Consider the following 288,358-nt stretch of genomic DNA (forward strand, 5'->3'; position numbering starts at 1 on the left):
ATTGCCCCAATCCCTGTGTTACTCCAGTCCACTCTACCCGCGCTGGTGGTATTCTGGGTCAGGTACCCTAGAACATCCCGAGGCTTGGTGCGCAGGGGTCCCAGGAGGGTTGGGGTCCGCGATCCCGGGGCCCCACCGCGGCCACCGCTCTGGCGGGAACCGGGCAAAGGAGGCCGGAGGGCCCCTGCTGGAGGGCGTCTGGTTCTCGGCGACCCTCCCCCTGCGGGGGTGGCTGGGGGAGTTGAAGATGGCGGCGGCGGCTAGGCGCGGGGTTCCGGGCCCCGCTCTGGCAGAGCCCACCCGCTGACCGCCGCCGCCGCCCCCGCCGGGCGGTGCTGTGTCCCTGCAGGAGTTGGAGAGGATGGCCGGGGCCGGCGGCCAGCACCACCCTCCGGGAGCCGCTGGAGGAGCAGCCGCCGGGGCAGGCGCCGTGGTCACCCCAGCCGCTACCTCGGCGGGGCCGGGAGAGGACTCGTCCGACAGCGAAGCGGAGCAAGAAGGACCCCAGAAACTGATCCGCAAAGTGTCCACCTCGGGGCAGATCCGGACCAAGGTGAGGCGGGGAAGGCGGGCCTGGGTGAGCGTGGAGAGCGGGAGGTGACGGGGCTGGGAGGTGGAGTAAGGGCGCTTGGGGCGCGGGGCGCGCGCCGGGCGGTCCGGGGAAGGTGGGGGCGCGGGGCGGGGCGGGCGCCCGGCGATCCCGGGGAAGGTGGGGGCGCGGGGCGGGACCGTGGGCGCGGGGCGGGCGGACCCGGGGGCGGAGCGCCGGGAGTTGGACCGCGGCGCTGAGGCCAGGGATTCCCGGCGGGCGCGCGGGAGGCGGCGAGGGTGGGCTTGGCTGGCAGGGGCGGAGGAGCCCTGAACCAGCGGCTCGGCAGGAGCGTGGGAAAAAGCTGAAGCGCAGTTGCGAGTTCCCACTTAGGGAACTCAAAAGGAGTGTTTTATTTTTTTCCCTCCCTGCCGGTCGGTGGAGTGTGCGCGCGTGCAGGCCGACCGGCCAGAGCTGCGTGCGGTGAGCCCCGCAGCCTTCCTGTCCCGCGGACAGCAGTCTACCCCTCTCTTGGCCCACTGGGAGCGGGTGGGTGGGAGGCGACACTTTTCTCGTCCCTCTGCCTCCTGCTGCCATCTGGAAGGCGAGGCAACGTCGGTGGTAAACGGTGCTCGCTGTTGAACCGCACCCTGCGTGGCGCGAACTTCATCAGTTACATCTGTTATCACGTGCACTGATTCTCAGGGAAGAAGGTGAGGGCAGTAGGGGAATTTATAGAAAGAGAACTGTTAAATTTAACTACTGGTTCCCAGTCTTCAGTTATGATCCAGATAATTAGAAAAGACAAATACTCTCTTGATCCCCTCCATAGGTGCGTAAAATGAGACCACCTCGGGGAGAGGTAGGCTGTAGGATCAGCTCAAAGCCCAGTCATTTTTAAGACAACACTAGTAGTTCTTGCTCATATATCCTGAAGATGCACCAAAGGGCCTCTACGTCTGACAGGTAGTAATTACTAGTGGCATCTTCAGTCCTGGTTGAGTAGCAGCAGCCTGGAATGGTGTGTGTGGCGCGCACACGCACACACGTATACACACACATATACACATGCTTATATACATATGTGTATATATGCTGTCTCTTTATCAAGCATTTATGCGTAGATATACATAGGGCCTTCAGCAGAATGAGTTACACATAGAGGTCAAAAATGTTTCTTAAATGAACGACTATGTGTATGTACAGATTGAATATCCCCTATCCAAAATGCTTGGGACCATAGCAGGGTCTGGAATTTTTTGGATTTTGGAATACTGGCATATACATAGTGAAATGCTTTGGGGATGGGACCCAAATCTAAACACAAAATTCATTTGTGTTTCATATACACCTTATACACATAGCCTGAAGGTAATTTTATGTAATATTTTTAATAATTGTGTGCATGAAGTAAAGTTTTGCCTGCCTTTTTACAGTGGCTAGTCACCTGAGGTCGAGTGTAGAATTTTCCAGTTGTGGCATCATGTTGATGCTCAAAAAGTATTGGATTTTGGAGCATTTTGGATTTTGGATTTTTAGATTGGGGATGCTAAACCTGTAGTACATACTTACATATAGTGCTTCATGTATATGAATATTATTAAAACATAGGTAGTACTTAGTTTAGTTTCCTTTAAAATCCTTAGGATCATAAAACTGTTGGGTAGGCAGTTTAGGTTTGGAGTAAAAAAAGGCCACTAACTTAAGTAATTACCTTATTTGAAGTGTTCTTTGTTGTAAGTACTGGTTAATGTTTTAAATAATTTGAATGTTAATAAAGGACATTAACTTAATTGTAGTATTTGAAAAATGTCCAGACTTTTTCTTAATTGAAAAAGTAATACATGCATATAAAACGTTCAAACAGTAGCAGAGGACATACAGTGATGGGAGGGTAGCCAATGAAAAGTAATCTTCTCACTCCAGACCTCGGGTCTCACTTCTAAGAGGCAGTCATTGTTGACATTTTCTTTGTGTGCCTTCTGAAACTTCTATGTACATACAAGTGTGTGTGTGTGTGTGTGTGTGTGTATAAATTATTATTATATATGGATATCTTTTTCTTTATAAAAATCTGTTATATATGGATACTTCTTAATAAAGTACTAATGGGAACTTTCTGTAAGCATTCTATGTCTTGTTTGGAGATATAATATGGAGATCATTTCTCTAATGGTATACATGAATCTACTACATTGTTTTCAATGATGTTAGATTGAGCTATATGAAATTACTTTGTCAGTAGGTCAAAATTGATCAAATAAGGAAAATTTCCTATGGTTCAACCTAATATGCTATATCATCATTTAATTAACCAGTCCTCTATGGACAGAAGTATGGTTGTTTTAAGACAACACACTAATTTCAGCTTTTTTATAATGGATGTGATGACTTTTTTTTTTTTTTTTTTTTTTTGAGACAGAGTCTCACTCTGTTGCCCAGGCTAGAGTGAGTGCCGTGGCGTCAGCCTAGCTCACAGCAACCTCAAACTCCTGGGCTCAAGCAATTCTCCTGTCTCAGCCTCCCGAGTAGCTGGGACTACAGGCATGCACCACCATGCCTGGCTAATTTTTTTTTTTCTATATATATTTTTAGCTGTCCATATAATTTCTTTCTATTTTTAGTAGAGATGGGGTCTCGCTCTTGCTCAGGCTGGTCTCGAACTCCTGAGCTCAAACGATCCGCCCACCTCGGCCTCCCAGAGTGCTAGGATTACAGGCGTGAGCCACCGCGCCCGGCCGATGTGATGACTTTTTAAATAAAGAATAGGACTGGTGTGCCTTTCAAATTAATGTGACTTAATAAAGTCCGCATGTATATTTTAGTACGCTCATCACATCCCTATACTGTGTACTTTTTGTTCACCTTTTCATTTTCCATTTTTTTCCTGGTTTCTTTCTGTCCTTGCTGACTTCTCTACTATTTTTAATCTTTCTGTTTTTCACTTTTTTTCCTTTCTCTGTAGCAGCTAAGTGGAATTTCAGGTGGTCTCACCTAGCTATCCAGTTGCTAAACACTAGATGATTTTATGGCTACCTTTATTTCCCAAAGGCAAAAAGTTGCTTAGATACAAAAGTGAAGTGGTGCTGATGTGGGAAAGCCAATAGAGAGCCAGAGTACTTGTCCTATCTCTTCTTCCTCTTTACTCTTCTCTATTATTCCGGAGTTTGTGGATTTTTGCGTCAGACATACTGTTGTAGAGAATTTTACAGGTATTTACTGAGAATGAGACATTTTGAAACAACACTGATACCAACTCAGACCAATTGGGTTTTGAACATGAATTGTACAGAAGGCCTGGTATGCTTTATGTTGGCCCATGATTATTGTAGTCTTTCATTTTAAAGGAATGGCTGGAAGAACCTTGGTCAGGCTTGCAGACTAGGATTATTCAACCACTGTAAACAAAATGATGTATCCAAATGACTATTTCTGCCATTGAGTTATCTTGGCTAAAGTCTTGAAGCTTCATGTGTCAAAAATAGTTCCTGATTAGATTTATTGTGTTCTCATTTTTTTTTTTTTTTTGACATTCATACATCTTCTTACAGTTAATTTTGTATAGGCACAAATAAGACTCTAAGTTTAGGTAAAGCATACCTAAACACTGAAACGATATTCAGAACTTTGCAACAACATTATATCTGGATTAAGACATCTCTTTAAGCTCAGCAAGAATAATGATCATAATCTTCAATTGGTATCTTGGTTTCCATTAAACACAAAGGATGTAGAAATAAACTCCTGTACCTTCATGGTAAGACAGTATATGAAAATATTGATTTGTGTTTTTCATTGCCTTATGAGATGCAATTTGTGCAATTAAAACATTATCTTTCACACAAACTCTAAATACAGTAGACTAGGGAAGACTTGCTCAGTGTTTTTCAAATTGTAGGTGGTAGCCCATGTGGGTCATGGTGGTTCACATCCAGGATTTAAAGTAGAAACAGAATAAATTAGAAAATATCATTTAAGATGTTTAGCTACAGTTCTGGGTGGAAACATTGGAATTGGGTAATGATCTAAACAGGATGGGAAAGAGAAACATGGCCAGAAGAGTGTTAAGAAATAAGAATAAAATGATATTGACAGGTTTATTGTTAGCAAATTTAGTGTGAAATGAGAGGTAAGTAGGAACTTTTACATTTTGATAGGTGATGAGCAGAAAGAGATCTCAAATAATAAATTCATCTAGGGCAGAAGTTGGCTAACTTTTTCTCTAAAGATCCAGACAATAAGTAGTTTAAGTTTTGTGGGCCATAATGTCTCGGTCAAAATTACTCAACTCAGAATGGTGGCTAGGAGGGAGGGGATGGGACGGTGGAGTGATGTTGGTCAAAGGGTACAAAGTTTCAGTTAGACAGGATGAATACATTCTGGAGAATAATAGATTAAGTCCTATTGTACTGCATTTCGACTATGGTTAATAATAGAATTTTATGTTTTTGAAAATTGGTGAGAGAGCAGATTATAAATGTTCTCACTACAAAGAAATAAGCAGGTGATGGATATGTTAATTATCTTAATCATTTTACAATATATACGTATGTCAAAATACCACGTCACATGCCATAAATATATGTAATTTTTGTCAATTATACCTTAATAAAGAAAAAGAAAAAATTTACTCAGCTCTATCATTGTAGTGTAAAGCAGCCATAGACAATACTGAAGTGTGATTGTGTTCCAATAAAACTTTATTTAAGGACACTGAAATTTGAATTGCACATAATTTTCACAGGTTAAGAAATATTATTGGCTAGGCAAGGATTATTGGCTCACGATTGTAATCCTAGCACTCTGGGAGGCCAGGGCAGGAAGATTGCTGGAGGCCAGGAGTTCAAGACCATCCTGAGCAAGAGCTCTACCAAAAATAGAAAAATTTAGCCAGGTGTGGTGGTACATGCCTGTAGTCCCAGCTCCTTGGTAGGCTGAGGCAGGAGGATGGCTTGAGCCTAGGAGTTTGAGGTTGCAGCGAGCTGTGATGACACCACTGCACTCTAGCTGGGGTGACAGAGCGAGACTCTGTCTCAAAAAAAAAAAAAAAATTATCATTTTTTTTTTTTTAAATACCCATTTAAACATGTAAAGACCTTTTAGCCCATTGACTATATAAAATCAGGTGGCTGGCAGGATATGGCCCATGGATATGGTCTGTGGCTGCAGTTTGTTGCCTCGTATTCTAGAAGATGAAAAAGATGGAATAGTTAGGTTTGCCAAGCATTGCAAAGTTAAGGTGCTGCTAAATACGATTAGTGTTCAAGGGACCAAATAAAGCTAGATTTCAATCCATTTTAAAAATCTCATCTTTGTAGAACATTTTATTTTTAGCTTGGTTTGCGTCTTTGCTTCCATTTTAATGTGAACTAAATATAGACTGGAAACTCTGACTCTCAGTACAGTAATATATGGTATAACAGCTTTCTTTCCATTTTGATTACAAGTTAAACATGATATCCCGTTATTAAAGATAAGAGACATAATAAATAATTTACTAAACCTTTACCTATAACTTAAGATGCATTATTTGAAAGTATCTAAATTTAGAAAGCTTTCACTTAGTTTAGGGCTGTACATTTGCTATGGTCAAAGATTATATGAAACTGCTATTATAAAGGACTCGGGGCTCCTTTCTGTTTCCAGGGTACAGTGTTTCACTTATATTGGATTCATTAGGCTTTACTTACTCAGGAAATGTGTTTACAAGCCAAAGCTTTAATTAAAGAGAGTTTGTTTTACATCTATGAATAGACCTTTGAAAAAGACCATAACGTGTTAGTACATTAACAGTTTCCCTTGGTAAATTTGTTTGGTTTTGTTGGGTATTGAGTATTTTACTCTGTAACTATTTAGTCGCTTGGAACACATTTGTATTTTTGATTTGGTTAAGTGGCTTAAAATGGTCAACAACTGCTATCGATAATAGCTTTAATTTAGGATTGAATGTACATTGTTTCTATTTTATATAATTGTTTTTTTTCCCCCCAAATGAACATATACGGTCATAATTCCCTCCCTCCTGCTTTTTGTTATGAGGCTATTTGGAAGACTGTTACAGGCTTTTGTTTTACACCAAGGAAATCTGATTAACTTTATCATATGTGGAGCTGGAATCTCTTACCGAGTCACTGTGCCATTTGAGTACTAGCACTTTTTCAGAACACCAGAATGTAATTTAGTATAATAGATCTTTTTAAATATAAGCTTGGTGCATTGAATTCAGAAATTTAAAAATACCTTTCTACTTAGCATTTTATTGTTTACAGAAAAGTTTTATATACATGATCCTATTTACCTGTGGCATAAAATTACCCGCATTTTACAAACGATAAAACTGAGACCAAGTTGGAGTATCTGCTGAGTAAATGGCAGAGCTGGAACTCAAAAGCAGGCCATCTAACTACGGGACCCGTGTCCCTCACACAGTGGATTCCAGCAGATAGGTTCCAAATGACTTGCTTTCCGTGATGCCATAACTTCTTGGGCTGTGAAACTTTAATCTGCAGCATGCAAAAGTGTGTGTGCAGGCAGGCCGCTGCGCACGTCTCTTGGCCTCTCTCCCTTCCCGCTGCCCTTCCCTCTCGCCCTGAAATTTCCCTTTTCTTCTCCCCTCTTCTCTTCCTCTTTCCTTCCCCTGCCCTTATTAATTTGTTTAATCCATGAGTATATCTCTCATCAATGTTTTGGGTTTCATAAATGCGTTTTTGCCATTTGGATCCTGTTTTTAGTGACAAGTAAAAGAGTATACATTTGAAAAGTGAGTTTTGGAGTAAAAAACTTCAGCCAAAATTTATATTAATTTTAATTAAAATTAATAGAAATCATCAGGTCATTTAAAAGGTATCTTTAGAAGGACTGTTTTAGAAGAAAATACTTGTAGGTACCTAACTCTTCAATAGGTTTTCAAAGAAAACAGTTAGTTTCACTTCTATAAGGTAAAATGCTATTTTTAAAAGGTCAGGATATAGCTTTAAAAAGAATTATGTGAAGTAATTTTCCATGTGGCTTATTAAGACACATTTGTTTGAGGAGAAAAGATGAGTAAAATTTATTTTTACCTAGCTAAGGGATGAAAATGGACAGGTTTTTTTTTTTTTTTTTTGGCCTAGTTTTCTCCATCTGACTATTTTATTTAGATAAGAAAATGTGCAAGAGTTTGTTGAGCAGACATACCATTTTGAATTGGATTATTCATTCATACTTTTGTAGTACTTGAAAATTATGTAATATTATAATATTTGATATTTATAAGTATATATACTGTCTCTGTAGTTTGCAAAGCACAATAGTAAGATGAACACTTGTGAATCCAGCCTCAGAATGAGAACATTTTCAACATCATACATCTTCCCCTGTGCTCCTTCTCAGTTTTACTCTTTTTGTTTCCCTCAGTTCACTCATTCAAAAAAATATTTATGGTGTTTCAAGCACTGTTGTAGGTGCCAGGGCTAGAGCAGTAAGCGAAATAGACAAAACTCTCTGCCTTCATGGAGCTCACATTTTAATGCAGGGGGGATTTATGAACTCATCAATATGTAAAATGCACAGTACAGGAGAAGGTGAGAAATAAAGCAGGGCTGTGAGAGGAGGTGGAGTGGGAAGGGATCTCAGGCAATGAGCCGTGTGGACCTCTGGGGGAGGAGCAGTCTAAGCAGAAGGAACAGTAGCTGCAAAGACCGAGAGACAGGAGCCATAGTGAAGGGGGCAGGGGGGCTGTAGTAGCGTGGGGGTGGGAGGAAGCATGTAGAAAGTTGGAAGTGAGTTAACGGTGTCAAAGGTAAGATACCATAGAGAAGGGTTCTTAGCCTGGGGTTTATGCATCCCTAGCTTGTTTGGGCTTAAAAGAGTCCCTTCAAAGGTTATGCCTGTGTGTATGCCCCTCAGAAAACCAAAACCATTGATTTGTAAAGGGAAATTGCAGCTTAGAAAATGAAAGATAAAAAAATACATATTTATATACCATAAGTCCTCACTTAACATTGTTGATAGGTTCTTGGAAACTGTGACTTTAATTATGAATAACGAAACCGATTCTTTTTATTTTATTTTATTTTTTTGAGACAAGAGTCTTGCTCTGTCTCCCAGGCTAGAGTGAAGTGACGTCATCATAGCTCATTGCAACCTCAAATTCCTAGGCTCAAGTGATCTTCCTGCCCCAGCCTACCGAGTAGCTGGGGCCACAGGCACGCTTCACCACGCCTGGCTAATTTTTTCTATTTTTGGTAGAGATGGGGTCTTGCTCTTGCTCAGGCTGGTCTCGAACTCCTGACCTCAAGTGGTCCTCGGCCTCCCAGAGTGCTAGGATTACAGGTATGAGCCACCACAACTGGCCTGAAACCAATACGTTTTCCTCTTCAATGTTATAATGAACAGACGTGGAATGAAACATTATTTGAGGACCTGCTGTACATTATTTCGCTTAAAGTGGCAGTTTCTGAGAACCTACTGGTGATGTTAAGTGAGGACTTAACTGTACACACGGTATAATTCTACAGTAATGTTGAATTCTTGCAATATAAACCATCTGTTGTCATCATTGTCATGTGGAGAAACGCTAGAATTGGGGGTAGAACATGGAATACCAAGGTTCCTCGGAGCAGCTAGGTAGTGTTGGGTTTGATTCTTAGCTCTTTCATGTACTATTAGGTGACCTCAGACACGTTACTTAATGGGGCAGAGAATGCTGAGCTCAGCAATATCTGTTTCTCCTTTTCTTCTTGGCCCACCATTAGACTTTCTTTCCTCTTGCAGGTGGATGGGGCTATTTAACAATTCTGGCCAGTGAAATACAGGTGAGAGTGGTATCTGTCACTTAGCCTCTAAAGCTAAGTGTCTCTCCGCATTCTATTTCTTCCTCCACCTGCCAGATAGATGTAGATTATCCAGGGGAAGGAGCCTGGATCCCTGAATGACTTTATGGAGCAGAGCCCTCTGTGCTCCTTCCCCGACTCCCATTAGCCACATTGGATTGTGACATGATGGGGACATAGACCTTTATTGTGTTAAGTCCCTGAGATTTGGGCATTGTTTGCTACAGCAGTTCGTGTGCTCTTACCAATACACTTCACTCTGAACTGTGGATTTCTCATTTGTAAATTGGATATAGTGATTCCTACCTGCTAGAGTAGTAATGATGGTCAAAGAAATACACTTTTGTATCCATAATTATTGAGATTATTTTTAAAAATTGGTATAAAATGCTAATAACTCAGTTACTTCTGATACATGTGGCTTTTAAATAATTTAATCAGTAGTGTATGTAGACCACTATGCTTTGTTGACTGTTTAAGTGTCTTATGAAAAAATAATGAGAATGAATGACCACTTAGAGGTGGTGGTGGAAATAATTGGCCAGGTTGCCTTTTGGGAGCTTTCATGGCCAGATCTATCTATCTTATCCTGAAATGATGTTTCTCAGATCCTCCTTGTCTGACCTTCTTCAACTTCTATTTACCCCTCAGTGCACTGCAATCTGGCTTTGGCCCTAACCACTTCATGAAACTTCTTTTGAAAAGGTCCTTAATAATTGAGTTGCTAAAATCCAGTAGTCTCTAGTTTTCAGTCAACCATTTCTTGCCAATTTGGATGCTGTTGGCCATTTTCTTCTCTTATCTTCTTTTGCTTTCAAACTTCAAAGTTCTCTTATCTTTCTTATTGCCTTTTTACTGCCTCTCAACCTCTATCCCTGATTCCTTTTCCTATTGCCAAATGTTTTTGTTTCCTAGGAGTCTTATTTTAACTGTTTGCCTCTTCCCTTAGTTGATCTGATCAATGAGGTTAGGCTTTGACTACCAGCTCCATCAGTCTTTCTCTAATCTGTACTTCTCTCCTGAGATCTGGGCCAGTAGGTCCTATGCCTACTAGACATTTTCTGTAGTGGGTCTATAGCCATCTCAGCCTCAGTGTTCTCAAACTAAACAGATTTGTGCAGTTTCCCCACCCTTGGCAAAGTTTGCTCCACAACTTTTGTATCCTATAAAAGGAATTGCCTTTTAGTTAACCTTGACCTTTTGTCTTGCTAATCATCATCATTAATTCATTTGCTTTCAGTGAATATCCATTCGGTGCCTGCTATGGCTAGGCAGAGTGCCAGGTGCTGGGGATTTAGCCACATATAAAATAGACATGGTTCCTATATTCATGGAACTCACTCACTGTCAACCATCACCAAATTTGGTCAATTCCATATTTTTATATGTTGTTTTATTTAATTCTCATAACAAAACTATGAGGTAGGTAAGTACAATTATTCTCCCATTTTAGAAATGGGGAAACCAAAGATTAGATAAGTAACTTTCCCAAGGTCACACAGCTATCAAGTGACCTGTTTGAACTATCATGATAGACTGTCCCTTTGCTGCCTGTATTAATATCTCTCATGAATTCCTCTCACCCTTTCCATTTGCTGCTTACCTTAACCCTAACTAATGCTTACCCATTTATCTTTTATTATCTGTCATTTGGATTTTTGCCGTGGATTTCTTCTCTGGTCTATTCTCTACTTCAATGCCAGGGTTATCTCTCTAAAAGAAATTTTTTTTATATATATGTATATATATCATGTATATATTATACAGATTACATTTTGCATAAGCTCTTAGACATTGCCTGTTACTAGTGGGATGAAGTCTAAATTTCTTAGCATGGCTTATTAGGTCTTTCTCAACTTGATACTAAACTGCCTTTCTATTCATTCAACTAATATTTATTGAGTACTATTCTAGATGCTGAGATGATAAAATAATATAAAAAGCTCTGGTGTTACAGAGCTTATATTCTACCAAGGAAGAAGTTAATAAACATATAAACAGACAAATTTATATAATCTAGCAGGTGTTCATAGCGGAGAAAGATAAAACAGTAAATGGAGATTGATAGAGTAGTGTGTATGTGTGTGTGTGTGTGTGTATGTGTGTAAAGTATTTTGGTTGAATCGATCCAGGATGGACTTTCTTTGGTAAGGTAATATGTGAACAGAGATCTCAGTGAAGTAATGTGACTTAGGCAGATGTCTGGGCTCAGAGCACCCCAGGCAGAGCCAATGCCGTAGTATTCCACTTGTGTTTTCTGTCACTCTCATCCTCTTGGCCAGCCACGCCAAACTCTTCTCTGTTCCCAGAGTAAGGCAGGCATTTTCCTCTGCTGAAGTGTTTGCATGTGTTATTTTAGCCCTCTGAAATGTCCCCCTTTTCCTATTTCTCTGATTTATTTTTATATACTATTATTTCCCCATATTCCTCAAAATATTTGAAGTGGCTTATATTCCACACTGTGTGTCAAGCTTAGGTAAAGTATAGATAGGAGAGGACCAAGAAGAAGGTCAGTAGGTTAATGATATATAGAGCAGGGTATGCTGTCTAGTTAAGGATGAGCTGTAAATTTGGTCCCAAGCTTTCTGGCAGCCAAAGCAACAAGATCAGTTATAAAATTTTATCATCAGTGGCAAAAAAGCCCTCTAGATTTTAGGGGGAAGAAGCTTTTCTAACCTTTCTTGGGGTAACCAAAGTAATGTGTTCTATCAGTTTTTCATGTTGGTGGGGGTGAGGGATGAAGTAGACGTTCCCCTCACCTACATTGTAACACATGGAAGGTGTCCTTATAATGTCCTACCTTGTGAGGTCTGGACATAATCCTAACTTCATCTTTGTGACAGAGTTATATAGGAGATTTAAGTAAGGAGGTTTTAGTTACAGCTAACCCCAGGCATAAAATCCAAATTATTTTTGAAGATCAAATGGCATGTACATCAAACAATTCTCCTGTTAAACTAGGCATCTGCTGAGATACTTTCAAAGAGTTGTAGAATCTCAGGTTGTCTGTTGTTTTTACTTATTTATTCAGGTGCAATTGATGAGAGGATTGAGTGATATATTCTTAGGTAGTATGGAAAGAAGAATGGTGTTTCTTGGTGGCTTTCATAAAAAATGATAAAATGATTCTACAATCAGGTTTTTTAAAAATATGTTTGTAGAGCTTTATGAGCACATTGCAGAACATTAAAAGACATGTATGTTTTAGGATTATGATGAAAATAGTGTTGACCTCATGGACCCCAGCGAAGGTCTTGGCAGGGATACTTGGAAAACTTGCTAGCACAGTATATCTGGACCTTTTTTCTTTTTTGGAGAGAGCCCCCCTGTCTGGAGGAAGATCAGAGCGAGCAGAAAGAACAGCAAGTGCAAAGGCCCTGAGCTGGAGACACACCTGACACCTCTGAGAGCAAATGTTAGGAGGCTGAGGGTGGCTGGAGTGAGTGAGAGAGAGAAGCGGGTAGTAGGAAAAAAAAAGTCAGAGGGGTCAGAGAGGACAGCGGAGAGGTTGCTGTGACAATTTCCTTGACATTTTAGCACAGTGGTTGGCACATAATTAGCACTTAATAGATGCTAGTTATCATATTAATATTAAAAGAATACAGTTGCTATTTCATAGCAAGTTTGATTTTTCAGATAAAATCAGCACCTATAACACCCTCCCGCCCTCCCCCCCCCACCCCCACCCCCGCCTTTTTTAAAAATTTTTTGAGACAGAGTCTCACTCTGCTGCCCTGGCTAGAGTGCAGTGCATCATAGCTCACAGCAACCTCAGACTCCTGGGCTCAAGTGATCCTCCTGCCTCAGCCTCCCCGAATAGCTGGGACTACAGGCTTGCGCCACCACACCCTGCTAATTTTTCTATTTTTAGTAGAAAATAGAGGCCTTGCTCTTGCTCAGGCTTGTCTCCAACTCCTGAGCTCAAAACGATCCTCCCTGCTGGGCTTCCCAGAGTGCTAGGATTACAGGCGTGAACCATTGCGCCTGACTGGTTAAAACAAACCCTTTAAAAGATAGGAGAGACATGAAGCAATAGCTGGAGAGTGATCTAGGGGTCAAGTGAGAGAGTATTTTAAGCAAACTGATTTTTTCAGGAGAAACCAGACTGCGTTTGTGGGCTGAGAAGAACAATCCAGTGGAGAGGGAAGACTAAGTGATGCAGAAGAGAGGAGAATGACTGGAGCAGTGTCCTTGTGTGTGAGGCAGGGTGGGATCCTGTGAGGGGCTGGACTGCTCTGGGAGCTGGTCACAGTTTAGTCACAGTATGTGGCAGATGCAGGGGCTGGCACTCCTGGAAATTCTTTCCTGATTACTTCGATCTTCTCAGTGGAGTGGGAAGCTAGGTCATCAGCTGAGAGTCAAGCGGAGGGAGCAGGTGTTGTAAACTGAGGACCTAGGAAAGGTATGAATAACTGGACAGGGGAGCGGGACAGAGAATGGACTGGAGAAATGCAGTGTACACATTCGGCTGCCTTTGAGGCACCTCTGTTGGCCTGGCTGTGGGAGCAGGTTCAGCTGTGTGAGTGCAGGAAGTGGAGCAAGTGGAGAGCGGGGTTAAACCACGGTTGTGGTTTGGGGCAAGACGGGACAGGGAGAGTGAGGGCGGATCCAAAGGAGGTGGATACAGTGACAAGTTCTGGAATTTACGTGGGGTAAAGAGTGAGGGCTTGCGTCGGGGTTTAGGGATAACCACGGGACCAAGCTGCTGACCTCGGAGAGGCAGAAGAGAAGATTTTGGCAAACATTAAGTCCAAGAATTAAACTTTAATCATAGAAAATTTAAAAAGGAAAGAAAGACTATGAAAAGAAACCATATTAATTATTTTAAATATGCTTTCGAGATGCATTGATAATAGGTTTTGCTAAGAAAGTCTCTGCATCATGAATGCACAGCTTGGGTCCCTCCTTTCATAAAGTATTGTACGTAGAACAGGAAAAAGAAAGTTCCCCAAAGAAATAAATAAATCTAGTTTGGAATTTTTTAAAAAAACGTACTTATGGGCATGGAATAACACACGAGTCCCAGTTCCAGTTCTTACTGGGCAACTTACAGAACCTCTCCAAGCCTTAGTTTCCTCAGATGTAAACCCTCAGAAGGCTGTTGTGAGGATGGAAATGCTAGCTACGCATTCAAGAACCTTGAGGCGAATGGCCCTTTTCCCAATAGGGCGCCTCTGTACGCCAGAAGGATGCAAGTGAGTGAGGTGCTAGTGAAACCTTCCAGCCACAGGGAAAGGATTCCCACGCTCGCTCTGCCTTCGGCAAGCCAGAAACCAGAGATGTTTGATTGTAAACCTTTTTATAGGTTGGGTATTATCTGAGAAGTAGACAGATTTTATCATAGATCCAGTTAAAATTCCACAGTAGGAAGGGAAGAATGTTGAGGGAGATTCAACCTTCCCCTGGTAATAAACACTTCTACCTTATCATCATCCCTGTATGTCACAACAGTTCTAAATTATTACCATTTGAGTATTCGTGGTCTTTTTTCTCCTCTTCTTAAAGAAGCAGCATTCTAGCTTGTTGGATCAACTCCTTCATTCTCCTTTTCTATGCAACAGGAGAGTGGATATAATGAAAGGACAGGAAAAAATCACTATATGGCATTAGTACCTTAAGGCCCCAGTGTGTGGGGGGTAATTGAGAGTCTGGAGTGAACAGGTGAGTCATGGGTGCTTGACTTGCCTGTACAATGAGGGGAAGCAAACATGAGCATATGTGAAACATTCCCTGGGAAATATTTGGGCAAGGGAGGACTGCCATATGAGTAAGGAAGGGAAATAACCAGTAAAGCGTGGATTATTGTCATCATTGTGACCCTATGTTTATCTACAGGCTGAAAAAGCTTGGGGAGCTTGATGTGCTCTTAAATTAACCATATACAGTGTGGTCATGTGATATATAAAACATTAAAATTATGAAGCAGTTACACACCATGTTCATAGCAGCATTATTCACAAAAGCGAAAAAGTGGAAGCAACCCAAGTGTCCATTGATAGATGAATGGATGAACAGACTGTGGTATGCACATGTAATGGGACATTATTCAGCCTTCAACAGGAAGGAAATTCTAACACATGCTACAACATGAGTGAGCCTTGAGGGCATTATGCTAAGTGAAGCAAGCCAGTCATAAAAGGACAAATACTGTGTGATTCCACTAGTGTGAGGTACATAGAGTAGTCAAATTCATAGGGGCAGAAAAGATGGTGGTTGCTAGGGGTTGGGGGAGGGGCGAATGGGGAGTAGGAATTGTTTAATGGGTACAGGGTTTTAGTATATAAAATGAGAGAGTTCTGTGGATGGATGGTGGTGATGGTAGTAGCACAACAATGTGATTGTACTTAATGCCACTGACCCTATACTTAAAAATGTTTAAGGTGGTTAATTTCATTATATTTTACCATAATTTAAAAAATTAAAAAGCAAGCTTATAGGAGGAGACTTCTATAAACTCAAATAATATTACATTTTTTTTAGTGAGATAAAAGTGAAAAATAAACTTAACAAGAAGTGTACAAAACATCAAGAAAACCGTGAAACTTTGCTGAGGGACAAAAAGAATTTGCATGAGTGCTATACATTTTACCCAGTCTAACTGTAAATTTTACACAACTACAATTGCTGTTGAAATTTTTGCTAATTTACTAAAATGACTTGAAAGGTCATAAAATAATATTTAGTTACATATTGAGAAGGAAGAATAATGAAGAGGTCGTTAGCCAATCCGATGATAAAATGTAGCACAAAGAAACAACAAAATTTAATTTGGCTCTGATGTGGAAATAAACAGAAAGGTCAATGGAACAGAATAAAAAGTTCAGAAATGTGACCATGAATACATGTAAGAATATTTTACAATAAAGATAGTATTTCAAATCAGTGGGGGAAAAGATGGATTATTCAATAAGTCCTCTGGAGGCAGCTGGAGCTCCATTTAGTTAATAAAATTTGAAGCCCAGTTCCTACCTCACGCTATGGACTACATAATTTCCAGGTGGGTTAAAGATCAAAATATAATAAATGAATCGTAAAAGTACTAAAATAAATATCGTGGATGTACATAAAGTGGTGAAAAGTTTGAGTTGCCCAATGTGCACATTCTCAGCTGAGGTTAAACCTGGTAACCGTCTGCCTTCTTGCTTCAGCTCGTGCTGTAAGCAAGTGTCCTTTCGTGATCTGTGTAGGGACATGTTTTTCACATTTTTGTGCTTTTTCTTGGTGATCTCACTGTTTAGAATGGCCCCAAGTTTAGTGCTGAAGTGCTATGTAGTGTTCCTAAAAGCAAGAAGGCCTTGATGTGCCTTATGGAAAACAGATTTGTTAGACAAGCTTCTTTCAGGCATGAGTTATAGTGCTGTTGGCCCTGAGTTCAATGTTAATGAATTAAATGTATATATATTCTGTTTATATATATATATATATATATATTTTTTTTTTCCCCGCTTTAAACAGAAGCAAACATAAAACAAGATTTTCTTTTGACTAGCTGACAAAGACGTTGTGATCAGAGGTTTATCTGCTAATTCAGTGTTGCACTGACTTTATAGAACCTAACGACCGCAAATAATGAGAATCAACTGTATGTTAAACTATTTTAAAGAAAAAATATCATTAATATCTGTGCTTTTAAAGGAAAACCAATATTTGAGTTGAAACTCATTAGTTCAGAACCCATCAAATCAAAATAGCATATCAAAAAATCTCTTCTGTCAGAATAGACACTAACTTATGTTTTATTTTTCAACATATTAATATTTAAAAAAGAATTTTGAAATTAGAACACAGAATTACTCATTTCATTAAGAAGACCATTTTTTTCTCCTCAACAAACACATTTGGCTTTGAGATAATCTGTTCATGTCTGTGAATAATGGCTTTTATGCTAGAAAGGTCATAAAGGCTTGAAGTGACAAATAGATATCATTGTGTGTGCTAACGCCAACACTTTACATTAGTTTTTAATCTTTAGGCTTAATTATTAATTATCACTGTGATTGATCTAGCAATCAATAGTACATTTCTCGCTTTTATGTTGGTTTAATTTAAAAGGAATGACTCTGAGACTAGAGATATTCTTAGAGACAGAAGGATGTGGTTTACTTTTGTTTTTATCAGTACATTTTATTTCCTTTTCCCTATCATAATGACCCCTGGCACCACTACTCCCTGTGTTTATATAATAGATTCTCAAGATGGTCTTTAAAAATAGGGTCTGTGTTTTGCTCCTGTGGGTTTATATTGCTTACTGTTTGAATTACAAGAAAAATTTTGTTATGAGGTCTTTTTCCATATTAATTTTACACGTGAACAGTTAATGAGCAAGTGTATTGAAATGTGGTATAGCATAAATGTTCTTACCTTTGAGGCAGTAGAGTGTTGTGGTTAAGTTCATGCAATTTGTTTTTTGAGAAAGGCCTGGCCTTAAATCTCAGTTATTGTCTTGCCATTGAAGTGACTTTAGGGAAGCTACTAAATCTCTCTAACCTAGTCTCATCTCTAGAATTGGTACAGTGATTGTACTTACCTCATAGAGCTGCTGTGAGGATTTAAATGAGATAATATGAGTATTTGGAACAGTGGCTGGAACATAATTGGTTCTTAAAAGAGGCCAATTATTGGCATTAAAAGAATAGAGATGATGTACCATAGTAAGTTTATTGTTTAACATAAAATCAGCATCTAAAACAAACTTTAATGATGATGAGCAAGAAAAAAAAATGTTTACCTTGCAAAGAAATATAGATCTGCCCATTGTCACGAAGACAGTGGTTTCCCATTAACTTTGTTTTAGCTGGTTTCCAAATTTACTACTAGATTGTGAAATCTCATTATGAAAACCTAGACAGAGTGATGGAGGTGGAGTTTTGTTTATAATTGACATCTTGTAGAGCATAATGTTTTTAACCAATGAGTTTTTGAACAAAAGAAAAAAGTATCTTCAACTAATAAGACTCCCTCCTTCACCTCAGATGTCACTTTCTTGAGACCTGTCCTGGCAATGCTATCTAACATTGCAGTCCCCACTCCCAACCTGGCATGCTCAAACTTCTTTTCCTTCTTACACTTAGCGCTGATCACCATCTAATACACCATATGGTATATTTATTTTCTCTAATGTCCATCTTCTAATGCTGGAATATAAACTCTAGGGAGCAAAGATATTTGTCTGTTTGGTAAGAGTAATGAAATTTTAGACCAATGTCCTTCTCGATACACTTTCACGATTTTATAGCAGGGTATGCAGCATATTAATACATTTTTTCTTTGCCATTTATTAAGGGTTCATTTTGCACTGGGGATATAAAATTAGTAGAATGCAGTCCTTTTTTTTTTTTTTAACATGGGAGAGACAGCCATGTATACAAATACATACAAAGGTTCTTGACTTAGGATAGTTTGACTTATGATTTTTTGACTTTATGATGGTACAAAAGCAATACACATTCAGTAGAACCCGTACTCCAAGTACCCATACATCCATTCTGGTTTTTACTTCTGGTACAATATTCAATAAATTACAGGAGATATTCAACACTTTATTATAAAATAGGCTTTGTGTTAGATGATTTTGCCCAACTGTAGGATAATGTAAGTATTCTGAGCACGTTTAAGGTAGGCTAGGCTAAGCCCTGATGTTTGGTAGGTTAGGTGTATCAGATACATTTTTGACTTAAGACAGTTTCAGCTTACGATGGGTTCATCGGGAATGTAACCCCATCGTAAGTCAGGAACATCTGTAGATGGCGCACAGCCATGCATGCATATATATATGGTAATGGATGCGTGCTGTCACAGAGGCAAACAGAGGGTGCTCTTGGGCAGATATGAAAGAAAGGCTTCCAGAGAAGGGTCTCATTGAGCTGAGCCTTCAAGTGTGAGTAACAGAAGTAGGGCATGGGGGTGGGGGGAGGATTATCGTCTAGCAGGACTGAACTGCACAATGGCTTTTCTTCAAAGTGCTCTGCTGTTATATTAGTACTTTGTTACCCTCACCGGAAGGCTCTTTTATTTAGTGTCCCCTGCATTCAAGGAGCTTTTTTCAGGAGTTCTCAGAGAAATTACCATGGTGTTTTTGTTGGACTGTCTACAATCGGAAGGATGAATTAGAAAATTTACTGAATTCTATCTGTACTCTTATTATGATCAAGTATGTGTTTTTGAATTAGAGATTTTTCTTTTCATTATAGTCCTCATGGTCTTGAGGTACACAGTAGATAACTCAGTCACAGTTGAAGGAAGCTGATCTATTTACATTCTTATATTTTGGACGTAGAGAATTATTACTGCGGTAATGTGTGTTTTTTTTAAAAGAGTGAGCTTAGGTGTATTACGTGATTCTTCAGAATATGATTTTTGCCGTTTTTAAACCTTACTATTCTTATAGCTTCATTCTCTGTCAGATCTCCACATCATTTATCAAAATCTCTATCCTGAGGACAATAAAATTTCAGGTCTCTAACTCAAAATCATTTGTGAAAAGCACCTAGATGTCATCTTCTTTTTCTCCTTTGAATAAATTCAAGGAAATATCTGTTAACTTTTTATTTGTCAGTGACATATTAAAATAATTACGATGTCACTTGAAGCAGTACATATGGGAGGGCAATAAAGGCATGCTTGTCCTACCACGGCATACAGGCTGTGATGGACCTGTATGTTTCCTAACGCAGATGATGTTTCAGAACAGGCCTCTGTCCGGTATCCATCCATCCATCCATCCATCCATCCACTCATCCCCTAACATCTTGAACACAGGTCCTATTTATGTGCTGATGTTACAAAGATTAATAAAACACGTGTACAATTTTAGCTGTTCACTATCCGGTGTGGTTATCTAATGTTGAATAAAAGCTGGAGACTTACTTATAATATATATAAAATTTAATTTAACAAAACAGTTTTTGGGAAAACAGAATTGAAATTTGAGAGTATATGCCACTCTTGACAGGAGTATTACCTGGTGCTTTGTTTCACATTGAGCATGAGAGTGGCAATGCATGGTAATGGAGATTTTTTGAGTTTTTAAGGCAAATAGGCCCTTCTGCCTTCTATGCTTACTAATTGTATGATAGAGAGTTTTTTAACATCTTCGAGCCCCAGTTTCCTAATTTTAAAATTGAGATAGATTCATCTTTTTGGCTTGTTATGTACATTAAATAAGTACAAGTGAGCTTCAGTCATACTTTCTGTTTCCTTTGTGCTTTTTCCTGCTTTAGGTCATGTTTCTTCAATTTGTTAAGTTCAGGTGTAAATCTTCTAGTGGTGTTTGAAGGCATGATAATCCCTCCAATTTGACAATACAATTAGAATAGTGCTTTTGGGGCTAGCAGATTTGTGGTGGTCATGCTGTTGCATTGTTTCTCACTGTTCTAAAGTGAAAGAACTTTATAACTAAAATATTTACTTCATCACGAAAGTGTATCTCTTGGGATCAAGGACATCAAGGAGTCCAAGGACATCTGTGAATATGAGATCTAAGTGTAAAAGTGCAATAAGGACTTGGCTTTACTTCCACCATCATTATTTTTGCGCTATGGTTACTCTGTAAATAAAATACTGTCATTCTCTTCCCTTAAATTTGCAAATCTTTCAGAAATCCCTTTAAAGTGTAGCCCTTAACAGATGTGTTGACTCGTCCCCGTTGCTGCTGCCACCTTATTTAGTCTACTTAAATGTTATTTGTTAATGTCTATGGGTTGCTGGAGCCACTGACTGGAATGTAAGGAAGGTGCAGGTGGGCACTCTCTTAAGCCTTGTGCCATGATGGATGTTCATCCAGGTATCATGGTTACCATGGCGAGCACAGGCTGCTACCTGTTTCAGCAGCTTCCTCCTACTCCTTCCTATTTTCAGACTGCTATCTACATTTTACAAACTCATTGTCACCTCAGCTCCACCAATGTTACCTAATTCCATCCTTGATTTCTATGTTCCTAATTGAACGTTCCTATTTTTATTTTTGGAGAAACTAAATCTCCTGAACAATTTTAAACAATGTATAATACAGTAAGCTTTAAATCTCATACAATAATAGCCTTTTGCTTTTAATATGAGCCCACTTTCAGTGTGATTCTACTTTCCATTTTGGATCATTGCATGTAATCCTCTCATAGCCTTGGAAATTCCAGATGGTGTTTGTAAATACTGTGCAAGTGATTTTTGTAAATAAATTTTTCAACATTCAGTCTGTGATTTAATTTAAAAATCCAAGTCTCTAGGCACCAAGACACTAACTTAAAATAAGTTTTGAAAAATTACTTGACAAGTAAAATTGTTACTCATGTTGTTTGCAGCCTGTGTGACAGACTGCTGTATTGGATAGGAGACAGCTCAATTGTTTTGGCCTAAAGAATAAAAGAATCATTATATATATTAAAAAGTTCATGTGTAGTATATTTGGATATGCAGTTGATCTAAAGTAGCAATCTAAAGTTGTTTTCTATTATTTGTTATATTTTTGTCAAGCAAACTTTCTGCACTGGCCTTTGGACAATGACCAATTGAAGAGAGAAGAGAAAATCAACCTCCAACATAAAACTGGAAAGGGAAAGACATGAAATTTATATAAAGAAAGTGTTTTGTAAGAAAACATTATAACCCTCTTTTTTACTGCCCATTTTCTGGAAATCTTACTGCTATTCAAGTTGAGGTTATCTATTTTTTCTCTACAGTTGGTTCTATTTTAACTCTGTTTTCCTATAATCATGGAGTTTTAACATGTAATGTTGAGAATTTAATTATTTTATCACAAGTAGTTTGTGACTCTTTTCGAAGTATATATAAGCAAGAGAATATTGGGTTTAAAAAATGTGCTGTTCAGTTTTTTTTTCCCTACAGATATGACAGTACAATTCATCCAAGAGAAGCTGCTTAGGTCTGCTAATTAAAATAATTTGTTATAGCTCCTATTTCTATAGCATTGAGGAAGAAGTTATAGGTTATTATTTCTGTGTTTTAAAATGTGTCTTTGTATATGAGTATTTTTTTTCTTTTGATAGTTTATAACTGGGAACTTTTAACAGGATAAAAGTCTTAATGTTTTTCTTCATCAACTTTTATAGAACATAGAATTATACATCACTTTCTCTTTCTTCATAATGTTTATTCACTCTTTCTTGGCAAAGCTGTTTAGACATTCTTCTTGATGCTTTTATTAATAAATGGCTTATGTTTGTAATAATCCCTTCACTAGAACATTTAACAAATTCTGTAACATAGGCCTTGAGAGACTAGATAGTATGTAGAAAGCCTAAAAGATGCTTCATTATTCTCCTCCTATTATTATGAATTTAACAAAATTTCTAAAAATAACAATGTTTTTTTCTGATGTGGTTTAGATCTCCATTTTAATAATACTTAAAAGGATGATGTTGCATACTTCAGAGCAGAAATACATCATTAGGGAAAGTCTTTTGTCAGAACCTTTGAAAGCTTCATGAAGCTTTACTACTGGTGATTACTGGTGACACTTGGCTTAATGTTGCAATACCAAGAAAGAATAAAATCATTTACCCAAGAAATAAAAAGGATTAATAATATGTTCATACAAGGAATGACAAATACAGTTTTCTGAGTATTATTCAACTGAAGCAGAATTGAAATTGGAAAATATCTTTTACTATCCTGGGCCCTGGCCTTGAACTTTTATCTGTTTAATGGAAATATTAGGGTGATTAAGGTCAACCTATTTAGAAACAACTTAGACTAGTTTGTCTCTTGATTGAAGGCACTCATTCTGTTCTGTCTAAAGAAAATAAAAGGGACAGCTGACTGTCCAGATTTAAATGTTGTCTACTTCCATTTCAACCAAATAGAATCAGGATAAAAATATCCAGCTATAATGTGGGCTGCAAGGGTAGTTTGGGGTTATTGCATCAGCAATCTAAGTGGTTTTTCTGACTCCAGCCCTGCTTGCCTCCGGTCCTCTCTCTACAGCTAAAATGATCTAAGAGAAATATTTTTGGAAAAATGTATAGAAAAGTAAAAAGAAGATAACAGTCTTTTATATTCTCGTCATCCAGAAGTAAATAGCCTGTGTATGTTGTAATATTTGCTTCCATTCTTTTTTGATTTTCTTGAACTAAAATTACTCCATTGTCTTGGCAAATATAAATATGATACATGCAATTGTAAACAATCAAAATAAATGCAAAAGTACTGCATCAGTGAGGTTTCACTGCAGGAAGCAAAACATTTTAGGTATTTTAAGCAGAAAGGTATTTAATTCAGGGAATTGGGCAGTTAGAAAATCCCTGAGAGGTTGGGATGAGTAAAAATCAGAGGCTACCACTGGACTGTAAATGTTAAGTTGCTATCCAGAGATCAGGAGGCTGCTGCTGTTACTGGTAGAACTGCCGCTGCCACAGCTATCTCATACCTACAGGGCTGGTGACCAGACTCTGGAATAAGGATTCTGGTCAGCAAAAACATATATTGGTTGGACCTTGCTTGTTGGCTACCCCAACAGCTAGAAGGTGGCCCTTGTTTCACTTTAACCTTCCAAGTCTAGTGCATCTGATTGGCAGAACCTAAATCACATCCCAGACTAAGGGTGTCTCAGAAATGTAGTTTTTAGCTTTCTGGCCGATTGTCTTTTGAGGAGTTGGGGGGACAGAGGAGGTGCACATGGATGCCAAATACTGTTAGATAATACTCATCGAAGCATAAAACTGAAAACTCAAGAAAATCTTGAAATCCCACTTCCAGGAAATAATTACACTTAACATTAGGTGTGCCTCATTCCAGACATACTTCCTATGCATATATACAGATCACTAGACAAAAATACGATCATACAATAAATGGTATTTTAAATTAAAAATAATTCATTTTACCTTAATTAACATACTGACAGAATATTTGATTGTCACATATATATATACTTTCTTCTCTAGAAGATGTATATTCTTAAAGAACCCTCTAGATTTAATTAAGAAAAGAGTAAAGAAAGCATTTCAGTTGCTTTGGTCAGTGGGTTTTTGCTTATCACCCCATTCTGGTTTAGGTATGCTCCTTTGACTTTCAGCCAGGAATGGTGAACTATTCTCACTCTCACAGTTCTCCCCTATTCTCTCCTACCACCTCCTGGTTTTGTCTCCAGTTCCATCCAGATTGTTGCAGAAGGTATTAATTCATTTTTTATGGCTGAGTAGTACTCCATGGTATAACATATACCACATTTTATTAATCCACTAATGTATGGGCACTTGGGTTGTTTCCACATCTTTACAATTGTGAATTGTGCTGCAATAAACATCCAAATGCAGGTGTCTTTTTTATAGAATGTCTTTTTTTCCTTTGGGTAAATACCCAGTAGTGGGATTGCTGGATCAAATGGTAGTTCTCCTTTTAGTTCTTCAGGGTATCTCCATACTCCTTAGTTCTTTATTTTGACTCTGTTCTTAATTACTTGTATTTCATTGTCAAATGTACTTTCAAGAATGGTGCATGGGTGGTTTTTTTGAGTTCTTTTAGGTTTGAAATGTCTGCCTGTTGGCTTTATATGTGAATACCTTGGCTTAATGATATTCTTTGGTCCCATTTTCCTTCCCTCAGAATTTTGTTCCACTGTCTTTTTTATTGTGGAAAAATGTGAGGTCGGCCTGGTTTTCCCACATTGCTTTTTCTATCTGGATGCCTGGACAATTCTTTCTTTAATCTTGAAGTTCAATAATTTAATGTCTTAGTTTTCCACCATACCCAAATAGAAAAATTAATTTGCTGTTTAACACACTAATTTAGATTTCTTTCTCCTCACCCATTGGTGTCCTTTCACTTTATGCTTTTTGACATAGTACATTCCATAGAATAGCTAATGTTTTTCAGACCAAATATAAGAGAGTAGTAGGGAAAGCATTTAACTTTTCAGTTCCAAATTAATTCTGTACCTTATGAGGTGCTGAGGTTCTTATTATATAGGGGGATGAGTGCTTGTTTTTATGAGATGGGTTTCTGCCCTCTAGGATAGAAGGTTGAAATAGGTGGCCTCTAAGTTCCCTCCCAGTTCTGATATTCCTTAATGAGTATATTGTGACTTCTGGTATAGCTCATACCTAGGCAATATTCTAGAGAAATCCTTTGAGTGGTCATTATGTTTGATGTAATGAAATGAACTGTTTCCATTTCTTGATAATAATCTCTTAAAAACTAACTTACGAATCAACTCATTTTTCAGAAATCTTCCTCTAAGTGTTTTATATTCTGAGAAGGCTACTAAGTTTGACTACTGTAAATAAAGGAAAAGTCATAATATAAAGTTATAAAGAGAATTCTTTAGGACTCTTTCTTTTCCTGTCCTACATTTTTTTTTTTTGAAATCTGTAAGCTCCATATTTCCAGGCATTTTCTAGAAAGTATATACATTTTAGTTATTATTTAAGTTTTCCTCAGAAAATTTTATCCTATTATTTATCTGAATTTTATATATTATAACTTCATATATATATGATTTTATTTGACAAAAAGGCTTTATTGAATTTAACAGTTTAGAACCATGAATCTAAGTTCATATCACTTTCCAGTTGAGGAAACTAAGAAGCGGAGAAGTAAGTGATTTGCCCCAGTCCAGCCAGTAAGTCAGACAGCCTGATTCCTAATTTTTATGCATCTTTAGCCAAACAGTGCTGGGAAATGAAAACTTAGAGCTTTCTTTGTTCAAAATTTACCATGTTACATACATATTTTTAAATACTAGAGATAAATTTTTGTTTTGAAGTAATTATCATAATTATCGCCAAATGAATTTTACAATTTCATCATTTTTTTAAATATTTTCACGGTAATTTTCTTTAGGTTGCCATGCTACTAAGGAAAAGTTTTCTATTCTATTTTTAAAATTATTTTTGTGTATATCGGTATGACTTCCTGTTTTATTCCCTGGTTAAGGCATTACTATGATTATTTCTTTGGACGTCCAAATTATGTCAGATCATCCAGTAGAAGCCCCCTCAGGCTGGTTTCTCAATTCTTCTGATATGTCCCCATCATTCTTAAACTATTAGCTTTCTGGAAAAATGAGACATACTAAGTTTATCTTGTTCTTTCTTTGCCCCAGCCTTTTTTTTTTTTTTTAAATTAAACTTAATTTTTTTTGTATTTTTAAATTTCAGGATATTATGGGGGTACAAACATTTTGGTTACATATAATGCCTTTATACTGCTCAAGCCAGAGCTACGAGTGTGCCCATCCCCCAGACAGTGCCCTCAGCACCCATTAGTTGTGAATTTACTCATTCCCTCCATCTGCCTCCCACCTGCCCGGCACCCAGTGAATATTACTTCCATGTGTGCACATAAATGTTGCTCAGTTAGTACCAATTTTGCCCCAGCCTTGAAGTAAGCCGTTTCTCCAAGGAGCTCTGCTTCTTTTTTATAAAGATTAGTATTTATACACACATTTACCTCTATATTTATTTATTTATCAATTCACAATTGAAAACCATGAGTTCATACAGGTACCTTTGATTCCAATCCAACCCCACAGGTTTCTTCAAGTTTACTCTCTTCTCAAACAGTGAGAAATTTGGCTCGTAATGGCCTCAATATATTTGCTTCTCAGATCAGTCCCCTCTGTTGCTGTCCTGCCTCATGCTGGGCTATCCACATACCCTCCCTGTTCTGCTTGGGCTCTGAGCTAGCGCTGGCCTGTGTGGAGACCTTCCTTATCCTTCTTGGCCCCTGACATCCCACACTTGTCTACCTTGCTCAACCCCACCCAGTAGCTTTTGGACTGAGTTGTTAAAGAAGGAAAAACATATTACATTTTCATTGGTAGCAATAATAGCACAAAGAAAAGCTACTTTTTGAAATATTTTTCTAGACTTTCCAATTATATTTTTAATGACCTTCTCCATGTTCTTAAGCTTTTGATATTCCTTAGTATTTATTCTTTTTTCCCTTATTATCTCAAATTATGTTTAGTCATCAATTTCTATTCATATTATAGGTTTTTTTTCCCCCCTAGAGTTAATACATTTATAAGGCAGAGGCCCAATTTTTAAAACTCTAGTCTGTGGTGCAGTGATTTTTTGTTTTGTTTTTTTGTGTAGGGTTTTTTTTTTTTTTTGCTCATGCATGTTTGGATCTCTCTGCTTGTCCTGTAATAGGATTCATGTTTGTAAAATAATTCTAGCTTGTTCCAAGTAATCATTAATATTTTAAAATCATCATTTTTTTTTTTTACCAGATTCTAGAATGCTGTTTAATGTATTAAGAGATGTCAACACTCTATGTTGACATCTCTCAGAGAAGCTTAGATACCCCTACTATGGATGTCAATAATACTCCGTATTTTCCTTTTTTTTTACACTTGCAAATTGCATTGTCAGTTTATATTTGTTTCCTCACTAAAGCCTCCAAACCTTGCTTGGTTGGTTTAAGTGTCCCTGGGGCTTAGCACAGGGCTTGTTGACGTTCTTTTGAAATGAATTGAAGAATTGTGAATATGAGTAGTCAGTTTTAGGTCTTCAGGATAATGGAGAGCTAAGAGGGTTTATGCCAGAGGCTCTTACTGCTGAGACTTTCTGGTTTTGATCTTTAGGAAAAAAGCTTAAATTCAATTTTAGCTAGAGTAAATACTAGTAACCTACTTGAACATATGTAGTACTTTGGGACTCTGTAAAAACAAAAATGTTAAGATCATGGAGATTTTAAAAGATTAATGAATATAAATAAGAATATTTATTTTAAAAATGGCACTTTTAGTAAATATGTTGCCAGTTGTCAGCATTTAAAAATGTTTGAGAAGCAAAAAATAGACCAAAAAAAGAGGGAGAGCGATTTGCTTTGTGCTTGAAGGAACTTGCAACTTAAATGGGGAGAAACCTGGAGGGTGGTGATGATGAGTGTGACATTGGTAGGTCCCTGAAACTCTTATTTTCCGTTTGCAAAATGGTGACATCCTCCCTTTCTATTTTATTCAGCTGTGAGACTCAAATGGAGAAATCTTAGAAACCATAAAGAATTATGCAAATGCAAGGCGGGGTTATTTTCCTGTTTGGCAATGCAGGGAGTCCCGGTTGCGCCCCGGATCCACAGCGCCTCCTCACCTGGCCCTGCCGCCGCTGGCAGGGGGTGCCCTGGGGAACAGGACGCACCATTGCTGGGGAGGGGGCGGCCAACCCGCCCAGCGGCCTCCTGCCCTGAACTGGGGTTTCTGTGGCCTCCCTGAGCAACTCGTTGCTCCTTGGGAACCCGTGGCTGGCCCAGGGAACCACCCCCTCCTATTTGCTGACCCCATTTCTTTCCACTTAGTTCTTTCCCTCCTCTTGCTGCCTGGGGCTCTGTTTGCTGGGGAGCCTGAGCTAGTAGGACAGACAACTTTCTCTGTCTTTAAAAGATTTAAAGAAATACTGAAAAAATAAAACAGACCTCCCCCTCCAAAAAAAAAAAAAAAAAAAAAAAGGGAAAAGAAAAGAAACCCCCCCAAACCGATCCTATTTTCTCAAAAATTATACAAAGTAAGAAATAAAAATGAAATTGGTGTTAAACCCATTTCTGAGAAGCACAAGGGACATCGGAGCAGCCTGGGCATCCCAGGTAGAGGCAGTGACCCAAAAGGGAAGCAGACTGAAGTGAGCCATAGGTAGATATTCGTCCCTAAACTTTAATCACAATCTAGATGAAAGTATAGTGATAAAAGAACTCCTGGTCATCCATATTCATGTAAATATATTAAATATTTAATATAAAGCACAGAGACATTGATACATACGTGTACTTCATATGTTTACCGATGCTTGCACCCTAAAGTGATTTGAGAAAAAAAATTTTTGCCATGTTTATTCACAGGTATCTCTTGGAAGTTCTTTGCTGTTCATGTTATTGCTGTCCAAACAGAAATAGTACAATCTGTTCTTTTTTTCTTTGATACTACATCTTAGGAAATGATCCCATCTGCTATTCAGAGTTGTATATAAGAGTGCTTGTGTGTTTTTAGTTTAGGTGTAAATATTTAAAACTACCAGATTTTTTAAAGGAAGTTATTCACAATAGCCTCATTCATCTTAAAGAGTTTTACAATTAAAAATTGATACTAAGGTTAACTTTATATAAACGTAAGGTGTAATTACCTAAAAATGTATTTTAATGTATTTAAGCTTTAACACAGTAGAGCATTGCATTCTTTTCAATCTGAACAAATAGTAAAATAACATTGATCCTTATATTTTATCCAACCATTATATTTTTGGAATGTAATTTTACAGTTAACAATATCCTGTGTAGGTTGGAGCTAAGGATTAGACTTTTTCCCCCCCCAGACTCGTAGCATAAACATAGTTTATATACCTCTAATAATTTGGGTTGACAGTGTTCTGGCAGAAGGACAAGGACTTTATAGCTACGTAGGTTCTAATCATACATGAGATATATAGCAATTTGGAAAACAGATGTTAGTGGCTAAATTAATCTTGCTTTAGTAGCCCAGTGAAAAGTTTCATAATGACTGTTCTTAGTAGAAAAGTAATCTTTAATCCTATAAATAGATATTGTATGTTCACCTTGGATTTCTGTTTACTCTTTTTGCTCTTGGTACTTTACATTGCAATTTTTATCCCTCCTTTTTTTTTTTTTTTTGAGACAGAGTCTTACTCTGTTGCCTTAGCTAGAGTGCAGTGGCATCATTGTAACTCACTGCAACCTCAAACTCCTGGGCTCAAGTGATCCTCCTGACTTAGCCTCCCAAGTAGCTGGGACTACAGGTGCGTGCCACCACTCCCGGCTAATTTTTTCTATTTTTTCTAGAGACGAGGTCTATGCTGTTGCTCAGGCTGATGTCAAACTCCTGAGCTCAAGCGATCCTCCCACCTTGGCCTGCCAGAGTGCTAGGATTACAGGTGTGAGCCAATTTCCCTACTTTTAAATGTCAGTCATCCATTTTGAGCTACTGGTCCATTTTATTTTAATTGAGACTATGTATGATACAACATAAAAAACGTAAGATTAGGCTTATTAATGCAAATGATATAAAAATGTTACTTGAGACATGCTAGATGATTATCATCTGAATAATAGCTGGAGTATACTGACCAATACAATCTTTATAGGGCATGTGAAACCTTTGAGAATACAACAATGTATAACTAATATTACATTTCATGTGTGTGAAGTATAGGTGAACAAAATAGTTTCATGGGTTCCCTTTCTCCCTTCTCCCTATGCCTCTCCTCCCAAAATGGCCATCCTGCCTGTGAACCATTCCAGAAACTGCCCAGGAAAGCCATGGCTCTGTGGAATGTACTTTGAGATACATTGATGTAAAGGGAAAAATACAGTGATTGCGATTTGGAGTTTGTGGCAGTAGGTAGTTTGAAAGCTCTGATCAGTCTCAATGAGGCTGCTGCAGGCAGCAAGACGAGGGAAAGGATTACGTGAAAGGGGATGGTGGGTCAGCTATGGGTTTGTAGGGAGGCCATGTGATACAGCAGACATACATCTTGAAATGTTAGAAGAAATCATCGAAGATGGTAGGTTTGCAGCAGAGTAAGTCTTTTATGTGGATGGAATGGATTGTTTTGGAAGGAAAAATGTAAAGTAGAACTAACATTTTCAAAAGCAACACAACAAGGAGAGAGGGTTAACTCTGAGACATAAGGCTGAACTTTTTGCATGAGGCCAGTGTATTTAAACTGAAATAATTGCTTTTTAAAAATTAGTTCAACTCTTGGAAAATACAGGTATGTTTAAAGTCCTTAGTCTGAGTTATCTCTTTCCTCCATGAACTTCTCTAACACTTAGGAAATACCTTTCCAAAGGTATGTGTATATGTGTATCTATATTTTTATCTCAGCTATTAGACTTCAAGTTTATTATAAGAGCAATAAGAACAGGGATCTTTCATGCATCTTTGTATCAACCTTGATGCCTAAAACATTGCCTTAGGTATAATCAGATATTTGTTAAGTGTTTATTAATGAATGAAGAAGTGGGCAAATATCCTTTGCCATTTCTCTTACTTTGAAGTCTCTATAATATTGATACAAGGACAGTCCTGAAAGGTATAGTAACTTAATTGTTGCACAGTCAACTTGAAGATTGTTTTCTTATTTTTCTATGGTTTTGTCCACCGAGGAAAAAATTATTAATAATATATATCCTTCCAACTACAATTTTCCACAAACAGACCTTAGTTACAGTATGTTCTTTTTAAATTGATTTGATACAAGTAGATTTTTAGAAAAATGAAACAAAACTGTTAATTGATAACAAGAAAACAATTCACCTGTGGCTACGATGGAGTAACAGGGACTTTGTACCTTAAAGAATTATCCTAAACAATGGTTTTCAGTTAACAAGCAGCACATGACAATAATCCCTTAGAGAAAGAGGGAAAATCAACCAAACAAACCAAGATGTGAGTCCTCTGATTGCCCCAACTTACTGCTTAGGGATTGTTGAACACATCTTTCCCAATAACTGATAGAACAAGTAGACAGAATATCACTAAGGATATTAAGACTTGATCATCATTATTAACTAACTTGACCTAATTGGTACCTGCAGAGCTCTCAACCCAAAATAGCAGAATACATGTTCTTTTCAAATGTATTTCCCAAGATGAGCCATATTCTGGGTAATAAACAATAAATAAGTCTCGATAAATTTAATGTCTTTGTTTTTTAGGGCTGTGGTGACAAATCACCACAAACCTATTGGCTTAACACAACACAAATTCATTATTTTACAGTTCTGAAGTTCAAAGTAGGTCTCACTGGGCTAAAATCAAAGTACACACAAAGCTGTGTTCCTCCTGGAGGCACTAGGAAGAGAATCTGTTTCCTTGCCTTTTCCAACTTCTAGAGGCCACCCAAATTCTTGACTTGTAGTTCCGCTCCTTCATCTTCAACGGCAACAACGTCTAGCTAAGGTCTTCCCTCACACCACCACCTCTTGGGGTCTCTGTCTTCTACTTTTAAGGACCTTTGTAATTACATTGGGCCCACCTGGGTACTTCAGACTACCCTTCTCAAGGCCAGGTGATTAGCAAACTTAATTCCATCTGAAACCTTCATTCCCCTTTGCCACATAAGGTAATATAGTCACAGGCTGTGAGGATTAGGAATCTTTGTGGAGGGACATTATTGTGCCTACTACATTTAAAATGCTTGACATCATGTCGAATATATTATATGACCACAAGGGAATTGAAGTAGAAAAAAAACCCAGGATGTTATTTGGAAAACTCTCAAGTATTTGAAAACCAAGCAACACTCTTCTAAATAATTCATGGGTCAAAGAAGAAATCACAAACCTAATTCCAAGATATGTGGAACAGTAGAGTAAATTCCCAGAGCTGATTGGGAAAAGGTGAAGCTATTGGAATGAACACACACTGGTTTTGTGGAGTAACAGTCCCGGCACCTGGGGAGGGAAAGCTTTAGACTCCAAGAGGTTATAAGAGTGGGGGACAATTCTCTTTTCCCACTACAGCCTGATTCCACTATGATCCGCCTGTCAGGGATCAGCTGACCTGCTGCTGAATTCATCATTGGCGTTCACAGACTATGAAATGAGAAGGACTCATGTGGACAGGGAATGTTCAGAAGCATTCTACTGGACCTACTGCCATTAACAGAAGCTCTGGAACATAGACACCTTCATACATTTACAAATGTTAATACATAGTCTGGCATAACTTTGTCTCTATCTAATAAAAATTCATTTGCTTCTCCTATGGCCCCAGGAGTCTTGGGTTGTATGGCAGGCAATACATGTAGTACATAGTTGAAGCTGCTGCCCATGTGGCATAAACAAACCAATGTCCCTGTGATTCAAATCAAGTTTAGCAATAAATCTTGAACTGGAGGGACTCGTGCTCCTTTATATTCTATGTTTATATGTAGGGGAGAGTAGACCATGTAATGGTTCTCCATTGGGTATAGAGGTTGTGTTTGGCCCATCTATACCCCCTGCGATTGTTGACAGTATACAAATCAGCAGATCATTTTTTTCTTTTTTTCTCTTTTTCTTGTGATAGATTTAGGGGGCACAGGTTGAATTATGTTGCATGTATATATTGTACTATTGTGTAGTGGTGAAGTCTGGACTTTTAGGATACCATTACCCAAATAGTGTACATTGTACTCCATGGGTAATTCTTCATCCCTCACGCCCTCTCACTCCCCTCACTTTTGAGTCTCCAATGTCCATTATACCACTCTGTATGTCCTTGTATAGCCATAGTTTAGCTCCCACTTAAAAGTGAGAACAGCATGTGGCATTTATTTTTCTGTTCCTGAGTTATTTCACTTAGGATAATGGTCTCCAGTTCCATCCAAGTTGCTGCAAAAGACATTATTTCACTGTTTCCTATCACTGAGTGGTACTCTATGGCATATTTGTACCACATTTTCTTTATCTGCTCATTGGTTGATGGGCATTTAGGTTGATTCCATATCTTTGCAGCTGTGAATTGGGCTGCAATAAACATATGAATTCAGGTATCCATTTGATATAATGATTTCTTTTCATTATAGATACCCAGTAGTAGGATTGCAGGATCAAATGGTAGATATACTTTTATTTCTTTGAGAAATCTCCATATTGATTTCCATAGAAGTTGTACTAATTTACATTCCCACCTACAGTGTATAAGTGTTCCCTTTTCACCGTAAGGTGAATCCTAGTGTTCACTCCTAGATAATCTATTCAAAGTGTGAGAATCAGTTTACTATTCTGGTTCCTCACCATGCAGGAATCACATATTACCTGTGTCTAGTTGGCCGTCTCGATCCTATCCTCCAGGACATCATTTGAAACTTCATTGTATAGGTTGTAATGGATAATAGACTGCCCTGTCCTTAGACTATGTTCTGGATATCTGAAATAAGACCTATTGGCCACCCCGTCCCCTAAGACGTATTTGCATTTGGCTGAGTCCATAAACGTAGAAGGAATAATTTTGGTCAATACTGCAGGTGGCCCTTGTCCTGCTGCTTGGAGTCCTATTAACAGTAACTTTCATTAAATGCTGTGTGAAACAAATTAAACAGGTTTGATTCCAGCCTCTGTCAGTCATATTAATTAGAATGGCCACCAGAGCGGCATACTAATGTGAAAATTTGCCAGAAACCAAGATGGCTTAGGACAAAGGAGTAGATGGTTGAGAGAAACAGTTCACATGTCTCTTGTGCTCCTGAACATCTCTGTGCATGTGACAGTAATGCAGGGCCCTGAACACTTTTTACCTGGGCCATTTCCCAGCATTTATTTGTAGGGAGCAACTGTGAAGGATGAGATAATGTCTCCCTGAAGGACAAAGAGTAGGCTGGCTTACTGCTTGCTACAGAGTGGTGGATTCCTCAAGCTCATTGTTCTTCTCATGTAATACAACTACTACTTGCACAGGCATCTATCTGGGCATCGCCCATGTGACTTAAGGGCAAGAGGAACTGGTGCAAGCATGTTCACAATGTTTGCTGTGCTAAGGGTAATCAAGTCCTTTTTCTCTGACCCAGGAATATTGTGTCCTCTGCCAGCATCCAAGCAACAGTTAGCAGGCTAAATTATTGTTGAGGGCCTAAATGATAAATCCCTCAGACTGACAATTAAGACAAAGATGTCTACTCTCATTATTTTTATTCAGTATCAAGCTGGAGGTCCTAGCCAGTGAGATAAGAAAAAGAAACAAAAAGGCATGCAATTTGGAAAGAAAGAAGTAAAACTATCTTTATGCAGACTCAATGTAATTATTTATGTAGAAAATGTGAAGGAATCTACAAAATAGTTACTAGAAATAGTAAGTGGATGTAACAGTGTCATAGAGTGTAATGTCAATATGCAAAAATCAAAAGTATTTCTGTATGTTAGTAATAAACATTTGGAAATTAAAATAAAAATAATACTTAAAATAGAATTAAAATTATGAAATACCTAGTAATAAAATTTTTAAAAATTGTATGCAAAACTTGTGTAGTGAATATCATAAAACACACAAAGATGGAAAGAACTCTTGGGTTCCTAAGCTGGAAAATTAATATTGTTAACATATTAATATCAATACTACCTAAAGTAAACTACTGATTCAATATAATCCCTATCAAAATCCCAATGGCATTTTTTCTCAGAAATAGAAAAACGCATCCTAAAATTCATATAAAATCTCGAGGGACCCTGAATAGACAAAATGATCTTGAAAAAGAAGAACAAATTTGGAGGTATCACACTTCCTGATTTCAAAATGTCTAATCTACAGTAATCAAAACAGTGTGGCACTGGCATAAAGACAGAAATACAGACCAATGGAATATAATAGAGAGCCCAGAAATCAACTGATGAACGTGGTCAAATAATTTTCTGCAAAGTTTTGGAGACTGTTCAATAAGGAAAGGACAGTCGTTTTAACAAAGTGTTCTGGGAAACCTATATATATCTACATACAAAAGTATGACGTTGGACCTTTACTGCTATGGTCAGAATATTTTTTTGTCTCCTCTAAAGTTCGTATTGAAACTTAATTGCCAATGTGATGGTATTAAGAGAAGGGGCTTTTAAGAGATGATTGAATCATGGAGGCAGCGCTCTCATGGATGGGGTTAGGGCCCATATAGAAGAGTGTGAGCCTGGCACAGTGGCTAATGCCTGTAATCCCAGCAACTCAGGAGGCTGAGGCAGGAGGATCACTTGAGGCCAGGAGTTTGAGACTACCTGTGGCAACATAGTGAGACATCGTCTCTAAAAAAAATGAAAAAAAAAAAAAAATTAGCCAGGCATGGTGACACGTGTCTGTAGCTCCAGCTACTTGGGAGGCTGAGGCGAAAGGAACACTTGAGCCCAGGAGTTTGAGGCTGCTCTCCAGCATAGGCAACAGAGTGAAACCCTGTCTCTTAGAAAGAAAGAAAGGTTTTGAGGGAGTAGGTTTGCTTTGGTGTTGCTCTCTGCCACGTGAGCATGTGACATTCTTCCCTCTGGAGGATCCAGCAGCAAGAAGTCATCTTGGAAGCAGAGAGAGCAGCCCTCAAGAATACTGAGCCCGCTGGCAACTTGATCTTGGACTTTCCAGCATTCAGAACTGTGAGAAATAAATTTCCATTGTTTATAAATTACCCAGTCTGTAGTATTTCATTATAGCAGCACAAATGGACTAAGAATCTTACCTTACACTATATACCAAAATTAACTCAAAGTCAATCAAAGACCTAAACATAAGAGCTAAAACTATAAAGCTCTTAGAAGAAAACATAGGAGAAAAGCTTCATTACGCTGAATTTGGCAATGATTTCTTAGATGTGACACCAAAAGCACAAATAATAAAAGTAAACATAGATAAATTGGACCACATCAAAATGAAAAACTTCTGCCTGTCAAAGAACATAATCAACTATGAAAAGGCATCCAAGAATGGGAGAAAATATTAGCAAATCACGTATCTGATGAGTGGTTAATATCCAGAATATGTAAAGAATTCCTACAGCCTTACAACAAAACACAAACAACCCAATTTAAAAAATGGACTTGAATAGATATTTCTGCCAAGAATATATACAAATCACCAGAAAGTGCATGAAAAGATGCTCAATATCACTAATCATTAGGGAAATGAGAATTAAAACCTACTGTTAAAAAAAGAAGAAAAAGAAAAAGAAAACAGCAAATGTTGGTTGGGATGTGGAGAAATTGGAACCCTTGTGCACTGATGGTGGGAATATAAAATGGTGCATCCACTATGGAAAACAGTATAGTGGTTCCTAAAAAAGTTAAATATATAATTACCATATGATTCAGGAATTCTATTTCTGGATATATACGCAAAAGTATTGAAAGTAGGGTCTCAAAGTGATATTTGCACATACATACATATTCATAGCACTATTATTCACAATAGCCAAAAGGTGGAAACAACCCAAGTGTCAATGAATGGATGAGTGGATAAAGAAAATGTGGTGTATACATATATTATTCATCCTTAAACAAGAAGGAAACTATGACACATGTTACAGCATGGGTGAAACTGGAGGACTTTATGCTAGGTGAAATAAGCCAGTAACAAAAGGATGAATATTATATGATTCCACTTAATAGGAGGTACCTAGAGTAGCCAAACTCAGAGAGACAGAAAGTAGAATAGTGGTTGCCAGGAACGGGGGAAAGAGGGCGTGGGGGGTGTTCAATGGGTATAGAGTTTCAGTTTTGCCAGATGAAGAATTCCAGAGATTGGTTGCACAACAATGTGAATGTACTTAACAGTACTGAACTGTATACTTAACAATGTTTAAGATGGTAAATTTTATGTTACATGTATTTCACCACAATAAAAAAAAACTTGCAGAAACTATAGAAAGACAATGTTAAAATAGTGCTTGACAACAATTGATCAAATCTAGTTATACTTTGAGATTTTAAGCAGCTTTAAAATGCAAACGTTGATGCAAAATTTTTAGTACAATTTTCATCTTTAAATATACCTTTTTCCAATCATAAATTGGAGCTGAATTTGGGAGACATATTAGAATTTAGTATGGGTCTGTGAAAAGCATCAAGAACTTCAGACAGGTCTGTTTTGGTGTCTGTGCAGTAATGCTTTGTTAAATTTCCATGCTTCATAAAGGGCTTATATCTTATCTTCCTATTTCTCACAGGCCTAGATCTGCATAATGAACTGAGCGTTATCTGTTGGGTAGAGTTGAGCCAAACGTGCAACAGTGTACCATTTACAAGTTTTATTTAAAAAGGAGATTTGAATTTTTATACAGTCAAGTTTCTGCCAAGAGAGAGATTCCAAATTAATTTTTGTTTATGCCAAACCCATATGTTGTTTTCCACAGTCTCAGAAAGACGTGCAAATTGACAGATTCCTACATCTGTATCCCACAGGATACATATGCAGCATAGCTACCACTCATTTATTTCCTGCCAGCTTTTTAGTAATTGTGTTTCAAAAGAAAACCTGTAGAAAGGTAACAGAAAACAAACGGATAGTGGGGTGTGTATCAGCTGATTCCCTGACTATAAAAACCCTTGAAATAAAACAACAAACTTGGTAATGTGGGAGAGGAAGGAACAGCAGGGAGCAAGATAGGAAGGGGACATGGAAGGACCAGTGGGCTCTCCTAGGACAGCTAGGAGAGCCTGCTTCTTTTACCTGCTTCTTAACTTGTTTCTATTCTGACTGCAGAAAGCATTGCTATAATAGTCTCTTAGATATAGCAGCTGCTCAACAAATGTTGAGTACTTTTTATGGGTGCCTAACACCTATTGGAAGAAGAAATTAAATGTTGGAGTTAGGAATTGTTTCTAGCAGTGTTCATCAGCATTTTAACTTGAATTATACACTGGCAATTAGTCATTTTTCGTTCCTTGCAATTTTCTTCTATCTTCTCCTTTAAAGAAAAGCCAACAAAGCCTATTCTTTCTCTTATTTTTAAAATGAATTTAAAATTTTACCATCTATGTATGTCTGTGAATGTATATATATTTATATATTCCATTTCTATAAGACAGTTTTTGATTTGGTATCTGTGGATAACCTTTAGCCTAATATTGCCATAATTATAATTTAGTTAAGGTTATAACCTATTTCACTAATTGGCAGGTAACAATGCATTTGTTGGTATTCTAGTTTAAAAGTTTGATTGAACCAAATCTCTGCCTAAATTTAGAGAACAAATGTCTAATTATTTAATTTGAAATTATGTTGTTTTAGTGTTGCTTGTTATTCTCTTAATAGAATTCAATTTTTTTATGTTTATGAATAATTATGTTTTGATTTGTGTAAATTCAGTAGCTCTAGGTTATGACAAGTAATTTTAAGAGATTTCAAGTTTAATTCAGATCCCATTTATGTGGTAAGCTTATCACAGTCACTCCAGACTTGCCTGTTTTCTCTTATCAATGAATTTGAATAACTTCTATTCAATAATGTAATGCATGGCACATTCTTCAAAGTGTAGTAAAATTTGCAAAGATGAATAAAATTGCTGCCCTACTGGAAGATAATGTTCTTGTTACTTGACTGAGGACCAATTGAAGGTGAAGGTGAAGGTTTCTTTTAAGGTGGGGTTGAGGGAAACACAAGAGAAAAGAAAACGTGCAAAGATTATTCAGGGACTGACGAATTTGATCATATAGGAAGAGAGTCCCATGCAGTGGGCTTCCATGTGTGAAGGTGGTTCTGTTTTTCTCTCACACTAGATTAATAGTTCAGCTAGGTTTTAGATTTCTAGGTGGGAAACCACTTTCCTCTCAGAACATGGAAAGCGTTGCTCCACTGTCTTCTAGCTTCCAGAATCGAGAAAGCTTTTACAATATGGATCTTTGATGCTTTGTAATATTTGTCCCCCACCCCCTTCTCTCTGGAAGCTTTCACGATCTTCTCTTTTCCTCGGGGATCTGAAACTTCCCAGTGAAATTCTTGTGGGTTTATTTTTATGCATTGTGTGGGCTTTTTGTATCCTCTTTCAGTCTTCAGTTATGGGAAGTCATCTTGAATTATCTCTTCCTTCTGTTTTCTCTGTTCTTTCTTTTTGGAATCATTATTATTTGGATGTTGGACCTCCTCCACTAATTTTCCTATCCTCCTTACTTCCTCCATTTTCCATCTTTTTGTCTTTTCATTCTGTTTTCTGGGAGATTTTCTCAATTTTATTTTCCAACTCTTCTATTGCATTTTAAAAAATTTCTTGATGGATAAAGACAGATAGATACACATATATTCCTATGTGTGTGCGTGTGTATCTGTACATACACACACATACACACTCATGAGAACACGAGTACACTTGAGGTTGACTGGAATCTCTGTGTCTGTGCAGGTGGGACTTGTCAACTGTGTGCTTCACTGTTTAACCGGACTAGTCATTTTGCTGGTAACCTCTGATATCAGTATCTTTAAGTCTTTTCTCTCCACTCTGTCAGATCCTCAGAGAAGACTCTTCCAATGGAAAGCTGTGGCCCTGGCTGCCAGCGACTGGGCCCAATGAGCAGGCGGTCTGGGGAGCTCTCAATATTCAACATGTAAAATTTTGTGTAATACTCCCTTTTTTTTCAATGATATATCCCTGCCTTTGGTTATTCTTGGGTCTTCTATTCTAGACATTCTGTGTTTGACTCACTACAGAAAACCTCCAGTCTTATTCCGAGGTGGGGGAGGGCGATTATGAGCTGTGTAGAGCTGAAGAAATTGGGAGTAGAGATGTTGGGGGGATGGGGGGGGAGGAAGGAAGCTTAGTGATTCTAAACCAGATTTTCAACCAATCCTTTTTAGCTTCATCTTTACCCTGGCATCCAGAGGTATCTGGTGCTGCCAGTTTTTGAGCCATTTGAGGATTGCTTGTTCAAGTGGGTTGATTTTCAACTATTCCCCACTGCTGTTGTGGTTGTGCTAAGTCAATTCTCACTTGTCCATATGCTTTTTATCCTACAAAATTTTGCAGCTCTTGTATTCTCTCCCATTTTGTTTGTCCTTGTAGTTTTATGCCTTTTAGAAATCTCCTTACTATCATTTGGAAGTACTGGGAATAAGTACAGCTAAAAGCGTGCGTTCAATCAGCTATTTTTAATTGGGAATTTGGGAAATTAAAACTTCACACAGGTGATTAAATAGTTAATATCACAATTTAAAAATTTATACTTAAAAGCTTATTAATATGTAGTGGCACTGGTACTGTATTTTAAGAGCCACTCATTTTGATGACATCTCTAACATCAATCAGAAGACTCAAGTGTATGATTCCTCAAGACTTCCTTTTCTTCATGTTTTTAGTGTAATGCTACTGTCTTTGTAATCTAAATGATGCAGTGAATACTTTATAAGTATAAAATATTTACCCTTAATTTTTTTAGTAGTATATATTTGTAAAGTGAATTATATTAAAAATCCATCAATTTAGCACATATTTAAGGGCATATATGTGCTAGTGCTATATGAGGTCGTTATATTCTTAAGCTAAAGTCAGAACTTCAGAGTTACTGTTAGGTGAGAAAAATAATTTTTAATATGAAAGGACATATTCTGGAAACATACTGAAGTGCATGCAGAGTTATTAAAGGAGTTTTCTTGTTGGAAAAATTACAAATTCACAGGAAACATGATTAAATGCCAAATGTTATATTAGACATAAGTGCTATAGAAGGTCATAGTAGAGAGAAATCAGTGTGGGCCAGTATGGCAAAAGGAAGCTTCATCTCAGCTTGGGTAGCCTCTTGTCAAAAATACACGTTTCAAATTGAGCTCCTCATCTTGTCATCCACTCTGATTCAGAGAGACACAGGTTTGCAAGTCACTTTGAAGGTGCTCACTTCACTGTCTCTTTCCTGGCTGATGTCATCCCATCCTGCCTGTGTTTCTTTACTCTGTTCCACACCATCAAGCCTGTTAATTCTTCCTTTGGAAAATGTCTTCAGTTTGTCCATTCAGTTCCAGCAACTCAACATGTTTGCTTAAGCACCTACTATGTGCCCGTTATTGTGCAGAGGGTTGGGGCTGAATTAGGGCCCTGAGGGACCCTGTACCCCTTCATGGGTGCAGTAGACATGGGCATTGAACATTACAGGAAGAAGGTGGAGTGTGTTAGGGAAGTGTTCATGTAGGATCCTACGGCAGCGTGGAGGATTGGGGAGAAGACCTGAAACAGCAGAGGGTATCTGGGCATAGTTTAGTGTTGCTGAAGTGTAAGTGGCGGTGCGGAGGCCATTATCACTGCAGGTGAAGCAGCACTAGTGAGCAAAGGTAATTGCTTGAAAGATACTTTATTCATTCAACAAATATTTATTGAGTGCCAACTGATCAGTTGTCCCAGGCAACTGATTGGCAACTAGATGCAGCAGTAAACAAAATATAGGAAAATCATAAGTATGATAAATAGGTCAATTGTATGGTTCCTGCAAAGGTGGAAAGTGCTATGGAAAACTGTAAAACAGGATGATGGCATTGGGGATGGTGTTGGGGATCTGGGCCCCTAACCTGGGGCTGAATGCTTTTGACATTGCATTCCACAGAGCCCCCCCCACCCCCCCAGGGACTGCAGAGTGCTTCAGGGTGCTCTATAAGAATTTGTGCAGAATTTTATTTTTTTAATGTGCTTTAAAACATTTCAAAAACAGAAATGAAAAACAGCATGGACAAACAAATACGTTACATATGAAAATGTACACGTCAGATACCACCAAATCATTAACTTGTGCCGCCATAGTCATGTCTAGAAAAGGTGTGGATTTCAAAACAATTTTGTTTGTATTAATTGACTTCATCATATATTTCACCTATGTAAGTTGAATTTACATTAATAAAACATCTCATTTATACATTCTGTCTATGGAGAATCTACTGCTAAAATTATTTGAAAACCACCCTGTAGGAGTTCAACGCCCCCTTACTCTTGGGTGATCATAGTTGCCTTCAGCACCTTCAAACTTTCTCTCTTCTAATCTCTCTTGCATACCATTGCTGGAGTTACTTTTCTTAAAATACTAAAGCTTTTAATTAAATGCTTGAAACCCAAACCCTATTTGGGGGCAAAGTAGACTTAGATATTAGTTATAGCTCTGCCACAAAATGCTCTGTGGCCCCAACCAAGTCTTTGTTTTCTCATCTGTAAGCATCTTCTTTGCTCTAAGTTTTTACTCTGTAACATCCCCTCTAGCTGTTGGTGGTCTTAATGATCTGTCTCTAGCTTATCCACCTAGTTCCCTCTCCTCCCCCACTAATCTGTACCTTTATCCTCTGCTCTAGTTTGGCCATTCTCATCACTCCTGTCTCTTCCCTTCCCCATGCACACACCATTTGCTGATTAATTATGCTTTGCATATATTCATGTTATTTCCCCACCCCAGACTGGCCTCATTAGGTCATTGATTTAAATTCTGCACCTTGTTTAAAAATAGGCTTCTAGAATTTACGGTTAAAGAAAATTTCTTGGATGAGCAAAGCAGTACCAAATAATACAGCATTAAGGTAGACGGAACTGGTAACAAGCTGTTTGATTTGTCGAGAGCTGTCATGTCTAGTGCAGTAACCACTAGCTACATGCAGCTATTTAAATTAAAATCAATTACAATTACATACAATGAAAAATTCAGTTTCTTGGTCTTACTAGTCATAATTCAATGGTTGCATTTGGCTAATGGCTACTCAGTCAGACAGTGCAGACATAGGATGTTTTCATCATTGCAGAAAGGTTGTTAGACAGTGCTAGTCACAGGGAACTTGAGAGTTCTGTTTCAGGGACTTCTGGAGAAGTATATTTGCAGATAGTTCAGAAGGAAATGTTTGATGAAGAAACAGGGTGATGTGTATAGGCAGTTGATTGTAGAGGTCTGACAGTGGGGAGAAGGAGAGACATAGGGGAAAAAATATTGCCCTAATAAGAAGAGGTAGGGGTGTGTGTGGGGGGGGGGGGCGGAGGGAGAGAGAGAGAGAGAGAGAGAGAGAAGAACATTATTAAAGGCAAAGAAAAAGTGTGTGGCAATGGAAAGACAATCATTCTAGACATTGGAAGAAGAGTCTGTAGGAGGAGGTAAACATGCTGGATTTCAGGAAAACAAGTGAAACAGGATGTTGAGGTAGGTTTCATTCTGTCTCAGTTTTGGCTGAGGCCCCGAAACACTGCAAACACAATAAGTGGCAATGATATCACATTCCTTAGTGAAGGTTCGTAACCCTCAGCCCAGCATCTTGATGGTGTGATGGCAGCTGAAGAGGCCGAGACAGGGGCTGGGAAGGCAGGAAAGGGATGATTCCATCTCACCTCAAGCTGAGTGAGGGGATTGGAAGGAGACCTCTTTGCTCTCTGTGGGCTGTGGAAACACTAAACCAGGACTAGAAAAGTTTGGAGGTCAGATACTGGAGCTACACCCACCTCCCTGGCTGCAGAACAAGGAGAGGCAGCTGCATTGGGGGTCAGCTGTGCTTTCACTAATAACAAGGCAGCTGGGCCTACTTTGCATGGACCAGGAGAGCAGGGCCTGGCGGTCTTTTAAAAAGTAGCCCTTCCTGCCAAGGACAATGTGACTTTGGCAGTAGCAGCTGGAGGTGTGCCCATTGGATGCAGACATGGGAGGGTGGGCAGCGTTCTAAGTGACCACCTGGAGGTGAGTTACTGCTTGAGCCCTAGGAGCTGTAAAAGATTGTTTCCAGCAGGAACATCTCTGTAGAAGCGATGGAGAAGCCCCATTTGAGGAGTCAGATGCTCTGGTTAGTGAACTAAAGGAAGGAGCTGACACGTTTAAGAGAAAGAACCTGCTGTCTGGGGGAGGGGAGAAACTTTAACTTTGAATAAAGTTTGCAGTTTGTGCCTGGACATTTTCCCTACTGACATGTACAATGTTTTCATGACCAGAAGTGACCAGAGAACTTTGACTTTTTTATGAACGACTGGAAAAGCCTTGGAACAGATTTCATCCAGGACAAGAAATGAATAGGCTTCTGAATGGGTTTAAAGACACATGCAGAAAGAATAGTTCTTTGTAGCTTGCACTCCAGGGGATCCTGCTTATTTGGGGCAATGGGTGTACTGGTCTGGAGTTTGATGAGAGTGTTTAAAAAAGCTCTAAGAGATGTGCTGAGAATTAATAAGAAGCAAGTGAAAGAATAATAACCTGCAATATAACTGCTTGAAGAGAAACAACAGTAGTTAAGCGGACCAGTTAGATAAGATTTTTGCCTCCCTTTCCAGGATTACTCTGTAGCCTGGGATAAAGAGATTCATTGTTATCTATTTGGGGTTTATAGTTTAGGTAATTTGAAGCCTCATAGTTTTGTGGATAATCATTTTGAATTCAGAGTAAAGTAAATGGAGAGTGCTACTTTAACATAGCTGGGTCTTCTGTGTGTGGTGGTTCAGGTGCTCTTTGATGTTATTCCAGTGATGATAATTAAATGTTTCTTCCATATTTAATGATTTGGGATGGGAGTAGTCTATTATGATTGGGATGAGGGTAGTATATTGTTTCTATTTCACTAAGATTAGTTTATTTATTATGTACATTATATGGGGACTCTTGTTATATATACTTTATCAGTTAGGATGCCGTCAGCCACAGGTAACAAAATACCCTAAATCATATTGACTGAAGCACCTGGAGGGAGGGCAGGCTCTGACTCACTTCTTTCTGGGATTCTCAAGGCTGTGCTTTCCTTTCTGTTAGAAAGTGCCTGAATCGATTCCAGGTGTCATACCCAGACAACAGAAAATGTGCTCTGTCTTCTGGAGGACCAAAAGCAGTCCCCACCCCCACTCATGGCTCATTGGCTGGAACTGGGTCACAGCTCACCTCTGAGCTAATTACTGATGACAAGGGGAAAGGTATCCTCATAAGCGATTTGTTAGACTAATTAATACCTACTCACTAGAGCTAGGAAGAGAGTCAGCATTCCCTAAGCACATGACTTGGGAAGAAAGAGTGGATACCTAAACCAAATCAGGGTTCTGCTAAGAAGCAGGAAAAGGGAAATGGAGGTTGGGTAGTGTCTTGCATCTATTCCTATAATTATATGTAATGAGTAATATAATTAATTGGAAATGACTAATTACAAATGAGATGGTAGGAACATGTTATATAATATATAGACTATTCTGTTGCGATAAAAGTCTGAAATATGGTGGTTTAAATAATATAAAAGTGTATTTCCTTCTCACCAATAACAGTTCAGAGGTATGTGATGCAAAAGTGGTGAGGTGGCTCTAACCTAGCTTAACTATTAGAGTTACCAAGTTGTAATAATGAAACCCCTAACTTTCAGAGACTTAGAGAACAAAGAAGTTTCTCTCTTACATTATAGTACAAGGAAAGCTTCTGAGGTGAGTGGGTATCCCTGTTGCATGGAGCTATTCAAGGACCCAGGTTCTTCCCATGTTGTTTCCTTGCCATCTCCCAGAGGACTGTCCTTGCCTCTGTGGTTGATGCTGTGTCACCATTTCCAGGTTTCAGCTAGAAAGCACAAAATGAGAATAGGAAGGAGGAGTTAGGCCCATGTATCCCAAAAACAGAAACATCTACTTTTTTCAAGACAGCTGTTCTTATTTTTCATTTTCGGAGACAGAGTCTCACTCTCACCCCAGGTAGAGTGCAGAGGCATCATCATAGCTCACTGCAACCTCAAACTCCTGGGCTCAAGCAATCCTCCTGCCTCAGCCTCCTGAGTAGCTGGGACTACAGGTGTGTGCCACGACATCCAGCTAATTTTTTTATTTTTAGTAGAGATGGGGTCAGGCTGGTCTTGAACTCCTGAGCTTGAGTGATCTTCCCACCTTGGCCTCCCAGAGTGCTAGGATTACAGGTGTGAGCCACTGCACTGTACCAAGACAGCTGTTCTTAAGTGGAGTGGAGTTTGGGCAGAATAAGGAAGGAATAAAATAAATTGTATCCTAGAATGCCTTGTGGAGGTTAGGGAGATGAGGTTAGACATGCTTCTAAAGACTGAGTAACTTGACCTGCTATGTGATTTATTTTCTCTTCATACTGTGATACAGATTTCAGAATTCATGTACCACTGAAAATATGGAAAAGTGAGGGAGAGAGAAGCATTTTAGAGTAAACATAGTGTGTCACTCTCCTGTGTGCATCTATTACTTTTTACAAGTAGGGCCCCGGGGGGACTGAGAACATGGAATGGCAAATGAGTGGGCACTCCTGAGTGACATTTGGAAGGGTGGTGTGTAAGCCCAGCATTGAAGGGTGAGGGTGAGTCATGGGAGGAAAGGTGCTGGGGAGGTGCTTTCAGTTTCTGTGGATAGACGTACAAATAAAAAGCCCAAGATGGAAGCATGTATGTTTTTTTTTTTTTTTTTTTTTTTTTGCCGCTGGCAGGGAGACCAGTATGCCAGGAGCGTAAACTGCGGGGGGAGTGGGGCTGGTAGTGGCCCCTAGAGGGGGCTGCAAAAGCAGTAGCATTGTAGCCAGGCAAGAGCCTTAAATGCAGAATTAAAGTGCTATGCTTTATTCTGTGGTTGATGAACAACCATTAAAGATTTTGAACAGGGAAGTGAGCGGATGAGATCTGTGTCTTAAGGAAACAATTCTGGAGCGGGAGAAGGAGTATGGAGAATTTATGGGTGTGTGGGGCTAGTTTTGTGCAAGGAAGTATACGTGTTTTTCATGTTTATGTCTGTGTGACTTTCTTTTATGAACAATAAGGCGACCTGTGTGGGACTGTGGTGTTCAGTTGAGGCTTGCCCGAGTAAGGCAGCATCCCTGTGAGTAGAGGAACAAGAATGGTGAGGACAGACCACAGGCAGGTGGCAAGAGGGGCTGGCTGGTTTGGTGTGTCGACTGCAGGTGTGGGGCCTCCCTGAGCCTGTGCTGCTTGGCCATAGGGGACCACCTGGTATGCCCCTGGTGAGGAGCTAAGTCAGGAAGGTCCTAGAGTCCCTCTTTGGGCTCACAGGCTTGGAGGACAAGGTGGGTTTTGTTCTGTTGTCTAAAATGGTGCTCTCTGTTTACCTCCCTTATGCTATTGCCAGCCTTTAGTAAAGTCCCCCCTGAGTGTTCTGACTTGCCTCTGCTCTATTATGCGTAATCGAGAGTTGTTTTCCACACTTGGGCCAAACTTCAAGGGGAAGGAGTAGCTTGCAAATGCTGCAGGCAGTGGTGGTGACTCTTCCTGGAGTGCTGGTCCTGGAAGCGTTTCCCTGTAGGAGGGGATTGTGATAGTCTAGGTGAGAAGTACTAAAGTTACAAGAATTGGGACACTAGCAAATAAAAGCAAAAAGGAAGACCAGTTTTCAGAAACCTTTTGATGCGGCAGACTAAATAATTGAAGGGCAAGGGGAGATAAAAGATAGCTTGAAAGTTCTGGGATTGTGGTTGTGTGCTCAGGGAAAACATAATGCTGCTAACAGATGATGTCACAGGAAGAGGAGCAAAATTGCCAGGGGCAGGTGCTGAATTCATTTTGATTTCTGTGTAGAGTGAGAGTAAGTGCCTTTTTACCCCATGTTGTGTAGTTAGTTACTGGAAATTTTAGAATTAGAATCTAGGTTTCCTGAAGCCAGGCCAGTGTTTTTCTATGATCCTAAGACATATATTACGTGAAATAAAATGTACTTATAGAAGAGTTTCAGGTAGTGACAACATCTCCAAGTGGAGATGTCAAGTAGGCAGTTGTACATGGAGCTGGAGTGAAAAATTGAGAATAAATGTAGAAATTTATTTTAGGAGTTATGTATATATTTAGAAGAGATAATTGGAGCTATGGGAGGAAGTTCACTCAAAGAGATTTGACCCATAGGCTGTAATTGGAAATAGCCAAGGGGCAGTTTTCTTGAAGAGGAGGGAGTGAAGCTCTAATGCATGCAGTAAGGCTGAAAAAAAGCAAAGAGGCAGCAAGAGGATTCTATTTTTTTTTTTAAAGAAGTTTTGTAGTAATGGAGAGGAGGGTATAACGTGCAACCTGGGACATAATCAAGAGGTGAAAAAAAGTTTTTAAAATGAGATGTGGCAAGGGGAAGGAAGGGATGGGGAGGGAACAGTTAAAGATGGAGGACAGACAGAGGGAAGAGTTCAGTTTAGCTTAACAAATGAATTACAAGTGCACTGAGGGGATGGGCATAGTGCTGGGTGCCAAGATGCAGAGATGGGGTCAACACGATCCTGATTGGGGAGTTTGCTGTCTAATAAGGACAGGAGCAAGAATAACAGAATGACTGACGTTTACTGAGCACTATGTGTCAAGGACTGTTGCAAATACTTCCACGCATTGACTCATTGAGTCCTCACAGCATCCCTGTGAGTTAGTTATTATTTTATTGTCCAAAAAGAAGAGGAAACTCAGGCACAGAAAAGTTAAATAATATGCTCAGAGTTTTTAACAACTAGTCAGCTATGGAGCCAAGATTTGAACCCAGGCCTTAGCTCTGCAACTGTGCCGGATGTAGACAAATTATTACACTACAGTGCAAAGATAGAAGTAAGGGAGAGGTTACATTTTTTTTTTTTTTTTTGGCAGGTGCTAGAGAAAGATAGAGAAGATCCCTGAGAAGGAATCAATTAAAGATAAGGATGGATGCAGAGAAAGGAACATACTATCATGAGCCAAGTATAGAACCCTAGTGTGTGTGCATTATGTGTAGCTGTTTTATCTAGTAATTTGCTCAGTCTTCATCTCTGACCTTTTCTCTGCCCCGTCCTCATCACAGATGATTCTATTCATTTCTGTGAACAATTCAGATCTTTTTAAAAAATCTACTAGAACCGGGTTATCTTTTAGAAGTATCAGTCCTGCCCATCAAAACCATCACTGAATTGGAGTTAATGACATTAAATATAACATATGTGTATATCTGTATGTATGTCTGCATATCTATCTATCTATCCATCCATGAGTTCAAAGAACTGGCAGATTTCTACCTGAGAACTTCCTATGCAGTTGGGACCCAGATAGTCTTTGGGGAAAGAACTAGAGAACTTGAGAGGCAGATTATTGAAGGTACAATTGCAATTCCAGAAAATATGCAGATTTGGCATGGAATGAGGTGTAACCTTTTCTGGGATAACTGTATGTGGTAGATACAGGGCTCCCGGTTATCTGTGGTTAGCCTGTCAGATGCCTGTGCTTCACCCAGCTTCCCATCCCATGCCTGACCATGCATACCACTGCCCTCCAACTCCTGCCCCACCGTGAACTGCCTTCTCGGAGTGGGGACGTTGGGAGCGCAGCAGCACTGTGAGACCCAGGCTTGCTGTGGGGTTACTAGTTTAAAAAGTGTAATATTTAGTTGTTTTATTTTAGGCCACATCAAAATGTCCCTACATCAAAATAGTCGTATCCTTGTGGCCTTGTGGGAAAGTGGTTACATCAAAATGTCATGGGGTGGGCAAAGGGATTAGTCTTGGAAGTGGGGAAGGATATTTGATAAAGGAAGAAGTAAAGTCAAAATTTGAAAGATAGGTGTTTTGTTTTGTTTTTTTGAATAACAGTTACCTATATACCATTCACCAGTTAGAGGGAAAGATTTGTGTGACTGAAAAAGGCCCATCTATGTTCACGTCTCAGAGAGAAAATCCTGAGAATAGCATAGCACCACTGCCACCTTGTGGTAATGTGTTGTAGTCATTGCATTTTATGAAAAAATATATCTGATATTTTACAGCATGCACATTTGTATCTTCTCGGTATAACAGTACTGTATAAAGCCACATATTTGAGCTCTGTGATATTAATTAGAAAAGTGCATCCAGAAACTGCTCTAAATAAGGTACATATTAAAAATGGAAAGAGCTTAATTTTAGGAATTCACAAATGTTCACAAAATAACTACCATCTCAAGAAGGTAATTATATCTTTATAGCTTTTCTCAAGAAACTTACAAACCATTATAAGAGACACAGTACATTAGCAATCATGAGATGGTTTACTGGTGTAGAGGGTAATTATTAATAGACTATATTGGATAATCTCCATTATTTTGCTTTAGAATGCATTAATTTATACTTAAATATAGATGTCCCAAATATATTAGCGTTTATAGTATTTCAGACAAAATAATGAAGATATTTTGAATATATTCAGAGGGGTTAAGACTACTTCATTAGATAAGGGGATACTGTCACCTCTTCATTACGTCTCCTTGTGCATCCGGACATATGTTCCCTCGATTTCTCAAGGGGCAGGCCTGACCGTCCTCGGGTTTGTGCAGGGTGCAGCATAACTGACTTTGGTTTGCCAAGTTAAATTCTTTTCTTTCTGGACGGGGAAGAAGTCACAGGAACTGTGCTGGAAAGCCTTTTCTGTCACTGGGTTGAACATGGCAGGATGGAAAACTGCAGAGCCACAGGCCCATTGCAGGGTTTTCCGGTCTGCTTCATCGCACTCAGCAACTGGCACGCACAGCACAGAGGGTATGTGTAGCCAGTGCAGGCTGGGTGGCCAGACTACAGTTTTCCGTCACACAGACCTCCCAGACAATCAGAATCAGAATGTGTATGTGTGTGTTTTACATGTAAAAGTAAACAATACTTCTAGTAAAATTAAAAAAAATTAGTGGTTGTATATTTTTTGGGAAAAAAATGACTATTTTACAGACTTCTAAAATATTAAGTGTCAAGATTTTGTGTGAATATTAAATATGCAGGGCATATCATCTAGCCTCGGGGCTTTTGAACTCTATTTCACAGACCTGTCCCATTCCTCAGTGGTATCCCAAAATGGGGAGGATTAGCCCGTCGGGTTCTGGATTGCCTATTCAAAGTGCCTGTTCATATATATTTGGGAAAAGCTCCTCGGATGATTCAGGTACACCAAACTGCTTGAGGACAGCTGTTCCAAGTGGCAGCTTATAAAAAGGGAAGTGTTTGGTGATATTGTAAATGACAAAGCACCATCGTCAACTTACTGCATTATCATTAAATATTGGTCCCAGAAACATGTCATCATTCTTCTGTAAGCTGGGATATCACTCTCTTAAACTCCCCTCATTATTCCCACCGCAGTCCCTCTGCCAGCATTTGCTCTCCCGGCCAGGTCCGAGTGGCAGTTTGGAGCTGGAGACAGAGGAGGACAAAGAAGAGCAGCCAGGGTTGCTCTGTCTATCCGCCTCCAGAGATGTCCCAACACACAGAGTAGTGTCCGGTACCCATCACAGCTTCTATTTCCTCATCTGAGGTCTTATTCTAGTCTTCATCTGCAATGAGATCTGGTTTTTATCTGGATTATAGTTGAGCATAGCTTTGTTTCTTGAGAGCAGCTGCCTCTCCAGAGGAAGATGGACCAGTTTGAGTGAGCATGCGCAGTCATTCCACCCAAATTACTCTTTTCCCCTCCCCCCCCTTCCCCTGGTTAGGGGTGCAGAGCTAAGGCCGGTGGAGAGAGGACAGGAGTGGCGTCTTAATGGACCTCCACACACAGGGAAAGAAGCATTTTGAGTGGAGAAATGCAATACCTACCTAAAAATATATTTTAGGAAGATTCGGACACCAAATTTTTAAAATACTGAAATCCGGGTAAGAGTAAGTGGTTACACTGAATGATACCAATTAAAGGTGAATAGGAAAAAAAGAGCAAAAGGCTGGATTATGTCTTTTTAAAGGATTTGTGTAAATTATTGCATGTAAAAATATCGTTCATGAGAGGATCTTTTAAGCCTGGTAATTCCAGTCACCAAAAGAGATTTTAGTATGTGTAGGTTCTTACGCCCCACTCCAAACTTATCGAATCACAATCTCTCAGATGAATTGAGGCGCATTAATGTTTATAAAGTTGTCCATGGGATGATCAGCCAGATTTTAGAACAGCTGGCATATTTAATAGGGCTTAGCGTATAATGTATGCATACTTATTTTAATAAAGAGGCTTAACACAATGAGTGCATTGCGCACCGTTTGGGGAGTGGTAACACTTGAAGGTGCTGACTCGGGAAAGGGGGGGGTGGGGAAAAATATGAAACTATTGTTTTTAACTTGCACTGTTCACTTAATAATTTGTCATGAATAAAAAAAAAAAACAAAGTAAAAAAAAAAATAAAGAGGCTTAAATTTACTTTGAAGAAAGTTGGAAAGCCATGGTGGGACAAAATTCAGAAGGGGAAGGAAGAATACAAGACACAAAGCTAAAAGGGTCTGGAATCAAAGGGGATTGCTGGGAAATTCTGGAGGCTGATAGAAGAATCAGGTTGGAAGCAATTTCACAGGTGGCTGATGAAGGAGGTTGACAGATTGAATCAGAAAGAGATTAAATGGCTTCCCTTCCAGGGCCGAAAGATGAGGAGCAGTAATCACTCAGATGTAAGTTCTGGCATAGTGGTGGGGAAAAATAGCTCTTATTTTGCGAGCACACAAAAATATCTAGAAGGGCAAATAAAAGGAAGTAGTGTTATAATGGGAGACACATTAACATGCACACTTGTGATGAAGATAGACTTTTAGAGATGTGGAGTAAAAGGTGGGTCTCTGGTTTGTGTTTGATCACCGTCAAGCTAAATTATGTTAAGTTTAACTGTTGGGTAGGACAGAACATTTATTGTGCTTTTAATTTCACTGTCTACAAATAGTAGTTGACTTATACATTTTGTAGGTGTATCTCTTCTGTATACCACTTGAAGATAGTATTAATGCTGATGAGCTAGATGGTCTCTCCTAATAATGATGAAATGGTAATGGATAAAATAAGAATTGTTTTTAATTTGGAGAAAAAAACAGAATAGACAACAAGTAAATGCTGTTATTTGCCACAGGGACATTTGCAAATGAGAAAGAGATGACCAGCCACAAAATAGGCACCTCTGCATCCACTTATCAGAATGTTGTCAGGTTTCCTGCCTGGGCTCTTCCTTAAGAGCTCTTAAACGTAGTCTTATGTTCAAGTTTGCTCCGAAACCCCATTTCACCTGCTTTATCTGAATGCCAGTCTTCATTCATTCGTTTGTTCAATGAATAATTATTAAGAGCTATTGTCTGTACCTGGAATCCTGGTTAGTGCTGGGGCTTCAGTGGTGAAAAAGCTGGACACGGCCCCTCCTGTTACTGGGCTCGCAGGCTACTTGGGGACACAGATATGTCAGTTTGGGGCTTATTGAATTTTGGAGAACCGGTGGCATCCAGGTGGAGTTATCCAGCAGCAAGTCTAGTCACTTCCTAATTTTTACTGGGGAACAAGATTGGTATTTTCAGAAGTAAAATAATAATATTGTAAACTATGCTCCATTATTATATTAAATACAATTTCATGATTGATTTCTGTTTTTATGCCTAAGGTTTAGAAAACTACACCTTTTTGGACTATATTCTTTATATGGTTAAATGTGAGTTTTATGTGATAATTTCTCTAAATAGAACATTGGGCCCTTGTTCAGGATTGCTACCTCTTTATTTAACTAGTGTCAGTCTCACTTAAAACACCTTTTCCAGAAAGTATGACCTGCTAAAATAGTACCTTACTTATGATACTTTAGCATTTGGGAGTTTAGTAGACATTTACACATCTTTTTGTTTCATCCTAACAACTCTGAGGAATACAGTGCAGATGATATTTCATCTTATAGATGGAAAAACTTAGGTTCTTAGATGTTACTACTTATTTGAGGTTATAAAGCTAGTAAATGGTGGAGCCAGAAGTAGAACCCAATCTGGGGCTCTTTTCAAGAGTCAGGTCTCTTTCTTTTGTATTTTCTGCTGGTATATTGACTTGCTAGAAAGAAAGTCAGTCTTTCTCCATCGGATTCCACAAATTCCTATTAGTCAAAAGAAAAAAATATTTTAGCCCTATTAATTTCTTGCACTTTGTTTCCTGATTATTCAATAAATCAATTAACACGTATTCATTATTTTCTGTGTATCTGGTACTTGGCTGTATGTGTAATAGAAAAACAAATGAGATATAGTTTTTGTCATTGAGAAACTCACAGTTCTTGTTTTATTATTTTGATAGGTTTAGAGGGTACAAATGTTTTTTTGTTATGTGTATGAATTGTATGATGCTGAAGTCAGGGATTTTAGTGAACCTGTCACCAGAATAATGTACATTGTACCCAATAGGTAGGTTTTTATCACTCATTTCTCTCCCATCCTTCCTCCATCTTAGTTTTCAGTGTCCATTTAAACACTTTATGACAATATATACCTGTTATTTAGTTCCCACTTATCAGTGAGAACATGTGGTATTTGTTTTTCCATTCCTGAGATACTTCACTTAGGATAATGGTCTGTAGTTCCATCCAAGTTGCTGCAAAAGACATTATTTCATTCCTTTTTATGGCTGAGTCTCCATGGTATATATTAATATATGTTAATACGCACCACATATATACGTACATACACACCACATTTTCTTTATCCACTCATCAGTTGATGGGCACTTAGGTTGATTCCATATCTTTGCAAATGTGACTTGTGCTGTGACAGACATCCTGGTACAGGTGCCTTTTTTAATAAAATGACTTCTTTTCCATTAGGTAGAGGAAAAGTCCCCTAGTAGTGGGATTGCTGGATCGAATGGAAGATATACTTTTAGTTCTCTGAGGAATCTCCATACTGTTGTCCATAGAGGTTGTACTCATTTACATTCCCACGAACAGTGTATAATTGTTCCTTTTTCACTGCATCTGTGCCCATATCTATTGTTTTTTGACTTTTTAATAATGGCCATTCTTACCAGGGGTAAGCTGATATCTCATGGTTTTAATTTGCATTTCCCTGATGATTAGTGATATTGAGCATATTTTCATATGTTTGTTGGCCATTTGTCTATCTTCTTTTGAAAAAATCTGTTCACGTCTTTTGCCCACTTTTTGGTAGGGTTATTTGTTTTTTTCTTGCTGATTTGCTCAAGTTCTTTGTAGATTCTAGATATTAGTCCTTCGTTGGATTTACAGTTTGTGAATATTTTCTCTCATTCTCTAGGTTGTCTGTTTACTCTGTGATTATTTCCTTTGCTGTGCAAAAACTTTTTAGTTAAAGTCCCATTTATTTGTTTTTAATAAAATTTGCTTTTTGGGTCTTGATCATAAATTCTTTGCTTAGGTCAATGTCCAGAAGAGTTTTTCCTACATTTTCTTCTGGAATTTTTATGGGAGAAACTCAAATTCTTTTCAGAGAAAAAGGCACAGGCATTTTAAAAAACGCCTGTACAGCATGATTAATGCTGTAATCATGAGTGAGCATAGTGCTGTGGGTGCACCAAAGATGTGATAGTGGCCTGAGCCTTGAAGGGTGCAAGAATTGGGGAGGCGTTTAAAGAAGCAGAGGATACTGTTGAGTAGAAGGAACAGCTCATGGAAAAGCTTGGACATGAGGAAGTGTGGTGTATTTGAGGATTCTTTCTTTCATGCTACTGTTAGGTGAACTTAAGGGGATTGCTAAAGATGAGGCTGTTAAAGAAGGTGGGTCACTTGTGGAAGGAAGAATCTTGTATGTCCAGCTAAGAAGTCTAGAATTATACTGTGGGTGATGGGACACACTCTAAAGATATTGAACCAGGAGTTTGGCAGGATCAAATCTCTATTTCAGAGATAATTTTGTCCACAGTGGGAAAAATAGACTATCAATAGGAAAATTGATAGCACAGAGAACATTTAGGAAACTGTTGGGTTCAAAGGAGTTAGAGGAACTTGAAATAAGGCGATGGCAGGAGGAATGGAAAGAGATGGATTTACGAAATGCAACCTTTTCTATAATAAATAATGCATATGATGAGGACTAATGTTCATGATGATAATATCTCGACATACCACATTTTTAAAGGATTATGTATTCTTTCAAATCCATGCCCTCACATATTATCATAGCACACAGTGACATGCAGGTATTATTTCCATTTCAGAGCTTAAAGTCTGTAAACTAAAGAAGTTTAGTTTGACCATTAAAGATGGTCAAATAGACCAAATGTTACAGTTCTGTATAGATACCCTGGAAGATATGACATAGCTTTCCTGGAGCTTATTTGACAAATGGGTAAGGAAATGTATAGGGCAAAGAAAAAGTCTTTGTTGGGGAGGACAGAATAGGCAGTAGTTAGAAGAGATAGAAAGGAAGTGTCACATGTAAGTGTAGAGTGGTGAAAACTCCCCTGACCCCTCCCTCCCATTTCACCAAATTCTACTCCCTAGAGGAGAAGCAAAGGAGTCATGTTGGTACAAGACTAGTAGAAGCTAGAGATTCTTCTGGAATCCTTGAAGGCATCTGTAAAAGACAGGAATCATCGCTGACCTTTGTACTTCCCCATGCGTGTTTAATGCCCTCCCCCAAGCCAATACAGTATATGAAAATGTACACTTATTAGAAAAATCAGGTAGTACCGGATTTTTCAAAGATTCTTAGCTTTACAAAAGGCTCATCAAATGGCTGCTTCTAAAGTTGCATTCTCCTAGGGCATTAAAGTAGTATTCCATCTAAACAACCTCAGCTGTGACACAGAGGGGTTTCTGAACTTTTAGGTAAAATCCTAGAGCACCCATGTGTGCATATCATTTAAAAGAGAAATTACTTTTATTTGCCCTAAGCAAGGGGCATGAAATGAGCTGTTCCACAGCTGTAAGACATTGGACTCAAAACAGTCTTGGAAAGCCAGCTAGGTAAGAGTTTATTCAACTAGTAAAGCTTATTTTTTAAAAATAATTTTTCAAAGCTAAATTTATTTACCTTTTTGTTTTTAATTATTTGAAATTGGGATATTGGATTACAGTTTGAATCTGCACGGCTTTAAATCTTGCATAAGCACGGCTTTACGGATTTTTCATGAGGGTCAGATAGTACTAAACCAGTTATCTGACAGATTATATAACTAAGTGGCAGTTGAATGTAAATGCCTATAAGCCCTTTTTGGGGGGAGGGAGGAGCTTATCACTTATCCTGGAAATTGTGAAAAAAAATTAAAATACGATATTTATTTTTAACAGGATCTTAATCATAACTCTCTTATCATAACTATTTCTTATATCTATTATAAACTTTGTTATTCTAGTTGAACATTAATATTGAATATAATAGTGTGATTTTAAAAAATGATTCCTTGTTTCTGCACTTTGGTAAACTCACTATTTTGAAATTTTTGAAGCCACATGTTGCTTTTTTTACATGTCTTTTTTTTTCTTAGCCACACTGATTATATGATTATATTTGGTAGAGCTGTTACACATTAATCATTTTTTTGTTATGCTTTATCTTTTATTATAAAAAGTGTTGTTTAGCCATATATAAACAAGTTTATTTTGAGGATTAACTTCCATGTGAATAACTGCCTCCTCGTTAAATCTTTTTAATCACATCTCTTAGAGGAAAGCAGGAATGTTTTTTCTTTTTTCTTTTTTTTCCCCAAGAATTTAAAATTGACTGTTTGTATATTATAACATAGAGAAGTTTGTGAATCTGTGAAAGCAAAGACTGTATTTTATACATCATTGCAGTCCTCACAGCCTCACACATTGCAGGAGATTAACCCATGCTTATGCAAGATTTAAAGAAGAACATGATAATTATATAGAAAAGAGATAACAGATAAAAACAGATAAATTATTGCTTTGAAAGTGACTCTATAAGCAACATCTCTAAATGAGCAATATTCTCATAAAATCAGAATAGTAAACATTTTATTTTCTGCCATTCTGCCTATCCCTACGTAACCCCTCACCCGGGACATGACCCTGGGGCCAGGTAGGCCTTTGAGCATTATAACTGCTGTTTTCATACACAGGAAAAGAAACAGCCTCGGACCTGCTGAACCCTGGAAACCATGAAAGCATTTCCAGCCATTATTTCTTGTTTACACATTGATACCATTTCCTGTCAGTCAGGGCCCCAGTGCTTTTCCCGTTTGCTAATTTTTTCCCTTGTTTTAAAATACAAAGTTACCTTACATACCATTTTATACTGTCACTTAAAAGTCATTCAGTTCAACTCATCCGACATTTATTTGTGGCTATGATGTGTTGCCTCACATGTTAGATAGTGATGTTGCAAAAATGAGTAGGACACAGTGTTTGCCCTTCTGAAGGCCACAGCCTAGTGGGACCATAAACATGTAAACCAATGCCAGCCTATGTCACTGGTGCTGTTGGGCAGACAGGGTGAAGGCGCATTAGGGGGGCAAAGGAGGATGTTATCGATCGCTTCTTCCTAGGGAGTCACGAAGCCTTCCTGGAGCCAGTGGTGCTGGATGAGAGGTGAGATGAACAGGCCGTTTCAAGACAGGCAGGTAGAGGAGGGCATGTGTAGGGCAGAGGGCGAAGCCTGGGAGGGGGCGGCCATGAAGGTGGAGAGTGTTATGCAGGGTCTTCTACGATACGAATAGGAGCTTGGACATTATGCTGCCAGCAGAAGAGAACTAATGAAGGGCTTGAAGCCGTGGCGTATTTTAACCAGGTTTTCATTTTAGAAAATTACCCAAATAACCATGCGAGCACGAAGTAGGTTATTTATACTTTCTTAAAACAGTACTTATAGAACACAAATAGACCAAACATTAATTTTTCCTCCTCATGGCCTTAAACAGAACTTGACAAAAATCCCAATACACCCACTTCTGTCATTTGAATTTCCAAATTATTTATTCTTTGGCTAAGCGATATTTTTGTAGCATTTTAATGCTCTGTGTTTGGGTTTAAGAATTATGAGCTGCCTACCTTGGGTGACATCAGATGCCACGGCGATGCAGCTTACTGCATAACTCTCCCTAATCCTCCCTTGGCATTGACAACAGGCTGCCTGTGTTTCTCCTCAAAGCATCTTGAAATAGGACTGTATTGGACGGGCATGACTATTCTGCATATATAAAGCATTTTCAGGAAAAAAATATAAAATTTGTATGTGAATGAATCTGAGCAAATGTCTAAAAGAAGAGGAATGAATTTATAGTGAGTTCAGAGGTGCCCCTCTCAGCTGAGATGGCTTCAAGTGGCATTAGTGGTCATCTACAGTCTAGTCCAAAAGCAGTCCTGTTGCAGGCACCAGGCCATAAGTCTTCATTCTGAACACAGTGAAATGGTTCTTCCATGACTTTCAATGTAGTTTCTTTCTTTCTCCTTCTCTCACTAACTTTGTTACATTACAAGATTCTGACATTGCCCTCATAAGAGTTTGTAGCCCTTATTCTAAGAGCATTCTGGGCTAACAGAATTTTATAATCTTTTCTTTTCTCTCTCTGTTTTTAAATTTTTTATATTGTGGTGAAAAATGCAAACAAAATTTACCGTCTTAATTATTTCTAAATTTATAGTTCACTAGTGTTAAGTATATTCACATTGTTGTGCAATGTAATCTTTTTAAAGTAATATTAAAACTTCATATTCCTTTCTGATCAGGTTAATGATTATTTTTGTTTAACATACTATTAAATCTTGATTTCTATATCTCTTATCTCATTGTTTGCATATTCTCTTTGTAATCATAAGTGCTGAATCAAATTTTTTTTTTTTTTTTTAAGAGATGGGATCTCACTCTCTTGCCCAGGCAGGAGTGCAGTGACACTATCATAGCTCACTGTGACCTTGAGCCCCTGGGCTCAAGTGATTCTCTTGCCTCTGCCTTCCAAGTAGCTGGGAACACAGGCACACACCACTGTGCCTAACTAATTTTTAAAAAAAATTTTATTGTTTTTATAGACAGGGTCTCGCTATGTTGCCCAGGCTGGTCTCAAACCCTGGCCTCAAGTGATCCTCCCCTCTTGGGTTCCCAAAGTGCTAGCCTTACAAACATGAGCTACTGTGCCCTGAAGTTTCCAAATCTCTAATCTTGGCTTGAAAATAAACCAGGACTAAAAACACAGAATGAAAAAATTATTTTTTTGTGTGTGTGTTGAAGGAGTGAATATTCTAATTCAAATTAATTTTTCTTAAAATGACCTTCCCATTTTTTATAAAATAATGTTTTCCTTTAATCTTGGGAAGAACAACTATGTAGTATGTCTTCAAAAATCAAATTTTCAAATTGAATAAATAAGCATATTTTGAACTTTCAAATTAGGTAATGCCTATATATTTGAGAATATGTTTGGTTATGAGCTGCAATGATTAATAACTGCTGAAATTGCAACAGAAAATTAGAACTCAAAGATTTTTAGTTATTAATCTCTAACCTCTTAAGTAACATTAAATTATGCTGTTTCAAATGCTATAGGAGACTAACCAGAGGAAAAGTTAAAAAAATTAATATTTGTTACTCATAACTATATTAAGTCCTGATCTATTTAAAAAACAACAACTGAAGAATTCATCCAATTTGATGTTGTATGGAGGCCATCATTTTTAGTTATGGTAGATCTTGTAAGTTCATGAACCCCCTAAAATTGTATGTAATTTATAGTGTGTAAGTGTGTGTGTGCCTGTTCCTAGAGAGATGGTATTCACAACTTTTACAGATCCAACCAAGGGTACAAGTCACTCTCCCAGAGGTTACTTTGCCCATTTTCCTGTTTACATACAGACTCCAACTCACAACTAGATTTTGTTTTAGAAGTAGTTTATGAATTGGTTGTTTGGAACTTAGACCACATTTTTTCCATGAAAGTATTATATACATGTTACTTATATAAATATATATATATATAACTGATGTTTCCTGACTTATGATGGTTCAACTTTTAATTTTTTGGCTTTGCAGTGGTTCTACATTCAGTAGAACCTATACTTTGAGTATCCGTACAACCATTCTGGTTTTCATTTTCAGTACAATGTTTAATAAATTACATGAGACATTCAAATAAAAATAAACTTTGTATTAAATGATTTTGTTTAACTGTAGGCTTATGTGGTATTCTGAGCACATTAAAGATAGGCTAGGTTAAGCTATGATGTGTGGTAGGTTAGATGTATTAAATGCATTTTTGACTTATGATATTTTCAACTTATGATAAGTTTATTGGGATGTAACCCCATTGTAAGTTGATGATATGTATTATACTTATATAAATATTACAGAACCTTCCCAGTGGTGGTACAAAGGCAAATGAGGCAGACCTCCCAGACTCCAAAGTAGTTTATAATTCAGGCTGGGGCAAAAAGACATGTATAACCGATCCTCAATTGAAATTGAACTCCTAATTTACCAGTGACCTTCCTGTTCATTTTTCTGTGGCTATATCAAGATTAATTCCTTCCCACTGTGAGAGGTTCTGTTCAAAAGAGGAGGAGAGGGGAGCCCTTTGCTGTCAGGAATTCAATAAGAAAGAGGACAGAGCCTGTCTTCTCTTAGCACGAAGGTGTGCTCCTGACACCCGTAGAGGTATTAGGTTAACGGTATCCTTGGGATTCAGACACAAGGTAGAATAGCCTGGAGACTTAGCCATTAAGGCAAATATATGGTATGGTTTCTATGGGAAGATGTACTCCTAGTTCTAACTTGGAACTGAGGTTTCTGGGACACAGAGTGTCCTCCCCTTGGAGCCTCATTAATGGGTGCCCTACGTGTGATGCACGGGGTTCCACTTTACCTCTGCCATGGGGTCTCTCCCTGAGGAGCCTGTAATACAATTAGTGAAGGACTGTCTTGGGCAGGCGTGATGGTGTTTGCCTGTAGTGCCAGCTACTTAGGAGGCTGACGCAGGAGGATCGCTTGGGCCCAGGGGTTCGAGGTTGCAGGTGAGCTATGATTCTGCCACTGTACTCCAGCCTGGGTGACAGAGAGAGATTCCATTTCTTAAAAAAAAAAAAAAAAAAAAAAAAAAAAGACTTTTTCATTAGTAACAACCATTTGTGTTTCAAATGTTCCTAAGTCAGACTTTTCTTTCTGAGGTACAGTATGAAAATTTTCTCCCCCTTCCTCAATTAGATTCTTGGTGAGAGACATGATAATTCTTTGCAGCTAAACTGTGTAATTTCTAGTGGAAGTTGTATAATATGTTGGTTGGTTGACTGAAGGGAGACTCTCTGGGTGGGAGAAGACAGAAAGTAGGAGAGTGAGAGGGCATGAGTGCTGTGTGATGTCATCACATGAGATTTAGCAGCTCATTCTGCCACTTAAAGACTGTGTCTCAGTACATTTTCTGTTGCTTATTACAGGACATATAAAGCTGGATAATTTACAAACAAAAAAAATTTGTTAAATTCTGGAGGCTGGCATGTCCAAGGCCATGGTTGGGCATCTGGGGAAGACCTTCGTCCTGGTGGGGACTCAAGGGGGCTGAATATGCTAACATGCCAGCTCAGGTCTCTCTTCCTGTTCTTATAAAGCCACCAGTCCCTATCCCATCATAACCCATTAATCTGTTAACTCATTAATCCATGAATGGATTAATCCATTCAGAAGGGCTGAGATCTCATGATCCAAAATCACCTCTTAAAGGCTCACTTCTTATCCCAAGAATGGAAAAATAAGCACCACATGTACTCACCAGCAAACTGGTTTCCCTGAGTGCACATTTGGGAATAACACCAATTGGGTATCGGACAGAGGTGGGGGCTGGAGGGAAGGGATGGGTGTATACCTACTTGATGAGTGCGATGCGCACTGCCTGGGGAATGGACACGCTTGAAGTTCTGACTGAGGGGGAGGGGGTAGGGGGAGGGGAGGGGTGCACACCTACATGATGAGTGTGATGTGCACTGTCTAGGGAATGGACACAATTGAAGCTCAGACTCGGGAGGATGGGGAGGCATGGGCAATGTATATAGCCTGATCTTTTGTACCCCCATAATGAGCTGAAAAACAAAACAAAACAAAACAAAAAGGCTCACTTCTCAATACTGCCACATTGGGGATGATGTTTCAACATGAGTTTTGGAGGGGACGTTCCAACCATAGCAGACAACAAGTTTTTAATTCTTAATGTTTTCCCTACGTGCTGGGAGGGCTTTTTAGATGAGCTATTTAGTGTATCATATTACATATGATGCATGTATATATTTTGAAACATGAATCAAGAAGGTATGCTCCCCACACAGATGAAAAGGGAGGAATTTTGCTTTCCGAGAATGTAACAAAGGGTGGGTATGTTTTGGAGTTAAGTAGGAATTTACACTAAGAGTTATAATTACTTTGGCCAAATAATTTTTGAAAGATATTCTTTGATTTGACTCAAAAATGTGTATGATTCAAGACCATACAAATTTTTGGCCTCACAAAAAGATGTGACTAACTTTAGACAAGACAAAAGATTTGAATTAGCTTGTTTATTCATGGTTTGCTAGCACAAATCCAACACAGAGAACTGTGGTCTATTCCCTAGTTACGTAGTAGCTAAATTGACTCACTAATTCCCCAAATGTGAAGGTCCCTCTTTACAGATATGCAAAATGTGTATTTATAAACTTCAAAGTTATACATTTCATAATGTTCCTTTAATAGTCTCTTCATCTATGGAGTAACTGCTATAAACAAGCATTTTAGGTAATTATACCTGTTCATATTTTCTTAAAAAACAGCGTAGACAGGAAATTAACAAAGCAACTGAAAATTGGAATGACTACATTCTTTGCTGAGATTAATAGTCATACTTGTAAAAATAATATTTCGCCATAGGAGAAAATCTTTGTGATCTTGGGTTAGACAAAGATTTCTTAGATAGGACATGATTCATAAAAGAAAAAAATTGATAAATAGGATTTCATCAAAACTAAGATCTGATCTTCAAAAGGACAGTGTTAAGACAATGAAAAAACAAGACACAGACTGGGAAGAAATATTTGCAAATCACCTATCAGATAAAAAACTTGTATCCAGAATATACAAAGGACATTGAAGATGCAATAATGGGAAAAGAAACAGTCCAATTTAAAAAATGGGCAAAATATTTGGGCAGACAGTTCATCAGTGAAGATATACAAATGGAAATAAACACAAAGAAATGCCCAAATCAGTAGTCATTAGGAAAATACACATTAAAATCACAATGAGCTACTACTATACACCGATTAGAATGGCTACAATGAAAATAATTGGCTGAGTGTTGGTGAGGCTGTGGAACAACCAGAACTTTTATGCACTGCTGTTAGGAATGTAAAATGGTGCAACAGTTTGGAAAAAACAGTTTGGCAATTTCTTAAAAAGATAAATATACACCTACCAGATGACCCAGCCATGCCAGTCCTAGGTATTTACTCAAGAGAAATGAAAGCATATGTCCACGAAAACTTATAGACAAATATTTGCAGCAGCACAATTTTAACAGCTAAAAATGGGAAACAACCCAAATGTCCAGCAATAGGTGAATGGATAAACTGTGGTGTATCTATACAATGGAATAATACTCAGCAATAAACAGGAATATAGTATTGAGATGCACAACAGAATGGATGAATCTCAAAATACTTATACTGAGTGAAAGAAACTAGACTAAAGAAGTATACACTGTATAATACCATTTATATAGAATTCTAGAAAATACAAAGTAGTGTCCTATGATTGGCAGCAGATCAGTGGTTGCATGGGGACAGGTAGGGATTACGATGGTATATAAGGAAAGTTTGGGTATGGAGAATATATTGAGTATCTTCATGATGGCAGTGGTTTCATGGTCATATACCTATGTCAAAACAAATCAAATTGTACATGTTAAATATGTGCCATTTATGATATGGTAATTATATCTCAGAGCTGTAAAAAAAATTTTTCTCTGTAATGTGGCTTCCTTTTGGCTTATATTTCTGACTTAATTGATGCTAACAGTTTTTTTTTTTCAGGGATAAATTCTTAAGATACATGAACATTTAAAATATACAAATTATTAAGTCATACACATGGATATTTTTTATCTTTCTAGTATAAATTTCATGTAATAAATCTGAAAATTTCTGATAATTTTGACCTGCAGTTAATATTGACATGCACTTAATACAACACTCTCAGCCTCAATTGATGTAAATCATATTGAATTATTTAGAAATTTACACCATTATTTATGTTTTCCTAATTTTAGTCATTATAAGCAAAACCTTAGTATAGTTTATGGAATAAAAAAGTAGAGGTGTTGAATGTAAGTCATCTTGAATGGCTGGTCCATGTTATTAATATTTCCTTTTTGTATTAGGATTCCATTTTATTCAATATTGCTAAAAATAAGTAGGCTTTTGGATGGGATTTTGGGGCGTTTTTATTCCTGCTACATTAGCGGTGGTTGTAACAGTGTATGTGGTAATACGGTTTGACTTCCGCTTACCTGGGTCATGGACCCCAAGGATGGGAGAGATGGTAGAAGATAACCTAGTCCCTATGTATTAAGCTGGTACCATATGGTGGTGCATTTAAATTTATTTTATACAAAAATTAGTCCTAGTTAGCAAAAAAAAAAAAAAAAAGAGGGGCATGGGAGGGAAGTTTCATAGCCATAGAATGTACGCATTCTATCTTATTTTTCTTAAGAGGTTGTGCAAAATGGGGCCTGGAATTTCACTCCAGCAGTGTTTTTTGCTGCTGCCACATGAGGGTTATTAAGGGCAGGATTTTCTCCTGACACCTGGCCTTCACTGCTTCCTCTCGGGAGGCCTCTCTAACCTTGCTTCCATGTGGACTCGGGCAGCTAGAATTCGCTTAAATGTGCAGCTAGACCCCACCCTTAATCCAAGGCAGCGGTTCTCTACTGTGACTGCCATTAGAATCACTGCTTCCTTTCTCACCCGTTTCCCCCGTCACTTTCCTGCCTTAAACATTTCACTAGCTTTTTGCACTTAGAATAAAAAGCAGACTCCCCGCTGTGGCCAACATGTGCTGGCTCTTGTCTTCTCTCACCTTATCTCTTGATACTCTCCTTCTACTCCAGCTGTTATTTGTCCCGACAGTGGCCTGTGAGCACTTATTTACTTCTTCCAAGAAGCTCATATAATTTGATGCCTGGAAAATACTCCCTGGACTTAATAGCATAATGATATCATAATAATAACACTTTGTCCCATTTATTGAATGTTTTCTCTAACCCAGACAGTGTGCTAAGTGCTCTACAGCATTATCTTATAATTAAATTAGTTGCAGCAAGCCTGTGAAGTTGGTGTTAGGGCCATTTTTTTAATGAGAGGAAACTAGGGTATAGAGAGTTGGAGTGACTTGCCCAGGTTCCTACTGTGATTGTATGCTGGAGCCTGGCTTGAAGTCTGTCTGTCTGATTCTAAATTAGCTCTTTGGTACTGAAGTTTCAGAAATATTTTGTTACCATTGACTTGATCTCACAACAATTCCTGGAGGACAATCTTAGAGCAAGCTGTAGACTAAATTTCTTATTGAAATTGAAAGTAAGCATTAATGTAACTTAACTACCTTCCTGGAGGCAACAAAATTTTCTCAATATTTTATGTCTTATTGATAATAAGAGGCACTATGGTGTAAAAGTTGGGAAGAAACTCTACAATCAAACAGATAGGGTTCCATCTCAGAAGCATCTGCCTTTTGTTCATGTAGATCTCATAAGCATATGTACCAGATAACGTTCCAATCTAGGCACTTGCTATAGATCAGTGCACAAATCCTGGGGATGATTTAAAATTTTGGTCCTATAAGCTATTTTTGTCTTGGAGGCTCACTATAGCATTATTGCTCTTTTTATTGAATTCAGTATAAATGTGATCTATCTCCTATTCCAAGGGAGTCTATTTGAGCCAGTCTTGTGACATGTCTCCTAACAGCAATCTTATAGGAAGGCTCTAGTGCAGTTTGCTTTCTTTTTTCCTTTCTTTCTTCTTTCCTTCCAATTACAGTGAAACATTAAATTTAACTTTATTAGATATAACAAACTCAGGGACATTGTGTTCCAATAGGGGTAGCACAATGAACACAATAAATAAATAAATTACAGCGTATGTTAGAAGATGGAAAGTACTTTGTTTGGGTGGGTAATAAGATCAGGCCAGGGGAAAATATGGACAACACGAACAAGTTGCAGCGTTAAACAGGCGGTCAGTGAGGTGGGTCTTGTTGAGAGGATCAAGACCTGAAGGAGGGGGAGGAGTGAGCCGGGTGGCCATCTGAGGGAAGAGCAGTCCAGGAGGAGAGGTAGTGCCAGGATTAGGGCAGGAGCAGATACGCCCACTTAAGAGCAAAGCAGCCATTGTTGCCGGAGGGGCCAAGAGAGGGAGAGACACTAGATGAGGTCAGAGAGGTTCAAAGTATTTTGTTGGTGACAATGTACTGAACTAGCATATGTAAAGCACTTAGCACAGAGTCTGGCCCAGAGCCACAGAGCCCCTGCCTACCTTTTCCAGCCACATCTCCACTACTCTCCCTTGCAAACCCTTTGCTGCATTTATAACAGAAAGCTCTTTGAAGATTCCCCCAATATCCATGCTGTTTTAAATTTTTCCACTTTTGCACACACCTAAGATGCCCTTCTCCCATCTCTTGTCATTCTGATAAACTCCTTCAAGACCGGCCTTGGGCCCTTCTCTGGGAAAACTTCTTTGACTCCCTCTAAGGCGAGCTGATGCATCCTTCTCAGGACCAGCATGCACAGTACTTTGTATATATGTTTGTTATAAAGAGCTGATAGCTGATGACAGCTAACATTTAATGAGCACTTACTATGTGCCGTGCACTAGGTCCTTTATGTACCTTTCCTTTATTCCTCACAACAACCCTAAAAGGTATATCCTATTGTATTGTCATCCCTATTTTACAGATGAATAAATAAAGGCATGAAGAAGTTTAGTAACTTGCCTAAGATCATTCTGCTGCTAAGTGATGGTGCCAGGAGGTGAACACAGGTTTCTGGCTCCAGAGCCTTTGTGCTTTCATAATCATTATACTACCATTCTTACTATACATGAGGCAGTGTGCACCTCATGCCGTATTGCAAATATTAGTGTGTGTGCATGTGTCTCATGTATTATTTGTGAATTCTTTGAGGGCAGGGAACCATGTTAAATTCACCTTTGCTCTTTGGGGCTTTGTACACATGCTTCCTCAATTCAGCTGTGATTGAGAATAAACTATTCTTTCTCAAGACATGGGACGTATTATTCAAAATGTAAATGATCATGTGTCATCGATTCTGAATTTCATTTGGTTTTGAATTTCATTTTAATCATATTGTTGTGCTTCTGTTTCTCTCCAGACCAGTATTAGAGAGGGACAACTGTTGAAGCAAACCAGTTCTTTCCAAAGGTGGAAGAAGCGATACTTCAAACTTCGAGGCCGTACACTCTACTATGCAAAGGACTCAAAGGTAATTCAGGAGAATCCACTACTTCCAAGCGCTTGAAGTTGTGGGTGGATTTAACATTTTGATTGTTTAAGCTGTTTTTGCCTTAAAGGCTCACGATAGCATTACTGCTCTTGTATGAACTCAGTATAAATGCGATCCATCTTGGACCCCATTCCAAGGAGGTCTCTCTTTGAGTCAGTCCCATGACATGTCCCTAAGGATAATCTTTTAGGAATGCTCTAGTGTAGCTTTTTCTTTCTTTCTTTCCTTTCTCCTTCCAATTCAGTGTAGCCTTATGAGATGCAATAAACTCAACGTGTTGGGTTTCTCCCTTTTTTGCCACTTTTTACCTTATAAATCTTTCCTTGACCGTGAGCGAGAGAGTGAGTCTCTATAGTTGCTAAGAATTCCTGCTCTGTCTGGGTTCAGACAGGAGCTCATGTCCCACTTCCAGCACATTCCAGCAGAGTAGCTGTGGTTAGCATGTGTTGCTGAGAGGAGGCTTCCAGGAGATAATATACATCAAGTGCTTCCATAGACACAAAATAATCACTCCAGTATTCTAGCAATGAAGAATGAAAACCATATTGAAATAAAATCAAGACGAAATAATTATTATATGTAATAACAGGTCAACCAAATAATAATAATGCAGTTTTGGGAGAAAAATTTGTAATGATGAGCCTCTATTAGAACTGGTATTTTAGTATTACTTCAAAAATAAACATTAAGATTTCTTGCTCTTGTGCCAGTTGTATAATTAATCATTTCCATTTTAAAAAATGAATGTTCCTGATATAATTAGTAGAGTTATACACCAGGAGGTAAAAACAAATAAACAAATCTAATTCTTAAATTATGCAGCTATAGAAATAATAACCGAATAAAATAATCTTATTTTATAAGTCATTATGTTCAAGCTTGTCCCTGATCTGGCTCCATCCGGATTTTTCACATTTATCTCTAGATAGCATTGAGCCTTCAGCTTTGGCCCATGCATACCATCGCCAGAATGACTTTTCCTTTATCCCTACTTGACGAAATTCCCTGTTTTAAGTTCCACCTCCAAGAGTCCTGATTCTTTCATTCATAAGAGAAAGAGTTCAGTTGTTTTCTGCTGGAGAAATCTTCTGTGACCTTTTATAGCATTTCATTATATGTCTTCTCTTTCACTTTTATAATAATTGTCTGTCTTACATTTCAAGTTAGTTGCATCTATTTCATCTCCTGTGCTAGGCTGTAAATTCCTTGCAGTCGAGGAACAAGTCTTATAGTCAGATTGGTTGAATTGAAGTAGACATGCATAACCCTCTGAAGAGCTTGGGGTGGGTGGAAACTATCAGAAAAGGGGGGCCCTTTTTCTGCAGTTCTGGGGGTGCACTGTTATGCCTGCCTTGCTGGAAGAACCCTGAATGAGTGTGAACAATGACCGACTGAAAGTGGAAGCATACGTTTATTGACTAGAATTTCCTAATTGCTACCTCGTATGTTTTAAAACATTCCATTTCTATGGAGTTTTTTTACCACCGAAACTTTTTTGGTTAAAACAACTTTTAAGAGTATTAAAAAAACCCATCATCTTCTACTTGCAGAGCACATTCATCATCTCTTTTGAACACTTATTTATAGATGAGGAAAATAAGGTTCAGAAAGTTCAGTAACTCATCGTAACCTCAGAGAGGACTAGTTCTCAATTCTCACTGAGCAAACCTGGGAACTACTATGCTTCGCTGGCAGAGCTGTTACAAGCTTTAGAGATTGTGTGTGTGTGTGTGTGTGTGTGTATCACATACTCAGCAGGCTCCCCATAAATGGTAGTTGTTATGCTTCCAGAGAGCACAGAGCATTTGCATTGAAACAGTGTGCCCGGGGGTTCTTTGAAGTCCTTTTCAATTTGGGATTTACAGATTAGTTGTACTTCATGGTTTTATTCATCCTTCCTAAGAAGAAATTGCAGAGCATCACTAACTTAACTTTTTTTTCATTTTCTATTCCTAATTCCTGACATAGCTTCATAGTCATGAACTGATGGTAAAGTCATATTGAAGAGCATTGAGTTAGGTTTTCATCTAATGCGTTTGTGTTTTTTTTTTTTTCATTAACAGTCTCTGATATTTGATGAAGTTGACCTCTCAGATGCCAGTGTAGCTGAAGCAAGCACAAAAAATGCTAACAACAGCTTCACGGTATGATTATATTCTGCTAACTCCCTGCTCAAAAGTTATAGAAAGACCTTTCTGAAGCATGTACAGAATGCCCTGTTCAGTTACCAAATGTGTGTCAACGTGTGCATGTTGGAGCTCGTCCCAACACAGGAAACTCTACGTGCATTGCATATTCTAACACCCAATACCATTCGTGATTGTTTGGCTCAGTTAACCTGGGCTTAAATGTACTTTTAAAAAAAAATTATATTTTTTCCTTTTTAGACTTTTTAATTTTAGTATTTTAAATTTTCACCACCTTTCAATTAATTTCATTGTTCTCAAATATTTAAAAGTTTATTTATCTTCGGTATTAAAAATAATATTTTCTCCATCTGTTCTACTTTCACTCCAGTTGCCGTTGTTGGGGCACTTGCTGTAGTTCAGGCCTTTGTTTCTTCTCACTTAGGTAATTCATTTGGCAGCTGCTCAAGAGGGGTCCTCTGTTCCAGTTTCTTCTTTTCCAGTCACAGATGCATTGCTTAAAAACCTCCCTGGTTCCACATTGCCTGCAGATTGCGTCTCCAGCTCAGTCGTCAAGTCTTATATGAGCATGCCGTGGCATTTTAGTGTCACCGGACAATTATTTGTCCTTAAATGCCCCACCAGTTTATCAGTTCTGTCTGTGCCCATGCTTTCCCTGTTCTCTCCGACTTGAGTGATTCCTGCCCCATCTATAGCTGTTGAAACCCTATCAGTCCTTCAAAGCTTATTTGAGATATCCCATTTTTTCCCTACTTCTTTCATTCACAAAATATGGATTGAGTTTCCACTGTGTGCCAGGCACTTGTGCCAGTCACATGAAATTCAGAGATGAATGTATCTTGTATTCCCTCAAGATATTCACAGTATAGTTCAGTGAAGTTCGTGTGGGGTACTTTTTATATCTACATATTCCTTGGGTCCTCTAAGGTGCACTGCTCTAGTTGTGTTGTCACCCCATTCAGACTCCCAGTCCCCTCTTTAGGAAGCCCCCACTAAGGACAGTAGTGTGTTGTGCCAGGGCAGGGAGGATAGAGCAACGCCATGACAGGTGCACACTGGTGGGGCTGGGCTGGGGGAGGAAGCATATGAACTTGGATTTGGTCTTATTGATTTATGGGCATGTGGGATAATTCATAGTGTAAATATTCCTCCCCCACTCCCCCATCCCCAGGGAGAGTTTAGTTTGAGAAGAGGAAAGCCAAGAATAGAGTCCTGGGAAAATGTTAAAATTCAAGGTCCAGGAAAATGTTAAAATTCAAGGTCCGACCCATAAAGACTGAGTGAGTGCAAAGAAAGAGAATCAGGAGGCGATGATGTTTTAAAACCCCAGTGGAATGGAGTTTCACGATGGAAATTGTTAAACATCATATACTGTGGAGAGGTCCAGTCAAAGAAGAATTGGAAAGTGGTTGTTGAGTGTATTATGAATAACTTGGAGTTCACTTGGCCCCGTCGACGTGGGTAGTTTCAGCGGGTGGCATGCTCCGGGCTGTACTTAGTACAAAGTGAGAGGCAGAGAGCGAGCCAGGCTGGATGACTTTTTCTGAAAGATTGGCTGTTAAAAGAAGGAGAACAGATATAGCTAGTAGAATGCTTAGGCCAGAAGAAAGTTTTGGTTTTGTCATTGTTGTTCTTTTGCTATGTTTTAAAAATGGATTTTGAGTCTATTTATATGAAGAGAGGAAAGAATTGTTAGAACCCAAAGTTGAAGATTCAGGAGAGAGAGAGAGAATGCTTGATGGAGCATGACTGCTGAGTAAGCTGAAGGGGTAGGAACCAGAGCGCGGGTTAGGGGATCAGTACTGAACAGGACACAGAAAGCGTAGGGAAGCACATGGGGCCAGGAGGTTCATATGTATCAAACCCACATACTCCTATTTTCTTAGTGAAATTGAAGGCCAAGGTTATCTATCTTCTATGAGTGAAGGTTTAGGTTGGTTTGGAGTAGCTTCTGTAGAAAAAGAGAATTGAAACTGAACAGGGACCTGTAGAAGATTGCTAAGTAGTGAATAGTGTCTGCCAAAGATTAGAGATCAAGTTCGGTAATGTCCTTAATTCCTATGCCTATGACATTTTCTTTAAGTGAGAATAGAGAACAAACAAATGAGTTGACCCAGCGTTGATGGTTTATAGGGCACATTGGACAGAAAGATAAAGGGAATTGCTGGATGTTTGAGGGATCAGTAACTCATCCATCTTCCCCCTCTGAGGTCTCGGTTTTTGAAAATAAAATATAAGGAGTAAGGGGCAGCTTTTTTAATGGCTGAACAGAATCCAATAACTGCTAAACACAGGGCTTCTGATAAATTGTCGGAGGCATAAGGCCAAAGGGTGCTTATGCCTTCTTTCTTGCCAGTGAAGGTGGACTAGGGTGGAGTAGGAAGAGCCTCACCAGTCCTGCCAGTGAGATTGGCCACTTGTCTTCCCCTCTGCAGTGAACAGTAGTTCTCTCCCTGCCATGGAGCTTTACGGAGGGGAGATAAGAGTGCCTTCCTAACAGAGATTTATTTTTTTAATATTTTTTAATTTTGCTTTTTAATTGACATATAATCAGACATATTTATGGGGTGCTTAGTGATATTTCAATACACATAATGTATAGTGATCAGATCGGGGTAATTAGCATATCTATCATCTCAAACATTTACTATTTCTTTGTGTTGGGAACATTTAATATCCTCCTTGTAGCTATTCGAAACCATATATTATTGTTAACTGTTGTCATCCTATGGTGCTATAGAATGCTAGAACTTATTCCTGTCATCCAGCTATGATTTTGTAACCTTTAGAAGTTTAGTCTGAAAGAGAGTTTCAATGTCTAAAATTTGAAGGATGGAGTAATTTCAGGTGAGGACAAGGTGTCAGAGTAGATAAAGTAAAGGGAACTGAACAGCATGGGTCTGGAAAGGCTATTCAGATCCTTTGTACAGCTGTTTCTCGGCCGTCCAATGGCACGTGATCTCTCCTGTTGTATCTTTCTTACAGAACTTACCATATTCTGCGTTATACTTAGTTAAGGACTTATTTTTATTATAACCTCCTTGAGAACAGGGACTGTCATATTGTTTTCCCTTGTAGTGCCTTATCCATGTGCACTTGTTGATTTTAATTAATAAGATGAAAGTTTATTTCAGGCTTGAGAAGACTTTTTATTGAAATATTTTCAAGAAATTTCTTCATGCAACCAAATGTTATTTCTGAAATTTGTCGGACTAGAAATGTAGGGACTAAGAAGTTAGGCAGATTGCTTAGGGTTCTACAGCACATGAATTTGGTAGAACTTTCCAGGGCGTAAAAAGGAGCGAGAGAATGTTTTCAACCAGTAATTGGCAATCCTCCCTGTCTTCGACTGTTGTGACTGCTGCTGACCCTGCCATTGTGGCCAGCTCGTGTCAGAGGTTAATGGTGTTGCGTGATGGTGTTATGGCTGGAGGATCCAGGAATGGCCAAATTCTACTTCATTACATCCATCCCCGGTCTCTTTGAAGTTCCTAAGCATGATATATTGACAAAGTACAATATAAATAGTAACTGAAAAATGGAAAACCTGCACTTTGCCTGAAAGCCCAATGTCGAATTCTCTGGTAAAATGGATTATAGAGACCAGGGCAGCAACTGACCTCCCCTGGGAAGCTCCTCAGCGTCACTTCCATTGCATTTGATTGGTGTGTGTGTGTCACTAACGCCGGCCAGCCGAGCTTCAAGGAGTAGGGACATAGACAATCAGGACAGTGGTGTCAAAGGAGTGGGGGACATGCTTTAAAACCTGTATACAGTATGATTACTTTTCCTTTTTTGCACAGTCTCTCATTCCCATCCAGAGTTAATAAATGTCTTGTTTTTTTCCATTGTCTACATTGGCTCAGGTATTATATTAGTTTTCTATTGCTGGGTAACAAACCACCACCAACTTAGTGGCTTAAAACAATGCCCATTTATCTCACAGTTTCTGTCTGTCGCACAGCATGGGTAGATTTCTCTGCTCCTGGTCTTATGATATTAAAATAAATGGATATGATAAATTAAATATGTATATGTGTGTATTTATATGTACACACACTTTTAAATTGCCTGAAATTGGGCTTATTTTTGACTGTGGTTTGAGTTTATGGTTTTATAAGTGTCTCCTGCAGTAGGCAACTGCAACCAAACCTGCTAACATTGAAAGCATTTTTTTTTTATGATTTTAGGTGACAGTGATGTGATCAGGGAATGGAAAAGGACAATCCCTGAAAGCCTTATCGTCATTTTATAAGCCTGTAGGCTAATGTTCATTAATTTATTTGTAGTTTAAGTTCCACCATAGCATTTTACACGATTGTTAAATCTATGTTTTTTGTTGTTAATTTTTTAAAATTATTCATTTTCTATTTTATTGATGTCTGTATGCTGTTCTGGAGTTTCATTATCACACTAACCTTTTTATCTTTAACACAGTCCTGTGCTGTATGTGAACGTGTTGTTCTTTTATTAGGCTGGAGAGAGAATTAATTTCCTCTTGGTCACACAGGTGCCACCCTGGGAAGGGGCTCCCAGATATCCTGATGTTTAATCCAAGGCTCTTTCCAATCACACAGTATCCTCTCCATCTGGACAGTCTTTGCCTCTGCTCTTCTTTCTTCCCTCACCCACTCCTCTCTTTGTCTCTTTCTCATTAATCAGAACACGTACATCCTCAGGTTTTTTTGATTTACCAAATTGCAGAGGATAGGAGCTCAGACTCTGAAGTCAAACAGCCTGAGGTTGGGTCCTGGCTCAGCCACATCTAGTTATGTGACCTTGGACAAACTAGTTTACCCCTCTAAATCCTAGTTTCCTCACCTGTAATCTGAGGATAATAAAGGTACCTGCCCCTTAGGGTTATGAGGATTAAATTAAATGTGATAATGCACTAAAAGACCTAGCACAGTGAAGAGCACATACTGTTTAGTAAATGTTAGTGGCTGTTCTTTTTTTGAATTTATTACCCCTCTATTTCCTTTACAAGTGGCAGCATGTTGCCAATTCCTAAAAGTTGGGGAATTTTGAAGGGGAATATGGATGAACTTTGTCTTGATAAAAGATTCCATTGGCCCTGTCTTTCAGGGGGATAGCAAAGATTTATGTCCACTCTTACCTCATATTATTAATAATAAATATTACTGGGAAAAGCAACCATTTGGTAATGAATGAAATTATACCCTCACCTTGTTAGGTAAATGTTATTTGCTAAAGAAGAGCTTTTAAATGATTTGAAAGTCATCACAATCACATGGTGTGTGTGAGGCTTTTAAGGCGTGCTGTTCAAATGACTGTTTTCTTTAAATTTTAATGAAGATTAGGCTAAACCTTAAACAAATGAGTCATTATTTTAAAGAAATTATTGTACTGGCATTGTTAAAACCTCTTATGGAAGCTTGTAGAGAAAGTAGAATGTGTTTTGTTTGTTTGAAGTGGAAAGAAATACAGAGGTACTTTATTTTGCTTATTAAACCACGCTTGCTGTTTTCAGTGAGTGGTCTGCAGGTGTGTGCGAAATTTCATGGGTACTGCACAGCCCCACTGGCTTACTTGGTTGGTAAAACACAGGCACCCTGTGGTAGCACTTATTTTTAGAACTAAATGAGCACTAGAACAAAGAGCGATTTTAGTTCAGGGGTCACTTGCCACAGCAGATGTGACCAAAAGTTGATTAGCATTAGATTATGATTCTTCCTAAATATAACGGAAAAAGACACCAAAAAACAAAGAGAACATACACTTATGGCAAGTAAAATGCCAGAAATTGTGCATTCGTAGTATAATTGAAATGAACAGGCTGGGTTTTAATGGGAGGGAAAATTCTTAAGAATTTGTTTCTTTAATGTTTACTATTTATTTTCCTGCAAGCTTCCTCTCTATTAATATAGTTCAGTTCATCTCTAAGAGGAATATCACATCCTTTGAACCCAAGAAAGTGTCAGTTTACTTTTATCCATTAATATCTCAATATTTAGTTACAAAGGAAGTAACTAAAAGTTGGTTTTTTTCATATCACTGGTGAATGCACACACACAAAATATTTAGATTATTACCTCAATAAATTGAGACAAATAAATCACTGCGACAAATAAATTGCTTACCTTATTTGATAATATTTGTTGTTATTATTATACTATGTTCCTGTTCTAAATGCTTTATATCTGATAACCCATTCAATTTGTTTTATGAATCCTGTAAGGTAAGAACTTATGATGATCCCATCTGGTAGATGAGGAATCTGCAACAGAGAGGCTAACATCTAATGTATGTAATAACTAGAATCTGAACCCCTCTATGTCATCTGGCTTCAGTCTGTATTCTTGACCACGCTGCTATCCTGCCTCTTTATTAGGGAGTTTTAAATAAATGTGGTTCAGATAGTTTTCCTCTAATTGGTCACTACATGTTCAGTTGTCTTTGCTACAAGCCAATCAGAGTCTTATGCTGCATTACCAGGTGTATAGCAAGCACTTGCCAGCCAGCCTACAAATCTAGAATATTACATTACGTTTTGGGCACTTTATTTTAAAGAGAAATGTTGACTGAACAGCTCACAAAGAAAGGTAACAAACATTATAAAAAGGTCTGTGAATCATGGGATTGATTGGCACTTAAGGGTACTTTTTATTTTAAAGGCTTGGGAAAATGGGACAGATGTCTTTTTAATATTTGAAGAATTCTCATATAGGAGAAGCAATACATAGGTTTTGTGTTCCTGAAGTGTGCAGGACAAAGACCTGTGGTTGAATTCATGGAGGGACAATTTCAGCTCAATGTAAAAGAGAACTTTCTAACTTGAGTCGTCTGATAGAACAGGCCCCTTGTGAGGTCATAGCTCTGCCCATTATTAGAAATCTTCAGTCATCTCATTCCCTGTGAGCTGGAAGGGGCCTTCAAGGAGAGAGTTCTCAGAACAGACTCAGGTTTAAAATGCTGAAATGAATTTCTCAAGGTTGAGTGGCTGATAGCTGTGCACAGCTAGTGCAAAATTTGGGCCCCTCAGTTCTTGGTGTTTGTTGAGACAGACAAGGAGGAGTGGATTTAGAGATTTCTGGGCTCTATGCTAGACACTTTACACACGCTGTCTCCTTGTACCACACAGCAAGCGCTAACTGACAATCTTTCAAGAATGCACTTGGAGAATCTTTATGTGGAGTGTGTGTGTGAGAGAGGGTGTGGGGAGATGGTGAAGACTGAGATTTCCTTGTAGGCACAGCCAATGTCTTCTTCACCACTGAATGCCCAATGCCTTGGCACAGAGGAGAAAGCCAACAAATATTTGTTGAATGAATGAAGGAATGTGTTCTTGTTGAGTGAATGAATGAATATTTGTAAACTCTGTTTTTCTTTGTATCATTTCATGTTTTAGCCCAGAGAACACAGTTTCCTAATTTTCCCCCATGATCTTGGGTTATATATAATATGCCTGTAAATACTTGCATCCTCATTGAAGTCTTTATATAATGATCACACTTTTTTATGCCATGTCTTCCAAACACAATTTTTGTCTTTCATTAATCATTGTAGTAGTCCCACCTTTGTTTATGTTACTATTAGATGTCTGATAGCAGCAAACCTCATACTTTCATATTATGTTGGTTAAAATATTTTATGGCATTCCAAAATGATACCATATCAATACAATTTAAGTGTTCTTTTGCCGTTGAAAGTTGATTTATATATATATATATAAAACCATTTAGATGGTTTTATATAATGCGAGTTGATAATTTATAAGTCAAGTTTGAAATTTATGTCTTAAACATTAGAGATTTTTAGAAATGAAATATCATTGTTTCTGTGGGTATATAATATTTATTTTTTCATTTAGTGATACAGCATCATTTCCAAGAATATAACTCAGAGAAATAGCTCTTAAAGTAATTATGGGCTTCCTCAGAAGAAAGTCCTAGGGGGTAAAAAACCATTGGTACTTTTGTAGCTAGACTAAAATCTTGGGTAGAGATAAGATGTGGCAGAGGAACAGTGCCTTTGTCTCCACCTTCACTAGTAGCCTTCCATAGAGCTTTCAAATGGGCTTTCCAAAGTAAGGCGAGACCCAATAATCATGTCCTTGAGTATTCTGCCAGCTCTGGAGCTCTGGGGCCTAGGCCTCCCTCGCAAAATCAGACCATGGGAGTCCCAGCACATAGATCAGTTTCAAAAAGGTCTGTTGTGCTCTGAATAGATACTATCAATAAATTGGGGGGGGGGGGATGTTTTCATCCAAAGAATTGTGTCCTTAGGGGCTGAGGCAGGGTATGATGATAAGTTGCCATGCTTGTCATTATCACTTTCCCCTTCCCCCGTGCCTGGTCTTGCTAAAGATCCATGACTCAGGGAAAACTGGCATTCCTGATCAGTAACCTTCAACCTGCTGCCTCCAGCACTTTGTCTGTCCTCCTGGGCTATTGCACAGTGGTTCACTCCCTACCACATCCTCCACTTTTAGGACTGCCCCTAGAATTCATTCATCCATTCATTTAGCAAACATTTATTGAGAGTTCATTATATGTATCAGACATTGTGCTAGATTCTGGGTATATAGTGGTGAATAAAAAGAATTGGCCATTGAGTACCAAAGTTTTAAAAAGTTTTTACTCGAATTTAAACACTTTTAAAAGAATGTGGTGCCTGCCTTCAGGGATAGGTCCCTATGTGGTCTTGGGAATAGGACACTTGGGATCCAAAAAACAAGGGATCACCTCCCAACTGGGACTGGAAACTGTGCCACCACAGAGGCCCAGCTGACAGGAAAGAGAGGGCATTACAATTCTCTTAGCGCTTGGGGCCCAGACCATTCAGGATGCCATAGACAGACTCCTTCTGGGACTGCTGCTTCTGCTCTTCTCCACAAACATGTCCCCAACCCAGTATTTCTGAGGCCAAAACATGGCGACCATGTAGAACTTTTTATCCCTGAGTCTGGACACCAGTGCTTTATGAAGGAGGCCTTTAGCCTTAGGCACCTTGTAGTTGGCCAATGGAAGACTGCCGTCCAGATGAAAAGTTTTAACTTTGTATTGTGTATGCTTGACCTTCCCAGTGCCCCTGCCATATTGAATTCAGGTTGTGTTAGCTGATCAGAGTTGGGGTGGAGGGTCAGGCGGCTGTCTAAGGGTACTCTCAGAAGCTTCCAGTAAGCTGCTCCCACTGGTATGGAATTCAAGGCAGAAGTTAGTCTTTATGTCTTGGAGACAAAGAGATTAGTAGTAAGGAAGTATTAAAGAGAACCGACATCTTAGAAGGTGTGGCCATAGAACGGCGCTGGCCCTTGACATCAGGACTGGATCAGGCCCCTCCCAGCAAGATCGAGTGATATCTTCCATTGATCCAGACACCAGGATTGCCCAGTAATACTGTCTGCTGGAATCAGCTGGTAGGGCCTCTTGTTTCTGTAACTGGGTTGCTTTTACACTTCTGTAATGCTTTGTAATAATCTAGCACAACACTATTTAGTGTGAATGTCTGACAGTGGGCAGCTACTGGGGCAGTAACCAGAAGTCACATAGGCCTGCCGCTAATATTTCAAGTGGGCAGAGTCACAGTATTCTGTGTGTTGTAGATCTTGTGTTTATAAGAGCAATGGGCTCAGTGTTTGGTCTCTGTGGTCTGGTTTCTGCATAAGCCTTGGCCATTTTCTTTTTCAGAATTCCATCAATAAAGGATGCAAATAATAATTAATTAATTTTCCCTAGTTACTCAACAACATTATTAGGGCTGTCCTACTTGTTAGGCCCGTAATGTGAGAAAGCTGTCAGGACCAAGCAGCTAATCCTTCTCCCTATGGGGCCTTTGTAAGAACTCAGATTGTTTGGACTTATTGTACCGGTAAAGTGCTCATCAGAATACATTTTAGATGGGATGTGCCTTTTCAGGATGGTTAGAATCATGCCCATCAGTGAGGACTGACGTGACTGTCATCAAAATGACTGTAGATAAACTTCTAAAAGATTTTAACTTGAGGTTTAACACAATATCAAGATACACACGTTATAGGATAGATTGAGTCTTCATCAATGCCTTCACTGTCCCCGTCATCCAGAATCAGCAAGGGTAGTAAAATGTACCATTGATGTATACAAAGATCTATATACAAGGATATCGGCTGCACATGGTAATAACCAAAGTTGGAAACAATCCATATGTGCAAGTTAGAGACTGACTGGTTGGAGTGAATTATGAAACATATCACACAATGACATACTATACCGCCATTTAAAAGATGAATCAGCACTATATGTAACAATATACATACCAAACTCCAAGTTTTATTCAGTGGGAAAAGCCAGATATATAACAGTGTGCATACATGAAATGTTACTCTGTATGGCCAGGCGTGTGGCTCACGCTTGTAATCCTAGCACTCTGGGAGGCAGAGACAGAAGGATCGCATGAGGCCAAGAGTTCTAGACCAGCCTGAGCAAGAGTGAGACCCCGTTTCTACAAAAACTAGAAAAATTAGCCGAGTGGTGGTAGCGTGTGCTTGTAGTCCCAGCTACTTGGGAGGCTGAGACAGGAGGATCGCTTGAGGTTGTAGTGAACTATGATGATATCACTGCACTCTAGCCCAGCTGACAGAGCAAGACCCTGTCTAAAAAAAAAAAAAAAATGTTACTTTGTGTGTGTGTGTGTGTGTGTGTGTGTGTGCAGGCATGCATTTAAACCTCAAAAGGGCACATAGTTGTTATATATAGATGGAATATCTCTGGAGAGATATACAGGAAGCTAACAATATTTGCTTTCAGGAGGGGAGGTTGGTAACTGGGAGCAGGCTTAGGAGGGAGACATACTGTTTATTCTAAATACATTTTGAATTTTTTTAATCAACATGTTTATTACCTATTCAAAAATTTATGAAATGCTATGTGGGAACCCCCTTTTGGTAGCTTCTTATCAGTTGCATTGACGAGAGTGATGGGCTTGGCAGGAAGACCACCTTGAATGCTGCCACAGTGTCCAGGTAAACCAGGGTAGGGGCACATGTCAGATTGTCTGCAGTGGGAGGGCAGGGGGGACTGGAGGAGAGACCTCGTGTAGAAAAACTGGAGAGCTGTGGCCAAAGGCAGACCAGAAGGAGAGGAGGAAGCTAATGTAGAGTTGTTGAATTTGAGAGAATGGTATATAAATGATGCCTTTAATTAAGGGTAGAAAATGGGAATAAAAGTAGGTTTGTGGAGGGAGGGAGAGCGTAAGGAAGACTTCATGTCTGGATATTGTGAGTTTGAAGTGACGCTAAGATATCCTGGCAATGTCTAGCAGGCAATTCACAGAAGTGCTTTAAACACTATTAAAATGGCTTAAAGTACTTTTTTGCTATCATTTTCATGGCTCTTTTTAAGTTTCTAGCATATTCAAATATCTTTTCCATTCCTTAAGTATGATTATGGTGTAATGGAAAATTTAGGTTTTAGAAATATTTTAGTTTTATGGTGCCCAATACAAACAAGATAATTATTTTGTTTTGAAACTTCCCATTACATATGTGTCCTGCACAAAGCCATTTACGGTTACAAACCAAAGCTTGTGCCAAGGGAGCGAGGCTAATGCATTGTTCCAATCTCTGGTACAGTCTGAAAATATTAAATGAATGGTAAAACTTTTAATGTGTCCATTAACCAATACCGCTAATTTACAGTGGGAGTGTATGTGACAGCCTACATAAATAATTTCTGAAATCTCTGTGGTCCTTGTTATTACAATTAATATTAAAAAAATTCTAGTTTCCCATGTACAATGTAATATTTCCAATTCAATGCCATATATGATTATATATCTTGTAAATATTTTGTTCTCTGAAGGTGCCTGGTTTGTACCTTGTCTATGTTAGTAAATGAAATTATTATTATTATTATTATTATATATCAGCATCTTTGTATTCCTTTCTTGCTCACCTTTAAAGAACGTACAGGTAGGTATAGTATTGAGATGCAACTGTGAAGCTGCCCTGATTATTTTTTTTAAGGTGAGGAAAAGTAAGCAGCACATGCAGTCTTTTCTGCCTGCCCTTCCAGGATGGTGTCAGTAAATTCTTTGCCATTCCTTCTTTCTCTGGTAGATGGCTAGGAAAGCAGACAGAATTTAGTTTCAATCCTACCTGCGCTTCATGACCTTGGACAAGTTACAAACCTTTCTGAGCCTTAGGGTCCTCCAAAGAAAAATTGGATCGCTACTTTTTGAATTGTGTGGATGAAATGAGATTATATACCTGGCCTGTTATGAGTACTCCATAAATGATAACTCTTAGTATTTTGGACTCGTGAAATGATTTTAATGCCAAACACAAATGGTAGAACACAGATGGGGCTTAAGGCAACTGGTTAATAAAATGGGGGAGGTGTTGACCCTAGAAAACAAAGGAGTCAGGGAGGACTTGTAAACTCAATTGCCCCCAGGGACTACTTGGCAATCTAAGTGTGTGAAGTGACCAGCTGAAGAAAATAGGCATAATCTGCTTGTGCTTGTACCTTTATGGTAGATTTTAATTTTTTTTAATAACACTGCATTTCAGGGTTCAAACAGAATAACCAAATAAAAACATCAGAGATTATACTTTTGTGCCCTCTATTATATTACATGGATGCAGTAGATGGAAGGCTATTTGAATTGGTCCCACAAATTGGAATCCTATTGAGGGCAGACGAGAACATTGGGAAGTGGGGAGCAGAAGGGTGCTGTAAAGAGAAATAGGGAGCCATAGAGAATAAGAGCACTTTCTTGACATTATTTCTACTATACCAGACCCTGCCTTTTTGAGCAGGAAAGTTGGATGCTTCCAGGAGCCTTCATGGTGGATAAACAGGTATGCACAGAATCACCTGGGTAGCTCTGCCAAGCAACATCTAAAATTACATCTAAAATTATCCATACACCCTCCCCCTGCACAAACCAAGATTTTGTTCAACAGGTCTGCTTTGGAGCTTGGTTTGAGTGTATTTTGAAAAATACTTGGCTCGGTTGAGGTGCACATGTGCAGTTGCAGACCTGTGCTGTTGGATGTAGAAGTCTCTTCTCCAGTTTATTCTTTGAGAGTATCTCAAAACAGTCACTTAAGATGCATGACTACATTGTAGTTTGGCACATTTCAGTTGTCAAAGTGATTTGTTTCACTCCATAAAGGAAGGATGAAAAAAAAGCAACATACATAATTAAAGAGTTAGATATAGATTTTATGAGGAAAGATGGAAGAGATATATTAAGACTGAGCAGTTGGTGACCAGGTATAGCAAAGCTAGTGATAAAAAGGCACATAATTATGCCTGATTAGACTATAACACGAGTCAAATTATATCACCTAAATTATAATAAATACAGACAATAAAAATTGTTATAGTACAATTAACTTTCTACTGGTCCTGCTTTCCAATAAAGGCATTGCACTGCATGTAGATTTTTATTTCAATAAGGGCAGAGCAGGATTATTCACTAAAGATACAACAATAAGTCCTGCAATAGGGCAGTTGTGATCAGTTTGTTGTTAGGAACTTTAGGTTAGAAATAAGAATTTCTTAATGGAAAAAGTTATTAGACATTTAAAATGACCAGAGAAGGTTGCAGAATTTCCTTCATTGCTGAATCAAAAATTTGAGTTAAAACAAGTAGCCATCTCTCTTGAATAGTTTAGATGTGGTGCCTACTAGAGACCCGCATGCTGAATTCTTTCAGTGATGTGCAGAGACTCTGATGCTCTCAGTTTTGGTAAGCCTTTTGCCATTTTATGATGCTGCTTTGGGCAAGGCTAGATGCAATGCAATTAAGGGGAGTCAATTTTTTCCTAATTTCTTGGTTGACATTTTCCTAATGTCTTCAGAGGAGTAGATCAGTAGTAGGTCATTATCATTATTCCTAATTTAGTGGTTTGCTGGTCAGTGACTATTTTTTTGGCAAAATTCCTCTATTTCTGACTTAAGCTCATTTGACTTTCATCTTGGACCACACTTACACAAGAAGTATATACATTTGCAGAAGAAATCTATAAATGTATATGTGATTTCTTTCACTGCTAAGAAGACTTGTGATGCTAACATTTACTGAGCTTTGACTGCATGGCAAACACTATGCTAAGTGCTCTACTTGGTTTAACTCACTGAGCCACACCTGACTCTGCAGAGCTATGAATTACTGCTCTAGTCCCACTCAGCAGAGGGGAGGCTGAGGCTCAGAGAGCCCAGGAAATGTGTCCATAGCCAGACAGGTAAGAAGGGATGCTGTTGGGATTCAGGTTAGATTGGTCTGACTCTGGAGTTTAGACACAGAATTAGATTCTGCTTTTATATTAGTGATTTCCAATCGAGAATTTGCAGACTAACAATTCCCTCCAATGCACTTCTGTTTAGAAACTTCTCTCATTTGTAAAGTTCTAACATGGTTGTAGAGGACAATAAAACATCTTTAGACACTGGGTCTCAAACTTGGCTGTACTTTGGATCACCTGGGAGTTAAAAAAAAAAATACTGGTGTCTGGGTCCTACTTGCAGATGTTCTGAGTTTATTGGTATGGCGTGTGGCCTTGACATTGGGATTGTAACCACCCACCCCCAGGTGATTCTAATGTACCGCAGAGTTTGTGAACTCCTGCTTTAGAACAATGCAAAATTTTAAATTCTAAATTCCCATCTTTTTATTAGCAAAAAAGTAGTCATTTTTTTATTACAGAAATACTATGTATTTGCTTTAGAAACTGCAGACAAACCAGAAAAATATGATTAAAATGATCTGTAATCCCTTCACTGAAATATAACAGTGCCATTTTGGCTATGTATCTCCCCGCCCCCATAGATACTTATATATTTAAAGTCTTAACTACAATGTTACTCTTCTGTAGAATTTTATATTTAATGCCAGATTATCTTATGTATGTTTTATGTATTTTTGTTTTACCAAAAATTCTTGATTCTTATACATACGTAGTAGTGTTGTTGAATCTTTTATAGGCCAGTAACTCCCAACCTGGGGCAATATCTCTATTAATGGAGAGTTCGTATATTATCTGAGGTATCGCTTACCGAGCTGATTTAGATGTCTCTCCTTTGGACCCTCTTGTACAGCATGTTTTCAGATAAGTAAATCCTTGGTTTACTTCTTGTCTCCTTCATGGATTCTTAAGGCAAATCCCATGTGGTTTTTATCCCTGGGCTCTGGCATGTGGGACATGCTCAGTAAATGCTGGAATGAATGAGCAGACAGACAGATGTGTTCCAGGATCCGAGGAGGGCATGGTGGATATAGCTGAAAAAATTGCTGAAGTAGATTCAGACATTCCTGAAAAAAAAAAAAAAAAATCATTTGGAAATGTAGGGGTAGTAGGAAGAGAGGGTTAAAGTGGAGTCAAAATAAGGACAGCTGCTATGGGACATTTTAGGATTTGTAAGCTTGAGATCCTTCAAGAAAAGTAAAATGTCCTCTGATTCCAGAAACTTCCTGGACTTGGCCACCACCAGGCTCAGCCTTCCCTGGGGAATAGCTCCTCTTCCCCCATTGTGGTGATGGGATCGTGTTCTATCTTTCCATCTTTCATATCCTACTCATTTTATAATAAAAAGGCTGAAGTGGATAAACTCTCAGAGTAAGAACCAAATAATTTTCAGAGTTTCTCCTCTCCAGATATTTTCCTAATAAAGATTTGGTTGAGAAACCACTATAGTGTAATAGCGTTCCATTAGGGTTTAACCAGAGCCTGTCAATCAACAACTGTGTCTGTTAGTCTTTTCCTGCAAAGGTCTGGGATGAGGAAGACTTTAAATAACAGGGCTCAGGGCCTCAGAGCACCGAAGGGGCCTGCCAAGGGATTGCCCCAGGAGGGACGGGGCCAGTGAGGGAGATGTCACAGGTTTGCTCCTCAAGCCAGGCCTGTCTAGTTAGCCCAGACAACTCCGGGCTGCTCACTGAGGTATTTTTGGCACTGAGACCACAAAGCCAGACATCTTTGCATCGTATGATTTATGAAGGATTTCTTTTTCATACTTTTTATAATGTCACTTTATGATCAGTAGATTTAATTGCATTTGCAAGGCATATACATCAAAATAGCTTTCTATTTTCTTTTTACCTCTGAAAAACTTAACTTTCTATTAAAATGTATTATGATCTTTACATTTTTATTACTGTTCATTTTAAGACAAGTTTTTATTAAAAAGGTGAAATTGCAAATGTATACATTTTACTGTATTAGCATATAAGGTGCATGCATGATTAAGTTATATTGCTGAAATTGGTTAGAATCCAGACATTTGTGTGTTCCAAAAACTATTAAAAAAATTAGAAGCTATTCTCTATCCTTCTTACTCCCATTTTTATCAAATTCACAATGACTTAACAAGACTTTTAATGTAAAGACATTAAAGATAGTTAAAACCATTAGTCATGATGCTTTGCTTAGAATTCAGCAAAGAACAAAATTAAAGAATGAAATAGCAAGCCTGGTTTATTTGTCTGAATAATACTTGTCTCATGATAAAATCATAAATGAAAGAGACGGAATGCTTATAGTTGCATCATCTAGTATAGCAAAAAATAAGTAAAATAAATGCTGAAGGTGATATTTATTCAGATAACATCAGTGGCCCCAGTGAAACTTGGAGATTTTTAGAATGTTGTGCCAGTCATCGGAGCCAGGAGTATATTATGATTTAATGGTACCTCTCGGCTGCATCTGATGAGCTGTCCTAGAAAAACATTTTGAAGCAATAAAGCATCCATTTGGCTCCTAAGTAATAAGAGAGGCCTTGCTCTTTGCATTAACTATTTATTCAGGAAGAGAAGTGACCAACTGCTAATAAGCTTTATCCAAAGAGGGTCGTGGAAAACGAAGAAATTGCAAAAGTGAGGTTGTCTTCAATTTGATATGCAATTAACAAATTCCCAGAGCTGACCGATTGGTGCTGCTCTTCCACGTGACTTTTGGCCGGCTGTATTTAAGTGTGAGTGCCTGTCAGATGTATTAAAAGCTTCTGGGTTTAAGGAAGAACTGTGTAGCCTAAACCGATGACAAAGGAGAGGAGGCAGTGACTCGTGAGTACCTAAGACTGGCTGATCTCTCTACTGCTTTGAATAATGGACTTATTTTCTAAGATAAATAGAAGTGGTTTAGCCTTACTAGTTTACTCCTTTTGGGAAGGGTTCCTTCTTTTTTTCTTCTTAGATGATTATTGCTTTTTCATTACTTGTAAAATTTGCTCTATAGTGTAGTGTAACATTTAGATTCATCACTTGATCAAGAGGCTTTTAACCTGAGGAAAAAAATCTTGTTTTCTATGTAAATAAATATGTAATTTATTATCTGGAAATAGTTTCTAGGTAGGAATGTAACATTTTGCTCTTGTTCCGCAAGTAAATGATCTCTTCTTTGCTGTAAATGCTTAGGACTTAGTAACTTGAAGATTACAACCAGAATATTGTATTCACAAGTAAATATGGGCTTCTTTCAAATTATTTCAGAATCTTACTTTGAAGCACTTTTGGTGCTATAAGCATGAAGTTTTTATTGTTCTTGCTTTAAGGTTCTTAATATAATTAATTTGCCTTTTTTAATGACATGAAAAGAGATGAAAGTCACAATTATTTTCTTCCCTAAAGCCAACTAAAGGATTTCTATGCTAATTCTTCCTCCCTGCTTTTACTGAAAAGTAATACAGTAGAGTTCTACAAAATGGGAGAAAAATTCTTCATATAAATCATATTAAAATAGATAGTGAAAATGATATGTAAGCTCAATATTATTTAACTATTAACAGAATATTCTTGATACCATAGTAAATCAATTATGAAATCATTTAATATTGTATTCCTTTTATTTTTAAGTTAAAAAATATTTTCCAATTGAAAACTATGTATTCATTCTAAGCTTGCTATGAATGATTTTGAAGCGTATTTAAAATCAATTTTCAAGATATATTCCATGAAATAAGAATGCATTATTTATTTGGGTTCACAGCCTTAGAAAAGGGCTAAAAAGCTTGAGTTAGTAGCAAAAGGATCAAAGAGAAGAAAAACTCCTTAGAATTTTCCCTTCCTAGACACCATTGTATCACATACGAGAACAAAACTCATTTGTGTTACAGGGAATCTTTCTTTCTTCAACAAGAAAATAAAGACTCAGGTTAGAAATGGAATTACCTAGTAAGGGGTTAGGTTTTACAATCATCTTTCTCTTTGGGTATTAACAGTCATTAGATTGAATTATCCCTTTCAGATAATCACTCCATTCAGAAGGCTAATGCTGTGTGCTGAGAACAGAAAGGAGATGGAGGACTGGATCAGCTCACTGAAGTCTGTACAGACCAGAGAACCTTACGAGGTAAAACAGCGTCTGTTCTGTCATCTCGTGTTCTTATCACATAAATGTTAACCAAACAGCTAAATAAAGCTCTACTGGGCAAAAGTATGTGTAGACTCATCCAGCAACTTGTTTAAATTATCTTCTGAAACTTTAAACTTAAAGTGCTTTGGTTTTAAAAATGTTGAAATTGAAAATTGATCATAATTGTGAATGTTGCAAATAGTTCAGCGTCTATAGTCTTGCCCTTTTGTTCGGCAAATCTGTCCTAATGTCTCATTTTTAGGTGGCCCAGTTTAATGTGGAACATTTCTCAGGGATGCATAACTGGTACGCCTGCTCCCATGCCCGGCCCACCTTCTGTAACGTGTGCAGAGAGAGTCTTTCTGGAGTCACCTCCCACGGTCTGTCCTGCGAAGGTACTGTAGCATCCAACGTGTGTTCTCTCTGAACTGTGACCACCCAAACTGTAGACACGCTCCCGCTGGTTTTAGTGTAGCTTAAAGTTGAGCTCTCCACACATAGGACTAACTTGGGAAAATCTTTGGATCTTGTATATCATTCTAGTATTCTTTGTTCTGATTGATTTGGAGAGTAAAAATTTTTGTGAGGACAGTATATACACTTGAGCAGAATTTCTGATTGTTACTCATCTTGTATTGTTTAAAACATTGTTTCCTTTTATTTCATTTATGTTTAATTTGAATGGATGTCATCCTTTTTAATTTCTTTAAAGTTTTCTAAAAATAAGGCCTATGCTATTGTTTTCATTATAGGATTTGTGAGTTATTTTTTAAGAGTAGTGACCACCAAAAGCAAATACATTAATAATTAACAAAAGAAAACTTTCAGCTTCATTAGATTTATTTAATTTCATACCTCAGTGATCATACCACTGTATACTACTTTTTGGACTATATATAATATCAATACCAGCTTTTTTCTCCAATACAAAAATGTCTTAAGTAATTTTGAATATAACTTAATTATAATTAAGTAATAAAGTAGCAATAGAGTTATATAGCATTAATTGATTTTAAATTATAAAGTCTGTGATATATCATTGTTTCAACTCTTTAATATGATACAGCATAGTGGCTAAAATTGAACTCCACAACTAAACTCTTTTCTGCTTACACTCTTACAAAATGTAACCAGGAGAATAATTTAAATCACTTAGACTTTCCTTTCCTCATCAGTAAGGTGGGAATAATAGTCATTTATAACTCACAGAATCACTATAAAAATTAAATGAGATAATACATACAATAAAACTACTTTTCTAGTCAAATAAATTGTAGAAGTTTGTAACTGTACTCTTTAAGAAATTTATCAAGTGATTCTAGATGGCATCATCATGGACCTGATGCATTAAAATTCACAAAAATGGAGAAGGCTTTAAACTTTTTTTTTAGAGCTAAAGAATGATTGCAAAAGAGATCTAATTGTCCTTTATGACTTTAGTAATCTAAAAGGGTTCATGGAGAGCTGGATGACTGCTACCAGGTCTGTAATATTCTGTGGTATTATTTTGAAGATCTTTTGAACTATTACCTCTTAGTTTCTCATCCCCAAAATGCTAAAAAATATACCAGATCTGACATACTCTGTGGTACCCTTCTGATTTGAGAGTTATGCATTATTAAACATATTTAATTATTTAGGAATTGAGTCAATAGTGGAATGATTGAATATTTTTCTAAGCATTTTAAAAGAAAAATGAAAATTACGTTAGTTGTGACAATAAGAAACTTAAAAGTCTTTAAATAAATTTGTTTTATTTTTCTGAAAATAATGTCATTTTCATGACTTTTTAAAGTCTCAGTTATTGGATTGAAAAATTTTTTGGAAAATTGTATATTAGTATTCATTTTCTCTGCTGATAAAATTTTAAATCTGTATTATCTTGCCCATTAGTATTTTCAGACCTGTAGCAGAAGATTTTTAAAATCCCAAGGGTTTTATAAATATTTTTAAAAGTTGCTTTTTTATTTTATGAGAATATAGTTACTCTGGATATTTTTATCATAATCAAAGTTAAACTTTCACACAACCCCAAATTTGAATAAGCTACTTGCTTGACAAACCAAGAAAAACACTGGATGCAGGGGGCTTTAAAATTTATAATGGAGATGCAAATATGATAAAAATTTTGTTTAACAGTGAAGATGAATAACTTTGTATTAGAATAGAACTTGACTTCTAGTGTGTAAAGCCATCAATAAATTTACTTGGCCTTTCTACCCTTGTTTTTCACAGTAAAATGAAGCTGTACTGATTTGTTTTCTAGGTTTGTGTCAAATAATAACTAAAATTATTAATTTAAAGGCTTGCATATGTAAAATATTACATGAATGAAAAATAGCAGGCATATAATATTTTCATAAATAATGCTCTAAGTCAATCGAGATGTTAGTTATAATTTCAGAGCATATTTGTCCTTCACAGTTATTTAAACACTAATTTAACAAAAATGTTAAATGGTAATTTTTTTTTTTTTTTAGTTAATAGCATCATAGGTCAACATGGGTACTTATGAATTTTTATCTTAACTGCTGTTTAACATAAAGATTCAGTAAAGACTGAATATTGCAATAAAAATCATAATTTTATCACATTTTAAGTTCTATGGTTTTTAAATAATGCTTTAATAGGTCAGAGGAAAGTGCTTTATTTTAGAAAAGTTGTCTGGAGAAATTTAATTTTCACCTAACAGAATTAAGGTGGCCTTTGATCATTTCCATTCCTTAGTGACCATAATTACAGTTTGGCTTGTTTTATTATTATCATTGTATGTTATATTAAGCAACTTTGTCATTCTTGAGGCTCATTGCATGAAGCACTTTATTATTACAGAAGTATGATTTTTATTTTATTTTTGATTTTTAATGCAAAATTTCATAAAACCATGAAATTATACCATTACTCTCTTTTATGTCCTTCTTTTCCTCTTAGAAACCAGGTATCAACTGTTAATATCCAGTACTTATTTGTACTTATAAATCACTCTGGGGACTGTTGCAGACAGTTTTAGGATTCCACTTTTGAAAAATGCTGTAATAGATGAAAAGTCCTAGAGATGCTAATCGACCACAGTTTCAAATAATCACTTGTATTGGAGCAAAAGGGAGCAGGTCATGATAAAAGTTTTATTCAAGCTAAGCTCACTTCCTATAGTGCTGTGTCTTCACACTTACTGTGTATCAGCAACAAAATTCAATTGAAATATTGTTTTCTATATGAAATCTATGTTCGAGTCACATAGTCATTTATAACAAAAATAGTATGATTGCCAGGGAAGAATTTTTCAAAGTACACAAAAGAGGAAGCAAGTGAAACATTTCCAATGTGTGCAGACTAATGTTTTTCAAGGTCAGTTTAAGTGGCCATTGATACATAGGCTAGTCATGATAGCTGGGCATTTTGAACATCTGACTGTAGACATCTTTGTTATTTTATCTGAACCTTTCGTTTTCATGTTGCATCAAATTAGGACGGTTTAAAGAGAATGGTGTATAACAAATCATTCAAAATTTTTTAACGATTATCAGAAATTCAAAAAATCATGAGAATGAGTCACTTTACATTTAAATTTAGCAACAATGACCTTATTGTTTCCACTGAAATGATGTTTTAACTATTTATCTGAAGAGTCAGGAACAGACGTATTAATAACATTAGTATTCACTGATACTTGAGGAACTGATATCCTTAGAGGGATGCATGTGTTTAGTAGCAGTTAAGTTCTGATTTTTGTAAGCGTGGTTAATTTTCCAAATAACCTGTAGTTTACTTGTTTTTCCATTTATGGGCTGCTTCTTACCTACTTATTTCCTTTTATTTCTCTTTTATAAGCTCCTTTATTATAACATGGCTGGGGAGAATCAGTGACGCTTGTAGTGGGAACATCACTTCATCATTCATTCGTCTACATCTGTCATTTGGTCATCGCAATATAATACTTTTAAAAGATAGTGCCGTGTTTGTGACCCTCATCAACTGATTTTCCATGAAGCTTGGATATTTTCTTGTACTTGCACTTTAAAACTCCTGAATTATCTTTATCTTACTGGCATTTTCAAGCTTCTTATTCTCAGTATGTTATATGTGTAGAAAAATACAAATATCAGAAGTGTACCGCTCAATGAATTTTCACAAATTAGGCACATTGATGTAATCAGCACCGAGATTAAGCAATAGGATGTTACCAGCAGTCCTGTTACCAGATTTTATTTGCTTCTGTGTGTGAGTGTGTATGTTGTCTCTTTTCTCTTCAAGCACTAATTCTTTTGTATTTATTTCCTCTCTGTACTTCTCAGTAATCTATCTACAGCTTGATAAAAGTGCTTCATAAATGCATAGCCGTATTTGTTTTTTTAGAATGCCATTACTATTGTTGGAGAGTAATTTAAATTTTTTTAAATAATTGTTTTCCTTCTGCCTCCTCTCACCCTTTTACAATTTCATGATGTGTTTTCCTTTCAATTGGTCCAAAAGTACTTCTTCACTTAAAAATGGATGCTTTTCTTTTTTTTTTTTTTTTTTTTTAGTGTGTAAATTCAAGGCTCACAAAAGATGTGCAGTGAGAGCAACAAATAACTGCAAATGGACCACCCTGGCCTCCATCGGGAAGGACATCATAGAAGACGAAGATGGGGTAAGCGGCTCCCCTGCCTCTGGTCTCTTCTTGGTACCTCACCTTTTATTCTGTGCTCTTGTGTGAACTAATGATAGATAAGTGGGAGTGTTTATTGTTAGGATTAAACAGGAAGTTTTAGTTGATTATGTTTTTATTTTTAATTCAATCCTTCATAGCTTTCTTCAGCTCTTAAATTTTGGGGGAAATCTTTTGTGAATAGGACATAGGAGTGGCTGTTGTGCTAGGCTGGTGTTGTAGACCTTTTATCTGACAAACTGAGATATTCTTTAAGGCACAGCTCAGATGTTCACTCTCCAGATTTTGGGGACTCCTCTCCGCAGTACCTCCTCACCTTCAAAACCTTGCTGCCATTGCATCCTGCATACGAGTCTCTGATAGCACTTAGGGATCACATTATCACAATCCCTGTACATGCCTTTCTCCTCAGCTAGATTGCTACCTGAATCTCAGAGGGCAGGGCTTTCATCCAACTTACTTTTGTGTCCCTGTAGGGTTCAGGTGTAATAGATGCTCAGTAAATGTGGGGTGAAGGAGTGAATGCCATGCATTATATGTATTAGCGATTGCCTAGTGTGAGAAGTCATTCAACCCCTTCCCTAGGGTGAGCATGGTGTCTGCCATGTCTTCACTCTGGCTGCCCTTTCTTCCTGCTCCACAGGTCGCCATGCCTCACCAGTGGCTCGAGGGCAACTTGCCCGTGAGCGCCAAATGTGCTGTCTGTGACAAAACGTGCGGCAGTGTTCTCCGTCTACAAGATTGGAAATGCCTTTGGTGTAAAACAATGGTGAGGGCTTTGGAATCATTTCATCGTTTTTAATTCCCTAACTTTGTCAACTATGTGGTTTACAGGTAAAGCAAAGAATTTATGGCAGAGCAGAGTTTGGTAATGCACACCCCCTATTGTGACTTTTTTCTTTTCTTAAAGTGTATTTCTTCCAATATGGTCATGTTTTCAAATGCGTTTTTTGTAAAACTTACTCTTGTCTGTATATTTCTTGTGTCTCAGGATCTCTTTCCTACAGTTGTATTGATTTTCATTTTGCTTTATCCACACAGTGGTTTGCTATTTTCAGGCCTGTTCTACCACCTGTTGTACCCAGAAAGCCCTTCCCTGGTGTGTCACCAAATTTTGGTTGACATGCAAAGTGTAATTTTGCTACAAACCCGTATGTGTCCTCTGACAGACAGAACACTGAGTTTTATAGTCCATGTACTAATGTAATTTAAATTAAATACATTTATATTAAATAAGTAAATATTTAAACACTTCTTTGCATGTGCAAGAAAGAGGTGAAAAGCACGTACATTGTAATGTGGAGCCAGCAGCAAGGAATGGTCTCATGCTGGACGTGGCGAGGACAGTGCCTCTGGGCTGCGTGGGGGCAGTCAGAGCAGGAAGGAGGCCACACAGAGAGTGGCGTGGGGTTGAAAGCCACAGGGTGAGGAAGCTCTAGCTGTAAGTGCTCATCTCAGCACTGGATGATGTTGTCCTTCAATGACAGTGATCGCCTTGCACTGGGGCTGATCTGTTTGGTGTTCTTTAGAGTCTTGTAGTCTTAAAGTTGCTGGCCCAAATTTGGAAGTCAGCCCTAAATTTAGAAAGGTAGAAAAACCACTGCTTGTGGTAAGTATGATACAGATCAGCAAACGTAAGGGATGTGAGGGTGATGTGTTGATTTCCTAATCAATGAGATTGTCTCCATAGGCCACAAAAGAAAGTAAGTCCTACAACTTTTCAGTTCAGCCTGATAGTTAATCTGTGTTCCTTTTTAAATTTTAAATCAAATGTGATTCCGTCTTCATGTTTTTGTTATCCTTCATCAATTGCCTCTTTTATTAGCCATAGGTGTGTTACTTTTTATTTCTCTTGTGCAATTTACTATATAGACTGTAATAGATGTCTCTCTTTGGAATCTTAGTTCCACCCTACCCCCTAAAACCCTCTTATACCATTTTTTGTTTTAAAGGAGTGCTACCCATAAATGAGATTTTAAATCATCATCCCACCTAAGATTTCTTTTTGGGGGGACAACCACTGACCGCATTTCCTGCTATCTTTATCAGTCTATACATTTACTCACGTCTTTTTTTCTACTTCTAGAGCTTCAGCTGTTCATTTACAACCTATTAGAAAGAAAACATACCATGTATGTGATGAATTATTTTAGAAAGGTTTTGTATAAGTTGCCTTTCCTTGCCATATATATATGTGTATAAATATACGTATATAATCAACTTTTATTTAGTAGTTTGAACTCTCCTAACTTAACAGTAGGAATTAATTAGGTTTTTTTACTTGCTCATTCTACTCACCCCCAATTTTAAAAAAAATTCACAAATAGAATAGCGGTGGTATTACAAGTGGTAAAAGGGGGACAATTCTGGAATGTCTTTTTCCTCTTTTTTTCCTGGCAAACTCAAAACTCATCTTCGTTGTGACATCCTTCCTGCTTCTCCCTATTTAAGTTAGACTTGCTGGTTTCTGAGTCACCATCCATCACCCTGTAATACCTTGCTTAGTCTTGCACTTTCTGTACACTATCGTCTGTTTATGTATTATTATTTTGCCTTTAAAATATGCATTTCTAACAGCAGGATATCTAGTGCCTTAAACATAGTCATCCAGTTAAAAAAAAGAAAACCAAAAACCAAGCCCAAAAGCCCATAGTTCCACATCCCTAATGAGTCAACTCATAATTTTAATTTTTCTAGCTGTTGTCCAGTCTCTTGACATAGTTTTATCTTTTCTGTAAAAATAGTGAAGATACAATTTTATCTTTTGCTTTACTCATTTTGCATTATTTTAAATATCTTTGTTTTGTACCATGATTCTCATACATTTTTTAATTCCTTTTAAAACTATCTGTGCATGCTAATTTGCATGCTAAAATGCATTTGGGTTGTTAATTATTGTTACTCGTAATAGGAAACTGTCCAAAAACAGGTCATTAGCAGAATAAGGATCACTATTGAATTTCAGTTATTCTCTTAAAAGTTTTGAAAAATAAAGGTTTAATTAGTGTGCCAGTTTTCTGAAAGGACTAACAAAATAAAGCCATATTAAATAAGTGCTTGATGAAGTGTCTGCTTGTACTGGTTAAAACATATAAAAGGCTCTCTAGCTAAGTACACAAAGTATTCTAAATTGCCTGGGTCCTACCCACTAAGTTAGCCCCACTTTTGTTCTGAAAAGTATCTTTAGTGACCCTGAAATCTTCAGGACATTTACTGAGTACCTGGCATGGCTGTTATTTGCCTTTCCCTCGCAGAGCAACAGTCTAGCTGAGAAAATAGGCATCCTTGTAACTGTAATAATAAGAAAAGGTCATAAAAGAAATGTGAATAGAAAGTTATAGGATTACTGCAGATAGAGCAGGCACATTACAGATTTTATTTGTTTTTATTAAATTCTATAAGAATTTTATAAGGTAGATGTCACCAATTAATTTTTTTGGACAGTGATATTGATATACTGGTTAGCTTCCCAGCTTTCTCTCTTTCCCTGTCTTCTTCCCTTCTTCCCTTTTTCTCTTTTTCCTTCCCTTTCTCTTTTCTTCTCTCTTCCCCCCGTCTATACTCCCTCTCCTTGCTTTCACCAGGTATTCATTGACCATATATTCTTTCCTGAGACAATCACAAAGGTAGACTGCATAAACCCAAATCAAATTCCCATGACTGAAATGTTTAATCTGTTCCTTAGCAGCATGAATATTGTGTCATTAAAGCAGTTTATGAATTACTGAACATTTTGTGATGCAGTTGACCTTAGATTATCAAATTTGTTTTTATGATTCTTGAAGCTTTATTTGTTTGTTATTAGGTACACACTGCCTGCAAAGATTTATACCATCCTATATGTCCGCTTGGCCAATGTAAAGTGTCTATCATACCTCCAATTGCACTAAACAGCACCGATTCCGATGGTATGTAGCAGTAGTGTAAGTATGTATATTTCTGGTATATTTAATGTTGATACGTACATTTATTTTCCTAGAATAAATATAACTGTAATTGGTTACTCTGGTCAGTTTTTATAAAATAATTCCATTTAAATTGCTGAACAGGCCGGGCGCGGTGGCTCACGCCTGTAATCCTAGCACTCTGGGAGGCCGAGGTGGGCGGATCGTTTGAGCTCAGGAGTTCGAGACCAGCCTGAGCAAGAGCGAGACCCCATCTCTACTAAAAATACAAAGAAATTATAAGGACAGCTAAAAATATATATAGAAAAAATTAGCCGGGCATGGTGGCGCATGCCTGTAGTCCCAGCTACTCGGGAGGCTGAGACAAGAGGATCGCTTGAGCTCAGGAGTTTGAGGTTGCTGTGAGCTAGGCTGACGCCACGGCACTCACTCTAGCCTGGGCAATAGAGTGAGACTCTGTCTCAAAAAAAAAAAAAAAATAAATAAATAAATTGCTGAACAGTACATTTAAAAGAATTTTGAAAGACTGTATTTAAATGAAAGTTGTAACATAGCTATTAACATGTTGGCGAGATTACTGTGTATAAGTCTTTTAGATTTAATGTTTTAGTAAATAAAATAAGATCATTATTCTGTATGGAAATGCAATCTGAAAAGGTTAATTTTTATAAGCATTTTTCCCCTCCATAATTGAAACTTCCCATTAGCATGGCTGTTATTAAAATCTATTTTCCTATAATTTCATTATAGGACTTTATATTCCTATAATATACTTTTTCCAGAATTTTACAACTTAATTATAAGTGGTGAGGAACCCCTTTACAACACTGATTTTGGGATAGCGTACTAATAACTTCCTTTTAAGCAAGCCATGTTACAACTAAGCAAGCCATTATTACAAAAGGCTTTTACCATTTAATATGCCATTTTATATAAGAGACTTGAGCAACCGTGGATTTTGGTATCCATGAGAGTCTTGGAGCCAATTCTCCATGGATACCAAGGGAGAACTGTGCTATTTTTAATGTCCTGCGTTGATATCATTCTTTATGTTTTTCAAACTTTTTATATAATTTATGCCAATAGATATCTTAGATATAAGGATATAAACCTCAAAATATGTGATTTTTTTTTTAACCTGTGCTATTAACAGGTCTTTCCCCCCTGCACTAATAGATCAAGGTTCTTTTGTTTACTATAAACTTAAAAATGTTTTCTCAGGCCTCAGCAAGGAGGAGTTAAAATATTTTAAAATACTGAATAAGAACATATGAATTCTTTGACAAATGTGAATTTATGGACTGTGACTAGTTTTTCTTATAATTAAGTCTAGCTAAGGTGATTGGTATATCTCAAATTATCTGTGATTAATGCTTTTATTGATATCATCTTTGGTATGGTTTTCATTATGCAGCATATTTTTAAAAAGATAAGTTCTATATTCTTAGTATGTAAATAATTAACCTATCTCCATTTTGGAAGCTACATTGTAACTTAATGTTTCAGTAATAAACAACGTTCTTTTAATGAATCTTCTTTTCTCTGAATGTTACTAATTCAAAAGAGAAAGCTGTATGTATTGATCGTGTATTGTGTTTTTTTTAACAGGTTTCTGTAGAGCCACGTTTTCATTCTGTGTTAGTCCTCTATTGGTTTTTGTCAATTCTAAGAGTGGAGATAATCAGGGAGTAAAGTTCCTGCGTCGTTTTAAACAGTTGCTAAATCCGGCTCAGGTGTTTGATTTAATGAATGGAGGTCCTCATTTAGGGTAATTGATTACTGATAAATTGTATTTGAATGAAATGTCACAGTATGCATGAAATGTGTCTGGCTTTTCAGCTCATGAGCATCGTAGATTCCTCTAGACTCCCTCCCTTTTTAAAGCTCTAATGATAAATTTTAACACCTTTTTGATAGTTCTACAACTGCTTTATATAAATTCCAAAATTTATATGGAAACTGACAAATTCCAAAATTTGTTTAGAAAATGTTTTAGAGTATATCTTGTATCAAACAATACTGTTTGTTTAGCTGCAAGAAAGATCAACTTGCCTAAATATAGAATACAAAAATACTGTTAGAAAATGATTTGCCTGGAAGGCTAATATTGATTTATATGTAATATAAATAATCATTTATTTTACCAAAGTACAGGTACTATCATGAATCTCAAGGACAGTTCCTTAGACTCAGTTCATATAAAATAACAAAGAAATACATTTATTGACTGTTCTTTTTAATTTTTTGGAATGTCGTTACTTAAAATCTGAAAAAAAAAATGAACTAAATATTTTCATTGAGGGAAATATACCTTGAGGAACTTTTAATACATTTTTATTGTATGTATATGTTTTTCTTAAGAGGCGCTATTGTGTCTTCAGTCCCTATATGATTTACTTAGGCCAACTCAGCTTTTCTCTTGGGTTCCACTATTACCTTAAAGCATGAACCCAGAAGTAGAAATGGGGATTTTAGATACCAGTGCCTCAAAAGGCCTTTCATGTTTTATATGACATTTTCCTCTGTCTTTGTGCCTTTTTTCACTTTTGGCCCTTCGGGATATGCCTTATTGTGTCTAGTGCCTTTTTCTTGCCAAGTCTCTGGCCTTTCATCGACACCCACCTTCTTCTGTTTCTCCATACACATCCTTCCTGTCCTCTCCTGGGGGCCTAGAGTTTCCTCCTCCATCCTCTCTCCTCTCCTTCTTTGTCTCTGCCATTCTGGGGTGGTTTTGTCTACTTTTCCAACACCTCTGCTTTATAATCCTTTCTAGTTCCATGATCGTATAGTCTTGATATTTATTTTTCCCATTCATCCGCTAAGACTCCAAGGATCTCTTTGTGAAACTTCTTGAGATTGATCCTTTAATACATTTTTCAGATATTTCACAATTCTTGGGGTGTACAAAGGTACTTGTAGGAGATGGAATATGTCAAAAGTTGAGATGAAGGAAGATAGAAGTAAAGGATTGGCCTGAGAATAGAAGAGGAGGAGGAAAAGTGAGTTGAGGGTTCTAAGAGTGGTATTTAATACACTGGTCTGTTTAGGAACTGCACAAGTGCCACTGTGCACCAGTACCCTGGTACCCTGTTCTTAAGGGAATAACTTATCCTTGTAATGGAAAGGGAAAAACCACTACTTTCACCATCTCGTATGATTTTACCTTTCCCAGTCTCTGCTACCTTTTTGTTTTCTTACTTCTCGCTCCTCTTTTCTCCTAATTTTATCTTCTTTTCTACTGATAATTCCCTTTACTGCTTATGATTCAGAAGTTTTTCTTGAGTTAAAATTTCACCTAAAGTAATTTTTACAGTATAATTAATATGTAGGAGGAGTTCTTATATTTAATCTGAGCATGAAGACCAATAAATACAGAATAGCAGAGAATTGAGGAAAATGATTTTTATTTCTTTATACTAAAATGAAATGCTTTTTACTTTCAGTTTAAGATTATTTCAGAAGTTTGACAATTTCCGGATTCTTGTGTGTGGAGGAGATGGAAGTGTAGGTTGGGTTTTGTCAGAAATCGATAAGCTCAACTTGAACAAACAGGCAAGTGCTAATTCTTTTTATGGCTAGTTAACATGAATGTGTGCTAACATATTTACCAGGGGAGGGTGCAGAAATGCAATGGCCCCCATTTCTCAACTTGTCTGAACGTCTCCCTGTTGTGCCGTCTTTTAGTGTCAGCTGGGAGTACTGCCTTTGGGTACAGGAAATGACCTTGCTCGAGTTCTTGGCTGGGGAGGCTCATATGATGATGACACCCAGCTCCCTCAGATACTCGAGAAGCTGGAACGGGCCAGTACGAAAATGCTGGACAGGTAAGAATGCCTTCTTTGCTAATGGTAGATTGAAAGTGGCATACTGAAATAATTTTTTAGAAATTTAAATTTTGCTGACTAGAAGTCCCACAAAGGCAGAGATTTCCTGGTCTTGTCCACTGTTTCATCCCTGAGATGAATGGAGAACAGGCCCTGGCACAGAGAAGATGCTCCAGGAAGGTGTTTTTTGAGTGAATGAATGAATTGTAAAAAAAAACTTGTCCGATGAACCCATTATTTTAGTGATAGAAGAGTATGTTGAGACTATTTACTTTTATTTACTATGCAGGTCAGAAAGCTAAAATAATTAAATTTTGGGGGGGACTTTTGATATGCATAATAAGTAGGCTCCCATTACTTTGCAGTTTCAGAAAAGCTAAAAAAGTCTTTAGATTTGGGAACACAGCTTTTTCATGCCGAAAGCTGTGTCTCTCGGTAAAAACAAAAACAAAAAACTGTTATATTTATTAGAATATCTTTTTTAAATCATGCATATTAAGAATAAGCCAGGTGCAGTAGCTGATGCCTATAATCCCAGTACTTTGGGAGGCCAAGGAAGAAGGATCACTTGAGCCCAGGAGTTCGAGACCAGCTTCAGTAACATAGAGAGACCCCCTCGCTACAAAAAATAAAAAAACTAGCCAGGCCTAGTGGCGTGCGCCTGTAGTCCCAGCTATTCGGGAGGCTGAGCCAGGAAGATCCCTTAAGCCCAGGAGTTTGACGTTGCAGTGAGCTATATGATCACACCACTGCATTCCAGCCCAGGCAACAGTGAGACCCTGTCTCAAAAAAAAAAAAGAATGAATTGACCCAACAAAGAACTAAATATTAAAAAAAAAAGAAAATCCTTTCCTAAGGACAGGGAAGTATTAGGAAGACAGCTTCAAATGAAGTAACTACCACTGGGTTTATGCTATTTCTGATCACATCTCTTAACTACTTTCTCTCTGAATGTCCATGCATAGAAAAGAACTCACAATGTGTGTACCCTGAGCATTATGCAGGAGGTGTTTAGAATTTGGGAAGAGGGAACAACAAGACTCAGTTAGCTGTAACTCTCCACCCTCTGCCATAAGCAGAAGACAAATGTCAAAATATCATTATAAACTTGAGCTTACATGAATCAAAACGACTTTGATAGAATTAGTCATCTGTGGAACTCTTCCCGAAAATAACAAAATCTCATCAGGGAGCCACCAATCTAAAATGTAATTACTCTAAGATGAGGAACTATAACCTAATTAATTATAACCTTGCCTGTCATAAGGTAACAACAGTTGATTCTTTTGTGGACAGAGTATTTTAAAAAAGAGCTAGGCAGTAGAGCGTTTGTGTTTATCCAAAATGCGTGCGTGAAAGGGACACTCCAGTAGTTTGTGTGCATAAAGGTTTATAATCTAATGTGGTGCTGGATTTAGTCTTTAGAAGAGCTTGGAGGTTAGAAAAGGAAAAGGTAACTATGTGAAGTGATGGATATGTTAATTAGCATTATGGTGGTGATTATTTCACCATGTATATGTATATCAAAACATCAAGTTTGTATACCTTAAATATATACAATTTTTATTTGTCAACTATGCCTTACTAAAGCTGGGGGAAAAAACTGGAAATAAATAAATAAAATCACAAGTATGTGTAAAAGAGCCTGGAGGTGACTTCCCAGACAACTGTCAAATTCTGTGTTTACCAGACACAAAGTATTTTAAATGCTCTCTTTATTGCACATTTAAAGATCACTCTCACTTCATCCTACGAAAAGCTGTTAGGCATTTCCTCCACCCTGGGTATGTGCTTTTCCCTGATGTGTTACAGAAAATCACTTCTCCAGTGTTTAACCAAGAAATAGCAACTCCTCGGTGAAATAATCCTTGATACCTACAGGCTTGCAAAAAACACAAGAAAAAAAAATTCAAAGGGGATTCAAAAACCTAGAACCATTATTAGAAACATAAGCATATTTTGTTCTTGTGTTTTCCTTATTGATTTGCTGTTTGTAAAGAGCAGGTGAAAAAAATCATTGTTTAATATTCCAAATTATATAAGGTTTTCCTATATTGATTTATTTGATTCTCAAAGCAACACTGGGTGGCTCAGAATAGCATTGTTATGACTCTTTCATAAAGATGAAAATTGAAGTTTGTAGAGACAATGGGAGTAAAAGCAACTAATAATTTTGCCTGCCTGGCACATCTACTAGTTGCTTTACTTTATATATCGTCTCATTTAATCATCGCTGTACTCCCAGAGATAGCTAATATTGTCCTCTCCATTTTTCTAGTAAAAAGGCTAAGGAGGTTTTTACATTGTCTAAGTTACATAGCTAATAAGTGATCAAATTGGCACCATAAACCAGAATCCTGAGGTCTTTCCTTAACATTACACTCTCTCCCCTTTAATGCATGGAAGTGCCAGATGGGTCCTTTGCTTCTGGCCTGTAACTCTGCTTAGCTCGTACCAATATTCATCTCTTCCTCACTCTTTCACCTCTTGCTGCCACTTTCTCCTGTTTCATCTGCTCCAACCATTTCTTTTTGAGGGGGGAGGTATAACCTGGAAGGTGCAAGGAACTTAGACATTTGACATTCTCATTTCTTCAGCTGTCTTTTGACCTGAGAAGTATCTCCAGCTATAAGGAGGTTGACTTTTATGTCTCCAATCAATTTTCCCTGTTTGGATATTTATAAAGTTTAATTGTTGTGTTTACTTGTATTATACCTGTTTTCTGCACTAGAATATAAGCTTCATTAGGGAAGCCTTATTCGCCATTGTGTTTCCAGACCGTGTCTGTCACTTTGGGATGCTCAATATTGTGTATCTGTTGCATGGATGAATGAATGGATGGATGGATGTATGGCTTTTGGTGCTCAAATATAAATTTCTTTATAGTATTTTCATGTCAGGAGTTGAATAGTAGCGCTATTCAGTTTACATATCCTAACATATATGTCTGTTGGGGAGTTTTCTGGGAATGTTGATTTTTATGCAAAGATTTATTCTCATTAGTGTTAATGATACACTAGGCTCTGTTTAAATATTGATCTTGGAATTTTCTTGTAGGTTCTATTACTGGTTTCAGCTGTGTTATGCTTTTCTTAAAATTCATGTGTGACAGTACTGCTTTTATTATGCTTCATTTCTGTATAAAATCTTTATTTCACATCTTTTTATAATATTAGTCTATGATAATGTTCTTGCCCACTTTTTGTTCCCAAATCTGGAAATTATTATTTTAGATAGAAGACTGGGCTTACTCTGAGTTGATTGCTTTCCTCTAACACCAAGTGATTCAGTATTTGCTTTGAAATTAGTACTTATAGCTAATTGAAATACATTTGCTTCATTTTATATATTATTAATATTTCCCCATTAATCTCATCCTTATATTCATTCTTTCTTAATTTAAGAAGGAACATTTCACTAATTTTCTTTTTGTAGGTAGTATGCATTTATTTAATCTAGGATATTGTTTTAGAACTTTGGATTGTGAGTCATTGGTATTATAATTTGTAATCTAGTAAGTAAATAATGAGCATTATTTGAAAAGTAGAATAGAAAAGTCAGAATACATTGCACCTAATGGAGAAGGGGAAGTGTTATTAAATACGTACATTTTTTACTGTGGGCCATGGCCTTAAAACATTTGGAAGCCACTAATAAGAAAAATGGTAAGATGTAGAAATCATAAATTATAAATTCAACATTTTATGAAATGACCAAAATTCCATCTCTTCACTATTTTTGCTGTTTTGAGATACAATGAACCATAGTTCATGAACATAAGTATATATTTGTATATGAGATGGGAACAGTTTATTGAGTTTTAAAGGAATTTTAGAGTGAAGATTTTTCTCCCTTCAGGTGGAGTATAATGACGTATGAACTCAAATTGCCACCAAAGGCTTCTCTACTTCCGGGACCTCCAGAAGCATCAGAAGAATTTTATGTAAGACTTAACCCTTTTTCTATTTGTCATTTGGAATGGGAGTAGCTATCTTGAAAAAAAAAAAATGAAAAAACTCATGAGAAATGATAACATGTTTATTTAATTTTATTTTTATTTTTTGGAGTATGGTCCCATTAGCTACTTGTCCTCTCCTTCGGAGTGAAGAATCCTGAAGGTCTAGGTTAGAGTCCTTCCGTGACCACCCACACTGACAACGTGAACTTGGCCCAGTCACTGGCCTTCTTGAGCCTCTGTTACTTCTCTCTAAAATGAGGCCACAAAATTGTGAAGATTAAATGAAATAACAAATGTGTGTAAAGCACTGGGCATGTAGTTCTCCCTGAATATTCTACCTGCCTGTTTCCTTTTTATCAGCAGAGCTCCAGGAAGGCCAGCTGGTAACAGTTCCCTGATAGTTTGTACTCAGCTTCAGCATTGGCCAGGAACACCCATGTGATTGTTAGGTATTAGCCTAGCTCCCTTAAACAATCTCCAAGCACACCAATACTCTGGCCAGAATATTATACAACTCGCCTCTTACTGCTTTGCCTGCTCTTTGGAGGGGGCAGTAGGACAGGTCTCCGGGTTAAGCCTGTTGACCCACATAAAACAAAGGAAGAAAGAGCCCACTTCATTCTATCCCTGCCGCAAACCACAGAGGACTAAAGTTTTTAGACGTTTTTTAAAGATTCAGCATTCTGATTAAACCTCAAAGCAGCGGAGATTTAAAACAGAACTTGACTTTCAAAGGATTATTTTCTGACTCATTAAGACCATTTGATCGTGAAAGCTTATTTTTGCCTTTAGGGAAATGTATCTGTTTATTTTACAGTTGAAATCTTTGTTTTGTCATTAAGAAAATTATGATCTTGTCAAAACTAAGGCAAGGGATGATAACCAGAAATACGGGTCTGTTCCTTAGAGAAGATAATTGCATTTTTAAAACTTTTTCTGACATAAAAGTAGCAAAAACTGCTTCTAAAAAATTTTGAAAATACAAAATTATATGAAAAAGAAAATAAGTCACTTATGGTAATATCACCCAGAGATAATCTCTATTAAAGATTAATATATTTGCTACTTTATTCCAAGCAGCATTTTTAGTTGTAATATTATTCTGACTATAAACATAATACATGTTTTTATAGAAACCTGTCTTTTTTCTTAATTGCATTTTTGTAAGTGTCATTAATTTTCTTTCCAAAAAGACAAAAAGGGAAATTCCTTTGTTCTACATACCTCTAAAATATCTTTTTCCTAGCATATTAAATAAAGATAGATAATTTACTTTTATCACTTACATATAGTCACTAAATATGAGGTCCAATTGTAAGGATATGAAGGAAATTTAATTGTTTTAGTGCAAAAGGGTTTCGAATGAAACTTTATTTTTTTAAACTTATTTTTATAGTAAACGGATAGCATACTTTAAGATTACAGATTAAATGATGTTCGGAATGGCCCTGACTTGGGTCTGAACACCTTCTGGCTGACACCATGAATGCGCTTTACTATGTGTGACTTTTTCACCTTGAAAACTGCAATAAAAGTAAGCTAAACCTTCCTTCCTAGCTTGAGTGTATGTAGCTGTGGGTCTCAGGCAAATCACTCAACTCAGCTAAACTTCAGGTTCCTTGACCGTAAAACAGGACAATTAAAGGGGTACATATATACAAAGTGCTTAATCATAGTATCTGGTACACAATACAGAATGTTAACTCATTATTACTTACTTTCCTGACCCTGCTAAGTGACTACATAGTAGGTTAATAAGAGATATCAATAATTTTATCCTTTCCACAGCGGTTATTTTATTTTCCTTTGAAAAAGGTTGTATTTTTGTCTTTGAATATTTTTAATGGACAAAAACTTGGGTTTTTAAGTATAAATTTCACATGGCTTTAATCAAATGGCATCAATTAGTTAATTAACTGACAATTAATTCATTAATTAATGGCATTAATGATCATTTAAAATATTTTCTATGCTGCAGAGAAAAATATCTGAAAAATGTTTTTCTTTTTTGCGTTTTTAGATGTATTTTCATTTTTGTGGTCTTAACTTGTAAAGATGCAGTTTTTAGTGTTCAAACAAAGAGATCAATAGAGTGGATTTGCGGGTCAGTACAATATTGTGTGTAACTTTGGAGTTCCTGCCCTCCCCTCCTTTCCTTGATGTAAAATTGCTTTCCCATATTGTGGTCTGCCTTTGAAGGATGGAAGATAGAAATTTAAAAGAGTAACATACGGACCTGACTGCCTGCTGGTGGAATTGAATGTAAATTAGCAATGAGATCCCTCTGGGAAGAGGCTAGTCAGGAAGGCTTTCTGTAGGGAGGGATGTTAATTGAATCTTCAATTAAGTGTGAATAAACTGATGCTAATTGGTAAAAAGCAGCGAAAAGACATCTGAGTCAGGCAGAAGAGCATAGGAGGCCAGCTTGCATAGTGTAGACCATTTATAGTAGAAAATTTTGAGCGGTGTGACGTGCAGTATCATTTGATGCAAACATTTGATGGAAGGCTCTAAATATGAGGCTGTTTAAATGTTGCGTACATTTTTCCTACCGGGAAGATGTGTTCTTTCAACAAGATGTTAAAATTTGAGTCAAATAGAAAGGGGGTAATGGACACTTTTGGCATTTTGATTATTTTATTATTTAAGGGAAATATTTATTTACATGATTGTATGACAGTGCATTAAGCATTTAAAAAAACTTTTTATTGAATTATACCTACAGAAAAGTGCACATATCATAAACATACAGCTTGATAAATTTTCACAAACTAAACAAACCTATGTAATCAACACCGAGGACAGCATTCAAGTACCCCATGCGTCCCCCTTAGTCACTACACACACCTCCCACCCCCATAACCACTATCCTGACAGCATAGATTAGTTTCACCTGTTTTTGTACTTTATAAAATAAAATCATTTTTTATGCTCTCCTGTTTCATTACCCTTTCACTCAACATTGTGTTTGATTTATCTACATTGTGGCATAGCTTTAAATCATTCATTGTCATTGACCCGTCGTTTCCATTACACGAATATACTACAGCTTCTCATACCTTCTATTATTGAGTGAATACTGCTGTGAACATTCTAGTACATGTCTTTTGGTGAACACATGTCTGCATTTCTTTTGGGTATATATGTAGAAGTGAATTTCTGAATCCTATGGCATTAATGCATATGTTCACCTTTAATAGATACTATCAAATAGTTTTCTAGGATATTTTTATCAATTTGCACTCCCATCAGCAGTGCATGAGAGTTCTGCAGCTCCACAGCCTTGCTAGCCCTTGGCACTTGCCATCTGTGGTTTTCCTTCTCGCCATTCTGGTGTATATACAGGATAGTGGTCCCGCATTGAGGTTTTAGTTTGCACTTGCCTGATGGCTGATGAGTGTGAATACTTTTTCATCTGTTTATGGACCATTTGCATTTTCTCATATTTAAATTTCTAGTGTTTTGCCCATTTTTTAAATTAGATTGGCATTTATTACACTAACTTATAGAAATTCTTTGTATGAATACATTCTGGTATTTAACCTTTTAAAATTTTTTAAAAAGGTTTTTATGGGTTTTTCTAAGAGTTTAAATTAAAGGATTCCAAAAACCAGAAGTCTTTCAAAGAAAGGAAATATTTATCTGTTCTGCATAGCGATTCTTTTATATATTTCATCATAGCCATTGCCCTGTCTCGCATGTAGCCTGAATAGTTCCATTTCTGGAACAGTAATAACTGAGTTGTATAAATGCCAGCAACAGTAATACAGTGTAGGTTTTTTTCTTTTTTTCAGATGACAATTTATGAAGACTCAGTGGCAACTCATCTTACAAAAATCCTCAATTCTGATGAACATGCCGTGGTCATATCATCTGCCAAGTGAGTTGTGGACTTTAAGTCATGAAATAATTATATGGTGAAAATGAAAGGGAAGCTGGTTCCTACCATTTACGTCATTTCTTTGTGATTTTTCTTTTCAAAAAATATCTGTGAAGTAGTTTATAGAATTAGATATACTAAATTTGAATTGATTTTTTAAAATCACGTTAGCATCTTATTTGCACTGGAGTATATTTAGAGAGTATATTTTTTGATGCTTAATTTGAAACATTTTTGTCAAAAAGGTATAATAAGTGTTTAGAGATTAATTAACGTAAATGTCTATTTAAGGAAGTTATTTCTGATTAATTATAATATGGAAAACACATTATAATTCATTATTTCCATAAACATTACTATTTAGGAACTGTTTACATCAGTAAAAGGAAAACAATGATGAGGTTTTTCAAAATGACATTTCTCAGCATGTTTACATTGCATAATTATATTTTAATTCAAAGTTATCAGATTTTAGTTAAGTTGATTCAGTACGTGGAGCCAAAGCTACTTACTTGATGTTATTATCCCAAATGTTGCCTGACTGGAATTTAGAATTTAGTTTTGAAGCATGCTATGCTGATGTCAAGAGAACTGGAAAGCCAACTAGAGGAAAGGGGTAAAACAACTGAAATTTTCAATTGATAAGCAAAAGGATGCTTAAAAGATCTGGCTTAGCAAGAAAGTATCACTATTATACAGAAAGAGGAGAAAAAGAAGGGGAAGAAGGAAAGAAAGGGAGTGGGAAAGTGGTGAAGGAAAGATACACGAATTTTAGTGTATTATGTACTTAATTTGTAAACAATCGAGAAAAGGCAAGAGAAATCATTACAAACAAATTTGCTTGTGACGAAAGTACAACTGTGACAATTGCTTTTGATGACACACCCTCCAGGAATAGGAAACAGAGCTGAACAATAGGAAAAAGAGTTGGATGGCTTAGGGCAGGGGGAAGCACACTGGTTGGCCCAGGCAGAAGTGGGCCTCTGTTTGGGGGGGACAGTGCTGCTGATTGGTTTATGTTTGTTTGTTTGGATGGTTTTCTTAATGAATTATATTGCTTTGTGGAGAAATACACAAGTCTCTAGTTTGTCCCAGGCCTTAGCACTCCCTATTGTCTTTCTTATCCCAGGCCCAATTCATATACCTTAATTTGCTTGTTCCTTGTAGACATTTGAGTTTGTTACCTTTACCTTGTGAATCAAATGTGTCTTTATAGGACATTTCAGAGGACATTGCTAGGAAAGATAGAAAGTTGAAATTTAAGCTTATTTAAGGTATAACAAGTTATAAAAGAATTTTTTTTGTTTTAATATAGTTAAGTAAATATTTTATCTGGCCACCTTTTATGGTTTGGATGTTAGCAAAGCCTTTATATTGACCTTCATGTGTTTGATTAACTGCCTCCTATACATTTTATAAGTTTTTAATTAAATGGAATTCATGTTATGAAATTTTGGCGGATGCAAACAGGCTGTTTATAGCAGCCACACCTTTCTTTCCCTGTCATTCTTAATCTTAATACCTGTGTAGTCCCTGGGTAGTATAACATTTTTAGCAGTGGCAATATTTTCTCAAATAAAATCTTACACAGAATTCCAATATTAAAAAAATTAAAATTCTGGTTTTTGGTATTAATAAATTGAATAAGATTGAATCATTAGTCACCAATGAGAAAAATTAATCAATAAGGTTATAAGTGACAGTTAAAGTCTTATATTCAATGCAGCTTCCAATATGTCTATATTTTATTTTGGTTACATGATTGTAAGGAAATTGTCTTCAGTTAAATAAAAATGGCAGCAGATGCTTTAGTCCAATATTTGCACAAAAACTAGTGAATTCTAAAGTCAAAGTTAACATATTATTTGTCTCTAATGTTTCTAATGATCATTTGAGCATTTAAAAGATTATGTCCTATATTTCTGAATGTAATTTGAATCAAGCATTTGTAGGATCCTTGAAGTATTTCTGGAGAGTAGTTTGAAAACCACTGGAATAAGCTACAGTGTTGTGCTAAATTGTGATAAATCTGGGGTCCTAGCTGAAACTCCACTGTTTGCCAGCTTTGTGATCTATGTCTGTTTTTACAACTGTAAGGATGTAAGGAATACCTATTATTCCTCCCTCATTGAACTGTTGGGAGAATTAAGTTGAGTAATAAAATAAATACAGAGCTTATAAACTATAGGGTACTATATTAAATTATGGTATCATCACCTCCTGTTTTACCCAATTACATTTCAAATTTTTTTGACCTTGGTCTGACTCCTTGTCTAAGGCTCTGCTCTTAGCCCTAGGTTTGGGTCTCTCCCCAATAGCTTACTTCCCTTTGGGCAGATTCCCTTCCAAACCCTGGTCCCCTCTTGTCACTCATCTGTGTTCCCAGGCCTGCCTGGCTGCCATGCCTTTATAACCCCAGATTAAAATTCCAGAAGATTGCTATAAAGAGATTCAAAAGAGAAAAGAGAGAATAATATGTAATAACTTTACACCAGTAATATATTTTTAATTTTATTTTTATAGACATTTTCAAACATATAAAAATAGGCTGGATAATGATTTCTCACCATACCCATCACTCAGCTCCAGTATTTATATACATTTTGCCACCTACGTGCCACTTTATTTTGCTACAGTAAGATTTGCTTACAGTATCTCTAAGCAAATCTCAGAAATCATTTTATTCCATTTTTGGTATACAGCCATCCCCGCGTATCCATGGAGGATTGGTTCCAGGACCCCCCACAGATACCAAAGTCCACCAGTGCTCATGTCCCTTATATAAAATGGTATGGTGTTAATATTTGCATATAACCTACACATATCCTCCCATGTACTTTAAGTCATCTCTAGATTACTTGTAATACCTCATAAAATGTGAATGCTATGTAAATAGTTGTTAAACTGTATTGGTTAGAGAATAATGACGAAAAAATAGTCTGTACATGTTCAGTACAGACACCAACAATCCATTTTTTTGTTTTTTGAATATTTCAGCCTATGGTTGATTGAATCTATGGATGTAGAATCCACGGATATGGAGAGCTGTGTGTGTGTGTGTGTGTGTGTACACCATATGTATGTATATATACTATTTGTGTATATTTATGTTATTAATATATGTTATATATATAATTTCTTTAAAGGGCCAACTGTGTGTGTGTATATATAAAATCTTTTTAAAATTTAAAAAATAATAGTTCTCATGTGAGGCAGACGTGATGGCCATTACACTACAGAAACCAGACAATAATAGTTCTCTAATACCATCAATATTACTCAAGCTGTATCCCATTTCCCCCCAGTTATCTTGAAGGTTTATTTTTTATTTTTTATTTTTTTATTTCAGCTTATCATCATGGGGGGTACAAAAGTTCAGGCCACATACACTGCCCATGTCCCGCCCATCCCCCCCGAGTCAGAACATTTAAACGTGACCATTCCCCAGACGGTGCGCAATGCACTCATCATGCACCCATCCCCTCTCCCCACCCCCCACCTCAGTCCGATACCCAATTGGTGTTATTCCCAAATGTGCACTTAGGTGATGATCAGGGAAACCAATTTGCTGGTGAGTACATGTGGTGCTTGCTTTTCCATTCTTGGGATACTTCCCTTAATACAATGGGTTCCAACTCTATCCAGGAGAAAACAAAAGGGACTCCATATCACCGTTATTTCTTATAGCTGAGTAATTAATACTCCATGGTATACATATACCGCAATTTACCAATCCACTCATGAATTGATGGGCATTTGGGTTGTTTCCACATCTTTGCAATTGTGAATTGTGCTGCTGTAAACATTCGGGTACAGGAGTCTTTTTTATAGAATAGTTCTCTAATACCATCAGTATTACTCAAGCCGTATCCCATTTTCCCCCCGGTTATCTTGAAGGTTTTTTTTTTTTTTAAGCAGTTTATTTGTTCAAATCAAAATCCAAACAAGGTTCACACATTGCATTTGGGTGATAGATCTCTTTAAAACTTTTGAAGTCTATAATGGTTCCCCCTACTTTTTAAAAAAATTCCGTACTGAGGCATGACCTATACACAGTAAAGTACCCAAATCAGACGGGTACAACTCAATGATTGAAAAAAATATTACACACACACGCACACACACACACACACTCACTCACTTTTTACCACTACCTTGATAAAATAACGAATTGCCTTCTTTTGTGTTAGTTATTTATTTGTTGAATGATAGAATATTAAGGCAAAATGTTTTACTCCTCTTGTGCATGTTTCTATTTATTTCATAAATGATAATTCCCAGTAGCCTTAACTGTTTTCAGCTATTTTTAAAATGATGAAATGCTTATGGAAAAGCTATATTCAATTAGCATAATTATTATTAATATGTGGATTAATATAATAAATGTAGGCTAACCTAAAACATCATTTTTTTGACTTTGGGATTTTATCAATTCCATATGGTAACAGGAGTTATCTTCAGAGAGTCCCAGCTCTAATTAGCCATAGTAGGTGCTATTTATTAATAAAAATGAAAAACAGAGTTATTAAATCAGTTTTCTTTGACTGCAATATATGTCTCTCTTATTTAGTCGGTAGTTTGTAAACTTTTCTAGCTGTAACAGTAAGAGTTAATTGTTTTTACTCACTCATTCTACTCACCCCCAACTTTTAAAATAAGTGCAATTTGTTCTGTATACAAACTTTCAGAAAATGGGATAACTGGCAAAAAGATTGGAGCCATTGTCATAGAACTGTAGAATTTAGATTTGGAACCTACTTTAGAAATAATGTAGGCAACCCCCTCATTTAATAGGTGAGGTAAGGTTGTTGTTCAAAATCAGAGCACATATATAGCTAGGGATTTCTTTTTATTATGAATTGATACTTCTAAATCATCTTTAATTTCTAATTGGAACTTTTTATATTAGATGAAAAATGAGTTTTTCAGGTTCTCATAGGATAACTCTGTCTGCCAATATGTGATTCTGTTGGGCAGCATAGCCATATTTATCTTAGTGTAGTGTTGCATATTTTATTGTCATTTGCCCATATTTAGAAAAAAATAAGTGGAAAGTTGATAAATTAGGGTACTGATACTAGTGATAAAGAAGTACAGGTCTCACAATATAATATCGTTGAGATGACTATAGAAATCATCAAATATATTATATTAAATATGGACTGTTGTGAGCCTCAACTGAATATTTGGTGTATACAACTGACTGTTCAACTTTTAAGGAAGAGAACAAAATTAAAGAAATAAAGGGTTGGAAATATCTCATCAAAAGTTCTAACAGATTAAAGATGGAATTAGGGATTTAAAAAACGTTTAGCTCTATGCGAAAACCCATGTTCCACTTTCATTTATTGGATTTTTGCACATGTTTTCTGGAAGTCTTTATGTATAAAGTAGGAAACTCTGTGTATAGTTAGAGAATTTCTTTTGTGTTACTACAGTAAATACATCTTAAAATCGTTTTTTCTCCAATTTGCAAGTTCCGAGTTGGTATGACTTTGAAATCATGCTATTTTTAAGTATGTATTTTATTTCTATTTTGAAACCTTTCCATTCACTATTTACGTGTAATAGGAGGTTAATTCATTTCTCCAGAATATAAATATCCTATGTTCCTTCTGGAGTATGGAACATAATGGACCATCAGTTGGAGCATTTCTCTGGATTCGTCCCACGCGTATGTGGCAAGTGCTCTCCTGACTGCTATTCCCACTCCGCAGCTCCCTTGGCAGCGGGTTTCACAGGATCCTACTGTCTCCTTCAGCCTCTGTCTGCCTCAGCAACTTGGCACAATGGAGGCAGGGCGCCTCTCTGCCCCTTTTGTTCCTAAGCTGATGGACTGAAGGTCTCTGTTCCTGGGAGTTAATACACTACTCCTACTCCTAATAATATTATGCCATATGCAGTTTACAAACCCAAGAGAAAATTATGTCAAGATGCTGTTATTCTAATGGCAAGAAAAACCTCTATTTTGGAATTACGCCAAGAGTTGAGAATGCCAGTATCTTCTCTCCCTCAAAGTAGCACATCTTAGAGAAACTTTCAGTAAAACCCCAAGAAGAGATTTCATGATAGCCTGACTTATATTTCAAGAAGTCCCATAAAGTGTTATACATAAACAAGATGAAACTTGAGGCGAAGTATATGAATATATCGCTAGTAAATGGTAAGCTAGATTCTCTGTGGAAATTTGACTTTAAGAAGCCAACTAAGAAGGTTGAGGGTTAGGAAATATTACCTTTTGTCCAAGTGAAATCCAGAAATGGTTTCCAAGAAACAACAAACAAAACAAGAATTGTTTGGAGCTTATTCCTTGATGATAATTGTGAAGGTTTGGAGTGTGTGTTTGTGCACACATTTGTGTGTATATGTGTCCTATATCTATTGAATGGCTTAATTTCATGATACTTAAGTATCTAGAAATTTACCATTATGCCACTCACCTACCAGAGAAAATTGTGAGTAAAATAGAAAAAGTAACTGCTAAACCTATTTTTTTTAAAAAATAGTCTGATTCTATCATTATAAGCCCTTGCTTAAAAAAAGCTTGTCATATACCACTCTGTTGACTGTTTAATCCAACACCAGATCGAAAGCCTTTTGAAAGACTTTTTTTTTCAGTGTTTCACGTTATTTTTCTTTTGGTTTATTTCTATTGCAAAGAAGCCAAATGTAATTAAAAGAAACAAGCAAGTAAACCATATATTGCTGACAGTAACAAGACCTGAATAAAATTAGTTTCATATGGTATTGCATTGGTTATCTTAAGGAAAAAAAATGAATGAATGTATGGAGAATATCACTCAATTCCAGTGGCAGGTCAGTTTCCAGCATAATACACTCTCTTTCCTCTTCAGGAATAATATATTACCAAGGTACCCACATGATGACTAGTAGTTCAATAGTGACAACATACGTGATCAGCTTATCCTTGTTTGTTCAACACTGCACTTTCTATTATGAAAATATATAAGCTGTGGAGATAATGCTTTTTTTAAAGTGGGATCTAAAAATACTCTTCTTAATAATTTAAATATTTGAGAAAGGCTTGTTCTAACGTTAAAATTACTATAATTCAAATTATGTAGAGCAAGGTTTATTCGTGTATGCATTTGTCACTTAGAATGACTTGAGCTTAGATGAATACACAGCAGATAGAAGCATGGATTTATATACAAATGACTTAGATTTTTTTTTTACAGATATTTGACAGTTTGCCTAATTGTGCTTATTTTTTTTAATACGTTTTATAAATCAAAGCAAATCGACCTATGAACTTTACTGAATTGTAGAATTTCTTTTCCTCAAAGGACGCTCTGTGAAACTGTAAAGGACTTCGTGGCCAAAGTCGAGAAGGCATATGACAAAACTTTGGAAAATGCTGTCGTAGCTGACGCCGTGGCCAGTAAAGTAAGAGGGACATGAAAGTTGTCTACTCACAATGTCAACATTCAACTGTGTATTAAACCGAAACTGATTAAGTGGTTTTCCTGCCAGACCATCTTAAATCAAGGGAAAAATTACTTTTCAATCAGATATGAGGATTTTAATAAATATTCTAATTTATGGTTACCCTTTAATAAGTGGGAAAATTGCATTGCTGAAAACCGTCTGACAAATGAATTTTATAACCCAAATCCCTTTCCTAGCAATTGACATCTGGAAGGGGAAATGCATAGTGGTCAGACTAGGGGGGAGAAGGCTTTGCAGCTGGCGTTCCAGTGGGAAGAGGAATGGCTTTCCATTTCCAAGCAAATCTTGGCCTGTCAAGCTCCCTGCCCTGCCCAGTTCCTTGGGTTCCCTAGATGTTACAGTCCTTGGTCCCTTTCAGAGTGCTGTTTTTTGCTTTTGTTTACAGATTTTTTTCCACTTCATGAGCTTTTTGATGCTAAAATAAGAGCAGTTTACTCAACCTTAAAAGCTACTGTCTTTGCTTTCATAAGTTCACGCTAGGGCATTCTTACCAAAGGCTTGGCTAGCTTGGGCTTGCAAAGAAATTTGCTCCCCCAGATTCATGCTATAGATGGTGGTGTAATTGAGTGGAAGGAAAATAAGATAGAAATAAACATACATTTGAAGTTTTCAGCCTCTTTGTCTTGTCTTTCCACTCCGTGGAGAGTTTCAGAAAACAGAAACCTTCCCTGGCCACATTTTTGTCTCTAGATTATTTCTGCTGTAACTTTGTCTCTGCATGTCATCAAAGACAAATAGGTGGAGGAGGAAAGGGACTGGGAACCGTGTGGAGATAAAAGGTATATTGGGAGTAGAATCCTAAATGTTTCTTCACACCTAGTAGTACATGAAAGGCAGAAAGAAACAAGGACCTGCCTACTGCTTGTTTTTCTTTCTGCATCACTCTCCTTTACCTCCTTATCCTTATGCGTTTTCCTTCTTGTACTTTCTTGGAGGCGATAATCTCCTAGGCACTGTTCACTCCTTTGCAAACCACTGCTTTGAAGGTGAGCTTGGCAAGACTCAGCCAGATCTTCAGTTTGTGATACTCAAAATAATGTCATGAGTCAATTACTTAAAAAAAAAAAGTTTAATGTTTTGTATAATACATAGAAAATTTTGTGTAGGATGTAATTTTTTATGTAGTATATCCCTTTATAGTAAAGTGTCTGTTGCGTTCTTACAACAAAGGTTGTAAAGATTTTTACCCATGAAATAGAGTCTGAATGGTTCCGGAAGCATAAATCTATGAAATGACATAAGAATTGTGCCAACTTTTTAAAAATTATAAATTATTAATATTTAGTAGACATCAACATATACATCTTCCCTCTAAATCAAAAATCATTCATTTAAATTATTATTTTCTATCTCTACTAAATGGAGATTTTACAGTTAGGTGCTTCCTGATCCGAACATCTACAAAATTACAGGTGATAGCCATTTGAATTTTAGTATTTTTCTCTTTAGTGATTAAACTTTAAAATATCTTACATAAAAATTTCTTGTATTTTGCCTGCCGATCTTACTTCTTTTTGGATTGTTTTCTCATTGCCGTATTTTGCTTTGCTCAGTGTTCAGTCCTAAACGAGAAGCTTGAGCAACTGCTCCAGGCTCTGCACGCAGATTCCCAGGCTGCTCCCGTCCTCCCGGGCATCGGCCCTCTCATTGTGGAGGAAGATGCTGTGGAATCTTCGAGTGAAGAATCCTTGGGTGAAAGCAAGGAACAGCTCGCAGATGACATTGCAAAACCTGCCTCCCAGAAAGCCGTCAGACCAAGGGAAATAATGCTTCGGGCAAACAGTTTGAAGAAGGCAGTGAGACAAGTCATCGAAGAAGCTGGAAAAGGTACATGATAACAAAATTGGCTTTGGAAAAAGTTAGCAGCATTCCTACTGCAAGGGTAACAGTTTTCATAGTGGTCAGAGTGGACACGATTAAAAAAAATTTTTTTTAAGACGAGGTAGAAGATAAAGTCATTGAAATGAAATTTATACTTAGTCGTATATATTGTTTTAGTAGCAGTAGTAAGAATCAACATATTAATGCATAAAATAAAATCTCAAATATAAATTAAGTTGAAACATTTCTATTTTTTTTTTTTTTTTTTTTGAGACAGAGTCTCACTCTGTTGCCCAGGCTAGAGTGAGTGCCGTGGCATCAGCCTAGCTCACAGCAACCTCAAACTCCTGAGCTCAAGCAATCCTCCTGTCTCAGCCTCCCGAGTAGCTGGGACTACAGGCATGCACCACCATGCCCGGCTAATTTTTTCTATATATATTTTTAGCTGTCCATATAATTTCTTTCTATTTTTAGTAGAGATGGGGTCTCGCTCTTGCTCAGGCTGGTCTCGAACTCCTGAGCTCAAACGATCCGCCCACCTCGGCCTCCCAGAGTGCTAGGATTACAGGCGTGAGCCACCACGCCCGGCCAAGTTGAAACATTTCTAAACTAAAATAGAAAATTAGTTTAAATGATGTTTGTAAAATTTTAGATATTTTTTACTTAACTGGAATCTGTTGAATTCTTAGAGAAAATCAAACCTGTAAACTACTTTGAAAATATAGAAAATAATGTTAATTTCCTAAATGTTTGTTGCTTTATTAAGAATTTACAAAAACTCTGCCTATATTCTAATTTTTATATTAATATATATACTTCTCTTAGAATTTTCATAGTAGACTAAAAGTTAATTTTAATATGAATGATGAATGTTCAGAAATTCCTTTATAGGTCATAATTTGTAATTGGACTTGTATTAGTCTCTAAAATTCTTATTTTATTTTTTATTCTGATAGACATATAATTTTAACAACTCTATTTAGTTTAATAATCTCTAGTACTTACAGACATTCCCCTCAAGTTTATTGCTTAAATAGTATTTCTTTGTCAATATGGAATTTCTTTTGACATATGTTTAATTTTCCTTTCCTGAGCATATCTTAATATGAATGGGTTTTGCTGTTACTTGTCTGAACATATTTATCTTCTTACTACTTAAAGTAATGGACGATCAGACAGTTCACCCCTGTGAGCCAGCTACTCAGTCGTCCGATTATGATAGTACCGAAACCGATGAATCTAAAGACGATGATACAAAAGACTCATTAGCTGGTAAGAAAACTAAGATAAAATTATTTTGAATTAAAGAAAATGTAATTTTGTTTTTAGTTTTCAAAAGCCTTATCAGTTTGAAATAAACTATTTGTATTTTCCTTTTTGAAAAGGCTTTTGGAAGTTAAAGCTTAACTATTCATGGATACTAAACAATAACTGATCATTTAGACTATTTGTCGGGTCCTCTCACAAACTCTCTTATGTAATCTAGAGGTTATAAGAGTAAACTAAGGCTTGTGGGACTAAGGATGATTAAATATCTTGGTTTTCCTAAAGAAAGAGGGAAGAAACACCCAAATCATCCAATTTTAATCTATTTTAGCCCACAGATTTCTTTGACATGTAAGAAAACTGCAGGCCACACGAAATTTGGCATTTAAATGATTCAGCCTTTAAGTTCCATTCATCAACCTTCTAGGTTGATAGTCCATATCAATAAATTAAGCTTTAAAATCACAGGACTTGTAGTTAAAACCCTTTCATTGCCAAATTTATTTTTGCAAGGAAATCAATATATAATTGCCTAGAGAATGTTAACTGTTTCTCTACCTTTTTGGTTATAATTGAAGATAATGTATACTTTTAATATTTTATGTTGTATAGGGAAAAGTTTCTGACTTACTGGAATAAAACAAAGCAGAAAGTAAAATACTAATGAAGATGAGAAGATAATATGAAAATAAATACACAGTACTCATAAAAGTCAACATAATTATATCAGAACTATTTGCAGTCATTACATTTTTGCTTTTACTTTCATTACATAGAAACATGAGCAAATTACTTAACCTCTCTGTAGTTTCCTCAACTCTAAAATGGAGAAAATATTGTACCTACTGCACTGGATTGTTGTAAAGGTTAAATAAGTTATTATGCATAAAGTGCCTAGAATGGTGTCTGGTACATAGTGCTGTATGAGTGTTTGCTGTCATTATTATTATTGCTATTACTGCTGCTGCTGCTGTACTAATTACATTGATTTTGAGAGACTATTCCTTGATTGTATTTAAAAGACTTGAAAAGACTTAAAGACTTTGAAAGTAGACCGTGAGGACCTCATGTGTTCAGCATTCAACCCAGTGCAGGCACGCTATAGGACCTTCTTGACGGATGGTCATTGAGCCGTGGACCACTCACTTTCAATACATCCTGCTCTGATGGTCAGCTCTAATTGTTAGAAAGTTATTCTTAGTATTAAGTTTTCTATTTTCTCCCTTAAATTCCTACCCATGATTACATTAATTATTAGGTTTTATTAGTGTTGACAGTAACGACTACTGGCATTTGTGTAGTGCTTATGGTTAGTTTGAAGATCAGTTTCGCATACATGATTTCACTATATTGAGGATGACTCTGCCTCTGGAACTGTGTCTTGTTCTTCCATGTGGCAACCCTTAAATAATACTGAAAACAGCTTTCATGGCATTAGATCTCCTTCCCACTCCTTACGCCTTCTTTTCCAGATGATTTATCCTAAGTGCAATGTTTGTCTTAAAATGTACCATTTTGAACAATATTCTTGATATATTTTCTGTACTGTGATAGCACATTGATACCCATACGATAACTCATTCTGGACATTTTGGGTGTTACAAAGACTACCCAAGATTTTTTTTTAAACCTAATTATCGTCGTTTACACACATCCCTATGAACTTTTATCATTTTTATTTAGATCTATCATTTCATCCTCTGAAAATCTTTTGAAGTTTGATTCTATCAGCTGAAGTTTATTCCATCTGTGAATTTGATAAGCAGGCCTTAGATGTTTTCGTCCATTAAAAAGTGTTGACTAAAGCAGGGCTGACTATGGTGTCCTTACAGGATGCTGTTTGATAACCCCCCTAAGATGATGCCTCTCTTTGGAGGATTGGTTTTCAACACTCATTGCTAATAGTTTTCCAACCAGCTGTCATCCTGTCTTACCATACTCTCTTAAACTTGACATTTCCATTGTAGTCTGTAAAAGATATTAAAAAATTTAGATATAATGCTACAGATACTGATATTGAAATAGACATAGGTCTTGAAAAGCCTTTAATAGTACAGTATTTAATCTTAATTGTGGCCAGTAATCCAACTTATGAGGAAACCAGTAGCAATAGTAGATGTGTTTCTGCATTAAATAATCATTATTTTTTTCAAGCACATTCATTGTACCATTATTAAATTATGTAATAATTCATATTTCTGAGATATGACAAATACAGTATGTTAATATGATCAATGAGTTGCTTTATTTAAGAAGAACCATGAAACATTAATTTAGTTACCTGCAGTGGAACATCAATCTTAGTCATTAGTATGCTCTCTGCTTTTTATCAGATGAACGTCAAAAAGTTGTTTTTATTAGAAATTAGCCCCAGGAGTCCCATCCATCAAAAAGCAACAACAAAAAAAGAGTGGCTGTTCTGTTACTTTTCTTTAGTGTAACTAGACTGTTTTTGAACAGAGAGAATAGAGTATAAGATTAATATAGTTAGTGTATAATTAGTTTTAGGAAGAGTGAAGATAATTAAGTTTTTAGAGTATTTTAAAATCGAGTTTGAGAATTACTGTGTTTTTTTAAAAATACCTGCCAATAACTCCTAAATTAGTTAATGGTACTATTTGCTCTGAATTAAATTGCCTCAGTTTAGATAGAGTTAAATCTTTCTTTTTGTTATTTGCTTTCAGAATAATTGTGGTTTTTAATAATTTAAAAAATATATTGAGCTTTTACAAGAATAAAATAGAACTATTTTGGGCAAATCATCATTTTAAACAAATAATTGAGAAGTACAGGAAAACTATATTGGTTTCACGTGGAAATAAATACTATCTTTCTTTCCATGTATTGAAGACAACGTTAACTCATGTTTTACATGTTAGCTCTAGGAATTACGTTAATTAAATTTGATTATTCACTCAATATTTATGTGAAAAGGATAATGATGGTAGTAAACATTTTAACACTTATGTTCCATTTTCAAAAATTATCAGGCTTCAAAATTTTAATTTATTTTTAAGTGTGGGTTAGTATTCAAATTCTGAGTATTCCTGACCTTTAATTATGATAGACATCTATTTTTTACTGATTTCCATCTATTGAGATGAGAGATCAAGACATCTCTCATCAAGACATCTGTGGTAGATTTCCTCCCTATAAGTCTCAAGAAAAAAAAAACAATAGAAAAGAATATGTAAACTCAATTAATATTTTCAGTTCCACTGATTGATTTAAACAGGTATTCAATTATTTGATGTCCTAAATTTATAGGGGCTTGCTCATTTTTGTAGCTTTATCATTATCTCTCTTTAATCTGGACTTTTTGCCAACAGTTAAAACTGCTCCTAGGTCTCCAGATTCCCGGGCAAGTCATGGCCATTCCCAGACTGATTCTGTCCCTGGTCCAGCTGTGGCAGCCAGCAAAGAAAATCTCCCTGTGCTCAATACCAGGATAATCTGCCCAGGTAGTACAGATTCTGAAACATGGTGTATTTTCAAGTATTTCTGTGAAACTGTGTAAATACTCACTTCCATGAACTATAAATATGTGTTCTTAAAGATATATGTTCCTTTAGGAGAATGTTCTTGGTATATACTTGTATCAGTTAGAATCCAGCTGCTTAGATTCTTCTGTATATAACAATTGCCTAGATAGTAATAAAACACGTTTTTAGGCCCTGCCCTGAGAAATTGTGTTTCAGTAGTTCTAGAGTGGAGCCCAGGAATCTGCATTTATTATGTACCCAAAGTCAATCTGATCTCATATTCTACTGCCTTTTACATGTCTTCACAGCTTTCCTTTTGATTTTAAGCCACAAATCTCTCTGTAGTCATTTGTAGATTAGTGATACTGCTTCGTTTTTGAACATTTGAAGCATCTATTCCAGCCCTGCTAAAGGGAATATACTTTGGGATTAAGCTATTACTAGTGGAAACCAAAGGGCTGTGGGGCAGGAGATGGAGGAAAATGCAAGTGTCTCAGGAGCCTCATTAAATACTAGTTGTTTGACTTACTGGAAACCCTCCAGATTCATTCAGATTGGAATCCAAGTTAGACCCTGAAAATCAGTGTCTCCTACAAGCACTTTTAAAGATGAATCACAATTCAGTAATAATAGCTGGAGATTTTAGTACCTCACTTTTAACAGCGGATGGAACAACTAGACGGAAGATCAGCAAAGAAATAGATACTTGAAAAACAAGTGTTGAACTCTCTTGTGGTAAAAAACACCCAGCAAACTAGGAATAAGGAGAATTTCTTCAGCTGATAAAGGGCATCTATGAAAAACCCACAGGTAGCATCATACATAACGGTGAAAGGCTGAAAGCTTTCTCTCCAAGATGAGGAACAAGACAAGGATGTTTACCCTTGCCACTTCTATTCAACATTATACAGAAGGTTCCAGACTGAACAGTTAGGCAAAATAAAAAGAACTAAAGGCATCAATATTGGAAAGAAAGAAGTAAAACTGTATGTCTTCACAGGTTGATCTTGCACATATAGAATCCTAAGGAACACACACACACACACACACACAGACACACCCCTGCCATTAGAGCTAATAAATAAGTACAACAAAGTTGCAGGATAAAAGATCAATATACAAAAAGTAATTATATCTCTATACACTAGAAAAGAGTACTCTGATCATCAAATCAAGAAAACAATTCCATTTTCGATAGCATCAAAAATAAGAAAATACTTAGGAGTAAATTTAGCGAAAAAGGTGAAAGACTCAAACACTGAAAACTAGAAAACACTGCTGAAAGAAATTGAAGAAGACCTAACTAAATGGAAAACATCTGGGTTCATGGGTTGAAAAACTGGATATTATTAAGATAGCAGTACTCCCCACATTGAACTACAGATTCCACATAATCCGTATCAAATCCCAGCTGTTTTTTTTGACAAGCGGATTTTAAAACTCATCTGGAAATGTAAAGAACCTACAATAGCCAAAACAATTTTGAAAAAAGAAAAACAAAGGTGAGACACACACATTTCCCAATTTCCCAAACTTACTACAAAGCACAGTAGTCAAGACTGTATGGTGCTGTCGTAAGAACAGTCATAGAGATCAATGAAATAAAACTGAGAATACAGAAGTAAACTCCTACATTTAGGTCAGTTAATTTCAACAGGTGTGCTAAGATAATTCAACAGAAAAAGAATAGTCTTTCCAACCAGTAGTACTAGGAATAACAAGATATCATCATGCAAAGGATAAAGTTAGACCTCTACCTCACACCATATATACAAATTAACTCATTATAGATAAAAGATTTAGTAGAGTGGGTTCCAGCTCTATCCAGGAAAGTACACTGAATGAAGTATCCTAAGAATGGAAAAATAAGCACCACATATACTCACCATCAAATTGGTTTCACTCATCATCACCTAAGAGCACATTTAGGAATAACCTTAATCGGGTGTCGGGCAGATGTGGGGGGGGGGGCAAGGGGATGGGTGTACACATACATAATGAGTGCCATGCACACCATCTAGGGGATGGACATGCTTGAAGCTCTGATTCGGGGGGGGGAGGGGGGGACAAGGGCAATATATGTAACCTAAACTTTTGTACCCCCATAATATGCTGAAATAAAAAAATAAACGATTTAAATATAAGATCTTAAAGTATAAAACTATTAAAAAGACAACACAGGCATAAATGTTCATAACCTTGAGTTAGGCAGTGGTTTCTTAGATATGACAGGAAGCACAAACAACAAAAGAAAAAAATAGAGAAATTGGACTTCATCAGAATTAAAGATTTTTGTGATTCAAATGACACTATCAAGAAAGTGAGATGACAACTCAAGAATTTGCAATTAATATATCTGGTAAGGAACTAGTATCCAGAATATATGAAGAACTCTTAAAATTCAACAATAAAAAGACAAATATCTCAATTTTAAAATGTTAAGGGATCTAAGTAGACATTTTCCCAGAGAAGCTATACAAATAACCAAAAGCACATGAAATGATGCTCAACAGCATTAGTCATCAGGTAAATGCAAATCAAAGCCACAGTGAGGTGCACCTTTATGCCACAGCATGGTAAGGATCAAAAAAGGCAGATAGTAAATATTGTTAAGGATGTGAAGAAATTAGAACTTTCACACATTGTTAGTAGGAATATAAAATGGTATAACCATTTTGAAAAACAGTTTGACAGTAACTTGTACATGACTGTCTATAGCACCATTCATAGCCCCAAAGTAGAAGCAACCCAAATATCCAGCAGTTGAATAGATAAACAAACAGTGGTATATCTATACAATGGAATATTATTCAGCCATTAGAAAGAATGAAGCATAGATACATGCTACAACATGATTACCCTTGAAAACAAGCCAGTTGAATGAAGATGAACATAAAAGCCAGATATTATATGATACCATTTATATGGAATGTGCAGAATAGTCAAATCCATAGAGACAGAAAGTAGATTAGTGGTTTCCAGGGGATTGGGGGCAGGGGAAGGTCTCCGAAGGATGGAAAATGATGGCTAATGGGTACAGGGTTTTTTTGGGGAGTGAGAAAAAAGTTATGGTTAATAGGTAGTAGTGAGGGTTGTGCAAGTTTGTGTATTTATTACAAAGAACTGAATTATTTCAAAATGTTAAAAGAGTGAATTTTATGATATGTAAATTATATCACAATAAAAATACTAAAAGAAACAAGATAAATCCAGAATATGCTTGGCTCTGGCAAGGCCTCCAGGTTTAGAGGTCGTGTTTATATTCCAAGTAGGAACCTGGGATAACCCCTCTGGGCTGAAGCTGCAAATATGCCTAACCCTAAAACATTTTAGAAAATATGACACTTTTCTGTGGGGCAGCTGGGGTAAGGCTCTTCACCTTTCCAAATTCTTCTTTACTCTCATCAGATCTGTTGTTTTTATTTGTGCATTTACTTGTTTAGACATAAAGGAAATTGGCATAACAATTTGTGCCATAGCATATTCAAAACTATGACATTAAATGACAATAAAATTCATCTTAATTATTTGATAATCAGCTAAGCATTAATTAAAATAATGAATAATAATCCTCTTTGATGAGAATATTGTTGAAACAAGGAATGTTTGGTAAAGACAGGACTTGTTTTTCTAATTTCCTAGTGTTTCTCAATTGCATGACATGTTTTTCTTCACTGTTCTCTCCTTTTTTGTTTGTTCTCTTAGGCCCCTATTACTTTGTTTTCTCTCCACACTTTAGTGTTTCTAGCCTTATTAATGGGTTGAGTAGGTTATAAAATTCATTAGCCTTGAATACCATAACTAGTTAGTAGAAAGCATATTGAAATAAAGTTGAAGTTTTGCATATTCAGAGGTAAAACAGATGCTTCATTATTTTATATTCTATTAATATATTCTTCTAAGATTCATACATATGTGCATTTAAGGTTTTACTACTTTCTTGACACTAAACTAAGTTTTCACCTTATTACATTTCTTAACATTTTCAATTGAGTATTATTATTTATGCTTTGAGAGTATGGAGTGATAACTCCATGACATTTTGGGTAACTCAGTCATTATTGTAAATTCTTTACAAACTTAATACCTTATTTTCTGTAACAAAGGAAGTAACACATATTTGTTGGAGTTATAGAATTATTGGGATGGTAAATGAGAAATTGTCAGAAAATAACTTCTATTTAGGTCTGCATCTCCTTAATTCCTTATGGTAACATAGAGATCCTTGGAAACATCAAAAACCTTGTATTCATGAATATCATAGTTCTTAGTTTTGATTAATGAGAAGAGTAGGCACTGAAAACCATGTATTTGGAGTAAGATGTTTGAAAGTAGGCCTGGGTGGACTGGCTCTTTCTGGTTTTTCTTAACATGTGATCCTGTATGTATTTATTTTTCTGTCCAGGTTTAAGAGCAGGACTAGCTGCCTCAATTGCTGGGAGTTCCATTATCAATAAAATGTTACTAGCAAACATTGATCCTTTTGGTGCAACACCATTTATTGATCCAGATCCAGATTCAGTGTAAGAAAATGCCTTTGCAAATGTTTTGTTTTGGCTTTTCTTGTTTCTGTTTTATATGAATTGTAATATTTTTAACTGCCTTACAATAAATATGGTTCCATATACAAAAAGGATGATCAGCACATTTTGAAAGTTGATAATGATAGGCACATTGAGCCCTTTGAAATTCAGTGGTCTTCATACTCTGGCCCCGAGGACAGTCCTATTTCAGCCTCTTCTCTCTGAGACCAACCCTCAGGAAGGAAGGAACAGCTCTACTCACTGTCTCTGGAATATTTTACTCAATGGCACCTTTACACCTGTATTTACACTATTGCCTTTACCTCCTTGCTTCTCAAGTCTTGCCAAATCTGTCATCTTCCCACATCCAGCTTCTAGGTTTACTTATTTTGGAAGCCTTTGGCCTGCATTGATCTCTTCCCTTCTCAAAACTCCTCAAAAAATTTTTTTGACAGTTCAAAATATAATTTTTTTACTTCCATTTTTAATTTTGCTTTTGTTATATCTCATTTCTATAATGACATCCCTCAAGGACAGTACCATATTCTAAATTTTCCGAAACATCTAGAAGAATGGATTGGATCTAGTAGTTTTTTGCTCAATAAATATTTGTCCATTGTTAAGAGTAGAAGTGGAGGAAATGATCAAAAAAAGAGGAGTGTTGGCTCCTGATTTCAAGACCCTCCAGTAATCATCCTCATTTATATGAGTAGTGAGGGACTTATGTAGGAGATAGAACCACTAAGATTTTGTTACAATTAATAGAAAACCAAACCATAGCTGTCTTTGCTTTGCTTTTCATATCAATCCTTTATATCACCAGAAATTGTACACATGTCCTGTGGTTCTACCTATGCATATAAATAGGAAGTGATTGTTGCTAAACTTTATCATCTTGTATAAGGAATGGAAGTTTAAATGGTTTTAAGTGCTATTTTGTGTACAAATTGTAAGTGTTATAATGAACCTGAAATTGACTTTTATGTACTTTTCCTTATGATCATAGAGATGGATATTCAGAAAAATGTGTCATGAACAATTACTTTGGGATTGGATTAGATGCAAAAATTTCATTAGAATTTAATAATAAGAGAGAGGAGCACCCTGAAAAATGCAGGTAATTTTGGTAATAGTAATAATGTTATTACATAAGGGCAATTTTACTTTAATTTCATTTATTATCTCTTTTGCTTGCTCTGCCCTTAAGAAGTAAATAAGTAAAGTTTCCTGAAATTGCCTGCCAACATTTATTTTCAGAAGCCGAACTAAAAACTTGATGTGGTACGGCGTCCTGGGAACCCGGGAGTTATTACAGAGGTCATACAAGAATTTAGAACAAAGGGTTCAACTTGAGGTAAGTTCATCACGAAATAAAGACATCATTTACTAAGTAAGACAGAGATTATCTTACTTAGAAAAATAATTTCATTTGTGGAGCTAATTTGATCTAAATTCCTCTTGATTAGTGATTAAATACTCAAGGGGAAAATGGAAGTGCTGATGAACTTTCTAGAAAGGAGGTATAGACACTGGATATGAGTGATGCACTTAACTGTCATCCTCATTAGCTCCTGAAATTGTGTCTACTATGGGGTGGTGGTAGTACCCCAGGAAAAGATAAGAGCCGTGGGGGTACATTACAGGAGAGGGTTTTTAATGGGTTTTCTCATTCAAGTTTCCAAATTCTGACCCAATTCTATAATACATAAAGTTTTACAGATCCCTGCACATAACATTCATACTAATTAGAATTATTTAATTTAAATGTATATTTATTTTTTGTTCCAATTATTTCTAACAAGAAATTAGTAAAAGAAAAAGGTTTTGAGCATTTAAAATTTTAAATATATTTTACTAATTTAAATAGGAAATTAAGGACAGCAAATGTTATTTAATCTCCTTCCGTAACAGGAAAAAAAAGGTTGGGGACATGGCTCTGAAAAGTCCATCAATTTCTGTGAATTTTATTTTCTTTTACTCTTGTTCCAGGAATCACTATGCTGACAGGCACGTCTTTCCTTTCTTATGTCTTTTTATAACCAGATATTTTTAATTAAAGTATATCATATATACAGAAAAATGTATAAATGTTAAATCTACAGCTCAACAATTTAAACAGAGCATTGTTATTTTAGATGTTATCTCAACACTGGAATGTGGGCTAAAGAGGTGCCCGGCTCATTCATTATCAGCTACATGCCCTGGTCAAGATCAGCATATTATACCTTTCACTCTAAAAGCAGCTGCATGATCAGCTGGTTTGATTTATCGTTGCTTATAAAATTAAGACAGACAGACCTATTCACCATACCATATTACCTGGTGAAAAGAGCACACAAAGATCAGAAAAAAAGTGTAACTGCAGTTTCATAGCATTTTGCAACATTGTGAACCCACAAATGGAAACATGGGATGATAGGGGCAGATTATAAAAGAGTAGAACACTCCTGATGTTTTTCCTGACTATAAAAAACTTTTGAGTCACGTGACCTTAATTTGTTATCTGTGCTTCTCCTATTTTTCCTATGAGATTCTATAAAATGGATATTAAGCACTTAACTTCAGATGTTTTGCTTAATGCGTATATGTTAAATTCAGCACTGCACATGAGACTTCTTTCTGAAAATGTTTTTTCCACACCATGCTTGCAAATAAAGTGCATCCATTTCTAAAATCTTTAAAGACTGCTCTGAATTATTTTAAAAAATACTTCTTGTATTTATAGAGATAGTATTTTTTATTTTTTTCCATTTCCTTTTAGTTAGTCATATGACTTAAAACAGATTCTTCTAAAGCACACAAAAATACTTGTTTAATGCATTGGGTAGAGAAAAAGTTTATTATTCTAGTAAGTATTTAATATGTATTCATTTAACAAATGTACATTGAACACCAGCTACGTGTCAGGCACACCCCTAGGTGCTGGGTTACAGTGTGGACCTTTGAATGTGAAATGCTCAACCTGGTCCAATGGTTAACACTGTGTTTTCATGAAAAAGGAAAAAAAGGAATTGTAAAAAATGCACATGGGGGTAAATCATTTATGAAGTCTGAGTTATTTAAAGTGATTGAAAACGGGTTCAGACAGGATTCTCCTTTGTTCTAAAGGTAGGAGATAATTTTGATTGCATATTAAAATGCAATTTTTAAAAAATTATGTTAGTTATTTTTAGTATAAGAAATTATTGAATGAAAATGTAGCATATATTTTAAGTGTAACATCTGCAGCCTCTTCTCTTTTAAAATTAAGGCTTAAATCTTTTAATTGGATTAAATGTTCACTTAGAAAATGTTAAGTGGTTCAGTTTAAATGCTGATTAAAATATTAAATATGATCATCATATAATTTATATAATATAATTGTGGTAATTTTTCTTACGTAATTTTTAAAAAATCGGTTTCTTAACTGACTGTCACCTTAATAGTTAACTAGGCTTTATTTAAGAGTTAATAGAATGAAGCAAACCATAGCCAGGCATGGTGGCACGTACCTGTAGTCCCAACTACTTGGGAGGCTGAGGCAAGAGGATCACTTGAGCCCAGGAGTTTGAGGCTGCAGTGATCTATGATTGTGCCAGTGCACTCTAGCCTGAGTGACAGAGCAAGACTCCATCTCTAAAGGAAAAACATATATGCATTGAACACCAGCTATGTGCAAAAAAAGCAAACAACATTAATTTAATTTTTAAAAATTAAGAAACAACATTCATGAAAAGGTAACAATTCTGCTTTTACTCAGTAAGAATTTATTCACGTCACATCATTTCAGCAGCCATATCCTTCCCTCCCACCCCCTTTAAGTGGTAATGTATTTTCGCGTGGCTTTGTTTCTGACTACTTGGGCAACTCAGCTTTTGAGTTTAGCAAATCCCCAGGTGGTTATAGAGCACCAGCAGTGTACCAGGACTGTGAGAGGTGCTAAGTGAGATGGGTGGGACCAGATTCTGCCCTTACACAGCCTTCTTTCAAAAGGATACTTAAAATAAGTACAGGGAGGACTACAGTACAAGTGAGAATATCATAAGTGACTTGAAAAAGACTCAAGAAAAGTACTGCTTGGCTTTGGAGGAAACAGGTATAACATTTTTTAAAAATCAGTTTTCTGTAACAGCTTCTGCTATGGTTATTTATGCTTTTAAATTTTTAATTAAAAAAATAAGATAAAACCTTTTGCAACATGTAGGAATGTATTAACAGGAAAGCAGACATTACCAACGCGAATTGCTCCATCGCCTTTGTCTTTGGTATTTTACTGTCTTCCAAATCAGTGGTTTTGACCTTTTCAACCTAACCTCTTAAGTTTTTTACCTTACAGTGTGATGGGCAGTATATTCCTCTCCCCAGTTTGCAAGGCATAGCAGTGTTGAACATCCCCAGCTATGCGGGAGGCACCAACTTCTGGGGTGGAACTAAAGAGGATGATGTAAGTGGCATAACGGGAGTAAATAATTTGTTTCCTCAAAAATTGAATTACTGGGGCCGGGCGCGGTGGCTCACGCCTGTAATCCTAGCACTCTGGGAGGCCGAGGCGGGTGGATCGCTCAAGGTCAGGAGTTCGAGACCAGCCTGAGCGAGACCCCATCTCTACTAAAAATAGAAAGACATTATATGGACAACTAAAAATCTATATAGAAAAAATTAGCCGGGCATGGTGGCACATGCCTGTAGTCCCAGCTACTCGGGAGGCTGAGGCAGTAGGATCGCTTAAGCCGAGGAGTCTGAGGTTGCTGTGAGCTAAGCTGACGCCATGGCACTCACTCTAGCCTGGGCAACAAAGTGAGACTCTGTCTCAACAAAAAAAAAAAAAAAAAAAAAAAATTGAATTACTGGAATACCTCACTTTTAAAAATGTGCTTTTTATAGTAATTTGATTTCATGTCAGAATATTTTACATTGGGAAGAGGAGGTGTGGAATAGATTTAAGATTTTATTTGAATGGTCTCTCGTGGATAGACTCTAAATTTTCTCATGTTAAATATATAGATATACATATCTTGGGATGTATGTGATAATTTTCTAGATGAACATAAAAGAATCTGCTTTGGGAAAGTAGATTTAGAAAATAAAGAAAGGAAGGTTTTACTTTATTTCCTACCTGTGTTAGTTTTCTGCTGCTGCTATAACAAATTAACACAAATTTAGCCACATCACACCGATTTAGCACCTTACAGTTCTATATGATAGAGTCTGACACGGTCTCACTGGGCTAAAATTGAGGTGTCAGCAGGACTGTGTTTCCTCCTGGAGGCTCTGGGGAGAATGTTTCCTTGCTCTTTCCAGCTTTTAGAGGCTGCCCATGTTCTTCCCTCTATCTTCAAAGTCAACAGAGGCAGGCTGAATCCTCATGTTGCATGCTCTGACCTCCTGATCTGTTTTTTCTGCTGCTTTTAATGACTCTTGTGATTACATTGGGCTCATGCAGATCATTGAGGACAATCTCCCCATCTCCAGGTCCTTAATTTAATCACATCTGCAAAGCTCCTTTTTGGCATGTAAGGTAACACATTCATTCACAGGTCCAGGGGATTAGGACATGGACAGTTTTGGGGTGCGCAGGGGGCATTATTCTGCCTAGCACAACACCTCTCAGTACTCTTCATTTTCTATACGTGTGTATGTGTGTGTGTGTGTGTGTATTTTTTTAGAAATATTAAGAGGGCTCATTTGGCCAGTAAGGTTTTGGGCTATTTTTGTTTTCTTTTTATACTTTTCTATATTAAAAAAAATAAAAAACACAACCTCACAAATGTAATTGCTCTAAAAAGAATGTAAGAGATGGCACAATTGTTAAAGTAAATATAACAATAAAATGAGAAAATGTAATATTTCAAACTTTATTTGAAGAGTCACATACATTGATTTGAGCTTATGGTATAATGATATAATGGTTCCCACTGACATATTTTCTCAGGGCTCTTAAATGGACAGGCAGGGATTAAAGTATAAGATAAATTGGAAAGTATTTGTAATTTTCATGATATGAATATGTTCTAATACTATTGGCATATAAAAACTTACACTAGCAGTCAACATTTTTTGTCAACCTGTCACTGCTCTTAAATATTTTGAAGGGGAGAAATCAGTGAGATTAAGATAAATAAAGTTGGCTAGGCACGGTGGCTCACACCTGTAATCCTGACACTATGGGAGGCTGAGGTGGAAGGATTTCTTGAGATCAGGAGTTCAAGACCAGCCTGTGTAAGAATGAGACCCCCGTCTCTACTAAAAATAGAAAAATTAGCTTGGCTCAGTAGTGGTGGTGCACCTCCGTAGTCCCAGCTACTCCAGAGGCTGAGGCAGGAGGATCACTTGAGCCCAGGAGTTTGAGGTTGTTATAGGCTATGATGACGCCACTGCAGTCTAGTTGGGACAACAGCAAGACTCTGTCTCAAAAAAAAAAAAAAAAGATAAATAAAACTGACAATCCTTGAGCACCAACTAAGAAGTCAGATGATATTTGTAAGAGCTTCATGGTTTCATGTTCATTATTTAATACCCACATTTTTTTATCTGAATTTTACCACTGAAGAAACTGAGGCAAAGTTTCCAGTTAGTAAATAACAGAGGCAGACTTTAAATTGAGGCAATCTGTTAACAAAAATTATAAGAAATTATCAATGTTAGCAAATTCATGTCCTGATATTTTCAGTGAAAGTTTTAATTAGGATACTACTTTATACTGAATATTTTTTCAGAAGCATGTTATTTATGATATAGTAAAAGAGAAAGTAAAAAAGATAAAATAACACAGCCTAAAGTAAACTGATTTTGTGAAAATGCATCTAATGTAAAGGCAAAGTAAGCCTACATGATTTTTATCCTCTGAGGCTTCTGTTTCCATACTCTCAAGCACCCTAAAAATTTGTTGTATTAAAATATAAAGCACGTATGCATATTGTTTGTAACACCTTGAAAGATTTCCTTAGGACATACCAAGTGAATTGGATTATTATTTGCATGTTCATTAATTTTAACCTTATGAAACTCTATCACCTTTAGATTTCCGAAAATTACATGCAGCATCTTATCAAGACATTTGCATTATGTATGAACAGATATTTAACACATTTTAGACCTAGATAGATTATTTAGAAATACATTAGTTCGCTGGTCCAAAGAGTACTTTAAGAGAGATATGTGTATCATATCCATATGTGTTTGAAAACCCTTTTTTAACTATAATTATTTATTTTAAGCCATCTTTAAAGATTTTTTTTCTTGGATTTTCATTGCCTAATAACATTTTTTTATAGTTATGCATGTTATTTTTATAAGTTTTAAATATATCTCTACATATCAGAGTTTACATTGCTTGATGCACCACTTCACCTAAACCTTCAGTGGAAATGTAATGTAGTTTTTCCTTTCAGATATTTGCTGCACCGTCATTTGATGACAAGATCCTGGAAGTCGTTGCAATATTTGATAGCATGCAAATGGCAGTTTCAAGGGTCATTAAATTGCAGCATCATCGAATAGCCCAGGTTGGTTTTTCTAATCAAACCTGACTGCACTCCTTGGGCCACAGAGAGTTGGGGGGAAGCTATTCCGAATGACTCCTGCACTGGGTATTCATCTATGAAATATTGACTTTCTTGTCATGTCAGTTGTTACCATGTCATTGTAAGTGGTAGAGCACAGCATTTCATCCGACAGAACAGACTAATAGTCAAGCCAAAATGCAGATAGAGTGTCACTTCTGAGGATGATTTGTACTCAAAAATAACTTGTCTGTTTTATTTCAGTGCCGTACAGTAAAAATCACTATATTTGGCGATGAGGGAGTCCCAGTGCAGGTGGATGGTGAAGCATGGGTTCAGCCTCCAGGGATTATCAAGATTGTGCACAAAAACAGAGCTCAGATGCTAACAAGGGACAGAGTACGTAACAAAGAACGTGCTTCTAGAATTTTATCAAGTTGTTTTTTTAAAAATCTGAAATTGCTCTGCAAAATAGAAAACAAAGAAAAAGATTTAAATTGTCTTTTAAATCTGACATTGAGGTCATTGTGGTTTTAAATATGAACAAATTTATTTATGATAGCTTTTTAAAAATTAAGACTTTGTTTTTTCAGAGCAGTTTTAGGTTTAGAGAAAAATTAAACAGAAAGTACAGAGAATTCTAATTTATATTCCCGCATACTTCCTCCTCTCTCTTCCCTGTATACATAAATTCCCCTATTATTAACACCTTGCATTAATGTGGCACATTTGTTACGATCGATGTGCTAATATTGATGCATTATCTTTAACCAAAGTCCATAGTTTACATTACTCTTTGAGTTTTACATCTGTGGGTTTGGACAAAGGTATAGTCACTTGTATCCACCATTATAATGTCATAGAGCATAGTTTCACTGCCCTAAAAATTCCCTGTGCTCTACCTATTCATCCCTCCCTCCCTTGCCCTGGCCCCGTCAGTCACTGATCTTTTTACTGTCTCCATAGTTTTGCCTTTCCAAGAATATATATTTTTATTTTTTTTTTTTGCCTATTCTCATTTTATTTTATTTTTTTTTATCATTAATAACAATTTAATTTTACAGAATCAAAGAGTCTAACAGTATATCTTGTTAGATACAAAATGTCCTCATAATGTATACATTATTTCTTGTACAATGATATGAAATAATATGGGAAATATTCATGATAAATTATTAAGTGAACAGTGCAAGTTAAAAACAACAGTTTCATATTTTTTTCCCCACCCCCCCTTTCCCGAGTCAGCACCTTCAAGTGTTACCACTCCCCAAACGGTGCGCAATGCACTCATTGTGTAGGCATACCCCCATCCGCTCCCCCACCCCCCACCTCAGTCTGATGTCCAATTGGTGTCGTTCCCAGATTTGTATTTAGGTGGTGATCAGGGAAACCAATTTTCTGGTGAGTACATGTGATGCTTGTTTTTCCATTCTTGGGATACTTCACTTAATATAATGGGTTCCAACTCTCTCCAGGAGAACCATAGAGATGTCGTATCTTCATCATTCCTTATAGCTGAGTAATATTCCATGGTATACATATACCACAGTTTACTAATCCAATCATGTATTGATGGGCATTTGGGTTGTTTCCACATCTTTGCCATTGTGAATTGTGCTGCTATAAACATTCGGGTACATGTGTCTTTGTTACAGAATGGCCTTTTTTCCTTTGGGTATATGCCCAGTAATGGGATTGCTGGGTCAAATGGCAGGTCTACTTGAATCTGTTTAAGATACCTCCATAATACTTTCCACAGGGGTTGCACTAGTTTGCAGTCCCACCAGCAGTGTATTAGTGTTCCTGTCTCTCCACACCCACGCCAACATGTGTTGTTTTGGGTTTTTTTGATAAAGGCCATTCTCACTGGGGTTAAGTGATATCTCATTGTGGTTTTGATTTGCATTTCCCTGATGATTAGAGATGTTGAACACTTTTTCATATGTTTGTTAGCCATTTTTATATCTTCTTTTGAAAAATTTCTATTCATGTCCTTTGCCCACTTTTTGATAGGGTTGCTTGATTTTTTCTTGCTGATTTTCCTGAGTTCTAAATAGATTCTTGTTATCAGTCCTTTATCTGATGTGTAGTATGCAAAAATTTTTTCCCATCCAAGAATATATATTTTTAATTAAGGTCAACCTTTAGCAAATAAGACTGCCAATATTGCTCCCATCTAGTATACATAAAATAGTAAAGATTGAAGTATAAAATCTTTTTTTCAACTTTTTCATGATATAGTCTTCATCATGGACTCCATTACTTTTTGTTTGTTGTGGTACACTGGAAAACTTTAAAATGTTTGTTTTTATGATTGCAATTTATTTAATGAGGTGTTAGATTAGAGAAAAAGCAATTGTAGTTCTACCTAAGTACATGTTTATATGGGCCTCAGAGTTCTAAACTAACAATTCATTGCAATGTTGATTTTAAATAGGCCTTTGAAAGCACTCTGAAGTCTTGGGAAGATAAACAGAAGTGTGACTCTGGTAAACCGGTTCTTCGAACCCATTTGTACATCCACCACGCCATGGACTTGGCCACGGAAGAGGTGTCGCAGATGCAGCTGTGCTCCCAGGCTGCAGAGGAGCTCATTACGAGGTATGGAAGCTCTGCTGGCTTTTTAGACTATGAGAACTCTGGTCTCAGCCAGTTTTGTTTTTTTAATGGTAACACATGGTTTCAGTAGTTTGTGGTGTCAAGAGATACAATGACTCTTCTTCACTGGCTGCCCCATTTGTGCGTTGCAATTGCTGCCCTCCTTTATTAGGTCCTCTCCAACACACACACACACACACACACACACACACACACACACACAGATGCATACACACGTTCTCTGCAGTCCAGACCTTAGATGTCTTGAAACACAATGCCTAACTTACCTTGCCACATCGTACTCTTTCCATTATTGTTTATTTACTCACTTTATATGCAATCATTATGCTATACTACCTACTTATATGTTGCCTTATAATTATTAATCAGATGTTTACGTAATGTAGAAGGACGTCTAAACATTAACCCTATTCCCAGGGAGAGTTGGGGCAAAAAAAAAAAAAAAAAAAGAGTCCAAGAACCAGTTTCCAACAGATCTCTAACATTTTGAGACCATGCATAAATTCATTTTGGCAGACAGAAAGGGAGAAGATTAAAAAACAAAGCAAGTCTTATAAGCGTTAAAATAAAAATCACTATAACCAGGAGCAAACTTCAGAGGGGATGAGGGACTGGTCACTGATAAAAGTGTTGAAAAAGAAAAGAAGGAGAGCAAGGTTCAGTGGTTGTGGGGCTCACTTGCTTCCTCTTCCTCCCTTCTATTGCCATTTGTCCTCCCTCTCCTGCCTTACTCTCCTCTTTAAATATTTATTAGATACCTAGAATATATGAGATATTAGAGATATAAAAGAAAAGATATACACTCCCAACTGCTGGACAAATATTCAGAATTAGAATAAAATACTACAACTGTAAGATACTGGGTAGCTCAGAAGAAAGGGGAAAAAAACTGAATATTTACTCGGCTAAATCCACATCACTGCATTCTGTACATCTCCGCTTCTTAGCCACAGGGATATTAGTTTTAGGGTAAGTGTCTTTGAGATACCACAGACAACTTCTGTGGCCTCTGATATGCAGTGTTTTCTTGAAGCCAAAATATTTTTCCCATTTTATCATCTTGTGAACCAATCAAATAACTTTACCGCAAAAAGGAAGTGAAAGTTGGCCAGACTTGCTTGTGGTCAACCTAGTTGGGTTCCTCCTCTGTTTTTAAATTTTGCAAAAAGTTCACTTGTATATTTTCAGAATTTATTCATCCAATATTCAGTAAATATTTCTGAGCCCCTTATATGGGCCAAGCAACAGATTAGGCACAGGAAATACCAAGATGACTACGTATGGCCCTGCTTCATTTGTTCACAGATGAGTGGGTCAGAGAAGTGTGGCCAAAGGGCTGTCACAGGGCACGCAGTGGGCTCTGCGAATGCACAGAGGAGGCCGTGAAGGAGGGCTGCCTGGAAAAAGTCACCTCTAAGCAGAGGCCCAGAGGGGTGTAAGTTCTTGCTACTTTCAGGAAATCTCAGAGAGCTCGGGGTGACTAAGAGGTTGGTGTAGTATATTCAAGAATGTGGGAAATGTGGATGGAGAGGTGAAGAAGGGCCAGATCTTTATGGGATGGCTCTGGAAGTAGCATGGAGGATTTTTTTGGAAGACAGAAAAGCTGGGGCGGGGTGAACACTAAGGGTGCTGCCGGAATAGTCCTGAGAAGAAATGATGCATTAAAGCAGTAGAGATGGAAAGGAGAAAAGAGAGTTGAGACAGTTTAGAATCTAAAATTGGTATGTGGGCATGAATTAGGAGACAGGATGACCTTAAGGTTTCCAGTCAATGGCTGGGTGGATTGTGGTGCCTTTAAAGGAGCCACAGTATTCAGGAAGAGGAGCAGGTTTGAGAGGGAAAATGATGGGTTCTATGTGGACTTCGGAATTCAAATTACATTAGAAATACCTGGGAGGAGGTTCAACAGGCAGTTGGAAATGTTGATCTGAAGTTGATTTACCTCTTTCCCTTTCTTTGAAAATTAGAGTAACATTTACCCATCTCTGTTCCTCTGATAAATAGCCCATCCTTCGTGATTTTTCAAGGTTATTGACAATAATTGCTTAGGTGACATTAGCAAGTTCCTTTGTGCCTTGGATATCAATTGTGTATGGTCCTCAAGAATCCAACTCTTTTCCTTTACTCTTGATTTGACAACATAGGGCTTCTATCCCTTTTCTTATTCTGTCCTTCCCAGATTGAAGGTCCTTCTCTATGAGGATGTGACAGGCAAAAGCATTTGAATAGTCTGGCCTTCTTGCTCATCTGCAAGCCTCACATCATTTTCTAGCAATCAGAAGAACTTTTCCTCCTTTCTCTTCTTTGGCCTTAGTGCATTCCAGGATTTCATCTTTCCAGGACTTTTCTTAGAGGTTTGGATATAAGAGGACTATGGCACAACAGGCTTTAGAGTTGGATAGACACAGATTCAAAGCCTGGCTGTACCACTTGTTAGCTCTGTATACATAACCAAATCTCTCTGAGCCTCGATGTCTTCATCTGTGAAGTGGTGAAAATGAATTATAGCTACCTTTTAAGGCTGTGAATATTAAATTAGATGATGCTTATAAATCACTTTGCTTATAAATGGTAGTGCTCTTCCTCTAATTTGTTGTATTTGAAGTTTCAGCAAATGAAAGACAAGTTTCTACTCTGAATATCTGTGATCCCTCTCACTTACCAATGATTCTGCAAAATGAAGTATTACTATATTTTGTTCTCTCAAATAGCACTTTGATTTGTTTATCTCTGATTCTAAGCCTAACTTTTTATATAAAGATTTTCAATTTAAAACTCTTTGTTGCAATGGGGTTTTGAACTTATAAATCTACTCCTTGCCATTCCTAATTGAGCAACCATGTAAAAAAATTTCTTTTAATTTATCTTTATTTTTTTTTTACTTGTATTATCCTCCTCTACACTTCAAAAAAAATCAGCAATTCTCAAAAAAGTTTTTTGTTCCTTTGTTTCATTTTTGCTTTTAGGATTTGTGATGCAGCCACAATTCACTGTCTTTTGGAGCAAGAACTGGCCCACGCTGTGAATGCCTGCTCCCATGCACTGAATAAAGCCAACCCACGGTGCCCGGAGGTGAGGATCTAATGGTAAATTCTCATTCCACAGATTCTTTTGGTGTTACACTTATATTTGAATACTGTAAAATATGGCACACCCTGTGAATGAAATTTATGTAGACTGTATGAGTCTCTACCAGAAGCTTACAGTAACTTTGTTGTCAATTTTTTCTTTTCCTTTTCCTGCCATTTTTCCATTCCTGCTCTTAAATCCTCTTCATTTTTTTCTCTTTCACTTTCAGTCACTTGTCACCTTGCCTTATTCCTTCAGTTGTTTTTTTTTTAGCTGCTCATTCCTGTCTTAAGTATTTTTTTTCTCCCCTGCACCTTGATAAAGGGCAAACTTAGGTATCATCAGTGTGCATTTTGTTAGGTAATAATAGAATGGATAGAATATAACTCTTGTCGATATGAAATGTGGTACATGGTAGAATGCTATAGTATAGAGAAAACTGATAGCATTATTTTATTCTTTTAGTTATTCAATTGAAGTTACCTGAATTAATATATAAGTAAATGCTTGTTCTCAAGATTAGGGTCTAAAAGCAATATGTTGGCTGGGCACAGTGGCTCACTTCTGGGAGGCTGAGGCAGGAGGATTGCTTGAGGCCAGGAGTTCAAAACCAGCCTGAGCAACATAGCAAGAACTCAACTCTACAAAAAATAGAAAAAATTGTCCTGGCATGGTGGTGTGCACTTGTAGTCACGGCTTCTGGGGAGGCTGAGGCAGGAGGATCTCTTGGGCCTAAGGAGTTCTTGGTTGCAGGGAGCTGTGATGACACTGCACTGTAGCCAGGGCAACCGAGCAAGACCCTGTGTCAAAAAAAAAATTAAAAAATAACAATAAAAAGCAATCTAGTTGGAGCTACTGAGAGTGAACATCAGTAGTTAGAACTATAATCAGATAACGCCCCTTTTAAGATACCGTTTTCTGTGACTTAGCTTTTTTATGGAAATAGATACAAGTTGGTGTTAGCACATACATATTTATAGGTAGGAGAGATGATCCTGAGTGTATTCACTGTAGTCAGAGCATTCTTTTAGTTCTGTGATATAATAATTAGAAGAGATAATCATACTAATAAACGTGAGTATGACATTTTGCAATTATAGAAATGTGGTCAATTTTAAAAATATTTGTGCTGTGAATTTAAATTGTGAGAATAAAATTGAAAGCATTTACTAATGAGGGGATCCAAATTTAACATAGAATCACATGTCTTTGATATTCTTCTTTTCTAGAGTCTCACGAGAGACACCGCCACTGAAATAGCCATCAATGTGAAGGCGCTGTATAATGAAACGGAGTCTTTACTAGTTGGCAGGGTTCCTTTGGTAAGGAAAGAAAATGACTGATACATAAGAATGATGAAATAAATGTATGGGCCTCACCTTCATTAGAGAACATGTATTCAGTAGACTTGAAGGCAGAAACAGCCTTTTGGCCTCCATACTTAGAGCTTCCTTTTTACCTAGCTTTTGTCTTCAACAACATGTATGACTGAAATTGAGAGTTACGAGTCAGGCTAACAGGAGTAAAGATTTCCTTTCACACGTGCCATCATATTTCCATGAAGTCCTGCTCTCCGCAGTCAGCTTTCAGAGACTTGAGCTTTATAAAGCGTAATAGACATTCCTCAGGTACTCATTACTGCACACGAGTGGAGGAAGCCATGGGTTTTATTAAACCCCGAATTAACATTTGAAATATGACTGGTATGGTCATCCAGATTTGCTTTAAAAAGGACGCTTTCTAGATGTAGTGTTTCAAAGAACTAAATTTCAAGAACGATCCCTAGTTTACTTCAGATTCGTCCTGGAAATCAAGTTTAGGCAAAGCCTGAATCTGACTGCAGTTCTTGGACCTCAATCAGAAGTGCTAGAAGCCCGCGGATGCCCTGTTTGGTTAGCCCCAGACTCAGCCTTGCTTTATAAATACGTCACCAATGTCCAGTGTTCTAGCATATTGGGTCTTGTCGCCACCTAGAGTTCGATTGTGGCTTATTCACACACGCTGTTAGCACTGTGTAGAAGGCCTAATGTCTTAGTTGTTTTTTAATTCCTTGTAACAATTCTGACTAATTGATAGGTGCTGATCTTTAACATTTCTTTTGACAGTAATTGCCTCTCATGTCTGGGAAAATATACACCTAAATAAAAGTGATATTAAAAGTCATAGTACCTGGCAGAGTGGGTGAGTGAGTGGGAGGGGCATCACACAGTCTAGCTACTGAGTGCCTGGGCTTGGAATTTCTGTTTGCCTGTGGGCCAGGAGAGTGCCACCTTTGGAGAAGCTTACAGGCTGCATGAAGGCCATTGCTCTTACCCACCTCCACAGGAAAGTGAGACACAGCTTCTGCGGGACTAGAGATGGCTGCCTCTGCTATGGCCGTGAAGAAAAAACTTTTAGGAAGAACCATTGGTTATCTCTTTTGATAAAACCAATGGAGCCCTCTTCTTGGCTATTTTTGTCACCACTGTTGTTAACCAGAATCTTCTGCTGCTCTTCTAAAATAAGTCCTATGTAAAATCTAGTGAGATGTGACTTGGGTCTCAATTTTTATATTGAGTACCTGTAATTTTTTGTGTTATTTGAAATACATTTAAGATAATTTCTGACAAGAACTAGCAGCATAAATTATTGTGTACTTTTGTTCTCTATATACCAGAAGTACCTGCTGAGTACAATTTGGCTAATATTTACGAATTGTTTTATGTTAATATGGAAGGATTACCCCCCTACTCTTCTCTATCATTGCCAAATGTGGATATTTGGCTTAAAATGTACACCACTGAATTTTACCAAAACCTTTGACAATAGTGGTATCACAGTACAGAGTTGATTATATTTGAGAGCAAGTAGGGTTTACTCTTTATTTTACTACTAGAATGAATATTAATAACCATTTTATCAATTTTATAAGGCATATATTCTTAGACTTAAAGGAAAGTAGTAAATTTTATACAACAGAGTGAAGAATCTTCATATTTTTATTAACTACCGGAATTGGTATATACCTTGAATAACAAGAGGAAACAAAAAAAAAAGTTTATAATAAAAAATAGTAATATTCTTTCTGAACTTTTAGTTCTAAAATTCTATGAACATATATATAGGAACTCTATAATTTTAAATAATTTATAAAAGCATTGGTTAGCTAGAAGAGACCTCAGAAATAATTAGTCACAATGTGGTATTTCTGGAGGAGGAAACTAAGTCTCCTGAATTCAATTAACCTTCCCTTAGTTACATAGTCAGTCATAAGGCCAGGACTAGAAGCCAATCAACTGCCTTCCAATTCTGTGCATGACAGTGTTTATTTCACCTTTATTCATGCATTGAACATGTAAATGTATTTTAATAACTGCTTCAAATGGGTTAATGTATATAATAGGTGACCAGTTAAATTCTCTTTATAGTATCCAAAGCGTATTCCTGATTACAAGCCATTTAGCTTTTTGCTTTGTCCTGATTTTTACAACAGTTTTTTATCACAAATTTTTCTGAGATTCGTGGTTTTTTTTTTTTTTCTTAAAATTATTCTTTAAATTCTCAAGGAGATTTTTCTGCAGATTCTTTTTATATGACAAGTTTTTGGCCAATTTAAGAAATATTATTTGTTCACCTGGTGACCTATGTAAATCGGAAGGAATTCTGGCACAAATAAGTGGAATAATGAGACTAAGCACTTGTGCAAATAAAAATGAGTAGGTAGATGCTTAGAAGGAGGAAAGTAGGGGGTTTACATAGAAGAAACACCAAAAGCAATACTTCTGTGAAGTTATTAAATTCTCACTAGCTATTTATACAATCTTTGGGAAGTAAGGATTAGATTAAATCTATCCAGATTTTTAAAAATGAAATAAATATAAAGGAATGTTATTTTAAAAAAATTCCTTAATTTTAAAAAAACTAGCCTAATAAGAGGTAAGGATGTTCACTGTCAAAATAAAATAATTTGTTCTATTTGAGGTTTGTTACTGAGTCTTATTTTGTTTTTTAATCTGCTGGGGAATAGCAGTTGGAATCTCCACATGAAGAGCGGGTGTCCGATGCCTTACACTCGGTGGAGGTGGAGTTGCAGAAGTTAACAGAGATTCCTTGGCTTTACTATATCTTACACCCAAATGAGGATGAGGTATGTAAATTCAGCCTTTTTCTTTGGAAATGTACACCTCATCACCATAGAATTTGCACTCATCTTTGAAAAAGAGATATTTAGGGAAAAATACATTTTGAATACCACTTTCAAATATACTGTTCTTGAACAAGTAAGAAACAGGCATTTATGTGAACAAAGACACTTTATGGGAATTGGTACATTTCCAGTAGTACATCATGAACATTTTCTTGAAGAGGTTACAACTGTTCTACAATGATTAGTGTTTATAACCTATCCCTATTTTATCTCTATTATCAGAGTGGGTTTGTCTTCTCTTAGTATCCTGAAAAAAATTCTTTTCTTGCTTGATTTGAACAGGAGCCTCCCATGGATTGTACCAAAAGAAACAGCAGAAGCACAGTATTTCGCATAGTGCCAAAGTTTAAAAAGGAAAAGGTTCAGAAGCAGAAGACAAGTTCGCAGCCTGGTAGGTGGTCCACGTGGGAAAGGGAAGCATAACATTATGGAAAAATAACTTATTAAAGTGATACCATTGCAGTGATGAAAATGTCCCAGGGCTAGACAGTGGTGTTGCACACCATCATACGTATACTAAATGTCATTGAATTGTGCACTTTAAAATGGTTACAGTGGTGAATTCCCTGTTGTGTGAATTTTACCATAAAAAATCATGTCATATGTAAAACACGTTAAAGTCTCGGTAGGAATCTGTAGTAATGAAGCGCACAAGAAAATCAGGTGGTTGCTAATTTGCTTCTACTTTGTTCCGTGGATGTCTCTGTTCAGATGGTTTTTTATCTTTCTCAACAGCAATTCAAAGCGTCAGTGTGTAATTTGTTTTTCTTCTTCAAAGTTCGCCATTTAGATCACGTTGATACATGGAACACAGAAACTTTCATTTACTCCTTTAACTTGCCAAATATATTTTCCTCCTAAAATTATATGTTCTCTTTCTCCTGTTTTAAGGACACCATTTTAACCCCTTGATAATTATGACTATGTGCTGTAATACCTGCATTCTCAAGCAAAGATTAAACCCTCTCTTTGTTGCTGTTTTTCTAATTCCCTTTTTACCTTTCCTTAAAGTTCAAATTTACTCACTGTACTAGTGCTGAAGCATCTTCCAGTTCTATGTATATGATGATAGCTGCCTTTCATAATCAAATCATTTTATAAATTCTTCTGAGTTAGCTATCTCATTTTTTTTTTTTTTTTTTTTTTGAGACAGAGTCTTGCTCTGTCACCTGGGCTAGAGTTCAGTGGCATCATCATAGCTCACTGCAACCTCAAAATCCTGGACTCAAGCGATCCTCCTGACCTGAGTAGCTGGGACTATAGATGTGTGCCACCATGACTGGCTAATTTTTGGATTTATTATAGAGATGGGGTCTTGCTATTGCGCAGGCTGGTCTTGAATTCCTGGCCTCAAGTGATCCTCCCCAACCCAGCCTCCCAAAGTGCTAGGATTACAGGCGTGGGCCACTGCGCCTGGCCAGTTATCTTATTTTTTAAAAAGTGATATAAAACCTCATTTGTGATGTTCATAGGGCAGCTACTGAAGGGCATTTAAAAACCAAAAGCAGCAAATAAGTAGGCTTTAATCAAGCTAATCAATGTTGAATAAAATATATAAGATAATGATTATACATACTGAAAAATAACATAACTAATCTTAGCAGTGCTGATGGAGTTTTTAAATGATATTAAATTGATAAATTGATTTAATAATACATTGATTCCTGTTATTATCAATAGTAGTATAATGGAACCAATGTAGGAAACACTTGAAGTTAGCAAGACCTTAAGCAGAAAAGTTTGTTTAAAATTGAGTAGCCCATATCAGATTTTAAATTTTAATTAGCATTTGTAGTTCATTGCAGTCTATAGCTGTTTTCATGCATGATCTTAGGAAAATCATCAGCGCTTATGTAGACCTTGCACCACTGATCCTAATGATGTTAAATAACTTTTGGATGCATATTGGGTGGCTTTAATGAAGAAATTGGAATAAAGCTAAGCATGGATGCATGGCCGTAAATGTTCTTGTATAGTCAGATCCTTGTGTTCATTGAGAGTCTGTAACCTGCATGGGAAAAAGTGGAACTATAGTTTTGTTGAAACGAGACCTTTAACCTTGCCTTTGCTAGCACTGCCGCTACACTCTGTTTTGCATCCTTTTTGGCCAGCCTTTGCTTTGTAATGCATTGAGCATGTAGAAATTATGGGGGTTTTGCTCTTAACTTTGGTAGTTCAGAAGTGGGGCACAGAGGAAGTTGCTGCTTGGCTGGATCTGCTCAATTTGGGAGAGTACAAAGATACCTTCATCCGTCATGACATCAGAGGGGCTGAACTTTTGCATCTGGAAAGGCGAGATCTTAAGGTATTTCCTTTGTGCTACTCTTCTGCTCTTGAAAATATTCTTGCAAAACAGAATCCTTTCTCCTGTGCCTCTTCTGTTACGTGCTTTAGCTTGCCTTATGTTATGTAATCTAACATTTACTGTCCTGTGGGCTGAGTTCCTTGTATGCTGTCTAAAATAAGAATGTCGGCAATATTTTCCTGTCAAAATTGCTCTCTATTATAGCTAATGCTCAGCATGATTTAGTAATTTTTCTCTGCATCCATTGATATGACCGTTCCTGTGCTAGTATTTCCAAGTGGATCATGTTTCCATCAGCACATGTTATTGGATCAACATGGAAGGTGATAATTGTTACTGAAAATGGCTAAAGAAATTCTAATATTAACAACTAAAAGTTAATTCAAAATACTAATAAAAAAGCCTTTCTAGTATATGGAACTAAATGAGAGACTTATACCAATAGCTACTTAAAGTCCTATGATTTTGTCGTGTTTCTAAATCGGCCACTCATAAGTCACACAAACAGCTAGACCAATAAATTCAAATTTCCTTTCCATGATGTATTGTGAAAATTCTTTTATTCTCAAAAAGAAATTTAATATTTTATTTAGTAAATGAGGGTAAAACTATGCCTAGCTTTTGCTAAAAAGCAGCTCAGATCCTATTTGTTATTTATGACAGAGGGAAAATTATTAATTCATGATCTACCGCAATTTCCTTTTATTCTTTGGGTAGATACTCAATAGTAGAAATAGCCAAATGAGCCTATTCTGTCTATGAGTTGGGAGTAGGATTTTGTCATATTTTCTTACCACACACGGCCGTTTTAAAATTCCAGTAAGTAATAACATTTGTTGGAGTTGATCCCTTTCTTGTAGACCAAGTTCTAAATTGCTTTGAATCATGATACAGTGAATTCCTAACAAATTAATGAACTACTATGCCTTCATCGATACCTATGGCAGCAAAGATCTTTGAACAGATAATGGGTAGTATAAAGTAAAGATCTTTATTAAACAGAGTCATAGAGTAAAAAGTTTTAGCATATCAACAGGTGAACACTACTTATACCTAAACATTTTTAGCCATAAAAATAATAAAAGAATAGATGAATTAATTACCTTAGCTGAGAGTCCTAAATTTGGAACATAGCAAAACATACAGTATTAGAGTTCATAAAGCAAAGGTTGGCTTCAAAATTTGAAATGAGTACACAAAAAAGTAAACGTAGGGGGTCATTATATCTGACACATTTGTGTAACTTCCGATATCCTTGGCAAATAGCAGTATTTATTGAGTAGCTACTGATTAATATATTATACCAGCTTCTCTAGGTAGTATCTGCCCTCTAGAAGGTTGCCTCTCATTTGCCATGAATAAGCATACATTCAAGGAAAAGACTGTGTGTGTATATAAAAAACATATACGTATAAACACACATACAAACATATATAAACATACAGATATCCACACACAACGAATGAAGCAAATATTTGCAGAATGATAAAACAAAGCTCGAACATACACTGAGGCAACATTAGAGTGATACGACCTTGCTGAGAAGAGTAGAAAGGCGATGGTTAAGAATTATTTTAGTAAATTTTAGCTTCTCGTGGGCCTTTTTTGGTTCTGTTTTGTTTTTATTTTTAATGCAAATTACATTCTCTCCCTTAAAACTTTTCTGTCAGAAATTTGTATTGACATTTTCAACTCTTTTGGCTCTGAAACAAGGTGTGGGGGGATGGGAAAAGAAAAGGTTACAGCAGGAGCCTTCTGTAGCACAAAACCATGAAGCCAGTGGAGGAGCTCTCATCATCCTCTGGCTGTAGCTGTCCGCAGGGGCAGACTCTTGAGAATAGTCTGTACATGTTGGTAAAGCATTACCTGCTCCTGAGGTAATCTCGTCCATCCCCATTTTTTCAAATGCTATTAATACTTATGACTAGATCAGTGGCTCATGAGTTATCTCTCCAGCCCTGCCTGACCTGATTTGTGACCTTCGGATTGTATTACCAACTGACTAATTGATTTCTTGCATATGGCACAGAGATAATCAGTCTTAACATGTCCAAAACCAAACCCTTGATCTCCCATTCCACTCCCATTCTGCCCCTTCTCCAGTGTCCTGCATTTTAATAAGTCATGTCTCTGGTCCTCTGGGTACTCCAGGCAGAGAAACCTAAAGTCATACTCGGCGCCTTCCTCTTCCTCATCCATCTCCCTGTAGCCTGTCGAGTCCATCACCAAATCATGTTGACTGGAATCTGCGCTCATTGCTCTTTATCTGCTGTCCACAGTCCTACTGCGGAAAGTGCTGCTGTCCAGTCTGGCTTATGTGAAGCCAGTAGCTTCCTAAGTGGTCTTTCCACTGTGACTCTTTATTTCTTAGTCCGTTATCCACATTGCAACCAGAGTGGTATTTAAAAATCGTCAATCAGGTCTATCACTTCTCTGCTTAATACCTGTCAGTGGCTTCCCATTTCTATGAGAATCAAGACCCACATCTTTATGGAGACCTACAAGTTTCTGCCTGTTTACTTAACCTCCTGTGCAGCCTCTGGCCCCTCACCGGGCTATGTCCCGCCCACCCTGGTCTTATTTCAGTTGCTTAAAAATATTGAACTTTTTCTCCCCTTAGGGGTGAGCAGACCCTCTTTGCCTGTGTTCCCCCTACCCTTCACCTGGCTAACTCCTGCTCAGAGCGTAGCCCAAGCGTTACTTCCTTATTACTGAAACAGCTAGAGATAGCAACATGGCAGTCTAAAGCTGAGAAAGGGAAAATATTTCTCATGTGCTTTAGCAGATAAAGAAGCAAACTGACTACAATATTTTCCCTGCTGGAGCACTGTAGGAGAGAAAGGAGGGACACCAGAGAAAATGGTAAAGACATGGTGGTGGGAGGGATGGGTTTTGTTTGTTTGTTTTTTGTTTTTTCTATTTGGAAAGTTGTATGTGTATAGCTAGAAGTATAAGCATAAAGCGTGCTTTGGCAAAATTAGGCTTATTCATTCACAGAAAGAAAAAGGCAATAATAAAGGATATGACAAAAATTAATATATAATGATATATGATAAAATATATGATATATGATAAAATAAAGATATAACAAATGTGATGACATAGCTTTATCATAGCCTATACCCTAGAAGATACAAAAGTGTTGAATTCAAACTGAAGCATAGAAAATATAGTTAAGAAGTTAGTATAACTCCACAGAAAACATTCAACTTATAACACCAAAATAGTAATTCTGAGTAGAGTCTACTTCCCCCAAAGAAGTTTTTATTCTTGAGAATACAGTGTGTGTGTATATGGCCTAAAAATAAAATATTTCATATTTAAATATATTTAATAATCAGATACTTATGTTATCACAGAGTATAAAGAATATTTAAATATTCCACTCAAAAGAATCTAAATATGACTGTAAATGCATTTACATTCCAAATTTAGGTATCAAGCACTGCCGTCTTCCGCTAGGAGTTGATCTTGCTTTTAAGTTTGATATTTAGCACATACTCAGGAAATGTATAGTTGCCTTAGAACTAATTTTGGATGTCCTGTGTCATATGAGAAAATACTTTTCTAGGTCAGTTAAATATTATAAAAATATTATCCTGAAATTATGTTGAGTTTGAAAATAGCACTGGATATGGAAAGAATATTTTCCAGAAGGATTCAGAATTATCAGTAGCATTGCTACAATAGAGCTCAAAGATCTCATAAAGGGTCAGGGTCAGGGTCAGATCTAATAAAGGTGTGAGGGAGAAGGAGAGAGAGAGAGAAAAGATTTAAACCAGTTTGATCTATTTCATTTAAAAGTTTAAAAATAAATAATACTCTTAATTTACAAAATAGGGTAGATATTTGGAATCTATCCTCCCAGATAAATAATCTATGACTGTGTTTTTTAGGCTGCTTTGGAAGTCATCTTTTTAATATTTTTAAATATTTCAAATTTTATTTTGTGAAGAGGTTGTTTGACTTCACACATTAGCAAACTGATTATACCCATTGCACTTAAAGAAACTGTAGAGTTTGGAGGCCTTAACTCTTCCTTTTAGTTTTTCACGTAGTGAATATTATGGTTATCTTGGATGGGTTTAATTCATTCATGCCACAAATATTTGCAAAGCACCTGTTATGTACACTCTGAAGTCTTCATCCATTTCTGAAAGTTAAATATTGAATTCTTAGCACTTTTGAAAGATAGTTCCTTAAGAAACTAGAAGGATAATTCTGAGGGAAAAGAGCCAATAATATTTTGAGGGGAAGCATCAACCAACATATAACTATATTTAAGCAACTTTTTACCCATTACAATGTATAAAGAATATTCCTCTCAGATCAAAGACTTTTTTTTTTTTAGACAGAGTCTTACTCTGTTGCTCAGGCTAGAGTGTCATGGTGTCAGCCTAGCTCACAGCAACCTCAAACTCCTGGGCTCAAGCGATCCTTCTGCCTCAGCCTCCCAAGTAGCTGGGACTACAGGCATGCGCCACCATGCCCGGCTAATTTTTTTCTATATATATTTTTAGCTGTCCAGATAATTTCTTTCTGTTTTTAGTAGAGACGGGGGATCTCACTCTTTCTCAGGCTGGTATCGAATCCCTGACCTCTAGTAATCCACCCTCCTCGGCCTCCCAGAGTGCTAGGATTACAGGCGTGAGCCACTGTGCCCGGCCTGTCAGCGATATTAATATTTTTCTAGCTTTCACTTCTTGAATCATTGCATATAAACTAAAATAGATGTACTGAATACTAACTGTGTTACTTGCTGGTTAAATATTTAGTCCCCAGTTTTCTCTTATCAATAAACTTCTTTCTCTTTCTTCTTTCTTTCCTTTCTTTCTTTCTTTTTTTTTTTATTTCTTTCTACCTTTGGTCTTTTTCTTTTTCTTTTCTACTTTTTTTAGGACCTGGGGATACCGAAAGTGGGCCATATGAAGCGAATTCTCCAGGGAATTAAAGAGCTTGGAAGGAGCACTCCCCAGTCTGAGGTGTAATCATATTGGTGCTATTCCTTGAAAGAGAAGTGATTGCTACTTAATACAAAGTTCTTGGAAGCAATTGGCCATTCTTATAGTTTTCTACATAGATAAGTAAGCACCAGTGAAGCACCTCTATGGTTTGATATTTTGCTGTGGGTGAAAATTTTGATTTGAGGTATTAGAAAATATTTTTGTGCCAAAAAATAACACATTCCACAAAGCCATTTTCTTATTGTGCAAACCTGACGTGTTCAAATATGTTCACAACAGTAAAAAGGTAGGAGGAATCTGAGATGATTGCATTGTCTAAAAGGTAGAATTGTAAAATGTTTCCTTTCCTTAGATCTGGTCTGATGGAATATTCTTACTGTGCAGCTGCATAACAGTATGTAGCTAAAACTTACTAGATTTCACTATTGGAAGTATTGGCTTTTTCCTTAAAATCATTGGTTAGGAGACTAAAATATAAATTGTGTTTTGAATGTTAGATTGGAATCACCTCAGGCTCCTAGTGCTCAGTGGGCAAAGAATATAGTTAAAACCCGTCAAATACTATGAATGATTGCAAATCTAAATGCACGATGTTCCTGCCTGAAATGTCATTCTTTTTCTTGCATGTCACATCTAATATTGCAACACTTTAATAGCTTTAATGTCAGTTTTAATGGAATTTAATTTATTACTGCTCAAGTTCATTTTTGTTGGCTAAGAGCACTGCACTTTTCTGTTTTTTAATGTGGAATTTTGCATAAATATTCTGTACTTAAGACTTTGTGAACATGTGTCTGTGCCATAATCAACAAATGATATACATCTTATGCAAGTCAATTTCATTTCAATCTATCATAAGCAGTAGGTGTGCACAGTAAGAAAATTCTCTGGGTATTTTCCTAAAATTATATGCCCCATTGCCCAACAGAACTTTTTATAGCTTTCCAATCCCAAATTGCCACATTTTGTTTCTATTGTTTCATTTCAATATAATGATTTAATATTCTGTTTGAATTTATAATATAGTAGAGTGTTGACCTCCAGGAGTTTCCCAGGGTCTCAGCTGAGATCTGTGTACCGGTGGATCACCCAGACTCACCCACTAGCTACAGTAACTTCTGACACGAACTTCCCAAAAGAAGAGATCTAAATTTTTTCTTAAGGGCTTTACATTGTTATTATTCTCTTTCTCAGTTCTTAATTCCTATCAGGTAGATATTATTTTCTTTTTTCTAAACCACTCTACTTCAGTGTACCTCATCAGAAGTCAATGTTACAATTATCAATTCTTTGAAAGCCAAAGGTATACATATCAAAAAGTCACAAAAATATCCTTAAATGGCTTTCTTTAGCCATTATGTACCAAAAAATTAGATTATAATATTTTTAAATGTTCTATATAAAAGAAGTAAACAGGGTACTGGCCAAGTGGTGGCGATTTTCATAAAGTAGCCTGCTAGGTGCTCAGTAGGTATACATATACCCAGATATATGCATATACATGTATATGTGTATAAACACATCCATACACATATACATGTATATGTATGTACGTATATATGTATAATCCTGAGATATGTATCATTGATATTTTCTAGATAATTTTTTGCCCAGTGTTTAAAGAGAAATATTAATAGGAGAGCATTTTAAATGAACTATTGTCAGGCATAGGATTTAATTATATCAAAAGAGTTTAACTATTTGACACTTCATTCTTATTTATAACTTGGGCATTTAACTACTAGTAAGATCGCAAAATTTGAATATCTTAAAAATAAATGAACCTGATGGGTTTCTGACCAAGTATGTTTTACTATATATTTTACCTAAGTTGTGGATAAATGGAAATTTTCCAAAGGGAATTATATCTAGTAGTTTAAAAAAGAGTCGTGAGCTACTCACTTAATTATCCTGAGTTGGTCCACACCTATGAAGTCCTTTTCCAGCCCTCTGACAGTCCCACCGGTGTGATGTCCTGCTCTTGTAAACACTTTCCTGTGAAACCAAGTAGGAGGTGCCCCATTCCCAGAACTCCTCTGGGATCACAGATCCCTATCTAGCTCTATCAGAAAGGATAAAGTGGGGGCAAGCAGGGGAGGAACTACAGCGCAAATAATGTGTTAATATAAAAATCCTTATTGATTTTCACCTCCCCAAAATACCCTTTTGTCAATAGAAAATAGTTTCCCGACCTGTGACACATTCCAAATTTAAGACCGCGATGTAAAGGATTGAATTTTTTTGTTTCTTTGTTGATCTTTTCAATCTTAGGTAACATCTTTTATATATGCTTTGCAATCTCAGTGAGTGGAGAATCGTACAGTGAATTCCCGGCTAGGTCAGTCGATAAAGCCTGAATGTCTTAATGGAAGCCTTAACCAGCTAGAATTTTCCTGAAAATGGCTTTTGGATGAAGGAAATTCTTTAACATTACAATCTGGATTTTTTTTTTTTTCCTGAATGGGAGCAATTTTCTCTATGTGCTGTGTTTATGTGTGGCTGCCCAGGACCCAGATGACCTCACTGACACCTGTTTGCCAGGATGGTGCCCAGGGAGCCTCCTCAGGCCCCTGTCAGCATCTCAGAGAAATGATCTTCTTAAAGTAGATGGGGTTACAAAAAAAAGTAGGAAGAGCTTCATGGGATTGGATCGTGGCTGTGGGGTGCGCACATGGGGCTGCTGTGCTTTGATCCACGCGTGAGCCCGGTGAGCAGCTCTGGCCTGCACCTGACTGTGGCTGTAATGGCTGTAATTGTCACCTCTTCTCCCTGATAGGTTCTCCCACACCTGGATGACTGGTGGAGAGGGGATTACAGCCAAAATCTACTTTCTTTCAGTTCCATTTTCAGTTCCAGTTCAGTTCCATTTTCCTGAGGAAGAATTTGCTTTCCAAGGAGGAAAGGGACGGGGTCAAGCCTAAGTAAAATTTCCAAGTACTCATTATTTCTCTTCAGTGTCTTTCCACCTCCCTTTCTGAGTTTCTTTCCTACTTTTTGGCTCTTCATTTTCCCACATATCCAATACAGTCACAGTTGCATAAATTCTCGCCACCATCTACTCTCCTTTCCCCACAATTTCCCCAGTACAGAAAGACCCCTTTCATCTCTCCCTACCTTAAGCACACACAGTGGGTCATTGAGCTAAGTATTAGGAACAAAACAATTTAAAGAAACTAATTTTACCATTTGCATTTTATAAAAGGATGCTTGCTAGATAATCTAAATGAATTGATGGATTAGATAATTTGGGGACTGTGATACATATTGCTCTGGCCGAGAAGAGGTGACCCATGGTTGTCTAGAACTATCCTGTCTGATATTTCAGCTACTAGTCACATGTGGCTATCTAAGTTTAAATTTAATTTAATTAGAAATTCCATTCTCAATTGCACTAACCACACACTTGAAAAGCTCAAGAACCATAGTGGAGTGTACAGATGTAGAACATTTCTGTCATCATAAAAATTCTGTTGGACAGCACTGTTCTAGATGATTGCTACTGAAAATGTGGTCATGGGCCAGCAGTGGCCATATCATCCGGGAGCTTACAGAAATGCAGAATCTCAGGTCCACTCCAGACCTACTGAATCAAAATCTTCCTTTTAACAAGATTCCTCAGGGGATTAGCACTGGCCTAGATCCGCTTTATGCTTCCTAGATATTGGGGATCTGAGGTCTGAGGTCTCCAAAAGTCCCCCAGAATAGCTTGTTCCCCAAGCCACTGTTTTCTGTTTATTCTCTGGCTAATCCCAGAAATGAGCTGAAACTCATTCATTACCCTAGCTGAATTTTCTTCTCAATCCTCATTCCTAATTCTGGTTCTAGATGAGCCCTACCTACTCAGTGGTTGTATTTTGTTAGCTAATGTGAAACACAGGAGACGGGCCGACCAACACAGCTGGCCGCTCTCCAGCCTTCCCTCCGCCTTTAACTCACTAACCACCCACATTTGCTCCGTTTGTTGCTCACGTGGCATGTTCATTTGTTCACAACTTAGTCATAGGGAACATTTCGGAAGAATATGTACCGAGATAAGTAAAAACTGGGTCAGTTGCCTACAACTTGTGCACTTTAATTTTCTCTTATCAGTAGCTTATGCTCTTGACATAGTTCATGCTTGAGGACACATAGCAGCACACACACATTAAATGAATCATTAGGCATGCAAAAAAAAAAAAAAGGAAAGACCAAAATGAGTACAAGTAAAGTGAATGTATCATTTCAGCCCTCAAAGAAGGCATGTTTTGCTAGATTAAGATCTGTTTTTCTTATGCTAACTTATCTTGATTTTTCATATGGTTAATATTACTTAAAATAGTGCCTGAAAAAAAGATATCATATTCTTGACCCCAAAATACTAATTATTTAATTCTATTGTAAGATCTTCCCCAATGACTTGTTGTCATTGGGGAATGACAACTAAAGAATCCTTTAGTTAGTAATTTTTACATATTGATACAATTTACCAAAACATAACTGCTTGGAGATTCTTTAGCTAATTTTTATGAATAAAAAGGGCAATATTTTTGTCTTCATGGAAGTTATTTTTTAATAAGAATCAAGGAAGGAAATAGTCATGCAAAGTTATGACTTAAAAAATTACAGAAGTTACCTTTATACATCACTTCTAAAGTAAAACATCCATTATCTCTGACTAGGCTGACAACATAGTAGACTTTCATGCTCTATTGATATGACTTCCTTAAGAATATAGCTTTTAATTAAGCTATAAAAATAATACATCTCTCAACCTTGACATCTAGGATCTCTCCTGTCCCTCCTACATCAACCCCCAGCCCAATGAACTCATCCTACATCTTTCAGATGTAACCTGGATAAGACAGTGGGTTTGGAGTTTGGTAACACCAGAGGCAGAATTAAAACACCAAGTTCTTTAAATCAGCTGAAACGAAGAGAAGTGAAAATTCCTCAAATAGTAAGAGTTGGCCAATGGAATAGCCTCCCTGTGTGGTTCCCACAGTGCTTGGCTACCATGTGTCTCCCTCTCCTCTCGCTGTCCTGGCCCAGGCACTTGTTGTCCCTGCTATGACATCCCCCAGTTGACTTTTGTATAGCAATCTCTATGCCAGATCAGTTAATAAGATGCCTTTGCAATAAGATGCCTTCCTAAAGAAATAACCAAATTTTTTAAAAGGTGATGATTATTGGTTTTTATAATATGCAAAACATTAATTTTTTCTTAGCTTTATTATTTTCTCTTTATTCTTTTTTCCAAGTTTTGTCTTAGAGGCATTTATGTTAGAAGAAAAAACTATACAAATTTGTCATTATAGAGAACAGAGAGATCAAAGACAGCTGGACTGTACCCATTTGTGTAATTATTTCTGTTATTTTTAGGAAAAGAAGTTTAACAGAGTAACCGAGACTGTTAAACTCAGTAACAATGTTTAAGATAAACCCGCTATTACATAATATAGGTGAACAGATGAATTCCCTGCATGTAATTTAAGATATTCTATTTACATTATTTATATACTCTTATATTTTTATGCACTTCCAAGTTTTAGTTGGAAAAACAAAAACCAAGCCGCTACTTAAAAGTTATAAAAACTCCACATAAAATATTTCACTTTAGCTACAAGTTATTCAATTGTATAGGAATTTATAAATAGTCTGGGTATTTCATAGGGACTGCATTTGAAGAGTAAATTAACCAAACCTAAAAAAAAAAAAAAAATAGGGTTACTTTTAAAATACATTAAAATAAAGGAGTTTCATAGTCAGTTGATAATGCCATTAGTAGAATAATACAGTTAGATATACAAGCTAAAAAGGAAAAAGGATCTATTTTGTGGTCCTTAATGTTTGATTGCACTATTGTTTCCCACGGCTTAGCCATATCTATTTCTATATTCTAAGTATTAAACTGATATGTAGCTAAAGATTTCTTACAGTTCTGGTAACTGGTAACTAGTGCTGTGAAAGGTTTTGGTATTGTAACATTCCCAGTTTTGTGAGTTATATATTGTATATTGAAGATGACTAGTAAATTGGAGTAATATATTTATCTAGAGCTGGGAAAATATAATTATTTTCAAACTTTCAAGTAAGTTCTATTGGATATTTTTCTTCCTCTTAAGTGTGATAAATAAGTCTTGCTTTTATGTTAAAATGTCTATTTATACTACAGGTTTCTCCTTTTACTGGTGTTATTAATTTTCATATTAAAATTTTTCTTATCTTTTTATACCAAAATAATTATCATTGCTGGTTATTGAAACCGTCAAGATGTATTTTAGTTTGCAGGATTTTTGGCAGACAAAATATTTAATAACAAACAAATATAAAAGCTTTGTATATTTTGTGGCTTTGGGGGCAAGAATTTTACCTTTGAATTGCTCTACGTGAGGCAGTGCTGATATCAGCAAAGTCAATAACAGTATTACTTGCAATCGTCAAAAGGTTTTCACAAGTTGTATAAATCATTGCATTTATTTATTATGTTGTGAAATTTAATCTTTATACAAAATGCATATTTTGGCTCTTTTCCTTTTTACTGCTGTTGCTTAGAGTGTAATAGCTCTGTTAATGATTTACTTATGTACTTGAAGTACTCATTTCTGTCAAACAGATGCCCATTTTTTTTCTTGTAAAAAGTGGTATTCTTTACCATCATAGACAGATGGATAGTAATACTTTGTTAAAAAAAGTTTCATATTCAAAATATATTTAAAAAGGCGTAAAGCCAAAATGAAATCACCAAAATTAAGGGATTCATCATGCAAATATGTATTTTATCTTCAACTTATGACTTCTTTTTTGTGGTAAATTTTCAATTTTTGTTGTGAGAGAGATCTCAGTAATTGTACTGCCAATATGACATCCAAATGACCATTAAGAACCTTGAACTCAAAAAAATATCACATACCTCCAGTAGCCTGCTCTTGGTTCCAGGGTGTATATTTATAACACACATTTGCATTTGACTCTGGGCTGTTTTACAAAGAGTAACCATTATGGATAATGGTTTGTTTGGTTCTGTCAAGTAAGTCAATGAGATTTTAATTGTTTGGAAGTATTTCTGTTTAAATGTATTTTCAGTTTAACCATTTAAAAAACTAAAAATTTAAAACATACTGGCACAACATACAGTGGCACCCAGAATAAAATCACATGTTTTCAAGGGAGGAAATAAAAGACTGTTCTTAATGTGAAGCACTGTGGTATACCAAAGAAATCGCTAACAAGCCCTAACTTCAACTGTTTTATTCTGTTTTACAGTGTAAGCAGTAGATAAATTGTAAATTATTTAAGAACTCATAGTAGGAGATTAAAAATTAATTTACTGTAAAGGCATAGAGTTTTAAAATAACTTTACTGTTGCACAGACAATTATCAAAGGCAGGAAAAAAGAAAATATGTGAGAAACATTACATGGAAATTACAGGAAAAAGGAACTTGAGTTGGTAATTTGCCAAACATTTGGGAACAAATAGTTTAAACATAGATATCTTTCACCTTATAGAAACGCAAAGCACATATGAGATGTACAGTATGATGGGCACAATATCAGAAAACAAAAAATGTTACACTGGTGAAAACTATATCTAGATCTTATCAGAGTAACTAGTGAATTCAGGGAGCCCATCCTACTGCTGAAATTTAGGAGTTAGTTAAGAAGGTAGTTCGGACATTCAATATAGTCCATGCACGTGTTTACTGCATGGGGCAGCTCAGTGAGAGCTAGTCATAAGGGCTTAGCTGGTTCCCATAGAAAAATACTGGTAAATGTGGATCAAACCATACCGTGCAGGCCAAAGAGATTTTCATGGACTTACTAAGCCCTGAAATTTGTTAGCAATGATGGATATTTCCCTTTCATTGAAACAACAAAAAATTATTACAATTTACAATATTATAAATTTTATATAATTCTGGAGATGGGAATATGGCTTAGGTTTACTGGGTTCTATAACTGACTTTGGGACTGGCTCATTACATCCTCTCAACAAGCTACATGTTTTGCTGCCTTGGTTTCCCCAATTAGAAATGGCACACAATATTTTCAATTGTAAGTACTTCATAATTTTTCTTTTACAAAAGGAACTATGTGAGTGTGAATCATATCTAATTTTACCATTTCTTTCCCACTGTCATTTTAATAAAGAAAGGCTTCCCAGACTATAACATGAAAATTAAAAGTCCAAATTGATATTTCTTGATGTTTAGCTTAAAAATGAGAGTGAAGTTAAATTGGTATCATCTATACTAGAGTAGATTGTGAGTTTTTTCACATGTATACTACAGGTTCATATTACTCATTTTGGGATAGCCTAGAAACTTCTAAAATCTTCAAAAATTTTAAGTAGTTTCATTTTTTTCTACCTTCACCCCAAACAACCATTTTATAGAGGTGAGTATATTTATTTTTTTCAATGAAGGCCTTCATTTCTTTTTTTAGATTAATTCCTCAAGGAGGAAGATACCTCTTTAAATCAGTGGTTCAAAAATGGAATACGAGACTCCCTTACCTTGTTTTTCCCTGTGGTATCAGTTTGTCTGTGCGAAGTCAGTTCCGAATGGCTGCTTTGCTGTCTGATCCAAGACACGAATCACTGACTTTGTTCTCTAGCTGTGGAATGGTATTCTCTCATGCAGAGTATCTTCAAAACTTCCCATAAAGAAAACTAAACTAGAATTGTCTTAATTATTAATTCATGGAAATCTGGGAATGATTAAGGGAATTAAATTAGAAATTAGAATAACCTAGTTAAAATCATTAAATTAGTTAGACATGAGGGTAAGTGAATGACGACTTTATTTTTACATGCCATTTGAATTCAATCCCTATCTGATTCTTGAGCTAAAGGCTTCTCTGCTAAGTCTGGTATTTATTATAGCATAATATGATAATGTGGAGCTCCTGTTGCATCCCACTCCCTGAAAACTGTTGGAATTATAAGAGGGTATAAGCTATATGACAGAGAAAAGACTGAATTGCAGTTCATCAGCATAGTATTTTGATTTGCCTTAATGACGCAACTTAATTTGCATGATGACAGATCTCTAAATGATTATTCCAGAATAATTTGGTACAGTGACTGGAAGAAATTATTTTTCTGGGAATTTGCTTTTAACAATGACCTGATATATAGATGACCTTAGTATAATTGAAATTAATTATAATTTTAATTAGAATCTGCCCGGTTTACAGATTTCAATTGTGCAGCACTTTTTTAATATACATGATGATGAGGATGAAAGAATTGCAAACTTGAACAGTTCTTTTGTTTCCTTTCTTCCTTTTACTTGAAAAGGTTTTGGAAAGCTTTTGAAAGATGACACAGTTTTCATAGCAACATTATGTAAATTATGTTCTTCTGCCAAGAAACTCATGAGCTAAAATATGGAACAACGCAAATGTTTAACCCTAATCTTGGTTTTGGATTGTACAAACAAAACCATTTTATGTATCAATTTTTTTTTTCAGTATTTATGCAGTTGCATATTCCATTTTTTGACCATGTTAGAAGTTGAACTGGCATTTTATGTTCTGTTCCTAATTAGTAACGTGATAATTGCATCGCCTGGGTTCAAGCCTTCATCAGTGCAAATCTTCACTATTTTTTTTGCCTGTGCTTTTGCCCTAGTTTTTCAGCAGCCGGGTTTTCTACTTTCATTCTTTCCCACCAGAGTGGTCTTTCTAAAACAAATTTGCTTTGTCATTTCTTTGCTAAAAGTTCTTAAATAGGCTCTCCTTTCTGTACAGCATAGCAACCCTAACTCCTTCGCAGGATGGAAAGGGGTCCCTGTGACCCTGCCTCTGCCCACCTTTTTAGCATGCTCTCTCACCATCTTTCTGTTGAACTTTTGTCGTCCAAGAATTTGGAACTAGTCACAATTTAGTGCCTTGGCATGATCACATTCCATAGATCAGATCATTCAAAACTCAGTTTGAATTTAACCTTCTGTGAAGCCCTATCTGACTTCCCTAGGCACATATTTCATCCTTGCTCTACAGTATCTTGAAACTTTTTGCTAAAATGTTACATTTCAATTATATATCTTAGACACATACACACGTCTACCTCTCCCACTGAGTTTCTCCCTCCATCTTTGTAGTCTCAATGTCTAGTTAGACACAGTAGGACTTTGATAAATATTTTTGAATGAAGGTAATATAAAACCCAAACCTATATTTGTGTACTTTTCACAAATAAAAGCTTAGAATTCTCTGAAAGTCCACAAGAGGTGAGAGTGCATTGGTGAGCATTCATGCACTCTGGGCAAGCCGACAGAAGATAAACAGCAGGGAAGAGCAATTGTTTTGTGAAGGGTATTCATTTGTTAGCTGTACATCAAAAATATTTACAAAATCAGAATTCTTGTTCCTAAAAATGAGGCTAACAGAATTTTCACATAACTGCCAAATTCTTATTTTTCATTTATAAATATGCCGTAAAAATTATCTTTCTCTTTTACAGACATTCAATGTATATGATCCATATAAATACATACACTCATTACCTACACACAATAATGAGAGTTGAGAAAGAATAAAAAGCAATAATGAAGGTGAAACTTTTTGAAATAATATTCATCCAGGGAGATATAGACTGAGTTTGGGTGATTTCTGTTCGTTTATAGTTAATGGTTATTTTAATGTAAATGCAAGAAGTCTTGTTTGTGACTATTGTCACCCTTTATAGAACGTAAAGACTAAAAAACTATTAGTTATGGGCCTGTTTTTCTTTTGAGATTCTATAAAACCTTTCTACCATGTCCCCAAATAATGATAAATGTTAACACAGAAGCTCTTTAAGGTTAATAATTTCTAACATTACATATCAGTCAAAATGTATGTAGTTAAATGAAATGCCCTGTCCCTTCACTCTCTTGATAGACATTTTTCTACCTGCTCTACACTTGGCATCCAATTAGATGCTTGGGATATAAGTAAAATAAGACAGAGCTCCTATCTGGTAGAGTTTAAGTTTGTTTTCACAATTAATTTTCTACAGTCTGTTTAAGATATTAGGATGACATTTTTTTAAACCAAGTATTTCTCAGGTTACTTTGGAAGAGTCTCCTGCCACCCAAAAAAACCAACCAAATTCTGTGTCCAATATGCTTCTAAGGCTCTGTTTGAAGTTGTGAGTTGATGTTTCCACCTCAGTTATTTTTAATGGGGAGTAGGAAGTAATAATATTTAACAGGTAGCATACTTATTTAAGCACATAGTAAATATAATACTAGTATTTGTGTGCCACAAGGCATTGATAGATGAAACAAAACAGAAATATTTGAGTTATAAAAAATTAACTTTCTCTGAATATTTATTGATGGTTAGGCAATAGGGTTCCTTTATGAGAAGGGAAAAACTGTCTTTATCTCTATTGTCAATACTCAGTAAGTATTGGAAAAAACCTTACTTGTATGTATTTACAGTATCAACCATTTCTATGTTCTCTAGCAAAAGAAAATTATCAGTTTGATACAACTTTACTCTTTGTTCGGTTTTGTAAAATGTCCACAAAAGGAGGCGGCTCAGAAGTCTGGACCTTTTCCCCTTGTATTTAGCACATTCATTTTACCTTTCAACAAAGATGATCAGAAATTATTTGCCTCCTATTTATCATCGTGCAGAAAACATAACCATATAGTCCCTTTTATCCCTTACATTGCAAAGGATATTTTAAATTTAGCCTTGCCATATTATTTATAGTTAAGTATTTACTACATTTTGGTAGTCTGTTTTGAAACTAAGTACTTGTATCTGAAAGATGCAGATAATATCTATCTATTTATTACACAGTGGGCTCTGTTTGCTGCAGAAAAGAGTGAAACTTTTAACTGCTTAGCACACTTGCCAGTGAAATATACCTGACAGAGCAGAGGTTATAACTTTGGCTCTACTTACTTTTAATAATGGTAAGACAACGTGAGTTTTGTTTGTTTACATGCTGTTTACAATGGCATACTTTTTAAAATATATACAGCAATTGAGATATTTATTGCATACTATTTTAAAGATGTTTTATGTGTTTTCACCTTTGGAATATATTGTTACATTTCCTTGTACAGATAATTTGGGTGGCTTTGTTAATGTAGCTAGTAATTTTTATGACTACTAAGTGACGAGTTTTCGGTGCCTTTTATTGTGGGATGCATGATTATGTATTTATTGTACGGAAGTCACTGACGTGTGTATTTTTGTACTTTGCTGAGAGTAATGGTTGATCTTGATGTACATGATGATGAGAGATGTCTTTCCCAAAGGGCACTGCCTTGAGATTGTCCTTCTCAAATAAAAAAAGAATGCATTTGATGAAGGTGTCAAGTCTATGTTCTTTCTGGTGGGAAACATTTTTGTTGTTGTGGTTAAACTTCTTATTATGAGATCATTGTAAATTCACATGCAGTTGTAAGAAATAATACAGGGAGAGCCTGTGCACCTTTTACCCAGGTCCCTCCATGTTAACATCTTGCAGACCTATAGCACAATAGCACTAATAGGTCACAGCCCACAATATTAACTTCTAAAAATGCAGAGCTAGTTTAACAGTTTCTAATGCTTAGCTGACTGTCTAAGAATCATTTGGAGAGCATGTTAAAAAATATAGTCAGAGACTAGCTAGACCTACAGAACTATTAACAGAATCTCTGGGGAAGAGGTCTGGGAAACTGCCATTTTTATCACCCTCCCTGGGTGATTCTTATGTGGCCAGGTTTAGGAATCACTGAATGGTCCAAACTCCTCATTCACCCTAGCTCCTATTTTTCTAATTTAGTTTATAACTGACACATAATTATTGTATTAATACATGTTCATGGGGTACAGTGTGATGTTTCAATATATGTCTACATTGTATGATAATCAAATTAGGGTAATCAGCATGTCCATCACCTCAAACCTTTATCATTTCTTTATTGTGATAACTTTCAAGATAGCTAGAAAAGAGGATCTTGAAAGTTATCATCAGCCCTTATTTTACAGATGATAAACCAAAGCTTTGAAAGGCTATGTTCTGGGCTATAAACAATTGTCAAGAAATTTAAAGAACGTAAGTCATACAAAGTATGGACTCTTATAACAGTGCAGTTGGATTAGAAATTAATAACAAGAAATCTGAAACAGAACATAAAAATCACCTCTTATAATTTGTTCAATACACATCCTTGCAGCAATTCAGCAGAAAGTGATAACCAATTAAGGGACAGAAACCAATGCCCATGAAACTGATGATAAGAATAGTAAGCATTTTAAGGCTACTATAAAAGGTTGTTCAGCCCAAAGGCATAAATATCTAAAAGCTCATTACTGCATGATGATAAATTTTCAACCAACAAAAAACACTATTATGTAGCTCTCTAATTAGCTTAATTATAATTTGATGAACTATGCGATTTCAACTGGAAATCAAATTATTAAAGCATATCGGGTGATTGGAAAGTGATTACAGCACGCTGACAATATGTTTGATGCTTTTTGACCGATCTTAATTTCAAAAGTAAAATTTGGTCTCTATTTTTATCAAGATAGAAATTATCTCAATACAGACTTTATATATGAACTTCAATATAGTGAAAGAATAAAATGGGTAAAAATAAAATAAAAATTAAAAGTTAAAAACTAAGATAAGTGAAAATTTCATTATAAAGCACTGTGAATCAAAATATTTATTTTATATCTATATTTCTTTATACCTACTCATATTTGTTACACAGTCTCTGATAACTTTATAGAGTATTTTAGGTATTAACTGGAGTTACTTCTTCCCTCTGTGTATTGAGTCAAAATGAAAGGAAAGCTTCTTAAGCCCTCCTCTGATTTGCTTTTTTCTCATCTATGTCTGTTTCTTATCCTCTCTTCTCTATACACTACACACTGATGTGCACATGTGTGAACACACATATATCACCCTAAAGTGCATCCCTACTGTCCTCCTCACAACCACCACCTCTTATCTACCTGTGAAGCTCCTTCTTATCCAAAAAGTCTCAGCTCAAGAGGTCTCCCAACAGAACCTTTGACAATTCATCAAGAATGTCTAAAACTTAGAGATTTTTTATCTCTATTCCCATTACATACCACTACTAGAGCAATTATATTGCTTTTTTTTTTTTTTTTTTTTTTTTTAGAGACTGTCTCACTGTTGCCCAGGCTGGAGTGCAGTGAAGTGATCAAAGCTCACTGCAGCCTCTAACTCCTGGGCTCAAGGGATCTTCCTGCCTCAGCCTTCTGAGTAGGTGAGACTACAAGAACACCACCACACCTGGCTATTATTATTAGTATTATTTGTAGAGACAGCATCTGGCTATGTTGTCCAGGCTGGTCTGGAACTCCTGGCTTCGGCCTCCCAAATCTCTGGGATTACAGGCGTGAGCCATTGCACCAGCCGTATTGCATCATAATTAACACAGCCATCTTTCCACTAAATTAGCATCTGTTTGAAAGCAGAGAGCATATATCATTCATCTTGTCGCCACCATATTGCACAAAGCTTGACTCCTAGCTGGTCTTCAACAAACATCTTTCAAATGGGTGAAGAGAGTATTTTACTTGGTGTGTTTTGTTTAAAACTCTTACCTCTATGCTCATAAGTGACATTATACTGCCTTTGTCTAGTTTGGGAGTCAAGGTTACAGTAGGTCATAAAATGAGTTGAGGGAGCATTTCCTTATTTTCTAATCTGTGAAACAATTTGTGTAAGAATTATCTTTTTTTAATGTATGGTAGAATTATCTGTAAAACTGTCAGGTCATAGCTTTATTATTTCCTTTGGATATATTCTGTTTCATTTTTCTAACTTCTTGGGTTGAATGTTCAATATAGTCTCTTTATTTACTATAGTAATAAAATCATATAAAATTATCAATTTTCCTCTAAGTACTACTTTAGCTGCATTCCACAAGATTTTTTTTAAAAATGTTATTCTATTTTTTTCGGGCATGTGTATAGGTTTAAGATGGTCATCTGCTTGTACAGGATAATAATGAGACTACATATGAAACATTGTGGGATGTATGAGACCTTCCCCAACAGGCTCCATCGCCCTAGCCCTCTGTCCAGTGGGGGTTAGCACATGGAATCAGTGCGCAACAGTGGAGCTAGCGTCTGGGGACCTTGCTCTCAAGCCTGAGCACCCAGAGAATCCCTGAATGCTAGCTCTCTCCTGCTTCCACTGTTCTGGTCTAGGATGTCTCAGATTGATTGTCCTAAGGACAAATTCACTCACTTAAAGAAGTCAGTGGGCTGAGGATCCAGACATCCTCTAACCCAGAATTGACAGTTAGGAAACTCAGACAGAATCTTTCAGACATCCTAGACACCCTTGGACTGGCAAAATTGTGTAGTTTTTGGCAGGGATAAGTAGAAACGGGAATTTGCACATACTGCAGGTGGGAGTTTAAATCAGTACAACTACTTGGAGACCTATTTTGTAATCCCTAATAAGTTGAAGATACATCTGGTTTGTGACCTAACAATCCCACTCCTTCCTATATACATATAAACACAAAGAGATATGTACAAGAATGTTTATTGTAAGATTGTATTAATGAAAAATAGAGACATTTACTAGTAGGAGAATGAACAAACTCATTTATTAATACAATTGAATGAATTAAATTAACATGCATCAATCAGTATGAATATAATTTCAGGAACAATGTTGAATGGAAAAATAAACAGGTTGCATAAATATATACCACATACCATTTACATAAAAATTTTAAACGAACAATAGTGTATCTTGTTTATGGATTCATACACATATAGTAAAAGTATAAAAACATTCATGGAAATGATATGCATCAATATCAGGATGGTGGTTTCCTACAGAGAGAAAAGAAGGGCAAAGGGATTCTGAGAATGGGGCATTAGGTGTACTTGGAACATTTTACTTCTTAAAAAAAAAGACCTGTTATATTATTTTCTGTTTAAGTATTTAATTTAAAATGGTACCCTACCTAGTTCCCACCTTCTGCTTCCATATTCTCCCTGTGGAACAACCTTGAGCCAGGTTCTGGGGTTTGTCCTTACTTCAAAACCACCTTAGGGTACACAAAATACCCTAGTGTTGCCTTTAGCTCTAATCTTACGCCCCTATTCTCATAATATGGTTCCCCGATTCATAAGACTTGAGTCCTCTCTTTTCAATGAATCTGTTGAGGTCCTTGGTAAACTTAAGAGTTGATGGAGTACTATTTTGGCCATACCTGCTCCCCAACTGGTGTCCTATTCCCACACCCATATGGATAGAGGCTATTTTATTGATACACTATCTTAGTGCCTGCTGATTGTCAGGCTGGATTTATGAGTGTCTCTTCAGCTCGGATTCCCTGACGCTACATTGTGTTTGCCTTTTAGATCACTTCTTATACTTGCTGTTGGGTCCTTTGACACCTGCTACATTCATGAACTATCTTTGAGATGTGGAACTCTGAGCTCCAGACTGGATTTCCCACCTATCTCTGTTGCCTAAAACCTGTCATAATCTAGTGGATGAGTGTAACAGATCCAGCCAAGAGTGATGAAAATTACGGCTCTCAGCACTTGCTAAGCTTTCTGATTTCCTTCCTAACCTGTGTCAGACTGATCAAATTAAGCACTGTTGAGATTCAGGGTCTCAAAATAGAAAATTTATTAGGACACAGCTGTCTCTCATTACCTTCCCTCACTTCTCAGACCTAAAGTGCTTCTTGGAACTATAATTCTGTCTTGGAGATGATAGAGGCATACTGAGTCCTTTAAGCGTGCACCCAGGAAGGCATGCCCCCAAGCTATTTGCCTGTTAGCAATTCTTGTGCCTTAGGTCACCTGAATAGGTCTGCATTTGGAAAGCTTAGCCCTTCTGATATCTGAAGATTTCTTTCTAGCTGTATGCTAGGTTGGCTTCTTGCTTCTCTTCAAAACCCCTCATTTATTACCCTATTAGAGACCACATAGCTCACACCTGACTTAGACTCTTTAGCAACTGGACCATACCCAACCTGAGCACCCCATTATCTTCAAGGCTACTTACTCTGATCCAGACCTCCACTGCTATTTTGTCCACATTCCTCAGGCCAAGTCTCAAGAAAGTATGTGAAAAGAAAAAGTTAAAAGATATTGTGGAACAGGAGATATGTGCTTGTTGCCCAATTCTGTGACAGACCCTTGGGAATCAATGATAAACAAGGCATAGTCCCTACTTGCCTTAAAGTGGCACATGGGTCCAGTTGGCTGTATGGAAGCAAAGACAATGGGTGAAGCAGGAGGAAGGCCAGAGTCAGAGGCTAGGGAAACTTATCCCATGTCGGCTTCCTGACAAGTGTCTTTTCAGGAATTCTCAAGGGGAGTCAGATCCTTTGGAGAGGAGGTGATGCTACCTCCTCCAAGTGAACTAAGGAGTTTTCTAGGAAGCAGATGGCAGTAGACATCCCAACATTATGGTTCTCTGTATCTTCACTGTAAGGCAATGGCCAATGACCCCAAATGGCAGGCAGAGATGAGGAGGCAGGCTGTCAGCATTGGTCTTCTGATTGTAATCCATTTGCTGAAGTACTGGATTTGTTTTCAGTGGAACCAAGACTCTGGTTCCACTGAACTACATATTCCCAAGTATCTTTTATAGTATGAAGACTGGGACTTGAATTTGGCAGGATGAAGGAGGGTCTGATGAAGTCCACTGCCGAATTTGAAAGCATTAGGAGATGTATCTGTACGTGATCAATATTATGGTCATAATGATGAGAAGATGAGAATGGTATCATGTAGAGTTGTGAAGGGTTGTAGAGAGAGAAATTACCAATATGGTATTAAGACCAGTAGCAGGCCTTTAGGGTTGTCCCTGGGTACCAGCGCTGATATATCACTGGAAAGTCTTAACTTTCCTGAGAAAGTCTGTCTGTTATGCTTTGTTGCTTAGAATTCCTCAACATACGAGGTCTGTCTGGGAAGTATCCAGCCATAATTTTCATATTTTTTAAAATTACATGGCTGGATACTTTCCAGACAGACCTCACTGTATTCTACAGCTGCAAACACTGATAAGGGTTCAGCTCAAGAAGTACCTTGGTTAGAAAATGTAGTTCATGCACATTTGATGTTCTGAGATAAAGAGTAAATGACATTTAAATAAATGGGTTAGATGGTAGGTAGGAAAAACGAACAATTAGTTATCTTTGTAGCGGGACTAAAGATACAACTTTAGGGGTTGGTTAGGTATTTCTGTCTGACTAGCAGTCTAGGGGTATCCTAGGACAGGTCCATTTTGACTGACAGGTAAAGAAGAGGTTCTGCGTAAGGCACAATATAAATAGGGTATCTGTGTACTTTATTTTCCAAACTAAGACATTTTTGAGAAAGAAAAGAGGTACTAATTACAGGCAACAACTGTGACTGTACCAGTCAAAACAGGATGTAAGGTCACCCTAAATATAAATATAGAGGGGTCCTCAGATCAGAGCTATCTTGTTGGTGCCTTTGTAGAGGTAAAGATAACTAATATGACTATCCAAGGGACTCCTGGGGGGGTTCCCTGGCATAACTGCAAGTGAACCACTTGTTCTTAGAACAGCACTGAAGGTGGTGTTAGATTACTGAGAGGAAGGGAGCTTAGTGAGGAAATCCATTATGAAGGTGGCCCAGGGAAAGTGAATGCTTGGCAGGGGGCACAGAAAGCCTTTGGCTTTTCCCAGCAGGTGTCTGTACTTATATGTATCTTGTACATCATTGCATTCCTTTACTTTCACTTTTTGACCTGGAGTTATCAGAAGTCACACTCAAGGAAAGTAGAACCGTAAGTTGGCCAAAGTGAACAAATGAACAGAGGGCAGGATTCATTACAATCTTCTATGACATGCATGACATTTGAGAGAGACTTCTCTCCTAGAGCAAGCAGAGGATTTGCTTGGCCTCTTAATATATTATTGCCATTCCTGGGTGAGGAACAAGAGGTTCAATACAGGCTGGATCATAGGATGAAACATTGTGGTGTCATAAAACCCTGTACCCAATGTAGGTGGTGAATCAGACCATTGAAAGCAAGGAGAGGAAGCATTTGCCACATCCTGGCAGAGGGGCTGGAACACAGATTCTTTGTGGTATCTAAAAATCAAGTGTCATTTCTGCAGAGAGGGCTTCCTGTTTGTAAGACGGCATTGTATAGTTATGTCTTAATGAGGAGATGCTGTAGCAAAAAGCAGCACTGATTATATAGCCAGAGGCCAGGCAGAGATAGAGGTACCTCAGTGGGTGCTGATGTGGAAATAATGATCAAGAACCAGAATGGATAATGTGTATTTGAGCAGACTTCAATGGGGGACTTCATTCCCCCTGGAACCTAGTTGAGAATTCTTAGAATTACATAAAGAGTAAAGTGAGTAAGAAATGTTCATGAGAATTAAAAAAAAAGTTACAAAAAAATGTAGACTAATATTAAAGTTTGAAAAGCACAGGGCTTGACACTAAAGCCCAAGTAGCACCTTGCAAATGTTGACTTCTCTTTCCCACCAAAGGATGCCATTTCCTCAAACCATACACAAAAATTAGTGTGGTATTTTATCAGACCTTATTTTACTTATTCTTTTTAATCAAGAATTCATATGGCAATTTCCGAATAGCTACTGACCATCTTAAAAAGAAACAGAAATTCAGGTCATTATACTGTAAAATAAGAGCTCTGTAGGACTCTTGTTATACCCGGTATACCTTGTTTATAGGCATGCTGTTTGAAGGTAACAAAATATTTGTAAGAATCTTATTAAACCAACTGATGAGGATAGCAATTTATACAATCAAATGTGAGATAAGGACACACTGAAAAAGGAAAAATTTTTAAATCAGTTTAGAGATAAGAGCAGAATAAGACAAATTATAAATTTATAAATTATAAATTTGGACTCTGCAAAGGGTATCTTTAAAATAAATTGTATAGATGCCAAGAAATTTGACATCCATTGCTTATAAAGACAACCCATTCCATTATAAGACAGTGCTAATTATTATTTTTCCCCCTTATATTTGAAGCAAAATCTGTTCTTTTCCCCCTGGAAGACCAGAGAAAGCCTAAGACATAGCACATATATTACCTTTTCAACTTCAGTTTATTATATCCCTCCAAGTCTTCCTTTCTCCCCATTAATTTTCACAAATGATATATTCCCTAGACCCCACACCTCTGGTTAATGCAAGCATGGATTGACTAGTTTAGAGTAGAATAGGACCAGCACCTCTTTTGTTCTGAATATCACACTAGGATTCAGATAGCCTAATGTTGCATTTGCTATGTTTTGGTAGCCACATCCTTCCAATGAAGGAGATTGGACTAACCATGAGGTGATATAGGTCAGTAAACCAACAAATCAGAAGTGGTGGGTTACTTTGGTGTCCATGAAGATTAGCTATCAGGAATCTTAGTCTGACTTTCTGAAGCTCAGCCAATTTCATAAATTCCATTGTGGAGAAGAAGAACAAATCTGTTCAAGATGACCTTAAGAAATCCAAAGAAAATAGGGATCAAAACTAATATGGGATCAGACTAGACATCTCTTGTATAGTTTAATGGCTTAATACCTCCAATAGGACAGGAATCTCCTAAAGCCTAGGCTAGGAAACAGTCAAGGTACCTTAAAAGCTCTGCTACATTTTAGCCCAGATTTTTACCACAGTGTTTTATGACTTCCTGGACCAGAATTAGGCATGCAATATTCATGTTTCATATGCATGAATATTATCTCTTTTTAAAGATCTAATCACGTAAGGATATTTCTGTTGAATTTCATGTGAGTTAACTAATGAATAAGGATTCTTTTATCTACATGTTAAATTAATGTTTCATTTGAAAAGCAAGGCAGTCAAGCAATAGGAATGATAGACCCAGGAACAACTTGTTCTAGGATCTGTTTTATCTTATCATAAAGTTATGAAAATATTCAAAAGATTGTCCTTGTCCTTTAGATTCATAATCCAGGGGGAAGTTATCTAATACCGTCTTAAAATTAGTAAGCATGTATGCTGTTGGCTCACATGAAGAGGAAGTCTATGTCACCTTTTGCAAAAGACATTTTTGAAAATTTGTATATAAATTTTATTTTGTAAATTTTTTTTATTTTACTTATGCTAAATGCTTTTGAAATGCTTGACAACATTCCCATGCTTCTTTGAATTATTGTCTGTACATTAATGTCTGTACATATAAGCTTTTTATAAAACTTTATACTTCTAATTTTATTGTATACCAATCATTTAAAATCAGCAGGGCAATGATATTTTTAAAAACTCTCTTATCAAGTAATTATTTAGGCATAATTATTTGTTTCTGAATTTCAGGCAAATATATTTTATTAAAAGAAGGTATATCTGTATTTTACATATTGGAAGTTAAGTAATTCAGTAATTAGATCAAAAGAATCATTACATTTGAGTATGATATAACACTCAGATTTATTTTGCTATTCAAGAGGTCTTTTATTTGGAGTGGCACTTCTGAATTATCATCTATACTATATTTACTAGTAAGTATAGTTGTGATTTTAGAATTCATTGAACATTTAATGAGCACCTACTATATATTAAACCATTATTAAGTATCATGTTATAACAATGGCTAAGATATGTTTCTGTCCTTCAAGAGACACCCCCCCCACAAAAAAATTATGTAAGTGTATAAGTTATAAACTGTATAACAGACAAAGGCATGAAGGAAATATTTCCTCTTAAATTTAATAAGCATTTTAATATATTTAAATTGCTGATAAAATTATAATTTCTATATTTTTCTACTTTTAGAACGTTTTACATTGACTTATTAAATATTAATTAAATTAAATAATGCACGTAAAGCAACTGCCAAAAAAAGGTGGTCTGCTTCATTATCTGTTCCTGTATTTTCCAATGTTCTACATAATGGGTGTATTAATTCATAATTGTGAAAAAAGAAAATCCAAAAACTGAGTAATGTAGAAAGAAGGACTTGACTTCCCTCTTTTACAAGTGAACTGCCAGCTGGGGCCATCACTCAGGCAGGAAACATCACTCAGGCAGGAATTCAGCAAGTGGGCCAAAGGGAGACTCAAGTTTTCAAACAGGAAGCGACATGGAATCTGCTTCTGGCTGTCAGAAGTTGCTAGTGTAAAGCTCCAAAGCTCCTGGGGAAAGATGATGCCTGCCTTTGTAGTCAAAGGTCAACAGGGGGATTAAGCTGAGAGGCTAGCTTTGTGTAGTACGTTTAGTATTGTTGAAAGGTAGGACCAGACTGAACTAGCTAATTTTAGTCTGAACTATTGCATTTAGTGCCCCATGTGATCTAGAACAAATCATTTAACCCTGCTGGGTTATAATTCTTTCATGTGCCTATAACCCAAATGTCTTGGTTCCACTAGACTATGGCTACAAATGAAAGTAAAATTTCCATTAAATTACAAAATTACAGTAGAAAAGCCAACACCAATTTGATTGCTGGAAATTGGCCCACTAAAATGTCCCAAGTGCTCTCTTAGGTGGCCTTTAGATGCTGTGTTTCTGACTTGCCACACTGCTCTTTGGCGCCTTTGTACAACACTGATCTCCCCTTTCTCCATCCACTTTTTGTCTTCCTCTTGCTACACCATTCCAAGCATGGGACAGTCTTTGCCATTAATTGCCCTTACCATAGTACAGACTTGGCTTGTCACATTTATCAAGACTTTCCTGAAGATTCCTAGCAAAACAGGGAAATAGAACACAGAATAGTCTGGGAAGCCACCTTCCTTCCTCCCTTCTTTCCTTTGACTAGTTATTGAGTACCTACTATGTGCCAGGTACTAGTAAGTACAAACAGTTTGGTCCCCGCTCCTGAATCCTACAGTTTAGTGGAGTGGGGAGACAGACATTACTCAAATAATCACACAAATACAAATCATAGTAAGTTGATAAATACTTTGAAGAAAAAGTAGAGAGTCCTAGATAAAGGGTAGCCTACTTAGCATGAGGAGTTAGGACAAAAGTTTGCTGGATTTGTGGGCACTCAGAGGCTGACGGGGATGGACAGAGAAAGAATATTTGATATTGAAGCAACAGCCTGTGGGAAGGCTCTGAGGCAGGGAGGATATGGTCCTATTTTGAGGAACTGAAAGGGGGACAGCCTGAGAGAGAGAATGATAGGAGAGCAGAGGAGAATGTTAGGCAGATAATGGGAAGAACCATAAGAAGTCACCAAAGGGTTTTAAGCAGGGGAGTGACATGATCAGAAGTGAATTGCCTGAGGAGAAATGCTAGCCCTCTGGGGACAGAGTATACAAACTTCAAACAGACAGCAAAAAAGACAAAGTATAGGGGTAAAGTAACGGTGCTAAGAAAAGAAATATGGACTTTGTAAACTGGATAAATTTAACATCTCATTTTTTTAAAGTATTAAAAAAGAATAAACAACATCCACACAAATGTTCAAAGTAGCATTCAAAACAGCCAAAAAGTGGAAACAATCTAAATGCCTATCAACTGATAAACTGATCAACAAAATGTACTATATGCATAAAATGGAATCATTATTCAGCAATGAAAAGAAATGAAAAGTACTGATACATGCTACAACATGATCCTTGAAAACATTATGCTAAGTGAACTGAGACACAAAACTCCACATGTTGTATGACTCTGCTTATATGAAATGTCCAGAACAGGCAAATTTATAGAGACATAAAGTAGACTAGTGGGTAACTAGGGCTGGGGATGAGGTGAGGGGTTGACTACTAATGGTTCCAGAATTAGATTTTGATGATGGCTGCACAACCCTGTGAATAAACCAAAAAGCACTGAATTGTATGGTATGTGAATTACATCTCAATAAAACTGTTAAAAGAATTTTAAAAGAAACCAGGAACTAGGGACATCACAGAACTGGATCTTAATCCTAAATTTCTTCTTACTTTATATTCCTTGTACTCCAGATTACTGTAGCTAGCACAAGAGACCACAATGACTGCCTTGCTAGGGTGGGATGGGAGGATTTATGGCTGTATTAATACATGTTAGAATGGTAGAGTTGAGCCCACCGTTCTGCTGAATTAGCAGTACCAAGCAGCTGTTTCAGTTAATCATTATGAGGGCTGTAAACAACACTCAAAAAGTACTCAATTAGCATTTTAAAAGAATGGTCTTAATTTGTTAAAATAATACCTCTTCTCTTTTTAGCATTTTTCCTTTTAAAAGTAACCCTGTGATGTTTCTGGAAATCTTGCTTTCATTAAAGTTAAGGTGTTAGCTTAATTTTAAGATATGGCCTCAGACCTTTTTAAAAATTCATTTTCTATCTAGTTCTTAAACCCTGATTAGGAACATGTGAATCATTATTTATTAAATACTACAAAGGTTCAAAATAGCTCCAGAGAAAGGGAATATGAGGTTGAGCAGGTGGCAGTGCTTCCGTTTTCACACTCTGAGAAGGCCAAGGTTTCTTAGGGAAGCATTCCTGGTATCTGTATTAATCAGTATCATAGTTCCTCAGCTGGTGTGTGTGTCTGATTTCATTCGGCTTGTGCTGCTGTTAGGTTTTCATAAAAATTCATTTCATTTCCTTTTCCAGCTTCCGTCCTACTACTGGTCTGAGCGTTAAAGTGTAATTCAGGCTTAACCACTTTGAGTGTAGGCTAGTTAAATTGCCTTGTTTTATGTATGAGGAAGCTGAGACTCAGGGATGATAAGGAACCTTGATTTAGTTGCATCACTAGTTAATGAGGGCTTGGAACTTGTCTCCTGACTTCTGTTTCTTTCAGTGAAACAGCCTCTTCATTTCCAGCCTTCAATCTTTATCTTTCAAATCTTACACTAAGGAAGGAATAAGTATCCACATGGAACATCATTTTACATTCCATTTTTCTTAGAATTGACTTTAAGACTAGATAGAAGAGGTGTTTATCTAAATGGCGGGAAGAAAATCAAAGGTGGGGCCAGCTTTGGGGCCATTAATTTTCCCAAGTAACAACAAAAAATCTCATTTATTTCTCTGATTGAACAGGAGAAACTCACGTGTTTTTAACAAAAGGAAGCAAACAACACCAGGAATCTGACCTGATGGATTTTAGAAGAGGAATGTCAAGGTCATTGGAAATTAAGTCTTTCATGATTGTCTCTCACCTGTACTACAATTCGCCTCTCTGCTTCTGTTTGGCCTCCTTAAGATCCATCCAGTCTCTGCAGAGAAGAGTTTTTGTTTTTTAAAGTAAACTCTACATGTCTCTCCTCTATTTAAAACTCCCCAATACCTTCCATTGCATTTAGAATGAACTCTCAATTCCTTTCTTGGCTAACAAAGCCTTGGAGGATCTGGCCCAAGTTCATTCTCTCCAAGCTCATGCAAGTTTACTTTCTCATTCCCCCTCCCTCCCCCAAATGCACTAGAATAGGTCCCTATTTAAGGCCTTTGAATTAGCCTTTTCCTTTGCCTGAAAAGCTCTACTTTCTGATTTTTGCGTGACTATTACTCAAATCACTGCTTAAATGTCTCCTCCTCAAAAAGGCTGCTCAAGTAGCCACCCAATCACAATCACCATCACATCACTTATTGTAATTTCTTTGCATACCGCTTAACATCAACAGATATTTTTTCTTTCTTCTTTTCCTCCTCAGATAAGCTCCCTAGAACCCCCACTATTCGTCTTCATGAGGGCTCAAACGGCAGCCTAGGATACTGCTGCCTAACATATGTCGGAGCTAAACCAAAATTTGTTGAAGAAATGAACATAAGAATGCACCCTTTCTTCCCCGCCCCTCGCCTCCAAATAGGGCAAAACTTAAGTCATAATGGGGATATACTTAAAAATGTCTTTCTCATTCACCAGGCATTTCCACCCTTGAGGAATAGATGCCCTTGAGGCGTGCAACTTGACTGGATTGGGCCTTCCGAGTTTAAGTGCAAATTATCAACATAATAGCTTTTCATTCTCTGTGACCACAGCTTTACTTTCTGATTTCGATACCACGTAGAGACGTCAGGTTGAGCACTAGGGCCGGGCGAACCCTTGGTACGCATTCGTGCGGTCCATCAGATGCGGCCCGGTGCGCCCTGAGTGGTCCCCCTTGGAGATACTGGGGAGAAGGGGCGGAGCCATCCAAAAGGATGAGCCTTTCGCGGACCGTCAGATGTGGTGGGGCGGCCACTTCGGGGAGTGCCTGGGGTTTCAGAAGAAGGCAAAGCTAGCCTTGCAGCGAAGAAGGAGCCCGGTTGGCTCCGGGCTGTAAGACTGAGGGGTCGAAGGAAAGGAGGTAGGGCCTCAAACCAAACCTGCGGAGCAAGCCAAGGCCTGGGTACTTGCCAGAGGAAAAGGTTCCCGTTTCCAAGGCAACGGACCAGGAAGCGCGCAAGACGTCCGCCGCAGGTTCGTAGGTCAGCCTCAAGTTTAAAGCTCCCACGGCTGAGCGGGTTCTGCCCAGTGGAGAGGCCGTCTGGACATCATGTGACTAGTCGGGTTGACCCGTTAGGTGCCCGGGAGCACGTGGGAAGGCTTTTTCTTGTTCCTTCTTTCCCTTTTTAAAAGCCCACCCACTTTTGCGCGGGCCTGGCCACGGAGTTCTTCTCGCGAGAGGCGCGCCATGCTCTCGCGAGAGTGAGTGGGAGGCGTGGGGGATAGGCGGTGTTGCAGGCTGGAGCTGCGGTGGCGGAAGCCGAGGGGGTGGGCAGGGCTGGGGCGGGCCGCGGGGCTGGGAGGGGGGAGGGCTGGGGGCTGGTGAGGGAGGGGGTGCCAGCCTGTTCGCCCGGCTCGCGCGACTGGTCGTTGCGTGCCGGTGACATGCCTGTGAGCTGCGGAGGCTGCGGCCCCAGGTGAGCCAGGCGCGGACTCCTCCGGGGCGTAAGCAGCGCTTTGGCTGGGGTGGCGGCGGGGTGTGGGGCCGGGATGGATGGAGCGGCCCGGCTCCGCGCCCCAGCCCCTCCGCCTGCTCGCAGTCCTTGCTCTGGCTTCGGGGCCGCCCGAGAGCTGCGCCTTTGCACGGCAGTGGGAGGAAGGCGGGAGGAGCGGGGCAGAGGGAGGAAGCCCAAGGCACTGGGCCCGAAGGGGAGGAGGGTTTCTCGGGCTCGGGACGGGTCTTTCTGGGGGTCCCGAGTGTGACGGTGGAGCTGCCGCCCCTTTGAATGACAGGCTCAGTTTCCACCCCCCGGGTGGTCTTCAGAACCGGGTCCCCAGGATGCGTAGTGGTGTGTGTGCTTAGTTTGTGTTCGTGCTGTGCGCACAGGAGCATATGCAGGAGGAGGAGGACGTTGCACTTTGTTGCGGAACAGCAAGCATCCTTCACTGTCAGAACGCTGGAGCCTTGGAACCGGTCGCTACTCAAATCTTGTGACAGAAACGGAAGGCATCAAGCGGTTCCTCGGAGCGTTGATGTTTGCAGTTGCTGTCAAACACTCCTAGCTAGGCTGTTAACACTCATGGGCTGTTAATGGCTTAAATGCTGGCTGTAGAGTACTACGAAGGGATTGAGTATACTGCTATTATTCCAGTCATCTAAAGCTGCTTTATAAAAAATATGTAGATGTAACTGAAGTACTTAAAAAAAAAACTTTGGTATATGACAGTGACAGTAAAAAATCTAAACCACTACAGTGGTATGACTTGATAATGGTTTTTTTCCCCCTTGTGCTTTCCCTCTCCTGTAAAATCTTATTAAATTGAAGGTGGTTTTGCTTTCGATGATAGGAAATTTCATGGTGAGAAATACTGCTGAAACACAAATCTGATGGCATTACTGCAAACTGGAGTTCAAAATTCTTGTTCTCTTTTCAGCTTTGTAATTATTCAATCATTTGCAAAATGCTCAAATTTCCATCAGCTTCTTCCCACCTTGTTAGGAATGTTATGTTGATTGATACTGATTTTGTTGTGTCTGAAGATACTCAGAAAATAAGAGTACCACTCAAAAAAGATGTACTCAGTAGTTCAAAGATGATTTTAATATCATGATTTTAGAGTAAATGGCAGTCCAGTGCCCTGCATGATTAGTGTCACTTAAAATAGTGTAATTTGATGAATCTTTTAAAACACAGTCACGTTTTTCAAGTAGTACCCTGGTTATTTATACTTTTTTATGTTCTTTCCAGCAAAACTGTGACTGGGGGTGGACAGTGAATTTTACAAGTAGTTGTAGCTATGAGTAACAGTGATTTATGAGAGATCAGAGAATGTGAGTGAGTCAGGGAAGAAGTGGGTTCTCAAGCTGAGCTAGTGACTAGTGTATGTACCCACATAACTGCACTATTGATCAGATTGATAAGGGCCTAGTGGTAAAATACTAAGCCAGTGATATTATTTCACAGATGTTGATGATAGGGGAGTTGCCCAAGACCCAGAACCGCAGTGAGAAATTCTCTGTCCTTCTGTAGTCTCTGAACTCCAGGGATAAGCCTAGAAGCTGAAGAAGTCCTCCCTTGCCTTTAGAGGCTGGAAAAAGGATCATACTTTATTTATTTTTTTTTAATTTTAGGAACTTAACTGGAAAAAAAACTCAGACCAATTCAGGTGGTACATTAAAAGCCATTTGAAGGAAAAGTTCCCGTTATAAGTAGGCAGAGGAGTTCTGTCTATACTTGAAAAATTGTGAAAAACTTAGAAAATATCTCTTCCTGAATGGGCAAAGGACATCAGTCTAGATTAGAAAAGTCCTTATCATTCCATCTTGGCAAACTGATTTATGGAGATAGAAAAATATAATTTTTTTGCTGGTCTTCAGAACCTTTTGGCAAGGGTTTCAGACTTTTAGGGTAGACTGGAGATGATAAAAGGAGAAAAACTAACATTTTTAGATTAGTCTGAGAATGTTTCATGGGAAATAAGATAAATGGTGTAGTGGCCTAGAACAGAGAGGGTGTTACATGAGTGAAAATGATGTATAGTGTGAAGAGTTTGGATTTTGGAGTCAGAGAACTAATATCTGTTAATTAATATATCTGAGTCTCTTCTTCCTTATCCTTGAAATGAGAGTTAAAAAGTTAGTGCGAAGCACATAGTAGCTGCTTACTCAGTGTTTTTTCTTTGATCTCCCTTAATGGCTTGAGGATTATTTGGCTGCAAGGAACAAAAAGCCATTTAAATTAGCCTACTTAAAAAAGATATTTGTCATATGAAGTATATTGCGTGATTCCAGCTCAGGCAGTTACTTCAGTTTTTCTCAGGAAATACATGGTCTTATATCACTGTTATTCACTGCAGTTCTGTTCCAGTTTCTTTCAGATTGGCCTTCTCTTTAAATCTGTTGGTTTCTGCATCGCTATAACTTTGGTTTATATGACACTTTCACTTTCCATGGTGCCACATCAGACTCATTTTGACTTTGTAACATGGTTCTCACCAAATATCTCCAAGTCTGAATTCTAAATTTCTAGAGAGAGAATTCAGTTGGTCAGGTAGGCATCTAGTCCAATTGGCTGGGGGTGGAGGAAGGTGGGAATGGGAAAATGTATGGGGAGAAGACTTAGGTGTGTCTCACAGTTTGTAGGGCTGCGCTTTTTAGTCCTGCCACAGCAAGCTCTTTAAGAAAAGGAATATGGTCAGAGAGGAAATGGTGGGTACCTTAGATGTACTTTAACGTCCTGCAGTTTTAGCTCTTCTCCTAGCACTGCATTGAACTTGTTCTCATCTTGGTAGTGATCTAACCGGATGCAGTGGTCTCTTCAGGACAGATTCTTCTAGGTGTGTGAGTTACAGCAAATTACTTAAACATTTGATGCCTCAGTTTTCCTGTGTGTACAATGGGTATAATATCAGCACCTTCTGTTGTGAAAATTATGAATTCCTGTATGCAAAGCAATTAAACAGTGTCTGGCTGGCGCATGGCAGGCAAAATGCAAGTGTACGGTGTTAGTATTTATTGAATGCATGCTGTGTGGCAGGTACTGTGATAGGGAGTGTTCGGAAAGGAAAGAATGTCATTTCTGTCCTCAAGGAATTTAGAAGTTTAGTGCTGACCACTCATGCTTGAAACTATTTCTTGACTTCAGTGACACTAAATTCTAAAGCTCCACCTCACCTACCTTTCAGATGCCATTTTTTTGTGGTTTCTTTTATACCCGCCCTGGAATTGTTTATCATGGTTATCTCCTTAGATTTCCTCTTGATTTTCTGTTCTTTCCCAGTTTCTGGGATCAGCTTTCAAGGTCAGCATACGGCGGTGATTCTGAGAGTAACATCGCCAGCTCTGACCCTCAACTAAATCTGTTAATTTTAATTGCTTTTTGGATATTATCATACCGATATAAAACACTATCTTCCAGTTACCCTCTAATTGGCAAAGACTTTACTTTTCTTCCAGCCCTCCAGGCTTGAAACCTTGAGGTTATCTTTCACACTCTTCTTTGTTTATGCCTTATACATCCTGTCAGTTGATGGGTTCTGTGTGGGCATATAGGGTGCTTTGTATGTGTCAAGCGCTGGACCAACTACAAGATGGATCTGTTCACCCATTTCTGCTACTAGCAGATTAGGCTAGAGCCTTACCATATTTGCAAGAGCTGCTTAAATGCCTTTTCAGCAATACACTCTTAGAGTCATGGAGTCGCAGATGTCACTGATAAAGAGAAATGTGTTTCTGGGTTAAAATTCTGAACATATTTTTTGTTAAAAATAATCTTGTAGGTGGGGCTACACATAAGATTATGAACATAACTTGAACTTCTGGGCAGCATATTCACATTGAAAACACAACCTCAAGATTTTAGTTTTTGCATGTATGCTTATTTTAAGTTGTATTTGTTGTTGCTGTACAAGGAGTTTTAAAGTCAACAGCAGTTCACACTTAGTACTTTGGCAACTAGGCCCATGTTATTACTTTAAATACCAATGAGTGGTTGGGCTCAAACATACTTTAGAAGTGGCTCCCAACCTGGAATGCAGTTGAAAGACCAATAATTTTTCTCTATGATTGAGAAAATAAAGATGATAGAGCAAATGTCCCTGGATTAATTTTTCAAAAAGTTGTCAGGTAGGTAGACATCTATTTAATGGTGTCCCTCTTGCCACAAAATGCCCCTCTGAAATTCATGTTCTTGATAAAATTTCCCTTATCTTACAGCCTGTTCAATTCAATAAATACATGGCTTTTTATGGGTAAGGCCTTTCGTGAATGCAGAAATGAGATGAGTAAGGCATGGGGCTAGAATTTAAGCTCTCGAGGGCAGGGACTTTTCACTGTTATATCTCAGTCACTGTTACTTAGACACTTGGTGAATATATGCCTTGAATGTTGTTAGTACTTTACAGTACAGGGCATAGATTTATATACATTTAACTGTTACATAAGGTACCATAGTTCAAGTGCTAAAATAGAGCAGGGGCAGTTTTGCCCCTCAAGGGGATGTTTGGCAATATTTGAACATGTTTTTGGTTATTGCAGCTGGGTGGGTGCTGTTGGTATCTAGTGGGTAGAGACCAAGGATACTGCTATAAATGTCCTGCAATGCACAGACAGCTCCCTACAACAAAGACTTATCTGACCCAAAATGTCAACAATGCTGAGGTTGAGAAACCCTGCAGTGGTGAGAACAAAATGTATATTGTGAATGCAGGAATGAGGTTGATTCAGGATTAAAAAGGAAAAGAGCAGAAACTAGGAAGAAGCAAGCATCTTAATAGATACTAGGATACTCAGATCTTTTTTACATAGTTGATTATTGTTTTGAAAGACAAAACAGTAACTGATAGCTGTAGCATTTTTAGATTTTGTGAGTCAAGCAACAGGTCTGTACCCAAGGAAGAAGCTAAGATTTGAGTTCCTGCCACATTACGTACTGTTTTTACAAATACTATTGCATTACATTCTCACAGCTGTCCTGTGAAGGTGAGTGTTAGCTTCCTTATCTGCAAAAAAGGGGATGGATAACATCACCTTTATTCCACTGTTCACTAGTTAGGTATTAATCTGTATTATTTTTCTAGTGGTTGCTCTAGGGTTTACAAGATAATTTTAATTTATCACAATCTTTCATTTCATATATAGTATAGAAACCTTATGACAGTATTTTTTCATCTCCTACCTACTGCATTTTTTGTACTTTTTTTGTCATACGTTTTACTTATACATCTGTTTTAAACCCTACAGTATATTGTTATTATTTTTAGTTTAAATGGTTATTTTTAAAAAGAGACCAAAAATGAGAAAATAACTTTTCTATTACCCTCATATTTTCCATTTCAGGTATTCTTTATTCCTTCACATAGATCCAAATTTTCATCTGGTATTGTTTTTCTTTGCCTGAAGAATTTCTTTTCACAGGTATTCTAGTGGTGGTCAGCTGGAGGTGAATTGTCACAGCTGTTATTAGTCTGAATAAATTTATTTTGCCTAAAGTGTTTTTTTGGTTTTGTTTTTGAGAACAGGGTCTTGCTCTGTTGCCTGGGATAGGGTACAGTGGCATCATCATAGCTCACAGCAACCTCAAACTCCTGGGCTCAAGTGATCCTCCTGCCTCAGCCTCCTGAGTAGCAGGGACTACAAGGTGTGCACCACCATGCCTGGCTAATTTTTAAATTTTTTGTAGAGATGGGGATCCTGCTATTGCCCAGGTTGGTCTTGAACTACTGGGCTCAAGCGATCCTCCTGCCTTGGCCTCCCAAAAATGCTAGGATTATAGGCATGAGCCACTGCACCCAACCTTTGCCTAAATTTTTGAAAGATATTTCCATTGGATATGTGGATATCTGGGTTGACACTTTTTTTCCCACTTTCTTTGTTTTAAAGATGTTGCTCCATTGTCTTGTTTTCTGGCTTGCATAGACAGGAAGTCCGCTGTCCTTCTTTGTTCCTTTCTGTGTAATGTGTACTTTTTTTCTGGTCACTTTAAAAATTTTCTCTTCATTATTGGTTTTCAGCAGTTTGGTTATGATGTGTCTTGGTGTGGTTTCTTTTATGTTTATTTTTCTTAGGGTTTGTCGAGCTTTCTTGGTTCTGTCAGTTTATGGTTTTCATCAAATTTGGGACATTCTGGGTCATTTTGTCTTCAAATATATTTTTTTTTCTGTCTGCCTTCTCCCCACCCTCAATACACACACATGCTTTTTGGGACTCCAGTTACTCATCTTTTACAGCGCTTAATAAGTCACTGATGTGTTAGGTTGGTTGGTTGGTTTTTAAGTTTCTTCCCTTTGTTTCATTTTGGATAGTTTCTTTTGCGATGCCTACAAGTTCACTGAACTTGTCTGGTATTTAATTTGTTGTTAATTGCATCCAGTATATTTTTTATCTTAGATATATTTCATTTTTGTCTCTAAATGTTAAGTTTTGGTCTCTTTTACATCTTCTGTTTCTCTCCTTGTCATGATCGTGTTTTCTTCTCCCTTTTTGAGTGTATGGAACATATTTATACTGTAGTTTTGCAGTCCTTTTCTGTTCATGTCATCATCTCTTGTCATCTCTGGATCAGCATTTGACTTTTTTTTTTTTTTTGGAGACAGTGTCTGGCTCTGTCACCCAAGCTAGAGTACAGTTGGGTCAGCTCACTGCATCCTCAAACTCCTGGGCTCATGTGATTCTCCTGCCTCGCCTCCTGAGTAGTGAAGAATATAGATAGGCACGCACTACCATGCCCAGCTAATTTTTTTTTTTTTTTTTTTTTTTAGCTTTTGTAGAGATGAGGTCTCACTATGTCACCCAGGCTAGAACATTTGACTTTTTTTCTCCTGGTTATGGGTTATATTTTTCTCCTCCTTTGCATACCTGCTAATTTTTGATTGCATGCCAGCTGTTGATTTTATACTATTACTTGCTTGATTTGTTATAGTCCTTAAGCATGTTGGTTTTAGTTGTGGTACACATGTTGTTTGGAATCTGTTGGAAAGTTTTAAGGCTTGCTTTTAGAGGCTTTTTTTTTTTTTTTTTTGAGACTTTATTAGTGTGGGTCCAGAACAGCCTTTAAGTGTAATGCTGACTTATTTCCCCTACTAAGGTGACTTCCTTCTGAGGAATCTCTCCATTGCCTGATATATTACAAGGACTTTCCAATGTGCTTAGTGAGAGTGCAAACTATTCTAAGCCCTGTCTGGTTCCAGGTATTGCTTGGCTTACTTCCTTCTTTTTTGTTATTTCCCTAACCTCAGGTATTCTGCACAGTATTTGTCCAAAGGTTCTAGAGGAACCCATCTGCAGATCTCTGAACCTCTCCCTCCCTTTGACCTCTCCCTCCAGTGTTGTGCCCTGTAAATTCTAGATACCTTGGCCTCCCCAAACTGATCCCTGTCTCCAAAACTCAGTGAGACTGCTAGACTGTTTGCTTCTCCTGTCCCTGCATTGTGACCTGGAAGCAGCTGTCAGCCAGTGCTTCCCTTCTCTCAGGGATCACAGTCCTGTGTTGCCTGTTTAGTGTTTTCATACCTATTTTGTCATGTTTTATTATAGTTATATTAAACAGAATATTAATTTTTAACACTTGGCCATTTGACAGTTGGTCAAAATGTGTACTTAGAGCATTTATTTTAAATATAATCTCAGATATTATAAAATAGAGATTATTGGAAACTTTTAAATGTATTTTCACAAACAAATGTAGACATATATCCATTCAAACATTTAAAGACATACTTTGCTTTTTAATAATTTACTTTTTATTTATGATTTAGCAGATGTTTGGCTACTGTGTTAACATACAAATCTGTAAAACGATTTTGTCCTCAAAGAACTCACAGTAGGAGGAAAGTATGCAAACAATGGCACCATAGGTAAAGGGCAAAGCACTTTGGGAGCGTATAGGAGGTGACTACTATTTGGGCAAGAAGGGATAAAGCAGAGATGAACCAAGCCTTCTTGAACTGTAGCATGAAGAGTAAGTAGCAGCTGCTGGAAGAGAGAGGGTAGATCTGAGGGAAGTTCAGGAGGATGACAGGTCAGGACTTGGAGATTTACTAGACATGGTAGTTGTGGGGATTGAGGGTAAGGCCTATTTCCAGCTTGGCCTACTGGCTGGGATTGGTTTGTTTACTGGCTCTTACTGAGAGAATACGGGAGGAGATTGTTTAGGGAGAAAGTTTTATTCAGCTTTTGAACATACTAATTTTGGAGCAACTGGGAGATTTAGTTGGAAGTGTCTAGTAGAAAATTGGAAATAGGGAACTGAGAATCAAGTGTACGAACTGAACTGAAGATATAATGTAGGGAGTTATTTGCTAGTTAAAACCAGAGGTAGAGATAAAGTATCCTTGGAAAACGAAATAAAATGAGAACAAACAAGGACAAGAATGAAGGTTGGAAATATTAGTATTTGAGTAACAAGTTATGATAGAATTTAGAGAAGGAGACTAATGTAGAGAGAGACACAAATGTTTCTCAATCAGAACTAACATACGGTACTTGTTAAAAAATACAAATTTCTAAATTCCATGTAGACCTACTGAATGTGGATCTTCTTGGGGGAAGGTGTTAGAAATAAATTGATTCATACATGTACTGAGGTTTGAGAGCCAGTGTTAGAGGAGGACAGTCAAGTTAGGGCAATGTCTATAGAAGACTAGAAAGGTGTTTCAGAGACTCTTTGGGAAGGTTAATTCTCCTGATATAAAAAAGGTTAAGTAATAAATGATATTGACTTGAACATTTCTGAGGCCAGAGGAGAGGAGGAAAGACTTGGGGAATATTTTTTTAAATTATAAAAGAATTTATGCTTATCCAGAAAAATATAAAACATTTGTACACAGACAAAAAATGAATCACCTATAATTGCATCTACCCAGGTAAAACCAATGTCTATACCCATCTAGTGTCTGTCTGCTTTTATATTGCACATATAAAAACATATGTAGTTATACATATTTTACACAAAATGGGATAATGTAAACATGCAAGAACCTAATTTATCATCTTCCCGTATCACAGATAGATGATGTTTTATAACATTTTTAAAAATCCCACTTATAATGGATGACCAGTGTCATCAGTTTAGTGTACTTTCTTGACATTTGTTGGGCCTGTACAAACACCGTGTCAAAGTTGTATGTGTGTGTATATGTATATTTCAAATTACAAGTGAGAGCACACTATTTACCCCATTCTGCAACTTACTTTTTCATGCCAGTATGGATTACTCTAACACATTCTTTCCAACAGCTGGGGAATAGTCACGTGAATGTGTTATAACTTATTTGAATTGATAAACTTCTAGGTTATTTTAGTTTGTCAGTTTTTTTGGTTTCAGTGAATATTTCACATATCTTTATGACTTTCATGGAAGTATATATGTAGGATAAATTTTAGGAAATGAAATTGCAGGATTTGTTACGTATATTTATTCAAAGTGTCCTTTCTGTTCTCTGTATTCTTTAGAATTGTTTTCTAATTGCTTTCATTTTTCTTTAGCATTCTGTGATTTTTCTTAAAACTTCCTTGACATTCATGTTTTTAGCAATGTCTGTTTTGCTTTTTTGTTACTTCTCGGGGGATGTCATTTGTTTAGTGGTATTTTTTTTTCTGTGTCTTTCCTCAGCAGAGTGTAAATAATTAATTAAACTTAGTTGCTTTTTTAATAATTTCAAAGAGTGGTATAAATTTTGAGGTCCTATTAGGTAACGTGAGTTGGAGGGGCATGATTATATTTGGATTTTTTTTCTTTTCGTCTGTATTCTTACGTGTTTTTTGTTTGTTTTTTTCACTGTTCCTTCATAGTTCTCATATCAGATTCTATTTATTCATTACTCAACCTTGATAAGGGTGTTTTATCTGGGTGTGCTTTTCAGGAATATCGGGGATAAAGTGAAGTAGACTTGTCAAATCCACGCTGTTGTCTCAGAGTACTCTGTTTCTTCTGCCGCAGGGGCATGTCATGTGGCACGTTAGGGTGATCAGTGAATTAGTATTTCTCTTTACAGTTGACTTTAGTCCTCAGCTGCATAGGTAATTGTTGTTTTCTCTCATTTCCAGGCACCCCTTTCAGGCAAGGTTAGGAGTCGACTCAGAGAAAGCGACGCAATGTTAGGTGTACCATTCCTCTGTCCTTCAGCATCCTTTTTAATGGCTGCCATTGTGGCACTGTGGGAATGAATTTAAGGTTATTTAATCACTCTTGTTTCTGGTACCCAGATTGCTTCTTATTTCTGTTCTAAACTGTGGTGAACAGTTTATCAAACCTTTTTATGCACCATAGAGGAGTGGTTAAGAGCCCTGGTGCTGGAGTTTGAAAATTTGGATTTGAATCTCAGCTCTGCCACCTGCTATGTAGGCCTGGGCAAATTGTTCAACTTTCCGTTGCCTCGGTTTTTCTCATTGTCAAACTGGAATACTGTTCTGCCAATCTTAAGAAGCAAATAGGATGTTAACTTAAATCTCTTAGCAAAGCACTTGTTGCATTATGAGCTCTCATTAGAACCCTAGGTGTTCCAGGATCAATATTTGCTTTGACAAATTCCCAGACGTAATTGCTGGGTCAAAGAGTAGGAATATGAATATTTCTAGGGTTTTGACGTGCATTACAAAATTGCTCTCCAGTAAAGTGGTGCCACTTTACTTAGGAGCTGACTTTGGGAGTTTCTGCTTTTCTAGAACCCTTGTGTTGGCCATTGTATTTTATGTTTCATGTGAAGCTCAAGGCAAGTCCATCTGCCACTGAGAGTTTCTGGCAGTTGAAGGAGTGCTGTGGGGGAAAAGGGGGAGTGAGTTGGCCTGGGACAAATAAAAGGATTATCCTAACTTGTTTTGATAATTTTTGTCCTCTTGATCATTTCAATCGTTGGTAAACATTTTAATTCTTCTTTTGTCTGTGTTTTATAGTTCAAAGTGCTTCTCATAAATTATTTTCCATTTGATTCTTACAGTAAACTTGTCTGATAAGTTGGATATTATGTACATCAATGGAACAGCTCCAGAGACATTGCAATATACCCCAAAGAAATAAAGCTAATGAGAGGCAGAACAGGGACATGAATGGTATTCTTCTGAATCCTGGCCTATCATTCTTTGTCTTGTGCTGTTGGGTACTCTTTTGTGTCATGCTGAGCCTTTCTCATGATGCTGCTTCAATTTCAGTAATTAATCAAATTTTATTGTTATATACACCACTGGGACTTATCTTAGTTCAGAATACAATACCATCATAATTCTTTCTCTTTTTAAAAATTAAAATATTGAAATCGCTAAAGAGGAGTGTGTATTTATTTACGTGCCCTCACACACTTCAGTTTTATATCTACAGTGAAAGAACATAAAATGAGAACTTCACTAAAATTTAGTTTTTTTGAAGTTCTGCCGGTGTGGGGGTGGCTAGATTAAAGTTTGTGTACATAAATCTCTCCACAGTTCAAATTTATACTAACCAAATGTCTTGGAAACCTGCGCTAGATAATTCTTGATAAGACCAGTTTGATTTTCTGAAAATAATTGAAACTAAGCATTTCTTAAATCCTTATTGATTTGTAATTTTTTATTTTTTAGAATTCAGTTCCCCATTCCTACCCTTTACTGTGATAAAACTTTTTCCTGAGAAGGCTCTGAGCCCAAGAGGGTCTTATCTGTTTTGTCTCCCTTATATCCATAGCATGTAGCACAAATTTTAAATGAATGGAAAAGGTACTGTGGTCAAAATGTAGAAATTGTGTGGTAATGCCCTAAGTTGATTTAAGTTCTCAGAGATATTTTATTAAAACATCATTAAAAAGTTAAGACTTAGTTTTAGAGTTTCTCCCAAGGGGAGGGTATTTGTGTGTGTATTAAGTACTATTAATATTTAACTTGGATGTCTTTTGAACTTTAGTCATAAGCTTCCTATATAAGGAATTTGTTTTAGTTCATCTGTCTTATTTGATATGTACAGATTTCATATTCTCATTCGTGTATTAGCAAACTTTTCTACCCAAGAAATAAGAATGTCTACAGCATTCACTGTTGCTGTAGAGATAAAAGTGACTTCGGGGAGGCAGGAAAGCTGGAATTCTTTTTGTGTTATTCTCTATTTAAGATTTTAAAAGGCTCTTCAATTATTTCTTACTAAAGTTTTGCAATAAAAAAAGGCAGTGAGATTGAATAGATATAAGAGTAAATATAATTTTGAACCTAAAAGTAAGATTTTGTAATAATTTTTATCTCGTTAATGTACCAATATTCATATATTTTTCAAATATGTTGGGTTTTTAGGGCTCAGAATATTTTTGTTTGCTTTTATTTTTATTTTTCTTTAAATGAGTTTAAAGAAATTATTTTAACACAGAATGCTTGCCTGAATTACTAAGATCAATAAATTATTTTCTTTTAATTTTCTTTAGGTGTTTTGTAGATTAATTCTTCATTGATTACATACGACAGGAATATAGTCATGGCGACCTTCCAGCCTTTCAGAAACAGTCACATGAAGACTAGAGGATCTGTCAGAAAAGTAAGTTCACATATTAGGTTTCTTTTAAGTTATAGTTTTAATAAAAATGTTGATTATTTTTAAAGTCCTACACCTATGATATTTTGTCTTTAAATGAATCTTCTTAAATTAGTAACAATAAAATATTGCAAAGATTGGCATGTGTGAAAATAGCAATATGAAATCATGATCACAATGATTTATTTCCTGCAGTTCACAGTGCCTCTTTCCCATTTCTTCTCAACAGATAGTTTTCTATCTGCTTTTTAGCAATATAGGCCACTTTGTTATATACCTTTAACTTTACCCTAAAGATACATAATATTACCATTCATTCATTCATTCATTCAGTATGCACAGGGGTGCTTATTATATGTCAGGCCCTATGATAGATTTTGGGTAATCAGTAGCAAACACATGAAATATGATTCTTGATCCTTTCTTCTTTCTAGTCTGAAGAAGAACCCCTCACTTCCGTTCTTAAAACAATTTGGTTAACCTTCCATTTCTTGACATTTTTGTCTTTGCTAAAACTTTGGAGGCATTACTTAAAGGAAGAAGGGAAGAATAGAAACTGGAGGATGGTTAGCAGTCGTCATTAGCCCTTTTTCTGGACTTCATCTTCTCTGCATCGGATGACACTGTTGAGCAGTCTTTACATGGGAAGATGGTCTTTGACTTCTTTCATTAAATTGTTTTTCTTGCTTTCCTTTTCTTTTATGGTAACTCCTGTCTCCTTTGCTGATCTGCTTTCCAACTGCTAATTGTCAGTGTTCTTATAAGCATCTGAGTCTACTTTTTGATCTACTCATCCATTTCTGTAGAGAGCTAAGAAATGTGTATGGGTTTGACTGCTAACCCTAAGAGAATGGTTTCTAAATGTACGGGATGCCTGCAGAGTTAGAAAATGGAAAGTAAACTTATTTTTAAACAGGTTTCACTTTACTTTGTGTTAAAGATAGAGATACATTGAATATTTATTGGGAATTAATATTGTGAAATCAAAAATAGCTATAGTTTCTATCCCATTTTTTTCTAACATTTTATTATGAAAATTTTAAAGCATAGAGAAAAGTTACCAAGCATGGTATACTCAAATGTAAACCCACATACCTATCATCTGCATTTAACAGTTGTTAATATTTTTCTTATTTGCTTTGTGTCTGCATATTTACTTTTGTGGGTTTTTTTGGTTCTTTTTTTTTTTTTTTTCTTTTTTTTGGAGATAGAGTTTCACTCCATCTCCCTGGCTAGAGTGCAGTGGCATCATTGTAACTCACTGCAACCTCCAACTTCTGGGCTAAAGTGATCCTTCTGTCTCAGCCTCCCGAGTAGCTGGGACTACAGGTGCACACCACCATACCCGGCTAATTTTTTCTGTTTTTAGTAACGATGGGGTCTTGCTCTTGCTCAAGCTTATCTTGAACCCCTGACCTCAAGTGATCCTCCCGCCTTGGCCTCCTAGAGTGCTAGGATTACAGGTATGAGCCACTGTGCCTGGCCTGTATTTACTTTTTGGCAAAACCATTTGACATAGTGGCCATAATGCCTCTTCACCTCTAAAAACTTCACTATGCTTCTCTTAGGAATAGCAACACTCTCCCACATAACAGTAATACCATTATCACATCCAAGAAAAATAAATAACATTGCCATATATCTAATACCCAGCTATACTCAGATTGCCATTATCGTCCCTGAAATGTCTTTTATACTTCACCTCCTCCCCCATTTTGGATCCAGTCTAGGTACCTAGACTCATTATGTTTGGCAGCTGTGGACTTAACTGGATTGAAAGAGTTGAAAGATTGACTTCTTGAATAGGTCAGGCCACTTTCTTGTATAGTGTCCCACATTTGGATTTGTCTGATTGTTTTCTTGTGGCACTATTTAATTTGTTCTTCCCTCTTCTATATTTCATATAAAGTAGAAGTTATGTGTAAAGGCTTAATCGGATCAGGTTAAACATTTTGCAAGAATATTTTATAGGGTGATGTGAGGACATAATTTCAGGTTTTCCTATGATGAGTGATGCTAAGATTGATCAGCTGACTAAGGTGGTAACCCTGCTAGAGCTGTCCATTGTAAAAGTGCATTTTCTGTTTTTTAGTTAGCAGATAATCTGTGAAATGATACATGGCTGTGTACAAATATCCTGTTTTTTCCAAAAACCTTTTTGCTAATGTTTTTGACATCCCTTGATGACCCTTTCCTGAATCCGTTATTTCATGAGCTTTGCAAAATGGTGATTTTCCTAATTCTACCAATCATTTTATGTTTATTAGCTGGTATTCTTCTTAAAAAGGGCTTTCTCCATTCACCTTAGATAAACTATGATATCGCCTATAAAAGGGTAAATGCCTTTTAATTACCAAGTTTTAGATTATTGACATAGCGTAATAGTTATCTCCAGTGGTGGCAAGTGAGTTTATTTCTCCTCATTCATTCATTTATTTATTCGTGTTGCTCTGGATGCATGGATTTTTATAATTATATACTTTACAATCTTTTATATGTTTATAGTTATTCATCCATCAATTCATTCATTTCTTTAAGTTGCTTAAATCAGTGGTCCCCAACCTTTTTAGCATGGGTCCAGTTTTTCCACAAACTAGGGGTGGGGTGGGGCGGGAGGGTGGTTTCAGAATGATTCAAGCACATTACAGTTATTGTGCACTCAGACCTCTCTGCTAATGATAATCTGTATTTGCAGCAACTCCCCAGTGCTAGCATCACTGTCTCAGCTCCACCTCAGCTCATCAGGCATTAGATTCTCCTAAGGAGCGTGCAACCTAGATCCCTCACATGCACGGTTTACAGCAGAGTTTGTGCTCCTATGAGAATCTAATGCCACTGCTGATCTGACAGGAGGTAGAGCTCAGGCGGTGATGCAAGCGATGGGGAGTGGCTGTGAATACAGATCAAGATTTGGCTTGCTCACCTGCCACTCACCTCCTGCTGTGCAGCCTGGTGCCTGGGGGTTGGGGACCAACGGCTTACATTGTCCCCACATTGGTATCTAGGAGCCCCTCTAAGGTGGTGCCCTTATCCCTTTGTCTTAAGCTCACAATTATTTGATTGCTTTCTTGCTTTCTGGTTGTATACTGTTGGTATAGGATGACCCAGTTTTGCCTACTTGCTTCTTCTTTAGACCTAGAATTGGCTATTTCTTCAGAGAACCCTGAATAGTATTTAGAAACTAATATCTGGGTACTCTGAGTACCCTTTGTTTCTACAATGTCATGCGTTTATATTGATAGTTCAAGTTCAGATTTCACATTTCATATTTTTCTGTTTTGATTTAATGTTTGTAAATTAGCATGGAAACCTCCATTCATTAATGCAAACAAAATTATTTAAAATACTGAATATTTTCAAGTCCACATAAAAGTTGGGAAAAAAGCTCAGTACAATAAACACCTCATATACTCTTCACTTAGATTCACCCTCTGTTAACATTTTGGCATACTCATTCTCTCTCTCTCCCCCCACCCCCGCTTTACAATTGTGTGAGAGTAGGCTACAGACATTATTTTACTTTACTCCTAAGTATGCCAGCACCATTACCACCCCTAAGGAAATCATTAATTCGATTCACATCATGTAACTTGCAGTCCATACACAGATTTCCCTAATTATCTCAAATGTTCTTATAACTTTTTTTTTTTTTTTTTTTTTCCCTCTCCTCTAAGATCCAGTCAAGGTTTATACTCTGCATTTGGGTATTGTGTCTCTTTAGCCACCTCCATTCTAGATCATTCCAATAGCTGAGATTCTTTTCTCATGACAATAAATCTTTAGAAGAGTCTGGGCCAGCTGTCTTGTGGCACATCCTCATGTTCTGGGTTCATCTGTTTTTCCCTATAATTAGGTTCAGCAGGAACACCTCAAAGGTGATGTTGTGTTCATTCCACTCTATCAGATCGTGAAGTACATATTGTTGATGCCAAGCTTGAACAGGTGGTTAAGATTATAGCCACCAGATATCTCCAATGTAAATGCACATAATCCTTTTGTAAATAATACAATTAATAAATAATCTGTAGGGTGATACTTCAAGACAGTGTGAGTATCCTGTTCCCTAATAACTTTTAACCCAGTAGATTTAGGATACACTGATGATCCTTTCCTAAATCAGTAATTATGTTGAGAGTTACAAGTGGGGTTTTCTAATTTTGTTATTTTGTCCATATTTGTTAGCCAGCATTCTTAGATTAAGAAGAGCTTTGCCCTTTTCTCTTTCTTTTTTAATGGACTCATAGATTTTCTTAAAAAAATCCAGTAGTTATAATCCATTACCATTTTTATTCTTTTTGATGCTCCAATTGTCCTAAATTTGAATAATGGGAATTCCTTCAAGCTGGCTTCTCTGTTTTTTTGAAATGACCCTATTAGTCTTTGAGTAGCATTCTGGTTCTATTGGATTTTCCAGGCTCACTTCATATTTTCTCCACCTCACACCTGGAACCAGCCATTTCCCCGGGGCACTCTAGTTCCTTTTTCTGGTGATTGGTACTTAGAAACGCAAATTTAGGGACTGGGTATGTTCATTGCTACTGAGGGTCATTGCACTTTTCAATGGAAGAAGGTAGTGCATATATTTATGAATTTTGAGTTCATATTGATAGGTCAAATTCAACATTACATCTTTTTTCTTAAATTCTTTCACTTTATATTTTTATCTCTTAGACTGAAGATTTCCATTAATTTTAATTTATTAAAATTAGCAACTGTTTGTTGAGTTCATCTAGTATGAGGTTCTGAAATCTGGGGAAACACAGTGAGTGAAATAGTCTCTGACTTCCATGATCTGGTTTAATGTGTAGGAAAGACAAATATATATGAGTGTAGTAATTACAGTATGTTGTGATACGAACTAAGTGATCTTCATGTACAAACAATACAGCAGGACCTTTGAGAGAGATGGGAAGAATCTTCATGGGTCTTAGGATGGGTAGGATTTCTACAGGGAAAGATTGGGGAGTAAGAACATTTCTGATAGAAGGACAGATCAACAAATCAGTGGAAGGGGAATAAGTTAGAAGGAAATTAGTGCTCTATTTGTGTCTGCCTGTTAATATAACAGTTATCATTTTCTTTATGTAACTTTTTCCTCCCTCTGTTCCTTTGCACTTGTGACAGCCACTGCCCCCCATCCCCGAAATCTGGAATCCTCTCTCTGATTTTCATCATATAGCTGCCCTAATACCCCTGAAAAACCTTATTTTGGATTGCTGTCTCTTCCTTTTCTGTCTTCATCTTTGTTAAGGGAGTAATCACTGTTGTTAGTATGCCTTACAATAGCTTCTGCATCCTCTCCACTTGTATAAGTTGTTGCTTCTACTCTGCTAATGACTTGAAAATCAGATATGCCATCTGTTAGGTTTTAGTGTAAGATAAGAGTGAATGAACTTGGTGTGAGGCCTTACGTGGTCTTCCAGGGGGTTGAATGCCTAGACTATGGTGTATGTATGTGTTTTTGGCATGTGGAACTCTACTTAATAAGTCTTTTCAGCTGAATGTAGTTGTGCTTCTTCTCAGCTGAATTGAGTTCTGCATACAATTATCAAAAGGTCCAAAATGAATATTAATTGGGGAATGAGTGATTCTCCATATAAAATATCTCCAGGATCTGTTATCTTATAATTAAATAAATTAAGAATATCTTTTTTCCCCAGAGCTTCAGTGAAGATGTGTTCCAGTCTGTAAAGTCGTTACTACAGAGTGAGAAGAAACTGTGCAGTGTATCAGCAGAGGACTGTTTAAAGCAGGATGAACATGCCAATTTAACTGAGGTTTGCCATACTACTTTCTAACCCCTTTCCTAATAATGCACAATGTATTTTCATACATCTTTGTAGGGTGTGCAAATATCCAAGTATCTTTTTGAAGAAAGGAAGGAAATTTGTTATTTGTGTATCTATGTGTTATTGAGTGCCTATCATGTGCCAGGTACTCTCTTCTACATTATCAGTTAACCCACACAACTGTGGGAGAGAAGTTATATATTGCCTTAAGTTTTATAGATGAGGAAACAGGATCCTAGAGATTAACAATTTACCTAGGCCGGACGCGGTGGCTCACACCTGTAATCCTAGCACTCTGGGAGGCCGAGGCGGGAGGATCGGTCAAGGTCAGGAGTTCGAGACCAGCCTGAGCAAGAATGAGACCCCCATCTCTACTAAAAATAGAAAGAAATTATCTGGACAGCTAAAAATATATATAGAAAAAAAATTAGCCGGGCATGGTGGCACATGCCTGTAGTCCCAGCTACTTGGGAGGCTGAGGCAGAAGGATTGTTTAAGCCCAGGAATTTGAGATTGGTGTGAGCTAGGCTGACGCCATGGCACTCTAGCCTGGGCAACAGAGCAAGACTCTGTCTCAAAAAAAAAAAAAAAGAAAAAAAATACAATTTACCTAGATGCCTGGAAGTTAACTGAAGTAATAATTGTGTGAAGTAATAACTATATTTAATCTGAATAAAGATCCTGGGATAATTTAAGATTCTGACTTGCTTCTGAATCATCAGAGATTGAAAGTATATTCAGTGTTGCTTTATATTTTAACTATGCTGTTTTCTCCTGATTCTTGAGAACTGATCATCCATATTGCTATCATTTAAGTATTGTATATTTTTAGCCACAGTACTTATTTAGTAGATAGTTTACTATTCTATCCTTAAATGGAAAAAATTCTTACTCTGATGCCAAAAATATGAAGAAAATATAAATTTAAAAAATAACATTTTTTTCAGGTTTGAAAGTAGTACATATTCTCTGTAGAAAAATAATACTGAAAGTATAAAAAAGAAAATGACTATTACTGGTCATATGAATTTGGGGGAGAAAAAGCAGAGTAGATAAATATAAGATCACTTATGACTCCATCAACCAGAGTTAATCACTGCATCACCACATATAGTTTGATGTCTCTCCTTCCAGTATTATTTTCCATGCATATGTTTTTAAAAATAAGATTGAATTTATGTGTATATCATTTTTCTGTAACTTGTCCTTTTTACTTAATAATGTGACATATCTTTAGGCCATTAGATATTCTTGAGAAATTTATATAAATTTCTGCAGAGTAATCTCTATATAAGGGTGTTGAAGGAAATAAATGATGCTATCACAGGAACCAGTGAGGAAGTAGCTTTGGGGATCTACTCAGGGAAGGCATCTACGAGGAGGTGACATCTGAGTAGAAACTTGAAGAACGCGGAGGAGCAGGCATGTAACCATCTAAGGAAGAGAGATCCAGACTGAGGGGCGCAGCTGCAAAGCCCTTAGGCAAGAATGTACAGGCCATGTTCTAGACCCTGACAGGGGCCCATGTGTATAAATGAAAATGAGGGAAGGCTGACCCCAGTTAGGATTTTGGCGTGGAAAGCATGGAAGAGAAGTGCATGGTAACAGAGGTAATGGGAGCAGGTGGGAGAGGATTGTAGTGTGAAATGCAGGTGAGAAGGGTGGCAGGGGTAATGATAAGAAGTGGATGTATTTGAAAACTGTTTTTGGGGTAAAATGATTGAACTTGCTAGTGAGGGAGATAGAAATGAGCTTCAAGAACTGCATTTTGGAGCCAAATCTTTGGTGAAAAACATATTTGATTATCTTTGAAAATATTATCCTGTCCAAGACAGTCAGCTTTGTCTATTTTTTCCTGTTTCTCAGCTTTATCAACCATCTGAGACAAGATTTAAAAATTCAAATTAATGGAAATTTTTTCCTCTTTTATTCAGGTCACCTTTCTGGGTTTTAATGAAGAGACAGATGCTGCTCATATACAGGTATGGTCAATTTATGGAACTGGAAAGGACCTTGAGAAATTATTTGGAACAAATTTTGAGACCACAGAAAATTTGCCTGAATGCCCCAAATTTACACTAAACTCTTCTGATACCTTTCCTTTTAAAAGTTAAAAGGGTGACATTTTGAGGTCAACTTTTAAGTGTGCTTTGGACATTTTCACTTTTAGCATTTTCACTGAATACCCTTGTTACGGAAAGCAGCTTTAGGATTGAGCACAAAAGTCATTTATGTGAGAAGGTTGTAAACCACAGGCTGGCTGACTTTTTTTTCATTCTGTGCATAATATAAAATGTAAGACTTGTTTCTTTATTTTGATGGTTTTCATAATTTGACTTCAGTAGTAGAAAATTTTTTATTTTTAGTTGAGATAGAATTAAATTTAAAAAATAAAATTTGTAAAAAGTAACAATTAGCCAATGCAAACATTTTAGCTTGTTTGATTTAGACAGTTATTTACAGCAGGACTGATATTTGATATTAGGTTCAACAAAGGAAAGCTTCACAGTTATGTGAACAGTAGTTGAAGGTTGTGTAGACATGGTAGGCATACTGTTTTTTTTCTCCCTCATGCTACTTCTTAAAAATTTGTGATTGCTACATGTTTCCTTTTGTGGAAATAAAGCGTCTCCTCATAGAGGAAGAGATAACATTTTTCAATTCATTTTGAACAGTGCATATCAGGTGATTATGAATAAAAATTCTGCTGTGTGTTCTGATTGTGCCCTTGCTTGAAGGAAATAATCTGGACAGAAGGAACAAGAGAGGACATATTCCTGAGAACATATAGGGCTGGGAAGAGAAATGTTTCAAAGTATTTCTCTAATATTCTCCTTCTCCTTTAAGAGTTACTGATAAAACCATGTTTATAAAGGAAAGTACTCTGTAAGGGATCAAATACTTTAACAAGGCTTTAACTGGGTAAAATACTTACATAAAAAGGGCAAACAAGAAAAAGTAAAAGCTATTTTCTTTTCCTTTAATCTTCATAAAACTTTCTGTTAAAGTCTAATACAATAACTTGGGGAGGAAAGACAGTAAAATGGACTTGTGTTTTATAAAGTTAAAACTTAAAGCTCTTAGCCAAAAATCAAATATGAAAAATTCCAGAGTTAAACCTGAGGACTGTAGGTTGACATCTGCTAGAAACTATTAAGTACCTAATTGTCATGGATGTGTGAGATGTTATGTAAAATTTTATTTGTAGATTGATATCAGTACATTTGAAAGGCTACAGGAATAGCCAGTATTAAATAATTTTAGTACATTTTTGAGTTTTAAAAAAATTATCTGTAGGTAATAAACTGCATATGTTAACTATTATGAACCAGAAAATGTATTAACCAGTAGACCTTATAATTTTTGAATAGGGTCCACATTATAGGAACCTTAACAAAAGTGTTTTTCTACAGTGTTATTTATTTATTGTTATTATTTTAAATTAGGATTTAGCTGCAGTTTCTTTGGAACTTCCAGATCTTCTGAATTCACTCCACTTCTGCAGTCTAAATGAAAATGAAATTATTTGTATGAAGGATATAAATAAATCATCAGATATAAGCAGTGGTCCTCTAAATCAGGTAACTTTTATAGATAATTTCTAATGAGTCTTTTAGGGAAAATTTTACTACAATTGATAAAGAACATTAAACTTTTAAATGCTTAGATGAAGTTTCTTTTCTTTTTCAATGCTATCTTAAGGTAATACAATTCCTAAGAAATATAACTCATGAAGTGTTGACATCCCTGAAGAATGCAATAATTTTGGTCATAGCTTATAAATTAGATTTCCATCTGTGAAGTTCCATAAATGGTATGCAAATACATATTAATCTTTTTCTAAAAAAAATCTTTTTCCTGGATTTCTTGAACAACTTTTACCTTTATATAAGGTATAGAGACTTTTCTCTTTTATGGCCAGTTTTAAATTTATATAAATGTGCTATATGTTTTAGAGAATATACTTCACTCATTTTCCAGTTTTAAAAAAATTCCATCTAAAGTGGACATCTGATAATATATTCTTTATTTCTAAACAAAAATGTTACCATTTAAAATAGGTGGTTAGTTTTAAAATACTCAGTGCTTAGTTCTTTACCAATTATATGATTTTGTTGATAATGCATCACAGAAAAATGCTTTGTATTTTAGGAGGTAAAACATATACAGTTGAACCAGTAGGTTTAAGGATTACTTATTCCAAGTATTAAAAAAACTGCTGTATTCTTTATGAGATCTGATAAAAGTAGAACTGCCTGCCTCATTTCTTTAATTATATTCTTCATTCATATTACTTTGCTGTACTTGCTAGGATGTAAGAGGTGATTACTATATTTGGTTTCTAGTTTTTTTACTAGATCATTCCTCAATATTTTCTTTTTTTAGATAATATATAGGGGAAAATCTGGTAACTTGTATTCTTGAAGCTATAAACATTATTCTAAGTTGTAATACTAGGGAAATTTAAGTAAAAGGAGGAGACATTTCTTTTATTGTGATAGGAGGGAAGATGGCATCATTCTGGAAGGTATGGGAAAATGGGATAAAAACAATAAAATAGAACCCAGTTCTTGCCGTCAAGCAGTTTGCAATATAGTTGACGAGATGTGAATGATTAAATAAGGAAAATCACAGGGCTGTATAGTAATACAGGAAAACATAATTGCTCAAAGGAATGGACAGGTAGTAAATTCTATAACATTTAAGGAAAACAGACTAGGTAGAATTTGAATACCTGGATAAGCGAAAGATGGGAGAAAAAGAGACTGGGAAGTGAGAAATGCAGAAAAAGGATGAAGAAAAGAATTAAACATTACAAAACCAGGAACCCTTCAGTATGTATGTATTTCTTGGTTGGTTGGTTTCTTGTCTGAGATTATCTTACTGCTATGCTTTACTTCCAGATAATATGTTTTGTATTTGAAATTAAAATTATTTTTATCATTTTTCATCTTTCTCAAGAGTCATCATTCTGAAATGCTTTGTGTTATGAGAGTATCACCTACGTTACCAAGATTCAGAATTGATTTCATCTTTAGTCTCCTAAGTAAATATGCTACTGGTATGAGATACACCCTGGACACATACTCACATCAGAAGTGCCAACTGGAGACCACTAATGAAGATGATGATGATACTAACCAGTCCGTGTCTTCCATAGAGGATGACTTTGTCACTGCTTTTGAGCACTTAGAGGAAGAAGAGACTTCAAAGCCATTTAGTGATGGTTTGTTGTTAGACTTTTTCTTGAAATGGAGATAAACTTTAAAATTCACTTTTGAAAGTTTTAAGGCAGATGTGTTCAGTTCAAATTTGATCCAATTTAAACAATTTAACCTTTTTTCTGATTGCTTGAAGAATTAATTTCCTTGTGATTTTAAGTTCATTGTTATCTGGTTTCCAGTTTTGCTATTTCTGTTCTTATTTAGGCAGTACTGTTCAAGTGCTGTTTATATCATTACTGTAAGAGCCTGGAGCATGCCTAGGTTCAAATTTCAGAAGAGTTAGCTGGCAGAGTCACCACAGTAATGTTGCTAACATGCATGACAGTATGTGAAGCTTTCCATATATTAGGTATCCCCAGATATAGGGTAAAATGAAATTATTTTAGTAAAAGGTATATTTGCTTTCCAGTGTTACTCGGGGTGAATCTTTCTGTTAAATGACATAGTTTAGAAGATACTTGTATTATAAATGAATACTTCCTGTTTAAATTCAATTTATTCAATTGGTTTAAATTAATTTCTAAAAATTTCTGTTCAAGAATAATTGAATCATTTTACTCTTTTCCTATAGGAGTAAACATTGGTACACTTAGAAGCCAGTGTGATGCTGCTGCGCAGACTGTTTCTGGTCCCCATTTAGAAACCCATGATTTAAGGATTCTGGTTAGCTCTGGACGGCAGAAGTCATTAGCTAAACCCTCAACTTCTGTAACAACTGTTCAGGGACATAAAGAACTGCCTTCTGTGAAAACTTCAGTCACAACATCAATTTCAGAGCCTTGGATCCAAAAGAGTTTCTATAGGTCATCTAATACTTCAGATAAAGGTGATATACAGAAAATGTTTTTTTCTTCATCTCCTGCCTACTCATCTGAATCAGAATGCTCAAGTCCAAGTCCTGTTATTTTCTTGGATGAAGAGGGATATCAAAAAAGTTTAAAAGCAAAACTTGAGTTGCCTAAAATTCCTGTGATGAAAGATGATATAGAGGATTCAGACTCAGAAGTAAGTGAATTTTTCGATAGCTTTGATCAGTTTGACGAACTGGAACAAACTCTAGAGACTTCTTGTCTGTTTATAAAAGATCCTATCATAGGGACGTCATCACAAAAAAAAGGGCATAAACATGGAAAATCTTGTATGAATCCTCAAAAATTTAAGTTCGATCGTCCAGCACTCCCAGCTAATGTTAGAAAGCCAACTCCTCGTAAACCAGAATCTCCATATGGTAACCCGTGTGATGCTCCAGATTCTCCTCGCCCAGTGAAGGCAACCGGGGAGGATAGTGGTTTGTTTAGCCCTATTCGATCCTCTGCATTTAGTCCTCTTGGAGGCTGCACTCCAGCTGAGTGCTTTTGCCTAGCAGATAATGGTGGAGATACGATCCATGAAAATCATGATTCTATGTATTACACCTATGAAGATTATGCAGATAGTGTTTCTTGTGAAGTACTAGGCTCAGTTCTTCACACCCAACATGCTAATGCCATATCAAACATTAATAGTTCTAAAAGTGGAGAAAATAAAACTATGGCTCTTAAGCATGGAAACCTTGATCAAAAAAGTAAATCGAAAAACAAATCCTTAATGATTAAAGATAGCATTCAGAAATTTGCAGCAGATCTTGTGGAAAAAAGTTTTGGCAGTGCATTTAAAGACTTACAGAAAGGAGTTTCTTCATGTACCAATGCATTGTGCCACTTAGCCATCAAATTGACATCATCTGTTTTTCAGATGGCATTTAATGAACTGAGAAGGCAGCGTGCATTTTCACTGAAAGAACGTGCCATTAGTGGCCTGGCTAATTTTTTGGTGAGTGAAGCTTTATCAAATGCCTTAAAAGACTTACAGTATGTAAAGAAGCAGATATTTACAAATACAGTTGCTAGGTTTGCTGCAGATCTTGCTGAAGAGCTGGTTTTTGAAGGTATCATGGAAGTATGTCAATTTTCATATCCTCCAACACCTGCATCTCCACAGTGTGGGTCATTTGACTTTGAAGACAAAGTAGTGAAGTCGTATGCAAAAGATTTGTCTGAATCTGTAATACAGGAAGCATTCATTGAGCTGTCACAAGTTGATGTGACCTTCACAACAAAGGCAGCAGTTAGTGTCTCTACAGATAACATCAAGTATGTGAGTGCAGAAAGTGTAGTGCCATCGGCACAAACCGTCACGTTTTCCCCTTCTTTTCACAATCAAGCAGTTACGGTGACAAAACCAACGCAGGAATATAAAAAGGAATACACAGTGCAGCAGGCCTTGTTTTGTACTTCTGGAATTGTTACTTCTATACCAGTGCCCTTGGCAGGAAGTGCCCTTCTCCCATATCATATTTCATCTGGTATGTATCAGGCAAAGTCTCCTCTGTCATCTGACGATAGTAATTCAAATGGTGATTCTACCCAGGCGCATGTTACCACAAAAAACAATGAAGAGGAAGTAGCTTGTCTCCGAAATATTTGCTTACCTTCAGAACACAATCCAGGTAACCAGAATGATTTTAAACCAACTAATGATGATGGTGAAATGCAAAGTTCTTCAAAATTAACAAGTGATCCCGTGATTATTAACAACTTTTCTGCAGCAATGGTGCATACGATAGTAAACGAAACTTTAGACTCAATGACATCATTTGAAGTTACAAAAACAGTTGATGAACAACACACAGATTACTTAACTAAATCAATAAAGGGAAAAAACCCTTCTTCCCACTGTGATCAAGCAACACTGCAACGGACTGCAGCTAGCAATAAGGACATGTTTGCTGACCAATTATCTAAATCTATTATTAAACATTCCATAGATAAAAGCAAATCAGTGATCCCGAATATAGATAAAAGTGCAGCATATAAGGAAAGCTTGCCTGTTCCTGGAGAAGAATCACAGTTGACACTGGAAAAGTTCCCCAAATTTCTCGACTCTCAAGATCACACAACTCACTGTTCACTTTCAGTTGGAAAGGATTGTGTTCCAGAATGTAAAGGTTCTATGGTTCATGAATTTTCTTTAGAGACGCTACCACCTTGTCCAACTGTGGTGGGCCAGAAACCTGATTTGAAGGAACTTGCTAAGGATAAACCAGTGAAAAAGCATAATTTGAAAAATACGTCACTTGAGCCCTTTTCTTTTGGACAAGAAAGCACCTTTCCTCATTCACATACATTCTCGTCGGCAGTGCTTACTTGTGTAGATGGTTTGCATGTGGAAGATAAACAGAAAATCAGAGACAGAAATGGAATACCTGATACTCCTCCATCAACTCCTCTGGTACCATCCCAGACTAGTTCTGAATGGGATATCAAGAAGTTAACCAAAAAGCTCAAGGGGGAATTGGCCAAAGAATTTGCTCCTGCTACACCGCCTTCTACACCTCACAACTCATCTGTTGGTAGTTTGTCTGAAAACGAACAAAGTACTATAGAAAAAGAAGAGTTCATGTTGAAACTCATGCGATCTCTTTCAGAAGAAGTTGAAAGCAGTGAAGGTGAAGAGCATTCCGAAGTAGACGTGAAGTCAGAGCACTCAGGGAAGAAAGTTCAGTTTGCAGAAGAATTAGCTACACACATCATTTCTCTTGCAACTGAAATGGCAGCTTCCCATTTAGATCATAAAATAATTCAAGAACCCAAAGTTAACAGACCTTGCTTAAATGCACAAAGTCAAAGAAGTATATCACCTACTTTTTTAAATCACTCAGCTGAAAATTTACAAACATTATGCAATTTTGCAGGTGATATGGCAGCAGAAGTCATTACAGAAGCTGGCAAAATAGCAAAAGTTAAAAGTTGTATGCTTTTCAGCCAAAAGAACAGTTGTTATGTTGATGGTGACCAAGATTATAGATCAGAAGAGAATTTGGGACATAGGGACATAGAGACCCTGGCACACCCAAGAGAAGTGGATCCATTTGTCCTTTCATTACCACCAAGTTCTTGTATGTCAGGTCTGACATATAAGTATCCCAGCTGTGAAAGTGTGACAGATGAATATGCAGGTCACATTATCCAAATACTAAAACAGGAAGGTGGTAATAGTGAGTTAATAATGGATCAGTATGCCAATAGACTTGCCTACCGGTCTGTTAAATCAGGATTGCAAGAAGCAGCTAAGACAACCAAAGTGAAGTGCAGCTCAAAAATGTTCCCTGTGCAAAGCTTACAGGTGAAAACAAACAAGGAACTGTTGATGTTCTCAAATAAAGACTACCACCAGGTAGATAAAAAAAGACAAAGTAAAAGAAATGGAGGTTACTTTTGTAAAAATCAAACTTGTGAAAGGACCCAGGATATACATAGAAATGAGTGCTCTGAACTGTGCAGTTTTTCAACTTCTCTTGCTCACAGCATAACAAGAGATGTTAAAAAAGAGCTTATAGCATCTATGGTTGGCTTGCCAAAATCCTTAACAGATTCTTGCTTGTATGAAAAATCAGTATGTGATGAAGATACTGAGTGTCACGTTGAACCAGAATTGCCTAAGTCTCTTCAGCCTTCCTCACAAAATCACAGGTTTTACCACAGTACAGGCAGCTTAAATGGAGAGAATGTTGTTCAAGCTATAGAACAGTATGCTAAAAAAGTAGCGGATGACACTTTAGGGCTAAGTTTAGGATCCACAGTTTTCCAAGTGTCTGAGACCACAAAATCAGCAGATAGGGTCACTTATGCAGAAAAGTTGTCACCTCTTATAAGTCAAGCTTGCAGATACTGTGACCTTAAAGAACTCCATGATTGCACCGGAAATTCATCTCTGCACTTTTTCAGACAGGGTTCACTTACACGTAGTAAGCCAGCTTCTAATTCAAAATTTAGCAGCATCTATCAGAAATCTAGAATTTTTCATCTCGATGTCCCTCAAATTCATGTTAATCTTGACAAGAAGACAGTGCTTGCTGAGAAGATAGTTGCTGAAGCTATTGAAAAAGCAGAGCGAGAGCTGAGCAATGCCAGCTTGGCAGCTGACAGTGGCATTGGACAAGATGGTGCCAGCTTTGCTGAGAGCCTTGCCACAGAAATAATGACCTCAGCTGTGACAAACGTTGGACATGCTGCTAGCAGGTAAGTTTCAAGTGTCTTCGGTTGGTACGATAAAACGAAAAATTAAATGCAATCACATATGTCTTAGATCCTGTTCAGAAAGGTATGATTATTTTTAACTCTAAATTCACAAAAATTTTTCCTATTGCCTGTGTGTATTATTTCATATCCTCCACATGACTGTCATACATCTTGTCTCCTGATCCCCTTTGAGGGAAGGCTTTATCCATTTACAGAGCTGGAAGATGAGGGCAAGAAGATAATCACCTTGGCCAAGTTCACAGAACTGTGAAGTAGGTAAAGTGGAATCAAAGAAACAGCTGGAGAATTTTATACAGTAGTCCCCTCTTATCCTTGGTTTTGCTTTCTGCAGGCTGAAAATATTAAATGGGAAATTCCAGAAATAATACTTAAGTTTTAAATTGCACACTGCCCGGAGTAGCGTGATGAAATCTCATGCCCTCCTGCCTGGGATGTGAATCATCCCTTTCCATGCTGTGTATGTTTCCCACCTTCTAGTCACTTAGTAGCAGTCTTGGTTATCAGATTTAAAAAAACATGGTATATGTAAGGTTCAGTACTAGTCACAGTTTTAGGCATCTACTGGGTGTCTTGGAACTTATCCTCTGCAGATAAGGGGGGACCAATGTATAGCAAATGTAGAATATTACCATATTAATTTACTACTCTGAGGCTAAATTTTCTACAGTGTTTTCTTTTTTCTGTTCACCGCCTAAGTTTTCTTATAAAGAGCATGGTTTAGTCAAACTACTGTGAGGGAGAAAGCAAAAGTTCTCCAAATACTTTCACCACTGTCACCACCCCTCTTGATTGGTTCATATTCTAAGGGGACAATTCTTTCCAATAGTTTTACAGAGTCCTGTTCTTCAGTAACTGTCTTTTATGCTTAGTGATTCTAACAACTTAGTCACTGTTAACCTTCTTTCTCCCTGAGAAAACATCAGGACCAACCTGTTATTGGTCTGTAGGATTGTATTTGTAAGTCTCATTGGAAAGAGAAAATGCTTCGAGTTGAGATGGGATTTAATTGAGTCACATGTTATCCCACATTTTTCAGTAGCTTTTGTCAAAGTCATGACAAGGACTGCCTCTTCTTAGACATCTTAAAATAGGGAGATTCAGTTTGGTCAGGACTCTTGAACCCAATTTTCCATAGCATTCACTTGAGAAGAGACATGCTGCAGGTTTCTGGTGAATTAGAGGGGGTGTCTATTTGCCTTAATCAGGCAGCCTCCTTCCTCCTAGACCAGGGCTTGGCAAACTATATTCTGTGGGCCAGGTGTGGCCTACAGCTTGTTTTTGTGTGGACTGCAAGCTAAGAATAGTTTTTACATTTTTAAATGGTTAAAAAAAATCAAAAGAATATTTTGTGTTCTGAAAATTATATAAAATTCAAATATCAATATTTATAAATAAAGTTTTATTGGAACACAGCCATGCTCATTCATTTACATAGTGTCTATAGCTGCCTTTGTGCTCTAATGGCAGAGTTGAATAGTCACGACAGAGACCATATGGCCCCCAGTGCCTAAGACTTAGGCCTTAAGTGTTTATTGTCTGGCCCTTTACGGAAAAAGTTTGTGAACCTGTGGTCCTAGAACCACATTTTCTTTATTCATGACTCCATATTAGTTCCTAGTATACTGATAGACATATAATAAGTGGTTAATAAATATTCAAATGAATAAGTGGGCCTTTTTACAATGGAAGCAACTTTCCTCACATAAGTGGCCTCAGGCTATTTTAATTTTCCCTTCTCTTCAGGACCTGCCCCTACATCCACCCTCATGGGAGGGAAAGAGACCCTCCTCTAGATTAAAGTTTCAGCATCACTCCCAGGGCCAGCAGATGGCTTTGCTGTTGATTCTTCAGTATTTTCACTTTTCCTTCTTAGAGCTGGGTGAGTAGATAGGCCCTTGGAGTTCTTGTAAGCCAGTGCTTCCAGTTCCAACGTTTTATAAAGGTTGGTAGGGTTTTACTTTGTAGTTCTTCTCATGTTTCCCTTCTTAGTAGTTGTGCTAGGGTCCTGTAAGTACTGCCTGAAGAGTTGCCCCTAGTGTGTCCAGTTTACCGTTTCACATTTTCTATTTCTAACATGAAAATTGTTTGTCTTTCAAGCTTGAAGAGAAATTCCTTCAAATGGGTTATTTTTTGAAGCATTTGGATTATTTCACTAGTGTCACTTGTCTTCTAAATATTTGATTCACAAAAGTAACCGTAAATATTTCACAAAGCTGTAATATACAGAAGGATGGCTCGTGAATGTCAAATGGGAAATTATAGTGCATTTATAAAAGAGCAAAACATCTCAGCTATATTCTAAGCTGTCACTTGTAAGCCCAAATAACCTAGCAGTCATTAAAAACTCTTCTCTGGACCTCATCCCATGGGTCATTTAAGCCAAAAACCTTAAGAATGTGGCACATATCAGGAAAAGTGTTCAAAAAGAGAAAGTAGCCCTCTATTATGGCTCAAAACTGTAGAGTGCCTGTCCCTGGAATGCCTAGTATAATTCTGGTTACTATATCTTAAATATAAAATGAGAATAGCCCTCCCCCCAAAAAATGGGGAGGGGGTGCAGTTCAGAGGCTATTCTAGGCCCTGGGGTTACAGAAGTAAGTAAAACAGGCAAAATCTGTGTTCTCTTGGGGCTTATGTCATAGTGGATTAAGACAGACAATAGATAAGTAAAATATATAGTACGTCATGTAGTGGTGAGTGTTTCGGGGTAAAAATAAAGCAAGGAAGGGGGAGGTAGAGAGCACTTGTGGTGACGGTGGGCGGCAGCAGTTAGGGATGGTTTGCAGTTTTGAATAGGTAGCTGGGAAAGTATTACTGGCAAAGTAACATTTGAACAAAGAGCCAAAGGGAAAGAGAGAATAAGTCCCGCTGGAGTCAGGGAGAGGAGGGTTCCAGGCAAAGGGTGGGACTGTGCATGTTTGGGACACAACAGAGAGGCTTGTGTTTTCGTAAGTGGAGTGAAACAAGGAGGACAATAGGAGATGAGGTGGACATTATGAGAGGGCATCAGCCAGTGTGTTTTAAGGACACAGGCTCTTACTCTGATTGGTGAGAAGCCATCAAAGGTTTGGATCAGAAAACATTTTCTCTTTTCATGTTTAAAAACATCACTTTTACTATGTTGAGAAAAAAATGTAGAGGGGGCAATTACAGCAGTCAATGGACTTTCTTGTGACAATGCAGTAAAAACATAAATGCCTCTTCGTTGAAAAAAATGAAAAGTGTTATGGTTCATGCTCAAAATCTTGAAGAGATTTGGCCCGTTTGAGTAAAGGCTTGATTGACAATGCTAGATTTCTTTTTGTTCTTAAATCTCCTTTAGTACAAATTAAAGTACTATGTTACAAAGCAGATGATAAACTTAGGAACTTGCATTGCCCTTTAGTGTCCTGCTTTAAACAGAATTGAGATAAATGATGCACTAGAGATAGATTCATAAGAGATTAATAAGTTAGGGGTGTTGGTGGATGCCTTAGTTACCTTGGAAATGAATATGCTGTCCTGCAAAGTCTCTTTATTAGCAGACACAACTAAAGGACTAAATGGACCACTGGTTTGACTCTGAATATCATTCCTTGTTTTTGTCATCTTTATCATCAAATTGATAGTCTTACAAATTCAGAATCTGTGATGCTCTGAGTTTGATTTTTTTTTTTCTTCTTTTTAGTTCAAAACAAATAGAAGACTTTCAGTCAACTGAGTCTTTTGGTAGCCAGCAGATGAATCTCAGTATTGGCGATGACAGCACCGGTAGCTGGTCCAATTTAAGTTTTGAAGATGAACACCAAGATGAAAGCAGTAGTTTTCATCATCTAAGCGAAAGGTAACTAAACTTTTGCATATAATTGTATAATTTAGGTCCTCCGACCTAATAAGTGAGCTGTAACTTTATGTTGAGTATTTAAAAATTATAAATTTGAAAATCTGCCATATTTTCAAAATGTATTTTATTGACAATGTGTTTCTAATGGTTTTTGACACTTACTAAATATAGTAATTAGCCCAGCTAATTTCCTTTGGATGTGCCAGTAGTTAATTTGAAAAATATTGCCTGTTTAATTTTATACCTTTTAAGCTTTTCCTGAACTTTTTGTGAGCTTTTGAGGAAAATGTTTTCTCACTTTAAAGAGGGTCCTTTTTTTTTTTTCTTTAGAGGATAGGAAAAAAGACAGTTATCTGTAAAAGGCATAAAAATAGCCCTGTAATTTTCCTGATATTAGTTAAAATAGTAGCTTTCTGGTGGAGGTAGGGCCCTTACTTGTCCTGCTATTAGGAACAAGATGACCTGGGGCATTTATACTTGAATGATTGAAAAATACATAAATCAAAGCCATTATAAAAATTTTGTTTTGTGGAGCATATATAACTATTCTTAGTTAACTTTGTTCATAACAATGGTCTTTGAAATATTTTATTAATTAGGATACAGTTGTTTCTTATGTTCTTACCTCTACCTAAAGGCATTCCTAACTAACCTGTAAAACTCTATAAAATCTTTACCCACATTAACTGATAATTGGAAATAATAAATACCATCTATAGCTGAGTCTAGAGAGAAGAAAGGGTTCTCAGCATACTTGCAATTTCAAGCATATGAGGGAAGGACCCTGTGAGGCATCAGCTGAACAGTGCCCTTGGAAATGGCAGACTAGGAGGGGGAGGGAAGACGACGAATGAGGAGGAAGAGGGAACATAAGGAAAGGAAATGGCTTTTTACCCGTTAGGACACTTCATCCCACAGTATTTTGTTTGATGCTTGGATTAACCAGTAAGTATCAAAACTTTTACAGAATATCTATTTTGTCATAGTTTCTTATAATAATGTATAAACCACCAATATTTCTTAAAATATAAGTCCAAAAAGGCAGTGTTTAAAACTGGTAGAAGCAAATTTATGCTATAAATCATAATTTGGCCCTTTTCCATAACTTTATCTAGAATAGAATATCAACATTTAATTTCTTTTCTCATCTTTGAGAAGCAATCTTTAGGATTTCAGTGGGTGTTGACATCATTGCTTAGGAGATCCTGTTGTTAAAATGGGAGCACTATGGGTAGAGGATTGTGGCATGAAGAGGATTTGTAGCCAGTTGAACAGCTCTATGCACAATGCTATCTAATTTGATGAGAAGGAGAAGGAGTCTTAGCGGTTTCTGTTCTTGGTTCTGTCCTCTTTACCATTATTTTATTAGTGATATAGAATGCTCGTTTGTGGTTGACTCAAAATAAGGCTGAAAAAATAGTCCCATTAATAGAACAAAGGTTCAGAAAGACCAAATCAGGCTGAGACTAAAATAATTACATTTAGCATGGGGAAATGCATTTAGGTTCAGAAAATTATTGGAATTCAGGTATAGGAGCAAACCTGGCTTGATAGCATTTTGTGATAAAAAGACCTGTGTTTTGATTGACCACAGTTGTAGTATGAGCGAATGATGCCATGTAGTATTAAGGTTCAGGCACTCAGAAAAAGATAATAGTGTTCATCCAAGGTTGGTGGTGTGCTTGTTGAATATACAATGTCCAGGGCCTCACCTCCACAAATGAAGATTTGTTAGGTCAGTGGAAGGTCCTGAGGGTCTGCATGCTTGATAAGCACTTTATGTCATTTAAATCATGTGGTTTAGAGACCACACTTGAAGATATATTGCTTTACTCATTTTGTCTTTTGATGACATTAGCTGTAGGTACTGTTCTTTTCTGGTACAGAAATCAACGTAGGAGATAAAAACTTTGGCAGTTTGGAAATACCTTGCACGGTCATGAGTGGGAAGTTCAGAAGAGGGCAACAACTTAAAAAAAAAAAAACAATAATTTCAGATTTTTACAAGTGTTTAGGAGGATTATGTAATTATCTGATCAGAAAGAGAACCGGTCTGTGTATATGAACTTCTTACATATTTCAGGTAGTTTGTGACTCTCTTAGAAGTTATGGATTAGATTAGGTAAGAGATGGGCTAGACTTACAGAGTTCTGAGATAATTTTTATGGGCTATGTCAGAATTGATACTAGTTTTCCTATGGCTGAAAGCCACAGTAAAGAATTTTAGTACTGGACTACCACTAGCTTGAAGGTATAAATATGCCTGTTCTAAACACAGAAAATATGACAGGACATGAAAGAAAATGATGGAAGCAGGACAATTTTTCAAGAATGAAATAGGAAGGCTATATATAAGCAGAGAAATTAGCTTATTTTATGTTGGGTTAATATAGAGTGATCACACCTCCTGATTTACTCAGGGGAGTCTGGTTTACCTCTGCTGCTCTGTTGTAATTGTTAACAGTGGCTTCTTTCATTTTCAAAAGTGTGCTGGGCAGATGAAAAATTTATATGGTCACCTTAGTTAGAAGTGGTATTTTAGAAATAACTGACTTCAAATCTGACCCATTTTGAGGTACAAAAGCAGAGGGGAAATGAGGTTAGAGGAAGTTTGAATTTCTAGTCTTTTCATTGTTTAACTGTTATTTCTTTTCATGTTCATGTAATACTTAGGTGATGGATTTTTATTAATTACATGGAGGAATAATTATTGTTATGAGTAGAATTTTAACTTTGTAATAGTTTTCTTTGTTTAAATAATCATTTTATTGACGTAAATACAGTATTTTAGATCTCTAATTTTCTTTTCTCTTTGGCTCACAGCTATCTGTCCATTCTTTATTTCTATATTTCCTTATTTTTAGTTTGTCTGACAACAGACTACATGGGCTAAACTCTGGTTGTTTTAGTGGCTTTATACTAGAGCTATATTTGTTTGAACATATGTTGAAAAGACCCTGATCACTTTTAACTTTTATTTTCTAATACTCTGGTCCCCAACCTCCGGAGCCTGAACCAGTACTGGTCCGAGTTAGGGTCTGGGCCACAGAGCTCTGCCCCACTGTCCCCTCCCAGTCTGTGGAAAAATTGTCTTCCATGAAACCAGCCCCTCGTGCCAAAAAAGTTGGGGCCTGCTGCTCTAAGACATTATGGTTTGTGACAATTTGATAGCGTTAGAGTGAATATGGATATGTAAATTATTTGTGATTGCTTGGAAGCTATTTAGAACTTTAAATAATTATCTTTTTTTTGGTAACCATGTCAACATTTACAGATGAATGTAAAATGATTTTATGTTAATTCATTTTTTAGAACCAAAAATTTGGTTTGTGTAAATATTAATTTTTATAATTACATAGCCTAATATTGGAAATACAGCTGCTTATCACTGCGAACTAATGTGCATACTAATGATTTTAATAATTAGGAATGATTAGAATTTTTAAAAATTGCATGTTGAAGATTTGAATCTTAAAAATTGAATTTAATTGTTTTTGAACACGGTTGCTTTTTTAAAAAATTGCTTTGCTGCAGTTTTAGAATATAGTTGCTTTCTTCTTCTTTTGATTAGGTAGTATGAGAAGTTGTGTGTGGCATTAGTGACTGGCCAGCTAGACAGGTGTAATACCTTAATTAAGCCTTGGTTATCTTGCTTTATTCTGAAGAAAATGTATTATTTGCCATCTACTGAATTATACATAATATATAAAATGAAGGTAATTGACATAATAAGAGTATTTTAAAATCAGAAAACATGCTTTTTCCAAGTAGTTAGAAAAGGTCTTTTTGGGACTATGTCTTAGTGTACTCCATCCTCTCTCTCCTCCGCAAACTGCCCCCCCCCCCCCAGCCTATCTCTGTTTTGCACTATCTAAAGGCCCGATAGTGCAGAGAATGTTAACTTATGGTGTTTTTTTAAAAAACTTTATCCAAACTGAAAAGTGTTTGCATTTTACAAATTATATCCCAAGATCTGCCATAAGACATTAATTTCATTGTGAAACTTACTTCATACATTCATTTGTCATTGTTTTCTTAATCTGTAAAATAAATGTAAGTTTAGAATAATTTTCATGATCTATTGAAGACAAAGAAAAACTCCCAAATCTCCAAACCTGCCAGGTACCTTTTAGAGTAGCAGTGATGGTCTCTCTTGACCTCCATGGAAGCTCCACTCCATTGTGGCAGCTTCAGAACATCTGAAGTTATCAAGGACAGAAGCTGTTCCAAAGAAAACGAAGGTTGTCGTTACTATTCATTTTCTAGTTCAGCTCTGTTCTTTTCTTCCTCCGGCAGTAATGGTAACAGCAGTAGCTGGAGCAGTCTTGGTTTAGAAGGAGATTTGTATGAGGACAATTTATCCTTTCCAACATCAGACAGGTTGGTCCAGTCTAGAAACTTAAAAACGGATGGGTCTTTCACCACTAATGCATGATGTCATATTCTTAAAAGAATGTGGGTTACGGTGCCAGTATGTATCAACCTGCTTTTCTCTTATATTTTGACATGATTCTGCTTGATGAATTCCCATCTAATGAAAAAATTCAACTATGCTGAGATGACTGACATCTAATTGCAAAATGTGCTACTGTTATGCATGTGTCGTTCTGCTTGCTGTTTTTCATGCTACCAATTATTTCATTCAAGAGCTTGCTTCCTACAGGATTTCTATTGGTTTCTTTTGTTTTGTTTTTGTATGTAGTTTCATTTTATATATAAGAAAAATGTAGAAAAAAAATGTGTTTTTACTGTGTTAAAAATATACATAAATGGCATCAGCCAAAGCATCACTAAATACTTAATTATTCATGGCATTCTATGATATTCAAATGCTATATTATCTAAAATAAAATTAGTAAAGTTTTCAGCTTTGAATTATTTTAAATTAAATTTTATTATGAAATTACTTGGCTCTATATATCATGGTAAGGTAGGACTTCTTGGTTTTGATAACTTTAGACATCATTTGCAATTCAGATTTTAACATGAAATGATGTGAGAAGCAAAGCTTCCTTTTTTATTGTCATTTCTCCCTTTTCTAAATGTCATATGTCATATTGTAACATTCATTCCTTACTACATTTTTTAGAATTGGTTTTAATACTATTATTAATTAAAGTTTTTTTTAACTACTGCTATTTTATTCAAAAAGTGATGGACCAGACGATGATAAAGATGAAGAGCATGAGGACGATGTAGAAGGTAATTGACGATTTATTTTTCAAAGTGTTTGTATGTTTTTTGTATAAGTTTCTCTAGAAGAGTCTTTGTGGTTTGTATTTGTGCATTTTTATCAGATGGGCCCCAAGTTATTTGTGTAAAACATTACAAATCAGCGTATTTTTTAAATGAATTTTTCTTTATCCAGTTTTAGGTCCTTCATTGAGCAGTTTGTATTTGATTGCTACACTAATGACATTCTCATTGATGTAAAGACTAAAATATTTTGAAAAGAATTATTCAGTTATTTGAGAGAGAAGTTCATCATAATTTCTCTACATAATTGTCTTTTTCAAAGTATAAAATTAAAATCCTTACTCATGTTATAAGATATAATATATTAAATTATGGCATATTACTGTCATAGTATTTTCCTTCCCAACTAGTAACTTCAAGAATTAGGGTTTTATGTCAAACTTATATAAATGGTGATGAAGGGGTGTGCGACGGGTTGGCCTCCAATTCATGTGAGAGTAAGTAGGTCAGCTACTAAGATTCAGAATAGGTATTGGCTAGGAGGTCGGAATATTATGCTTTGTTGTTTGGCTTTAACGTATGGGAATGATGACCAGGATTAGAATAGAGAAGACTAGGGCTAGTACCCCTCCTAGTTTGTTGGGGATAGATCGTAAGATAGCATAGGCAAATAGGAAGTATCATTCCAATTTAATATGGGGTGGGGTATTAAGAGGGTTAGCTGGTGTATAATTATCAGGGTCTCCTAGTAAGTCGGGGGAGAAAAGTACTAGAATTATAACTAGGAGGATGAGAAGCAGAAGTCCTAATAAGTCTTTAATTGTGTAATAAGGGTGACACCCCTTCATCACCATCAGACAAGCAGCATCTATCCTGTATTTCTCCCTCATCATTATTATTATGCCAACAGTAAGCCTAATTGAAAACGAAATACTCAAATGAAGAGTACTTGTAGTATGTCTAATATCCTGGTCTTGTAAACCAGAAATGGAGAATCCCTCTCCCAAGGACTTCTCAAGGAAGAAGCACCAGCCCCACCTTCAGCACCCAAAGCTGAAATTCTGCTTAAACTATTCCTTGCCTCTTCCAGTGCTGAATGATTGCTTCAACTATCATGCCAGTACTAATATTATACTACAACAAAACATAGACACGGGCCTAAATAACCGCGCTCTATGTACATCGTGCATTATGTGCCCCTTCCCATTAACATGTACTAGTACTATATATGTTTAATCGTACATAGGACATATATGTATAATCGTACATACAATTCTAGTCCACATGCATATAAGCAAGTACATGACACTTATACCGTACATAAGACATACATGTATAATCGTGTATACGGTTCTAGTCCACATGCATATAAGCAGGTACATATTATTCATACCGTATATAGCACATCTCTGTATTGATCGGACATTGGCACATATCATGTTCGACAGTCCTCGTCAATACGCATATCACCTCCATTAGTCCGTAGTGAAACTACCATCCTCCGAGAAACCAGCAACCCGCCCACATAATGCTCCTCTTCTCGCTCCGGGCACATTACACTTGGGAATGACTAATGTGAAACTCTGTCTGGCATCTGGTTCTTACTTCAGGGCCATCTTGAATATAACCGCTTACTCGTTCCCCTTAAATAAGACATCTCGATGGATTAATGACTAATCAGCCCATGACTAGACATAACTGCGCTGTCGGGCAGTTGGTATTTTTTAATTTTCGGGGATGCTTGGACTCACCATGGCCTATGCCGGCCCGCACCCGGTGCATTGATTGTAGCTGGACTTAACATGTACATTTTTTACCCTCATAATTATCCTAGGTGACTATTTAATTCATGCTCGAAGGACATAGATCATTTTCAGACGACGTACACATACGCATACACGTATACGTACGTATAGACGTACACGTACGCATACACGCACGCACGTACGCATACACGCACGCACGTACACGTACATTTAATACCCAAATTATCATATTAACCCCCCTCCTCCCCGTTGTGGATTTATACAGGTTTTGGTACATTCACTCCTGCCAAACCCTAAAAACAAGAGCTTCCCGCACTGCCTACTTAACTAGAACTTTATGCCTACAGGTTTATCTCAACCGTGATGAGCCTATTGGGAAAATACCTCCCGCAAAAACCTTAAATTCCGGTAGTGACTAGCGTAATACTTCGAACCCCTTATCCAAGGAGCTATCCTCAAACTTAACTATAAGTTCAACTAGAAATGGCTTTTCATGCTCTCCACTTAAAGCCAACTAGGGTTGATAATAGTCATCATCGTCATTAATCAACCCCATCTGGCCTTCGTCCATATCTACAATCACGCTTTCTTCAAGGCCATACTATTTAGTGCTCCGGGTCTATCATTCACAACCTAAATGATGAACAAGACATCCGAAAAATAGGAGGCCTATTTAAAGCTATGCCCTTTACATCTTCCTGCCTTATTATTGGAAGCCTAGCAGTTACGGGTATGCTTTTGCTAACAGGCTTCTACTCAAAAGACCTCATTATCGAGTCTGCAAATACGTCCAATACCAACGCCCAAGCCCTCAGGATTACACTTATTGCAACCTCCCTAACGGCCATCTATAGTACCCGAATTATCTTCTACGCACTACGAGGCCAACCCCGGTTTAACTTTAACTACCATCAATGAAAACAACACATTATTAATAAACTCAATTAAACGCCTACCGTTCGGTAGCCTTTTCGCCGGATTCTTCCTATCCAACAACATTCTTCTACCCATAAATACCTCCCAAATAACAATACACCACTTTACCTAAAAATGACAGCCCTGGCAGTAACTATTGTAGGTTTTGCCTTGGCAATAGAACTAAACCTCATAACGAACAACCTAAAATTTAAACCATCTTCATAGACATTCAACTTCTCAAACTCATTAGGCTTTTTTTTTTTTTTTTTGAGACAGAGTCTGGCTCTGTTGCCTGGGCTAGAGTCAGTGCCATGGCATCAGCCTAGCTCACAGCAACCTCAAACTCCTGGGCTTAAGTGATCCTACTGCCTCAGCCTCCCAAGTAGCTGGGACTACAGGCATGCGCCACCATGCCCGGCTAATTTTTTCTATATATATATATTTTAGTTGGCCAGATAATTTCTTTCTATTTTTAGTAGAGACGGGGTCTCACTCTTGCTCAGGCTGGTCTCGAACTCCTGACCCCGAGTGATCCACCCGCCTCGGCCTCCCAGAGTGCTAGGGTTACAGGCGTGAGCCACCGCGCCCGGCCTCTCATTAGGCTTTTATCCAACGATTATATATTGTCTGACCCCCTTATTCAACTTATCCACAGGCCAAAACACAGCATCTCTGATTTATTTGGGTGGGATACTTGTGGTGTTTAGTTATACTACAACGATAGCCATGGAAGAGTACCCTGAGACTTGGGGATCTAGTGTCGTTATTTGGGGAGTCTTGTTTTTAGGGGTAGGGATGGAATTGTTTATGGTAGCGTGAATAGCTGAGCATGGTGAGGTAGGAATGGCAGCTGGTTTTAGTAGTTTAGAGGATTGGGTTATTTTTGATAATAAAGAGGCTAGTGTAATTCGTGAAGATTCTTTAGGGGTGGCTACTCTTTATAATTATACTAGCTGGTTTGCAGTGATTGCTGGTTGATCTTTATTTATTAATGTCCTGATTGTTATTGAGATTATTCGAAGATAGGCTGAGGGGTTAGGTAATTAGTAAAAGAGGAGAATAGAGGTAAGGAAAGAGAGAAAGTATAATTTAATTAGGCCTTTTTGGTTAGATGTAGTAATAGAGGATGATATTTGCAGTCGGGACATGTTTTTTGGCATGGTTTTTTCTAATCAGATTAGATTTAGTAGGAGAGATGCTGTGTCATCTACCAATTTTCAAGCTAAAATAGTCAGACTTAAGATTATTATCATCTTTTAGTTCTAATGCCTCTGAAAGTAGGCATTCTTCATATAGGGCTTCTAGAAGTTAGTTTTGCTCATCAGATGCAAAGTTGAGGTAGGGTAGGGTAGTATTTTTAAGTTATTGATAGGCTAGGTAATACTTGCTTTATTTGGGTTCACTAAAAACATATTGACTTTGTATATTAAAGTTGTTTACTTTTTCCCAAGTAAAACCTGTGAGCAATGTTACTCCAAAAACTATACATGGTTAGAAATGCACGTGGTGAGTATTCTCTAACAAACTAGTTGTTACTTAACTAACTTTACTGAGGAATGATTAAGAGAAAAGAAGATACAAATTAAAGTAAATATGAAATTTCTTTAAAAAATTTACTTTAGCACTAGTTAGGCTGTTCGGGATTTCTTTTGTGAGTGGGTAGAAATAAGGAGATTAATTATGTGTAGGTAGCTACATCGTTACTCAGCTTTTGAGATTATAGGCATCTCTTATTATGTAGAAAGTTATAGCCAACTTTAAATTTGTTAAATTTAAAAGTTTCCCAGGTTTTACTTGAGAAGAAGTACACAACATTTATATACAAAGTCAACACATTTTTAGTGAACACAAATAAAGCAAGTATTACCTAACTTATCCATAACTGTTAAATTAGGTGATTGGTCTGGATTTACAGAAAGATTCAAAATTACAGAAATCCCAACAGACTTTTTTTTTTTTCTTTTGTAGTTGCAGGGTGTCAGTCCCTTCCCTTTTCGCTAGTGGTTGGTGACTTCTCTAAAGAGAGAGCTGTTTGAACTTTCCCATCAAGCCAGGCAACCAGGACTCCTGAACTGAGAAAACACCGGCAGTACAGGGAAGCATTGGGGTGACCTAGCTTCCAGCCCTGTGAGCTCTGCTGGATATACCAAAAGACACAGAGACCATATCTTGTTCCATTGTGTACTAACCCTATTTCTGTTTGAGAAACATTCGAGAGAGGGGAGGGGAAAGACAATACATTTATTTTTAGAGAGGGACACATAATTTTTTAATTAAAAATTAGGGGCTAACACCAATCCTAAAAATGATTAGTAGTAGTCTGGCATGGCCTGCAAACTGTAACAGAGAATCAGGGACATCCATCAACAGCATTTCCATTACTGGGACATATTGGCATGATGTCTGCCAGCATGCCCAGGGTGCTCACCTCTTGTGGTGTAGGGGGTCTGGTTTCAGTACTCTTTATTGCTCATCATTAAGCAGGAATGTTTAACACATGATGTTGGTCCACAGGTCATCAGTTTTTTGTTTTTGTTTTTGAGACAGTGTCTCACTCTGTCTCCCTGGCTAGAGTACAGTGGTGTCATCATAGCTCACTGCAACCTCCAACTCCTGGGCTCAAGCAATCCTCCTGCTTCAGCCTCCTGAATGGCTGGGATTACAGGCATGAGCCACCACTTGGTTAATATTTTCTATTTTTGGTAGAGACAGGATCTCACTCTTGCTCAGGCTTTTCTTGAACTCCTGAGCTCAAGCAATCCTCCCACCTCGGTCTCCCAGAGTGCTAGGATTACCGGTGTGAGCTACCACACCTGGCCCAGTTTTTCAGTCAATAGAGATACATCCTTCTTTATGTTGAAAATATAATTCTTATAAAAAAAGAAAATAAACTTGAGAGCAGTATCTTATTTATACTAGAGGTATGCCAGAAAATTCCCTGCTCTGGCTTTTGGGATGTAAATGGTCTCATAGGACATTTTGTCTAAAGAACGAAGCAATCAGGAGCATGGAGCCAACTGCCTGTGTTCACATCCTGGCTCAGCCATTTCCCTGCTTTAAGACTGGTCTCTCTCTGCCACAGATCCCCCACCTCTGAAATTGAGACGATAGTAGTTCCTACCCCATAAGGACATTATGCAGATTAAAGGAGTTTGTACATATAAAGAACTTAGTACTTAGGATGTAATATGTATTGTACGTACAAGTGTTTGCTGGTGTTCTTTATTTGAGGTTTTTAGTTGTGTGTTTCATTTTTATTTTGATTGTAATGCTAGCTTGAGAGTTTTGTTTTCTCTTTCTCTTCAACCTGTGGGCCATAATTTGACACAAATTGTGCCATTTATACCTTAAAATAGTGTTTTACATTGTTGCTATCATTAAATGATGAAAGTTATCCCTTTGTTTTTGCATTATTTTACTCTTTTAAAGAAATATTTTAGTTGATATTATGGTGTGGTTAAGAAAAAGTGGATTTTTTTTTCAGCATTCATTGAAATCTTAAGAAATGGAAAATATTTGTATATACTTGGCAACCAGAGTAATGAAAGTTGAATTGATGAGTTTACTTCATATTGTTTAAATTTAAATACTAGGTTTGAGGCAAGATGGAAAGACTCTGCTAATTACGAATATTGACATGGAGCCATGCACAGTAGACCCCCAGCTAAGGATTATTCTTCAATGGCTTGTTGCCTCTGAGGCTGAAGTTGCAGAACTTTATTTTCATGACTCTGCAAAGAAGGAGTTTATACTAGTAAGTACCTGCCGTAGAGAGTGGTTGGGAGGATACATGTGATAGTTCTTGTTCTACAATGTTCTTGTCATGTGGTTGGTCTAATAAGATGCCTCTGGATGGCTGAGTGGTTAAATGCATAGGCTGTAGAGTGCAACAGTTTGGGTTCATGTGTCAGCTCTGCTGCTCTAGCAGCATAACATGGGGCAAGTTAACCAGTCTGTCTCAGTTCCCCTAGCTGCTCTATGGAAATGAATATAGCATCTACCTTACAGGCATTTGTGAGGATTAAATATAATACTACAAAAAGAAAAAAAGCTTAGTCTGGTGCCTGGCACACACTAAGTTCTCAAAGGTAGGTGCTATCATTAATGAGCATTGCACGTGTTCATATGAGAAGATTGTTATTCTCTGTATTTAATTGATTTATAATTGTACCTAATAATTAATATGTCTTTTTCTCTGATAATCCAGTTTCATTCATATGAGAAGCTGGCATAATCAAAAGCCAATAAAAGTTTAAACAGTGTGCTTTTATTGAGTGCGTACTATGTGCCAAGCACATTATTAGTCAAGATTTTCAGTTTACAGTCTTAAAGTTTTTGTCCCATAATTTTCCTTATCAGAACTTTGGTTTAATTTTATCATAGGGTATAGACTAGTTCAGTAAATAACCAATGTAGATTGATCAATAATAACAAAAAAGGAACAATAAAGTTACTCTTATTTTCTGGTTCAGAATTTATGAAGATATTTTTGAAAAACAAATTATATAAAATTTTTTTGTTTTGTATTTTGTCATTTATTTTTACTTAGACTTTTTGGATGTTTCCAGTTTAAGTTTCTGTTTTGGGGCAGAAATCAAAAATAGGACAGGAAGGGATATTTGGGAAGTGAACTGCCAAGGGGAAAGAATGGGAAGGGGAAATGTTAGAACTGACTTTAGGGAGTCATTTAGTCTTGGATAAACTGAGAGTAAAGGAAGGCCTTAGGTGGAGCTAAGAGAGACAATGCCTGGGTACAGGGACTTCTCCCCCATGTAACCGAGCCCAGGGGACCTTTGCCTGATGATGGAGTGAAGTGGGATGCTTAAATGTGGATGGCAATGCCTGATTATGTCTATGGCTTATTCTGAATAATGACCTTCATTGACCATGTCTGGCTAAAACCCCACAGGGCTGCTAGGAAGCTATGAAGTTTAGAGGCAAGTACAGAATATTTTTAGTGATAATGATGATAATAGAAATACTGTATTTTGTATCTTTCTAGGTAATATATTACTAATTCTGATAGCTTTGCTATTAACTAAAATAAGCAATATTACCATAAGCATAACTAGAAGATAAGAGGTAATTGTATAATTGATAATGTAACATATTTTAATACTTTCTTGTGCCTACACAAGAAAAAAGTGAAAAAAGAAAAAATAGATCCAAATTCAGAACTTTTGTGCTTCAAAGGATACCATCAAGAAAGTGAAATGACAACCCACAGAATGGGAGAAAATACTTGCAGATTGTCTATCTAATAAGGGTTGTACAAATACATTCTTGTACCTAGAATATATAAAGAACTCTTACAACTCAATAATAAAAATACAGATAATCCAATTAAAAATAGACAAAGAATCTGAATAGTTGCTTCTCCAAAGAAGATATACAAATGGCAAATAAATACACGAAAAGATGCTCAGCCTCATTAGCAATTAGGAAAACGCAAATCAAAACCACTGTGAGATACCACTTCACGCCCGCTAGGATGGCTGTAATCAGAAAGACAGATAACAAGTGTTGGCAAGGATGCAGAGAAATTGGATCCTTCATATATTGCTAGTGAGAATGTAAAGTGGCGCAGCTGCGTTGGAAAACATTCTGAAAGTTAGCATGTCCACTCTGAGGTATATACTCAAGAGAAATGAAAACATATGTCCACATTTGTGCACAAATGTCCATGGCAACATTGTTCATAATGGTAATAAGTGGGAACAGCCCCAGATGTTCGTCAACTGATGTGAATGGATAAGTAAAACATAGTGTATCTGTCAGTAAAAAGTAATGAGGTACTGATACCTGCTACACCATGGAGCATCATTGAAATAATTATGCTGAGTGAAAGAAGCCAGTCACAAAAGACCATACACATGTTTTATGATTCCATTTACATGAAATGTCTGAAATAGGCAAATCTATAGAGACGAAAGGTAGATTAAGGGGTAGCCTAGAGTTAAGGAGATTGTGGAGAATGGGGAGTGATTTCTAATGGGGTGGGCTTTCCTTTTGGTGTGATGAAAATTATTCTAATATTGATTGTGATGATAGTTGCATTCAACTCAGGGAATATGCTAAAAACCATTGACGAGTACACTTTCTGTGAATTGTATGATATGTGAATTATATCTCAATAAAGCTGTTTAAAAATAGGTTAAGCATATTTATATTACAAAAAATTAAGGTGATTTTAGAGAATATCACTTACCAATCTTTCAGAACTTAAGAACTTTTGTAGAACTTAATAGAAAAAAAATGAGCAAGGCATGTTCTGATTGGTGACAATAGAGTTCATTTAAACCTGTATTTATTTAGTTTTTTGGTATTTTTCTTTTTTTTGAAACATTAACATTTCTTAACTTTTTGAAAGCCCTGTTTCCGTTGAGGCTAGAGTGTGTATTCCAGAAAAATACCACACTATATGCTGTGGAAGGAAAATCCATATCCTTTTATTAAGCTTGACGTTGTCTTTATTATTTTATGTTCCTAATTGAGGGTGTGGCAGATGTATTTAGTTAGGTGAAGAATTTCCTGTAGAAATTTAGCCTCTGCACTCCCACACAGGCTGTCCGCTTGGTGAGGTTTGCGGAGTTCTGTCTCCAGCAATCCCAAACTGTCATGCTGTGGAGGAGACGTGTTTATAAAGGGCAGGAAAGGAAACTGTTTAATTTGGGTTAAAGGGGTGGTGGTTTAGGGGAGAGGACCTTGTTAGAGCTAGGAAATGATCATCAATTGTAAACAACAGGATTCTTAGTTTTATCTAATGTTAAAAATAAAAGTGAAAACTCGATTCTTATGAAATTGTTTTTAGTTAATGTTTGATATATTTTTCTTTTTAAGCTTTCAAAACGATTGCAAGAGAAAGGCTGGAAAGTGGGAGACCTTCTGCAAGCTGTGCTGCAGTACTACGAAGTGATGGAAGAAACTGCCAGCGAGGAGAGATGCAAGTCACTGTTTGATTGGCTCTTGGAAAATGCATAGAACAAACCCCAAACCAGTATATTGTTTTGGGAGGGGAAGAAACAGATAAAGATGCTTAGGATAGAATTTGAATAGTGATTATTAACATTTTAAGTGAATTGGGAGGAAAGTAAATAGAGCTTTTTAAGTGCTTTGTGTCATCACACAGTGTATATAGTTCATACTTTTGTAATCTGTCAAAATATTATCTTCATGTATTCTTCTATACACGTGTGTAGTACGATAAGACCCTAAGAACATGTATTTGGAGGAAGGTCTAACCATGAGGTTTTCAGGGGCATTGTCTGACAGCATTCTTTTTGCATCCAAATCGTGCTGCTAGAAGCTGCACTGAAGTGGCTGAGGATAGGTTCCAGTGACACGGTTGTAATTTTGCTCCTTTGCAAACAAATGGCATCTCATTAATAACTAGTCTGACATAAAAAAACAAAATTGAGGCTAATTGTTTTTTGTTTCTGGTAGATTTTTTTGTCTTTTTGTCCTGTTTTTAAAAATTAATTTTATTTTCATAATATTCAGCTATTGGTAGTTTTTTGATTTCCCCAAACTATTTCTTAACAGAAACGTTAATATTTTTGGTTTCTATGAACACTGTGATAGTTTCCCCATCCTTTCATCAAATGACATATTTGCCAATGCTGACTGCCAATGCAGTCTTTCTGGCATGAAAGTGATGGGGGGGTGTGTGTCCCTGTGTGAGTACTTTAACCTTGCTAGTGGTTTGTTCCCTCTTTTATTTTACTGTTTTCTTTGTTAAAAACCCACTGTTAATATTAAAAAGGTGCTTTAAAATAAAATGTCTATAAAGATTGTGCAGTAAGAATTTTTATTTGTCTTTTTGGCTATTTTGGGGTCCCAACTTATCCTGTAAGTGAAAATTTGAATTGGAAAACATTTTGAAATTTTAAAAATTAATATTAATATGGAAATGCATTTGGAGAAGCCCAATAATTGTTTTCATTATTGGATTTTTGAAAAAAAAATCTCCACTTTACTAAGGATAAGTTTTTTCTAGGAAAACATGGGATTTTTTTCCCCCCTTATAAAATGTATCTGTACTATTTTGTAAAGTTCTCTGCCACCATCTTCCTGGGCTCTACATTTCCTACTACTTTGTCTTTAGAAACTGCAAGTTGATGTGAATAAAGGACCAAGCTTGTATCTTGGTTTTGTATGTGTGGGGGTGTGCGTACATTTTTGATTCTTCCACTAGCGGATTTTGTAATCTAGGGTAAATCACTTTTTGTGGGAGCTTTGATTTTGCTCCTTCACGTTTTCTTTTTTCCTGAGCACTGACTGTCGAAAGCTGCACAAAATGTAGAAGACATAGCACCTGCCAGGGAGGAGGGAATAAGGGCACTTAGTGTTAATGTGAATTAATAATTGTGGCAGAGAAATGTGTTTTATAGTGAGAGATTCAAATTTGTTTTTTAAGAAAAATGCCAAAAGCTATTTAAATATTTTGAGGTTACATTGTAAGCTTTGGTTTTTCTCAATTTAAGATACAGAAATAGAGCAAGCCTTAAACATAAATTTTCCTAAAGTTTCTTCAAGTATTTTTTAAGGTGGAGAAATGAAGGAAATGTATAACCAGAATTGTTTCTTCCTTTAGCTTTTCAGAACGTGAGATGTGGCAGCACTGAACCGAGTTTCTAAACATTAGGACCAGGAATGTTTGCTCTTGTTAATTATAACATGGACTAATTGATCATTAAGTTTAGATTACATTTTTACAAGTGTCTAACTATCAAATTGTGTTTAGTAACTTGGGTATATGTACAGGTTTGATCAACGGCAAAATTGAATTCTGAATTTATCTTATTATGTTTTTTTTGTCAGAATGTGACCTTGTTTGGAATTGATTTCTTTTAAAGTGACAATATATTTGTTTTGTAAAACTTTCTGTGTTTGAAAATGTTTATGTTTATTTCTGTTAATAGTATAATCATTTCGAGGTGAGGTTTTCCTCATATTCTTACTTCCTTTGCATTTTGCTGGAGCCGTGCTCGGTTCGGAGTTTCCTAATTTAACCACTACCAGTCAGACCAGTCATTAGGTATTAGCATGTGTGGTGGTATTGGTAGTAATAATAATCGAACTCCACGCTTGCATCAATTCAGTGCAGGAGCATAGAGAAAAATATTAAGTATTTGAAGATGTGAAAAGAAGTGTGAGTTAAGCTTTCTCGTTTAGAGAGGAAACATTCGGGTTTAGAGCAGTATCTTTTAATAAAATATAGTCTAAACTTAACTTTCTTTAAAGGCACTTTGTGATTTTCCAAAGACGTTCTAGATCTGTTTGGTTGCTCCATCTTCAGAACAACTCTGTTGAGGACAACTCTGTCATATTTTATTACACATCTGCTTGACATATTTATATTGTAACTTTGTAATATTGCCATTCTGCACATTTTGGCCCTTATGAAAAATGTCTTTTTCAGAACTGTTAAAGTTGTGATGTGCATTGAGCTGAATTCTCTGTTAACCAATTTCAAAACCTTCGAGCGATATGTGGAAAGAAAGTGAATGAGACTGCTGATAGGAGATTTTCAGAATCTTATTTCAGACTGAAATGTGGCAATTCTTTCATGTTCTTCTTTTCCTAAGCCAAGTTTAAATTACATTTATATTTTTGGTGTTGATAGTGATTTTGAAAATATTTCCTAATTTATACAAAAGGAATGATTCGTTCATAGGTCACAGAAGAAAAGATAGTATCTGTTGGATGGTTTAATACAATTTAATGGTGTTATAAAACCTTGAAGAGTATTCACTCAGTGAATATACATAACATCTTTATACTTTGGAAAATGTTCCACTTACCCTTTCAGATAGTTGATGTGAATTAATTCAATTCATAATATTTTAGTTTTGCTTAAACAAGGGTTTTACATTGCTGGTAGGAGAATTTACTTACTTATTAAATGCACTATGTATAAAGTGAAAGACAGTTTACTCATGTGACTTTGACATTAGTGCACGTTCCCGAAATGCAAAGTTTAATCTTGATTCTTCATCAGAGTCCAGATTTAAATGTCTACTTAGTTAATTACTTAGCTAATATTATTCTTCCAGAATTAATATATTCAGTTTCCCACCAATACATCACTTTAAATTTTACATTTTTCAAAGGAATCTTTCCATAGAATTTAAAAAACAATGACACATCCATACTCAGGGTGTAGGGAAAATACTTTCCATTTAAAACCCTGTCCCCCTGTCACCAGCACAAGAGAATAAGAGCTTCAGTGGGAATTATGAAAATTGTACTAAAGTGAAAAGCATTTTTTCTCGTTTTCAGCAAAAATCCTGTAAACATTTACTCATTTACTGTATTCCTGCTCTGAAGATGCAGATACAGTGTTAGTCACTCTTGTCACTTTATTTATTTATTTTTTTTACCATCTGTGTACATTCCTTTCGTAGGTATTTCTAGAGATTCTTATTTTGTTTTTGTTGTGATGTTTCAATACTATTTAATATCAGGTTTTAATATTGCTGGATTTGCTACCTTTGGTTACTTGTGCAGTGTTAAAAAAGTAATCTACATTCTTGTTTAATATACCAGATATATAGCAAAAGCAGCTTTGAATAATTATAACTGTTTATTTGGCTGTGCTCAATTACTACATTAAGATTTTGTACTGTGTAACAGTAACTTTTTTTTGCTCTTCAGTAATTTAATATGTTCACTTACCAAAATATGAACTTCAGGATGCACTCAAATTTTGTTTTTGCAGTTTCTCAAAAAAAAATTCAGAAATTTCTTTTGTAATAATTTGCAATTAATTGTTCTTTTATCTTACAATTGTTTAAGCCTGTGATCTTTCTTCTCCCAACTAAGAGTTCTTCAATAAATTTAAGAAATATCTGTCCTTCGTTTTCATTCTATAATATCTTATTGACTACTCCATACTGAACTAAAACACAAGTATACAAGTGGGACTGCTGTGATAGAAGATACATAAAAGGATTCAAATGCTCAAATCATGGTTTTCAAGAACAAGAGAACTTAGGAATGTTTTAAATTTTACTCTGGAGTCTACCTACTTATGGGTGCCCCCAAATGCTGACATAAGTGACTTAAAAGGCTGGTTGCCCAGTCTGTTTTGGATTTAATGCAAAGTACAATATTATGGTTGCCTTGAATATGAGCATAGTTATGAAATTCTTCTGGCTTGGTTTGAGCACTTTTTCCATAGTTAGTAGAGATCATTCCTCTGTCATACCATGTACATGAGATACTTAACAGCTAGCTGCTGGTTTTTTATTACTAATGGAATTTGACTTGGTCTCAAGTTTTTTTTTCCTTTTAAATAGGCTTTTTTAGAGCATTCTTAGATGCATAGCAAAGTTGAGCAGAAAGTACAGGGTTTATACCCTCTGTCCTCACTTCACCCCCAGCCTCCTTCACTATCAATACCCCACAACAGAATGGGATATTTGTTGCAATCTGTGGACCTACACTGAAACACCAATCATACCATTATCATCCAAAGTCTATAGTTCACGTTAGGGTTTACCCTTGGTGTTGTACATTCTATGGGTTTGGACAAATGTATAATGGTACGTATCTACTATTGTAGTATCATACAAATCATTTTACTGCCTTGTCTTAAGTGTTTTAAACCCAGAAATTAGGGAATGATTAAGTTTTTCATGAATGTTTCAAAATGCTAGGAAGTAATAATAGCAAACAATGGGAAGATTTGGGTGTAAGTGTATCCCAGTCACTAAGAAAACAATTTAAAAATGCTGACAATAAATAGTATTCCATAGACTGTAATTCCAAAAGAAAAATGGCGCAAAGGGAATGGGAAATGTGACAAAGGACATTTGACCATTTTACACATAAGGATCATTTTGTGATTTGTATTTTAGCTGAGACAGAGAGGAGGGGTAAGGGACAGGGCTTGAAGAGTTACCTCAGATTTTTAAAAGTGTGAAAGGTGGAGAGGTCACGTATCCAAGGATGAATCATACTATTGGTGCTATTATACAAAAAGCATAAGGTAAAAATCTGAGTTTCTTGCAGCATACTATTTATAGCAGGAGCAGTAAAGAGTATGTTGCATTTTTTTCTCTAACCTTTGTAATTTTGTAATTACCTCAGTCTCGGGCTCTACGTCAGGGAGGGTAATATTTTAAACTGGAAAGTGAAAAAGAAACATTTTCAAAGGGATTGAATCCCCAATACTGACTTCAGCTCTTCTCTGTGCACCACATCCCCTTTTAAACAGACACCTAAATGGATTTCTTAGTTTAGGTGAGGGATTAAAACCAGACGTCTGTGTGCTGAATTCTGCCCACTAATTTGTTTTGGTTGGACATGTGATCTTTTTAAAACAATTACCAGCACTTAAAAATGAGATTTCACATTTAAAAATGTTTTATGTTTTCAGCTTCTGCAAACATTGAAAGCGCTGAAACAGACTGAAGAACGGTTTGGCAGGAGCTGAATAATGATTGCCACTTTAGTCTCCGAGTAAGTTCTCTTGTCAATTCCCTCATTTCTGTTGCCTGCTGGGGCAATGTAGGCATTCGAGATGCAATCGAGACGCAATCGAGATGCAATCTCCGACTTAAAGCAGATGAGGATCATTAATGTGCTGAGAAAATCTGAACTACATTCTGGCAACGCTTCCATTCTCTAGGATTGCTCAAAGAGGAGAGGAACGTTCTAGAAATTATAGACTTGATGAGTTTATTGCTCCTGAGCAATAAAATAAATAGTGATTGTTAAAAGTGTAATTTTCTCAGTGTTGGGGGAAGGAATGGCCAAAATAGGTTTATCAAGAGCAGATTCTATCAGACTTACATTTCATTTTTCAATGGAATTATTCTCCTGGAATGTTAGGATATCAGAGATATAGTATCTAGATTTTAATGAGGCATTTTATGTGGAGAGAAGGAGCGAATATTGTGGCTTCTAATGTTTTGAGAATGTTTTCTGGAAGACTTGTGGTTACTCATTGTCTACCTGGAAGTCAAGGCTGTGAGTGTCATAGGCCATGTCATGTGTAGCCTTTTTAATCAGCCTTGGGGCCAAGATTTTGTTGGCATGTGCCAATCAGGGGTGTCAAAGGACATTACTAAGCATTGCACAGCAGCCACACTGAAGGATGATATTAGAACAGAATAGAAATAAACTAGGGGAGCAGATAAGGAACTTTCAAGTCTATTTCCTCCCTTTGTCCTTTGACCAAACCGTGGATTTGACATTTTCCTCCAAAGGTGGAAAGGTTCTGTGTTTACATATTCCCCCTTTAAAACTATGGGCTTGAATATTTTCCTTCAAATAACTATATTTTGATATAAACATAGTTCTTTCCCTGTTACTTACATAAATCCTGTGAACCCAGGACTTCTAAATATAGGGGAACTGATGCTAAGATTCCATAAGGGCTTAAAATACCATGAATTTCTGAAGAGTCACAAAGCTGTCAGAAAAAAATGAAGCTACCAGAACTACGGCAACGAACCTCTTACCTCTTTTCTGTTTATAGCAAGACGTGGGTGGTTGTGGGGCAGGCAAGCGTGGAGTCGGGGGAGATTGTAATGTTACAATAGCTTTTCCCACCTGTAAGTATCTGTCTTTGAGACAGTCTTAGATGGCTTGTGGCAAACTCTGGGAGGGCAGCTGCCTAAGCTTGTGCAACTGAGTGGACTTTTTCTCTGCTCTTGAAACCCTAGAAAGCCATGGCTTCAGAAGGAGAGGCCCTTGGTTGAGTGACAAAGTCTGCAGTTGATGCAGAGCTGGTGGGATAGAGTCAGTACGTAGAATGACAATCACATCCAATAATCAGGCCCAAATGGTGCTCTAATAAGGTGGAGGTAAGCACTAAATCTTGCTTAAGTACAGAGTGGTGGGAGGTGAGAACCCCTCAAGGCTGTTACTAGGGTCCTAAGAGGCTGCAGGGAGAGAAAGTCATCCAGTGTCAGTGACCTGTTGTGAGTGGAAATATGTTTGAATGAAAAAAGAAAATACATTTATTAACGCCCACCATTTAGTCCCTGCCTTTATGGAGAGAATTTATACCTTGTTTAGTGAGACAGAAAGTCGTCAAATGAGTAATTATTTAAATAATAATTTAACTACTGTCGTCTAAGGGTGGTGGGAGCCAAAATCAGAGTAACCTAGTCAGGACTTCCCTAAAGCCTTGCTGAGGCTTAAGCTAGATTTGAGCTCAGTGGGAACCAACCAGAAAAAGGGAGGTGGGGGGTGGGGTGGGGGAGAAGAGGTTTCCAGTCGAAGAAAAGGCATTGACAGATGCCCTGAAGAGAGAAGGTGCAGGACTTCTTGAAGAATGAAAGAACATGAGATATGACACATATTGCAAAACACGTGGACATCTTAGCTAGCTCCCACCCAGACACTCCAAGAAAGTGCAGTGTGTTGCACTGCGTGGCTGGTTTGAAGTCCAGGGTGTGGCAGATGGTAGTCCGTGCTTTCCAGACAGTGCCTGGAGTACTGTAAATCCTTGATACCATTTTACAAACACCCCTGGTTGTCTAATGTGACAAAGAAGCTAAAAGTGTATCATGGAAAGAGTTTTCACAGAAAGACAAAAAGGCTATTTGATCTAAAGAAGGAAAGATGTGGGGGTGACCTCAAAACTGTCTCTAAATATATGGAGGGCTTTTAGTGGAGACAGATTGAAACTTGTGACCCTGGAGGATGGGATAAGGACCTGTGGATAGAAATTGGCAGTGGATTTCAGCTTGTGCTCTAAAAATTGGGCCTGTGCAAGAATGGGCTAGACTCCCTTAATGAAAAGGAGCATGCTTGTCCTTGGAGAGGTTTCTGCAATGCTGGCTAATTGCTCCTGAAAGGTTTGATGAGAAATCCAAACAGCTCATGAGTTTGGATTAGATGACCTTTGTGTTCCCAACACATCCTTTCCCATATACTATTTTATTTTCTCCACAGTAGTTTAGTAAAGTTGTTAAGACCACAGGCTTTGGGGGTCAAAAGAACTTGATTTAAAATCCCAGAGCAAAGGTCTAGGATGACCATGATATCTTAGGGGATTTTCATTTGCTTATGACAGGTGCCTGGGGCACAACTAGTCTTGGAGCACTTTAACTGAAATTCAGGCTTTGAGGTTTTTCTGGATCCCTCAGGTGGTTTAACATTGTGCTGCTCATCCAGGCCCGTGTGTGAAAGGTGTAGCACTTTGGGGTTACACTTACAGAGGGGGTGGTTTATGAGAATTGCTTTGTTTGAGGGGATGGAGAGAATTAACTTTTGCCTTTCTAGCCCTATGAGGTCGCCAAAATACTACTTTGTATCACAGTTTTTTCTTCAGATTTGGCAAATATTCTTAGGATATAAAAGTAGTTTTGAGTGCTGGGTGGTTTACCTGTTGCATTTTTTTGCTTTTGCTAGATTTTTGATCCATTGATCCTGAATATCTTATTAGCTGTTTAATGCTTTCAAGAAGATGTTTTAATATTTTATCCAAATTTCTCTCCCAGGTAATCACTGTTAATATTTTAATTTACATGGATTTTATTTTATTGCATATCTCCTCAAAAGGGTTATATGTGCGAATGGCATTAAATTCCAACAGATACAAGAATGTACAGTGACAAATGTCCCTCTCAGCATTCTGTAGCCACCAAGAACCTCCTCGTAGAGACAACTACTAGTCATGAGTTTCTGCTACATCAGCTTTGTGCTATATAGGACATTTCAAAACTTGGATTGGCTGTTACTTATAGTTGGATATAAATTTGAAGTTGTCAAAAAACAGGAAATGATGACCATAGTCATTTGGTCAGGATAGTGGGTACATCTTGGGGAGAAGGATATATGGGAGGCTCCTGTGGTGCCAACAATATTCTGTTTCTTGTCTTGGATGGTGGTTAAACTGTATCGATTTTGTGCAATTCTGTATAGACATTTCACATAACGTGTGTGCGCACACACAATGTTTAAAAAACAACTGCAAAACTGATCATCTTAAAAATGACCAGAGAGAACAAGTAGATTACCTATAAAACAAAACTGATTCACAGGAGTATGCTCAAAAGATCATGACAGAAGCCAAAAGAGGACAGAATAGTATCGCCAAAGTGCTGGTTTAAAAAAGTCTAATCTAGAATGTCATATCCTTCTAAACTGTTTTTCAAGAATGAACTTAAATTTAAGGTAATTTCTAATAGACTGAATGAATTTACAATGAACTGTGCTGAAAAAACTGCTGAAGGATATATTACTTTTGTAAACGGAGCTCAGAAGGAAATAGTGAGGAAGCAGTGTTTAAAATAAGAAGTAAAATAGAAAATGAAAGACAAAGAGCAACTACCTAAATGCAATACATGTTCACATAATAATTCCCATTTACTATCTATGGCAAGCACTTTATGTCATTGAATCCAATACTGACCTTATTATTATTAGTCCTCTTTTTCATGTGAGGAGCTCTGGCTCAGAGAGGTTAAGTTTCTTACTCAACGGGCACAGTGATAATGAATGCCCAGTTTTGTCATGCTCCAGAGCTCAAGTTCTGTCCATTGCACTGTACCATATCACTATACTCAAAAACAAAAATGTAAAAAGATGACAGTTAAAATCACCTGAAATAACATATAGACATAACAACTATTTACATGTTGGTATATTTCCTTCCAGTTATTTTCCCCATATATATACTTTATACAATTGAGATTTCCCTTATTTCATAAAATACTCATCAAAATATTTTTAAAAACCCCACACTAACCTTTGGGCTTTTCAAGTTTGATAATTGATGAATCTTGCCACTCTTGTGCCTGGAAATATCTTGGTCAGAGCTCTTTGTCCTGACGGATGTGTAGTTGTATTTTCTTTGCATTCCTATGTGGTTGTTGCTTTGAGCTTCAAGTTGATATAGCTGACAATCTACAATGCTAGAATTTTAAGTAGATCTTTTGAGAAGACGATATGTATGAAGGATCTCTGGTTGGCTTCCAGAAACCAGGCAAAAGTGTTTATTATCTTAGCTTAACTGTATGGTTTTCCTCTTTGTTTGCCTTCATTCTTATTCTGCCTGTCAGAGCTGACACCAGTAGAGGCCCTTTCATGCATGGTTTCCATGGCCCAGTGAACATGCGGTGAAGAAAAAGTTACAGAAAGAACAAATGTTCTTTCCAAGCTCTCGGCCCCTTTTTTCAGTTGTTGGGTGGCTTTTTCTCTTTGCCCTCTTGTCTTTTATAATCAAGTGTATCTAAAATCGAGCTCATCCTGCCTCAGCAAACATGTGCCTCCTCCTAGGCACTCTACCATTTGTTATTCTAGCTATTCAGGTTTAATGCCTTTGAGTAATTTCTTAATTATCTTTGACGTCTTCCTCTCTACCCTGACTGCCCTCTCCAAGAGAGAAAGAAAGAGGGGTGATACGGAGAGAAAGGAAAGATGGCAGGTGTCAGGGCCTCTGTTCAGGGGGGATGAGAAAGAAAGTGAAGTGTTGAGAGACGTTCAGGAAAGTTTGTAAAGTGACACGATGTAACCCCACACCCCATAGCCATCAGAGGCATTCAGCAAGGATTGACCTTGCATTTGAATCAGATATGTGTAGTTATCATTACTGTTATCATTTATTTAATGCAGTATGCTAAGTATGGCAAAAGGAAGATGGCTCAGACAGGAGCCACCAAGAGATGGAGCCACATTTCATGATTAAATAGTCTGTAAGTTAAGGAAAAGTACAATAAGTCAGCTTGTTTACTGATTTCCATTTTCATTCATTTGGCAGATGAGCCATTCTGACCAACCCCCTGGTTGGAAACAATTGAACATTCTGGATAAAATATAAAAAATCTTCCTGAATGTATTGATGGGCTGGCAGGAAGGCAAGGAAGATGTAGGCCAGAACCTAATGAAGGTAGACGTGTAGAGCTGTAAACAGGCAGGGAAGCCAACTTTGGCTTTGGAAGCATTTGCTGAACCTGGTGAACTTGAGCTTTGAGTTTGATTGGCTGATAGGGCATGGGAGAGAGACAAAAGCTGAGGATACTAGGTTCTCCAGAGAAACAGAACCAATAAAATGTGTGTGTGTATCTATATCTATATATAGAGAAGGAGAAATTGATTGATTTTAGGGAATTACTTCATATGATTGTGAAGCTGGCAAGTCCAAAATCTGCAAGGGAGGCAGGAAAGCTAGAGACCCAGGGAGAGCTGAGTTGTAATTTGAGTCTGAAGACATTCTGGAGGCAGAATTCCCTCTTCCTTGCGGGACTTCAGTCCATTTTCTCTTAAAGCCCTCAACTGATTGAATGAGGTCCACCCACATTATGGAGGGGAATCTGCTTTACTCCAAGTCTACTGATTTATATGGATATATATATATAACCCATAAGTAAGAACCAGTGGAAATAACAGAGTGGAAACCAGCTCAGAGACTTCAGATGTTGGTGTTATCATATTTAGAATATAAAGTAACTGTGTTTGACATTTTTTCAGACATAAAGGGAAACTTAAATATAAGCAGAGAACCACTTCATATCCACTAGAATGGCTAAAATAAAAAAGATGGACAATATCAAGTGTTGGCAAGGATGTGAAGAAATTGGGACCCACATACATTGCTGGTATGAATGGCATTTAAAATGGTACAGCCACTTTGAAAACTGTTTGACAATTTCTCAAAAAGTTACACATAGAGTTGCCATATTACCCAGCAATTCCAATCCTAGGGATATACCCTTAACAAATGTAAACACATGTCTCCACAAAATCTTGTACGTGAATGTTCACAGCATTACTCATAATGGCCTCAAGTGGAAGCAACCCAATTGTCAATCAACTGATGAATGGATAAACACAATTTGGTTTATCCATGCAATGAAATAGTATTCAGCCTTTAAAAGGAATGAAGTACTCACACATGCTATAACTTGGATAATCCTTTGTTCTGTCATCCTCAATGAGCAGGAATATGCAAATCTACCCCCAAAGGCCAAGGGAGCTGAGAGGCCAGAGAAAGAGGATGTCACATCCAGTTTCTCAGAAAGAAATGTCCAATAGCAGCTTACAAACAGAAGCAATATCTTGAGTGACTGCAAGATGGTGGATCCCCTCATTGCCCTCTGGAAAATATCCTTTACATAGCAAGCTTTTTGGTAAAACATGGACATCTGGTCACACCTCAGACTTTTTTGAGAAACACTGAGGAGGTTAGATAAGCACCATTACGAGGGGTTACCTATGCTGTAGGCATTGTTTCTTTATGAGGGGTTATCTGTGCTACCGGAACACCTTGGTATGCAAGAGTCAAGCATCAGTCATTATGATGGTTTGGCTTCAAGATGGCGTCACTCTTGCCATGCAACAGGCTGTTTTCCTACAGCCTTAAAAACATTATGCTAAGTGTAAGAAGCCAGATACATAGAAAAGGTCACATATTGTATGATTCCATTTATATATAATGTCCAGAATAAGCAAGTGCATAACAACGGAAAGTATGTTAGTGGTTGCCAGGGGCTGGGGGCAGAGGGGAATGAGGGGTGACTGCTAATGGGTGCAGGGTTTCTTTTGGGGTTGATGAAAATATTCTGGAATTAGTGGTGATGTTCACACAACTTTGAATATACTAAAAACCACTGAATTGTACATTTTAAAAGGGTGAATTTTGTGAAGTATAAATTATATCCAATAAATCTTACAAAAATATGAGCAGAGAAAAAGAAAATATTTTAAAAACAGAAACTTCAGGAAAATGAAAACTAAAATAATTGAAATTTATTAATAAAAACTCAACAGTTGGGTTTAACAGCAGATTAGACATAGCTGAAAAAGAAATAGGGAATTGGGAAAAAATAATCTGGAATGTCACACAGAAAGACAAAAATGAGGTGTATGAAAGAAAATTTGTGACATTGAAGGAAAGGAGAGATAACACAGGTCTAATAATTATAGAAGGAGAGAATGGGGTAGGATTAATACTTGAAAAGATAATTGCTAGAAATTTTCCAGAAGCAAAAAACAACCATCCACAGATTTAAAACACCTAACAATTCCCAAGCAAAAACAGAATACACATTAAATTTTCTAGGGAGAGTTGTGCATGTATTTGTCTACTTTTCTGCATTTTTCAAAAAGTTAAAATTTCGAGGGTGATCAATACAAGAACAGAAATAAATTATATATATTCAAAATTAGTAGAGAAAAAAAATAAATGAGAAGAAAAGATAGAAAAAGAAACAGAACTGGTGCAAAAAATAGAAAGCACAAAATAAGATGGTAGACATAAATCCTGCTTCCCTCATTCCTCACAGGTGTTTCTGAGAGGACTCCCCAGTAAACTTCCTGCACAGGAATATCTGAGTCTCTGTTTCCAGGACAACCCCATCTGTGGAAGAGTGGAAATTAGGACAACCACTTTGGAAAATGATGGGCATGACCTAGTTAAGTTGGACTTGTGTGTGACAATTTTGTTATTGAATACAAACTCTAGAGAAAATCTTGCATATACACCAGGAGGTATGTACAAAAATGCTTATAGTGAAATTGTTCACTATTGCAAAACATTAGAATCAACCAAAATGTTTATCAACAGTAGAATGGATAAATAAATAAATAGTGATATATTTATCTAATGGAATTTTATGCAACAATGAAAAAGAAGTACAGCTACGTGCATCAACATGAATGCACTGTAAAAGCATAACAGCAAAAGAAGGGAGGGAAAGGAGACATAACACACGTCTAATAATTATTGAAGAGAGAATGGGGCAGAATTAATACTTGAAAAGTGCCAGAAATTTTCCAGAAAAAAAAAAATAACCATCCACAAATTCAAGAAACCTAACAATTCTCAAACAAAACCAGAATACACATTAAGTTTTCTAGGGAGAGTTGTACATGTATTTGTCTACTTTTCTGCATTAGTCAACAAGCAAAAGAAGCAAGTCACAGAAGGATACAAAAAAGTGAGTTCATTTAGACAAGGGTCAAAAACAGACAAAAGTAAACACTATGTTAGGGATATATACACATATACACATGTGTGTATACATATATATGTGCAAACCCATTTAGTCATATATGTGGACATATATCCACACATATGTATGAATATGTATGACTATCAAATGAATTAATGCAAAATTCTGGAAAGTGAATTACCTCTAAAGGTGAGGAAAGGGAGGAGAATGCAACCCAGGCTTCTAAGGTACAAATAGTATTCAATTTATGAATGGTGTGTCCCTGGATTTTTAATTTATTATTTTTCTTCAATTTATAATACATCCTTTAACACATTAACTGTCATGTGAGTTGTATTTAACTCATGCTAGTTTTGATCCCAGGGCCTTGTGAAGCATATGTAACTCACATGTCTCTTCACCTTGGGAGCCATGCCAACAATTTTTCAAGTGGCATATAACTCACGCACAGAAAACAATAAAAAAATAACAAATTTTTCATTAATTTAAAAAGGATCATTTTGTTTTTGAAGGTTTTATTCTATTTTCCTAATTAAACACTGTGGCCCCACGGAAAAATTTCTTTCTAGTATGGCAGTCAACGTGTTAAATAATATTTTGAAGGTATGCTGTATTTCACAACGGAAAATTCATTTGAAATGTATTATTCAACAAGATTTGTTCAAAGTGGTTATGGTGTGTTAATTAGGTGGTTTCTGAAATTTTGGCAAAACCAAAGAGAAAACTTTGAAGAGAAATAATGTTTAAGCATAACTGAAGATAGTTCATTCAAAAGAAAAAAACCAACCAGAATTTTTTTCTGTGTTTCTTGACTTGATCCCTGAAAGCACACATTATCATGGTTTTCTCTTCTGTCTCTTAAAATTGGGGTGAGTGCAGGTCAGGGGAAGGCTGCTGTCCATGAGGCAGGCAAAGAGAGGCTGGTGCACTTGCCTGTCTCATCTCTGCGACGGTCTTGAGCACCCCCAGCGCCTGTTCCTACGTTTGGAGCCCTGCCCCGTTCCCTGACATGGAGGCTTGGCTCTCCAAACTCCAGACCAAACTCCAACCCTGAGGGAGTAAACAGGAAGTGCCTGTTGTCTTGTAAGCTGCCATCCCCAACACTCCCTGGCTGCAGACTGGTGCCAGTCTGTGGTCTGTTAAGAACCAGGCCGCACAGCTGGAGGCAAGCAGCAGGTGAGCCAGCTAAGCTTCATCTTTATTTACAGCCGATCCCCATCACCGGCATCACCGCATAAGCTCCGCCTCCTGCCAGATCAGCTGCCCCATTAGATTCTCATAGGAGTGCAAACCCTACTGTAAAGTGCGCATGCGCGGGATCTAGGTTGCGCGCTCCTGATGAGAATCTAATGCCTGATAATCGGAGGTGGAGCTGAGGCGGTGATGCTAGCGCTGGGGAACGGCTGCAAATACAGATTATCATTAGCAGAGAGGTTTGACTACACAATAACTGTAATGCGCTTGAATCATCTGGAAACCTTCCTCACCGCCCCAGCCCCATGGAAAAAATGTCTTCCATGAAACTGGTCCCTGGTGCCAAAAAGGTTGGAGACCGCTGCTGTAAAGGACCTGGATTGGAGGAGGAGGTTGCAGAAACAGGAGCAGGGAGAAGATGGAGGAGGAGGCTTTAAGCCAGCGTTCTTACCAGGAGTAAATACCAGGAGAGGGAAGGACACCCCTTTGCCAAGGTATGTAGAAGGGCAAGGCTGCAGAATGGGCAGTGTGGGCCTCTCTCTGAGCGGGGAAGTGCTGTTTGCATCAGAAGCTGGCTTGCGAATCAGCGTGAAGAGACAGGAACTGGAGGTACTCGCGGGCAGGCTGAGGGGGGCCTCTCGGCAGCTTGCTGTGGACAGTGGTGCCTGTCCACCCCGCAGCCCGGCCACACTGGCCTTAGGGCCGCAGGACAGCAGGCAGCTGTTGGGACGCACCGCCCTTCCGCAGGTAGCCCTGCAGCCTGTCCTGCACGGTTCACAACAGGGCAGTACTTGTCACCACCCCGGGGCCATATAGAGTTTTATTAGCCTGAGAAGGAGGCTTTGTTTGGGAAGGGACCGCAGAAGCCCAGAAGCCCAGAAGCCCTGCCCAGAAACATCGATGATCCACTCTGCTCTTTCAAAGCTGCAGTTGCTCCTTTGAGCCTCAAGGTGGTACAGCAGCCCAGGCTACGGCTTACAAACGCCCAAATTACACTTCGTGAAAAGCTTCCCTGGGCACGATTAGCCTGACTACTTGAACCATGTCTCAGTCGCTTGCATTCCTTGTTTCAAATAGGCTGGCTCCTAAGCTAGTCTGACCTTTGAGGTCTTTCCTTGCTGCTTCATCCACTTTCATCCCCACTCAGAATCTGATGGATTTCTTAATGTTTTGGTCATTGAAAAGGAAAAGCCTCTTCTGCCCAGGTTCACCCCTTAGATTCAGGTCAGAACTGCTCCCCTGCGGTCCCGGGGCCTCTCCTAGGAGGTAGCTCCTGGAGCGGTGCCAGGTGCCAGGCACGCAGCAGAGGTGAGTTCCAGGGAGCTCCTCGGAGGTCTCATCCTGCTCAGGTGTGCCCAGCTCAGGTGTGCCCAACTCAGGTGAGCAGATGGCAGACTGCCACCACCAGCGTCCCCCCTAGGGTCAAGCCACATCCTTCTGTATTTCACCCATTCCCACCTGCTTCCCCTTCACATGCATCCTGAGTCCCACTCCTCACTAGCCTTTCTGGAATTTTCCATCAACATTTCATCATGTCTATGCCAATTATAATTAGCTTTATTCTAAGTGTCTCCAGATTTTACTCCAAATTCACTCTCTGCCCAAATGTTACCTTACCTGTGGGGTATTCCCTAACCACCCTCTAAAGAGCAGCGACCTCCCATCACTCTTGAGCCCCCTTATGTTGCTTAATTTTCCTTCTTAGCCCTTTTACCACCTGACACAAGTGGATATTCATTCATTACCTCTTCACCCCAAGAGCGTAAGATCTCTGAGAGCTGGGACTTAGCCAGTTTTACTCCTGCTGTGCCCCCAGCCCTGGAGCAGTGTCCGGCATGTAGTAAGCACTGGGCGAATGTTTGCTGAATGGATGGATGGATGATGAATGAGTGAATGGGTAGGGAGAGTTTTACCCCTCCCCAACTGGCCAGTGGAAAAAGCAGTGCACTGGGAGTTTGGAGTCCAGGGTCTGGCTCACGTTGAGCCCCTAGGTACTTGTAGGACTTTGAGCAAGTTACTTGGCCTGTTTCCTAATCTATAAAATATATGGGCTGGTCCGTGTGGTCTGAAGTTCCTTCCTGCCCCAACAGTTTTTGGTTTTATGTTTATGCTTGCAAAAGAGGCCAAGGCCATAATCCAGGTGACAGACAACATGCATTCTTGGCAGGACCCTGTTGCAAGTAATAAGCTACATCAAAAGATGTATTTATATATGGGGATAAACACATAATTGCTTCATAAGCAATTAAGTCTTTAAAAAATTATTTTCCTAAGAAAATCTCCAATATATTGGTCTTTGCTTATATTTCTGTTTTGGTCTCTGGCTCCATATATTAATGGTGCTCATTTTTCTGACAAATAGAAAGTTTTTTAAAAATGTTATTCTTCATTTGAGTTCTTCATAGGATATTTCTTCTCATAATATGAAACATTATTTGGGGAAAGATACCGTGCTCTTAGTGTGCTTCCAACATGATAAAAGGTTACAAAATAAGGCAAAAATAATTTTAAAACCTCTGACCTTAGAAAAAGAACCAACACCTTATGCCATAATTTTCCTTTTTGCTATTTGGTTGTGGTTGTTTTATAGGATTGGTACATGTCTGGTATCTAGAAGACATTAAAGTATTTTTTCAATGAATAGTGGCATGTAGAAGACAAAATTTATATTCTGGGATATAGGTAGAACTTCATAAAAGTGAGTCTGTCTTTCTTATCCAGGGGAGGAAATCTTTGTTCTTTCTAAATGAGCTTGAAGGGAAAAGACAATGCCTTTCCAGTGTAACCCGGTGGATTCCCCAAGTCGCCAACTTCAAATGTTTACTCCTCTCTATTTGTAATGAAAACAAAACAAAACTTTGTACCTGTAGCAGGCAGAATAGTGATCTCTCAAATATGTCCAGGTCCTTATCCCCGGTGAATATGTTACTTTACATGGCAAAAGGGACTTTGCAGATGGGATAAAATTAAGGACCTTGAGAAGGGGAGATTAGGATTCTCCAGGTACGTCCAATCTAATCTCCTTAAACTGGGAGAACTTTTCCCAGCTCTGGTAAGAGGATGATGTGATTACAGAGGGAGGGTCAGAGAGATTCTACATCGCTGGCTTTGAAGACAGATGAAGGGGCCCAAGAGTCAATGAGTGCAGGCAGCTTCTAGAAGCTAGAAAAGTCAGGAAATGGATTCTTCCTCAGAGTCTCCAGAAGAAAAGACAGCCCAGATGACATTTTGATTTTAGCCCATTGAGACCCATTTCAGATTTTGGAACTACAGAACTGTAAGATAATAAAATTTGTGTGTGTTAAGGCACTAAGTTTGTGGAATTTGTTTAAGTAGTGATAGGAAGCTAATGCATTATGTTTTTGTTTGAACAGATGCTTTGAGTTTCCCAGCATGAAAGAAAAGAGGCCAGACCAGGGGTCTAGATCTGTACCCTTTAATATGGCAGCCACTAGCCACGTGTGGCTTCTGAGCTCTTGAAATCTGGCTAGTCCAAATTAAGATGTACTGTAAATGTAGACTAAACATAGATTTCAAAGATTTAGTGTAAAAAGGTAAAATATCTAATTAATTTAATAATTAATATTCATTGAATATTGAAATGACATTACTTTGGATATATTGGTTTAGATGAAATTTATTAAAAATTATTTCAGATTTTTTTAAAAACTTAAAAAAAAATGTAACTGTTAGAAAACTTAAATTACGCATGTGGCTTGTGTTTGTGGCCCACGTTATACTTCTATTGGACAGGGCTGCTCTAGAGCACCCCTGAGGGATAGGAGGTGGTAATTTCCATGGCAGACAGTTCTCCAACCACATGGCAAGTGACAAAAACATTCAGGCACAGGTTTCCAAGAGGAAAGGTGAGGCTTTCTTACATCTTCCTTTACTGGACCATAAAAGAAGGTGTTGTATTGGTCTTTGTATCCTCAGGGCCTAGCAAAGTGGCTGGCACGTGATCAGCAATTGAGTGCAGAGAGTGCATTTGATGTTGCTGACTCTAGAAAGTGCTTTGACAAGATACCACAAGATGGTACATTTGTCTTGAACAATTGCCCTGAAGGAACTTGAAACTATGGTCTAACAGAAAACAGGATGCGACAACTGGGTCTTTTCCCTTTTGGCCAGTTATCTGTTGCCCTACCTCACCCCTCCTGGACAGGGTCATTTACCATACCCAGGAAAGAAAAGAGTCAAAATGAGCTAGAAACCAAAAGGCAGCTTCAGGTGTCTAAGCACAGATACCAGGGAGCATCCATGTAGTGATGATTTCTGTTTGGCCTATTTCTCATCTCTGTAGCAATTTCTCAGCAGTGCAGAAAAAAACAATAACTTAAGTTCAGAATGAGGAGAAAACATTTCATTTGAAATTTCGGTTCTCCTCTGATGTGCTCCATGAACAATTTAGCTTCACTGTAGTTCATGCCTGCTAAAGGAGGCAAGTGTTTATATTTATCATCACTGAGCACTGTGAGGATTAATTAGTGACTCTACTTAAAAGGAAATAATTTGCCTCAGTAACAAATTATCCTGGCAGCGTAGGATTTAGGATCCTGATCAGTTGCTTCACTAAAAGCCCGACGTTGACATTTGCGGAATCTATTGTGGTTTAACAGATATTGTAAGTCCAAAAGATCATATTTGAAAGTGTCCACCATGGTTATAGGCAGCTAAATGTTGCTGTTTTTCCCCCTGTATGATGTCATTTGTTTAACTCGAATGAACTTTCAGCCATTAAAAATGGGGAAATACAATTTATTTCAATGCCATTCGAGTCTGTTTTGAGGTATTGTGGACGGAAATATCCTGGTTACTGGGTTTGGGTGATTCATGTAGTCGAGCAGTCTGGGGGATAAACTTTATCTTGTCCTCATCTTTATTTTTGTTTTCTATATGGAAACTAATCATTTGAGGTTGGCAACATGGATTTGGGCTAAATTTCTTCAATGAAGTTTTTTCTACGTTTCTCTACTTCAGACCCAAAATCTCCAACTCCAGGCTGTTTTCCAAAAGCAAACCTGCCCATGAGCCCTCTTGAAAGACTGCCAGCCTGTCCCCAATTACAGTAAGTCCCTCTTTGAGGTTAGTTAGGCTGAGAATTCGTTGCATTTTGGTCAAAAACAGAGAGTGTTACAATTTAATCCCAGGAGCAAGAAAGAATTAGTAATGAAAACATTGAGACTGTTGCCTGGTACACAGGCTGAGCTCATGAGTCTGGCGGGAGCATGGTGTGGGTGGCCAGTGTGAAAATGCATGCACACACACACACACACACACACACGCATGCACACGCACACACACTCACCATCGCCACCAGTTATGTTTTTCCTGATGCTTCAGGAAAGTCTGTAAGTTAAGACAAACGATACAGCCTGGGAGTAACTAACCATCCTGTCACCATGAAAATGTCGTATTCACAGGAAATTCATACCATGCCTGCCGAAAAAACAGGCTATACATGAAGGGATCAAGCCATTAAATACCCACAGAGAAAATAATACAGATACAATCCAACTGTTCTGTAATAGTCTATAGCAACCTATTCTAATGATATGGATAAGACTTATAATAGCCATGTATGTTAAACCTCTTCAACCAAACTATTTCAATAGTCCCACAAGGTTCCTATTTAGTATTGAAGATCATCTCCTCAGCAAAAATTATGCTTTAATTGAACTAATATAAAGTAAATACCTTAGAGTTTTGAAGAATATCATTAGGCAATGTACAAGTAAGTGCAGTTGGATCAAACTTTGAAGATGTACACGGCACCTCCCCACCTCTCTTCCTGGTGAATGAATAGCTTTTGTCCATGTAACGTTACGTTCAGTTTGAGGGCTGCTGGAAGCACTGTCTTCTATGTTCTTTTCATTTTCTTTACTTCGGTAGCTTGCAGAGCCGGAGGCCACAGGGCAGTCTGTTACATCATCACTGTTTAAAGCTTACCTTTGAGAATGTGATTGTACTTGGGGGTTGTAGAAACCTGAGGAAATGTGGCCTTTGGTGAAAGGCCATGGAATAATATGACAACATTTTCAGAGTGGTCCAGCACTGGGACTGGGAACCTTGGGCCAACCAAGTAAGAGGCAGTCACTTTTTTCCTTGAAGCTGCTGGCACTCGTGTAGACGGAGGTGGACATTTCAGTGGCCAGTTGTTTTTGTGGTTGAACAAATACATCTTGGACCTTTTAAGACTGCACATGCAACCGGCAGCAGAATCACTTGGCTAGCTGACTAATAGGTTAGTTAGTTAGTTAGTTAGTTAGCAGGTTGATGAGTCTTACACCAGACCTATTGAATCACAGCCTCTCGGGATGATGCACCCACAAATCCAAATTTCTTTAAATAAACTTTTAATTTTAGAATAGTATAGAACAGTTGCAAAGATAGTACAGAGAGTCCCCATAACATCACATCCAGTTTTCCATATTAATATTTTACATTATTATGATACATTTGTAATAATTAATGCACCAGTATTGATAGATTATCATTATTAACAAAAGTCCCTACTTTATTCACTTCCTGTCCTTTTCCTATGCTGAGACTCCATCCAGGACACCACATTACCTTTAACGGTCATGTCTCCATGGGCTCCCCTTGGCTGTGTCAATTTCTCAGAATTGCCTTGTTTTTAAGGACTTTTAACTGTTTTGAGGGGTACTGGATAGCGTTTTGTAGACTGTCCCTCAACTGGGGTTTGTTTGATGTTTTTGTCATTGTAAGACTGGTGTTATGGATTTTTGGAAGATTACAGAGGTTAAAGGGCCCTTCTGGTCCCATCGGATCAGGAGAAGTACTACCAACGTGCCTCACTGTTGATGTTAACCTTGATCACCCAACTGAGGTAGTTTTGATAGCTTTCTCTACCATAAAGTGATTCTTTTTTCCACCTTTTCATTTTTTACTCTTTGGGAGGAAGTCGCTGTGGGTAGCCCACTCCTAACGGGAGTAGGGTGTTATACTCCACCTGTCTGAGAAGGGGGTAGCTATATAAATTATGGAATTCTACTGCTAGGAGGTTTGTCAGTTTTCCCCCACTTATTCATTAATGTTTCTTCACTCGTTTACTTATATCAGTATGGACACGTGGACACTGGGTTATAATCCAGTACTATTTTGTTAATCAAATTGTTCCAGCTTTATCCTTTGGGAGCTCTTCCAATGGGCTCCCATAACTCTCTGATGTACCCCCTTTCTTGTGGTGTTTTGGGAGCACTTCTAGCACTTTCTGCCACTATAAGATACTCCAGAAATCCAAATTTTCAACAAGCTCTATGAGACTCTAAAATTCAAGATTTATCATTTTCAGCCATCAAACCCAGAAATTTCTAAATATCCTGCTTATTGGTAGATGTGGGACAAAGTAGTAAAAAGAAAGATCTCATGGAAGAATTTGTATGTATCTTCAAAACCTCTCTTAGTTTATTTGGTAACATCTACAGCCAGTGCACATATAGAAAGGCAGTTGTTCAAATCCAGACTAAGAAGTTCAAGAGGTCTGTTGTACAACATGGTGACTATAGTTAACGGCCATGTATTGTATATTTGAAAATTATTAAGACAGTAGATTTTAAGTGTTCTCACCACAAAAACATATGTGAGGTAATGCATAAGTTAAAAACTTTTATTTAGCCATTCCACAATGTATACATATTTCAAAACATCATGTTGTTCACCATAGATATATACACTTTCTATTTGTCAATTAAAAAATAATAATTTTTTAAAAGAGAGAGAGTCTGAGAACTGATCAGAACTGTCAGTGAAGGATTTTCCAGGGAGCAGCAGGGCTTTGGGGCACAGGGACATCACTGGTGAGGACAACAGTTGCTCTGTATCAGCCCCGCCCCTAGCAAAGGGGATCTTGAGTGGTGTCCATTGCTATTTAGGGCTTTCTGGTGACTTCCCAGAGAGGGAGGGTCAGAAAAGGCAGATGGGCAGTAACACTGAGGGCTGGCTATGGAGTGGGGCTGAGTGCCATTCAGACAGGGGTTGTGCAGAGGAAGGCCAGGGTGTGGGTGAGCCTGTGCTGTAGGGCTGGGACTCTGGGTGGTGTAGGGTATTGAGTGTATACCTGTGGATGTGTGTTCATGCACACCTGCATAGGGGTAGATACAATCAACCCTGACCCTTGAACAACACAGGTTTGAACTGCATGAGTCCACTGATAAATGGATTTTGTTCTGCCTCAGCCATCGCTGACACAGCAGGACCAACCCCTCCTCTTCCTCCTCAGCTTATTGAACGTGAAGATGATGAGGATGAAGAACTTTATGGTGATCCACTTCCACTTAATGAATAGTAAATATATTTTCTCTTCCTTATGATTTTCTTAATAACATTTTTTCTCTAGCTTACTTTATTGTAAGAATACAGTACATAATACATATAACATACAAAATATATGTCAATGGACTGTTTATGTTATTGGTAAGGCTTCCAGTCAACAATAGGCTATTTTTAGTTAAAGTTTTGGGTAGTCAAAAGTTGTATGTGGAATTTCAACTGCTCAGGAGGTTGGTGCAACTAACCCCCATGCTGTTCAAGGGTCCACTGTGTTTCTCCGATCTACCCTGATAACTGCCATCTACCTTTATGTAACTGGATTAGACTGAGAGGCAGCTGCAGCAGAACGTGTGTGCCCTGTTGACCCACCAAATCATGGCGGTGCCCCCATACCCATTTCAGATTCTTACCGAACACTCTACAGTGATGATGAAAACACACTGCACACAAAACCACCCTAGCATGCAAGCACCTGGCTCTTGCTTTTCTTGGCTCTTCCTTGGTTTCCATGTTTGCCTTGGCTCCCATTCCATGGCTAAATATGGGTTTACCTTTTCAGAATGCATCTGGTAGTGTTTCTGTTAAGTGATAACAACAAATTATGTCAACTCCTTGGCATTAAGACATTTTAAAGCTGCTGAATGTCTGGTTTCATAGCCGGGAATCATTTGTCGGTTATTATTGTGCACACTCCCCTGTTACCGTTTCGATCATTCCTCCTCCTCTACCCCACACCACTCCTCCACCCATCCTCACATAGTCTCCCTCAGTCCTGCAGAGGAAATGTGTGAACTTCCTCCAGGTAATCTTCCCCTCCCTGGCAGGTGACATTGTTAACAGCAGCTGTCCTCCAGGTATGATTCTTGGCACACCCTGTAGCATTCTGGAAACAATTGTGTGTGTGGTTTTTTTTTTTTTTTTTTTTTTTTTTAGCACTTTAGCAAGTATTGATTATTTTTATTGGGAATTGGGAGTGTTATGTTTTGTCTCCCAGGGCTTTTTCACATCTGTTGCTGTACTTGAGTTTATGGCAAAAATTCATTTGAAATGGGATTTTTGTCTTTTTTTTTTTCCATCTGAGGCAAGAGTGCAGATGGGCTGTACTTTTAATTTTCTTGCTGCCACCTGGGAAAAATTTGTCATTTCATTCCTAAAGAGGAAAAAAAAATAACCACATCAGAAATAATCTAATGCAAGTCTGTGCTAAACAATTCCAACAACTCCAGAACAGCAATTCCAACACGTGTGATTATCTATGTCCATCAAGGATCTCTCAAAAGGACGACTTCCAAGTAACCCTTTTGAGTCTCCTCCACTCAAAGGACTTTTCTTCTTCGTATTCATAAAGTTCTTAAAGGTATAGAATGATAATCTGGCTGGAAAAGCTAGGTAAATAAAATCAAGCAACTGAATTGCAAGAGAGCTAGTGTAAAATAGATGGAGACACACATAAGAAAGAAAGATCTTTGCATATCTTTGTGGATTTGAAGGAAGCGCTAGGCGGAGCTAGTGGTCTTGCTTCTCTGTTGGTGACCCAGTGCTTCTGCCCAGGATCTGCCTCCTAGCCTGTTTTGCCTGGGTCCTCTCCTCTGGCCTCTGCTTGCGTTTTCCTTTGCCAGTTCCTCTCCAGGCCTGCCCCTCTCTGAGGAGGTACTTTCCTGTCTGTTCCCGAAGGAAGTTCCTCTGGGCTTCCAGCCACCCAGCTCTGACCTTGTAGTCACCTTCTTCATTCCCTTCCTTTTGGAGGTCTCAGTGGGATTCTGCCCTAACCCCTCACCCATTTCTTCTTTCCAAACTGTCAAAGAGCATCTAGAATGCCACCCAATGATGAAGGCGTGGTTCTAGTCTTCGGGAAGCCTGGCTTCTTTCAGCATTCAAATGCTCTTGGGTCCTACCCTGCAATAGTTGCAAAGGCCCAGGGGCTGGCTTGGTCCATCATCAAAAGGGTCCCATCTTCCTTATGAAGGAAGACCTTTGGAACATACCCAGATACCGGAGTGTGGTGCAGGCATTTCTTTGGGGTTTCCTTTGGATCAGAGCAAGCCTACCATGCACAGGCTCCCAGAATCTCCTTTTGTCTTGGCCTTTGCTCCCTCCTTCCCTTTCTCTCTCTCTCTCTTTCAGGGTTCCACTTCATCCAGCAAGGAAGGACAGCTTCTCTTCTGGTTTATATGTGGACAAGCTCTGGATCCTTAACCTGTTAATCTTGGATACTTCATGTTTTTCAGCACCATGACCTGAAAAATCAAACCCCCTTCACCAAAGAAAACCAACAAAAAATACCCCTCTTGCTAATATAAAACTTGGATGCACAATATACCAAGACCTACCCACCCTAAACACATGCAGCACACAGACCAGGGGTGAGGTTGGGAGGGTGAGGTTGAAGACAAGCTCATCTTTTGCCAGTATCCTTGAGGCTACTCGAGGATTCCCAGCTCAATCTAGATTCAGAAATATGTATCATACAACTCCCACTACGGCAGGAAATATGAGCCCTAGTCATCTCTGTTTCTTTCAAAACACATGCTTCCTTTGGCAGCAAGTTCCTGCTTCTTGTGTGAGGGGCACCTCCATCTCATTCCCTGGAGCAAGCAAAGATGACTAACCTCCCAGAGACCAGAAGTGGCTGCTCACACTTCCCGAGCTTCCATCTGACCTGTGTTTTTTGATGACTCATGCCATTCCCCGTATTCCATTTCTTGCCATTGCATTTCTAGTCAATGGAGTGTTAAGAAAGCCCTAGAGGAGGGAGAGATGAGCTTTGATGTAGATGACCAGGAGAGTTTTCTTGTGGGAGGTAGAATTTGGTCATGACCTTAAAGGATGTCTAGGACTATGACCGGCAGGAATATACAGTTGAAAGAGCAGTTCAGGCACAGCAGAGCCAGGAGTGGGACACGTCAGGGCTTGCCCCTGGGGACCCTCAGTAGTTCTCTGCGACTGCTGTGGCACTTGTGGAGCAGTGTGGGAGATAGGAATGGGAAGGGACATTGGGGTGGTGCTGCCGAAGGCTTCCATAGTAGAGAAGTGTTTCCAGTTATCCCGATGTGAAGTATATAAAATGTACTTTACATATACATTAAAAATATCCAGCATAATTCTTTATCCAGTACAGCTGTCACTCACCACTCTATACTGTTGTTTCAGTTTTGAGCTTTAAGAAGATGTGGGAAAAAATACGTACCAGTATCCTAGTACCTGCCTGGATTTTTTTTTTTTTTTTTTTTTGGCTTCCTAAAAGGAACAAATTCTTTCATGTGTTAAGTCTATTGTGACTTTGTAAATGGCTTTGTGACTTTTATTTTTGTTTTGTGCTTGCGGCCTGTTTATTTTGGGGCTGAAGAATGCAGACTGTGGGGCCAATCTGCCTAGGTCTAAATCTCAGCTCTGTTAATCTTGGGCATATTTACTTCCCTCTTCTCCCCACTGGTTTTTAGTTTCTTCATCGACAGAATGGGGATAATAATTGTATGCACCTTTCAGAGAGATTGTGAGGATTAAATGGAATCATACATGTGCAAATTCTCACTGCCTGACACAGAGAAAACAAGAAGTAGTCATTGTTTTTATTATGCTTTTAAAAACTAAATGAATTCACGATGGTGTTCAAAGAGAGTAATAGATGCACAGGGTGAAATGACGGTAACAACCATGGCTCTCTATTCATCCAGGGATGAATAGTAAATGCAAAACTCCCGTCTTCAGCCTCCCAACCACCTGCCCAACCTGAGGCAGTCCCTGTCAGCATCTCTGGTGTTAGCCTTCCAGAATCAATCTGAGTTTCTAGAGCATATGTATGTGTATGCCTCCTTGTCTATGAATCTGAAATATGTGTGTGTGTGTATTGACATACCTATTTACACACACACATACACGTACATATATATGTATAGTTTTCCACCTTATATTTTCATATTATAATATATCTTAGGGGTTATTCCATATCTGCAATATGAATCTATACAATTCTTTTAAATGACAACATAGTATCTGATTTCATAGATATATAAAACCAGTCCCTTATAAATGGATTATTAAGATTGCCTCCAGTCTTTGTGTTACAAATGTTGCAATGTTTATTTTAGTGCATTTTGATTTTGATGGATATTATTCAACTGTAAATTAGGAAGCAAATTCTTCCCTGTCTTTCCGTAAAATCTGCAGTGCAATCTACATTTTTCACTCATGCTTTGTGAGGTGGATTTACTCTGAGGGATGTGATATGAAGTGTGGCATTCAGTGTCAAGGCGGTATAGAAAAACCAGAGGTTACTCACATGTGGTTATAAGGAGAATCTTTTTGATGAAGAAAAATCCTTCTGATGGGTTATTATATTGCCTTTAAAATGTTTCTTTTAAAGAAAAAATCTTGGCATATTAAGCACAAAAAGCAGCCTATACATTTTTATGTGTTTTACTTCAGCTATGGCTTTCTCAGTATACTTGAAAACAAATCCATGAGTTAAAAAAAAAAAAAAAAACACAGGAGGAACATCTATTTATGAGTAGGTAAATATTTTAAAATTTTCCATATTTTTTCAAGTTTTATGGAATAAGCATGTGTTGTTTTCATAATAGAAAATAAAAAAGAAGACTTTTTTTAAGTACCAAATTAAAAGAGGGAAACAACTGCAGGAGGAAGACATATGGACAATTGTAAGAAAAGGGGACAAAGAGGAAAGGGACACATAGAATTAAGAAAGCACAGCTGTTGGGTCTACAGCTAAAACCCTAGGAACTCCAGGTAACCCTGTGGATAAAACTATATCACAGTAGATATTAATATTTGAGGATCTTGAGTCATTGAAAAAAAAGGCTTAGCAAAGACATAATAGATTGGCTTAAATAAGCTAGCGGGAAGTGTGGGACATGCATAATACATTTTAACATAATCTCTATCAAGATAATTTTTGAAGTGTTGTCATTTAAAGGGGAGATCAGCTTCTATCTGGAAGATGCACTTGCATGGACAATCTCATTGCTTAACAATACTGGATAAATGAGGCCTTTACTGTATTTAGTTTTCTTAAAAAATATATTGTTGCTTTTTAAAATGCTATCTCCAGACAGATCTGTTTGCTTATTACTTGGTTAACTGTATTTGATTATACTATTCTCTCCCTGTTCAAGTTGTTTAAGAAAGTGTCACTATAAAATATTGATGGTGGCCGTGGCAAGACTCAGAAAAATGACCCTCAGGTCTAATTCCACTCCAAAGAATTCAAGGGACTTTCCAAATTAATTTATTTCCATTCCACTTGGAATTTGCAGTCCAGAATGGGGCTGATAGAAGCTTATGTTTTTACAGTCTATAAAGACAGGGTTTACAAAGTAAATGATATGTTTTACTTTCAGGAAACAAACTCCTTAAGTATCATCAAGTTTTGCTACAGGTGTCTGTTCACAAACAAATGGTGTGTGGTATCTGACATGACTGATTACCTAAGTTTTAAACTCAACTTCCAAGGGTTAGTAGTCTAAATGGAATGATAGACTTTGTTTTGTTTTGTTCTGAGTCAGATTTTTTCCCTCTAACTAACCCTCTGTCATTCCTCAAATGGGTCTGAATTATTTAGGTTAATGCCTCATTTTAGTCACCCATTTTGTGAATTTATTGTATTGAATATTCTTGAAATTATGGGCCTTGGATTTCAATCTCTTTTTAATGTGGAGATTTTGTTGCAATGGTTCTTACTTTGATCTATAAATAGAGATAGTCATCATTTTCTCCTTGTTTCCAATCTGTCTTTACCTCCGGTGTTAATGAAGGTTCTGCTGGGCCTTCCCCTACCCTACCATTTCCCCCTGTTTTTCTAAAACCAGACATATAAACTACTCAGGAAAGACACCACTGTTGTCTCTCATGCAGATATAATGATATACTTCTTACAACCTTCCAGTGCATGCCCAACAATGCCTCCTGTCTCTGATCCCTGTGATTTAAGTGGCCCCTTCGGGGAGTTGATGCCTGTCAGATGAGGGCAGGTGATTCTTGCCAGAATTGAGGGACCATCCATCTGAGCACAGAGTGGAGCCCTTTGCACTAGAGGACTACATTCCTGACTCAGACAGAGCGAGCCTCAAGAGCCGAGGACTGGATGTTGGGACCCCTGTCTTTTTTCCTTTTCTTTCCTTTCTTTCTTTTCTTTTCTTCTTTTTTTTTTTTTTTTTTTGCCAACTCTTAACCTCAGGACATTACTTCACCTCTGTGGTTTTCAATTCTACCATCTTTGGCATAAGAGGGTAATAATTTTAAAAGGTCTTTTCTGGATCTGACATTCTATGATTCTGACGAAAGAAAAAGCAATCAAATGGTCCTATCTATAGCTGCACTCAGATGTGTTGTTCTCACTTACTAAGACTTTCCAGAGCCCTCTTTTCCCTCCCCCATGTTCCAGGGTCCACCATTCCTTCCATGCTTCCCACAGTGCTTTGCCCTCAAAGGCCACCAGCCAACCCCACTCCTGAGAGTTTATCATGATTATAATTATCTGTTTATATTATCTGTCTCCTCTCTAAGACCAAGACCCCCTAGAGGACAGGAACTGTATTTCACTCACCTTTGTATCTCCAGTTCCACACCCAGAATCTGCCATGTCACAGGTACCCAGGAATGACTGACCATTGAATAAAACTAGAACAGCAGAAGTAAAGCAATGACTTTGAGATTCTCAGATTGTCTTTTTCCTTACCAGAGCCCTAGACTGGCAGTCAAGAAACAGTGGTTTGGCAACTTATGGGTGCAGGCTTAACCTGCAGTTTGCCAAAGTCGCCTTGAAGACTAGAGTTATTAATATGAGTTGTCACCATTTCTTGAGCTTGTACTAAGCCTATCATTACCATCCCCATTTTACTGGAGAGAAAAATCAAGTCCCACGAGTATTAGATGACTTGTTCAAGACATTATGGTTAACAAGTGGATGGTATGGGATGCAAAACTCATGTTCTTTTGGCTACACCACACTGCCTCATACTATGCAGTGCAGTGTTAGACTGATACATCAATATTTAGTGGATACGTGGTATGTGCAGGGTGTAGCGGATGTGATTGGTGGTGGTGAGGAAGCTGTAAAATATAGTATTTAGATGCTGTATTTCTGCCCAGTGTGTGGTTTTTAGCCCTTATCCTATTGAATCTCTTCCCACTGTCCAACCCTGTTGGCTGCATCCTCCTTGAAACACACCATCTCTTGGCTTTTGTAACACATCCTCTTCTTTGTGGCTACTTCTTTTCAGTCTCTTTTGAAGATTCTTCCTTCTCTATCCAACCACTAAGGGTTGGTGTTTCTTAAAGCTTGGTCCTAGACTCTCTCCTCTTTTCGTTCCCTCCCTCCCTACACATCACCATTGAAGGCAAAGGCATCAGTGACGACTTCTAGACTGATGGTTCCTAAATTCCTATCTCTAAGCTCCGGACCAGCCTGCCTACTAGATGTCTCCACTTCCATGTCTCTAGGGTACCATAAATTAAAAACTCTTGGGCACCAAACTAAACTCATGCTCTCCACTCTATCCTCAATGCCCTCTTGTTTCCCTAAATGCCCCCATCACTTACATAAGCCAGAAACCCAGGAGCCTTCCTTTGGACTGCCCTCTCCCTCCCTCTTCCTCCAGGAGCAATTTGTTGCCAACTCCTACCAGTGTTTCCAATGATTAGCTCTCACCTCTGTCTCTTCTCGCTATTTCCACCGCCCACGACCGCAGTCCGAGTTACCACCACCTCTCACTGGGATGGCTGCATTAGCATCCTACCTTGGTCTTCTGCCATCCTCCCTGGCCCTCCTCCTTCATCCCTTTTTCACTCTGCAGGCAGCGTGATCTTTTAAAAAAATACAAATGCACTCCTCTTCCCCATCCCAAAGGATATTCGTTGCTCTCAGGGAAAAGACCCAGATCTTTCACAGGGCACAGGCTCTGAGTGATAGGTTTTTGCCCACTCTTCTGACCGCATCTCTTCCACCCTCCCCCTCTCTCTACACTTCTGTCTTCTCGGTGGCCTTGCGGTTGTCAGGGCTCGTCTTCTTCATTCCACAATCTGACCCTGACACAGGCTGTCTTCTCTGGAATGCTCATTCTACCCCTCTGTGGCGGGCTGAATAATGCCCCCCAAAGATATTCAGGTCCTAATCCCTAAAACTTGTGAATGTTACCTTACATGATATCATGGATTTTACAGATATGGATAAAGGGATTCTCCTGAAATGGGGAGATTATGCTGAATTATCTGACTGGGCCCTACATGTAATCACAAGGATCCTTATAGGAAGGGAGCAGAAGGAGATTGGACACAGGAGGCAGAGGCAATGTGGTGAGAGAAGCAGAGAGAGATTGAAAGATGCTATGATGCCGGGTTTGAAGATGGAGGAAGGTGCCCTGGGCCAGGGAGTGCAGCTGTAGGAGCTGGAAAATGGGAAGGAACAGATTCTCCTCAGAGCCTTCTGAGCGAGCGTGGCACTTTCTGTATCTTGGTTTCTCCCCGAAACCCACTTTGTACTTCTGATCTCCAGGACTGTAAAAGCATAAGTTTCTGTTGTTTTAACCCACTATATTTATAATAATTTGTTACTGCAATAGGAAACTAATACAATAACTTCTTATTTGAGCAAATGCTTTGTGTTCCCCAGAGTAAAAAACGAGAGCCCAGGCCAAGGGTCTAGAACTATACCATCCAGTACAGTAGTTGTTAGCTGTAGGTGGCTACTGAGGGCTTGAAAGTTGCACTTTGGGCTAGGTGCTGTGCCTCATGCTTGTAATCCTAGCACTTTGAGAGGCCAACATGGGAGGATTGCGTGAGGCCAGGAGTTTGAGACCAGCCTGAGCAACATAGTGAGACCCCGTCTCTACAAAAAATAGAAAAATTAGCCAGGTGTGGTGACACGTGCCTGTAGTCCCAACTACTTGGGAGGCTGAGGCAGGAGGATGGCTTGAGCCCAGGAGTCTGAGGTTGTAGTGAGCTATGATGATGCCACTGTATTCTAGCCTGGGAGACAGAGCGAGATCCTGTCTCAAAAAAAAAAAAAAAAAAAATTGCATGTTGGCTAATGCAACTGAGGTGGGGCTGTAAGAAATGTGGGTCATTTTTAAAAGAGTAATGTAAATCCATTGGCGGTAGAGGAAAGGAATACATTTGCATTTGGTGCGTCTGCCAAATGCAGTTAACCCTCCCTCACCCCAGCTACAGTAACGGGCACATGACCCAGGTCTGGTCAATCATGGTACCATCCCCAAGGCCACAGTATCTGGCCTGATGGTCTTGTCCTGGGCTGGACCAATCTGGGTCCTCTCCAGGAATTTGTTATAACCACGGAAATGGCTGGCTAGCTATTTCTCTCCTAGAGTTGCTGAGCTAGGATTTCACAAGACGGGAGCTCTCTGTTCCCACATGTCCCCTTCTCCGTCTGCCTGGGGGAAGTGCACCCACAGCAGCGAGAATAAGGCCGACATTTACTGAGAGAAGCAGCGCTGAGACTGGTTGGGGTGGGTGCAGACACAAACACTGACCTGATTACATCTTTGCTGTCTCTGGTGTCCCTAAGGCCAGTTTTACCAAGATCACAAGGGTAAAGGATCACAAAGACCTGAAGTTGTAGGAGCCACTTTTGCCACCACCTGGAGTAGGCTTGCCAAGGAATGAAGTATAAGAGGAAGGCAAGAGCTTAGAGATTGGGGAACAGAGCTGACATCCTGAAGACAGCTTTAGAAATTCCTGGCTATGATGTGCCTGATGCTAGCATGACCTTTTAGATGTCCCAATCATGTGAGCAAATAAGTTCCCCTTTTTTCTTATATATTGTGGGTTTTCTTCACTGGACCAGTCAAATTTTATTCATACAACCAGCAAAGCTACTGCATATTATTTGAAATAAGGTTTTTAAAAATTTATATCTGCATTATAAGTAGAAAAAGAAATTATTCAGACATTCTTGAAAGGGGATTAGGCAATAGGAGAAATAACAGATTTTACAACAGCATTGATAATGGCTACAATAAATCCAGGCCCCAGCAAGTCAATTGCCTCCCTGCTAAGTTCTATCTCATCCATCCTCCCCTCCCTTCCATCAATAGGGTAGAGTCGTGGTGTCAAAGAAGGCACAGGGTCTGTGATCCCAGTGACATTTTTCCCCTAATTTATTTATCGATTTTTAATTGACCAAATAGAAATAGTATACATTTATCATGTACAAGATGTTTTGAAATATGTATACATTGTGGAATGGCTTAACCAATTTTGTTAACATATGCATTACCTCACGTACTCATCATTTTTTGTGATGAGGACACTTGAAATCTACTCATTGTTTTTAACTATGGTCTCCATGTTGTAGAACAGATCTCTTGAAATTATTCCGCCTGTCTAATGGAAATTTTATATCCTTTGAACAACATCTCCCCACCCCAGCCCCCCAACTCCTGTAACCACTATTCTACTCTCTACTTCCTTAAGTTCAACTTCTTTAGGTTCCACATTTAAGTGAAATCTCATGTGGTATTTGTCTTTCTGTGCCTGGCTTATTTTACTTAGCATAATATCCTCCAGGTTCATCCATGTTGTTACAAATGACAGGATTTTCTTTTTTTTTAAGACTGAATAATATTCTGTTGTGTCTGTGTGTGTGTGTGTGTGTGTGTGTGTGTGTATCACATTTGCTTTATCATTTATCCATTGATGGACACTTAACGTTGATTTCATATCTTGGCTATTGTGAATAGTAATGCTGCAATGAGTAGGGGAGTGCAGATATCTCTTCAACATACTGATTACATACCCTTTAGATATATACCCAGAAGTGTGATTGCTTGATCATATGGTAGTTCTATTTTCAATTTTTTGAGGAATCTGTATGTTGTTTTCCATAATGGCTGTACTAATTTACGTTCCCACCAACAGTGTGCAAGGATTCCCTTTTCTCCACATCCTTGCTAGCACTTCTTATCTTTTGTCCTTTTTTTTTTTTTTTTTTTTTTGAGACAGATCTCGCCCTCTCACCCTGGGTAGAGTGCAGTGGTGTCATCATAGCTCACTGCAACCTCCAACTCCTGGGTTCGAGTGATCCTCCTGTTTCAGCCTCCTGAGTAGCTGGGACTACAGGCATGTGCCATGATGCCTGGCTAATTTTTCTATTTTTTGTAGAGACGGGGTCTTACTCTTGCTCAAGCTGGTCTCGAACTCTTGACCTCAAGTGATCATCCTGCCTCAGCTTCCCAGAGTGTTAGGATTACAGGCGTGAGCCACCATGCCTGGCCTTGTCCTTTTGATAATAGCCATCCTAAGACGTGTAAGGTGATATCTCATTGTGGTTTTGATTTGCATTGCCCTAATTAGTGATGTTGAGCATTTTTTCTTATGCCTATTGCCCATTTGTATGTATGTCATCTTTTGAGAAATGTCTACTCAGGTATATTAGTGATTTTATTGTCCTTCATCTTTGTCCTGTTGGTGATGATTTGGAAAGTTTTAAAATATAGGACCTACAAGGCAGGAATTTTTTGTCTGTTTTGTTCCCTGTTGTATCTCCAGTGCCCAGAAGTACCTGGCTTATAATAAAGTACTCAAAAAATATTTTTGACTGAATGAATGGCAGCAATATTTACTTTGCCCTGGTTAAGTAGGTTAAGGAATACAAGGGAATTGATGATATTAGGAATGGTTCCTGGCCCTCACAAGGGGGTACAGATCAGTTTTTATTCTAATGGTTTCCTTTCTAATTTTTACAAGCTCATAGACTGAAAATCATTGAATTTGTTCTCTTGTGTTTGCAAAATATGCTTCCAAAAGCATCAGTGTTCTTAGAGATTCTCATATTATCTGGTTCTGGTATTTCCTTGGATGCTGCAAAATTTATAAAAATCAATTGCTTAAAAATTACAGACTCCTTGGAAAGCCCCTACCTGATCCTATGAGACACAACCACCTTTTTGTTTTTTGAAGCATAGGAATACCTGACTGAGAGAATAGGATGACTTAATTACACATCTGGGGTGAAAACATGGCGGTGCATTCTGTATTACTCATGTAACAAATATAACCCATTCAAGCAAGCCGTGGAAATTGTGAAGAAAATTACCATAATGATTTTGTGATGGTGGTTTTCTGAATGCCGCCAGTCATTCCACCATGGGACATCTGCCAGAATCCCCTCCTCTGGAGCTGTGCTTCTGAACTGGGCTTGAATCACGGCCAACCTACCGTCACTGCCCTGACCTGACTGCATTGTTCATGATAATTCATGTAGACCTTGAACCTGGCTATCTGATGCCCTATATGCATGCACAGACCAAGGGCAGCCTTCTCTGTGTCAGCACATCCTCTGCGGTGGGTGCTTCCCATAAGATCAGTGCAGGGAGCAGCAGATGCATGCTCCAACCTCAATGCAGCACGAACAGTGAGTCTCGGGGCTGGGGTTCTATAGAATAGTTCACACTGGCAGTCTCCCAGTTTCCTCCTAGGGAGAAGTGCACAAACAGGCTAGCACCACAGCTGGGTGCTGTTTGCATCTGTCTAGTTAAGAAGTCATTATTAGCTGGAAAGGAACTTTGATGTCAGCTTGGTCTTTGTGGATTTCCTGACTCAATGTTTATGAAGGAGACACACTATTAATGGTCTAAGATATTTGGTCCAATTTGTATCCTACAATAGTCATTTTTCGTTTTCCCTCGCTATGGTAATTTTAAAATGTTCTCCTTTGTGAGACTGTGAAAATAAATATTATGGAGAAGATGCAAGGAGATGGTGCTTTTTCAGTTCTTTTTTATTCTCTAGCAGCATAGTGAGGGTGCAAAAAAGATCATGGCCCAAGTCGACTTGGAGAATCCTTGTTATTTTCAGAGTCTGTCTTGTGACAACCAAGCTGTGGCTTTGTGTGCTCTGTCTTCCTCTAGGACGCAGTGCCTGGAGTGAGGGGTGCTCCTGCGTCAGAGCGCTCTGCAGCTCCCCGAAAGACCCACACAGGAGGGCTGAGACCCTGCTGCTGTTCCTTTCTCACCTGCAAAGTGAAGATCTGAGAGCTGAGCCCTGCCTGCACTCAAGGGCTGGGAGAGCATCTATGAGGCTCTTAGGTCTTTGAAGGCAGGTGCTGTAAGAATGTGAGATAAAAGTTTCCGGAGATGAATCGGTGGCCAGGAGGCCTTTTGCAGGCTGACAACTTCACTGCAACCGACTTTCGCCTCCCCCTCTCTTTCTTGCCAAACCCTTGGCACTCAGTTTGTTGTCAGGTGAGGACCTGAGTTGAGGGGTAGAAAGGGACCGTGATGGCCTATAAGGTCTCCTACCTCATCCCCCACTGGGGAAATGGGAAGGAAGAAAGGGGCAAAGAGGGAAGGTTGGAGGGGGGAAAGGGGAACGTTTTGATGATGATGATCTCTTCCTAAGAGCTCAGAAAGAGGAGAGAGACTCTAAAACGGCTGAATGCACCTAGATGCTCACTCTTTGCAGGATGCGGCTCCTTCGAGCCTTTCTGCAGTTATGGTCCTTTCAGCCAGGGCCGCATTATTCTCCATCTTCACCTGGAAAGGTGAAGCTCTTGCTGGAATCGGGCTGGTAGTGACCTGCTCCAGCACACAGTGTTGTTTTCCACCATTTATTGTGTGTCTGTCTCTCTCACTAGGCTGAACTCTTTAAGGGCAGGAGGGAGCTGGGCTTTATCCATCTTCACACCTCCTCCCATTCTGAGTCCCAAGTGCCCAGCACGGAACCTGCCTAATAAGCAAGATGGATAGAGCAAGAAGTGCACTATCCATAGTGTCACACCAAGGCAGTGCCAATGCTTCAGAATTCAAAGGTCCTTCTGGCACAGCCGTGCCACAGGGCAGAGTTGGAATATGATGATTGTGAACTTGCAATCTGGTTAATTTTAGATTCAGCCCACATCCTATTCATCCCATGTCTGGATTTTGTACAACTTCTGTGTTATAAATCTTTTTACTGTAGGTAGAGCTACAATCTTATTTATATTTATAAGCTGTTTGTGCTTTCTAATATCTACACACCCCCAGCCCAATACTTTGTACATAGCAGATGCTTCAAAAATGTTTGTGTAATCTAAGTTTCCTCAGCCTACGTGAGGCTGGGTGGCTGTGGTGGGCTGAATGATGGCTCTCAAATATGTCTACATCCTAATCTCCAGAACCTGTAAATGGTACCTTTCTAAGGACCTTGAGATGGGGAGATTATCCTGTGTGATCGGGTGGGCTTGATGTCACCACAGGGTCCTTATCAGGGGGACCTAGGAGGAGGAGGTCAGAGGAGAAGGTGATGTGACCACACAGTTGGAGGTTGGAGTGAGGTGTTTTAAAGATACAGGAAGGGGCCTCGAGCCAAGAAACACAGGTGGCTGCTGGTCGCCGGAAAAGGCAAGGAAATGAGTTCTCCTCTAGGCCCCCAGGCAGCACTGGCCCTACCAGCACCTTGACTTTACCCAGTGACACTGACTTTGGATTTCTGACCCCCAGCACTGTAAGAGAATGACTTTCTGTTATTTTAAGCCACCGGGTTTGTGGTGATTTGTTACAGCAGCAATAGGAGACTGCACAGTGGTACACCTGGTACCAGTGGTCTGGGGCAACTTCAGGGCAGTGTGGAAATCCTGCCCGACTGAGGAGTTGGGGAAACAGGTACAGACTGACCTGCTGACTTGCAGCCTTCTCCTAAGTCTCCAGGCTGGGAAGACTGTGGCCTTCAGCCTTGTGTATCCCTAGGGTTCAAATGCACAGCTCTGGCTGGAGTAGTTGCTTCGGGAGGAGCCACAAATGGGAATAGTCAATGATGCTTCTATGGGGCCTGAGGCTCCTCCTTGGGGTTTATCCCCTTTCTCTTTAAAATCATCCACAGTGACACAGACTAGGGGCTAGCTTTTAGTTCTTTACCAAAACACATTTCCAGAAAATGGGAACTATACCCCTGTACTATACTATACTAGGCAAATGGCTCCCAAGTTAGAATAACTACCTCAAGGACAATGGATGGAACAGCATTCACCACCCCAAACAGTCACTGGAACGTTAGAGTAGGATGAGAGACACCTAGAGAGAGCAGGGACAATATCGGTGCTATGAAACAAGTTGAGAGGGAAAAAAGAACAAATTGGAAATATGAATGAGAAATTTAATAGTTGAAATAAATGGCACTGTGGAGTGATAAGTACTTAGAAGAATACACCTAAGACTAAGCTTGTGGGTTAGAATCTCAGCTTGAAGGACTCCCCTAGAAGGTTGTAGGAAAGAGTCAAGAGATAGAAAATTGAGAAGAAAAGCCAAAGCCAAGGACACAGAAGATAAAAGTAGAAACACTATTATTCATCTAATAGAAGTTCTAGAACAATAAAAATTTACAAAAAAAAGAAAAGAAAAGAAAAGAAAAAAAGAAATATTTGCAGAAATCATGGAGATTAACTTCTTAGAATTACAGGTGGAAAAACAGATTAAAAGATCTATAGCAAGACAGTGAGAACCCCACACCTAGACAGATTATAGTGAAATTTAAGAACATCAAAGACAGAAAATAGACCATCTATTAAGCCATAAAGAAAGTCATCTTAAAGACCTAAGGGTGTGTATCATATAGATTATGTTCTGAAACTGTAAAACAATATAGGCCCATTTCACTGTTGAATGTAGATGCAAAATCCTTACATAAAACATTAGCTAATTGAATGCAACAATGTTTTTATAAACCATCATGGTCAAGTAGGATATATTGATAAATGGAAGAATAACATTAAATAGATCATAGTGTCAAGGATAGATCTTAAAGGCTTAAAGCTGAGTAAAGAAATAGGTGAGATATACATGAAATACTTTTCACATAAGTTGAAAACACATGTACACAAGACACCTTTATACCTTTTGAGGAATGGATACAAACAAAAACGTACACAATATATAAACCAGAATGGTTGCCTATAAGTAGGGGGAAGAGAAATTGAAGTGAGGATTTGGAATAAAAAGATATATTAAAGATTAAAAGGACAATCTGAGTGTAGCATGAGATATTGAAACTCAGTTATTCCTTCCATCCCTTCCTAAGGTCGATTTCCAAAATGGCCACAGTATTTTGCAACTCCTCTTATTAAAAGGTGGAGTCTATTTTCCCCATCTCTGTATTTCATCTTCTGACTTTCTTTGATTACGTTTTTTTTGTGGAAGTTCTGACACTAAGTCTCAAGAGGTTATGTGGCTTCTGCTGTTATTGCTGGGAACTCTGAAACCACCATGTAATCACACTTAGGAAGTCTTTTGGAGGTTGAAGAACCATGTGGAGAGAAGCCCCAACTGTCCTCCACCAGCCTAGCAGGGCTGTCGTAAACTGGCCAGCCTCAGGCCACCCACCAACTGTCAGTAGATGTAAAAAAAAGCCCAGGCAAGACCAGCTGAACCCAGCTTAGACCAGAAAAATGACTCAGCTCATTCAATGGCCCAGCCCAAACTGTGACATATTGTACTGTGAGATAAATAAATGTTTAAGTTATTAAGTTTTGGAGCAGTTATGCAGCAAAAGCTAATTTATACTACTTCCTATTCTTAGTCATTATTTTTGGTATAAGAGTAACACCTGTTCACTTCCACTCTTTATGTATCATTTCCTTCCTTTGACCCATCCATCCATCCATCCATCCATCCATCATTTATTGGGTGTCCATTCATTGTGTTAGAAACTGGAGACACAGAGAGACCCCAAAGATTTAGATAAGGTGATGGAGGAATTATAATATGGTGTAATGGACACCCAGCAGGCAAACCTAATGCAGCCAAAGGTGATAACTTAGCCAAGTTTTGAAGTATGAATAGGAGTTAGCTACGTAAAAAGTGATGTGGGTGTGATGTGTGTAGAAAGGAGGTGAGATGGTGTGGTTTGGTGGAGGAACAGCAGTAGTCACACAGGAAGCTGGAGAGGTCAATAGATATCTTTCTTCGGGGGATGGCAGTCATCATCCCCATAGGTCTCCTTGTCATTCCCCTCATGCAAGTGAACCCATTTGGGTCTTGTCCCCTTGGCCCTCATACATGAGTACATGGCCCTGTACTCATGTGAATTCATAGGAGCTACAGTCTTGGCCATCCAGGGTAAACTTGAGAACATTTGCTAAATTAAAAAATGCACATAAATTGCTGATATAGACTTGAATTCTCTAAACTCCTGTGAATCCACGAATGTATAATATAATTATTAGAAACATTTTAAATGTGTGCCTTGTTCCTCAGATAGAAAGCTTTGTGAAGAGGCTGTCAGAGCCCTGAACTGGGCTCTCATTGTATATAAATTTATACTCTGATACATGTTATACATTCCTCCAGTGATACATGAATGCCTGTTCACCGCACCCTAATGATGGATGTATAATGGGGGATGTATAATAAATTCCTTGTCTTTTGTATAATATATACTGCGAACATTTACCTCTAGGATAATATTTTTTCAACCCTTTTTTTATGCTGTGCTCTTTAAATAAAAGTTGCAAATTTTATGTGTTTAAACTTATCAGTCTTTTTATTTCTGGTTTAGTGTTATGTATGTGTGTTTGTGTGTGGGAGATAAGTTTACACTTATTCCCACAGCTATAGAAATATTCCACCTAATCATTTTATGGTACTTACATAATTTTATTTTTCAAGTGTTCAAATTTTTGAGACTTCTGAAATTTATTTTGATATAAAGAAAGAGGCAAGGATCTTGTATTTCTCTCTTGACTCCAAATAGTTACCTAGTTTTCCAACATCTTTCATTAAATGTATCATATTTTCCTATTGGTTTTAAAAACTACTTTTTTTCTACACATATTTGGACTTATTATGAAATTGTGTATTTTTTTCTATTCCATTTATCAGTTGAGCCATTCCTGCACTAGTGACTAATTTGTAAAATTACTGTTGTTATGTATTTTTAAATAAATGATGGGGCAAGCTCCCTATTGCCAACACTATCTCCAATCTCTCTTATTTCTCAGATGGATATTGTTTTCATGTTTTTTTTTTTTTTTGCCAGCAGCCTTTTAGAATTTTTTTTTTTTTTTTTTTTGAGACAGAGTCTTGCTCTGTTGCCCAGGTTAGGGTGCCAATGTTGTCCACCTAGCTCACAAAAATTTCAAATTCCTGGGCTCAAGCCATCCTCCTGCCTCAGCCTCCCGGGTAGCTGAGACTACAGGCATGCACCACCACGCCTGGCTAATTTCTTCTACTTTTAGAAGAGATAATGGTCTCACTCTTGCTCAGGCTAGTATCTAACTTCTGACCTCAAGCAATCCTCTGCCTTGGCCTCCCAGAGTGCTAGGATTACAGGTGTGAGCCACCACACCCGGCCTAGAAATATTCTTGATTGATTTTTGGATCATAACAAATTCATAGATTAATTGGGAGAACTGATATCTTAATAATATTTGTTCTTTTTATCTCTTAATACCTTTCTTATTTATTCATATTCTCTTTTATGTCTTTCACTAATGTTTTATGTTTTATTTATTTTTTGGGTATAAGTCCTATGCATTACTGATGAAGTTTATTTCTAGTTATTCAGCAAAGTGTGGTGTTTTATACTGGGTCAAGGCTGCTAATAAGGAACTACTTTTTCCAGACTTCTTTTCCTTGTTGACCCAGGTTAGGGTTGGCCATGAGAGAAATTCACAGGGAATTTGGGAGTCAGAAATGAATCAGCAGCTATTGGTCAGAGGTGGTTAGGGACGGATGCGAAGGTCCTGGTGGGCTCCAATTTGTCCTTGCTTCTCCCAGTGCCATATCTTCTCCTTCCTCTGTCGTTCCACTGATGAACAGTGGCTCCAGGTGACTCTGGTTCACCCCACAGACAGCGACTCCAGGTGCGTCACCACGTGCTTCCCTTCAGCTCGCACAGGTGGCAGCCTTGAGGAGCTGCCAACTTTCTATAGACTTCTACGCCAGTTTCTGTTCATCTAGCAGCCGGGTGTGCCTAGCTTCTTGCAAGCTCTGACTCATTCACGCACCCCAGGGCTAGTTAGTGCCTTTTCTCTGATCCCTTCCTGACCTTTACTTTCCTATCCTCTCCTGACTATTTAAAGTCTCATTCTGACAAAGTCCTTACTCTTGAATACTTATAGTAGTTCTGCTTGTCTGATCAAACTCTAACTGGTACACAAGGGGCAGAGAAAAATGACGCACACGACAGGCTCATGCAAACCTGTGAGGAGAGCTTCAAATGGGGACCAACAGTATACATGCACAAGAAAAGGACACACAGGGGTTTGAATGCCAGGAGAACCCTGATCTTTCCACTGCCTTCCGTGTTTATAGAGGAACTGAGAGGGGCAGAGTCAAAATCAAGTTAGCAGGACCTGAGTTTTGCAAGTGAAATCACAGCTTTGCTGGTGTGACACGAATCCTGAATCCTGTAGTCACTCACTAATCACTTGGGAAGTTGCCTGTGGGGCGGGGGCGGGGGGGGGGGGGGGCTTAGAGCCCTCTGCTGAGCCGGAATTTCTGACTCCTTGAAGGAGGACAGCTGAAGGCATCTAGGAGCTAGTTGGCTCTTCTCTCTAAATGGCTAGCTCATGATTTGATTGCTGTTGGGCATGGGCATATGCAATTTACACCAAAATTCTAACTGGTGTTTGTTTTTCTACATGAGAGCAATTAATTTTCCACATATTGGTTTAGTATACTTCCATTTTACTGAACTCTCACTATTTAAGCTATAAATAATGTTAATTCTGCCTCTTCCTTTCCAATATTGACTCTAATTGTGGGCTTTTGTGCAATTGCATTGATTAGATTATTCAATGTTAAATGCAAATGGTGATTGAGGAAAATTTTCTAGTTGCTAACTAATTTGGAGCATGTCTTATGTTGGACTCTTGATTATAGACACATGAACACAAGTATCATGATAAGGAAGTATCCATCTATTCCTACTTTACTGAGTATTTTGTTCAGTAGAAAAGTCTTGAAATTTATAGAGATGCTCATAGCTTTTCTTCCTCCCTTGACTAATTTACATGGTAACTTTTGTAAATAGATTTTTTTCCCCAGCTGAAGCAATCTTTGCATTTTAATTATGTGCATTATTCCTTTAATGTACTGTTAATGTTTGTTTTTTTACTTTTGGCTAGGAAAATATTTGCTAATATTTAATTTATGTTTTGCATAAATATTCAGGAGCAAAATTGGAAGATAGTTATTCTGTTTGTAGTCATGGTCAGGTTTTGGGATCAGAGCTATACAAGTCTAAAAAAATGGGAAACTTCCAGATTTTTTATTTGTTCAGAACCAATAAATATCACAGGAATTATCTATTCCTTAAAGATTTGCAGGAACTTGTCTATAAAAGTAATCAGGTCTTATATACTTTCAAGATTGTAAATATTTAACTATGTTTTCAATTAAAAAATAGTTTTTCTATTTCTTCTTGGGTAAATTCTGTTAATTCAATTTCCCTAGAAATAATTATAACAATCATAAGTTTTTACATAGTACTCTTTTACAAAAAATATGACCTATGCATGGTTATGAAGTCTTTTTAAAAAATTCTCAATATTGTGTAGTTGCACTTTTTCCTCTCACAGGTTAGTTTATTTTAGGCATCTGTTCACTGATAAATCATCTTCATTCTTATGTTTTTGTTTTCTTTATAAATAATTTCTTTCTTTTATACTTTACTCTTACTTTTTATTTGTTCATTTTTTAGCTTTTTAAGTTGAATGTTTTTTTTAATTTCATTGAAATTTTTCTTATGTGATAACAATGTTAAAAGTAATGGATTTTCTTTTGAAAATGATATTGGTTGTATTTCTTGAGTTTTCAATGGAGTATTACTATTGCCATTAATTCTTAAATAATGTATACTCCAAGTTTTAGTATCTCTGTGAACAAAGAATTATTTACAGATCAAGTTTTCATTTCCAGGAAGATACTTTTAAAATCTTATTTTGTTGTCAGCTTTTAGTTTTATTGTGTTGTGGTCAGAAAATTAGTGTCTTATTAGACTATGAAAAAGAAGGCATATTATTTGCTTTGACATATGTTTTATCAATATCTTAACTTGTTTATGCTACTGATATTTATATTTCTACTCATTCACTTACCTGAGTAAATTGAGTATAAATATATCTCAATTTCAAACTTTCTTATCAATATGTTCCACACGTATCTTATAAACTGTATATATCATATATGTGAAGGTTATTTATTTAAATACTCTCTATTTATTTATTTTTATATAAACTGTTTATTTATTTATTTTTATTTCAGAATATTACAGGGATACAAATATTTTTGTTACATGGATTGCTTTTGTACTGCTTGAGTCAAAGTTATAAGTGTGCCCATCGCCCAGATAGTGTACATTGTATCCGTTGGGTGTGATTTCACCCATCCCCCCTCTCCCCTCCCACCTGTTTGATGTCCATTGAATTTTACTTCCATATGTGCACATGAGTGCTGATCAGTTAGTTTCAATTTAATAGTGAGTACATGTGGTGATTGTTTTTCCATTCTTGTGCTATTTCACTTAGGAGAATGGTTTCCAGTTCCATCCAGGTTGTTACAAAAGGTATTAATTTATTTTTTTAATGGCTGAGTAGTACTCCATGGTATACATATATCACATTTTATTAATCCACTCATGAACTGATAGGCACTTGAGTTGATTCCACGTCTCTGCGATTTTGAATTGTGCTGCAATAAGACACCAGTGCAAGTGTCTTTTTGATAAAATGGCTTTTTTTCCTTTTGAGTAAATACCCAGTAGGGATTGCTGGATCAAATGGTAGGTCTACTTTTAGCTCTTTGAGTAATCTCCATACTATTTTCCATAGAGGTTGTACTAGTTTGCAGTCCCATCAACAGTGTGTATGTGTTCTTTCTCTCTGCATCCGTGCCAGCATCTATTGTTTTCAAACTTTTGGATAACTGGAGTTAGGTGATATCTCACTGTGGTTTTAATTTGCATTTCCCTGATGATTAGTGACATTGAGCATTTTTACATATGTTTGTTGGGCATTTGTCTATCTTGTTTTGAAAAGCTTCTGTTCATGTCTTTTGCCCACTTTTTAATGGGGTTGCTTGATTTTTTCTTGCTAATTTGCTTGAGTTATTTGTTTTCTCCCATTTTTCAGGTTGTCTATTTGCTCTGTTGATTGTTTCCTTGGAAGTGCAAAAGTTTTTTAATTTAATCAAGTCCCATTTATTAATTTTTGTTGTTGCTGTGATTGCTATTGGGGTCCTCTTCATAAATTCTTTGCCTAGGCTGATATCTAGAAGAACTTTTTTCAACATTTTCTCCTAGAATTCTTATGGTTTCATATCTTAGGTTTAAGCCTGTTATCCATCTTGAATTAATATTTCTGAGTGATGAGAGCTATTGATCCTGTTTCAATCTTTCAATTTTGGCTATCCAATTTTCCTAGCACCATTTATTGAATAGGGATTCTTTTCACCAGTGTATGTTGTTGTCTGCTTTGTCAAAGATCAGATGGAAATACCTGGAGAGTTTCATATCTGGGTTCTCTGTTATGTTCCATTGGTCTATATCTTCATTTTTGTGCCAGTACCATGCTATTTTGGTTTAGTAGAGCCTTGTAGTATAGCTTAAAGTCTGGTAAGGTGATGTCTCCAGATTTGTTCCTTTTGCTTAAGCTTGCTTTCGCCATTCAGGCTCTTTTCTGGTTTCATATGAAGCATAGAATTATTTTTTCTAGATCTGTAAAAAATGATGTTGGTATTTTGGTGAGGATTGCATTGAATCTGTAAATTACTTTGAGTAGAATGGACGTTTTAACAATATTGATTCTGCTGATACATGAGCATGATATATTCATATCATATGTTCTGAATAGTTTTAGATTTACACAAAACTTGTGAGTACAGAAGGTTCCCATAGATCCACCTAGTTTGCACTATGATTAACATCTCACATTAGTATGGTACACTTGTCACAAGGAAATTGTGTGGTCATGAAAAAGTTGATAAAGTTGATAAACTTCTAGCCAGACAAACTAAGAAACAAAGAGGAGACACAAATTCCTAATATCAGAAAGAAGTGTTGTTACTACTAATCCAATGGACACTCAAAGAGTGATAAAGTAATATTATAAATAATTCTGTATTCCAGAATTTGGTACTTAAATGTGATGGACCAATTTCTTGACAGAGATTATCAAAACTTAGGCAAAAGGAAATAGATATTCTGAATAGGCCTGTATCAATTACAGAAATTGAGTCAATAACTAATAACCTTCTAAAAAGAAAGCATCAGGCCCAGATGGTTTCCCTGGTGCCTCTACCAAACAGTTATGAAAGAAATTATACCAATTTTCTACAAGCTCTTTTGGAAAATAGAATCAGATGGAATACTTCCTGACTTATTCTATGACATTACCCTAATATTAAAACCAGATAAGGACATAACAGAAAAGAAAAACTATAGATCAATATCTCTCATGGAAATAGATACAAAATATTAGAAATATTAACAATATATTGTAACAATATATAACAACAATATTAACAAAATATTAGAAAATAGAATCTAACAATGTACAAAATGAAGTATATACCACAATCAAGTGGGATTTATTCCAGTTATGTGAGGCTGGTTCAATATTTGAAATTCAATTAATGTCATCCATCACATTAAGAGGCTAAAGAAGAACAATTATATGATTATTTAAGTAGATGTAGAAAAAGCATTTGACAAAAATCCAATACCCATTTATGATAAAAACTCTCAGCAAACTATGAAAAGAGGGGAACTTCCCCAACTTGATACAGAACATCTGCAAAAATATTCTACAGTTAGCATCAGACTTAATGGTGAGGAACTAGATGCTCTTCATCTAAGATTGGGAATAGGCAATGATATCTCCTTTTATCACTCCTATTCAACATTGTGCTAGAAGTCTTAGCTAATTCAATAAGATAAGGAAATAAAAGGTGTACAGTTTGGGATGGAAGAAATAAAGCTGTCTTTGTTCACAGAGGATGTAATTATCTATCTAAAAATTTTTTAAAATTGATGAAACACTTCTGGAACTGATAAGTAAGTATAGCAATGTTGTAGAAAACAACATTAATATAGAAAAGTAAGTCACTTTCCTATATACCAGCAATGAACAATTGGAATTTGAAATTATAAACACAATACTATTTACATTAGCACTAAAAAAATAAAATACTTAGCTATAAATCTAACAAAACATACACACAATCTATATGAGAAAAACAAAAACTCTAATAAAAGAAATCAAAGGTCTATATAAGTGGAAAGATATCCCATGTTCTTAGATAGAAAAACTCAATACTTTTACAATATCGGTTCTTCCCAAATTTATCTATATATTCAACACAACTACAATCAGAATTCCAGGAAGCTATTTTGTGAATAGTGACAAACTGATTTTAAAGTTTATATGGAAAGGCAAAAGATTCAGAATAGCAAACACAGTACAGAAGATGAACAAAGTCAGAGGACTGAAACTACCTGACTTCAAAATTTACTATAAAGCCACAGTAATCAAGACAGAATGGTATTGGTGAAAGAATAAACATGCAGATTAATAGAACAGAGTAGAGAGTCCAGAAATAATCCACAGAAATATAATAAACTGATCTTTGACAAAGGAGCAAAGGCAATTCAATGGAGAAAGGATAATGCTTTTAACAAATGGTACAGGGATAATTGAATATCTATATGTAAAAAAAAAAATGTATCTGGACACAGTCCTTTTAACAAAAATTGACCCAAAAAGGAATAATTGACCTAAATACAACATGAAAAACTATAAAACTTCTGGAAGATAACAGGAGAAAATCTAAGTGACCTTGGGATTGGTGATTAGCTTTTAGATACAACACCAAAATCACAATCCATGAAAGAAAAAAGTTGATTAAGCTGGGCTTCATTAACATTAAAAACTTTCTTTTTGCAAAAGACACTGTTAAGAGAATGAAAGATAAACTACAGACTGGGAGAAAATATTTGCAAAACACATACCTGTTAAAGGACTTGTGTTCAGAATACACAAAGAATTCTTAAAATTCAACAATAAGAAAACAAGACAATTAACAAATGGCCCAAGATCTAGACAAATATCTCACCGAGGAAGATGCACAGGATGGCAAATAAACACATGAAAGGGTGCTCAACATCATATGTCATTAGGGAATTGCATTTTGAAACAAAATCAAACAACAATGCGATACCACTACGTAACTATTGAATGGCTAAAATCCAAAAAACCCGACGATATCTAATGCCGGAGAAGATGCAGAGCAACAGGAAGCCTCATTCATTGCTGGTGGGAATGCAAAATGGTACAGCCACCTGGAAGACAGTCTGGCAGTTTCTTACAAAGCTAAATATAGTCTTAGCATACAATCCAGCAATTGTGTTTCTTAGTATTTACCCAAATGAGCTGAAAACTTATGCCCACATGAAAACCTTCACAGAAATGTTTATAGCAGCTTTATTCTTTAGCACCCCAACCTGGAAGAAACTAAAACGTTCTTAAATAGGTGAGTGGTTAACCAAGCTGTGATATATCCATACAATGAAATATTATTCAGCAATAAAAAGAATTGAGCTATCAAGCCTTGAAAAGACATGGAGGAAATTTGAGTGCTAAATGCTTTTTGCTCAATGAAAGAAACCAATCTAGAAAGGCTACGTACTCAGCAACTCCGACTATATGATATTGGAAAAGGCAGAACTATAGAGACAGTAAAATGATTCATGGTTGCCAGGGGCTTGGGGGGAGGGAGAGGAGAGATGAACAGGTGAAGCCCAGGGGATTTTTAGGGTGATGAAACTGCTCAGGATGATAATATAGTGATGGACAGATGACATTCTGCATTTATCAAAACCCATAGAACTGTATGACACAAAGAGTAAATCTTGATGTGAACTGTGAACTTTAGTTAACATAATACAGCAATAATGAAGCATTAATTATAACAAATATACCACCTTAATACAAGATAATAATAGGAGAAACTGCATGTGTGTGTATGTGGTGTCTGAGAACTCTCCATATGATCTGCTTAATTTTTCTATAAATCTAAAAATGTTTTACAAAAACAAAGTCAAAAAGAGACTCACTCTTTTTCTGACCAAATGTTGCTTTTCTATAGATGTAGCAAGATGCAGGAAGACAAAGACTGGGATGAATGAGCCCCGGGTAGGATGAACTCCTTGACCTTGCTGAGATCTGGGCCCCTTCCATGATGTACCGTATAAAGCTTTTGAATATATTCTTTCAGTCAGATTTTTGCTTTTATAATTAAACCACTCAAGCCATTTTGTTCCTATGCAATAAAATGTTTGGCAGTAGGATGTACTTTTTTTTCCTATATGAAATATCTAAAAATACTGTGTCAGGTGTATTTGCAATAGAAGGGGAAAAGGTTACAAGGCTAAAAACCAGGTTTGAATCCCTTTCTGGCATTTTTTTGCTGTAAATTTTTGATTCACTTTCTAATACTCTTGCTTTTAAATTAGTCTGTGGTGATCACACAGGCATACTTGATAAAAGGCTTTAAAAAGAAACCTGCACCCTGCAGCTCTAGACCTTCTGACCTTATCAAGTGGGTTTTGGGACACTTAAGCCCCTTCTCTCTTTTTGATCACCACTGCAGAGCTTGCTGAAATCCGAAAGGCTAACTCGTTTTGCTACCCATCCATCAGGAATAATTTAGAGGAAGGAGGTCAGAAATGCTTTTGCCTTTAAGAATGAAAGAGAATTGGTAATGGGTTTTTTTTTTATTTTATTCTGGCATCTAACAATAGCTGCTGTGGCCAGTTGCAAACCACTGTGATTTTAATAGTGCAGAAGCATCAATGTATAATCAGATGATGTTAAATGCATTACTTTATACTTGAGCTAATAGTCACTGGTGCCACTAATGAAGTCAAGGGACACGAAGAACCCTAAATCCTTATATGTAGGTCAAATGTAGTAGGTTATTCTGCCTCAGCAGTTTTCGAGACGGGGTCCTGATATCTTTTCACCTGGACCTGGTTATAAAAACTATTTTCCTACTAATTTGAACACATGATTTGCCCATTTCACTAGGTTGACATTTGCACTGATGGTGGGTAAAATCGCTGATAACATAGGACCAGTTGAGCAGTGGCACCAAGTTGTACTAATAGTCATTGTATTCTTCCCCGCCAGGCACTGGTAATATAACTTGTGAGTATCATTATGTCTTGCCAAGCCCAGCCCATCTGTTACAACTTTCTCACAATTATTAAAACAGCTTTTACAAGCAAAAACTTATATTTTAGAAGAATAAATGTAGGCTTTTGAGGAAAGGCACTTCTGCGATTGTTTGAGCTGTGAACTCAACTAGCTGCTTTTTCCATAGAACACTGTATTTATTTGAAAGGATGACTGATAGACAAACTATGGCTATTCAGACTTGTATGTTTGGCAGACATTTTCTCAAAAATGAGAAACCTGAGTCTGACACTTCAAGGGAAACAAATGAGGGTATTTATGGCCAATGATAAAATTTGAGCTTTGAAGTGAAAATTAGAATTTTAGAAAACTTGCATCTGCCATCATGAGCTTGGCAGCTTCCCAATACTTAAAAACTTTTCTGACAAGAGAATTGTGGTGATATGAATACATGTAATTTTAAAAATATTGTATAATGGAAGTGCCACTATTTCAAAGATCTGCTGATATTTTCCAAAAGACCAATGCATGAAGTTACAAAATTTAAATTGCAAGATTTAAATTGCAAGCCAATGGATTTTTTTTAAATTTCAGAATCTTATGGGGGTACAAAAGCTTTGGTTACATATATTGTCTTTGCACTGCCCGAGTCAGAGCTACAAGTGTGCCCATCCCCCAGACAGCATGCACCGCACCCGTTAGGTGTGAATTAATAATAGTTTTAAATTTCACATTGTAGCTCATCTTTAACAAACTATTACTTATTGAGGTTTGGTGTAGTATCAAAGAAGAATATCCAAATGATCTGAAATGGCTATTAAAATACTTCTCCCTTTTCAAGTATATATATGTGTGAGGCTGAGTTTTCTTCATGTACTTCAACCAAAAGCACACATTGCAACTGGTTGAATGCACAAGTAGATTTGAGAAACCAGCTCTCTTCTACTAAACCAGACATTAAGGAGACTGGCAAAAATGTAAAACAATGTTACTTTTCTCACTGATTTTTTTAAATTAAATTTTTATTTTGTGATAAATGTAGGTTTGTATGAAGTTGTGGAAAATAATACAGTGATTCTGTGTACCCTCAAAGATGACACCTTGCAAAACTATGGTATGCTATCACAACCAGAATATTGGCATTGATACAATCTACCCATCCTCAGATTTCCCCAGTTTTCATTGCATGTATATGTATATTTAGTTCTTCGCAGTTTTCACACCTGTGGTTTCATGCTTTTTTCACTACAGTAAGTTTACAGAGCAGTTCCATCTCCACAAGATCTCTCTTGTTGTCCTTTCATAACCAAACCCCCCTCTCTCCTCCCACTCTTCTCTCCACCAAGCAGTTTTTTTTAACTGTTAATAATTGTTCTATTTTATTATTGTTGCTAATTTTTCTTTTTAATTTTTAATTGACACATAGTGGTTGTACATATTTATGGGGTATGGTGTGATATTCAATATCAGTAAGCAATATGTAATAATCAAATCAGGGCAATTAGCATATCCATTGCCTCAAACATTTATCATTTCTTCGTGTTGGAAGCATTCAAAATCCTCCTCTCTTCTACTTATTAATATTTGAAAATATAGAATAAATTATTTTTAACTATAGTTATCTGGAACTCCTCACTGGAACTCCTCACTCCTGTCTAGCTGTAATTTTGTATCTGTCAACCAACTTCTCCCTATCTTCCCTCCCCCCATCCTTCCCAGCCACTGGATACCCCTGTTCTATTCTCTACTTTTATGAGATCAAGTATTTAGCTTCCACATACGAATCTCACTGATTTTTTTTGAAAAATGTAGCATTTTTCAAATAAGAACATGTTATTTATGTTAACATGCAATGGGTTTATTTTTATTTTAAAATGAATTACTACATATTAAAGAATTTTTTAGCTTTAATTTTTAATATGGTAAATATTGATAGATACAATCCACATAAATAAAGCTCTTTAGGGTTCTCAATAAGTTTTAAGGGTATAAAAGATTCCTGAAGCTAAAAAGTTGGAAAACCACAAGAAACAAGTCCATGTACACTATTATCTTTTGAGTTAACTATGTTGAATTGTTAGAAACATCTTCATAGAGTCTCACTGATTTTTTATATTTCTCACAGTGCTCACAATAATGCTGGACATAGTAGGTGTTTTATAAATATGAGCAGAATTGATATGAACTTCCTCACTAACTTTATAAGCTGTGCTGCTGTGATTGTGGCTTTTGTAGCAACAGCGGATGCCGAGTATACAGGCATGGCTCACCATCCAGTAGGTGTGTTCTTGGAAAACCATGTGTAACTGAAGATGTGAAACATCTACCTATTTGCCTCATTGGTATTTATCACTTCAGATCATCTTCGGTTTGCTTATCAACTGACGTGACAACTGACACCTTCACTTTAGTTTCTGTTTCTTTTCATCAAACTTAATGATCACACATCCAACCCTAAGAAGAGGCTTAATAATAGTCATTGACAAAAAGAAAAGATACAAAATCCTTCCCCATAGGAAATTTGAAAATTAAGATGATTATCCTTTTTAGGAAGACTTGTGGGAATGGGAATTTACTGGGGTTGTTATAGAATGGATTAAATATGAGTCATTCGACAGAGACCCTACCCTCCAATGGTCCCTGGTATGGGTGGACAGATGCAAGTATAAGGACAGAAACATGTTGAAACATAAATGTTTTGAGTTAGAATTTGTCAGAATCATTATTAATTGATAATAGTGAGCTTTTGTAGAAGAGAGATGAAATTTTTTAAAGCAAAGACATAGAGTTTTTTGTTTGTTTTTTTAGGGCAAAGACAGAGTGATAGGGTTCAAGTAAATCCAACTATTGCTGATAACAGTAATAATGATGGTAATAAAATTTGGCAAGTTTATTTTAAATTCACTTATATCTAAAATAGTTAATAATAATTTGTGACTTTCACTATGTCTTCCTCTATCTAGCCATGTATAATTGTCAGGGTGGCAGTCTGTCCTCAGTTCTTGGTGTACTCTTGGCCAAAGAATGACCAGACACACAAAAGTGTCAAGTACAGACTATTATCTTGGTCCTCTGACTCGTTGCTTGAAAAAAAATCACCAGCAAGGCCCATGCAATGGAATAACCTCAGGCAGGATACCTCAGCAGTTTCACGGGAGAAGCTCTTTATTGCAGAATAAAATGGGTCTTTCTCCATGAGTGGAGAGAGACAGACTGACTGACTCACTGACTCACTGACTTCTCAGATTGTTTCCTTTTATTAGCCCAGTCTGGGGGATGGCTCTTGGGAGGTGTGGGATGTTAGCAGATGATCAACAGGTGTCCTCAAAATTCCAGCTGTGTATATACAAGCTCCTTCTAAGAAAGCCCACCTGGGGGGATGTGAACCACAATGCAGATTTAAGCTAATGGCATAGTAATTACCCTCAGGTGACTCTAGGTCACTTTCTAAATTCTATTTTCCCTGGGCTGGTGAATTCCCAGATTGGTAAAGCATTCCCTCCTTTCCCAGGTGTAGCAGTTGCTCAGAATAGGATTAAGGGTGGAGCAACACCAAAACGCAGTGCCTGCCTTTATCCTTCTTCCCAGGTGGAGCAATTGCTTGAAATAACACCGAAGCTGGAAACCCTCGTCCTGAGAAAAGCTGGAGATCTTAACTACCTAACATAATGACTTTATAAAAACTATTAAAACATGTTTTAAAAATTGAAGCACACATTTTAGATGAGCGAATGCATTCTTTTGCAATAAAAACAATTTGTCAGTAAAAGGATGCTTCTTTCTCTATATTTAATGGAAGAAAATCACAACAGAGAAATCTGAAATTTAACCATTCTAGGTAGCATCATCTCAGTTGTTAAATCAGCTAACCAAATCTCTTTGGTTAAATTACTAGTCATAAACCCAAATTGTTTAAAATTTAGAAACAGATAAAGTGACCTGCTTATTTAATTTAGTTTTTCCGCTTAAGAAACAATCACAAATATTTGTTAAGCATTATTGAGCACTGACAATAGGAAAGGCACTATGCTAAGTACTAGAAAGGATTTATAAATGTCATGGAATCTCTTCTCTTGGCACTTGGGTTCAAACTTGCTTTTTTTCTTTCTTTCTCTTTCAGGTTCTTGAGATGTCTTCGTCTGTTTTGTGCTGTTGTAGCAAAATACCTGAGATGAGGTAATTTGTAAAGAACGGTAGTTTATTTCTCACCGTTATGGAGGCTGGGAAGTCCAAGATCAAGGCAATTACCACTTCGGTGCCTGGTAAGGGATGCTGTCTGCTTTCACAATGACTCCTTGAACCCTGCATTCTCTGGCAGGAAGGAACACTGTCTTCATATGGTCAAAAACTGAAGGCAAAAAAGGGACAAACTCCTCTGTCAATTTTTTTTATAAGACCACCTAATCCCATTCACAAAGGAGGAGCCCTCATGGCCTAATCACCTCTTAAGGGCCCCACTCCCTAATATTGTCACATTGGCAACACCTGAATTTTGGAGGGGATGCATTCAAACCATAGCAATGTCATTCTGATCAACATCATGTTTATATGTTTCAGATAAATTTGGAGGATTTGAATGAAGGCACAGCTGTCCATAGCCACAAATTTCATCCCAGCATTTCTTTGCTATAGCCTGGCGACCATTGATCCCACTTAGACCACATGTAAGCCATTGCGGGAGAAGGTAAGTGCTTCACGGGATAGAGTGAGTATTAACCACCCCATGGTTCAGATGGATTTTAGAATGCTACATCACTGCTAGACTTGTTGATATTCTCAGAACCCATACTTTCTGAGGCAACTTGAGTAGCTGCACGTAGCAGGATGAAGCCTGTGGCTTGTGACAAACGTGTCTTCTGTCTGTGTTAACACAGATCTTATTGTGTAAAGTGACATGCAAAGATGTCATGGATCTGAATCCCAGCTTCATGGGGCTCCGGACAAACCCTGGCACACAGGAGGCACTTAGCGTATCTTAGTTATTGTCATCCCTGCTACAATCGGCAGATGAGCTTAGGCAAATAATTCTCTGAGCCTTAGTGAAAATGATGCCTATTTATATACCTTGCAATACTATTGTGAAAATTATAAGAAAGATTATGCAAAAAGTAATTAGCATAGTGGCCAATAAATAGAATTCAAGAAATTATAGTTGCTACTATTATTGATTATTGATGTTGTTACTGGTATGATTACAACTGAGGCTGGAAGGATATCTTCTGCTAAGCCATCAGTATAACACATCATGACAATGGATGATAGCAGTTACTGCTCTTAGGCATTGACTGACATTTTATAAACAGATAAAACACTGTGTCAACTGCTGTTTTGATAATTCAGAATTGACATCATCATATATTTATTTCGTAGGCACACCACAAAAATCTCTGCATTAACACACTGATAGCATCTTTTATTTTCCTTCACTCAATCAGAAGTTTTCTCAGCCAACAATTAGTCATGCTTTCGTCAAAAGCAACGACTACATGAAGGAATATTGACATTCTACAGATCTTTGTCCTTCTTGTACTTTTGTAATTGTCATGGGAAATTAAGATCAGTTCAGAGTCGTAGCCTATAGCATAGGAAATATATGATTTAAAACAGCACAAGATATTTGATGATGTTGCCAGATAACTCTGAATTGTAGACACTTGCCAAATATTGCAGAAATGCTTTGGGCTGATGGATTCTTGCTCCTCAGATTTCTTCATTTTATGATTGCCAGAGTCATTAAAAACAAATTTTGGATTGTGCTAAAGGGAAATGAGAAAGACACTATCCAGCAACAACCTCTTGTGTTTGATAGACAATTTCATGCTTTTAATTGATTCCAAGTTTTGGAAAAAGTGGAAGTAAGTAATAGACAAAAATTAACAATACACAAGGATGCCAGAAGTGGATACTGTTGAATAAAACTTTTGCTTTGTTGATTGTTTGCACATTGTGTTCTAGTAGTATATTCTCATTTGTTAAAAGATATTGGAAAAGAATCCAATTCCCAAGTTTTGTAAAGATTTTAATGTTGTGGCATAATATCCTAATTGCATTCATTTCCCCCTCATCCTTTCAGTAATAAAATCTCCCAAGTTCTAGTTGGGCACACAAACTCCATTTCCCTTAAGTATGTGATTAAATTCTGGCCAATGGGATATGAACTGCAACTTCTTGTTATACCTTTTAAAAATAAACTGATTATTTTATACTTTCTTTTACCATTCCTATGGGGTAGAATGAAGAGGAGGTGCTGCAGATGAGAGCAACAAGTAGAAGCCTGCACTTGAAAAAAGTGTATTTGGCTTTATGTAAATTAGACCTTAATTTAAAAAAAAATTGGAAAAAAAAAAGAAGATCATGGGTCCCTGGCGGACCTCAAGGAGCAGACTCAGTTTCTTGCTCTGTGATCTGCCCACAACCTCTGCTGCGCTCCTCTGTTAAACGGATTATGCCTCTGTTCTGCTTGAGGTGCTGTGTTTTGGGGTAGCTCTGCTACAGCAGCTTGGGCTGTGCCCTGATTACTAGAGATGTTCTAAATTTTCCACACATTGGATGAAGGGCATGTGTGACACAGCATATGTTAAAAGGAAAATGAAGAATGGCTTCCCTAACACTCTTTTCCAAGTGGTGGACAAAGCTCAATTTCACATTATAGGCACTTTTAGTTTATTATATGTCCTCAGCATGAGTACTTGATTTCATTTCTTTTTATTTATTTCTTCTGTTTGTTAAATGGAATTAAAATATCGGCGCTGTGTCTATTATAACCTAGCACAAAAGTAGTAAAACTATCATAAGCATTAAGCAAAGAGGTCATTATTGACTTCTTTATCTAGCTAAGTAGGGAGACAGGAGAAAAGGCTTTTGCATGGGGAATTTAACATGTCACAGAAAGTGGTATCGAGGACAATGGGAACGGTGATGATGTCAATATGGGGTAGCTTGTATTGAGCATGATGGCTGCTAACTGTGCCTTTCTTGAAAAAGATGCACCCACTTACATTTATCAAATCCCCAAGCTGCACTGCAAAAACAGAACCCTGTTCATCCATCCTGCTGCTTAGCTACAAGGAAATGGGGAAGCTGTGGGGACGGCTATAAAACCCCCTCTGACACATTTAGTCTGTGGCCTGTGGGCATTTGCTCAAACTCTAGAAGTGGGGGTTACCTGTAGTCAAATCGCGAGGAGTTTTGCATCTGCCACCCAGGGTAGAACTGAGGGAGAGGGAGCAGGTTTGAAATACAACCCAGACTGCCTTTTAAGTCCAAGTACGGTTACATTTTTGTCTCGTTGTTACCCTTGGTACATCTGGGATGGTAAATAGTGCAGTGAGTAATTCAGAAAGTGGAAACGGAAAGTGTTGCTATGTCTGCTACTGGGCTTTGCATCAAAAAGTACTTTCTTTGTTTCTAGAGAGGTTTGGGGAGTATGGGGCTTGCTTCTCTTCTCTCCAGGTAGCTTTTTATTATCTCATATCATTTACGTAAATGTATGGCTGGGAATTCTAGAAGCACAGGGATTGCAGAAATTTCCTATGATCTAACTAAGTCACCAGCATCTTTAAAACAATGTCTGCGATTCCCCCAGAAACATTAGAGAAAATGACTTCTTACATGGGAAGTTTATGAGTCCAGAAATCATCCAAATTCTTTATGTTTTGGCACAGAGGCCATCCATAATCTGGCTCCTGGCTACCGTATTTCCAGCCTCTGCTAGCCCCTTCATGTGACATCATGTCAGACGTTAGAGGCACTGGAACCAGCAGACTAGATTGCGGTTTTAGGCCACAAAGCATGACCCATCATTCCTTCACATTCTTAGTAGATAGGATGACCCCATGACCTCCTTCACCACCATGATTTTATTTTTACACCCATGAGAGTCTTCGGCACTAGTCGACGGGATCCAGAGGCCAATGCTGAGACCCCGAGATGGTTCTCCAAGAATGAGGTGGTTAGGAAGGGCCAGGCCATGCTGTCTGCTCACACCCAGCCTCAGCCTCAGGGTGCCAGGCCAGCTTCAGAGGGGAGACCACAGTTCTGGGGCCCCGGCCCTTTCAGCCACCGCCTTCTTTACTAAGGTCGTTAACGAGCATGCTAATTAGTGGCAATTTCCCTCGTGGTTTTTGTGATGTGGGGATTTGTCCACTAAGAAATGGCTGAAACCACAAATCATTTAAAATAGTCAGTCCTACTGGAGATAGAAATAACTTCTTGCCCCTGTGTTGATCCTAGCTAGTGACCAGTGACCAGGAGGTAAAATCTTGGGAATAGAGGCCTGGGCCTCTGACTCAGCAGAAACCACCGTCTTGACATTTTTAGCCTCTTCTTTGGTCTTATCCTACTATAGAGACTGTCCTTCCTACAGGCCAAATCTGACCAAGTAGCCCTACCAGATCACATTCGGAGGTGTACCCTGCCCCCGCCCAATAAATTTAGTCTTGTTTCTTGTTATTCTTCTGATGCTCAAGATTCATAGCACATTTCTTTAAGAAATCCCCAAATTTGTATAATGCTCGAAACAAAACATACACAAAATAGCCAAGAAAAGGAGAAAAAGATAGGGCCACGATAGATCAGTTCTTAACCAGGAGTAGCTTGAATTCCAGGGGAACTTTGACAATGTTTGGGGACATTTTGGGCTGTCACAACAAGGGGGAGGGTTGTGTACTACTGGGATCTAGTGGGTAGAGTCCCAGGGAACTGCTAAATATCCTACAATGTGCAGGGCAGCTCTGTACAACAAAGAATTGTTCAGTCCAAAATATCAATAATATGAGCTTGAGAAAACCTGAAACAGATGAAGACGATTCTTCCCATATATTTTGTAGCTGAAGAAATGGGTTCTACATATTTACTGAGCATCTATTATGTATATAAATGGTGTTATGCTTTATGAGAGAGTCTAAGGAATAAAAGTTATATTCACTAACATCAAAAAGTTTCCATTTTACCCAGAGATCGTACATACACAATGAAAATTTGTGTTATTTGTTACAGCAGTTGCTCACTCGCAAGGGAGATTGACATTTACATTAGTTTGGGTTGGTGATGGATATGTGAATTAGCTTGATTTCATTATTCTACAATGTAAACATATATTAAAATATCATATTGCACTCCATAAGTGCATACAATGATTATTTGTCAATTAAAAAGAAAATAAATTATGGACTTAACACATTAAATATTTTTTGAGGCTTAAAGCAGGAAAGGTTCTTGATCTGAATAGGGAGGTATTTTTAGGGAGTTCTCAGAGATGAAGGCCAGAATACTTCCTTCCCTAACTCATTCATTCAATAGAGATTTATTAAGTTCCCATTATGTACCTGGGTTGGGCTAGTTTCCGAATAAAAAAGAAAATATTCTTGCCGTTCAGAAGCTCAAGGTCATATTTGTGTGTGTCTGTGGGTGTGAGCATCATGGGGAGGGTTTGGGGAGGAGAAGGCAGGAGAGTCCCTCACAGGAAGGGATAAAGGACAGTGCTTCAATATTTGTATAGACCAGGTGCCAATGAGCCCTGTGGGCATGGTAACCAACTCCGTTTAGGGTTGCAGCAGAGCTGACATTCAGCTTGGACACACTGGTAGGCTGGTAGGTCATAGCTGGCATATTCATTCTGATTGACAAACTGGTTGCTAAATATCTTGAATGTCATCCCAGGGAATTGGAGAAGGTGAAAGAGGAGATAGTGTGAGGTGTTTCTTGGTGAATTACTAGGAGTTTGCCTGGCTGGTGGTGGGGTGGAGGGGAAGGTCAGGGTATTATAAATAGAAGGAACCACATGGAGTCAGGTAAAGGACCAGACTGAGGTCAGGGACTGCATCTAGCTTGTTAACCAGCGTGTCTTCAGTGCTACCATCTGGCACATAATAGGCTCTCAATTAATGTCCATTGAATGAGATGAATTAACATTATCTAAGAATGTTTGGAGAATGGCAAGAAGTGGAGGAAGGAGGGCTTGGAGGAAGTTTAGGCCACGTGCCAGGGTCCCTAAGCCCTGGGAGAAGACAAGAGGCACAGGGCTCCCTAATTCCTGCACCTTGGGAAGCTTTCCAGAGATAGTGGGAGAGGAGGTATTTGGGGGTGGGAGGGGAAGGAGAGGCCTTGTGCTGCCCTTCTTCCAACTCATTCAAAAAGAGCAGCTAGAGGTTAGACAGCTCTGAGTTCTAGTCCCATCCATCACACACAAACTATCACAGTATGGTCTTGGTCATTGTAATAATTCCCCAGGCTTAGTGTTCTCGTTTATACAACTGGAATACTAATTGTATCACTGATTAGGACTAAATTAGGTAATGCCTGTGAAGCATTACAGGAATGGCACACAAAGTAAGTGCTCAAAAATAAGTATCATTTTTGGATCAGAATGTCCACCAATGGAATGGATTACTCTTAGGCTATTCTTCTAAATAATTCATCATCTATCTATTGATGGTTGAAATTTCTTAGAGGGGGAACTTGTACCACTCTACAAGTAAAGGACTTCAAATACAAATATAAATACGAATAGCATTGGCTTCAATATTGGCTGAGGTACACTGAAGGTGTGAACAAACTTCAGTAACGCTATAAAGGGTCAATCAGGAAATTATGGGGGAACAAACATTTTGGTTACATGTTATGACTTTGCCGTATCCCAACCATGATTTGAGACGTGCCCCTTCCTGCATCCATTAGTTGTGAGTTTACCAATTCCCAACCCCCCCCCCAAAGAATATTACTACTGTGTGAGCACCTTAGTGTTGACCAGTCAGTGCCAATTTGATGGCGAGTACACGTGATGCCTATTCTTCCATTCTTGTGGTACCTCACTTCAGAGGATGGGCTCAAGCTCTATCCAGGAAAATATAAGAGATGCTAGATGACCATGGTTTTTTGTAATTGAGTAGTATTCCATTGTATACATATACCATATTTAATTAATCCACTCATGGATTGACGGGCACTTGGGTTGTTTCCACATCCTTGCTATAGTGAATTGTGCTGCCATTAAAAAAAATATATAAGGGGAGAGAGGAGAGATTGGTTAATGGATACAAAATTACAACTCGATAGGAGAAAGAAGTTCTAGTGTTCTACAGCACCGTAAGGTGATGATAAGTAATTTATTGTACATTTTCGAA

At 37.4% G+C, this 288,358-nt stretch overlaps 2 protein-coding genes across 4 annotated transcripts; both read left to right on the forward strand.

Moving 5' to 3' along the window:
* Positions 1–361: 361 nt before the first annotated feature.
* DGKH (diacylglycerol kinase eta) lies at positions 362–152,676 on the forward strand. Of its 3 annotated transcripts, XM_069467208.1 has the most exons (30): positions 362–553; positions 68,672–68,782; positions 70,867–70,947; positions 89,141–89,245; positions 89,511–89,643; positions 93,775–93,881; positions 94,543–94,668; positions 97,705–97,807; positions 99,413–99,572; positions 101,248–101,356; positions 101,489–101,628; positions 105,487–105,571; positions 109,381–109,466; positions 116,774–116,873; positions 118,490–118,763; positions 119,919–120,029; positions 123,353–123,484; positions 127,911–128,028; positions 129,035–129,145; positions 129,286–129,382; positions 132,344–132,451; positions 135,399–135,512; positions 135,774–135,908; positions 137,947–138,110; positions 141,095–141,200; positions 142,427–142,519; positions 145,204–145,323; positions 145,666–145,774; positions 147,558–147,688; positions 152,587–152,676. In XM_069467208.1, exons 1-30 carry the CDS (start codon positions 362–364, stop codon positions 152,674–152,676), a joined length of 3,651 nt encoding a protein of 1,216 aa, XP_069323309.1. The 3 variants fall into 3 exon arrangements, with proteins under 3 accessions (XP_069323309.1, XP_069323310.1, XP_069323311.1); XM_069467209.1 differs by lacking the exon at positions 147,558–147,688 and having other exon boundaries at positions 152,587–152,644; XM_069467210.1 differs by lacking the exons at positions 362–553; positions 68,672–68,782; positions 70,867–70,947 and adding an exon at positions 150,514–150,561 and having other exon boundaries at positions 89,165–89,245.
* A 39,170-nt stretch (positions 152,677–191,846) lies between these two features.
* On the forward strand, positions 191,847–227,153 carry AKAP11 (A-kinase anchoring protein 11). Its single transcript, XM_069467211.1, has 11 exons — positions 191,847–191,906; positions 197,564–197,680; positions 199,627–199,674; positions 201,139–201,273; positions 202,655–202,919; positions 203,489–207,977; positions 211,666–211,821; positions 216,118–216,201; positions 216,974–217,023; positions 223,295–223,455; positions 226,542–227,153. Exons 1-11 carry the CDS (start codon positions 191,847–191,849, stop codon positions 226,680–226,682), a joined length of 5,706 nt encoding a protein of 1,901 aa, XP_069323312.1. The 3' UTR covers positions 226,683–227,153.
* The last annotated feature ends 61,205 nt before the right edge of the window (positions 227,154–288,358 follow it).

Source organism: Eulemur rufifrons, chromosome 4 (assembly GCF_041146395.1).
Source record: "Eulemur rufifrons isolate Redbay chromosome 4, OSU_ERuf_1, whole genome shotgun sequence".
NCBI classification, from domain to species: Eukaryota; Metazoa; Chordata; class Mammalia; order Primates; family Lemuridae; genus Eulemur; species Eulemur rufifrons.

What these genes read in the sequence shown, in the direction of transcription:
- AKAP11 (XM_069467211.1), top strand. Translation starts at nt 191,847, where the DNA reads ATGGCGACCTTCCAGCCTTTCAGAAACAGTCACATGAAGACTAGAGGA. An exon ending in CTAGAGGATCTGTCAGAAAA is followed by an intron (nt 191,907 to 197,563) that starts GTAAGTTCACAT and finishes TTTTTTCCCCAG; the next exon opens with AGCTTCAGTGAAGATGTGTT. An exon ending in GCATGAGGACGATGTAGAAG is followed by an intron (nt 217,024 to 223,294) that starts GTAATTGACGAT and finishes TTTAAATACTAG; the next exon opens with GTTTGAGGCAAGATGGAAAG.
- DGKH (XM_069467208.1), top strand. Translation starts at nt 362, where the DNA reads ATGGCCGGGGCCGGCGGCCAGCACCACCCTCCGGGAGCCGCTGGAGGA. An exon ending in GCCTTTGGTGTAAAACAATG is followed by an intron (nt 94,669 to 97,704) that starts GTGAGGGCTTTG and finishes GTTTGTTATTAG; the next exon opens with GTACACACTGCCTGCAAAGA. An exon ending in GAAGACAAGTTCGCAGCCTG is followed by an intron (nt 145,775 to 147,557) that starts GTAGGTGGTCCA and finishes TAACTTTGGTAG; the next exon opens with TTCAGAAGTGGGGCACAGAG.